This window comes from Cydia fagiglandana, chromosome 7, assembly GCF_963556715.1.
Source record: "Cydia fagiglandana chromosome 7, ilCydFagi1.1, whole genome shotgun sequence".
NCBI lineage: Eukaryota > Metazoa > Arthropoda > Insecta > Lepidoptera > Tortricidae > Cydia > Cydia fagiglandana.
Window position 1 is genome coordinate 13,278,719 of NC_085938.1, and position 227,859 is coordinate 13,506,577.

The following is a 227,859-nucleotide window of genomic DNA, read 5'->3' on the forward strand; positions in this document are numbered from 1 at the left end:
CAGAGCTGGATCTGTAAGTAACCTTATAGGTCCGGAACGATTTGTGGGGCTCTCACAGGGAACCATCATAACGCTAAAGACCATCTAAGATCAAACATCGGGAAGAATGGGACAGTCTGACGGGTCTAAAGCACGCAAAGCTCTTTATGCAAGGAGTAGACTCCGGTTGGAGCAAAAAGCTTTGGAAGCTTAGCAAAAGACAACTCCAAATCATAACAAGGGTGTTTACAGGCCATTACGGCGTCAAAGGAATTCTGGCCAAGATGGGACACTCTGACAACACCGATTGGCGTATGTGTGGCGAAGAGAGACAGTAAAACACCTAATTTGTGAATGTTACGCCCTCGCCAGACAAAGAATGAAGGACTTTGGAGCAGGATATCTTGAACCAAGGGACTTTAAAACGCTAACCAGGAGCTCCATCATCCGGCACATGGATATGGTGGGAAAAGCTCTTGAATAGTTGACGGATCTTTTCTAGGGGGTAATTACGCAAAAGATCCCTATGGATCGAAGTGTATCCAAACAAGGGCCCCCGAAAACAATAAGATAAGAATAGACTCAAAATTCCTTATTAATGCTGCATTAAAATTGAATAATGCCTACTGTCCACCTTTTTGGGGGTGTACTTTAGAAAATCGTCCTATTTCCCTACATATTATACAAATATCTAGTTAACTTAATAATAGCCGAAAAGATTTTCACTGAATAACTAGTTTTTAGCTAATTAATGTTACTAACGGTTAAACGCGATTAAATTTTTATTTTTTACCTTTTTCCGACGTTTCAATGAATAATGAAATTTAATCGCGTTAGATCTGTTAGTAACATTAATTATGTGTACAAAACGCAAGATTTTAACATAGTTTTTACTTGTAACAAATAAAACTAATAATACTATCATTCTAATATTATTATAATCAATTGCTAAAGTTATTAAAATATACTAAAAACATGATTTCTGTACAATACAACATCTATCCGAAGCTTTTTGTTTTGTACGTACTTAGTGATTTAGTCAACGGTGAATTTCAACGGAAGTAAAACCAAATTCATTTTTCCATGTGTTTTCAGTCATCGGTCCCATACAAATTGTACGTCAAATTAAAGTTAATTTAATACACTATTTTGCCTCATTTAAAACTTTTTTGTAATGTACGAGATGTTATGTAAAAACTTAATTTAAAAAAAAAAGTATCACAAAAAAATGAGTTTTTTTTCAATATTTCTTTAATTACTACTTAATGGTTGACTTTATCGATATAATATATAAACATAATTTTAAGCTCACTTATAGAGCTTTGATAAAAAAAACAGCAACGAAATCGGACGTATATTTCTCGAATTATGGTTGATTTCTTAAAACTCAATATCCGCCATCTTGGATTGGCGGCCATTTTTGTTAGCTACCATTTTGAGATGGCAATCATGGTTTTTTAACATCATAATAAGCCTATCTAACTGCTGTGTAAAGGAAACTTAGTACCCCCAAATTATACCGAAATCTTGCCTGGCCCATGGACTAATTACAGGGTTCTATGTTTCACTTTTATCGAACTGAAATTTAAACATTGTCATAGTGACATTAAGTAGAATTTCAACTATCTTGAAAATGTAACATAGAACCCTGTTATATTGGGCCATTGACATTCGGTTATCAACTGCAGCTGCATTACTGTTACAACTCTAAAAGTGACATTCTATTTCCAACTGCAGCTGCAATACTGTTCTTTTTACTATGGAAATTGACAATGACAGCGACGCGTTTCCATAGTAAAATGAACAGTATTGCAGCTGCAGTTGGAAATGGAATGTCACTCTTACAACTAATGTAACAGCGGCGTCGGCGGCGGCGAACCGCATTAGGTAGGTGCTGTCGCGATTGTAACTTTCAGTCCATTGTAACTGTCATTGTCAATTTCCATAGTCAAAATTGACAGTAATGCAGGTGCGGTTAGAAATGGAATGTTACCCTTACAACATTAAGTAACGGCGGCGTCGGCTGCGGCGAACCGCATTATGGTAACATTCCATTTCTAACCGCAGCTGCATTACTGTCAATTTTACTATGGAAATTGACAATGACAACGACGCGTTCAGTACCGGTAGTGCAGCTGCGGTTAGAAATGGAATGTTACCATTAGGTAATAGGTGCTGTCGCGATTGTAACTTTCAGTCCATCACTAATTTTATCAATGAAATTGGCAACGCAGCAGCGGCAGCGCCTCATTAATGCGACGAGTCGCGACAGTAGTGCATCTGCATTATCATTGGATCTTTTATGAAGAATTAAGGAAAAAATAAGTTAAGAGATTTGTTATATTTACCTAATTTACCTGGGGGATTAACCTTAATTGGGGTGCTTCTTGTTTAATTTTAAGGACATTATACATATTGATTTGTGTTTATGCCTCGAATTTGAGCAGAGGGTCACTGTGGGCATTCAGTAGCGCTTCACCTTCATGAGACACTTAATGAACCATAATTGGATTTCATTGTCACCCAATTATTGTACTAAGTATGTATATTTTAGTTAAACAACATTGCAATATACGCATTCACAATGCTCAATAAAATTTAATATACTTTGCTTTGAAATGCGTGGTTGGACTGTAAGATACAATAGAGTTTAGAGCGTTTGTGGCATATCTAATAGCCGTTGAGAATCAGAAATTTAGACGCTAATTTTATTCACCTAAATACTTCACGAATGTTCCCTATAGGTTAGATGATGGGAGTATTAAATATCCATAATTTCGACGCAGACCAAAACCTCTTGACGTCAGGGCAAAAAGGGGTTTAAAAAGAATTGTTTTATTATCAATACCTACTGATGTAGTTCTGTATAACCAGGGCCCCGTTAGAATTAAGAAAGTACTCGTAAGACAGGGTATATATGTTCACTAAATGGTACCTAGCCACGTCACGTTATGTAATTTTCGCGAGTCAAATCCCTATATTCCCAGGGGTGTCCTTATCAGGCTATTAAGCATTAGTATTTTTATGATTTAATTGAATTAGGCAGGTATAAAAGTGTGTTAATTACTTACATACTCCTTACAACATATAAACTAATGATTTAAGTAGGTAACAGTAGCTTTACCTACTATTATAAAAAGGCAATGATAAATACACCTACTCGTAGCTACCTTTATCAGTACTTATGTAGTAAAGCGTAGGTACTTACACTAAATATACGCTATGTATAACCCATAAATTTAGGCTTCACCACTCATAACAACCGTAAGAGAATTTGCTAAATTAAATTTAAGTTTGGCATTGTAAGTACCTATTGCGCCAAAATAATACGGTAAACAATTTAATAGATTTTGCAAATGTAGCTTACAGTGTGTGCTTTATGAACTAGGATTTTTTGGCTTTTCAGGAATCTGACAATCTGATTAAAGACACTTGCTCATGCATTTCTTTCCGCACACCAGTAACATTTCGCAGAAAAATTGTCACAATATCACAAAACTGACAATATGGCTACAAATCGCGGCGTCGCATGCACTTAACGATCAAGTCAAAAGTTGTTACGATCACAAAGGGCCCGATGCTCAAATCTGGACCAATCATTTGCATTACTCATGCAACATCTATAATAACGACTAGTATAGTGTCGCCGGAGGGCGCAGGCGGGAGGGCGGTGAATTATCGAAGGCATGCGACCTCGCGGTGTCAAAGTTACGGAACTGAAATGACCGGCCCCCACTCCCTAGGACAACGGCTCCGTTTTGCTTTTCATATAAAAGACATAGTCCGCGTCGATAATGGTATCAGTCACCTGCTCTGATTAAGTGCAAAATGTTCACCAAAGTAAGTCGGCAGGCATTTTGTGTGAAATATTTTGAATAACAAGTCCTTAGAATGTCCTTAGAATTATAAACAGTAAAGTTATTTAGAAAAAATAATTATAAGTAGCTGGGAAATCAGATATAAATATTTTCCCTATCCGAATCTAGGAAAATGTAGACCATTAATAAAGTAGAGGACTACATCAGGCTTTATTCCATTTATTCAATGGGACGTTTCTCGATCCAAATCGATTGAATACAATTGAATACGTATATTTACCACATACCAGTACCTAAGCTATTTCTGAGCATTAATTAAAGATATGAGCTTAATCTACCTGCTTAGTGAGTCTTAATTGATTCCTTATCTCAAGGAGTTCCATTTGAAGGAGACACTTAAGGTGTAACAACAGGCTGCATCTAAATTTAGCAATCCCTCAGCAGTTAACCTTCTTCTGGTTACAGGTGGTCGCCCTTAGCGCCGTGTTGGCCGCCGCCAACGCTGGTCTGCTGCCGCTGCACCACGGGGCTACCTCCTCCCAGAGCATCATCCGCCACGACGCGCCCGTGCACTATGCCCCGGCTCACTATGCCCCCATCGCGCACCATGCCCCCTTAGTCCATGCCGCTCCCCTCATCCATCACGCCCCCGTAGTCCATGCCGCCCCCATTGTCCACGCTGCCCCCATCCACGTTGAGCACGTAAGTTTTTAAAGAAAGAGTCTGGATTTATGAGACCGTTTACTAAAGCTTAATTTTTTTAAGTGACGCAAAATGAATTAGTATTTGTACTATTTCAATCTAGAGCAGTCTCCCTAACCCTAGCCTCCCTACTCCCTAACCCTATCAGAAGATCCGAAAATTTTAATTATTTTATTCCATAACCCAGTGTTTTTTAAACCCGGCTCGTACCAATGAGTTTTTCGGAACTTTTGTACCTACGAAATCATCATCATCATCATCATCTCAGCCTATATACGTCCCACTGCTGGGCACAGGCCTCCTCTCGAGCGCGAGAGGGCTTGGGCTATAGTCCCCACGCTAGCCCAATGCGGATTGGGGACCTACGAAATATCATTTGATATTTACCAGTCGCTTTTCGGTGAAGGAAAACATAGTGAGGGAACCATACTAATCCCAAAAAGACCCAGTTTACCCTCTGGGTTGGAAAGTCGGATGGCAGTCGCTTTCGTTAAAACTAGTGCCTACGCCAATTCTTGGGATTAGTTTCCAAGCGGACCCCAGGCTCCATTGCCGGGACAACGCGAGAAAGATGAGTGTTTTTGTGGTGTATGCTTAGTTGAAATTCCTTTACGCTCAATGTCCAAATCCGAATAATGGTCAGTGGCGGATTTGCCCTAAGGCACAGTAGGCCCGGGCCTAGGGCGGCAAGACATTTAGGGGCGGCAAATTATGACAAAAAATTCGCTGACGATAACAAGAAATAACTCTAAATGTAGTCATTATTATGGGTGCCTTGAAAGGGGCGGCTACAGGGCCTGGGGCCTAGGGCGGCAAAGACTGCAAATCCGCCACTGATAATGGTAGTGGTATTGTTAACATTATGTAACGTAAAATGTATTCAAATTTTATATAATTCCAGTCCCACCCCAAATACGACTACGCGTACTCCGTGGCGGACCCTCACACCGGCGACCACAAGACACAGCACGAGTCCCGCGATGGAGGCGCCGTGCACGGCAGCTACTCCCTGGTCGAGCCCGACGGCTCCGTGCGCAAGGTCGAGTACACCGCTGATGACCACCATGGGTAAGAACACATTTTTAAGTGGAACTGCTGAAAAAAGCTGCCCGCGACTTCGTCAGCGTGGAATTATTAATTTAGGTAGGTAGCTATTATTTTATTTAATATGCGTTTTGTTGATTCCCCATAACTGCAACCCTCCCTTTTTCACCCCCTTAAAGGTTGATTTCTTGAATGGAAACTACCCTTTGTCCTTCCTATCTCTATACCAAATTTCAACTAAATCGTGTACCGGCGGTATTTAGTACACCGCGCGGGCGGGACATTGACAAAGTTTGTTGTGCAGTTGTTGTTAAATTCCCATACAAAATTCCACCCCTTTAGGGGATGATTTCTGGGATAAAAACTATCTTATGTCCTTCCTCGGGACTCAAACAATCTCTATACCAAATTTCATCTAAATCGGTTCAACGGTTTAAGCGTGAAGAGTTAACAGACACATAGTATGGAAGTATGGATTGTTACTACTTGCATAATGAAATGTAGTTAGATACCTACTCATCATGTAATGTCCCGACTTCGTCTTTATACCTTATGTCCTAGTATGTCCCAACTGACAGGTTTATGTTTGTTTCCAGTTTCAACGCCGTCGTCCACAAGACCCCCGGCCACCACCCCGCCCCCGTGGTGCATGCCGCCCCCCTGGTCCACGCCGCCCCCCTCGCGCACATCGCCTATGCCCCCCTCGCGCATGGCCATCATGGACTCCACTACTAAACGACTTAGCTTTATTCTCGTGATGGATGACTGATGATTGTGATATTTATGTGTGCATAATGATGATGATGATGATAAATGTGATTTTATACTCAACTGTAAATAAATACTCAGCTGCTGAACAGTATTCTGTTGTCTTAGTCAACCACTAAAGTACCTAACCATTAACTAAACCACGACTCAAATTATAACGCGTCTAAATTAAACCTCGGCTACCAATGCAATATTAGGGTCATTCCACCGTTTCGGGTGTTACACTTGAACTCATAAAATAAGGTTTTATTCGATATTGTAACAGGAACTAGGAGGTTATAACTATTGATTCATCTACTACTTTGATAATATTTTCTTTTCCTGTACACACATAATTAAAGTATAAGACCAATAACGAGAGAATCACTAAAAAGTAGCTGTTTCGGGCGTTACGCGAATTGGCCTATACCTTCTGACCATCAGTACCAAAATGCATATTTTAGCGAATTTTGTCAAGTAACCTCCAGTTTTATTTATGTCAAGTAATAATAGTTAGTATAGTCTACTGAAACACTGAAGTAACACTTAGTATCACATTTTGTTTAATTTTAATAAAATAAATTACCTGTTTCGGGTGTTACTCGTGGTTCGTTTCGGGTGTTACGAGTACGAAATTAAGACATATTTATACGAAATTATGGCTCATTTAATTGAAATTATTGTCTTTTTAATAAATTCGATTAAAATCATAAGTAATAAATACTAAATTAGTATTAAATACATTAATCTTAACAATAAAAACTGTTTCTCGAAGATATCATAATAATTTTTCTTTCGATGCGAATTTTTTCGAAAATATTCACTTGATCGAAAAATGGTTGATGGTGACACCTATTCATTTTGAAAGATCTATCCAACGATACCCCACACCACAGGATTAAAGGAGAAAAAAATTAAAAAATATTTTGTACTGGAGCTACCCTAAAAAAAATTTTTTTTGGAATTTTTGTATTACTACTTTGTTGCCATGATTGATTTTTGTATCCATGCCAAATTGCAGCTTTTTAGCACTAACCACCACGAAGAAAAGCCGGGGACGGACAGGCGGACGATCAACACGTTTCGGGTGTTACACAATTTCAAACTTTAAAACATACAACTAAAGCAGACGCTAAAACAATAATTATTACACATTTGAATAGGTTCACATCATAGCCTTTCTTTGGCAAAACATGTTTGGCTATAGTTAATTACGGGGAAAGTTACACATACTTTTATCTCTTTTTCGTTTCGGGTGTTACTTTGAGACCACAGTCTAGAATACTCTTCTAAAAACCAATTAATCCATGCTTTTTAATATTTTTAAAGACAAATTATAAAATTACGATATTTTACCTGAAATAACTGCGAGAAATTTGTAACAATTTACAGTTATTTTCTATTAAATTAGTCTTGCCAATATCGCTGTATAAATTTAGTTTTACGCCTATCATTTAAACGTCGCGCGATCAAGTACATGGAAAACATGTAAAAAATGTTTTTTTTTTTCGGGTATTTTTTCTGACATGAAGGTTTGGTATGTTTTCTCTGGAAATAGGTTAGTGTTGACTTCTTAAACCAATTTTCATTTTTGAACCCTTGGTAGCGCTTATTATGGAATGACCCATTACCTACTTACTTAGGTGACAGGCCATTTCCAACGACAGCTGCATTAAAGTGACATTCCATTTCCAACTGCAGCTGCAATACTGTTCATTTTACTATGGAAACGCGTCGCTGTCACTGTCAATTTCCATAGTAAAATGAACAGTATTGCAGCTGCAGTTGGAAATGGAATGTCACTCTTACTGTTCATTTTACTATGGAAATTGACAATAGCACCGACACGTTCAGTACCAGTAGTGCAGCTGCGGTCAGAAATGGAATGTTACCATTATCGTGCACTAGGTACTTAGGAAATGTCAGTAATTTAATTTCAGTAGTAAATTCTAATACTTATTGATTTTTAAGGCTATAAAATTAATACAATCTATTTAGTGACTAAAAATAAAACAAATTAATTTGGTATTGTATGGTAAGTACAACAAAGTAAAAATAAAACATCGGCTATTTCGTGGCTTTGTTCAGTGTAAGAAAAATTAGCTTGTCATTGTTTCGGCATTCATGATATTACATATTAAAACCAGGTGGGAATAATTAAACATTAACCTTGAACGGTGAGCTGAGGTATTAGAATAATTTGTTTAGTTACACGTAGGACGCGAGTTGCGTGCCCCACTAGCTGTGGAGTTTCGGCGAGATAATTACACACATTATATGAACTTGCGAAATAAACGGCTGCTACTACGTATGCTCAACGGCCTAGAAAAACCTTTAACTATTACGAACGCGGTTAATTGTCTTTATCTTTTAGTCGGTTTATGAATGAACTAACGTAGGAGCATTTCAGTCAAATCAAATCAATCGTTTTCTTAAAACAGAAGCTGACCTTTACGGCAAGGACATTTAACTCGACATAATAATATTATGACTTACTCGTATACACATTTCCTTTTCCTCTAACTCCCATACAATAAAACCAATTTAAATGCAATCACGACTAACGACTACCAATTCGCAAGCTTACACACAAATCACAATATGAGTAGAAGTGGTAATGATACAAATTGCCACGATTGTCTTGAAAGGTACAAGCCGACAAAGGTTAGGTTGCGAAATGGCATCGCGGAGCGTAACCTAGTCATTACATTATAAGCTGTAGAAACACCGAATACCTATGTCACATAGACCTGTTCAGTCGAATCTATTTCTACACTCACATTGGTTATGCTGTAGGAAAACAATGCAAGCTAATGCATATCCTAAACTCATTGTTATTTTCTGGGAAAACATATCGTACCTATTTCTTTCAACGGAATCGATTCCTGATCACTGTGAGTGACTTGTCGTCTCATCCTAACCCCTATAGTTCGTTTTTTTTTTGCATTAGAAATAAGGTAAACAAAAGGTGTATTTTAATTGAAAAACGCATTTTAAAAATAAGTTACGGCAAATATGTAACAATTATGAATCTAATACGATCATTTATATTCTTCTGCTTTCATAAGTAATAGTTTTTGATTTTTAAAAGGCGTTTTTCAATTAAAAGACTTGTCAAGATCGCTTACCTTCTTGCAAGTTCTTTCTAATGCCAAAAAAAACGAACTATAAATAGTCCTGGTGACTTTTGTCGGGTTACATCTTAAAATTAGCTTATTAGGTACAAATATTTGTGGTTAACACTGTTTTAAGTTGTTAGAATAATTTGAAGATTTTGACAGAGAGATACCCGTAACTTCCTGGGTTATTTAAAGGAGGATTGGGTTAGGGGCTTAAACTATATACGAGTAAGTATTTGCTAATATTGTTTAGCATTAACCAACTTCGATTATATTTAAACTCTGAAAAACTGACTTTTAAATAGCCTATCATAATAAGAATAAAAACGTCTTTACTTTCCATCTAATTTCTTCTATATAAAGAGAGAATCAGTTTCATATGCATCCACGGACCAGATTTCATTATTTGCAAAGAAGACAAAATAGGCCGTTGACTTTTAATGAACGTGATAAATTTCGCCTTTGTTATGTATGACGGTGCAATCGCATTACCCACCGCCACATTAAATACAACTTATTCCGATCATCCACTTAGGTATGCCTGAGATTAATGCTAAGTCTATTTTTTACCACAAGCGTATTTAAATATGTATGCATATACGAGCCCCGATGCACATGTTTTCGTCTAGTGAGACCATTTTTTGAGGTTCTCGCGTTTGTTCAAAAATAATGTTTTTGTTTAAAAATTACTAATATTTAATGCTTATACTAATGTAATTTAATTTCATATGGTAATACTCTGCAATAATTAAATCCAAATACAAGAAATACCGCTTGTACCTACTGAAAGAAAAAAAAATAATGATTTTTTATTTTTTTATTGACGGGTAGGATTACAACATATGTGAAGAGGGCTATTACTAGGGAAAGCAATAGGGCTCTGCCAGTGTACTGTCAATTTTTTTTCGAGCCCATGCATGCAGCAGTGCTGTAGGAGAGGACAATATGATTTGGACAACGTTTTTGAAAAGTCGTTTTTTTCAGCAATAAAAGTCATGCAATTTTATTATACGATCAAAATAAACTACATTAAACATTGCTATTATGGTTCCTATTACTGGGTCATTTTATGTTCATGAGTAAAATATATTAAAATAAACAAAATTGTTGCGTGGAACTAGACGAAATAATTTGCATCGGGGCTCGTATATATATTGTATTATGTTGTAAAAACTAAACTGATTTCTTACGCAAACATATACATATAGGTACGCTCAATATACATAAGCTCTCTTAAAAAATAACATAAGCCCTCTTTTAGCAAAACTAATCCCGCTTACCAATCTAAACAACAACAAAGCTTCGTTATCGCATCAATCACATTAGGCGCGCAGCAGCGACCTTGGGCAGATAACATCGAGACCGAGAGTAAACAGCGTCCGCGCTGACCGCCTGACCGAGCTATTTTCACTTTCCTGCCGCACAACGTGAGCGCGAAAGTGAAATTCGATGAGAGAAGCTACTGTGGATGCAATATTATAGTCTGTGTGTAACCACAGCGCATGGGATGAACTTGTGCTTTGATTCTAAAGCCTGACCAGTAATATATCATCTTAATTGTCAAGAAGACGCTGTTATTCCCATACAGTTTAGTATTAAAAAAAATGGTTCCAGTGAAATTCCGCAACATGGCGCGTGATCATATATTCCTGGTTAGACTTTATACCATGAGACTAAATTGTAGGGACGTTACAAACCCTAAAACAATTTACTACCAAAACAACTGAACTACCGAGGCTTACCCGTTCACGGCGCATATTTGAACCTAACCCTTATATGCGCCGTGAACGGGTATTTATGTGTCTTCCACTTTTCCTTTATTTCTAAGCATTGTGGTAACGTACGTTAGACACGAGCCAGCCTCCTGGGCACCATAACACACGAAGGTGACCTGAGGAGCATTTTTTACCTATAAGTTAATTTAAGATCTGTTAAATTTTAGTTTTAATTTTAATGTTGTTTTATTATCATTTTGTTTGTTATTGGTAAATAAAGTCTCAGTATAAACTCATATGCTAAGACTTTCGCCGTAGCGTCGCAATGAATGAATTTATGAATGAGCTAATACTGATGAGTTGATGACTAATGTCTTGTGACAACCAACAACACTAGGTTTATATTTTTAGAACAGTAGGCGATATTTGGTCAATAGCGGAACTGCTGATGGCAACCATAAAATTATATTTGTATAGTTAGGCACTATAATTAGTACCATGCCATTTTGTGAGGTCGGAGAATTTTGTTAAAGGTTAGGTTATCATCATCTCTTGTCTTCATTCATAATTCATATTGGATTAGGTGCGACTTTTGCGTGGCACTTCCCTATCTTTTTCTATTTGATTTGAGACACTGCGTCTAATAATTACGTCATTAAGTCTAACTTAGTTCAAGTTAAGTATGTCTTCTCAATGTAGTTTGCTACTAGGAAATCTACCTACGTTTCATAGTGTAAGTAAATACCACCAACCTAGTTACATTACTAGTGTGGGTCAGACAGTCAGACGGCCATATTTAAATGATAGTAATCGCAATTGGTAACCGTCGGCATTTATAGGTCCGAGTATGTATCGGTCAAGATAGTTTAAATTAATATTTCTTAACTATAATTTTATTAAACTTGACGGGCGGAGATAGAAACATGATGTCTACACAGACGCTGTGTACCGAGATTTGAGAATCGTGCAGCGATATTCGTGCCGCGGCCCTTACTGCCTACCATTTTAATGCATTTGTGTCACATTGCTCCGGATTGGTGTTTCATTGGTATTTCTATTACATAAAATTCCAATCGGATGATTATACCTATGTCAGTACAGTACAGTAAACTGAGACACTGTGAAATACTGATTCATTTGATGAGAGTGCTGGTGGCCTAGCGGTAAGAACGCTTTCGACTTTCAATCCGGAGGTCGCGGGTTCAAACCCCGTACGAAATATCATTTCATTTGATATTTACCAGTTGCTTTTCGGTGAAAGAAAGAAAACATTGTGAGGAAACCGGACTTATCCCAAGAAGGCCTAGTTTTCCCTATGGGTTGGAAGGTCAGATGGCAGTCACTTTCGTAAAAACTAGTGCCTACGTCAATTCTTGGGATTAGTTGCGAAGCGGACCCCAGGCTCCCATGAGCCGTGGCAGAATGCCGGCATAACGCGAGGAAGAAGAAGAAGGTATATGTTGATACGAGTGTTAGTATTCGCTCCGATGTATGTAGAAAAATCCAAGACAGAAGACCAAAAATATATATCCTACGTAATATATGTATGGGTAATGGGTATGTAAAATTCGCGCTTACAATTTAATACCTACGTTAAATCAAATATTTTTAATGAAAACCGACAGTTTCTTCTTTGAAGGAAGCGCCTCATGACGAAAGAGAGTGACGAAACGACAAGGGCGACCTACAGAACAGAAAATACGAGGACTAGGTGTTTATGAGGCAGAGGTGCCAAACATTGAATATGCAAGATTTTATGCAGCCAGTTAAAATCTTGTTGAAATTTTTCATATGTCGTGTACCTATGTAGGTCGGTATACGGTATAAGTGAATAACGGTTTGTAATAGGTTCAGTTTAGTTTGCAAATCTGATAAAGTTATGATTGCAAAAACATTTTTTTCCTTTGCGATTCCTTTATTGAAATCTATTACAAAATGATTTTATACTCGAAAGGAACGACTTGTTTGGAAAAACCGTCGTCTTTCCTGTGGATGTTAGTTACCGATTTGTAATTATAAAAGTTACCGAAAGTTTATCTTTAAAGTCCTTTTTTTTTGTTGTCCATCGTTGTAAAGTTGCATAACCTTAACTCATAGTAAAAAAGTTTTTGGTAGATAAAATTCTTAATCTATCTAAATCTAGGTAGGTATGTATAGATATAATTAAATTCGGAATACCTATATAAAAATAAGTCATCATAAGAGTAACATTCCATTTCCAACTGCAGCTGCAATACTGTTCATTTTACTATGGAAATTGACAATGACAGCGACGCGTTTTCATAGTAAAATGAACAGTATTGCAGCTGCAGTTGGAAATGGAATGTCACTTTAATCATCTGCCTGCACCATATCCCATTATCTGAGGTCGGCTCTCCTGTCCATTCCACCTACCTACATATAAATTAGTAAAATAAGTAAAACAACCCCTCGGTTGGGTACCCCTGCAAGCAGATGCACTCTACCATAACTTGCGCTGTAGTCACAAGCTGTTAAGTATATTGTTGCAAATAGATACCAATATAAAAACCAACATACTCACCCACCGTATCATTATTGTACTGACACCTCAAATCAAGACATCAACACTTCAACACAATGTGTCTCAAAGTAAGCCTACAAGTGATATATTATTAAGAGCCCGTGATAGTGAAGTGCTACCTAAATTTAAGTGATAAGTGTCTAATGATTGTGAAGCCAAGCCAATTACAGGTCTATGGCCTCTTCTGTAATAAGACGAGTAATAGTGTATGAAAGCTACTTAAGAATTACAACTGAGTTACAAACGCTCAACTACCGCGCTGCCAGCAACCCTAGTCAAGACAAAATGTGTCACCGTCGCCCTAGTGATAGCCCCTAGGGATTCTATTACGTTTATTTGAAGAACCAGTGCGCGAAGCCAAAGTGCCAATCGTTAACCGTCGTGCCAATTGTTTAGACACCATACCTATTTAACCAAGCTTTCCCCCGAAGTGTAACCACTTGCCTTCTAGATTTTCGCGACAATAAAGGAACTGAACTAAATCCGGTTTCATTTCAGGTCGTGTTGTTTAGTGTGATAATGGCCGTCTGCCATGCAGGTTACATCGGATTGGATGCGACCTCGTCACACACTGTAGTTCGCCACGACGGACTCGAGCAACACGGACACATTGCACATGCCGGACATGTCTCACATGCTGGTCATAACGGAGACGTCGGTGCTCCCATCTATGAGCCGAGCTACGAAAATGAAGCGCACTACGAATACCAAGACCCAGGATACAACTCTGAAGATTATTACCACGGACAGAACGAGGCTTATGAAGATTACTCCGCTGGCGTTCAACTTCATGGCGCATACCAGCCTCTTGCTACATACGCGTCCGGGTACAATAACTACGTAAGTTTTACACTGATTTAAAATTTCACTTACTTAATCGCGTATTTAAGTTTTAAGATTTACTTCCGTCCTCGAAACGTTGGAGGTAAATTTTAAAACTTATACCTATACGCGATTAAGTCCCGTTGTACAATTTAATATCTTATAGGTAAGTTTTATAAACAATATCTATCATCCAAATCTCAATATCAAACTTTAAATCTAACATGCATCAGTTCTGAGAAAAACATAATAATTTAGCAATTAAATTTTATCAAAATTAGAGGCATAACAGTTCAACACGTAGCCATTTATTAAAGTGTATGAATGGAATGCGTTATCTTTAAATTAATTACCAACGCAAATGTCTTATTTGTCCAAACAGTCAGACAAATTGCGACTGTTCTCACATCAAGCAGTACTTGCATGGCGGAAAATCACTAACGGCGCGATTCGGGAAATTAATTAGAGACTCACTAGATATGAAATAGTAAAGATATGTGACGTTCCATGGCAAAAGGTACCTTATGGCGGCTGGCGCTTACGTCGCATAGAGCCGCAATAATATTATTGTGGCGCCATACCTTTTACCCTGGAACGTCACGTATTTCATATCTAGCGAGTCTCTAATTCATTTCCCGAATCGCGCCGCAAGTATACCTTCCTACCTGCCGAAAATGGGCGTGCGTTGTATTGTTACGTGTCCGGATATTAAATATTAAAAATCGAACTAACGACCTTGCATTTCAAGCAAATCATTCGTTAGCAGCCGAGTAGCCGATATCGTGTAGGATATGGCTAATCTAGCTGCGTTTTAGAAATTACTTATACATAATAGCTTGCGGTTAACGAATGGTACGATAGTCACGTAACCTTAAGTAGAGGCGACCGTGAAACGGAACACTCCAAATACTCCAATGCTAAATAAAAGGAATTTTATATGTTTTATAATGTCGCAAGAGATAACAGTGCGTAGCCAGGCCGCGTAGCCAAGACGCCAATCGCTTACGCTCCGTAGCGATCGAAACGCAACTGTCACTGTCACACTAATCCGGAAGAGTGATAGAGAGACATAATGCTTTTCGCTGTCGAAGCGATAGCGATTGTAACCTTGGCTAGGCCGGCAGGCTCGCGGGTGGCGTCGGTCAGGCCGCTCTTTTTGGTTCACCTTCTCGGTTGGGCATTGACCTGAAAACGAAGTATTACAATTATAATCTAGGTATACGGTATGTTTGGTATACCAAGTGCGTTGAGCAACTCACTAGCGCCTTACAATGGCGTATGACAAAACAAAACCAAACTAATCATAGCCACCTATTTCGCTGTGTACATACAGCACCAACTAACAACAATAGCTAAGTCCGCACTTGTTCTTCTCAGTCAATTTGCCGGATTGCCTTTGTATTTTAGCGGAACGTACCTAATATAGCTATTTGTTATACTTGAAAATATTGACAACGGCGAATTTGAACACCTTAAAATGCCACCGCATTAGAGTTTTGTCTGATTTTTAAGTTAATAAGATTTTACATTGACGTATACCTATCTCGTGACAGGCCTTACGGGCACTAAAAATGGTATAACTCAGCGGTGTCACTCAGGTATACGAGCCAATCGTGCAGTCTAACGCAACTAGTTGCAACCAATCTCGTGCGTGATGCGAACTCATCAACCAATCGCGTTGTAGCGATTTCACACCGCTATACTGACCCCGTTCATACCCCATTCTTATTGCCCGTAAGGCCAGTGAGATATACGTCAATAGATTTTTAATATTCCAGGCTCCTCCGAAGTACCACTTCACGTACTCGGTGTCGGACCCGCACACCGGCGACCACAAGTCGCAGTTCGAGGCGCGCGACGGCGACGTCGTGAAGGGCATGTACTCGCTGGTCGAGCCGGACGGCAACGTGCGCACCGTCCATTACACCGCCGACGACGTCAATGGGTAACTTTACAAATACAAATAAATACAAATAACTTTATTTTGCATGAAATATGGTACAAAAGATGGTCAGACAATATTAGGTAACTGCACCAATTTCTGAATCTGGCATGCAAAAAACTAAAACTACAACTAAAAATAAGTTTAAACAGTCACAATAGTCAAGGCCTAATATTATATTATGTCACCCACCTCAGTCAAAAGATGCCACACCACACCACCACAATTTTTGACCACAATTTTTTTTTATTGACCCTATCATTGTGAATGCTGGGATGTCATAAACTGGAGAGATTTCATCATTTAGCCACGGCTCATGGGTGCCTTGGGGTCCGCTTGACAACTAATCCCAAGAATTGGCGTAGGCACTAGTTTTTACGAAAGCGACTGCCATCTGACTTTCCAACCCACAGGGTAAACTAGGCCTTATTGGGATTAGTCCGGTTTCCTCACGATGTTTTCCTTCACAAAGCGACTGGTAAGTATTAAATTAAATGATATGACCTACATAAGTTCCGAAAAACTCATTTAGGTCAAGAAATGAATGCTCAAAAAACGTTGTAGAGGGAAATGCTAGGAACACAATTTTTGACTCCGTAACTTTGTTTGGACTAGTTAGGAGGAGAACATATCAAAAGTCCCCGGCTGTAGCCCCGCTGCTGGGGGGTAGAGGGGGGTAAGAAGGTCGAATTTTTCGGTTTTTCATTGATATCTTGGAAACTTTGCGTCTTAGCGACATCATTACTAAGACAAACCGAAAGCTGATAAAATTAGTTACAAGTTTTATCCTGTCAAGTTTTTCGATATCATGAATAGTTTTTGAGATACCCGCTCTTGAAAGTTTATTTAGGGATTTTAATTTTATCTTGATATCTACGTCAGTGAAGTTGTTAGGCCGTGTTTGGTATCATTTTCGTATAAATCGGGGGTGCTGAATTCATTTATGGTATCACATTGACACCATTCCGAAGTAAAACCAAAATTTAAAAATAAATATTTTTTTAAATCCCTCTTCACGCCTAAACCGCTAAACCAATTTCGTTGAAATTTGGTATAGAAATAGTTTAAATCTCGACACACGACATAGGATAATTTTTATAACCAAAAGCATCTTTTGAGGGTGTGAAAAGTGGGGTGGAAGTTTGTATGGGGAGTCAATAACCGCTGAACCGGTTTAGATGAAATTTAGGACGGAATACATCTGTGATTTAGATGAAAGTGATACCAAACATGACTTCAAACCTTACCTTGAGCAGTATTAACCTCAGGAATTCAGTTTCGTCGACGAAGTTGAATTCCCCCCATACTCCATTTCACAACTTTAAAGGATGATTATTGAGATAAAAAGTATCTTATGTCCTGTCTTGGGACTCTAAATATCTGTATACCAAATTTCAATTAAATCGGTTGAGCGGTTTAAGCGTGAAGAGGAATTTAAAAAAAAAAGGTATTTGTTTAAAGTTTATATGTTTTTTCTTAGGAATGTTGTCAATGTGATACCAAAACTGAATTCAGCACCCCCGATTTATACGAAAATGATACCAAAGACGGTCTAGCAGCGTCACTAATGTAGATATCAAGATAAAATTGAAAGCCCTAAATAAACTTTCAAGAGCGAATATCTCAAAAACTATTCAAGATATCGAAAAACTTGACTGAATAAACCTTGTAACAAATTTTATCAGCTTTTGGTTTGTCTTAGTAGTCATGTCGCTAAGACGCAAAATTTCCAAGATATAAGTGAAAAACCGAAAAATGAGACCTTCTTTCCCCCCTCTACCCCCCAGCACCGGGGCTACGGCCGGGGACTTTTGATATGTTCACCTCCTAACTAGTCCAAACAAAGTTACATAGTCAAAAATTGTGTTCCTAGCATTTCCCTCTATAACTTCTTAGGGTTTGAACCCGCGACCTCCGGATTGAAAGTCGCACGCTCTTACCGCTAGGCCACCAGCGCTCTACCATAAACTAGAGAGTCTATAAAGGAATTCGGTAGGGGACTGCAGCTCCGTTGCTGGCGCTCCTTGCATTGCAGTTACATTGTAGAAACTATAATTACTACATTTATAGGGCTACTATGTTGCTGTTCTATTATTTAATAGGGCCCACCAGCCAAATCAAACACTTCAACAATGTTCGTTTAAATTAGGTCGAAATCGTGATTTTATTTAAGTGCATAATAGTGTTGACCTGACGTTACAGCTTAGTATCTTTTATGGGCTGCCTAACCTTATCATAATGACTACGATTGGAGCTCCTAACACCCTTAGGTACCTACCTAATTGTAATTAGCAGTCTTATCTAGATCTAGGCTTCATTGCGCATACACATAAATCTTGTCACGGAAAACCTAAGCCATTTAATGGACCTGAATCCGGCCCTTGAGCCTACTAAAGCAAGCTTTATGTAATTCTCCGGATTACCCAACGATATTCATCGAGAAAAGTTCTTGATCCACTTTCGTGTTCCTAGTTGGTAAGTAATATAAATATTTAGTCCGAAGCTTGTAAAATATAAATGTTTATGAGCTCTTTTACATGACAGTTTAATAAATTCATAATAATACTCTTAACAAATTTATTGATAATATTTAATAAAGCCTTTGTCAAGAAATTCAGCTATTTTGAGAGGAATTGAGTTTTGTGTTTTACAAGTCTATTGCAGAAGCCCCGTTATCTAAAATGACTGACGTAAAAATAAAAAGTTTTGGAAACCTTTCATGCACGTCCTTGGTACAACAAACGAAAAAACAAAACTTTAAAAGGTACAAATAACTTGTTAATTATTCGGCCGCGATATGTGTTCTTGAGAATCATAAATAGGTACTCGTAGCTCCATATTTTCAATGTAATTACTGAACAATTGCAGCTATTCAATAGTAATAAATCAGTTACTAGACAATCGATACCGAGACAACAAAGTTTTGACCCACGACCTTTACAAATGTGCACTTACACAGGCCATTTACAATCCATTGGTCGGACAAATAAAAGAACAGCGAGCGTAACCCAGTTATTGACATGAATCGAGTCATTGATGCCGAATGGCCTTGATACTGGCATCAGTTTGGGCCAGTGTTGCCAACTTGGCATTAATGATGCCAGATCTGGCATATTTTCACTCGCTTTGGCACCAAAATTTTCCATTTAGCATCTGGCATATTTTTTAGCATAATTTAGTCTAAGCCAAGTTTGCACCAACTTGGCAGCAACAATATGTGCCATCGCCTTATGTGGTTTATATTTTCATATGAATTTTGATTTTTGTGGACGGATGGTTGTCGACGGACTATATAAAGTTGGGCAAGCAGATCTTGTCAGTAGAAAAAGTCAGCAAATTTGAAAAATGTTTGTGTTTTGAGTGTCTAATTTAAAGTGACATTTTAGCATATTTCATAATACTTTGGCATAATCTTGACATTAGTCTAGCATAAAATCCGAGTTGGCGACACTTGTTTGGGCCGAAGAACGCCTGACCGATTCGATTCGCTTTATTAGCTTACTTACATAATACAATAATACCCAAATAGAGCAATTCTCCGATTACTTTTCACCTTGTAAATACATTGACAATGTCATTATTGAAGCATAAAGTCAATTGATATGACATGTTATTTACAATTTCTGCAATATTATAAGTAAAGCTCGTAAATATTTCGTAAATTGTACCTGTTTATTGCTCGTAATGTTTGGTCCAGTTATAAGATTAAATATTATGTACTTTTTTAATGTTTTGGAATTAACTCATATCATTTGATTTACGATAACATTTGTTAAAGTAGGCATTAAATTAAAGTAGACACCACTCTGTATGTAGAGTCTGTGCGGAAAGAGAAGAGTCGTGGGATTTGAGGGCGCGCCAGTGCTATTTTATGGTTTTTGCTATGCTGACAACACTGGTCACGTGATTATAGTACGACACTAAAGGTCATGATACTTGTACCCCTTTTGTTCCGGTTTTTTACCATGGCTTACTAAACGGAGCCTGGTGGTGGTGTCGGCTCGTCAAATCAATCCTCTGATTTAGCGCAGGCACTAGTTTTCTTTTTAAAACACACTTTTGTTTTTATGTTTCAGATACTAAAAAGTGACAGTGCGATTGACAAAACTGCTAAAACTAGTTAAGAATCTGCCCAATACAACTGTAATTTTAGTACCAAACAAGATAGAGTCTCATTTATGTACTACCTAATCTGTGCAGTCCAACAGTTATTTTAATACAAAACCGGATAGATCGGGTAAAAATTGGGCATTAGAACTGTAATTTTACTATCTGGGATATATTTCACCCATTGTAAACTTGACTTGTAATGTATGTGTACATTATTAATAATAAATATGAATATGAATAAAAATAGTGCATAAGTAGGTAGGCCTTATTGGGATATGTCCGGTTCTCTCATCTCACGATATTTTACTTCGCCGAAAAGTCTGCTAAATATGAAATACTTATAATTTCGTAACTAACAGAACCTAGTAAACGAACTTACAAATAAAGAAATATTTTTATGAAAAGGTTTTATTCTTTGTAATCGACGTCTGAATTAAAATATTCAATGTCACTTATGTTTGAGCTAGCTTCAGAACAACCAGGGACTGATGTGAGGAACTGGATGTGCTTGAATCCGGCACGTAGATTACGAATTCTTGCATATCACCTACTTAGCGGTCTTTTATTCGAGATACCGTAGGTACTTTTACACAATCCTGAAAAAAAAATTACATATAAATATGCATAAAATGGAAAGTATCAAGACTATTTGTCAGTTATTTTAAAGATCATGAATGACCTGCATATTTATGAAAATTAATATATTTTGAATGAATATACTTACCGATTATTTACCGGAGACAAGTTACTTAGGGGGCTTATTAAATAGGTAATTATTTAATATTAAATACAACATCAATACCCGCGAATAGCGGAAACACGTTCCGCGACTTTTTGTAAGTCGATAGTCGGCTTTTAGCCGTTTTCTTCCCGCTGACAAAACCGAACAATGTTAAATATAATTTTTCTTGTGGTTTTATGTACGGTTTCATCGTGTTTTGAAAATATTTTATACATAAAACTTGCGGTCTTTGTTAATAAAAATATACAATGACAGAAGTTTGTTTACTTTTTACAAGACAGGTGTCAAAGGTTGGATTGCCATATAAAATTTAAAATGTTAGTTCCCGTTTCTGCCACGACTCTTCTCTTTCCGCACAGACTCTACCTACTTAAGTACATTTCCGCTAACTACGGACTCTTATTTAATGACATTTTCAACAGCCGGTGTTTATGAGTAGTTTAGAATTTCGACATAATTTTAATTGGATATTTACTTATTTCAACAAGGCGTAAACACATTTCTACGTTGTCATAAATTAGTACTTAATAATAATTATTGACGATTTCGTTATTAGTGGTAAAGTTACTAATACAAGTCTTTTCACCAAAATTATCATCAACAGATACTATCGAAATAACCAAAGGGAATAGTTTAAAAGTAATGTTTTTTTTCTGTTTGAATTCTGCCAAATACCTAGTATTTCTCTACGGCAAGAATCATCATCAAAATCCAAAATATAAATAATAATTCATAATTGACACACAATCACAGGTAAGTCTATTGAAATGTACCAATATAAAAACTTTTTACAAAAAAAAAGAAAACCGACTTCAAAAAGGATGAAATAAAATATTATCCTTTTTAAGTCTATGCGTTACTAACTGATATGTTTGAAGTCGGTGCCAAGCCAACTTTTGAAGCATACCATGATTTTGGTGCGATTCGATAAGGATGTACGTTAGATTGCCTTACCTACACGACGACAATGAACGTACTTTCTGTACGTACAGTCGACGTTAAAAATATGTTTACACTTTTCGTCTTATTACAAAGGAGTAAGGTGCAAAAGTGTTAATATATATTTGACGTCGACTGTACCTAAGAACACACCTCAGAACACACGATCAAACCTTCTTGGCACAGTCCGTACCACGTTTGTCGGCACGCAAGCGTGGGATTGGGACTGAAGTTATTTCCCGTCCCTTATTCAGAGGACTACATTTCAAAATATAAAACAATTCAAGGAATTTACTTTCCTGCCAAATTTCACCTAAAGCGGTTCAGTTGTTTAGCCATGAAAAGGCGACAAAGAGGCAGACAGAATTACTTACATATTTATAATAGTTATTAGTACAGTTCTAATGGGATTTATAGTCATAAAGCTGATTATTTTTGACGGGTATTGTTACTACTTGGCTTGGCACCGACTTCAAACATATCAGTTAGTAACGCATAGACTTAAAAAGGATAATATTTTATTTCATCCTTTTTGAAGTCGGTTTTCTTTTTTTTTGTAAAAAGTTTTTATTTTTCCATTTTTAGTTTTAACGCATTGTTAAGAGCGCGACGCATGAATGAAAAACAACATCATGATTAACCACTAAATTCGTGTACCTACTTTAATAAATATGTAATCAGGAATTTTCTCGAGTCCGTCTGGGAAATTATAATTCCTGTCACTTCACTAAATCCATCCTCCGCCCCGCCACTGACCCAATCCCTCAACCCCCCCGATCACTCTACCTCTCAGCGCATCAACCCTTGATTCATGTACCAGTCGGCCCTGAACCAGCAGCCCATCAACCACCATTACCCGACCCCTTAATCCCCGACCCCTTAACTCCTAACCCTAACCCCCGATCAGTAGCCTTACCAGCTTACCAAGAGTTTGACATTGATTAATTCGCTAGCGTGTGTGTACTTACTTTCTTTGCATCTCGCTCGTACTGGCATATTAGTGCAAGCGAGATGCATAAAAAGTAAGTTACGAAGACGTTGGCGTCACTATATGTCAATGTCAAACTCGTGGTAAGGCTACACTTGCACTACATCAAATTGGCGGTGTTCGGAAGCAAATGCTCGAGTTACTTTAGAAAACACCGAAATCACTTTACACGTGCCTTTAAAAACTGAGGAGTTCCCTCAATTCCTCATGGATTCCATCATCAGACCAGAACCAAAAATAATACGGAAACACCTTGGAGGCAACTCCTTCCAAACAAAAAAATAATTACTCAAATCCGATCACAGGTGCCGGAGTAATCGCTGAACGTACTACATTTAAAAATCATCATCATTATCATCAAAACAATCATCATCATCAGGTCTACATCATCAAAATGGTGGTTTTCGGAAGAAAATGCTCGAGTTGCTTAAGAAAACACCCAAATCGCCATGCATGTGCCTTTAAAAATTGAGGAGTTCCCTCAATTCCTCATGGATCCCATCATCAGAACAGAACCAAATTAAAATGGGACCAACTCGGAGGTAGCTCCTTTCAAACAAAAAAGAATTACTCAAATCGGACTACGGGTCTCGGAGTAATCGGTGAACGTACATAGAAAAAAAAAAAATAGCCACAACCGAATACAGAACCTCCTCCTTCTATGAAATGGAAGTCGGTTAAAAATACGTCAAAGGTAACTTGCATGACTTACACATCGGTAACTCGTGGCATTTAGGTAGCACTTAGGGCCACTTGCACCATTCACTAACCCAGGGTTAACTGTTTAAACCATGGAGTTATTATGGTTACCAGTACAATTTGACACTTCGGTAACGGTTTAACCGATTAACCCCGGGTTAGTGGAATGGTGCAAGTGGGCCTTAAAAGATTAGTTTAATTAATTCCTTCTTTTAGTGGTTTCTTTTTCTCGACTCGTATAGGAATTAGTGTTGTTTATTAATTTTTCACTTTGTTTAATATTATTAACTAAGTAACCCAAATAAGAGTTTAAGAATAAATCTTTTAAGTGCTACCTAAATGCCACGAGTTACCGATGTGTATGCATGACATTTCTGAAGATATTTACGGAGAGGGACGACAAGAACAATTCATTTCATTTCAACCCGCAATGTAAATTACAATTCCAAATTATCACACAAATATCTACATGGTAAATCTATTGAAATATGCCAAGAAAATACGTCATAGTTAAAACAATAATGTTATTTATACTAAAAACGGAGAAATATTTAATTATAACGTATTGTAGCCCGCTAAGCAGTCATTAGCGGTATGTCTCAATTTACAAACAAGATACCTACCTACTAACGACCAGTTAACGTACTCTCAACACATTGTCACGATTTTTCACATCGACACATTCTCACACGTATTAAAACAATCTAAATGAGACCAGTTAAGCAACGCTGGAGCCATTTGCATGTTTCTTATCACACTAAATACGTTGAACGCAAATTAAAGTTTGTTACGATTCTAGCTTAGTTTATAATGTAGGTATACCATGAAATCGTCCATTTTGTCGTTTAGGGTTTTACCGAATGAGAAATCATAAATATGCATAAAAGATTCATTGACACTAATTCGTGGTTTAATTGATTTTTATTAACGAATTAGTTCCATTTTGCTTTTGGTCGTATTTTAGAAACTCCAGGGTAAAGCTAGGCTGTATCAAAAGATCAGGTAATCTCAGGTAATCTCAAAGGTAAAATGACATTATTAAAAGGTGTTTGGAATTCTAATGAAATAAAGGTTAGATATATTATTATATAATGGTGAAAAGGAAACTAGGATTTAGAATTTTTACCTGGATATATGTATGTGGGTAATTGATATGTATTTGAATTTTGCATTTGTAGCCACCTGACGAAGCCTACGTTGTCGATGTCCTAACTAAAAATTTGATCATATTTTTATAGATGTTAAATAAAGATAATTTTATTTTATTTAATATAATTAAAAAAATAATTGATATTTGTCTTATTAATTTTCAGATTCAATGCGGTGGTGGAGCGAACCGGCCCGACCGTTCACACTACGACTTATCACTGATCTCTTTGTATTTAATTAAATTAGTTGACAAGCTCCAAATATAATAGTTAACACATAATTTAACCGTTAATAATTAAATAATATATTTTCTTGTTTAATAATCATTATTGTGTTTCATTATTAGTGTTATTCAATGATGATTAGTACGATTTTGATAATATAATTATGATAAAATAATGTAGATCCACATTGACGCAACCATTGTGTGGTTAAACTACATCATTTTAACCAAGTAAAATGTATTGCGGACGAAAATTGCCTATTTATCCTACTTCGGAACTGTTATTTGATGACCTACATGTATTGCAATTGATTGGTTACTAAATTTAATACAAAACCATCGGCCTTAAATACCTGTGTGGGTTACCAAAGCGGATTCACGCTGTTTAAATATCTATCTACTCGATCGATATTATCGCATTTCGATATAAGGAACTTCCGAAACCTAATAACACATTACAAGTAAGATATATCGATACTGTCGCGGTTAAATGCATCGTAGCATGCAAGGATCCTCAAAACTATAAGAATTTGCTTTACAGCCTTGGCAATAAGGTTGTATTAAGATGTTTGTGAATACCTAGTCCGCATCAACAGTAGCGGATCAGACTATGCATCAAAAATATATCTACCATTTTCTAATAGTTTATAGTAGGTATTTTTCAACGGACTTAGCAAATTTCTTGGCTTAAACACGGTGGTCGATCTTTCTCTGGTCAGATCGGGGAAATCCTGAAGAAAGGCCCTGGCCTGTCAAGAGCACCCTAAACCGGCGAGCTTGTATGAGGAATGTTATGACAATGAAGGAAGCGAAAGATCCTGTCATACCAGGATCGTAGCACGTGCTGGAAATCCGTAGGGCCCGATTCGGATTTTGAAATAGATATCTATTAGATATCTTTTAGACATCACCAAGATACGATAACGATATGTTTAAGATCTAACCTGTCAAATTTGACATTTGCGCGATTCTGGAGATACTCTTGAACGATTTCCACAGGATATGACTTACAGATCCAATTCACATCTAAATAGATATCTTACTATATCTAACGTAAAAGTGACATTGGTTGCCCGAATTGAATCTAAACTATAACGTATCCAGAATGGATCTAGTACGTGTCGTCTCTTGTGAATATCTTGAAGTTGGAATACGACAGGTAGTCTCTGCCTACCCTATGTAGAAAAGAACTCCTTGGTACCGGATATTCGGGTGCGTTGGTTCACCCGTTACTATTGATACTAACTGTACCTACTTACGTTCCGATGCACGATGTAGGTAGGTACCTATCTGATGGCGATACAGCGCCCTCGACACATGTGCAATGTGCAGGTATGCATACCTATGCACTACACAAAACCGATATTACGATAGGGCCGTTAGCAAACCCTGTGAAATTGATCAATAGATTTTTTGCTCTAATAATTCCCACAATTAAAGTCTCCTATATAAGCTAATGAACCAACGCATAATGCGTGCACTATTGTCTTATATTCATTAGACAAAGCATACAGTATCCGCGTACGCCAAGATGTTGTCTCGCGTAAGTTGCTTTGAGAAAGTTTAAGTGTTAAGTGACTAGGAAATAAATAAACATATGTACTTGTAATTATATACTCGTAGTAGGTTTATAGAAGTTCTATAATTGTGCCCCCAGATACTTACGGTTATTAGGAAGTGTTTTAATAAGGGTTTTATAGTTATTTGTTTTAAGGGGATGGTGTTATTGTTTAGCTCCTTGTGCAAAGATTGATACCTGAGCAAGCGAAAGACGAAGCAAAGATTGAACCACGAGCGTAGTGAGTGGTTCTAAAAGTGGAATCTTGAGCGTTGCCAGGGTTCAAAGGTACGAGGGTACAATACAAACTTTACTACCGAATGAAACACAAAATTTGCAAGCAGAATTACCACGCGGCAATGTTACAAATACAAAATACCAATACTTAAAACTGTTTATTTCTTAGAATATGATACAAATATGGTCGATTTACAATAAGTGTGTCATATTGTGCATCTATCAGCGTAGAAATAAATATTATAGGACATTCTTACACAGTTTGACTAAGTACTACAGTAAGCTCAAGAAGGCTTGTGTTGTAAATATTAGAATTATTAAGTAAGGTTTACTCGAGTAATTCCGAATGTCAAAAACTGTCGGATAATTCCAAAAAGAGACTTTTATTATGATGGAATTCAGGGTGATATTCATCTGAAGTTCGGAATTATCCGACATTCGGTATTACCCGAATACGCCTTAAGTACTTGTTATTCTTAAACTAACAATATTTGTGTAATTCACGTGTAAGTGTAACGCATCGTAAATAATGATTTATAATCAAAAGTTTGTTTTTTCTTATTCAACGTCTTTGTCAGTTAACTCATTCGTTGTTAACGATGTGCGACGGCGCGGCAAAATGACAGTATTGTGGTTTGCGATCGTGGTTATAGAATCCTACCTCATTCAATCTGAAACAGTGAAGCCGCGATTCGAAAGTATTTCATAGAAAACCATACAAACCAGTCGTAGATAGCGTCGATATAGTTGCCGGTCAGTACTGCCACTGCAAATAGAATTTTTGCTACAAACAGTGCTTTAAAATTTTCAGGCCAACATTTTAAATGTGCCTACATATTTTATTTTATTATTGAAACTGTGGGACCGATTCGGATTTTGAAATAGCCATCTATTAACTATTAGATATCTTTTAGACATCACCAAGATACGATAACGATATGTTTAAGATCTAAACTGTCAAATTTGACATGTGCGCGATTCTGGAGATACTCTTGAACGATTTCCACAGGATATGATTTAATTAGAGATCCAATTCACATCTAATAGATATATTACTCTATCTACCGTAAAAGTGACATGGCCCAGTTAAATTAAGGGTTTCACCTCGGAATGAGAGATAATAAGCTAGAAACTGGTATACACCTTCGTTATGATATGTTAAAGGTCCTCTTAAAAGTCGACGCATAGATCGTGTGCGCGTCTGAAGTTATTCAAGGTCAAATGTCACAAAAATCGGTTTTTCGCGGATATCAAAATTTCTATGGATCCGATGTTTTTTACATGTAGGTAAGAATTGTAGAGCATATAATTTGCGACAAATTAGGTATCAAACATTTTTTCATGCGATTAGCCGCTTTCAAGATATACGGCATAGAAGGCGCAGCGGCCCGCCAAACGCACTATGACGCAAGGCTAGCTGGTAAACTCTGTGAATAATAAATTTAAAGTTTTATAATCGTTAAAATAACACTTGTTGGTCATAAATAGATTTTGAAACAAAAGATGCCCCTCCTGTGGACATTAGTTAACAGCTTGTGTGCATATTGTAATGATTTTATTACATAGTTTTATATAAAAAGGGTACCCCTTTACACAGGTTTAATCAGAGAATTATGCTTTATAGCCTTTAGGTATTTCTACAGGAAAGAGGTAGATTTTAAGTAATGCGTGTGTCATACACGAAAGTGGTTCCACAAGCTTTTATTTAACTCCCGATGTTCGTATGTACCTAACTATGAAACTTGGCTACAAAATTCAACTCAAATCGATTAAGCTGATCTATTGATGTTGACCTTAGATGACCATAGGAACTCTGTGATAAAATGACTCTATCCCATTGAGTTTATTTGTTACAATCGTCTAGAAGAGTAGTCGATCACCGTGAAACAAAGATCAAAATCCCTACCGTTTGAGGATCAATTATTTTCATTTTCAACGTCATCTTTATCAATGTATCATCTATTGTCAAATCTGGGTCAAATGCACTTTCTTCATCGGGATCGCTTTGCAATGAAGCCGCATTAATACACAAGCCTGTTTGCCATTGCAGTGGCCACAAGCTAATGATCATTTCAACCCCGATTTTCTGCACCAACAGTGTGGACCACAGTCCTTTTTACAATTGCAAAATATGGTATTTTGCAATTGTCCCCCTCATCGTTCCGGTTTTCTGACCAACTCTTTCACTGTTCAAGCGATACGCCTGTGGAATAACCTTCCTCTCAACATCCGGAAAGCCCAGAGTAAACTGACTTTCAAGCGCATGCTGCGTAAGCATTTATCTGCGAAATATAAGTAATGTTTCAGAGTAGGTACATGTATAATGTATGTATATATGTAGATATTTATGTAAGTGTATCATACAAAGTATATGTGTAAGTTTATTATTTCATCGTATGTTAATTAGTGTTTATTTTGTAAATAGTAGTAGTAGTTTTGTGATTGTCGCTTTAACTTTTCTATTATAAAACCTGCACCTAACAACCGTCTCTTTTTGGCCCAGTGGTTGACTGGTAGAGAATGCCTTATGGCATTAAGTATTTTTACTTATAATTTTATGTGCAATAAAGTTTAAATAAATAAATAAAGTTTAAAATATTTAGTAGCTCATCTGGAGCTGGTGCTAATTTTGTTGTTATTGGCTCCATGAATTCGTTTTGAAGCATCCAATCCCATTCTTGGGGTTCTAAGTCATTCCCTAACCATGTTTGTACATGGTAATATGTACGGTTTATACGCTGATGGGCTGCTACAGTTATCGGTGGAAGATTTAACAGCTCTACAGGTTTATTAAGCTTTGAATATAAATGTTTGGTCGAAAAAAATATTTATTATATTTCATTCGAAAAATTTGGATCCGGAGCGTATGGGAATAATGTTGGATTTTCTCTGGAACTAAAAGGCAAACCAATATCTTTGCAGGTACTTACTACTTACAATAACAATCTGTCCTAATTTTATATTTTCTACAGGACAGACAACTTTTAAAATCTGGATATGATCAATAAAGGATAATTAAATAACTTTGTAGAAGGTATTATTCACCGATATTCACGATTGACCTCATCATAGTGAGTTTGACCTGCCGCTGCGCCTTCTATGCCGTATATCTTGAAAACGGCTAATGGCATGAAAAAATGTTTGATACCTAATCTGTCGCAAATTATATGCTCTACAATTCTTACCTACATGTAAAATACATCGGAGCCATAGAAATTTTGATATCCGCGAAAAACCGATTTTTGTGACATTTGACCTTGAATAACTTCTGACGCGCACACGATATATGCGTCGACTTTTAAGAGGACCTTTAACACGTCATAACGAAGGTGTATACGAGTTTCCAGCTTATTATCTCTCATTCCGAGGTTGACCCCCTTTTTAGGCTTAAGATGACTGGCCTAACATTGGTTGCCCGAATTGCGCTGCAAATGAGAACTAGTTGATATCTAAACTATAACGTATCTAGAATTGATCTAGTACGTGTCGTCTCTTGTCTAGAAAAGCATCTTGAAATTCTAATACGGCAGTAAATGTGTTTTAAATAATTAAGAGCAAGTACCTACATGATGACTAATTAATGATATGACTCAAAAAAATTGTTCCAGGTACTAACCGCTTGCGTTCTGGTGTCGGCTTGCCACGCCATTTTCCCGTTCCACCACCATCACCACCACCACCCGGCGATCTCCCACCAGGAGCTGCAGAAGCACGACGGGCCCCACCACCCCGTGCACATCCCCATACACCACCACATCCCCATCCACCATCACGTGCCCCTACTGCACCACCATGTGCCCCATGTGCCCCATGTGCCCATTCACCACATTCCGCATCATGACCATTATGTAAGTAACATGAAACTAGAATCGGAAGACGCTAATAGTTTTGGTGCTATGTAAAGTAAAGCATGACTCGTGTTAGACCGGGCCGTGTCCGGGCCGGAGCTTACTTTCTATGACATGACAGGATCACGTGATGCTTTCCATAGAAAACGATGCGATGGAAGCTCCGGGCCGGGCACGGCCCGGTCTAACGTGAATCATCCTTAAGGAGCTCATATGGGATGCGATACTTATGTACGTATTGTCACTGCCAAGAAGGTGCAAACATACCGATATTGGAGTCTAAAGGTGTAAAGGTTAGGCTGAATTAGATTTATATAAGAGATTAAGGATTATTTCCAAATTAGTTTTCAAGAAGTATTAAGTCCATCGAAAACGATCAACACGTTAATTATGGAAGTGTCACTTTTACAAAATGTGTATTTTTGTAACATGGTATTCTACAAAACTTCCATGAAAACGGTGGAAGTAGACCAGTTCACTAATTATGTTGTAAAACAATATTTAACAAATATTTTATCAGTCACGATATCTCGTGTTCACTGCAGTTAATCAAATTACAGCCTTTCAATAAATCATTTTACTAACAATCAATTAGTTCTAATCCAAAATCTGATAAAGATTTATTGGCTCCTTAATATTCAAAAAGTGTCATAATGTTTCCTTTCAACAAACAACTACCCTAACATAGTTAGCTTAGGTTAGGTATATATTAAATTATTATTGCGGTATTATTAATCTTTCGACTTCCCGCCAATTTCAACAAGTTTGCTAACCGATCCAGTCAGTGGTAAGACTAATCGTACTAGTCTAGCAATTATTTATTTAACGCTATTGAAACAGTAAGTAAACGAGTGTCACAACACACCTGTAATAGGAAAGTCTGTAGGTACGAGTCTAAACAATTAATTACCTTCCTCAAACAGGAAATAAAATAGTGACAGTTGTATCAAAATAAATAATAAATAGATAAGTTAAGACTTTTTGTGACCAGTTTGGTAGTAAAGAATTGTAGCATTTATCTCATGGATTTCCACACTTTCATTTAAGCCTAAGATTTTAAGCAGTAGGCATTATGCAGTTTATGAAATTGGCACGTAATGTAACGGAATATACACAATCGGTGCCTTTAAGACAAGGAATAACTTACTCACGTTCCCTAAATATCGCTATACGCCAAACAAATTAAGGATAAACTTCAATAGCCCGAGTTTTTGCGTTGTCCCACAAATACACGCGTGGGAATAATTCGCATTTAACTAAGTACTTACTTTATATTTTTTTCTAAAAAATCTAAAGATGAAAAACTCTTTACCTTCAGGCGTTCCCCGAGTACAAATTCGAATACGCCGTGCACGACCACCACACGGGCGACGTGAAGTCGCAGCACGAGCACCGCCACGGCGACCTGGTGAAGGGCGGCTACGAGCTGGTGGAGCCCGACGGCCGCCTCAGGAAGGTCGAGTACAAGGCCGACGACCACACCGGGTACGTACCAGTTTGAAAGAAAAGCAGTTCCAATTCCTACCTGTATTGAAACACTGTTCAGAGGTTCCCCGAGTATAAGTTCGAATACGCCGTGCACGACCACCACACGGGCGACGTGAAGTCACAGCACGAGCACCGCCACGGCGACCTGGTGAAGGGCGGCTACGAGCTGGTGGAGCCCGACGGCCGCCTCAGGAAGGTCGAGTACAAGGCTGACGACCACACTGGGTACGTACCAGTTTGAAAGAAGCAGTTCCAACTCATACCTGTATTGAAACACTGTTCAGGCGTTCCCCGAGTAGGGTAAGACCACCAGTGAATGAACACTTAAGCAATTATCCAAGTTTGAAAAATCATTGCTCAGCATTCATTAATAATTGGAATAATTAACTGCAATTTAATCACTCCTCATTTAATAAATAAGAAAGTAATATCTGCGATTTTTAATTACTTTCATAGTTTTTGAGTTATACCAGAATTAAGCAAAAACTACCCAAAAACCTAATGAATGAACATAAAAACTAGTGAATGAACATCGAAAAACCCAGTGAATGAACATTATTTAACTCTTTTTAATTAGCATAATAATATCATTTTTATCACAAACACCGTTTCCGGCTCTATTTTAATAGGTATAGCGATAGCGTTTATATCTTTTTATTCCTCCATATTGACTTCGAATCGATTAGAATGTAATAAGATGATGGTTATTCACCAATAACATAGAAACCCGTTACATATTAATAGGAAAAAATAAAATCAACCATTAAAACAAGAACCAACGTGCATATTTTGATGAAAAGGGGTCATGCTCACCAAATAATGCTTAAAATAATAAACTTGTCTCTGCATTGTTCGTGGTTACACTGTTCATACATAGAATTAGTAGAAATCCAATGAATGAACAAGCCAAATTTTGTATTGTTCATACATGGGCATGACAAATCTAGTAAATGGACTATAGAAATTTGGTTTGTTCCAATACTGGCTAAATGAATCAGAATCGTTTTCTATGCAAAATCACAAAAAACAAGCTCAATACGATTGCGTTTACTGTTCATTTACTGGTTTCAGAACATTTGATGAGCCAGTAATGGAACTATAAAAAATAAAGACTTAATGGCATAATACGCCGACAAATTGTACATAAATAGAAGGTACAACTCTTAATCTAACCAAATAACTAAACTTTGTACTGGTAAAAATTAAATAAGCACTTCATATGTTGCTCCAAACGTACACTGTTCTTATCTGGGATCTAATATTTTCATACAAAACTTCAAATCCAGAAACACGTAAACTTCAAACGCCAGTCACATCCTAACTTGTCGAAAATAAATTTATTACGGGTTGTCATTGCATAGGAAATAGAGTTGTTAATAAGAAAAAAAATAAGACAAGTGGAAGAAATTGCTATATTTCTTATTTTAGACGAAAAACGTGATTTTGTTCATTCACTGGGGGGTGTTCATTCACTGGAGGGTTTACCCTACACGTTCGAGTACGCCGTGCACGACCACCAAACGGGCGACGTGAAGTCGCAGCACGAGCACCGCCACGGCGACCTGGTGAAGGGCGGCTACGAGCTGGTGGAGCCCGACGGCCGCCTCAGGAAGGTCGAGTACAAGGCTGACGACCACACCGGGTACGTACCAGTTTGAAAGAAGAGTTCCAACTCCTACCTGTATTGAAACACTGTTCAGACGTTCCCCGAGTATAAGTTCGAATACGCCGTGCACGACCACCACACGGGCGACGTGAAGTCGCAGCACGAGCACCGCCACGGCGACCTGGTGAAGGGCGGCTACGAGCTGGTGGAGCCCGACGGCCGCCTCAGGAAGGTCGAGTACAAGGCCGACGACCACGCCGGGTACGTACCAGTTTGAAAGGAAAGCAGTTCCAACTCCTGCCTGTATTGAGTGATCTTTACCTCGGCAAATGCTGACTTCTCGCACTTAGTATTTGGCGACCATGTCAGGTGGATACCTGCAGGAAAGTAATTTAAGGTCAAAACATATTACATTGGACGTTTCCTGCAGCAGTAACGCTGGTACAGCCTGGATCCGAATGTAACCACATGCTTTTACTTCAAGCATTGGAGTATAGTTCCTAGAGTATTGCTATTGACATACGTATTATAGAAATTTTTGGATTCAATTATACCTAATGTATTAATTCATTTTGTTTCAATGAATAATGCCTATTCTGTTTTGATTATGCATTTACAATATTCATTCTGATAATACCTTCGTCCAGTTCCAACCATTTTCTTTTCGTCATAATTATTATTTATTGCCTAATTATTATCAGTCAGTCAGTCATTACTTATTAGCCTTTGCCTATTTTAACAAACCAATTAATGTTATAATATTACTATGTAGTATGAATGTTATATGACAAGAAATTGCGTTTTAATCCTTGAATACAGTAATTGACAAACTTGATGACGACTTCTAATATTATTTTTTACAGTTTCAACGCCATCGTCCATCACTCATCGCCTCACCATCATGTTCATTTCGGCCATCACCATATCTAAACGATAGAGCCAAAACAGGACACTCACAAGGACCGACCAATGCACTTATAAGACTGACTCATGTCCATACACAGTAATGATAGCTTTAAGAGAAATAAAAGTTATATTTAGCGCTAAAACTGTGTTTCAATTCAATCTTCTACAAATTTTTGAAATTTTATGTAGGTAGGTCTTCTTCAGTTGGTCCCTCAATACCTACTGAGGATCATAACATCATGGTCTTCTGCCCTTATATTTTATATGGGTAGATATTGTACTTATAATTATGTTTCAAAAAACTCATTGATACGAGTCGGGGTTCGAACTCAGGACCTCCAGTTGTTGGTAGGTAGTTGTGTTTAATACATGTAACAGCGGCCATAAAGTTTACTAGATGCCAACGCTCGAGAGACACATGTGTGGGGTGGCTCTATGTAATGGCTCCTCTACACGATGGGCCAACGCCAGCCACTTCAAAGGACGCATTTATGCGTTAGAGGAAGCAAGTGATATTGCTATCTCATTCTACCGCACGGCTGCGTCCCTTGGAGTGGCCGGCGTTGGCCCATCGTGTAGAGGAGCCATAAGAGGAAGCGTAAAGCCCAGAAATTATAACGGGACAATTATGGCTATCGCGCATGTTTTTTTTTCCTTTTACCTATCTCAATTTTATTACTCTGAAAATAAACAAATGAAAAGTAATTGAAAATTAGAGAGACATGTTTTGAACCTAACATACCTCTTTTAGGGTTTTCTTGTAACAATTGACACTTTGTGTACTTCCAGTTGTTTAGATTTTAGAGGGCAACCTGAGAGTTTTAGGAATTTTACTACAAAAACCTTCCTAATTTTCAAGTAAATGTGACACCTGCACGGATGTAAGAAACACAGACTAAATGCGACGAAAAATTAAATTGTTTAGTAAGTTTATAATTAATAATTATGTTTCTTTTCATGTCTACTAGGTCGATCAATAACCGTATCGATTAGTTATACTAAAACCAAGTCAAATAAACTTTGAATGAAATATTAACATACAAGCAAGCATCAGAAATTATTTGATATTATAGGCTACCATGCATATAGTAGCAATGTGACCTTCTGTTGCTTGAACAAGTCTAATTGGGCCCTTGTTCGATTAATCCAACAACAATACTGCCATATGGAAAGAGCAATGTCTTGACTAAGTAACTGATAGTAAAGTATAATCATGCAGGCGCGTGCTGCGAGTAGGTACAGTCAGCCAAGAAAGTGGTTTACCACTTTTCGACTCTATGAATCAGATGATAGAGTCGAAAAGTGGTAAACCACTTTCTTGGCTGACTGTACTACTCGTGTTTTCTCACTAATTCTCAATTTTCATGTTTGACGATAGGTACCTAAGTATGTCTTCTTTATATATATATAACCCTAGCTCAATCTATCCTTACTTATTGTATACCAGTTTGGGGAGGCGCCCATAACATATAATAATGTTAACTTGAATTGGAGGTCTTATCAGTTGTTTTACAAAGACTTCTAATCATGAGGCCAATTCGAACTCACATTTTGATGTGAAAATTATTAGGTATTTCATTTTGTTATCATTCATGCGTCTCGCCCTCACCAATACCTACATGTGCCAACAAGTATAAGCTAAATGATCGTCTTTGGTAACAAAATATCATTTTCATATCAAAATGTACGTTCGAATGAGGCTATATATTAGTTACAAGCTTATGTACATACCATTAGTAAATAATTGTTCCAATCACAGGATGAGCCGTGACACGATGCGGCCACGCCCAAGCACTTCTGCTACCAACTCAAATTACGGATTTCCGAACAATATTGTATACTTCCTGCACAATACCCTTAAACTGATAACTGCAGAGCTAAAAAACAGTTACATAAAGACGCAGCTTCCCTTCAAAGGCGTGTAACACACGAATTATCAATCATAAGAGCACTCAAAAAATGAGCGAACGAAGGAAACCGTCAATTTAACATCAACAGCAAAATAGTGTATAAATAGGTAGAGAATCATCATAATCGTTATCAATTTCGTTTTACTCTTTGAGTAAAACACAATTATGTTTTGGAAGGTAACATCTTAAAATAATTCATAATTATGAAAGTATCATTAACAATTTCAAAACGGTTTGAAAGTATACATTTTAGAAAGTGATAAGCATTGGTGATAACTTGGAACCTCGGATTTTTTGGTGCAAAAGTGTGATTTTCATATATGAGTGGAGACAATTCATTATTTTACTTTTTTATATAAAATTACATTAATTTTGACACGCATCGATAAAAATAATTATTAAGGTTCTTTTAAAATAGATGTATCAGTTGCTTTTGGTTTATTGATCATATCAAATAATGTATTCTGATAAGTTGTCAGTAGTCTTCTTGAGGATGTAAGAGTAATTTTATTGTAGCTTCAAGAAAACACATACCTAACGATGAAAACCCATAATTTTAAAATTAGAACTCAAATGATATAAACACATTATTTTAAAATTAGAACTCAATTGATATATATAAATATAAAGTCACACTTTCGCACAAAAAGCCTGAAGTGTGACAGATAATGTGGGTATCTTTGTGCAGGCGCATGGTGTGATTGTGCTGGGCCTTGCGCTTTATGCCCAGGGCCACGGCACCTCGGAGATAAACATCAAGCAGGAGTTTGTACATCACGGACATCACGGCGAGCTCGGTCATATCGGAGCTCAGTCACCGGAGCATCATGAGGAATACGTACGTAAGAGTCACGTGCGATGCTTACCCCCTTGTTCATAAAACTTTACAAGCATCTTTTAGATAATTTGTGTTTTATCATTGTCTGACGAAAACGTACGTCAAAATGACAGACTAGGAGAAGCAACAATTAACTATTTGTGGCTTGTAGTGCGTTTATGAATAATGCCATTAAACTTTGATTATCTAGGTGAGTGGTGGCGTGCTAAAAGCAAACTGGGGCTAATTCGGTTTCCCTTTTATTCATGCCTTGTAAGAAAAGTGCTCAATATAATCTACTCGACAAACTGAAAACGGTGAAAAATAGAAATACTACTCCTAAAAATACGTGTGAAATGTGTGTTTGTTTCACATCGACAGGTGACAAGCAAAAGTCACTAATTACTAAAAAAAATTTAAACAAAACTAGACCTTCTTTTAGTACTAATATGGTTCACTATGGCTATGAACATGTGGTGATACTTAGTGACTTTTGCTTGTCACCCGATGCCATGTGTGTTGCTGAACTTTAACTGAAAGATCCGTAATAGATCCTCTAGGTGTGTGTGAAATCCCCAACTCACACCGTAACTATAAGTTGCTCTTGTAAGAGGAAGCCTGTGTCCAGCAGTAACAATTCTTTTCAGGAAAATCTTCATGTGACATGATTTTCATCATTCAATAAAATTAAAATAGACAGGTGCTCATTGAAAATGACTTTTTTACCTTTCAGGCTTGGGCGTATCCGTCATATGAATTCTCTTACAAGGTGAATGACCCCCACACCCATGACCACAAAGGTCATCATGAGCATAGACATGGGGATGAAGTGAGGGGCGAGTACTGGCTCCTGCAGCCAGATGGTAAGACACGTACTGTCAAGTACCACTCCGACAAGCATAAAGGGTTCGTAAGTTTTAATCACTATTTTGTATTTATCAGTGTCCAGACGAGGATTCGGACGAGCGCAGAAGTTTAGTCACGTACTTACCTGATTAAAATGTCCGTACAACTATTAATTGTTTTAATATAATGCTATAATGATAAAGTAGTCCAGAATCTTTTACTTGTTAAAACAGATCTTTTTACTTTATATCCTACATGTTCACACATCAATTGTTTTGTATTCAACAGATTTCACGCTGACGTCCACTACTCAGAACATCACGAACATCGAGAGGAGCCTCGTATTGAGATTCACGCAGAAGAACCGCATGTAGAGGAGCCTCGTATAGAAATTATTAAACCAGTATTCGAAATCGTGGACGAAGAGCCCGAAAGGAAAATAGAGGAAGCTGAACAAGCTGTAGTGGAAAAAGTGCCAGAAGCTGTTGTGGAAGAGCATGAAGAAGAACGTCCTGAGCCTACGCACCATAAACCACAAACGCCAATACATATAGAGTACTACGTTGATAAAAAACTGCGAAAACATCACGAAGAATATGAGAAAGATAATGAGGCAGTGCCTGTTGAACCGGAGGAACACCACAAAGAAAAGCATCGCATAGAAGAAACCGCCGGTGATTCTGGCCAAGAAGCTCCCACCCAAGAGGAGGAGGAGCCCCGTAAACCAGTTCACATCGAAAACTACTCAAATATTCATTATCCTATTCATAATGAACATCATGGCCACGAAATACCAATCAAGAACGAAGAACGTGAGGAAGAACACAATCGTCGTTCAGATCATCGAGGTCGCGAAGAACAACGTGGTCGAGAAGAACAAAGCGACCGAGAAGTACATGGTCGAGAAGACCAACGCAGTCGAGAAAAACAATACGGTCTTAAAAAATATTTTGGGGACAAAATAAAACACCGAGGTCATAAGGAAGTTAAAAGCTGGGACGACCAATACAGTCATGAAGACCTTGAACGTAAGGACCTTCTGCCCATGTTGATGCGTCCATTTAGGGTACCTCATCACGATTTTAAAGATAATCATAAATATTCAGAAAAAAACATACCTATACGAATTGAGGAGAGGTCCGACAAAAGATATGATGAGCCTCACGGTCAGCTTCAACGTATGCACAAACCTATCATCGTCCCTGAGTATGCGCATCATCCTCGGTACCACCGTGACGACAGTAAGAAACTTAAACGCAATAGGATCGCAAAGAATGCGACTTAGGTAATTTCCGTAAGATGTGCTGCCTTGAATGATAGTTTGATAAATAAGAGAAATATAACGAATTAGATATTCAACGTTCAAATGAAGCATACTTATCGCACAATAGGGAATAATTATTGTAAAGCGACGATAACGGTCAATGCAAATAAAGAAATGCTTCCTACAAATGGTTTTTACAATAATAAACGCCTAGTATACATAATCTTACCCTAATGGTAACATTCCATTTCTAACCGCAGCTGCACTACCGGTACTGAACGCGTCGCTGTCATTGTCAATTTCCATAGTAAAATGAACAGTAATGCAGTTGTCGTTGGAAATTGACTGTCACCTATATCGCCACTTGCACTATCCCACTAGAAGCACATTGTAGGATGCAGCCAAGTTAGTAGAAAAACCGGTTTTCATGATTATTTTTTTATACTTTCAATGTTATTTAAGTAAATTAAATTAATACAGAAGGATTATAAAAAAATATACAATATGATTGATCTAAAGTTATAGGTTTCCTCTAATTTTCGTTTTCTTATCGACATTGCACACAACTGTATTATATTTTAACTTACTTAACATAATACAAATCAGCTTCGTGCAGCCTTCCAACAGTCTACCATATACCATATTTAAAAACTTCTTACCAATCGCCCTGTTAAGGACCATTCTCAGAAAATATGTCTGCCGCGATCCTGTGGCAATTGTATTTTCTGTAACAATAAATGTAATTTATTGCTCAATTAAACTGTAGGCTGTACTTCTCAAACTGACCAACATTAGTTCAGCAACTTTTGAAAATAACTCATGTTTTGATTTTTATTATACTTTAAAGTTTATTCTAAGATGCAATGTATTGCAAATTTTGTCATGTTTACAGCGTGACAAGCAACGTCAAACACACTGATGTCAGCGTACATTGAAAGCAATATTTATTTTGTTTGAAGTCTAAAGGATTCATAATTTTTAAAAGTTTCTGAACAAATGTTGGTCAGTTTGAGGAATACAGCTTTTAGTTTAATTTATTGCTCCTGTTACAGGAAGCACCCTGTAGACGGTCAAGCAAATCTTGTCAGTAGAAAAAAGCGTCAAATTTAAAAAATGTAGGCGCGAAGGGTTATCGTCCCATAGGAAATTTGAATATCGCGCGAATATCGGGAAGCAAGAACAAATACCGAGTTATTAAACAGTAGCTCTACTATGAGTTCCGTGAATGACAGTGAGAAGTGAAGATAGTGAGAAAGTTAATAGGTCAAGAAATGAATGCTCAAAAAACGTTGTAGAGGGAAATGCTAGGAACACAATTTTTGATTCCGTAACTTTGTTTGGACTAGTTAGGAGGTGAACATATCAAAAGTCCCCGGCTGTAGCCCCGCTGCTGGGGGGTAGAGGGGGGTAAGAAGGTCGAATTTTTCGGTTTTTCATTGATATCTTGGAAACTTTGCGTCTTAGCGACATGACTACTAAGACAAACCGAAAGCTGATAAAATTAGTTACAAGTTTTATCCTGTCAAGTTTTTTGATATCATGAATAGTTTTTGAGATACCCGCTCTTGAAAGTTTATTTAGGGATTTTAATTTTATCTTGATATCTACGTCAGTGAAGCTGTTAGGCCATGTTTGGTATCATTTTCGTATAAATCGGGGGTGCTGAATTCATTTATGGTATCACATTGACACCATTCCGAAGTAAAACAAAAATTTAAAAATAATTATTTTTTTAAATCCCTCTTCACGCTTAAACCGCTGAACCAATTTCGTTGAAATTTGGTATAGAAATAGTTTAAATCTCGATACACGACATAGGATAGTTTTTAAAACCAAAAGCATCTTTTGAGGGTGTGAAAAGTGGGGTGGAAGTTTGTATGGGGAGTCAATAACCGCTGAACCGGTTTAGATGAAATTTAGGACGGAATACATCTGTGATTTAGATGAAAGTAATACCAAACATGACTTCAAACCTTACCTTGAGCAGTATTAACCTCAGGAATTCAGTTTCGTCGACGAAGTTGAATTCCCCCCATACTCCATTTCACAACTTTAAAGGATGATTATTGAGATAAAAAGTATCTTATGTCCTGTCTTGGGATTCGAAATATCTGTATACCAAATTTCAATTAAATCGGTTGAGCGGTTTAAGCGTGAAGAGGAATTAAAAAAAAAGGTATTTGTTTAAAGTTTATATGTTTTTTCTTAGGAATGGTGTCAATGTGATACCAAAACTGAATTCAGCACCCCCGATTTATACGAAAATGATACCAAACACGGTCTAGCAGCGTCACTAATGTAGATATCAAGATAAAATTGAAAGCCCTAAATAAACTTTCAAGAGCGGATATCTCAAAAACTATTCAAGATATCGAAAAACTTGACTGAATAAAACTTGTAACAAATTTTATCAGCTTTTGGTTTGTCTTAGTGGTCATGTCGCTAAGACGCAAAATTTCCAAGATATAAGTGAAAAACCGAAAAATGAGACCTTCTTTCCCCCCTCTACCCTCCAGCACCGCGGCTACGGCCGGGGACTTTTGATATGTTCACCTCCTAACTAGTCCAAACAAAGTTACGTAGTCAAAAATTGTGTTCCTAGCATTTCCCTCTATAACTTCTTATTGCTTGGCCTATAAGGAAAATGTATGGAGTAATTGTACAGTGCCTCTACCGGTCACGTAAAGAACTAAAAATTTCAATTTGTACCATGAGTTACAAACGTTTTTACGCGAGTTTTCCATACTTGCCTAACTTCACACCTAAAACGCTCTCTTTCTAATTATATAATGAAAACTGAGCCAGAATTATTCTGCGTAAATACTTTACGCGAGTAAACGTGACAGATGTTATGGAAAAATACGTGCGTTTCCAACGTGACATTTCTGTCAACTTGTAAACACAACAAAAACGCAGATTTTTCACGAATATTAATGCAATTTTCAACGTAATATGTATAAATTTATAACAGTATGTGAACTTCAAGCAAAACTTTAAGGGATAAATCAATTAATAGTTCGATAAAAGGCTGATTTAGTACAAAGGTAATGAGTTATACTTGACATCATATTTTCTTATTTCTACTGCTACATTTGCGAAAATCACATTGCTTACGAGCAGTTTTTGGTTTTAGGCAATAAGCTGATTGAAAACAACATTTCCCTGAAAACCCGGATTGCATCATGTATGCATGCGTATGCATGTAGAAGTTACATATGTATTAAGAATTAAGGCTCAATACAAGGAGCGGTACATAGACATAATATGTTGCTGTTTTTGTTGCTGGGTGCCATTGAGGTATATAATACCTCAGTGCTGGGTGCACATAACACATAGTAAGAACATACCGCAAGACCTATTATAATTTATAATATTTACACAAGAATTGCTACGTATTTTACCTTTTAACCGCCAGGAATTTTTGAGCGAGCGTGCTCGTGTCGCCACCGGCAGTAATTGTACCACGCAAAGTAAGGTTGGCATAGTTACGGGAGTTATAAATGGGCTGTAAAAACCAAATCAGATCTTTGTCTTATTTATCAGACTGTGGCGAAATGAGCTGGATATGTAATGTCTTATATATCAGACTCTGGCGGTTAAAGGGTTAAGCATTATTATCTTAAATAAAATAAAACATACAAATGTTCTGTGAGTTTATTTATTTTTCTTTAAGTACTAAGTAAGTATTATTTTATTTTCCGTTGTTCAAATTATTGTGTTTGGTACCTAGGTAATCGTTTTTCATGTAAACTTGGTAGGTAACAGGAAATATAAAACTTTCTTCAAAAACTTTTGCTGGTGGTTCAGAATCTGAAAATTTAAATAAGATTTAAACACATTTATTGCCAAAAACCCGCTGCGTGGGTTCATTTTGTATTGGAAATGGGGCGCTTGGCACTGAAATATACTCGAGATTCGAGATCATATAGGTACTATAAAATTAAGATCGCTATTAAGGTCTATACGTAGGGTCTGTGCGGAAAGAGAAGAGTCGTAGGTATAATGTATGGGCTCCCCTAAATTTCACGACTCTTCTCTTTCCGCACACTCTATTAGATAATGTTACTTAGCAGTAGGAGACGGCCGCTGTCATGATGCGGACTGAAGCGGACCATTATATTATAATACATACCTATTTTAAGATTTCTTCTCATGTGTGTACTATTTTCGTCATAGGTAGGTAATAAATATGTAGCCAAAAGTAGCCTGTATAATCGCGCCGTATACTTTGCTTCCTATTTTTTAACACGCAAAGTCATAATTTTAACTCGATTATTAATGATGTTTACGTAATTATCATATTTTGCAATTTTTGTCTTGAATACAATATATTTTAATTTATACATTGTTTACTAACATGTTGATGTGTTTATTATTTTCGTAACTATGGCAACGTCAAATCTTTAAAAAATTGTAGAATGAAGGTTGAGTCAGTAACATAGTGACAAAATTGGTCTTAGAGCATTTAATAACTGGAGTGGCCATTGAGTGCTTACTGTTAGGATTTAGGATTAGGGTTCCAAGCAGGAAAGAAAAGCTTGTTTTAACACCATATAGGTAATGTTTATTACTCTCAAGCAAGACTACATAGTAATGGCGTCTCATATGAGAAGAAAAAACACCTACATTTGTTTTATATTGACAACCGAATAAATCAAATATCATAGTCGTAGTAGTCTCGAAGGTATGTATATTCTTTATTTTTTTGTTGACATTATTACTTACCCCTCTGCCGAAAACTTGCACAATTGTGCAAACTTTTGTATAGACTGACATGGCTATTTGTACGTTACGTACAAATCATGTAGAAATAGCAATACATTTGACGTCCCCTCCCCCGCAAAAATCGGCAGACTGTTTTGTAAAGAAAATGACAGCGATGACATCTCCCTTCTAAATGCTCTTAGTGGATGGTAGAGGTAAGGAATACAATCTCCATGTAATTAATAATGAAAAAGTGTCCGTCAAAAACCTTAAGAGGGAAGTATACTACGTAATCGTCCATACAAAAAGAGAAAACGTTTTTCCACTTGTAAATACGAGTATCTTCCATTCTCCATGATTTTTAGTACGGTATTGATACAATGAAAAACTAGGTTTATGGGTTTTCTTTTTTTCGCTACTCTGGAGAGATTTAGATAAATTATAATAGCTGACAGCGTGCCCAGTTTTTGCAAATATTCTCCCATAAAGGAGTTTTCTCATAAAGTCATAAAGGATTCTCCTTACCTCTACCCTCCATATTCACGGCTACCATCAGTATATGTAACATTACTTTCTGTGCATCTCACTTGCACTAATATGCGAGATCGAGATGCATAGATAGTAAATTACGTAGACGTGAGAAAATGTGTCAATTTTGTTATTTAGTTCTTTAGGTGAATCCTAGAGGCGCTGTATAAAACTCCGATATAACTCTTGCTCTGTTTTTTAGTATACTTAGAAAGGGACAGCATCGTTTGGAGTGGAGTGAAGTTAGGTACATAAGACCGTAAAGAAACGTAAAATGTGACTCACGGCACGTTTATTCACTTAAAGTAAGTGAAAAATACTCTGCCAACTGATGGTAGAGGCACAGACGTATATTTGTCTGGCTCACACAAATCACCTTGTAAGATAATACAAAAATTAGTTAAATATCTTATGTATTCTACGATAGACAAGCGTTAGCTAGTTTCCGAAATAAAAAGTGACATCTACCGGGAAATTGAGTAAACGTATCTAATTAGACGTTTTATACACGCGCCCATAGATTTATAAGGCATAGATCCCTAGTCCGTACACCCCCAGTGAAGCCATTTCAAGTGCGACGTCTCGTCACACTCGTATCGTCGTATTCGAACGGCCGTCGCAGTACTCAAAGTCAAATCGGTGTGTGTACGCCTCCCGTTTAAAAATCAAAAACTACAGGAAAGATGGTTGTTTGTACAGTGAATGGGTGTCACAACACATCATATAATAAAAACAAACCGCCCGATATTACATTTCACGCGTAAGTACCGAGTTTAAGGTGATATTTTTACATAATCGTAAATACAAAAATCCAAATTTTCGTCAGCTGCCATTTCTTCTAAATGTTGCCAGTGTAGTGAATATTTTTTCCTCCAAATGGGACATGACGTCTACATTCTGAAATAAATACGCTCAATTGAATTTCATTGTATAATTGTGGAAAATTATAATTAAGTTAATTATTTAGGTACTTAGTTTTTTTCTTATTTTTATGATGTGTAATGTTCGTTTCAGTTTTCTGACTGATCTGCTGTCTGCGAGATGGAAGGAAAAAAATTAGACTAAATCGGAATGACGCAATATGGAAACATTGGAAACCGACTAAACACAGTCCAATATGCTCTGTCATATTTAAATGTATTCTTATTATTTTATGCACTTTTATTTTGTTGAATAAAAATAAAATAGTAAAAACTTATCAGCTACTTATTTAAACCTTATTTCACAAAGTACAGAAATGCAATAAATCCCAAAATAAACAAAAAGCTTTTGCTACAAAATCGAATCTACACACTTCCTAATTATTAATAACCAAGTGTGGATGTTGTTAAAAATCCCCTACTTTGAGAGATGTAAATGAATACTGGCAACATATTTTGTATATATGTGTGTGTTTGCTGAGCGTAAAACACGAGCGACGCACGCACACATCCATCGTGTTTCGGCTTCACTTTTGGCAGGTTCACCGTATGGGGACTATCTGTCTATGCGTTATTAGTTTAAGCACGCGCCTTTTTCTGCTGACAAGATTTGCTTGACCAAGTATAAATGAAACTGCAGACATATGTGGCTCCGGTGTGCGAGTGGAATATCGCTAGAGTCAGACCAAGAAAAGTCTGCAGCAGATTTGATAGCCACGCAGTGTAAGTGTTATTTATACGTCATAATTTAATTAAAGTTTGACCTTGAAAATAACGTGTGTACACGCGTTATCAAATCCGCTGCAGGCTATTCTTGGTCTGACTCTACCTATAAACCATGTGCAATGCACACATCCTATAATAACAATTACAATTAGGCCCAAGACGTTAAATACTTGTGACGGAGGAGTTCCATTCTGGTCTTCTTGGTCTGAGTCCATATACGAGTGCATAGCGCTGTCAAGCTTACACAACGGACCGGGGTATGGATCTATGGATCCGCATGAGTGTGATAACCGCGTGATCTTAGAAGAATAAAAGAAAATAAGTAGTAGGTCCCAGTGGTTATCTATTAGCAATAAGGTTTTCTCAATAAATTATTATATTGTTATTCTTATCTTGCTAATGCCCAGTGATTGACACCCTGCTGTCACCGAAAGTGCCCACCTAAGATCCTGCCTAAATTTTACCTCTGTTGCTAATGAAGATATAAAAGATTAAGATGACATGTACCTACTAGAACACTTGGACATATACCTTAGTTAATAAAAAAACCTTTTTGCTACGGAACCCTAAAAATATATCTGTAGTTAAGTACTTAAACTAAAAACTGCTAAGTTGGATTTGAAAGAAAGGGGGATGAAAATCTTAGACTCGGTAACTATTCACTTGTTCACCGCTACGCTACGATCGTAGCGCTATGGCGTAGTCACTAGTCAGTAATATGGGTTTTCCAGCATGTAGCAAAAAGAGCTTCGTATTAAGAAGCACATCGTGATTAGCCTTAATTGGGTTGAACCAATCTTTGGACATTTCGTGTTTGATAGTTTTCTCGTATACCTAGGTATAAGTAGGTTTTTAATCCCGACACAATGCCAAAATTCAGAAGTCTTAATTGAATAAAATTACATTATGTATTAGGATTCGCATTCTAGAGACATAAGTTGTTTTCAGATTTATTGGAAGATAAAAGAATTCCAGCACGCTAGAGCCACATAATGAAGAGGGCTGCTAAATTAAACTAGTCTCTGCGAGCAACATGCGGTCTTTTTATCAAAGGACTGAAACTCAATAGGATACGGCAACGATAATAAGATCAGGGTGCCTATCAAGATGCCAATCGTTTGTAATCCAGTAAATTTGTCGAATTTTGTAACCTGGCTATTTTGCGTCAAATCCGGTAGTTCTGATTTTTTGCAGGCTTGTTTATGATGTTGGCCCAATGAATAATCCAAGTTTGTGACCTCGAGCGCGTAATAAATATTTTGTAGAACGTGGCGGTGATGAATTCCATATAAATTACCTACCTAACCCTTATATTATAGCTAAGAACTGATGTAAAATTATAAAATTTTAAAAGGCTTTATCTCGGAAAATATTAGATGTACAGAGACAATTCTAGTGTCTTATTGTAGCAAATTTAGTCTACTTTAAAAACGCCCTAGGAAGTTACTACCAAAAACTAGTACTTAGGGTAATAATCGCCGAAATCTAAAAAAAATTGCGGTTTATTCGATTTTTGACAAAGTTGCGTTCGGCGCTCGAGGTCACAAACTTGGATTATTCATTGGGCCAACATCATAAACAAGCCTGCAAAAAATCAGAACTACCGGATTTGACGCAAACGCAAAATGTATAATTGTACTGTATTATTGTGCCACGACAACGAAACGCTGTCTGTCTCTATGAAACGAATATATAAGAGGTATATAGAGAGTTAGAGACACATAACGTTTCATTTTCGTATTGCAAAGGATTGGCAACTTGGCTAGGCCAGAAAACGTCCAGGAAGCAGGGACAATATGTAATTTTTTTCTCTTTATAGTAATATGTTGTTTAATAAATATAACTGAAATCTGAATCTCAATAGGTAGTAAAATCTGAATACCACTCAACGTGCATGCTGTCAATTAATCAAATTAAATCACGAATAAAATTAACCTATTTATGTATTATATCGAAGGATGCATCAATCGATGTAATCCGGAGATATTGGCCACATCATCGGCAATTAACAGTACTGCTATATTAGATTCACACATTGGTTTAAGAGCCGTCAGTTGAATAACATGTTGCAGGTGAGTAAGTGTTATCTTATCTTACTTATCTTATTTATTAAACGTTCTCCTTTTTAACTCTCTAATATGGACTTAACGTGTATCAATGCACTTAGTAGAATCTTTCGAGTCGGTTTTAGCCTAATAGTGTTTTATAATCTGGTACCAAATACAGGGGTGGTATTCGACAAGCGACGTTTGACGTATCGTGTTGATCTCCCGTTGATGTGGGAAAAATCATAAGTTCTCGAATACGTACAATGTCAAAATTTACATTAACAATCCACAGTTAGGGTGACAAGCAAACCAAACCGAACCACCCTTAGTTTAGAGTTGAGTTTTGGATGGTTTTGGTTGTACCAAATGATATTATCCACCGTTGATGGAATCAACACTCAGTATGCAATAAAATCAACTGTTGATTTGACATGGATGCGAAATCTGACAGTTGTACGTGTCGAATTTGGCCCCTGTAGGCCAATTTGAACTGTGTTAATAATTATATATTGTGTTAATGTAATAAACTAATTAATTATGGAATATAAGACTAGGGAACAGATCTTAAATAATAGTTATAACTATCCTATCTAGTTTTGTTAGAATACTGGATGAGCCTGACAAAATTATAAATGTTATCAAAACCATCAGGACAAGTTACTAAAGTTCTATGATTTTTAATAACTTAAAATATTTTATCAAGTTATTTCCACAATATTTGATCTATCCTGACTTAGATTTGCACAGGAACTACGCAAAAACAACTCCTGCATTTGAAAAAAAAATGTATTTTTTTTTATATCTACTAATACCCTACGTACCAAACTATATGCACAAACCTGTGTCCCTAGTGAAAAAAGGTACATGTCTCGGGCAGCGCGGTTGTAAAAGGGTATAAGTTCCAAGTAACACCTGTGCCCTTTTACTCCTAAGCTGCGTGAGACTTGTACCCTTGTCAGTTTTGATAGTTTAACTTTCGGAACTTGCATGCGGTTTTTTTTTAATAAACTTAAATACTCCTTCATTTTTTCAGTTACTAGTAGCGGCGCTCTTGGTGTCAGCTGCGGTGGCAGAAGGGGCCGAACCCGCGGAAGCGGCGGCAAAATCGGTGCCGCTGGAGGCAAAACCGTCTGAGGATGCCGAGCAGACTGTGATGAAAGACGCGGAGTCTATCCATCGTAACCGTCAATACCTCGACGACTATGACCATCACGACCATAACAACCTTCTCTATCTCAAGGCTAAGCTTGACGGGCCTGAAAGCCATCGTGAAGGCCCTATCATAGCTCGTAATCTTCCCCTTTCACACGAAAAGGTACTTTTAGGTTTATTGTTTAATTCTTGCTTTTGATTTTTGAATGTGTTGTAGTTTCATATTCTATGAGTCTAAATCTTACGTAGAAGTAATTTCAGCAGTTGTAATCAATTTAACAATATAATCTATATAATATTTATTTTTTATTGCAATTTAAAATCATTACTACATAATTTTTGTTTTCCTTGCATTATTTTTTTATCACGGATTTTTTACATCTGTTTATTTTTTCAGGGACACGCTAACATTGCTGAGCAAGATGAGTACGTATTCCAATCTTAATTGCTGATTTATTAATCAAGTATTACCTTTATATTTACGTATAGATATAGTTAAACATTTTTACCTAAAGTATAATAAGGTAAGCGATAAGTGCACTCTGGATCAAGTTAATATAAGGTAATAAATAACCCACTGCACTAAAATATAATGCTACGAGTGCAAATTGCCCAAGTTAACTTTGCAGGCACAGTTACGTGGATTGCCTAATCAGTTGATGCGAAAGGGATGTAATAATCAACCCAATACCTACCCAGCCCAATAATTCAAACTCCGAATACACAATTTTACAATACTTCTCAATATTCTGTTACTTTCAGGATCATCAAGTTCACATACAGCCCTGCGTATTACGAACCTATTTGGGTTCTGGACTACAGATTCCTAAAGTCAGGTGGCAGGAGGTACACGCGTGGACCCGGAGGACAGGTCCTTATTCTTCCGAGGAGTTACAAGCATTACAAGGGGGACGGCACCGGTGACTATGACCAACTGGTAGAGTTCTGGCGCTTGAAGTTGATTGCCGAACAAAACAAGAGGATGCGAGAGAACGGGTTGGGTTTACATGGACATGGACATGGACACCACGGATATGGAGAATATGAACATGTTGACATGGGAAGAGAACAAATTTACAGGGAAAGAGAGAATTTGCACCGGGAAACGGGACACGGATATCATTAATTTCAAATCCACTGTACTAATCGTTTTTCTACTATTTGGACAAAATGAAATGTAATAATTACTATATTTTATCATTATTTTGATTTAAGTGGAAAATTATAAAGGACTTACCTTTTTCTACTCCCACTAAATACCTATTCGTAATTATATTTTGTATTGAATGCGTGAATATGATTGAATAGTATGATAATTATATCATAAAAAAACCGGGCAAGTGCGAGTCGGACTCGCGCACGAAGGGTTCCGTACCATAATGCAAAAAACAGGCAAAAAAAAAACGGTCACCCATCCAAGTACTGACCCCGCCCGACGTTGCTTAACTTCGGTCAAAAATCACGTTTGTTGTATGGGAGCCCCACTTAAATCTTTATTTTATTCTGTTTTTAGTATTTGTTGTTATAGTGGCAACAGAAATACATCATCTGTGATAATTTCAACTGTCTAGCTATCACGGTTCGTGAGATACAGCCTGGTGACAGACGGACGGACGGACAGACGGACAGCAGTCTTAGCAATAGGGTCCCATTTTACCCTTTGGGTACGGAACCCTAAAAATTAAAATAACGGTTTTAAAATTTAATAAACAGCTAAGAAATATAATTCCAACCCCACGGAAACGTACTGCTGGCAGAAAAGTAGACTAGCTGCCGAATTCGAACTTTAAGATACGTCAATTAATAGATCTGGAAACGATATGGATAAGATGTGTCAGTGTCAACAGTGACGTTTTTGTTTGAAGAAACGTCTTATTTGACACTGACATATCTAATCCATATCGTTTCTAGATCTATTAACTGACGTATCTTGAAATTCGAATCGGGCAGTAGGTTAGGTTTAAGAACAGTGACAGTGACCCTTTCAGAATCCAACTATTGACGAAAAATCAGATTAGCTTAGGTTAGAACTGCGACCCTCACAGGAACGCACTAGATATTGCCAGAAAACTAGGTTAGCTGAGGTTAGAATAGCAAATTCTCCACAAAAACGTACTCTTGCGAAAAGCATGTGGATAGGGTGAGTTGCGGCCCCTAACAGAAAGGAGCTGCTGTCAAAGTTTTAAATAACTTAGGGTCAGAACGACTTAGTTGGTACAGAGGAGAATATTTTGAAGACGTTTTAGTTGAAGATAGCCTATGATAGTATTTCTATAATTATATTAAACATTAGGTAAACACCCTAAACATGTTGTTTTCTAAGTACCTATTCTGAGTTGCTAATGAAGAATAAGGAGGCCATGTGTATTGACGTTGAGTCTTCTTTAAGGAGTGCTACAAGAATAGTTGAAATTAAAGAAAGGACGCAAGCACAAGAAATTTTGTACATTGACTTGCCGTTCCTATATTTATCGCACACGTATAATTAAAATTATATTGCTACCCAACTTGCAGTGTCATTGACCACCGTCATAATTGAGCGGGACAGCATATAATACGCGTGAGCGATAGATATAGGAACTCATTGGCTTCTTGCATAGGAAATGTATAGGGTAGTAAGGTAAATTGTAAATTATTAGCCACTGTTTAATAACTGGCAGAAAATTAATTCATTTTAGTAAAAGGTGGCTAGTTATTGAAGGGTGGCCTGCTATTAACACCTTATATTAAAAATGAATTCCGTTTATAGATGAATAGAATTCATTTTTAGTAGGTATAACAGGTGGCGTTCGGATTTAGCTGCACTACCGCAGTATAATATTGCAGCGCGAAATTACTGCAACAAATGTCAAAAGTCCGCGCAGCCGCAGCGACATCGTTTTTGACACCCTTACCCTATGAGTTAAACGGTCAGGTAGGTAAGTATCAGCATAGAGAAATATAGGTAAGTAAGGAAAGAGTGGTCTCTGGAGAACTCTATATTCGTCAGCGGGCGCAGCACGGTTCCATTTTTATCGACTATCACTATGCGCGTCCCTTTCGCACTTATATACTTGTTAGAACATGACAGGTATGGTGACAAGGGATAGAAACGCCACCGTGCTACGCCGCCAGTTTTCTTACTAAAATATTAGTTATCTCGTAATCGACATCTAGCGTCAAGTAGTGGAAGTAGTGGAAGTACAGCGTCTTGACACCAGATGTCACAAGTGTCACTATAATAACGAAAAATGTATTGTTGAAACAATATTACAAGCAGAAGGAGTGGAAAATAGAGTTCCCGGTTAATCCGGTTATAATGTAAGCTGAAAATTGTTGAGTATTAGATTGTTCGTTCGTCGCGACAACTATTGTCCACTAGCAGTACTGATTAATTCCGCTACTTGACGCTAGATGTCGGCTACTAAATAACTCGCGTTTTGGTAAGAAAACTTGGAGTTACCACTCTTTCCTTACCTAAAGTCTATTTCAATAGAACTTGCTAACTATGTAAACAAACCGCCATATTGAAATTGTCTCTGAATGAAGAATTTACTAGTGATGGGCAAGACTCCTACTTACTACTTTACTAATGTCAAACCATATCGAATAATAAAATACCAAAAGTAAAAAACAAGTAGTTACTTATTTCCAATTTGTTTAATCACGATCAGAAGACAAAATTAGTACTTAAGAATCATGTATTGATGTATTTTATAACCGCGGCGGTAGCTTAGGTACATAGCGTGGGTTGGGTAGTGGGTAGCGGGTTTATATCACAAACTTTAGTCACAACACTACCCATCATAGACAATTATAGAATTTAAAAGAAACAAAACCGTCATTCCATCTGGTCCTAATAACCTAACTTACGAAACCATTTTAAACTTTTAATGAAATATCCAAGATACAGTTATATATTTATGTATTTTACGGAACGGACCGTTTCAATAGTGTATATGTGTATGGTTTCAATGGTATTTGATGAAGTGGTGTGAAAATTCAAAGAGAAACAGTGATAAAACAAAGTTACTTTGTTTGTTTACATAGTTAGCAAGTTCTATTGAAATAGACTTTACTTATATATATTTCTCTATATAGTACTAGTATCAGTGACTGCGCAAAAAGTTGAGCTAACCATGTTTTATGGTCAAGAAACTTGGCTTATGTGGTTTAGTCTCAATTTTCAGTCTAGTGTCACTTACAGAAGGGAAATAGAACAGAAAGATTATGACCGTACCGTAAAGGATATCGTGAAAAGGTTCGCAACCACCTACATTTAGCATCCTATCTTAGTGCCACGAAAATAAATGTATGACTTTGTTGTGTCATCATCATCATCATCTCAGCCATAAGACGTCCACTGCTGAACATAGGCCTCCCCCTTATGGGGGGTGAATGCCATAATCGCCACGCTTGGCAGGCGGGTTGGCGATCGCAGTCGAGTACACCGAATTTGAGGGACGCTGCTGCCCGTCCACCGGTGGTCTTAGACGTAGTTTAAGGACATACCCGGATCCCTTTGTTGTGTAAGTACCTATAATTGTGTTTTTCTGCAGCCTTTGAACAATCATGCTTAAAATAGCAGAGAGTTGCATACACAGCATATCGGCATCGGAATGTTTACACGCACACTTAAATGGATAACGATCAAACTGCTTAACGGTTCGTGACGAGTCCTTGGAGTCGAAGACGAGACCTGGATTTCACGGAATAAGCTCGTTATAGTTAATTGTCTACTGGCTGTGTATTGCAAATGCTTATCGATCAAAGGCGAGGCTAAGCGTATAGGCGGACCAGTATTAATTACTATAGCCAAATGTGTTACCGTTATACGTAATCAGAGAGCGCATTTTATACATATTGTACACATTGAAGCGTCGATATGCCTACGCTCGGTAAGCATCCAGAACAACATCCCTGTAGTAGGATTTAATTACTTTAATAAGCTGTCCCTACTCATTTGTAGTGCTCCACAAATTTGGCAAGCAAACCTCTTTATAAGGTGACGGCTCATTGATTTTTTTCGTAGTTGTAGTCCTGCACACAATTAGACAAGTCCAAGTCAACATGTGGTCCCAGGTTAGCTCAGTGTGTATAATTGACAAACAAGTTATAAAGTATCTATTGCTTTCCTTATAAAGTAAAAGTATAGTGATCAGTTACTACTTATACGAAATTGTTAAGTGAAATAAAGAAATAGAGTTAAGTACTATAATGATTTGAATCGCGTGATTGAAATATATGGAATATATTAACTCCGCATATCCGAAAACAATAACAAAATAATGATATGGATATTATCATAATTATATGGTAGCTACGAAATATACCGGGTGTGGCCAGTAATACGAACAAATAATTAAAACATAGATTGTAACCCACTCCTTAAAAACTTTAACTTTTATTCAACAACTTTTAAATAAGATGACGTATTGTCAATGTACGCCATCTGCCTAACTGCCTATAATCAGTCTAATTGACATCCCTTGTTATGCTACAAAAATAACAAATTTTTCAATACATTGTGTCTTTGAATAAACTTTAAAATGTACTAAAAAAAAACAAGTAAGGTGATAAATTGATAATGCATTGCAGTTGCATTACTGTTGCGCACATTACTGTCAATGTCAATTTCCTGGGTAAAATGACTATAGTTCGTTTTTTTTAGCATTAGAAAGAACTTGCAAGAAGGTAAGCGATTTTGACATGTCTTTTAATTGAAAAACGCTTTTTAAAAATCAAAAACTATTACTTATGAAAGCAGAAGAATATAAATGATCCTATTAGATTCATAATTGTTACATATTTGCCGTAACTTATTTTTAAAATGTGTTCGTCAATTAAAAGACACATCAAGATTGTTTACCTAATTTCTAATGCTAAAAAAAACGAAGTATAATGGTAACATTCCATTTCTAACCGCAGCTGCACTGCCGGTACTGAACGCGTCGCTGTCATTGTCAATTTCCATAGTAAAATGGGCAGTAGTGCAGCTGTCGTTGGAAATGGACTGTCACCTTATTAAGTTCGTTGCCGGAATACTACCGCGGTTAGAACATCACTAATTTTATTAAACAAATTGACACTGATAGAGCAAGCGTCAATGCCGCGACAGTAATGCCGCAACTGTAATACAGCTACGTTGACATCCGAAACATTTGATTAAATAGAGTTGGTTGTTGCTAAACTTGCTAATGGCCTACATCATAAATCTACCTACTATATATGACGTTTTGGTTTACCTTGCCGCTTATTTAATGAATGTACAATATTAATTCCAGATTGTAGCCCTCTCCCTACTCGCCGCGGCCCACGCGCACCCGGTCGCCGTATCCCACACATCCCGTGTGGACCATCTCGGCCATGTCGGCCATATCGGCCATCTCGGCTACGCGGGCCACCTCGGTCACGCCGGCCATCTTCTTGGCGGCTGGGGAGGCTGGGGCGGCAACTTGGGCGCTTGGGGAGGTCACCACCTTGGCATCGCTCACCACGGGGGTTGGGACCATGGCCATCACGTAAGATGTTTTCTCTTTAACCTCAATATAGATGGGTTCACAAATTAAAAATGAGACCTAGTAAGTAATATGTCGTACTGTCGTACATTGTGAATTCATATGAATCGAAAATATAAATTTTGGTCGTATAATATGTGTACTTTAATGGTGCTTATTTGATCTTTACACCATCAACACAAATTCAAATAATTACTAAGGAAAGTAAAACAAACCTTAGGAACGAAGTTCACAGTTTGTATCATTTGACGTAAAAATACCAACAATTATTTATTTCGTTCTGTAGAATAAAAAATATATTTTGTGTTGTCATCTTAGAGAACAGTTCCAAGGATTTTGACCCAGATGACGTGGGAAGATTGGGAACTTAGTTTTAAATTCAATTTAGAGGTAGTTCCAGAGGGCCTACCGCGAACCACGTTCAACCTGATGCCTCTCTGTCACTCTTATGTAGGATATTACAAGTGCGACAGAGAGGCAACACGTCGAACGCGGTTCGCGGTAGGCCCTCAGAATCGGTACGCGTACAACATTTGTCATCATCGCAATTGTTTTTAATTGTACATATTCGTTATTTCAGGCATGGGCACATCCTAATTACAACTTCGCGTACTCCGTCTCGGACCCGCACACCGGCGACCACAAGTCTCAGCATGAAGTCCGGCACGGGGACCACGTGAAGGGCTCCTACTCGCTGGTGGAGCCCGACGGCAACCTGCGCTCCGTGCACTACTCTGCTGACGACCACCGCGGGTAAGTTTAGTTACCAGTTGGTAAACTTTCACGACACTGGCACTTTTGAATTTTCAGTATGAAGGTATGCTTACGATGCGAATAATGCGATAGCCTGACGGCAACCTGCGCTCCGTGCACTACTCTGCTGACGACCACCGCGGGTAAGTTTAGCTGCCAGTTGATAAACTTTCACGACACTGGCACTTTTGAATTTTCAGTATGAAGGTATTATGCTTACGATGCGAATGATGCGATAGCCCGACGGCAACCTGCGCTCCGTGCACTACTCTGCTGACGACCACCGCGGGTAATTTTAGCTGCCAGTTGATAAATTTTGACGAAACTGGCGCTTTTGAATTATGAGTTGAGAATAAGGGCTTATTTAGACGTTTTGAGAACTCGCATACGAGTTTCATTACATTGTGGGTTTTGATTGGTCTGCAATGTAACTAAAATCGCATGCGAGTTCGCGCGCCTTCTAAATCAGCCCTAAGAGTATGCTTACGATGCTAATGATGTGATATATAAATTACTCAAAGAGATTTATAACCGGAAGATGACTTACCCCTTTGGTCCGTGTCCAGATGTTGTCCTCGCCAACATATTTCCAATTTTCAGTTTATTCTTAAGCGAAGTATCAAATGTTGATATTACTTACTCTATGCAGTATTTACACTATTTACGGGATATCCCCTTAAAATAAAAAGTAAAAAAATCTCCCTTTTTAAAACGGTAAAGCTTAATTCTATGTGCAGATGTTTATAGGCATGCTATAATTCTACAATTCTAAATTCATGTTCATAATTCCAGATTCAATGCCCATGTTCATCACACGACGGCCCATCATCATTTGCATCATTTGCATCATCATCATTAGACTCAACAACCTACCGAAACTGATCTCGACCAGACCTTTGGCTATTATTTATTCTTGTGAGGATGGCACCTCTCTTGATGCCACAACTACTACAAATCGTGAAACTGTCTCTGCATTTTCCCTCACATTTGGAACGCCAGCGCTGACGATTAAAATCATTTTTTATGAACTACATTGTTTTATTTCATTACATTTATATGCAGCAACGACTTAAAACAATTTTATTTGTAAATAACAGATTATTTGGTAGTTTACAGTTATATTATAACTAGCATAGAGAGTTATTTTGAATAGGTTAACTATGTGTATTATAGTTCTTATACCTTTGCGCGATAGACCGACAGCAGCCGACAACAAAGTCATATAAAACTGAGAAAAATATCCTATTTTCAGAAAGGTTATATATACTCGTACTGCAAGCTAATACTCTGCTTTGGAATACTTATAAATAATTCCGGTTTTAGTTAGGTATTTTTAAACTTAAAATTTCTGATTGATCTCGACTCAATAACTATCACAAAATCCACGAATGACAAGCCAGCACCTAAACCTACATATACTATTTTTTCAATCGGTAATCTATACTTTCAATCATGGAATACTTGGATATACCCTTGAAGGTTTCGAGGCACTTCCTTTTCGCACCTCATGCACTTAGGCAGCACGCTGTACCTTCAATATCTCAGTTGCCTAAAGCACTTTAAATAGCAAAAATACATCTCACTCTGACATTGCTGCGTAATCAATCGCAAAATGAAGTCGAACCAGTAGTCGAACATACCTAAGTTTTAAATTACGGGGATTACAACTACGTAAAGTACAAAAAATACTGGTTTTGCCATTCATGCCTTGAGTTTATTTTATCTAAACGGTATTTAATCTTAAAAATACTTATTAAATACTTCGTTAAAATACGGCCCGTTAAGTCCCATTCAGTTAACTATAATGTGTTAAATGCTCGTTATTTTTATTTAAAAATACAACGACTTCAACAATAAATACTTACCTAGTAGTTAACTACATGTTTGTTTTTCAGTTTGAGTTACAGTTAGACTGTACTCTTACGTACACATTGGCATTAGCTGTTGTCTTCGTCTCTAGTAATTATAATTCTCCTCGGGACCTTGTAGTCCGGAAACATGGTTGACACTGAAGCCCACGTTAGAGTTGGCACTGCTGGGCCCGTATCGCGGGCTAGTTGGCGGGGTCTTCTCAGGCAGGTACTGTGGGCTATCGGGGTAGTCTCTGCTGGCCAGGGCTCGGCTGCGGGATTCCGGCAGACGGGGGTGCTGCAGCTTGGTCTGCTGGTGTGGCTCATCTCGACGCACAACGGCGTTGAATCTGGAATGGCATGCATTGTTGACAGTTATTGAAACTATTTACGAGTTAACTTATAATAGTTATAATATAAGCGCACCTTATGGGGCTAACTTTTAAAGCGGGAAGCACTTCATACTGTGGCAACACTTACGCTATTGCAATGCTTACAAATGTTTCTTGCTTACTGTTACTACAATAAAAAGTGCTTCTAGTTTTAGATATTAATTTGCAATTTTCGAAATTATCCCGCTTTCGAAGTTACCCTAGTGCACAAAAATAATAAACCAACTTTTTCATTTATTCGGCAGATATATAATCATTATATGTACCTATGTAGACAGAGCGTATTAATATTGACAGTCGAGGTCTATCTAGGGATACATACAAGCCCAAAAACATTCTCGAAGAGTTTTTTAAATATTTAGCTAGTTTGCGTGAGTACCTAGTAACAAGTAGTAGCTACCTCTAGTAGCATTACGCCCCACGCACATCCCTTCTCCTAGATCTAATGTCTCTTCGCCGACCTGCGTGTCACCCCGTGTGTTCTACTCATACTCATACTACTCACAGTCGTAAAGTACGAGTAACGTAACTCACCCATCCCATGGACTTTGTCTGCAATATATTCGACGGTGCGTATCGCGCCATTTGGCTCATATTATAGGGTAGGTACCTCTACGACTCGCACTTTATCACCCTGATGCCGACTCCAGTAGCTTCAGTTGTCCCTAAGTTCTACTACTCACCCGTGGACCGCGTCCGCGGTGTACGAGAACTCAACGATGCGTATATACTGGTAGCGCGGCATGTGGCTCATACAGGGAAGTACGCGCCACGCCGCGCCGTCTTCAGTAGCTCATGTTATGGCTCTTCTACACGATGGCCCAGCGCCCGCCACTCCAAGGGACGCAGCCATGCGGCAGAATGAGATAGCAATATCACTTGCTCCCTCTAAAGCATAAATGCGTCCCTTGAAGTGGCAGGCGCTGGGCCATCGTGTAGAGGAGCCATTAGCCCTTCAGTTCTACCACTCACCCGTGGACTGCGTCCGCGGTGTACTCGACAGTGCGTAGCGCGCCATCGGGCTCATACAGGGAGTACGCGCCCCGCACTTTGTCGCCTTCGCGTCGCTCCCAATGACTCTTTCTGTCGCCCGTTTGATGGTCTGACACCTCATACTTATACTCGTATTTTGGCTAAAACAATAAATTTACCTATAAATATACCTACACTTCATTTACCAATGATTTGAATTTTCAAAAAAGTAGTAATATTTTACATTGACACTTTACTAAGGATAAAATTAGTTTTAATTATTAGTTATTAGTTAAAATGATTTAATTTGTTCAAATACTTCTAATAATAGTTTTAGTAGTTAACTAGAAGTTTTACGCACTTACTTGAGTTCTGCTGTACTGGTCTAAAGATGATATAGCTGCAAAAAAAGTGTATATTAAAAACTTTTACTAAAAACTACAAACTACCCAGTTTGGATCCATGTATCAGACCCAAGTGGCCTTAAGGCCACTTTCTTAAGAATATAAGTATAATCGTATTTAGTTACATTTTAGCATTCTTCCGAAAAACATGAAATTTGTACAAACTTGGCCAAGAGTAAGGGCTCATTTAGACGATGCGAGAACGCATGCGAGTTTCATTACATTGCGGATTTTGATCGGTCGGTTGAATTAGACGTAATCAACAGTCCGCAATGTAACTAAGATCGCATGCGAGTTTGCTCGCCGTCTAAATCAGCCCTAAGGTATCTATTTGTGTTACTTTTAAGTTTAAAATTACGCAATTCACGTATAAACCACTAGCATAATACGAATAGTTATAATTACGGGTGGTAGTGGCGGGTAGCGGCGGCTGCGCCTGGTGGAACACGATGCTCTGCGAGGACGTGGCGTGCTGCAACATGGCCACAGACGAGCCCTTGATGAACAGCCACCCGTGCAGCAGGATCACCACCTGTAGAAAATCAGACGAGTTACTTACCGCATCACATTTAAGCATCCATGCTAGGACTAGAAGTCTGTATTCTTGAGACTCTTTGAGTAAACTAGCTCAGTACAAAAGATTTACACTATACCAGCAACCACTGACTGCATTTATGCCCTGTAACAGCCGAAACAGCTATTGGAACACCAATTTTAATTTTATACTTAGTCTAAGAAATTGAATGGATTTTCCATCGCCTCTTTTCTAATAGGTACGCGTGATGGGGCAGATTTTCTTCGAATAGTACTTAGGTAAACGAAGATCAAAATTTCAACTAGACACTAGACTCACTAGAGAGTTGTACAATAAAACGTTTTCCAGCTTAATATATCAGGTATAATTGCAATGAAAAACGTTTTTTCAAGGAAGACACTGAAAACTATTTTGACTGTTTTGAAAAAAGTCTTGTGACAACGTATCTGACATGATTTTCTAATTTCAACACTCCATATTGATAACGATACGAGCCTTTAACCAAACGATATCCATGTTTCACTTATAACGAACGATTGCGCCTGTAACGTAAACTGTTCTATTGAAGGGACTCATCTCATAGAGCCCTCGTTTTATAGGGACATCTCATCAGATAAGTGAAACAATGTGATGTCGGCGGATGTATATGCACCGACAAAGGTCCTGTTGTCAATTAAAATTGTTGATGTTACTGTATGCAAACCTTCGACGAGATAAATGAGGTACTAAAAATTCTTACAACGGTTTCCATTCATGTTGGCCCATTATATGTTCATTAGGAACGTCAATCTTTTATGCTGATGCATATTTCAGTCCATCGTAGTACAGACAGCAGAGAACTAGAATATTTAATATTCAGGTATGTTATAAAATGTTTCCAGTCTATTTACTTTGTTATCGGGGATCTTCGTTCATTTGATAATTATTAGGAAGGTGTTAAGTGTACGGGTTGTTAAGTAGTTTAATTAATAAGTAATTTTATTATACAACTCCAAATTGATTAAGAATTTTGTAACATAAAAACCTGCACAGCTATTGCGTGACGGTTGCCTTTGATTGTTTTACAAAAAGTTAGTGCTATGGAGCAATACAAGAAAGTAAATAACGAAAGGTGACACTGGTATGGTACCCGACGTGTCACCTTTCTTCGTATATTTATAATACACATAAATATGTATAAATAAGAGGGTTATCGAATAGATACTTCGTTTTTTAGGGTTCCGTACCTCAAAAGGAAAAAAACGGAACCCTTATAGGATCACTCGTGCGTCTGTCTGTCTGTCTGTCTGTCCGTCTGTCACAGCCTATTTTCTCCGAAACTACTGGACCAATTAAGTTGAAATTTGGTACACATATGTAAGTTTGTGACCCAAAGACGGACACGTAACGTAAACAAATGAATTTTAAACATGGGGGCCACTTTTGGGGGGTAAATGAGAAAATCATAAAATAAAGTTTTTCAAACTATATCGTGTTACATATCAAATGAAAGAGCTCAATGTGAGAATCTCAAACATATTTTTTTTATAATTTTAGAATAAACAGTTTAGAAGTAATTCAAGAAAATAGGCAAAAAAATGACCATTCCCCCCCCCCCTTTATCTCCGAAACTACTGGGTCTAAAATTTTGAAAAAAATACATAAAATAGGTCTTTACCTATAGATGACAGGAAAACCTATTAGAAATATGTAGTCAAGCGTGAGTCGGACCAATTACTTAGTTTTTGATCCGACCCCTACGGGTTTTTTAAAGGCAATTCACTCGCGTTTCACATATACAGTGTGGAAAGATAAGTCGGGCCCTGGAGGGAAACTACACTACCTTAAATCCTTAAGCTGGCTCATTTTACTTAAAGGAGACATTCCTTTATTTTTAAAAAGACACAAAACTGCATTCGAAGATTTTCTAAAACTCGCTAGCCTCGCCCGGGACTCGACCCCACTAAAAGATCCAAAAAATAAAAACTCGCAATTTTATTCTACTAGTCGATACAGTTAATGTTAATGATAACATTTCTCCAAGAAACATTAGGTCTTACACTCGTCTGTCGTACAAAATATCCATAAAATCTAATATTTAGTACTCAATATTTTTTAGACAAGCCAAATTTAAGAAAAATACTTTGAATGCAGTTTTGTTTCTTTTTAAAAATAAAGGAATGTCTCCTTTAAGTAAAATGAGCCTGCTTAAGGACTTAAGGTAGTTTCGTTCCAGGGCCCGACTTATCTTTCCACACTGTACTTATATAGAAAATATATTGTTAAAAATTTAGTAATGTACGGAACCCTTGGAACGCGAGTCCGACTCGCACTTGGCCGGTTTTTTTTTTAAGTGGGAATGTCACGTCACGGCCAAACTATATGTATATTGAATTCCATATATCGCCATTATAGACACGTCACGTCACCTTCTGTTACTTTCTCGAGTCGAATTGGGCCTAGTTATCTATAAATGCGGTTTCCCTTCTGTGTAGTGTTAAATAATCAAATAGTAACGTACATAAATACCCCTAATTGATAATGAGAATATCATTTGCATTTGATAAAACATGTAATTTGCGGTTTTGTATAACAGTTAAGTATTTGGCAACGAACGAGAAGGAAAATTCTTTGTCGATTAACGATTAACCCTTAGGTTCAACTTACACTAGCGCCTTTAAAAAAAAAAGGGAGCCACCCCACTCTTAATATTTTAAGTTTTTGACGTCGGATTTTAGGCTTCTATTTGCGGCCTTTTCAATTGAGGATCATAAGATTCTTAGGATGGTATTCCATCTGTCCAATATCTAGGTTCAATGTTTATTTGCGACTCACATTTTGCTTGATGAGAGAGTGAGACGCAATGCACATTGGACAAAGAAATTGGAAAAGTGGAATACCACCCTTAGGCAGTCTTTAATAGTTTTAGTGCCTTAGCATTTATAAAAATGGGAACACCAAGAAAAGAAAAATAGAAAGAGTAATTTATATTATAAGTAGGTACCTATTGAATGAGCAATTTATTGATCTCATTGGAAAATAACATTGTTGAGGTCCAAAATCATAAAAGGAAAAGCCGACCGAGTATTTTTGTTGATTGTGGTTTTGGTAGTGCCTGTTGAATTGAGAAGTATTTTTATTACAAGCTTTTATTTAGTTTCACCTGACCGTTGTCTATATGTTTGTCTGTCTGTCTGTAATCAAATCTTGCAAGTTAAATTTGATCCACTTCCCGGTTTCCGATTGAGCTGAAATTTTGCATACATACGTGAGTCGAGTGACAATGCAATATTATGGTGTCATCGAGCTGATCTGATGATGGAGACCAGAGGTGGCCATAGGAACTCTGTGATAAAACAACGAAACCTAATTGTGTTTGGGGTTTTTAGAATTGTCTCGATGAGTATTAATTGCCTGTAGAAAGAAAAGTACAGTCAGCGATAAAAGCTTGTACCAAAAATGAATATTTTTCCAAAAACTTATTATTTGCATATAATATTTAGGGACGTGACTACAGCTACATCTGTACGATTCATACGAAACGCTCGCGCTTCTTGGCGTAGCATACTTTCGAATGTATTCGCGCCAACACCAACAGCATTCAATACGTCGATGGTGGATTCCATTCTAAAAAGTAAGAACGTACGCCGCTAGAGGGCGTCGTTAGCAAAAATGAAGCTAATATTTAAATGCCTTAATTTTTCAGTAGGTAAGTACATTATGTATCTATAATATATGATTATTGACTTCCAAACCGAAGGCATGACTTTTGTTCGGCGGTTTGAAGTTCAAACCGAGCTTCGTACAAACGTTCTTGGTTGAACTTATGTACGAAATTTCTTCGGTGAAGGAAAACATCGTCAGTAAACAAAATACAATGTATTGACTAAACTGAAAATCGTAGTTCAAGACCAAAAAAAGTAAGACAATGTTGCCAATTTTTACTAGCGCGTCTTGTATTTATGTAAAAATAAGTAAGTAAAAGTACCTACTACTTAAATCATAGGAGTATTACCAATTCAAAACCTAACCCCTTCAACGCTAATCAAGACACGTTGTTGTTGTACCTCTACGAAGCATTTTCCCTTCATACCGGAAAATCCATGTTATCGGCTACGACATCAATTAATAGTCAAAAATGGTTAATTGCTTTTCACCACACCAGCTCGGAAAGGCTTACTTTGCACTTCAAAAACTGATAGCAAAGTTGCATTTTAGGGGTCATCCATTAATTACGTCACACGAATTTCTAGGTTTTTTGACCCCTCCCCCCCCTCCTTGTCACACTTGGTCACATTTGGCAAACCCCTCCCCCCCTAGTGTGACGTCACATTTTTTCTACGTCATCGCCAAATCGAATTAAGTAAGTACCTAAGTATTATTAATATTTTATCAAAATATTTTTGACGATATAAATATTAGTAATTTTATAACCCAAAACTGCTCAGGAAAGAAAATTAAACGAATAAAAACGATTATCGTTTTAAAAACTTGTTATTTAAATGTACAGCGAATAAAATAATTTAATTTAATTTTCGGTTACTGATGAAGTTAAAGTGACGTCACAAAGTTTGTGCTCCCCCCTCCCCCATGTCACAATATGTCACATTTTCTTGACCCCCTCCCTCCCCCTTAACGTGTGATGTAATTAATGGATGACCCCTTATTCACATGTGAGGCAAAGTAATCAAATGCAAATTTTGAGTTGTTTTCTTATGATTGCTGGTAGAATAGACTTTTAAATGATAATTTTGGATGATAAATATTTAATAACATTCATTTCATTTGGATTTAATTTGATTTGATTTTGTTTGATATTTTACATTTAATATTTGCTTCAGGTTGGTGTGGTGAAAAATTTTGTGTTTCACTCGGGGGCAAATTTTGTTTAACCCTCGTGCTTGGAAACCCTCGCAACGCTCAAGATTCCATTTTTCGAACCACTCGCTACGCTCAATTTTGGAATCTTTCGCTTGCTCGGATATCAATTAATAGCACGAGCGGTTAAACAACAACTTTGCCCCCTTGTAAAACAAATAACTATTAACGTTTCGACCAACACTGTACGACATAGCGCTCAGCGCGCAAGGGAAAATGACTAGTTGTAGTTAGCCAGTTGTCCTTATAACTCCCATAAAATCAGTGTTGTTATTTGTTATGTGGCAACTTCAAGTATTCCACTCAAATAAATAACATCGTACCTACCAGTAAATTAAGCAGAATACTCGTTTGGTTTGTTGCTTATCTGAATCTCATTAATTTATATGGAGCAAAAATAAAACATTAATTTACATTTGGCGAGTTTCGTTTTAGGCACATTTATTTTGTTTGTAACATCCGCTGATGCAACTTGTACAAACGCGGGCATTTACAAATTAAGCACCAAAAGCGAGTTGCAGTTTCGAAAATACGATCTTTATTTGACATTAGGTACTTAGTCAAACTATTTGTTTGAGTTATGGTTCGTGTTTTTAGCATTAGAAAGAACTTGCAAGAAGGTAAGCGATCTTGACATGTCTTTAAATTGAAAAACGCTTTAAATATCAAAAATTATTACTTATGAAAGCAGAAGAATATAAATGATCGTATTAGATTCATAATTGTTACATATATATTTGCCGTAACTTATTTTCAAAAAATGTGTTTTTTTATTAAAAGATACATCAAGATTGTTAACCTTTTTTTCTAACGCTAAAAAAAAGAACTAATAGACCAAGAAAGGACTGCAAAGATTTTAACGCTCATGCAGTGCAAGTGTTATTTATACGTCATAATTTCATAGAAGTTTGACGTTTAAAATAACACCTGTACTGCGTGTGTTGTCAAAATCTCTGCAGACTTTTCTTGGTCTAACTCTACAATATTTGTAGCTTTTAAATGATAGGCCGAACTTTCCTATTTTGTAACCAATTATTAAAGTATTGTAGACTAAAAAATATTAACTGAAAGTAATCTACACTAGATTAGATAATTTGGTAAAAAATGTTTAACGTCTAATTTGCACAAACCTATTTAGAAATGCTCATTAAAGCGAGCGAGATGTCTTGAAACTAATACGTAATACGTACGTAATTATCAAATCAAGATCGTATTTAAAAAATTGGAATGCTCCTGCTGCTAATTTCCAATCGCAGTCACACAGCTTTGTTTGAGTCTAAACTGTGGTCATACATATTACAGAGAAAGTGACGTGATAAATGTTAAACACTTAGTACATGTTTAGGTAAGTAACGTGTTGGATGTCTTTATTTTGTCCGCTACGACGTATTTCCCAGATCTGTTTCCGCACAATCTATTAGATTTTGCCTGAACTTCGTGGCCTTTGAAAACCTCTCCATTATATCACGAGTGTATAAAATAGTATTACGGTTTATTTACACAACGCACCTACACTCTGCATATTACATATTAGCATTGTTTGCCAGCGATCGGCGTAGGTAAGTAGGCAATTGCCGTCAAGTCGTGAACAAGATAATCCATCAAGCCACCGACATACGTGCTTCTTTTGCACAACGTTGTCTTTCCAATTTTATCATATTTAACCTTTGCGGTTAGGAGTCTATTTGTCTTTGAAATTCGAATGTCACGACCGAAGGTGTGTAGGAACGTTTTGTTGTAATGCGCTCTATATTTGAATTTCATGAGATATCGAATTGAGTAACACAAGGGCGTGACTCCACACGATCAGAATCTGCATTGACCTTTTTTTTTGTCGCAAGTATTCGCAAGGATGTGTCATTGAAAGTATGGTTAATAAGTGTGACTCATTCAATTTATTGTAATGCAATTGTTTAACCTTGAATTTGATAACTAATTGAAGCGTTAAGTGGCTTCAATTAGATATTATCGTAAAGTGACTGCTATTACTAGGTAAGTGCAAATTATAGTACTGAAAAATAATATTGATTGTTCCAGTTAAAGCAATTACATATTCTGTAGATACATTCACACATTCACGTCTCAAAATATCGATACGGACAAATTTTCATTCATAATCAAGAATTAGAGAAGAGGCATATCTTGTTTATTTTTCAAATGGCCAAGATAATTTATTTATGGGACAACTTATAACAAAATAAATAAAACTTAATAAACGAACTATAAATAATAATTTAAATGTAGACTATTATAAAACATTAAATAAGGTCGACTTTATGAGTTGTGGTGCTCGGAAAACCGGCAGCGTTACCACTTTGGATGGCCAGACTTATTCTCTAGTTAAGTAGCCGCCCATAATAAAATTATTAGTTGCTAATGATAAATATGATAATATATACCTATCTGAAAAACCGATGAACGGCTTTAGAAGGAAAATTACCTGAAATAATAAATTAAATTTTCAACAATATGTTCCTAAGGTAAATTATCCCAGCAACCTAAAGGGTTGAAATCGGGATTAAAAGGATAATGCACAGACGAAGTCGCGGGCAGAAGCTATTACGTAATGTATGAACCACAGATCTCATTGGCCGATTAGTTGCTCAATATCCATCAGTTAGTGGCACGTCCGATCCACGTTCCAGATACGATGGTCCTAGCACACGCGTCTCGTGCGAAAACCAACTCTGATACAAGGCCATAAGAGTGTCTAATAATCAAACGAATGTATTTCAAGAATTCCACCATTCGATCCTTCTGATATCTATTAACGATTCGACCAGATGCATATTCAGATTTTTTTAACGATACCAATATGATGTAAATCCCAAGGCGTCAGCGTTTAGAATCTGAATATACCTTCGCGTCTGTTGTGATACAGAGATGTCACAACTTAGGCTTGCCAGTATAAGTGCGTCCTTAGAGACGCACAATTGTTGCTGATATTGAGGTCTCAGTTTATCCTGGTTTCTCTGAGTCTTATGAGTCTTTACTCGGTAAGTAATGGGAGCAGAGACCTGCACTTATGATCTCAGATATCTGAACACTTAAATTAATAGTGTAACCTCTAAATAAAAGCAAATCTGATACAGATCAAATAGCTCTATTAAATTTAAATAGACTGACTTGCATTAGTGATAAGGATAATTTGTTTGTCGTATGTATTTGTCTATTTAAGTGACACGTTTTGGTAGCATTAGTAGGTATAGCATTTATATAATTACTGCAAGTAGGTACTTAACTAGTAAGTAACGGTACAAGTACAAAACGGTATATTGCCCGGATAAATATATCTACAGTGTGTTTTCTGTAACAGGAGCAATAAATTAAACTGTAGGCTGTACTCCTCAAACTGACCAACATGGTTTGATTTTTATTACACTTTAAAGTTTATTCTAAGACGCAATGTATTGCAAATTTTGTTATGTTAAAAGCGTGACAAGTAACGTCAAACACACTGATGTCTGCATTGAAGGCAATATTTATTTTGTATGAAAAAGAGGAAGTCTAAAGGATTCATAATTTTTAAAAGTTGCTGAACAAATGTTGGTCAGTTTGAGGAGTACAGCCTTTAGTTTAATTTATTGCTCCTGTTACAAGAAGCACCCTATATATATTCTAAATTATATGGGTATCTAATGTATCTATTAATGTCTGAATAATATTACTTAAACTTTTATTTTGTTTTACACACGTGTCAATACTCACCATTGTTAAAAAAAAAAACATTTTTACGTTAAAAGTAAAAAAGGGCTGGTAATACATTTATCGGTATTCCGATTTGACCTAAGTAATACTTAGTTCGCCCGTCGAGTTCAATTCATACGAGTAGTAATACATATCATAATAAACAAACGTTAGGACGTTGGCCCTGAATTTCTTTATGTAAATTACATTAAATTTGAGAATTTCGTATCTTTAAGAAAATAAGTTATTTATTTAGTCCTTAGTACCTATATGTATAGGCACATAGTTAATCTTAATTCAGGGTAGGTGCATTAACAAAGTGCAAGTCAATGTTAATAATTACCTACATCTGTCTAACTAGACCAAAATAACATGTGCATATATTCTAAAGAATCGACAATTCGGACACTCATTAAAATGTCCTGTCCTCTGACATTTGAATAAAGTGTTACAAATGACCTACACCATATATGGTGCCTACATTTAGTGTCCTTTATCCAGAAAAGGACAAGTCTCTATGCATATGCAACCATTCAAATACTTTAGGCATTGTCGTTGCGTTCATTTTAATATATGCAGGTACTAGGTAAGTAGGTAAATAAATTTAAATAAGTAGTTTTACCCAGACATGTAGTGTGGCAATTTAGTGCGATACGAATGTGTGAACACAGTGAGAATCATGTACCTGGTAGGTTACCTTTACCAACTTTAGGTACATTACATTAACCAACTTTATTTACACCTGTCTATATCAACTAAGGGCCACTTGCACCATTCCACTAACCCGTGGTTAAGTGCTTAAACCATTAACTTAATGTCAAATTGTACTGGTAACCATGGTAACTCCAGGTTTAACAGGTTAACCCCGGGGTGGTGGAATGGTGCAAGTGGGCCTAAGTAAACTAACGGCCCGATTCCAACTTTAAGATACGTCAATTAATAGATCTAGAAAAGATATGGATTAGATATGTCAGTGTCAAATGTGACGTTTCTTCAAACAAAAACATCACTTTTGACACACACATCTAATCCATATCATTTCGAGATCTATTAATTAACGTATCTTAATGTTCGAATACGCCTATAAGTTACAGACAATCCGCGAATGCAAATTCGCTGTGATACATAATGAATCATATGATAAGGTATACTTAAGTTATGTCACGATGCACGTGTGGCCTGCAAATTTCTCGAACTGGAACATTTGAGCTTTTCAATTTCGATTAGGCGTAAACTAGGAAGTCAGCAACTTGCGACAGAGCTGGATTAATCGCTAATCATGGGTGTCGGTCCAATGAGCTGGTTGCATGTTGATAAACTTACAAGATAACCGCTGGACAGTTTACAAAAGCATGTGTAAATTTGTATTAAGTTTACAGCGTCTAATGGCTAGCGCGGAGCGTGAAATGAGGCATTTGACTGGAAGCTTGCCATGCTTGAGCATTAACGATAATTAACGCTTATTTATGAGGGACGCTATGTTCATTTTAAGCTATGATCAGCATTGCTATTAATTTCATTCATATAAATACCTAACCTAACGGTTTTATTCATATTTAGATGATTCCTATTCCAAATCTTTCTTCACTCCTCATGATTCATTATTAGCAGGCGTATGGCGCGTGGCTCACTCCGCGATTTCGTCGCTTTGCTACAGGTAGCTAAAAGTACATCCGTTCCACACCAATTTTGGGGAAAGCTGTCGCCACCTACCGGCCATATCTGTCTGTGCTGATCGTAACAGACGCGTTTTGTTAGAGAGTGAGTCTTCTGTACCCAGTACTATTATTTATTGTGTTTATTAGGTATTTATGGAAATGAGCGTGACTTGAACTCGCTGACTGCAAACTCCACGCTCTGTAAAGTCTGTAGGTCTGTACGAGTATACCAAAAAACATATTGGAGAATAACTAGGAAACAAATGCTACATTAACTAATTACGTATACATAATTAATTACGTGGTAAAAAGAAAACAAAATAGCATAAAATTTACATAAGTAGAAACATTTGCAAAATGATTATTTTGAAGATAAGTACCTCCCAAAGCTTTATCTAGTGATATAAATAACATACATACATAGCTGTAACTATACTAATTGTGTGTTGTTATGATGTCATTAACTGTAACTTTGACGACCGGTCTGGCCTAGTGGGTAGTGACCCTGCCTATGAAGCCGATGGTCCCGGGTTCGAAAGGGGTAAGGGCATTTATTTGTATTATGATACAGATATTTGTTCCTGAGTCATGGTTGTTTTCTATGTATTTAAGTATTTATATATTATGTATATCGTTGTCTGAGTACCCACAACACAAGCCTTCTTGACCTTACCGTGGGGCTTAGTCAATTTGTGTAAAAATGTCTTATAATATTTATTTATTTATTTGTGATTGTGACAAATCTTGTAAGTCAAGAAACGTAGGTAGATGAATAGGCAGGATGAAGAGGTAAGGTATATTCGGGTAATTACGAATGTCCAAAACCGTCGGAAAATTCCGAAAACGGACTCTTATTATGATGGGATTTTGGGTCATTTTCATCTGATTTTTCGGAATTATCCGAATTTCGGAATTACCCGAGTAAACCCTACTTAGATCTTTTACGAAGTCGCAATATAGCGTCAGTATAGTGACATGTGATAAACTAGATCTATTTTCATCTAGATCTAGATTATCTAAGTGGCTTAAACTTAGATACATACTCTCAAGTTCATGTTGAAGAAGTGTGTCAGTGCAGAAAAGCTCCAATGCACTTATGGACACCTTACAAGGGCTCATTACTCAGCTAATACAAACTAGCACTTAGACTTACATTCATTATGTAATCAGGGCTCTATGCTGTCAGCAGTACTTTAATGTTTACAATTTATTTCGCGACCGCGAAGAAATCAAAACGGGCTGATGAGGTCAATAATGCAAGCGGATTGAAAGGTTTCCTCCTTTTAATTAATTTGATAGCTCCGACCTCGCCGAACACAATAAATTGCCTCAATCGCTGTGCGAACCTCGCACTAAATTACGTAAAACTGTAAATGTTTTTTTTTTCTTTAGAGTACTCTAGAAAGACTCGATAATTGGAACACATCTATTAACAATCAGGTTTGTATAGCTCGTGGGGCTACACTCGTATGTCGCACAATTAGAAGCCCGATGGCAAATCTATCACGGTGACCGGGCCTTATCTCCTAATCAGCGAATTTTATTACTGTCTCTGCAACACTTAGATAGCGAGCCTCATAATTAACAGCTCAGTGCTGACAGTTGCCGGTCTCATGCAGGTATAAAACACGATATAATGCACTTTATACCTATATATTATGTAAGGAGTCTAAGCTACAGCCAGCACCATATGATTGAATAATAAACCAAACTAAATCAGGAGGTCTGTTTCACTCAAGTTACAGAAAGTGATGTTACGGCTACAGTAAATATATCTGTCAAAACGATGTAAAACATAATAAATAAATAAATAAATAAATAAATAAATAAATATTACAGGACATTTTTACACAAATTGACTGAGCCCCACGGTAAGCTCAAGAAAGCTTGTGTTGTGGGTACTCAGACAACGATATATATAATATATAAATACTTAAATACATAGAAAACAACCATGACTCAGGAACAAATATCTGAAAATATATAATCCAAGAATTTCAAGCATACTGACACATAAAACGAATAAAAAAGTTAATTAAGTATGTATAAAGCAAACTCAATATATGCGATTCGATTAGTTACTTGAAGGCTGCTATTAAATAAGTTTTATCCGTAACCTACGAAATTCCTGTCCCTACATTTGGTAATATCCGCTCTGCTCCAATTCAATTAACACTAAACGCGCCAACGCCATTTGAATGGTTTTAGCCATTCAAACTGCGGTGAGCCGGCGGCCCAGCTAATGTGTTCCGAGTCCTTCGACGAGCATGCGTGGGGTGTCGTAATTTACATGTAAGCTGTAAAGAGCTAAGGGGCTTGCAGCCTTGTGCAAGGCGCCGCCAAACCTCTTTTAAACGACGTAAATTGCCGACTGGAACATGTGCGTTCGGCTGTTAGGAAACTGTCTCACTATAACAAGATAGATTTTCACAATCCTTACAAAGCTCCTCAGTTGCGCAACTAGTTTTCATGCAAACATGGTAATCTTAAATAAATGAATGAAAAGAACAATTAGCCGATGCGATTAATCTCGTTTTTCCCTAATTAGTTTGAACTTGACGTGGGAATACGTAGCCCTAAAGCCCTTAATAGATTAATTGATAACCTTTTATCTCGAGCGAGCGCTAATGAATTGTGCGCCGACTGTCATATCGAGCGACCTCCGATCTCAGTACAGATGAAGTAACTGATACCTACCTATGCAGTAACAGTGATTACCGGATTATATTCGTAAGTAGGTACATTGATCCATGATGAAATAAAAGAGAATTTTATATTATAATTGATTTATTTTTGCAGATGCCACGACCAAGTCAAAAAATATACATATTAAAAACAAATTTTGAATCAAGAATTGTTACAGTTAATAATATTTAATAATCATAAATAAATTAATATCCCATATCCCATGAAAGGTAAAAGACAGACATGCCTGGCTCCTTCATAAGTCATAAGTGAGTCTTAAAATAAACATTTAAAGACTTTGCGGCTTCTAATTTCAAAAAGTGAAAAAATCCGAGATGCTCTTACAAAATTTACGAAACCCATCTGTTTTATGCCACTTTCGTTTGAAAAAAAAAATAGAATATCATTAATTAGACCTAGCATCCACAATATAGAAGTCCCGCATATTTATGCTCATGTTCCTTATTTCACGATGAGAAATTATTTTATTTTTGCAATAACGTACACACATTTCAATTAATTTCAGTCGCGTGTGGACCGGGTGTGAGATCTTACTTATAAATTTTTTCCAGCAATTAAACTCCTATGACAGAATAATTGAATGGTGATGATCTGATGATTCATACTCCTATACTGTAAGTAAGCCTGATCTGAACCTACCTGCTTTTACCAACTAGTTCACTAGTTCACTGATTGATCGAACCTGCGCATTGCACAATTGACAACTTGCATCTGAAATGTACAGTCGGCCGCAGAAATAGTTGACTGTACAGCATGCAGTACATAGTGTGACCCTCATCCTGGTCAGAAAATGCTAAACATGAAATATATATACTCAGAACTTGTATTTTCTTCATACAAAAAATACCGGTATTATTACGTTCTTTTTCGTTCTATGGTTTATTCTTAAATACATGATTAATACTAGGTACATAAATACATGATTCAGTCCTATATAAAGAGCCTAAAATAATTTAAAATATTGGGCTAGATATTTCGGGTTTTACAAAAAAAAACCGGTTCCGAGCCCTCTATATAAGTATATAATGATTACGCAGAATGAATCACTTTAAGAATAATATAAACATAGGTATTAAACTTTTTAACAACATGACACCTACATCAACTTGTGAGATAAGTAGGTTGGTGGTTATAATTAATATGTATACACAAATCAGTCCGCATTAATGTCTAATCAAAGGGGATTAGTATAATGTGAGCGTATTAAATTCTCCGCACCCGTATTAGCAAACGTAATGTAATATAAAATCACTTTATTATACCTGTGAACTATAAATGTCGCACACATTGCATACTACTCATATGTTCTTCAATCGTAGGTAATAACCTAGTTTTCATATCCACGTTAAATGTAATTATTAGGTTTATTATATGCCGAATGCGCTCTGGTACGAATGATATAGGTATGCAAAGCAGTGTGTGTCGATAGGTACAGAAATAAGGTGAGGTTATAGGACCAAGCACGACTTTACTTGACCACACTCATCGTAACACAAAGAGGAAAGTAGACCACCGGGCTTTACGAAAAATAACCCGAAATATATTCGAGTAAAATGTTGCATGTGATTTGTAAATCAGACAACTTCAGACAAGACGCGAAGGGATTAATTGCCGCTCGGGCCGATTTTAGCTCAATTAGTATAGCCAAAAATAGTCAGTTAATTTTATAATCCCCTCTTTCAAAATGCCAGTAGTAACAATTCTGTTGAAAATAAACAAAAACGGACTTGGACCCTTCGTTTTTTTTATTTTCCTAACATAGAGAGACTAAACTGAGAGTCTAAACTGGGCGCTCTTTAAATCGTCCATTTTCGCAAATTTTGGAACACTCCTATAGTCTTAGATTGACGGTAACTAAGCTAAGAAACAGTATGGAAACATTTTCTATAAAGCTCCATATAATCCAAGGTAGAAAAAGGGGACTATATTTGTATGGAGGTAACAGTCCACTACCCTCTTAATGCATCTATATAAACACTAGTCCTTTTAACGACTGATTGCAGCATAACTTAGTTACAATTGATTATTAACAAGTGCAATGATTTCATTAACCAAATGGCAAATCCATGCCTCGATAATGATGACAAAGGACGTGCTTAAAGTTTATTGAAGGGCTTTGTTGAACTTTGACCCGTGTCGGAGCCCGGTCGGGCTGCGCGCTTGTGTTGTGCTAGGTCGGCGGTCGGCCCGCACCGCGCGGCGGCCGCGCCCACCGGCGCAAGCGAACGTGAAAAAGTATGACCCGTTCTTACACATATGAGATCGCTATATAAGTCTTAGCCTACTCACTTTGCTCTCATTTCGGCTCACGCTCAACTTTGGCTAATACATCAATATATTTGGCGGAATCAACTAATTTTTTATGAGATACAAACTTTGTATGATATAGATTTTAGGCAAATATTACCACAGAGATAAAAAAAAATCTAAAAATGAATACGGTAAGCTGGATTTCAAAATAATGTCTTATTTTATAGCTAGCCCTTTTAAATTGAATACTGCCAAAAACCACAATGACTCAGTCCTGAATGCAGAATAATTGACACACATTCAGTTTTTCTTTTGTCCCTTCAAGTGATTCAACTTTTTATTGCAGGTAATATTGGCGGTAGCGTTGACGCTTACGAGTGTGTGCGCGTATCACGATCCGGATCTTAACTACCACTTGAGCCAATTGCAAGCCGCGCCGAACTGTGACAACGGCCACACGGGCTCCGGTCCCGGGTACTCGTATCTGCCACCAGCCGTTCAGCTCACCACCGCGGGAGTAAAAGTGGCTGGTCCTGTAGTCTCGCAACAACTGCTCTCAGCCCCTGCGTATCAGTATTCTGGATCAAGCAGCTATCACGCAGGAGCTGCATACCAAGCCGCAGCAGGATATCAAGCAGGAGCAGCCTATCAAGTTTCTGCACCCATTCAACAGCAACTTACACCGGCATTCCAAACCTCATCACTGGTCTCGCACGCAAATGCTGCACCTGCATACTCAACCCAAAGAGAATTTCACGGCTACGCCACCTCCGCCGGCTTATCTGCAGCAGCCTCTTCTGGAAAAACAGTGACACCTCTCGCAACGTACGCTCAGGCGCCTATCATTGCCAAAGTGACAGCAGCTCCGCTGATTGCCAGATTTACGTTGGCTGCGCCCAAAAATAACTTTGTGTCCCAGAACTTAGTGTCGCAACAGGCGTCTTACGCTGCCGGGTCAGCAGCAGCGTACAGTTCGGAGGAGACGGCTAGCCCAGTTGTGGCGCAGGTGTATGCGGCTCCATCTGCTGGGTACGCGACATCGCCCGCCCTAAGACAACAGACTCCCCAACTTTTTGAGCCGTCACGATACACTGTAGCGCAACCTGCTGTATCTCAGTATAGAGCAGCCCCGATTTCTGGATTGACACCCGTCGCGCCGGTGGCCTCGCAATACCGAGCGCCAGTGATAGCTCAATACCAGTCTGCTCAGCTCGCCCCCGCTGTATCCCAGTACGCTGGACCAGCAGTTGCGCATGTCGCGCCTGCAGTAACCCAGTTCGCTGCTCCAGCTATCTCCCAGCACTCGGGTCAATCGGCGGCGTACTCCACGTCGTCCGTCAGCCATCACTCCGGCGGGAGCATCGCGCAGTACGCCGCGGCGCCGGTGGCCGTCAACCACAACATCGCCGTGGCCGCTCCAGCGAGGATCGCCCATGTCAAAAATGTTCACACGGACTTCCTGCAGAATTATGTAAGTGTAAAAAATTTTTCCTTATTAGTTATTACGTAGGTAGCATCCATTTTTAAATATTCAGTAGCACTAACAATAGACATACATTTTTATGAATTTCATCCATGCCTAATGGTTTTGATGCACTGATGTATGTACATACAATCCTAATTTAAAAAAACCATTTTCGAAGTAGGTATAAAAAGAAACTTTCCACAGGTTATTTTTTTAAATTATATGTTTAATCCCTACTTAATTTCTCGTACCTTTTAATCTTTTTAGCTCTGCGCTATCGCTTTAAAAAATCACTAATACACCTTATAAAACAAAGTCCCCCGCCGCGCGCCGCGTCTGTCTGTTTGTGTGTTTGTTCGCGATAAACTCAAAAACTACTGAACGGATCATGCGGTTTTGACCTATCAATAGAGTGATTCTTGAGGAAGGTTTAGGTGTATAATTTGTTAACCCGTGCGAAGCCAGGGCTGGGCGCTAGTATTAAATATAGATAACCGTAACGCGGAAATATTTCTTATATATAAGAACTTCTTATATGTTCAATTTATTCATAGTCGAAACGTCTAGTCATTAAAAAATTAACCATCAATAATCGCTGTTATTTATCGTCGTCGAAGTGTTTGCAATTATATCAAGTAGGTAGGTAATAGATCTCTCCAATTGGCCAAATCTCCTTCACCGGTTAATCTGCCACTTATCAATTAGGCATTTTATGATTGACAGAATATATTACACGGCACAAAATGCACCTAATCACCGCGTCCCGGATTACAGCACACACAGAGATGGGTAACTACCCGGGTAAATACCCGAGAGCGGGTATTTACCCGGTATATACCCGATATTTACCTACCCGCGGGTAAATACGCGGGTATTTTCGTTTTTCTTCTAAATTTGATGTGTTTTATGGTATGTGAGTAAAAATAAGATTAATTTAAGTAATTTTTTATAATGTTACATAAAATGTATGTTCAAACTAATTACGAAAAGATTGATATGAGGTGAAGTTCGATTTTAACATATCAGTCCAATTATGAAAATCGTGTAAAATCATTCCCTGGCTTCCGGAAATGTTTAAAAACGCTTTTGATATACATTAGAAAGATGAAAATAAAGATTACTTATGAATGATAATAAAAAAAAATTATGCAGTGTCACAACTTGGGAAGCTCATAAGTCAAATACAGTTAGTTTTAGGACAAAAATGTATATAACCTTTTTTGTAGGAAATTCTGTCTACTTTAGTTTGTACATACAACACTTTTCGATATTAATGACAGATTACAAGAAATATTAAAAAAATCACCTTTACCCCCCTCCCCCCAACCACACCCCCCGCCGACCGAGGTTCTAATATGTAATATCAACGTATAAGTACGATAATTTACTCAAATCTAAAAAAATACTCTAATGACGGCCTTTTTTTAAATATTTATCAAAATTATACTTAAAATTCCTTAGTTACAACTGCAGGTTTCACTAAACCATTTAATTTGAAATGACACACAATAATTACAACCATTAACTCGGTTTATATCTCCAATTTAACACAAATCGACATGTGCAACAAGAAATGAATCTACCCGTCCATTTGGGTAGATACGGGTAAATACCGGGTAGATGGGTATTTACCGGGTATTTACCTGGGTGGGTAAATTGGGTAAATACCCGCGACCCATCTCTAAGCACACATGATATTACTTCATATCCCGGCTAATGGGTGACGTAACAGATTTGATCGACTTCATTTGACTCCCAGGACAAGTTTTGCGCACGTCAAAATCTTGACCAATTACCCTGTACCGTAACGGTAGCAAATTGTGCAATGTACCTACAGAGGACCTACCTACTGATTTACTTTTGCCTCCTAATAATGTTCGTCACGCTGTTTGTTCTACATAATTAATATGCGTTAAAAAATTATCATCATTACGGTATAGCTTCAAATGGTTTAGTTACCCAATATGGTATACATCGTGGAATATTCTTGGAGTGTCGTCTCGGTTTTTTTAAGCCACTAATTATGGTCACCTGTGTAGGCAGAAGAGATCCCTATTCTCTTTATCCGACATTTTTTATCAGCTTGTCTGGGCAAAGAGTACCACCAGTAGTTTCCCATAAATTTGGACCATACTAGTACCTAGGTACCTTGTTGGATACATTCAATTATTCCATATAAATAATGCGATATGTAATCGATTAATCGATCATGTCATTCGTCCTACTCAACACCGACAAATTACATTTAGGTTTATTATTGTTCATTTTTCAATCGATCGCCGCCTCGCAAGGTTGAAATCAGCACACAATGAACTGCAAGCGTGCATCGATCTTTATTTCAATAAATAAGTCACGATTCAAATTTATCTCTCATTGTTCAGTGCTCATAATTATTGTTTCTCTAGTGTTTCACTTTCATTAAACCAAGGGAATGCATTAAATCAAAATAGTTCCTCTTTTATTCAATTGGTGCCTGCATTCAATTAACTAAATGGATAAAAGACGTGGAAACAATAAAATTGAATGACGTATCGTATATCTACGCATAACATTTTTTTCATGCAGCCGGTTTTTTACGAACCATGGTAGTTCCATCCAGAGGGCCTACCGCGAACCACGTTCGACGTGTTGCCTCTCTGTCGCACTTGTAAATTAGAACGTAAGTGTGACAGGAAGACAACACGTCGAACGTGGTTCGCGGTAGGCCCTCTGTGATGTGACAAAATTAATGTTACGAAACACGACGTCGTTCCTTTAAAAGTATAAACTAAATCGTTTGAAATAAATTCAAGTTTTTTAACACGTTAAAAAACGCACGCGTAATGCATAAAACCGTTGTTCCGTAAACTTAAACAATCTCAAATGAAAATTCAACTTGTTTTAATAACAGTCCGTGACATGGCGACCATTGACGACTCTTGTGTTAAGTCTGTGAACTGTATAATTTTGCTAATGGATTGTAAATAATTGTCATCTTAGAACATGTGCCATGATATTTACGACAGAAGGTATGCAATGTTACGGATTGTCAAAAAACACAACCGAATAATACTTCAGATAAATACCGTGTTGCAATCGCTCCGACGCATCACACAAAAACTTTTTACTCGCGAAAGAATTACATAGGCTTTAAGTTGACAGAAACTTATTCCATTTTCGAATTAGGACTACGGCCGCTTGGAAAGTACAAACAATATACTGCCAATTTTATTTCAACAATAAAAGTCGAGACAAAAGGCAGTTTCGTTACAAATCCCGGTTATGCGTAACCAATATGCTTTTCTTGGTTTTTATAGTTTTTACTTAATCGTGAGCCCATACACTTCCAATATTTCCTAATTTCCGATTGTCAATAGTACCTACCTCACTTGTAAACACATCTTTCGCAGCATGCCAATAAATAATATTTTGTAACGTAAAAAACGTACCTTAATAACGTATCTTAGGCAAACCTAACTCGGCATTTTCAAATTTTTAAGGTTTCCTAGTCAATCATGATGAAAAATCTGTTGTCGTTCAAAATTGTACTTTGAACATTATCCTAGACAAATACTTAGGTTAAGTTACACACCTAACCATATGTGTACTCTGCCCTATTTGTAAAACATCTGTGCAAAAACAAAGGTCAAAGAACGAGAATTTCAATTCCGAAGTCATTCCTCTTTTTTTTTTGTCATACAAAAGAATTCAACTAGCTCAAGTTCGGGTTGCATCAGCAAAACAACTATCGCGACTTTAAAACAAAAACGTTCCAACTGCAATGGAAACTTATTAGGAATTTCAACTTTATCTCACACTTTACAAGGCTTATTATTCAATGTGTCTTATATTTATATGTGTATACCGTGTCTAATTACCTGTTCTTCATATAAGTACCTCACCAAAATATCGGGTATGGTTTAAGTAGTACATCAACTTACGAAAACTTTTCTCAATATCATACATGAAAGCGATAGGTTATTTCATTGCCAGTAAGTGTCAAATATCGAACTAGATATCATGCAATAATATGACTTGTTTTGATACCAAAACGCAATAGCATGTTCAAGTTTTACTAAGTATAATGCCGCTTACTAAATATTATGATACATAGTTATACTTATTATGTAAAGGTAGACATATGATAGGTACCATGAAATTATATGTATATATAGGCATATACGGGACAAGTAGATATTAATAAATAAAGAAGTAGACTCCAATTAAAACCTAGACACTCGCAATTTGGCCGGGTCGACATTTTAATAATTAAATAGTACGTGTATTGTTTAGTATCAAATAATCGAATAGAATTCGTATATACATGTATAGTCGCCGATCTTCGCGTCCTAGATTATTTTTTGAAAATGAATAAACGTTACGTGAAGTTACCAAACAAAATTAAATATTGTGCCCTATAAGTGCCGGTAAATCTGAACACTGTACAGTCGCCTACAGAACACGCCTCTATTGTCAAGGCGTTACAGTGCGTGTTCAGATATTGTGAACACCTTGGCCGCTCCGACATATCTGATGGTGACTGTACTGAGTCACATTTATTCACATTAAAAAAACTAATCGATTTTTCGTACTGCTCCGTAGCTACTTTTTTAATCGTGACATTTTACTTAAGACTTTGGCCTTCAGCTTAATTAACTCTCTTAACTAATATGACACAAAGCCTTATTAAAACGACTACAATTAATTTGTCGGCAAAAAATTACAATGTAATCCTATTAAGTGCTAAACGTGCGCTTATCTCATATGACGTTTGAAACTGCATAATGTAACTAATGTCTGGTCTGGTAGCGTCAAGAAAGTAATGGAAGTAGCTATTAGGTACATTACAACGATGTTTCGTAAACGGGTTTCGTAATAACAAAAATAATAGATAGTAGGTATATAGAGGGGTCCTGTCATAGTAAATTTTGTAGTCACAGTAAATTTACTGCCATCTATCGACATACGACTAAAACTCGAAACGAAAACGTATAAAATTATCAAAGAAATGTATGTAACTATATGGATAAATGATTTTATTATTTTTATATTATTTTGATCCATGTTCATTCACTGATATCCATGTGTTAAAATTGTTAAATATGAAACGGTGTCATCGCGTCATCTAGCCGAGTATAGGCTAAAGGTGTGTGCGGCATCTATCCGAGAATGACTTTTTCTTGATTTCCGAGGCACGTTTTTTCCTTAGACTTTAGGTATTCATCTTATACGAAGTGACATATGCTTATATGTATATTGTACTTCGTAAAGACGGGCCTTGCGAGCACTATTATACGAAGTGAGCCAGTTCGTTGGTGCACAAATCGCGTTTGCAGTGCAAAACTTTGCACATGTTCGTTGATACACACATGTAATGTTGGCTCGGAATGACATGAACAGGCCGGGCCGGGCCTATCTTTACTTTTGAAATCTTTGTATGAAAATGAAAAATCAAATTATAAGTATTATAAAAAAGAAAATATATTACCATACCTAGTGGCTAGTGGCATATTATTATACGTAGGTTGAAGGTATATATTATTAAATAAAGGAAATTGAGATTATGTGTTTGCATGTATGCATCACATTGCCAAACTTTGTAATTGCAAATGCCATGCAGCTTAGCTTGGTCCGATTCTAGCCCTTTTACAACACCATAGTTACGATCAGTTAAGCAGCTTAACCTTTTCATTTCTCAATTAATGAACAATTCAGTGACACGTGGGTCAGGTAGTATAATGATCAGGCTTATAACCAATTAGTACAACAAGAAACAGAAATGATAATTTGATTCCCAAGTAACAATCTGCAGCATGGTTGTGGTTTACGAAAGCTCGATTAAACTTTAGCTGGCAATGCTGGCATTCCCACGGCATTATCCGAGATGGATTGTGGATCGAAATGCGCAGGCGGCCCAAGTAAAGTAAGCCTGTCTAACCTCGCTCGCGCTTTTCACGCATCTTAGATATGTTTTATTGGTTTGCCAGCATGCCCTTCGCGATCTTCGTTGCAATGATGCCGGATCTTGATTGTCAATAATTAGTCTTCATTTATTTGATATGATTTTAACTTGTACTTAAGTTTTGTAGATTGATTTTAATTGTCAATCGATTACTTCACATCAGACATCAATGACGACCAATTTTGGGTCATTTTTAGGGTTCCGTACCCAAAGGGTAAAACGGGACCCTATTACTAAGACTTCGCTGTCCGTCCGTCCGTCCGTCCGTCCGTCTGTCACCAGGCTGTATCTCACGAACCGTGATAGCTAGACAGTTGAAATTTTCACAGATGATGTATTTCTGTTGCCGCTATAACAACAAATACTAAAAACAGAATAAAATAAAGATTTAAATGGGGCTCCCATACAACAAACGTGATTTTTTACCAAAGTTAAGCAACGTCGGGAGTGGTCAGTACTTGGATGGGTGACCGGTTTTTTTTTTTGCTTCTTTTTTGTTTTTTTTTTGCATTATGGTACGAAACCCTTCGTGCGACAGTCCGACTCGCACTTGCCCGGTTTTTATCATACTTACTTATTCGCATTTTTTTTTGCTCATATTACTTATTTTACGTTGTTTTATTATATAAACTATGTAAACAGAAACAACATAAAATTATTCAACTAAATACGTAATGGTCAACACATTTACGGTATGTAAGAACACATCAATCCAAATAATAATTATTTTGAAAGTTGTTTGCAGTATCAAATATATCGATCAGATTAGTTCCTGTGCTGTCTAATCGTTGAACCGAATTCGAAAATTAGTTTCTGAATGTAATAGGTATTTAGGTAGGTAGTCAAAATCAATACGGACCTGCCATAGAACCAAACATAGCAATCTCGCGGTTACAAATAGGTATAACTAATTTAAACAATATCATTAGCGTTCTACCACTTCTACCAGTAGGTAGAACAGACAATATAACTTTTATAGCTTTTACTTATTTAGCCCTTATGGTAGGAATCTTAACGAATACTGATGATAATGATTTTAATGATCATTCGCAGGACGCCCATCCTCGCTACGCGTTCGAGTACGCCGTGAACGACCCGCACACTGGTGACATCAAGCACCAGAAAGAACAACGCGACGGAGAAGTCGTCAAGGGTAACGTTATGTTATGTTAACGTTGTGTTAATAAGTGACGATCGTTACGAGACGTGCACCGTGCACCCAATGGTAAAGCAGGTAATACGTCGTCGTGAACGGGTCACACCGGTGACATCAATCACCAAAAGAAACAGCGCAATGGAGAAGTCATCAAGGGTAACGTTATGTTATACGATAACAGAGACGGTCGTTGCAGAATGTGAACCTTCGCACATAGGTTGGAAATCGCGATTTAGGCCGCCAAAAGTCAACTTTCTAAAAGTCGGCTTATCGCAAAACTAATTAGTTCTCGAAAAACACCACACTATCACGGAATTAATTCCACCCCACCACCACCCTTATCAGTTACGTAGGTAATCTACCAGGTTCTCAAACCTCAGTCATCACATACGTTGCACGCGCGGTTCTTAGCACTGTTATCCGAAGCAAACATTTCTAAGCCAATATTTATTTTTGTAGAGCTTATTTGTCAATGAAAGTGATGGATATCAAAAATTCAGGTAAATTCCTATTATTTTAAATTATTTTGAATTAGAAATATTTATTTTATGATATATATATAACCCACTAAACATGACCCTTTTCTTGATGAAAATTTTGTTATTTTTTCATATTCAATTGTAAAAATACTATACTTCCGGGCACGTCCCGGTTATATTTTTTATGTCATTCTATAAATCAACTATATCTTTACATTTTATGAAAAAATTGGAGGGCACTTTTGGGCACTTTGTAAAATATCGAGTTTCAAAAAAAAAATTCGGAAATAGTAAATTATTACGTTTTGTTTTCATTAGCGTTAAAATGTCTTTTCTGTTACTCTAGGTTCATCAAATGCCTCTGGGTTAAAAGTTGTGACTTGAAAATACCTGTATGATAAGTTAAATGTACAGAATTTTCAGTCAATAACTGAAAAATTGGACTTTTTGGAAAATTATCTCCTTATGCGCTCAGGTGACGGAGATGAAGAAAAAAAGAACATGAAGCGTAAATTTTCACATTTTGAATCAGTATTTAAAAAAAGATGGATTAGATCACGTCGCATTGTGGCAAAATTTTCTGATATCTAATGAATCTTGGTTGGAAGGAAGCTCCGCCGCTCCGCTCATACGCTCTGGAAACGGCAAAGCTTTATATAAATTTGTATGAGTGGCATCCGATGACACCGACAATGCACAAAATACTGATCCATGGCAGAATTACATATTATTGAAAACTTAATAGTTCCCTTAGGACATCTTTCGGAGGAAGCTGCAGAAGCCCGAAACAAACACTTTCGGCCGTATCGTTTAAACTATGCCCGAAAGTTTTGCCTGGACATTTACCATAGGTTGCTTCTGACCTCCGATCCGCTTATCAGCAGTACGAGAAAGATAACGAAACCTCGAGTTAAATTATTTATGTCAGAAACTATGCAGCTATTGATTTCTGCTGAACCACATAAGGCGAGAGCGGAGAATGATCAATGCTATCCAAGCGATGCTGGATTTTTCTTTAAGATATGATGATGATTAAATGTGGCGAGGGTTTTATTTATTTATATTAATCTTTTTGGGTAAATGTATCAATCGTAATAATATTAGATAACAGTAGCGTGCCTAGGGTTTTGGAGTAGGGCAAGCCGAAAGATATGTTTTCGTAATAACTGTCCAATCTTCACTCTTCGGGGTCAAATGCATCTGCTAGCGTGACGAGGCGAGCTAATCATAGCGCACGTCTGCTACGGAATGAATAATGTCATTTTGTATTTTGTTAGACAAATAGCTCGAGCTTGGTTTGTCGCTTTGAACATGTTTTTCTAGAACGCCGTCATATTTTGATAGCAACGATACAAGTTCCAAAAAATTGCCCCTATTTAATGAAGTGTTTGACTCATCGTGTCCTCTAAAAGGAAGTTCTTGCTGTGCTAAATGGCACACAATATCGACTAACCTCTGAAAAACACTACGATTGTTGTCAACACGCATGTTATGTTTTGATATTTCTTCTGATAATTGTCGCGACAAAGAGGCCTCGATCCTTTGTTTCCCAAAATTGCTAAAAGAAATCACTGCACACATATGTTTACCGGAATTCATGTGCCTCTTTATTGCTCCAGATAAATTATTTAAATCGTTATAGCCAGAAGTATTCCAAACGTTAATATCGTTCGAAAAAAATATGCAACACCAGCAATACATCTTATTTGTATGGGAACAACCAACAATCCAATGAGTTTTGTAGACGGCCCTACAGAAATTTCTCTTACGCGACTGACTTGACTGAGAAATACACAAGTCGGGTGTTGGTTTTGCCGCGGAAATTAGGTCCCGTTTTTCGACAAAGGTCAAAGACTTTACCTTGTTTTGGTTGACTAAAACGTGGACGCATTTCAAACCGTCACAAGGAACCACTTCTTGATCCATTGTTAACACTTATTAAACTAAGCGCCACAACGATGAACAAATTCACATTCACTATTTAATCAAATTCACTTAAACAAACTTTCGTTACTTTCGACTCGACCACTGACTCGGCTCAACTAAATAATAATACACTTGAAGTAAACGCGAACGCGCGCTGTGCGAACTTATGCAGCTAACTTCACACAAAATCCAAGCATAAATCGTCTTATAAAATTGCTATACATACCAACAAATAGTTACATCGTTCTTTGACGGTTTGTAGGCTGATAGTGCCCAGAGCGGGACGAAAAAGCAAGCACGGTTGCAAGCCAACGAGTGCGAGTTCGAGCAGGATAGCTAGAACATCCTCCGCCTGATTTAGTTCGCGCGGACGAGGCGCCACGCCGCGGCATAATTTTGCAACACGCTCGTGCCGCGGTTCGAGGCCGCTGTGGCTTGAATTTAATAATACGGGTTCGTTTGGCGCGCGATTTTCAAAATAATCTTTATTGATCTTATCACTACGTAATTTCGGTAAGGCAATTAGTTGCCTTAGGGCAAGCCCGGCTTTTGGGCTTGTATGGAAGTCCCGCCACTGTTAGATAACAACCTTTGTATATTTCTATTAGTTTCTGTAATACAGCATATGTTACTCTTATACCTAAATATAATATATATGTATAAATATATGTGTATTTTATTATTTGTATGTTCAATGGAAGAAAATACATATTTATTTACTATATTATCTATCATTAATACTCGTAGCTATATAAAATATTCAAGCGAGGAGGATAAAAATCAACATTTTTTGGCAAAAAGGGCCAAAATTTAAAAATAATAATTGTAATTATCTAAAAATATGTTTTCTTACTTCCAAATCGTATATAAAGCGCAAAAATGCAATAAAATATTTTTGGCGGCCTAAATCGTGATTTCCGACCTATGTGCTTCGCTACTCGTTCCCCGTGAACCCGCACACTGGCTACATCAAGCACAAGGAACAGCGCAATAGAGAAGTAATCAAGAGTAACGTTATGTTATACGATAACGGTGACAGTCGTTACAGGACGTGCAGTCGCGCTGTGTTCGAATACGCCGTGAAGGATCAACACATTAGCGACATCACATCAAGCACCAGAAGAAACGGAACGACGGAGAATTCGTCAAAGGTAGGTAAGTTATTTTATAAAGTGACTGACATGCGTTACAGTACATGCAGCTGCCCGGGTGTTCGAATAAGCTGAAAGGTTTTGAAGGTTTCATATTTCACCCATACCTATCTAGCCATTACTTGAAGCCAACCTGGAGCACTCCTGAAATACTAAGTGTTGGCATGTTTCTCACACTGCGTCCTTAACATACAAAGAAATTATTTAAAAATAAGTGTTCCGTAAACAAAGTTTTGTACGGAACACTAAAAACTATTAAGAGTAAATGAGCATTGATGTGATGTGATTGTATATTAATGACAGACTTTTAAAGCATCTACCTACACTAAATGTTCTGATTGAGATGTGATGATATAATATGATAAATGTACCTATAATATTGATATAGATGATTTGTTTATATTAATGACAGAAAACATTAAAAGCGTAGGCGGATACATTTACACCAATTTACACGATCCTTTCTAAATTGCCGCCTTCGACGCAATGTGTCATCGATCCTGTCAATAAGCAGTGTTGGCCGAAACGTTAATGCAATTGAATATTCTTGACCATTAACCAGTACAAATTGAACCGTCAACTGTAACCGTCCGTTACCGTGTACGGTTCAATTTGTACTGGTTAATGGTCAATTGCAATCAATGTTCGGCCAACACTGTCAATAACTGTGTCTCATTATCCAGGTCAGTACTCGCTGGTGGAGCCGGACGGGTCCGTGCGGACTGTCGACTACGTCGCCGACTGGGAGACCGGTTTCCACGCTAACGTGCGCAACGATAGACACCACTAGTGCCCTAAATGGACGATGGGGATTACGTCAATGGATTACAATAACAGTGCACTCGAAAAACTGACCGAGGAAAGCTATTTAAAGAGATTTCCGCGTACAAGCAGTTAAACTAGAGGCGAAAGAGTATCATATAGTAACCTCTAATTAAGTTTGTTCGTAATAATTTTGCATATGAAGCTTACATTTCCTTATACCTAGGTTCTTCTGAAGTGAACGTTTGCTTCCGCTCTGCAAGAAATGGGAAATACGCACAGGAGCATTAATTTAGGCGCATAATATTGCTGGCGCCTTATCCTTTGACAGACATGTAATAAAAACAAGTAAAATGAGGACTTATTTTAAATTTTAGCTGAGAAATAGTTTTATTTGATGTCGAAAAGTCAGGTCAATTTGCAAACTACCTAAGTATTTTTCAGTCCCTGCAAAATAAAATAACGAATAGCTTGATTAAATTTACACATTAGGTACATAATATTCAGCATTTAATAAAACTTCAATTGAATAACATAAGTGCAATGTGCAAATAGTGCAATGTAATGTAATGTAACATATATGACTTTTAGAAATTGTTAACATTTAGGTAAGTACTTACTGATGTGTGAATTCTAATAACGTGATTTTATTGTACCTATTAGCTATGCTAGATTTCCTTTTTAATTTCGTAAGAAATCGGAAATTATTACTTATTAAGGATTTTATGTGGATAGGCTGGTGCCATAACTTCTGGCCCTTTTCCAAAACAGGACGCGCCTACTTTTTTATTTATCAATAGTTCCGAAGTTAATCAATCAGTAATCAACTGACATGGCCGCAATGTTTGTTTTAATTTATAATTAATAAGTATGCATTGCGTGTACGCAATAAGCCGCACATGTCGTTTCTACTTGAGAAATAAGTATATGTGACCAAACAGAATTTTTATGGTGCCGTAGATTCAGACAGCGGAGTTTTTTTAAAAAACGTACCGCTTTTTTAGATGACAATCAGTTGATAACCATTTTATTAGCAATTTTGAGGATTTTCTCTAGTGACTTAATCTATTCGAATCCTGTTTTTTTTACTAGATAGAAAAAATCACAAACATAGGTCAATAACGCACTTTAAAAATTTGTAACTGAAAGTGTCCGGCAAAAGGATAGATGTAATAAATAACCCATTATGGAAATCTCGGAATCCCACTACGCTATTAATTCATTCATTTTTATTTAAACGCCGTAACAGACTACCGCAGTGGGGTATTCGGTTACGGCTATAATACTTTTAACGCGAGGCGCATCCGGAGTTCCATTGAATTCGTTTCTAGTAACTCGAGTTACTCGAGTAATCCAAACTAAAATAGTTCTCAAGTTATTCTAATAGTGACCTAGGTAGTTTATATGTGCTCTTTAGTTTGTAAGTAATTTAATGTAAGATTTTTATGTGTATCTCATGTAAGTATTATCATGTAAGTATTATTATACATAGTACATTGTGTACGAAGGTATCGATTGAATAAAACATAGCATTTTGTAAACAAAATACATATATTGTAAAAATTGTAAACAATAAACAAATTTATATTACCATTTAGTTTTATAAAAAGTCACCAATACTGCCCCCATAAGCCCTACTTATTATATATTTAGCGAGCGGTCCTATCTCAAAAACGAATGGATTTTGAAAATGGAATAAAGATAACAGATTTAAAGTATGTTTACATACATATATAAAAACCGGGCAAGTGCGAGTCGGACTCGCGCACGAAGGGTTCCGTACCACAATGCAAAAAAAAAACGGTCACCCATCCAAGTACTGACCACTCCCGACGTTGCTTAACTTTGGTCAAAAATCACGTTTGTTGTATGGGAGCCCCATTTAAATCTTTATTTTATTCTGTTTTTAGTATTTGTTGTTATAGCGGCAACAGAAATACATCATCTGTGAAAATTTCAACTGTCTAGCTATCACGGTTCGTGAGATACAGCCTGGTGACAGACGGACGGACGGACGGACGGACAGCGAAGTCTTAGTAATAGGGTCCCGTTTTACCCTTTGGGTACGGAACCCTAATAAGTAAGCAGAATAACCTCGAAAATAAAACCGGCATCGAAATACATAGAAAAAGCAACTACTTCATGTAATAAGAAAATAAACATAACTATTAGTAATTAAGATTCATTTACAATACATATGGTACGGTAGTACTATTAGTTATTCTGTGGTGCTACTTTACTTTAAGTTTTAAAGGGCCATATGTCCTACCTACTGTAAAGCGTACAATACACGTGCGAAAAGGTAATTCGCAACTCGTGTAATTTATCGCCACTCGTTGTGAATTTCCTACTTTTCGCACTTGTATCGTACATACTACATATTTCAATTAATAATCAATTAATTCTCGATTAATAAGTAAAATTTGTGGTGTTCCTCCTATCCTGTGATGACTTAGTTGTTTAAATTAAATGTAAGGTATTGATATCAATTGAATGGACCTAATAATTAAATATATATATTTTACAGATATCACAGATAAAACCAAATTATACAGTTTTACTTATTTACATGGTAACAAAGGTGTTATGAAATAATTGGTCACAGCAGTTGCTATTTATTTAATGCTTACTGTACTGTAGGGTGTATTCGGGTAATAATTCCGAAAATCAGATGAAAATCACCCTAAATCCCATCATAATAAAAGTCTCTTTTCGGAATTATCCGACAGTTTTCGACATTCGGAATTACCCGAGTAAACCTTACCTTATTTGTTATTAGTCCACACTGCCACAGCTGTTAAATATTGATACCTCCACCTCATAATTCATTAAAATGTTAGTTTCTCTTAATCATTTAAGCCATTGTAAATCTATTTATCTCCTTTCCTTTGTAATAGCACTTAGGACACGCGAAGTCGGGATCTAGCATTCTATTGGTCTGAAAACAAAAGAGGAAAAATATTAAAACACTTGCCCAGTTAATTCACAAGTATTGCATTAAGTATCTGAACTATTTATTTACAGGTTTCAGGTGGTTTGTTTATATTGAATAATTTATAAATTGTGTTTAATGTATGGACAACCAATTTGATTTCTATTACACTTCATGTCAATAATAGGCCTTCTCATCTGTGTCAGATGTCTTAAGCAGCATCCCGGTAACGACACTTGCCTTGTTTGCTTGTCGTTACTTCATGTCACAGTGACAATAAATATGAAAACTGAAAGCCATGAGAAAAGCACATTCTTGTCAGTACTACAAAGTATAAAATTGACTGGGATCAAATTGTTTGTCTGTATGTAATCAAAAACAATCTTACATTCTCACAAAGGCAATCTTACCGATAAGCAGTAATAGCAGAAGATATGTGAGCAGCCCATGGTATGAGGTAAAACCGGTCTGGTAGAACAACAGGCACATAAAGTGAGGTGGGTCATAAGGGGTGGGCCTGGCTTTGACACTGGCTTCACATGCTGCCGCCACCACACATACTTCAATATGTTGCTGAGTCTTCTTCTGAGACCAAAAATGTTCATCAAAGATATGATGGTGCCTATTAGTTCCTGAAAGAAAAATAGAGGGGCTCCTGTCAAAACAAAGATAAAACCAAATTGTTTTGAACCAAGCTTTTTGAGTCAAACACAAGTATGTTTAATTTTTATGAGGTCTGTTGTTGCAACATCTTTCAAAAGTATTTACTGCACTACTAATATGTATAGGGATATGCAAATGAATGGATTTTCAAACGTAGATGTTTAAATATGAACATGGCAGTATTATTTTATTGAGAATTTGCAAGACTTCTGATTGGTAGTATGCCAAACAAAAACAGCTTAAAGATACTTACAATAAAATTATGCCACAGAAGTTCTCTCGTCCATGAAAAATCAGTCAAGTCCTCTCTGGTAAGCTTATCAGCTGTCAACTCCAAACCCAAAATAAAATCTATGAGCACTGGATATTTGCCACTTCTTATAAACCTCAAAAAATTTAAAATGTCTCCAAATAACTGGAATGTTTCTAACTGATGTACAAAATTCTGTACTTTAGTATTAGAAGTCCAACTGTATATAGCTCTATCTTTTAAATATTTTAATCCAATTGTGTACCCATAATACCAGTAAAGTTTAGACTTGGAGAAGTTATTTGTGTTATATTTCAATGAAAGCATTTTTTGTCCAAAAGTGCATTTGTTGTCATAGACTGAATATTTGAATATCCATGTTCGAAGAAGTAGTTCTAATTCTGGTAGTACTGGCTGCAGAATACCTGGCTGAAATCATTATATTAATTTACTATAGTAAAATTCAAAGTACTAATTTAAGAAAATGTAAGTTTAAACAAACCTCTAAATATTTTGTAGCATTAAATAATTGTTGTTTAAGCAGCTCTTCCAGCTGCTCATCTAACTGGCCCGCGTCCAACTAGAATATAAACAGTACAATGCACTTTTTTCACTAGAGAATAAACATATTGTTAAATAATATTATAGTCGATATTATTTTGTATAAGTACCTGTGTCACACGAGGAATGTAACTTATAGCCATTTCTTAAGTGTCGAATCTAACATAATATATCTACCTTAATTTGTTTGTCTGAAGTCTGAAAGATAAAATGGATAAGATGTTATACTTAAACAACAAACCTACTTTAAAATAGAGAAATATGAGACGAAATATACACCATACCTACTAACAAAGTACTCCGAGTGTTATATGATGGACAAGTAGAGTATAGTTAACTTAAATTATTAGTTAATAATATCTAGACACGCGGCAGCGTGTCAAGCCAAGTTCAAGTTAATATTACTGAAAACATACGATAAATCAGGCACAAACTTTATCAAATTTCATTTTCATAATCCCATTAATCCCTACTCCCTACCTACTGTCAGATGTGTCAAAAATCCTTTTCGGCACAACCATTATAACGCTAGCAGTATGCAACACTCAATAGCACTAAACTTAAACTGTTGCTCAAATATAAAAAAAAAACATTCATTTTAATCATTCTTCAGTTCGTTCACCCATTGCTTGTCTTATCTGTTAAATCAAAAGTGAAAGAGAAGAGAGTGCTTCTTGGAAATGGATATTGTGTGCCTATTTTATCGTTTTATGTTGTGATATAAAGTTTTGCCGTATTAATTTGATCACTGTTATTGATATTTAATTATGAGCATATAAATAATCACCAAATAACGATATGGTTGTGTCACCGCAAAGCCCTGTTGATGAAACCCAAAGTGTACGCGCTGCTAAAATCAATATGGCGTCAAAACAAAGTTCTGTGTCTGTTGCTGACACAAGAGCAGAACTTGCTGATTTAGTAAAGAGAAAGGCTGAAGTGGCTGTTAGTATGCATAATTAATCTAAGACATGTATTTGTAATGCCTTAGTATGTTATTTCCTATAAATGACACCACATGACGTTCACACACCATAAACATCTCTGTAATGTTTCTGTATAAATTTATTGCTTTTTAGGAGACACTGGCTAACTTAGAACGGCAAATATATGCATTTGAAGGATCCTACCTAGAAGACACGCAACTGTATGGCAACATAATCCGTGGCTGGGACCGATACCTAACGACAAACAAGAGCACCAACTCGAAAGCAGACAAGCGCAATCGGAAATTCAAAGAAGCTGAACGACTGTTTTCTAAATCTTCCATTACGTCTATGGCAGTAAGTTCCTCTAAATCTACTAGTAGTAAATACTTAATAGTAATAATATTTATCGACTCCAATTTTTTTGCAGGCGGTTAGTGGACTAGTTGATCCAGCGGAAGCAAAGAGTAAGTATATTGATATTTATGATTTTTATAATACCTCAACTAAATATAACTATACCCTGTCCGGGTTCATGTTCACATATGTGTGTACCTTGTATACTTATAATGTTGTACATGATTGCAATTATTAAATACTATTATCAAGATAATACTTAATGATTTTGTTGATTACAGATGAAAGGCATAGTGAAACGGAGTCTCAGACAAATGAGGATTCATCAGACACACAAATCAGCTCCAACTTGAACATTGGCAGTTTGAACCACACAACAATTCATGGTTCTACAGAAAGCATTGCCTCAAAGCCTTCTGGCAAACAACATACTAATGGCATAGAAAAGGTCATCAGCCATTCTCAAACTAAACAAAATGCTACCCAGAAAATAGCTGCTTCTTCTGGGATGCTGCAAAAAGCATTTGGCAGTGACAGCAAAATGCTATCAGCTGTCGGCCTGGACAGCAGACCTGGCACCCCTAAAGACAAAGATTCAAGTATGAACATGCTGAACAAGGGCGACACAACACCAAACTCATTAAAACATAAACTAAATAATAGCAATAGTAGCAGTAGTGTGAAGAAGAACAATAACAAGAAAGCAAGACACAGATAAAACTTTTAGACAAGTTTTAAAATGCAATAATATTACAATGTACAACTACAACTCTATGAATGATGTGCCTAAGGACAATCTTATTCCGGCATGGCTAGGACAACTGGTCATGTTATCCTGCAACAAGTGATTTTTCATCACCTATTCAATACAGCAGTGTTTTTCAAACTGTGGGTCGCAACCCCCTGGGGGGTCACAAAGCCTCCATCAGCCTCAAGAGTAAATAATAAGCAAAACATTTTGTACCTACTAAGGGGGTTGTTGTGAAAAAGTTTGAAAAACACTGCAATACAGCATGAAGAATTCAAGTCTTGCTGTAAAGTCACTGCCAATTGTGATAGCCTTTCTGGAATGCCACAATAAAATACAGATGTTAACAAAATAATGTCTTTTATTTCTGATTTCTTTGGCATTATTTTACAAAATAAATGTTTGTTGGTCTTATTTATAAATTAAACTTTTAATACTGCCAAGCTCCCAGACTGCTATACAAAAGAAACAGCCTAGCAGGTTGTTGGCAGTGAAGTGTTAATTAATCCTCCCAGTACTAGACCTCATGAATGTTTGCTTGAATCTGGATTCTGGAATTAGAATATGAACAGTCAAATTAAAAGCATGAAGTAAAATTAATTAAATATTGATACCTACACATATAAATAAAGATTTTATTCTAGTGGCTTTCGTAAAAATAATCAGTTTGTACAGTTAACCATACTATATTATATAAAGTTCCTTAAATTGTACATACTATTTTCTGTACTTACGTTTCAGAACATTAGGCAAGTCCCTTATAGGCCCACAATATCGCATGGCCAGGTAGAAGAGTACAGGCAGTGCTGATATAATAGCAGAACAACACAAGAATACTATTTCTGGAGCCCTTCTTAACTTGCAGCAGTCCAGCTCTTTACTCCACACTGACCTTGTAGTGTTCATCTAAAAAAATATTTACAAATAAGTATAATTATGTCTCAGTATGACCTTTGGAAGCTTATAATCAAACATGGATTGATTACTGATAGAGTCTGTGCAGAAAATAGTCATGGAATGGAAAGGGAACCCATACATTCTACAGCTCTCCTCTTTCCGCACAGACTCTATTTGAAACCCGGGATCTCCACCTGTGGAAAGTAAGTTGGTGTGCCTATGACAGTGTCAACAGCCATTAAGGCTTGCTAAAACTTATTAAGCATTATGGCCTTTAAAGAAAAGAGATGTATTAAACAGTTGTATTCCTACATTGAATAGAGAAAACTCACCAAGTCCACCACATCCATACAAACACTATTAACGCCAATGCCATCAGGGCTGAGTGACTTGTAGAACTCATCCAGTTCTACATATAGTTGCATACAGTTCTCGCATACCTTGTCTGTGTTATTCCCATATTTATTTATGTTATCAACAATACAATCCATAGTTTCATTGTGCAATTTGTCAAACTTTTTTGTATTATTGGATGTTGTAGGGATACTTCCATCCCACTCAAAACAATCTGAAATATGTGTATATTGTACAGTTCACCATAAAAAAATAATAGATATGATGGGTTTGGTATACCTGTCAAGGATTAGATTTGCCAGATTCTTGTTTTACTAGATTTACAGTACTGTAGTATGTCAGAATAAACAAAAATCTATCTGAATAGACAAAACAAGAGTCCGGCGAATCGGAAACTAAACCTCTGAGGCCCGTTGTAGCTAAAATATCCACCCACAAAAAATCTTATCTCTATTTGAAAGATGATAATGTTCACTAAGTGTGATACTTACTGTTACAATTTCCTTTATCCCAAACAGATGCTATGTGAGTCTGAAACTCAAGCACAGCATCTAATCTATCCTGAGATATAAATAAAGATCTGCAGGTTGTACCATTATCCTCTGCACTCAATAACTCATTGAAATCCAATACAAAATTAACATATTCATTGACGCACTTCTCACAGAGTCGTACAGGCCTGGCATAAATAATGGAGCACATTGTCAAATTGGAAGCAGAATGAGCAAATGCTTTCAGAAGTTCTGTGCATTTGACTGAGTCATTAGATAAACCACCATTTCTATTGTAGAGTAATGACCTAAAAAGATAATGGAATTAAATGGTTGAGTAATAAATTGTATTGACTGCTATTACAGTAGGTACATATGCAAATATACATGTTTACTAGTTTTTTCAACCGAATGTTTGGTCAGAAAGTATGATAAAAGAAAAAAAATGTTCAGTTTAATTCAGGATAATATGTAATCAGCAGCAAAACAGGTACTACTTACAATGGCACATCAGCTGTAAATAATTGGAAGTTCAAGATGAAGACAACGTAGATAAACCAATTTCGGTACATTTTGGTTGTTATTCCTGAGTCAACTGGAGAATTTAACTGTTATTTTTCAGCCATGGAAATTTATATAATACATTAAAAACTCTTGATTACAATTGCACACCAACAGACTTTGCTAATGAAATTAATGTAAGTATTCTTCCGAGCTTTAATTAAGCATGTTGAAAACTTTTGGTATTAACACAAAGGGCCTCGGAGTCTTGAGTCTGTTCGGATATGGTTTTTGATTATCACGTCATTGTCAAATAATTTATCCCGTCAATGTCATAGAGACAGATTGAGACGGAGCGCCCCCAAGATCTCACCCATGTTTACATTCGCTTGCGAGCCACGAGCCGAGCTGCGAGCTGAACCACGAGCCGCGAATGTAAATAAGCTTTCAAATCGAATACCACCAGAATGAGACAAATATATATTTACTTTTCTTTCTCATTATTTGCTCATACCGTTTGAGATATTTTCTAAAACGCTAAGAATCTATGCTTTAATTTCGTGTTTTGACAGTTTTGATAACTTTTTTGGTCAGTTTGTTGCATGGTTTGTTGTGAAACTTGTTACACTTGCTTTGAGGATTTCGTTCGTGTTTCTCAGTTTCTCTTCTCCCACTCAATGTCGTAGAATAGGATTAGGGGTAGCATTATAGTATTTTTTTATTTACTCTGCAACTTACATTTATCTACTTTAATGTAAAACAATGGAGGCAATGGAATTTGTTGAACAAACACCAGAAGTCTTGCAAAGGAAACTGTATTTTTTATTGGAACAACTACAAGATATGGCCAGGGAGCTCCCACCGTAAGGATCTGTGTTCCAGCTCGATTTAACCACTATGATGCTCATATTATAGAAACAATAACTTCATGATAACCTCAATCCTTTCAGAAAGTACCAGATGCGAGTGCCCATTGAGCTCCTTTCTGGGCTAGCTAACTGCCTTTTGAACGACACTGTTTTTGAAATAGTCAAAGGCTTAATGGAAATACAACATGTAACTGAAAAACATTTGTTCCAGCAAAGGTTGCAAATAATAAGCAGACATACATGTAAGTTACTTATGTTTTATGATATAATTTTAGAAGTATTTGGTCTGGTAAAAATGTGTGTATAATTTCCTATTACTGTGCAGTCAGCATCAAATAGATAGTGACAGCCAAAGTGCCCAAAAATATCATAACACACCTTTGTTACCATAGAAATAAGCATGTGTACCAGTATATTGGGCCACTCTGGTTGTCAGTTATCACTATACCATTTGATGCTGTACAAAACAAAATTTATCCCGCTTTAAGTTGTTTTGAGCGTAATAAGATTTATTTAGTAAGTACTTACTAAAATAACCCCAAGAAACTAATATTACCACTTGTTTCAGTGGAAATTCAAAATATGGTCAATAGTACTCCAAATCAAGAAGAATTAGAGTTGCAGAGGGCAATCTTATTAACAAAACACAAAGAAGAAATTAAACAAACAGATATGAAACTTGTTATCCAGTTGGATCAAAAAGTAAGTGACTAAGAATACACAATTTAAAATAAAAACTAGAAATAGCAAAAAAAAAACAAGTGGTAGCATAAACAACCAAAAATATTACCAATAACACCACTACTTTTCTTCTGACCAGTTGACCATGTTTCCAGCTATCCCAAGTAATCCCAACAGCCCTTGCTATGTTGCTTCTTCTTAGTCATTATACTCTTTGCAGAGTGTAACAACTAAGAAGATGTTATGCTATGTTGCTTACATATGCCATATTGTCAGCTAAAGTTGCATACCTCTTACCTCCTCTAAAAGGAATTAGAGTTAGAGCAAGCTAAGGTAACAGCGATTTTGATAGCCCAGCCTGCAAGTATTATATGTCATAATTGCATAGAAGTTTGAAATAACACATACAGTCTGGGCTATCAAAATCGTTGCCAACATAGCTTGGTCTAACTTTAAGAGGTTTGCAACTTTAGGTATTGTTGGCTAGAGCAAAACCCTAATGCCGTTGAAATGGAGTAAATGGTTGTAATATTTTAGCTAATGATATGATGGAATTTTATATTCACTAATTATATTTTTTTAATGTTGATGATTTTGCAGGTGAGCGATCAACAAGTGACACTGGAGAAAGCTGGAGTGCCAGGGTTTTTTGTCACAAACAAACCTATAGAAGTTAAAGTGCAAATGTATCTCCTAGATTTCATATTGAGGCTAAGCAAGATGGACATTCCTTGACAATTGTGTTTTTCAATAAGGATAATATTTTTTATGGGTACTATAAATTGATGTGACAAATATTGAATTTAGTAACATATTTTAGTTTATCGGATGCTTAGATGCACTGTGACCCATGTCATGTATACAATTTTGATCAGTATATATAAGTTACTCTATGATTTTGATCATCATAAAAAGTAAACACATTGACACATTACATTTCAAGTCGTTTTGCTACTAAAAAGTTTCATACAAAGCTAGCTAACATGTGAATTATGCACTTCCTGAACTCTGTCAGAAGCACAAATATTTTATTATGGTGGATAATTTCGTAATAAAATATTTTTACGAGTGTTAGCATTATTACAATTTTAAATTTATCTCCACATGAACTCCAGAGACTCCAGACATACATATCAAGATCTTATATGCAACCAACTCTTATGAATCTCGTAATACTTAGTATACTTACTATTTTTTTAATTTACACAATTAACATTATCTATGATTTTTTGGATATGAGAATAAAAAAAACTACAGTCCAAGATTGTAACCATATAATAAAAACAATAAATAAACATAATAATACAAATAATCTATCACAAATCTTGTGCTTTTTACGGTACTGACATGATTACAAAAATAGGGTTATAGGTAAGTAAGTACCTAAATTTTTATTTCAAAATTTTTCGCTTTATTATTTTTGCCAAAACTATCTTACTTAATAACGTTAGGTAGACATTAGAAAATATTTGCGTACGGATTTGTAAACCATCTTCAGAAAAAACGTAAACATGGCATACAGATGTAGTGCATACCGAATTGTTTTATTCTTTCTTTCGTATTTTCACGGAAACGTACGAACGTGTCTTGCTATTTCAGTCAGTCTTGGTACAAAATGTACTGACGTTGACTGAAGTAGCAAGACAAATACGAAAGTTTCCGAGAAAATACGAAGGAAAACAGTTACGCACTACATCTGTACTTATAACTCCAAATCCAACACTAAAATTGGTTTGGCTATCTTTCTAAAATACTGTTGGCTTTTGACCAAACTCACTGATATATTCCTAAAATCGTTGAATAACAAAATAAAGAGTTAAAATGTCGTTTCCAGTTGGACAATTTCAAACACCACAAGTCTTATTCTAAAAATAATCGAAGGGAACTATGAATCTATAAAAATACTACATGAATATGCACGAAACTATGTGGATGCAATTATATTTATATTTTACAAAAACTTGTCCTGTTAGGACATATTTATCAGTCTTTAAGATCAGCTTAGCTAGGATGGGTGAAGTTTTAAAACTAAAATAAGCCCACCTCGGGCATTTGTGCTGTAGGCCAAGCACATGACTGGCGCGACAGTATCTCGCGGCGAGATTAACCCGTCTTTTTCTATGTTAACAAAAGAGGGACGGGTTGTCTATCTCGCCGCGAGATACTGTCGCGCCAATAATGTGCTAGCCCGGCTGGTAGTAAAAAATTGTGCGTGAAGTAAAAAAGTAATAGTTCACATGTAATGTAAGGAATGCGTTCAGCAAATCGATAAGTAGATTTAAATGGTTAATTGCATCCATTGTTTCGGATCACTTGCTTTTAATCAATAGACTTTATAAAAAACAGTACCTAGGTGGGAAATTTATAACATATTATATGAAACATTTTGAAAATTTTAGGACATATTCCTCTCAGAAATGATATTATATAATTCTAATAGTCCACAGGTCGATAGTTTTAGGTACCTACATAGCAGTGGCGGCGCGTCCACATAAGCCGATTCCTACCGACTTGCCTGTTTTTGGACGTTTGAGCAGAGTTGTAAAGGAAATATTTAAGCCAAATTAGTCCCGGCTTGCCTAAGGACATGTTTGACGTGCCGCCACTGCTACATAGCACATTTTCTTGTTGGTTTAGTTATTAATTTACCACACATATATCATATGTATGTCTGTGGACAATTATGTGCTACTAGAATATAGTAGGTACTCCTCTAAGTAGAATGTAACCAAAAAATTAAACTGTGTCAATGAAATTAAAAAAGTAACATTTTTTAAATTTCCCACTTTCCCTAGTATCAAATTAAATGTTTCATTAATAGAAACAATCAAATTTAATATAAACAGTTTAGCCCCTTACGATATCACCAAATATAATACAACTACGAATAGAATACGTTGTCTTTTGTATTGCAACATTTACAGCTACAATACCAAGTTAAACACACCTAGAAAAGGCCGATTGTTAACTGTACAAAACATTATTTATATAAAGAATTTTCGTTATTTGATTTTATAGTATAAACTATAATATTCCTTGTGAATACTGTAACAATATAATGTACCTAACGTTTATTTTTTTTCAGTCCCATACGATGAGCCTTGGCTAATTTTTGACATGCCTATGGACTTCTGCAGGATGACGTAAACTGAAACAAAAGAGTACACATATTACTATTTCTGTAATGAATAGGTAATTAATTAATTATTGTGACCCAGCAAGAGATGAGCTTTAAACCCACTCTCACGTCCAATTTACAGAAGCAGACTGGGGCACAGTGAATCACTTTTTTTTTTCAAAAACTAGTTGCGCCATTTCAAATGTTTTATACAAAATAATATCAGTATAATTACTTCAAAAGTTACAAGTGAACTCACTCTTACGAACATTTTATAAGGTGGGGTCTTCGGTATTTTTTTGGTTACAAGTATAAGTCGTATAATTCGCCGTATTACATTACGGTTAGCCGTTTTCAAAAACATAACATCTGGAGAATTAAATATAACTCTGCGACTATCAGCCTTATTTTGCTATCAAAACCAGACATAGACACGAGATACAATTAAGTAGAAAATTGAAGACTCGGTCATGTTATCAATTATCATTATTTAGATGGTATTAGGTGTGTTTAGTTATACATTATCTAATCAAATTGATTTACAACAAATATAGACTAATTTCGCGGAAGCTAATACGTAAACGTAACTTACGCGACGGCCTAGCGGTAATTTAATCAAATCACCGTCTTATCGTACTAAACTACAACTATAATAATCCTTCTGATTAGATAAAATTTATGTGACAACCTAGGTTAAATATTTAAGTATTATTAGAATTACGTTTTGTGGAGTTCCGACAGTTCTTAGAGATAACATTTTTACTAATTTGCAATTCAATTGGAGATCAAAACCAGTCACTTAGATAACTGTCATATGAAGGACATGACATTGAATAATAGTCACACATTATCGGTCAGGCAGTTGCCGAGTACCTACCTTTCTATAGTTTCAATTATATAATTTTACCCATCGATAACGAACCAATCAATACGTCAAGTAGTCAGTAAGTAATGTAATGACACTAATTATAGTATAATACTTCTTATTATATGACAATGGTTTCCGCGCTTTATGCTTAGGTCAGACCTAAGCAAGTAAGCATATGAAACAAACGATTTGTAAAATTTTCTGCTAATAATAGACAAATCAATTAGTCGTTTAAAAAAACGTAGGTGTATATTACAGTTGACAACGGGTCGGGAATGTGACGCCTCTAAAGTTGCAGGTTCCGTGGATTAATGTAGAAGTATGTCTTTTGCCATGGTCTATCATTTCGATGGAACTTATCTCCAGAATAAATGAAGACTTCAAAGAACGGCGCTGCCACTACTGTGTAACAGATCCGTGAAATAGTAATAGCGCAAATATTCCTACCGCCATAGAATGACGTACCAGCGTTACTGGTGCTATAGATTATAATTTAGAATTGACTTACATCTTACGGCAAACCCAGCGCCCTGTACTTAACTGCTGTCCTGTCACGGTCGCCATGAGGTGACGTGAGAGGTATAATTAAACACAATCTAATGGTCCGTTTACTACTAACTCAATAAACTGTCTCCCTATACTACACTACAGTGGGGCGATGACATAGACTAGGAATCCTCTAGACCGAGTTTAGAGCAATTATTTCATGCAACCGATGATGCCAAAAATGCGGGGGTGCGCGGGACGAGGTGAGCGAAGTCCCGTGCCGTGATTGGCCCGTTCAAAGACACGGACATCACACAAAAACACTTTCGAGTCGAACATGGAGTAAAATTACCGTATGCGTGGCAGAGGGGGTAGCGCGACTATGCTCAGTCTGGAGGATGTTTTTTCTTTGGGCGGTGATATTCGTAAGGTAGCAGGCAGAGAATGGCGTGCCATGAGAGACTGAAGCAAGCTGATGATAAAATATACTTACATCCAAAAAATATAGCGACACCAATGGAAAAGTACAACAGTCTCCCACTAAGTAACAGTCCCATGAGGTAGTACATCATGGGTGTGAGCGTGATCACGGCCCAGCCGAGCGTGTTGATGAGCGAGTAGATCCGGACAGGATACTGGAATGGCTCGATTCGTTCAACGCCAGACTCTAGGAAGAAGTCGCCCGTGTTCTGGAAGGATTCCGCCATTTTGTCCTGAAAAGATAAAATTTGTTTCTTGTGTATTTGCTAAGGGCTTTTATGCACTGCGATTTTTTGCGGCGATACAAACGCGCGTTGATCGACAGCCGCATGATTGCATCGCGACGTCGGCGGTCTATTAATTATTTATAATTGATTGCAACGGGCGTTACATGCTTTGCTATTTCGCGATATGATAATGATGGTAGTTAATTAATGCTAACCGGTTGTATATAAAGGCCCTATTCGGTGATAGAGAGCGCGTATTAAAAACAAAATTTTAACTTGACCTGATGTATTTATCAAGTAGGTAAATTAAAACAATATACTTAAAAACTTTTAAAGGTTATCTAACTATCAATAACTATATTTATGGCTTGCAGTATATCTCCGATTAAAATTAATCTCTGGCAGTCAACACGCCTTACGAGATAATGTCGAGATAACACAATTTTGGGCAACAATTTGACTATTTAAGGTATACAAAGTATTAAGCGTATCTTCATCTACAGATAACTCTCTACTGCACTTGGGTAATTATATCTACAGCGCAATTCATTTATGCAAAAATATCAGATCATAATATGTCTAATCAGATTATGTCACGTGTACAGTGTACCTATAGATAGCACAAAAATAACAATATAACCACGATAACTCTTATTTTGATGTTTTCTATAACTGCAAAGGTTTAATCAAGCCAATTTGTAGTATTTTCGATTTAATAACACTAAAGGATTTAAAGTAATTCAGGCAATAACATAATAAGTTTATCTTACTTCACCAAGCGACACTACTACATAGATACACAGTTAGATTAATCGGTCACAGACCTACGAGCAACATAGACCTACGTGCATATGAATAAAGTTCAATTTCAGTTTTAACACTTCGGTAACGAGGCGTCCGAGTGACAGCTTTTGTGTTTGCCACGGCGTCGAAATCGAATCGAATCCAAAAAACTGGTCAAGTGCGAGTCGGACTCGCCTTTCAAGGTACATCACATAATTTTCAACATTTTTTTGTACGTGAAACGTCTTGAAAAACCCGAATGGGTCAATCAAAAACCAGATGTAACATGAAGTTTTCTGGCGTGGTGGCTTATATCTTTACATCTCTGAAGATTAAATGCCGAACAATAGTACAAGTGTCCAAATGCGTAGAGCTGAAAACAGTGAAAACTCGAGCGTCCGACGGGTCGCGCTTCCTACAACTTCCGAAAGTGTTTTAAAAGCGAAGGCCGAAGAGAGATAATACCTACAGGATGGCCAAAAATAAAAGTGTATTTCCGTAGCCAGGGAGGTTTTGGGATTATACTGAGCGACTTTTAGTATGGGACCAACCCCGAAATCGCGAAAAAAGAAGTATCCTCCCATAGAAAACGGACCAGCCTAAATGTATGAAACAGCCAAATTTTTCTTATAAATAGGAATACACTTAGTTTATTTTTTAGCCACCCTGTATACCTAGTGCTTTTTAAAACACGTAACAATAGTAACCTAATCAATCAGTACAGTCAGCAACAGAAGTTGCTAAGCGGGTGAGTGGTTTAAAATGATCTGGACGCGACTTTATAGTTAAGACAATAAGAGCATGTCAAGGTAATTTTGAACAACTTCTGCTGTTGACTGTACTACAAGTACCATTGCGGCTATGTGCCAGTTACAGCCTAGTCGCATTTTTTGTCTACAGTCCGACTCACGCTTGAAGCTAAAGGAACGCCACTTTGGGACGCTTCGGGCCTTCGGCCTTATGCGGATATCGGCCTATGGCCTTCGCAATAGCTGTCTACATCACGTTTCACTTAAACCATTGCGGCTGTGTCCCTAAAAAACGTTAACCGCATTTATGTTCTTAAACCCGACTCACGCTTGACTCTAGATTTCTAATACGTTTTCCTGTCATCTTTAGGTAAAGGACTATTTTGTGTATTTCAGAATTTTAGACCCAGTAGTTTCGGAGATAGAGGGGGGGGAATGGTAATTTTTTGTCTATTTTCTTGAATAACTTCTAAAATTTTTATCCTAAATTTATAACAAAAATATATTTGAGATTCCCAAAATGAGCTCTTTCGTTTGATATGTAACACGATATAGTTTTCAAAACTTTGTTTTTTAATTTTATCGTTTACCCCCCAAAAGTAGCCCCTATGTTTAAAATTCATTTGTTGACGTTACATATCCGTCTTTGGGTCACAGACTTACATATATGTACCAAATTTCAACTTAATTGGTCCGGTAGTTTCGGAGCAAATTGGCTGTGACAGACGGACAGACGGACAGACAGACGCACGAGTGATCCTATAAGGGTTCCGTTTTTTCCTTTTGAGGTACGGAACCCTGAAAAAGGAACAAAATACAATTTTAATGGCATTTAGAAGTTACCTTGACGACGAATAAATCGTGCACCCACTGCGAGGCGGCCGCCTCGTCTTCCGGAACGTTTTCCACGGGGATCCGCTCGATGTACAAGTGTGCGTGGACTTGCTTGCCGTACAGCAGGCTCGTTATGGTCGGGGGGTTCTACACAAAAACTCCAATTCATTTTGATATTCCAAATAGGCAACGACATAGCATTATTCCTGTAATGAATAAGTATTCAAATATTTTTTTTCGAATAATGTGTTAATTGGCCTGTAAATTTTTATGCTAGCCGTACTTTTTCGGGAAAACGAAAGCAGACATCGCAGATTAGATTAAATGATAAAGACAGTACGCCCAAGTGAAAAAACTAATTTAGATGTAGATTGTACAGTCGACGTCAAAGATATGTTTACATAATTCGCCTTATTGCAAAGGAGTAAGGTGCAAAAGTGTAAACATATTTTTGACGTCGACTGTACATGAAAGGGTAATTTTTCCATCCATTGTAAACCGTATGCCGTGGGATGACGGGAGCCGGCGCCACATTTAATTTAAGAGGATAGTGGAGGATCGCTTTTCCATACAAATGTAATCTCCATTTTCCTCCCTAGATATCCATTATGCTGATTGTACCTAAGACAGTCACACAAATCAAGACGAATCAAACTAGCTTAAGAGAAGTGGGTCAAACTGTTATACAGATATAAACTGGGAAAAGAGATTGTAAATAAAATGTAAAAATTACCTTGGCATCTTTGTCAAATGCCAGCTGAATGTTGTAAATAGCTGGTATCTTCCCCCTGAAGTGCGGCAGGCTGGTGGTGAACCCCCTCGTCCGAGGCGTCAGGTGATGTTTGAGGAGAGGCAGATTCTTCTCCTTGGCGAACTTTAGCGAGGCCTCATGTTTCTTCTTTGTGAAGCGAGTTCCTTCTGGGGTCATCAATAGCTGGAAACAATGATTTGTGTGATGTTTAAAAATATGCTATGACCGAGCTAAAACCAGAATATTGCTAACAAACATGAATGGGATTCATACCCCTCCCCTCTTAAGGACCACGACGGTCCTACTTGCAGCACGGTCCTACGTGTAAGAACTATTATATAATCTGTGCTTGTAGTACTAAATTACTACAATGAAATCTATAAACTCGACTTAGGCCCTCTTGATTTAACAGCATTCCCATCTTCATCAGTTACATGTGTGTAGTGACTACACTGTAGTCCTCAAATGTGCGTTTCTCCAGAAACTTCATAACTCGCACAGCAAAACTGTGGAATGAACTGTCGCTCGCGGTATCCTCTTAAGGCCCAGCCATACAAATGAAAAATCCTAAATTTGCCATTGAAATTTGAACCTATAGTGTAGGAAATAGAGTTAATTTTGCGTTGTTGGATAATGGAACGAAACAAAGCAAAAGCGACTCTGTTCCAAATAAATAGGATTTAAATTTCATCGAACTGAAGAGTATAACAATAGGTAGGACCGTGGGCCTTTAGGAGGGTATTACCGGAACGAAGAAAAGAGTACTCCTATCTACTATGCCGGCAACGCACTTGCAACCTCTCTGGTGTTGCAGGTGTCCATGGGCGATGCTATTACGGTAATTGCTTGCCATCAGACAATTTTTCTTGTAAGTATGTGAGGGATATTTACGAGGTCAAATATGATACGGATATTTTGGGCTTGTAAGCTGATGGTATGTCTATATGTACGTTTTATCGAATAATCGCTAACCAGTTTTAAATACGTATTTACAAAATGTTTATATTTGCACAAATGTTATTTATAACCCGTGTTAAACAAGGTCAACCGACTAAGCGAAACAAAGTTCGCTTTTCAGAGACCGAGAAAACAATAGCCTATTAAAAGTTATTGGCTCCATCAATCGGTATTCTATTTGTATTTCTAGAAAAACAAGTAATTGGATGCCAAATTCAGTTCTATAGAACTTTGATACCTAATTACGTTTAATTTCAACTTATTTCCAAAATCAATTAATAATTGCAATACAAACCGGTAAATATATATATAGAAATTAGTAAATTGCCGGAAAGTCATTCTCATACTTATTGAAAGTATAATTAATTACACATCCACACAATTTAGATACTGGACCATTAGTGGTCTAAGAGCTAATAGCTACGGCAATAGGTATGCAATTTGTAGAGCAACGAAATCCCTCTAGTTAGTGTGCCATACTATAGTTCGTTTTTTTTAGCATTAGAAATTAGGTAAACAATCTTGATGTGTCTTTTAATTGAAAAACACATTTTAAAAATAAATTACGGCAAATATGTATGTGATAAGTATGTGTGTATGTATGTATGTAAATGTGTATGTATGTGGTCATCCATTAATTACGTCACACGTTTAGGGGGAGGGAGGGGGTCAAGAAAATGTGACATATTGTGACATGGGGGAGGGGGGAGACACAAACTTTGTGACGTCACTTTAACTTCATCAGTAACCGAAAATTTATTTAAATTATTTAGTTCGCTGTACATTTAAATAACAAGTTTTTAAAACGAAAATAGTTTTTAATCGTTTAATTTTCTTTCCTAAGCAGTTTTGGGTTATAAAATTACTAATATTTATATCGTCAAAAATGTTTTGATAAAATATTAATAATACTTAGGTACTTAATTCGATTTGGCGATTTCGTAGAAAAAATGTGACGTCACACTAGGGGGGGAGGGGTTTGCCAAATGTGACCAAGTGTGACAAGGGGGGGGGGGGGTAAAAAAACCTAGATTTTGGTGTGACGTAATTAATGGATGACCCCCAATTATGAATCTAATACGATCATTTATATTCTTCTGCTTTCATAAGTAATAGTTTTTGATTTTTCAAAAGCGTTTTTCATTTAAAAGACATGTCAAGATCGCTTACCTTCTGGCAAGTTCTTTCTAATGCTATAAAAAACGAACTATAGCTAGCTCTCTGGCTATAGGTGCTTGCTAGGTATTGCTATAACTATTTATATTTGCTATCACCGATTTGAAGCAGTAGCCTTTTGGAGCCTAAGGGTTTTTAAGTTTTGCCGTTCCATAGCCGCGCGCCATGTCACAGCCCCTTTTGATTTTGACCCTAGCTAGAGTAAATACGTCCCTAACTGACAGGAAAAATACGTAATATACTTATCTTAGATGATAGGTTCATCTAGTTACCTACTCATTCTACTCAACCATGGACTTTGCTCGTTTTTCTTAGGGGTCATCCATTAATTACGTCACACGAATTTCTAGGTTTTTTGACCCCTCCCCCCCTCCTTGTCACACTTGGTCACATTTGGCAAACCCCTCCCCCCTAGTGTGACGTCACATTTCTTCTACGAAATCGCCAAATCGAATTAAGTAAGCACCTAAGTATTATTAATATTTTATCAAAATATTTTTGATTTATAAATATTAGTAATTTTATAACCCAAAACTGCTTAGGAAAGAAAATTAAACGAATAAAAACGATTATCGTTTTAAAAACTTGTTATTTAAATGTACAGCGAATAAAATAATTTAAATAAATTTTCGGTTACTGATGAAATTAAAGTGACGTCACAAAGTTTGTGTCTTCCCCCTCCCCCATGTCACAATATGTCACATTTTCTTGACCCCCTCCCTCCCCCTAAACGTGTGATGTAATTAATGGATGACCCCTTACTCGGTGATAATGATAATACTATTCGTAAATAGAGATTAGAATACGGATGTACTCTTGTATCCTGTTGTATGTTCTGTAAGCTATGCCCGCAACTTTGCCTCTATTTTTGTTTGATACACAATATAGCAATGAATGACATCACCTTATAAAACATAGTTCCCGCCGCGTCTGTCTGTTTGTGTTTGTTCGCGATAAACTCAAAAACTACTGAACGGATTTTCATGCGGTTTTCACCTAAGTATAGAGTGATTCTTGAGGAAGGTTTAGGTGTATAATATGTTAACCCGTGCGAATGACATCTGGTATAAATTTATTGTTTTAATTATAATCATGCCACCATGATAATCCATAAGCGCCACCACCATTCTACTAACCCCGGGTTAATCGGTTAAACCGGGAGTTACCATGGTTACCAGTACAATTTGACACTAAGTTAACGGTTTAACCGCTTAACCTCGGGTTAGTGTGATGGTGCAAGTGGCCCTTAGAGTTAATAAGCGCACCGACGATAAGTATGTGTGTAAGTTAGGAGTTCCTACATACCATATTTCATCAAAATCTGTTTTAAAGTTCACGTTAAGTGAAAAGACTGACAGAGGGACAGCGTTCCTTTAGCATTTGTAACTTGAGTAATTTATACTAATTATTTATATATAACGCCCGAACTTAGAGCCCCCCCCCCCCACATCTAGCGTCTTTCGAGCGTCGGCGTCTGGTCAGCGCTATGGAAAATGACGTCGCTGCGCAGTTAGAGTAGGCAAAGAGTTGTAGATGCCGACGCTCGAAAGACTACCCCCAAGTCATCGACCGCTTTGCAAGTCAACACGTGCGGTCAAAGTTTGCGCCGTCGCCACAGACAGACTGATAATAGCTTTTATTTAACAATATATTACACGCAATTGCTGTGATTACGATAACCTGCGAACTTATAGTAGTCTGGACCATTATCTACTACATTATTCATAATACTGTCTACTGTAGGAAATATAACTTGACCTGAAGATATGTCAATTAAACGGAGACCAGTGGCGGCGCGTCCATAAAAGCCGATTCCTACCGGCTTGCCTGTTTTTGGACGTTTGAGCAGAGTTGTAAAGGAAATATGTAAGCCAAATTAGCCCCGGCTTGCCTATGGATATGTTTGACGCGCCGCTACTGACGGAGACCATTTGTAAGATTCGACGATTCTCTTGGTAAGCGTTGTGCTGTGTTGGTGTATCCGCGTCTGGTTTGAGCGCTCGTGCCGTTAGGGTCAACGAACTACAGGCCTTCAGGTATGAGGTAAGGTAAATATTACGCAACGTGTTGATGCTGATGAGAAGATTCTCGAATCAAAATGTTTCAAGGCAAAGTGGATATGGGTTATAACTTGTTATGTTATAAGACATTAAATCGGTTACGTTTCTCTTGACCGTGAAATACTTAGGTTAAAATTTCAATAAATTTGATTACGTCAGTACCTATGTATGTATTACTAGGTATTGTATGTAAATGAGACATACAAAATAAACATGATAAATTTAAATAAATTTATTCAAAGAGATTACGTTGTGTCTCATGTACCTAATATAAATAAATAAGGTGCAGGGGGACAATTTAGACTGCTATAATTTAAATTAATCGCAATATTATTTTGCATTATTAACTAGTGTCCAGATAGCAAAAAAGATGTTTGTGACTCTAGTTAATAATGTAAAACATGGAAGATATTTCAATACCTAAGTTTGAATTACCCCCCCCCCCCCCCCCCCCCTGCACCTTAAATGTTTTGGGGACAATCTTAATTAATACAGGTCCAAGTATTAGTAACTTATCAAAAATATCTTTATTATGATAAATTAAAATATGCTTATAGTAGTAGTAGGAGTTATCGGTAATTTTATTGCTGTAACTGGTAAAGTAGGTATAAATAGTTGACTCACCCATACTGGATCTGGATAATCACATATTTCTTTAATCTGTTTCTTAATAATCTCCTTATCTTTATCAAAGGACCTCTCCAAAAATACGAATTCTGAGAACTTCCACATCCATCCAATGGGCGGCATGTACTGAATGGACTTCTTTGCATATGCTTTGCAATTCTGAAAGATTTTAAGTCATTAATAATAATACGGGTAAATTATCCCCAGGTTTTAGTATTACCATAACACATGATCCATGTTACACATGTTATCAATTAGATTTTTTGAATTAAAATAAAAACAATAAAGTCTAGTTAAACACCACCCAATAGTATGATACATTTTATAGACTATCAATCACAACCTAACCACAAAGGTTTAACTTTTTTTTTCTTATCCTATTAGTATCCACTGCTGGGCAAAGGCCTCTCCCCTTGATCTCCACAAGGTTTAACTTTAAAAGTTAAACCTTGTGGAGATAAATGAGTAAATTACTCATTTAAATTTGAGGGCAGGTGGGCACTCCATATATAGGAAAAGCAACTTGACAGGCCTTCAATAATGATCCCCAACCTGAGAGAACAGACTTTCCCTTAAAATATTATTTGTCAAACTAGGCTAGAACTTACCCCTAAAACTTGGATCACATCACAGAAATGCCAACCCATCAGCCAGTCTATTTCGAAGCTATGGTTCATAAAAAGGTAACCATGCTCTTTACCATAATACTTGTCATATTCATCCTTTTTTATATAGACCGACATTTTTGTTCTTGCCCACCATTGTGACATGAACACCAACTCTGAAAAAAAAACATGATAAATTAAAAAATAATTCAGGCTTAACCTAGCATTACACCTCCTAATACTAGTACAAAATTACCTACAATGAAATTTAAATAATTATTAGGTAAATGGAACAGATTTTGATTAAAAAACAAAACAAATTCAATTCTATTTTCTCATACCCTTGATTTTTACTGTGAATTTTAATATTGTATGGTGAGCCGTTTGAGGTTAATGTAGGTACTTTTTTTACTTAAATTATGTAAAGTTATTCATGCTGTGTACAAGTATTGATTTTCATATTTTAAATATGCTTAACATTTATTTATAAATTGTTTTAAGGTCAACTTACGGCTGTTTAATGAGTACGCCAGATAATAATTTATCTTTCTGTACAACCTCTTGTTGAATGGTCTGAGGCTAAACCATAGGGTTGCCTGCACCATGCTGAGTGCCAACCCTGACGTGAAGTAGGATATGGCAAAACAGACATGGATGAAGGTTGACTGTTTAATTATATCTAAACTTATCATTTTACAAATTTGTCAGCTACTTGTAGCAGTCATTAAATCTGAAAAGAAAAGTATTAGGACCAAATTAGATTTAAAATAATATAAGTATGGACATGGGCAGAACATATCAGTGATACAACTGTTCAAAATACACAAAGAAAAACAATTGAAACCTAAAGTGGTTTGGTATTGTGAGTTTCTGAAGTGGACTTTGTATTGATGATAATACCTAAACATGCTAAAATAAATTTATTTCTGCAACCTTACTCACAAGGCACAAAGTACAAAAATATGTACATAAAATTCGATTAGACCGTATTATTTACATAGAACGTAAGTAATTCGCGTCTGATCTGAGACCTTGAAGTTTTCGGAGTGTCCCTTAGCGATTATCATACTGACTATTTATCAGTATGAAGTTAAGTAGGAAAAGACAGATTGTCTTTCATCACATGGTGCTGCACGGTACACTGCGTGGGGACTATTTATATCAGTTTCCGTCCGCTTTCAGCAACAAAGTTAATAGAGTGGCATTCATTCATAGAAGCGGCATATAAATGTACCACTGTAGTACGTATAGTGTAGCAAGATCATAACTAACAGTTAGTAATATTTTAACTGCTGTTGTTAATACGTAGTAGAAAGAAAAGAACTTTAGAATAAGTAATAAACGAGCAAACGTCCGGTTCAAAATACATCATCGTGAATTTTATTACTGTCGAAAATATTATACAATACACGTTCCCCTAACTGAATTCCATTATTTTGTCTTGTACTTACCGATTACCAAATGCGGTAGGTAAATTCCATCAAACAGGGTAATACGAATCACTAAAATAAACTGCGGAATTTAGATGAGATTCACCATCACCATTAGCACATGACAAACGATTGACTGACCGCCCGAGCGAGTGAGACAGACTGGCCGAACATGGGCCGAACCGGACAGACTGGATCAAGGGCCCAACCTTTTCTGTTCTCTTTCACGACGCAGCAACTAGTATCATTTCTCTCACCTCGCTCTTTTAAAATGCCGTTTGTCAAAAAAGGACAACCATACTGTTGACAAGGCGGACTTCAAATCAAGTGTTGCCTTTCTTGATGCGCCCACCCTGTGTATGTGTGCGTAAAAGCGTATATGTGTGCTCTTTTAGGGATGTGAAAAGTCGATTTTAATCATGTTATATATCGATAAACGCTACACAGCGGAACGAAATAGCGATTAATTGAAGCTTCAATATCTTCGTTAAACATAAACATTATTGAAATGCTAATGGATAATGAATATATTATAATATAATAATATAATTTAATTATTGCGGAACACCTATTTTAGGAGGTATTTATGTATTTTAATTAAATATCTGAACTTTCCCTTGGTTCCCTGCTGGGGCGTGACTATAAAATTGTGATCTGATAACCACAATAAAGAATAAAAGCGTTTTTGGTCATTTTAGGTATCGTTAAGCCTTTGAAGTAAAATTAAAATTGCAAGAAATGTCGATAGTTTATCGATATGACTTTATCGACATGGCTACAGCAACGTGGGCCTCATTGTTAATCGTACACTAAACAAAAGTGGCAACAGTGACAGCTCGCTGAGACTACGTCTATATATATATATATATATTATGTCTATGGACTGGATAGACAGGTGCAATGCAAGATGCAAGCAAAAGCCAAAGAGAATATAGACAAATGATAAAGACAAAGTAAAATAGGGTTAACAAAAAAAAAACGATAATTGATTAATAAAAAAAGTGCTACAATCAGTAGTTAGCCCCTATTCGCACGACAGCTTTTTAACGCGCATTAAAAAAAACGCTTGAATCTGTCCGCACTCTAAATTCGATTTAACGACCAAGGCTTAAAAGTCGAAAATCCAATAACGCTTGATAAAAAGCGCCACCGCTGTCGTGTGAATACATACAAGGCTATCCATTTGTGTCATTCAAACGCTTTTTTAACGCGCGTTGAAAAAGCTGCCGTGCGAATGGGGAATGGGGGAAGAGTAAAAAATTATTTCCTAATTGTTCAATCATTTGTAAAATCGATTACAATTATCGGTGAGGTGAGTAGATTTGATCATAGACTACAGTAGAGTTGAGGTCATGTTGAGGTGGTCCATTTCTATTTGACAGATGTCAATGTCAATCACCAAAGCGGTAGTGGTAGTTAATAGGTTATAATTAAAACAATAGTATTTATTTATTGCATATCGAATTCACTTATAATTTGTCTTAACGTTTCACAAATAACATAGTGGACACGACCATTTTTTAATGTTCAGCTATGTCTGGTGTGTGCTGTTTAACTTTAAGAAGACTGCATGTAAACAAATCAGTGAGGTTACTTCACCGTAAGAAACACCATAAACTTTCAGAAAATACCTTAATTTTAGGAATAGAGACATCATGCGACGATACGGGCTGTGCTATAGTCAATGGTGCTGGTAACATATTAGGAGAATCATTATATTCACAAAATGTAAGACATCTAAAATATGGGGGAATAAATCCTACAATTGCTCATGAACTACACCGTGACAACATTATGAAGGCGGTTAACGGAGCACTAGAAGCAGCTTCTATTCGCATGGATAGCATAGATGCTATAGCAGTTACTGTCAAACCTGGTTTAATGAACAGCCTTGAGGTGGGTGTCAGATATGCAAAACATTTATCGAGATTGCATAATAAACCCTTAATACCTATACATCACATGGAAGCACATGCGCTTGTGGCTAGGATGTACCATGACATTCCTTTTCCCTTCTTAGCTTTGTTAATATCAGGTGGCAATAGTCTTCTAGCAGCTTTCAGAGATGTAGATGATGTACTCTTGCTTGGTGATACTCTAGATAATTCACCGGGAGAAATAATGGACAAGGTTGCTCGCCGCATGAAACTCAGAAACATTCCGGAGTACTCACAAGTTGCTGGTGGGAGAGCAATTGAGCTAGCTGCAAAAAAGGCTGACAAGCCTTATATGTTTGAGTTCCCGTTGCCATTGGTGAAACTTAGAGATTGTAGTTTTAGCTTCAGTGGACTAAAGGATTTTGTAGAAAGAAAATTAAAGGAGAAAGAATCTGAACACAGAATTATAGGCGATGGAATAATTCCAGAAATAAACAACTTATGTGCAGGTTTTTTGCATGGGGTAGCTGAGCATATAGCACACAGAACAGAGAGAGCTGTGGCATTTTGTGAAGCTAACAATATTATAACTTCTAACAAGAGCATTGTAGTTTCAGGTGGAGTTGCTTGTAATGATTATATATTTAATTCTATCAAGGTTATTGGTGACAAAAGAGGGTATCAAGTTTATCGGCCACCACCCAGAGTATGTACAGATAATGGTGTAATGATAGCCTGGAATGGAATAGAGAAACTGAAACTAAACAAAGATTGTGCAATGTTGAATTCCGATGTTATAGTAGATCCTTATGCAACACTCGGTAAAAATATTATAAATGATGTTAAAGCTGCTAATATACAAGTGAGGGTCACAAGAATCAGAACGAAAATGGCACATTTAATCTCCTGAGACCCAGAAGCATTTATTTTGTTAGAACCCTCAGTTAATTAGTAGTTGTTACAAAAATTTGTACACTCAGGGTCGTAGGTTATAATTGTCTCCATTACTATATTTATTTTCCACTTTTCAAAGGAAGAGAGCAATAGTATGGAATGACTATTAATAAAATAATTGAATTAGGCATTAGGTGTACTATATTGCTGTACATTATGTATAATTGTATATATGTATAAAGAAATAAATAAAAGAGTATTGTTATATATGGTTTTTAATAAATTAAAACTATCACTTGCTGTAATTACAATTATCAATCATCATGCATGTTTGCCAGTGGTTCCATTGAGTCTACTTGGGTGCCGCCTGCTTTGCATCTGCAATAATAAATGATAAAATTAGCATTTTGTATAAATGGACGGTGAAATGTTAGTTGAGCACACATACACACACATTAATTGTGTTTGCAATCAACTTGAGCAAAGATTTTTAAAATGTGTAGCAAACCTCCCTGGGTATTATATTTATATTATTAATAATATTTAATTAAACTTTGATAAGTTTCTTAAAACATTCAAATACTAGGTAAGATTTGCTAGCATTTTCTTTTTTTTCTATTTTGTTAGTTTATGAATACAAACATTTTTATTTTAAACATTGGGACACAGTCAATAGGCAAAAACATTCACAGTCTGTTGTACTAAGAGTTACTTTTAATTCAAATCGGACAAATCACACAACCTCATATTAGTTAAAATCTAACTAGAGTTAGTAAAGGTTTAATTAATTACTATTGCATATTATTTTATCTTCATTTGAGTGGTCTTACTACTACATAAAAATAAGACCAGAAGATGTTTACTATTTGAATAAAATAAAGCATTTAAACACATTTCTGTTGCATCCCCTAACTTACACTGTATACTTAATTTATAATTTTTCATCTGAAAACATAAATCAAATATATCAAATCCATACAAAATTAAGAGCATTCATGTACCCATAGATTGAGTACAACTGCATTAAAAGACCCAGAGGTTTTGATGAAATCGAAAATTCAAAAAATGACGAAGCACTTTGAGAAATGGTAGGTTTAATGGTAGTGCCCTTGCGCAGCGTGCTCGTCTTAGCGTGGGCACTGCCGTGCCCCCAGATACCAAATAACAATGTGCATCAACCTATATTTCGAGGGTAGAATGCTTAGAGTATAATGGATACTCACGGGCTGGTTTGCCATCAACCCAAGGGGTGATGCGAATGTGGGATGCGTCTCGCTTGAGTGCCTCAGCTCGGAACTCTGGTTTGAGGGCCCGACGGAGTACCTTAGCGGCGATGTTGGAGTAGTTAATGTAGCTAAAATTAAACAAAACTATCATTACACTGTTCCTCAAAGAAACCATTTTCCTTGTGAAAGATCGTAACTCACTTAAGACCAGCTGCTCTCCAGGCACTCATTATTGCAAGATTTTGATATCTAGTTTCAAGAGTAAGAAATGAAAATTCCCTGAAAAGTGGTCTTCACAGCAAGTGATGTAACAGTTGGCATAGACTAGCTAGAGCGACTAGACAGGGCGACTAGGTTAGAATACAGATAAAATAAAGATGAAAACATAGACAATAATAACAATTTGTAGCGGTTATAATTCGGTCTTGAATAGTCTGGATCAAGTTCAGTGTTACCAGGTTCTGAAAAAGCCTCTAAATAGATTAAAATTGCATTTAGTATTCTGAATTGCAATGAAAATATTATGTTAAGCTAATAGAGGCTTCAGCATTTCTTGAAATACATAATTTTTGTGTGGAATCTATATTTAATTTAGTAAACAGCTTGTTTGTGATACCTTAACAATACTACATATAAGAACGATATCCCTTCGCGCCTACATTTTTCAAATTTGCCGCCTTTTTCTACTGACAAGATCTGCTTGACCAAGTATAAATACTATGTTGTAATTGAACTAATTGAAGGGATTTTGAGTTTTATTCGAGGCAGCACTGGAAACGCAAGTGTCATTTCGAAAAATATTCGAGTGACGTTGCGTTGCGTTGATCGTTTCGTGTTCATGTCGTTGTCGATATTTTCATTTTAAAAAGAGTTGGAATTCTCTTTTTCCTACATATTTTTGCTTCTTGTTACATATCTAACCCGCTTATGTACATTAAAGTCTGTGCAAAGAGTAAGTGTTGTAAAATTGTTACAAAAATACATTTATTCGATCATTATAAATTTTTTATAAAAAAAGTTTTATTTAAAAGAAGTTTAGCCAATATTACGTATTTCATATAGATATGTTTCTCACGGTTGCGTTTTATCATGTATATTGTCGTAGTCTTGTATTATTGCAACATAATGTATTTCAAATCATTTTCCGTACATCATGTTTTAAAAATGAAAATAACACGTCACTACCACCAATCACAAGATACTTGTACTTATTCTGTAAGGATGTATGTAATTTCGTGTTTCCTGGTGTCTAGTAAGGTTGCTAAAGCTCCCAAGAAAATATTTTACTTAGAACAAGATGGGTACATACAAGAAATGTATTGTGAGTTAGCAGTGCATTTGATCCACCTTTGACATGCCACCTTGTGCCAGTCATATCCTAGTTAACCACCATTGGTGTACAGTCACCTGCAATAATATGTTCAACAATGAAGGCCGCAAAAATATCTGACACAATCTTATTTGTAGAGCCATATTTAAGAGCGTTTCACATATTTTTGCGGCCTTTGAAGAGTAACATATTATTGCAGGTGACTAGTACTACCATACAGAAAGGACACTTCCTGCAAACCCAAAGTTTGACAGCAGTTCAGGGTCTAATCATGCTATCATTTTCTAATATATGGCACTATCCCTTTTGACTATTTTTTTATTTTATTTTTATTTAGCCTTTACTCGGACAATAGGTATATTTCTTGTTCACATATTTCACTTTTTCCATTTTTTTTCTTTTTGTGTGTCCGTTTGCCAGGTGGCAAAGGCTTCCTCCAATCTTTATGTTGTTGTTTTTGGCTATTTAGGGTTGTCAAAATTCAAGTGATTATCTTATCTGTGGTTGTGTATGCAAAAGGAAGTCTAGTGGTGCCAACCCTAATAATTGCTCGGAGCAATGCTGAGCCGAACGGAGCTCAGTTTGAATCAAGTCAGGAGTGTCTCCCCACTAGTAAAACTAAAATAATGATATTTTTCAGGTGCCTACTCTGATATAAAATGGATGCTGCTGACTCCCTGTTAAGTGACAGTGTGGCTGGCAAGCAGGGCCCGGACGAGGAGGAATTATTATTAAAGCCTAACCCTAAACCCAATGTGAAGTGTGACTTGGTTAATGAATGCAAAGTGTTCATAAGGGCTGAAGACGGAGGGGGAGATACACATCTCAATATAACAGGGAACATGGGCCCAGGGACTAGCGGTAATGTACTTTTTTTAAACTCTTACATCAAGTTTATGAGATCGCTCAAAGCTAAGTATAAAAAAAAAATATATCTCCTACTGCATTGGGGTAGCTTTAAAAGTGGAGTCCTTTTGAAAATTGCTAATATCTACTAAACAGAACTACTTTGTAATAGCAAAAAGCAAGATACCATGATAAGCTTTGGAGTAGCATAAAATGTTGCTAAACTTGTGATGAGCTTCTGGTTTAGTAGATATTAGCCATTTTCAAAATTACCCTGCTTTGGAAGTTACCCATGCACCTTTATTTCTGTTGAACACCTACTATGAAAATTTAAAGCCCCAGAGGACACACCCTAGTATTGTTAAAAAAAAAAATTCCAAAAATCTTTTATTATTGGTGTTTCAAAAAGCAACAAAAATATGAATTTGGTTTGTTTAGCTAAATGATAATTTTAGGGAAACTAGAAGAGTCATAAATGTATGCTAGGGATTAGCAACGGTCCAGTTTATCGAAGATCTACTTTACTGGGACTTTTTTGACCACAGCCAAATTAATAGGTTTAAAGAATAGAGAATAGTAGTTGCTTTTGTAGCAAGGCTAATTACAAACTAACCACCACTGTTCCATTGTACAGTGCCATGCAAGTCCTCAACAGCATAATAGTGTCTATGAACATGTTCCATCCATGTCACCTGCAATAATATCTTGCACAACAGACATATAGTGACACACTTTTATTGCTATAAAAAGTCAATAGTGCCAGGCTAAGTACTGAAGTGGTAGCACGCAATCTTACTTAACAACCATCTGCATAATGATTTACAAGGAGATATATCCGTTGACTGCTTACTTATAGATAGGTAACTTCCTCAGTGGCGTATCTAAGGGTGGGCGAAGTGGGCCGCCGCCCACGGCCCTCGCGCCCCAAGGGGGGCCTCGCGCGAGGCCCCTTTGGGCACAGTGAAATAAAAGGGCCTCGCAGATGCGACTTCGCCCACGGCTAAATTAGTTCATGCTACGCCACTTACCTTTCTTACTAGGCATGTGGTGTGAATGACCTAATTATTATTATTATGTTATTTTTGGCTATTAAGACGGCTAAAGGGCAAGTGCACTAACTTTAAATTCGGACATTATCTGTAAGTAAGGTTAAATTGAATCAATTTGTTGACATCTTGCATCTAAATATTAATCCACTTTTACTACATTAAATCTACATTCTCATTATTTTTATACTCATTAACTTGACATTACTTAATAAATAATTCATTGCCTATTTGTATTGAATACACATACTGATTACTGACAATTAACTGATTCAATTCGACTTTCATCTAAACACAAAAAACTAAATTGACTTACTTTCATATTATACACATAGATTTAAAATTAGATCCTAAGCATGTAATATTGCTATGCCCTCACAGGGTCCATGTGGAACTACCCAGACATTGTAATATCTGGGTCATTCTAAGTTAAGAGGTATTAACGGTGTCCATGATACATATTCATACTTTTCTTAAACAATTTAAATAAATTATGGTAATTTCCCTTAAAAGATTGCATTTCCTATATAGACACTCAATTTCAATTAATTAATTAATTCAGTTCTGTCACAATTGCACCTCAAACATGCAAAAGTCCCCTCCCCTGGCCTGTCCCTTTGCAGGTTTTACAATAAATAACTAATTTTATCCAGATGTAATTCCCATAAATCCGTTGAATTTAGTATACTTCATAAATTAAAAGGAATATTTGTTGTAATGTTATTAATAAAATCCTTTAAATTTTTCTTTTTCATAAAAATTACTTATGTTAAAGTTTGTCCCCCAAATTCTATGTCTCCTACCCTGGCTATTATGTAAATGTAAAAATATTGGGTTTATAATATTAATTATTGAGATTTTAATCCCAATAGCAATGCATTTGATTCAACACTAACAACCAACCCTGCGACAGTCATCTTTTGATTCCAATTGTCAGTCATTTTGATCATTGACCCCTTTACTTGACAATGTTGTTTTATGAAAGTGGTATCTCCCCTGGTCAGTTTTATTTCAAAAATATTGATATAAATACTTAATTGTATTTGTATATTTACTATAGTTTATGCATAGTTTGTATAAATACTTATTTTAATTATTTACAGTAAATACTTTCACAATTATATCTGATATTGACATGAAAAAGTCACTCCCCTGGCGTCTTTCCCCTGGCGCATAATTTTCCAAAATGTACAGTGGAGGTATGAATTCTTGTTTAAATGAATCATTACACTTTAATTTGCTGGAATTTGTAAGACGGCTGGTCAAAATTTCGATTTTGTTTATGTTTTTAAAGAGATCAGGGGAGAGACCCTTCTCTCTTTATTACATAGAAAAAGTACGGTCTCTCCCCTGGTGTCTTCTAAAATGGTAAAAAATTAAAAAAATGACTGATCCGCTTACAAATATACATAAAAGAGTTGTTTCTATAAAAATATTGTATAATTAGATCAAAATTTTAACATTTATGTTGTGCCACTTTTTCATACAAGCGATTACCTCTTAACTTAGAATGACCCATCTATAGAAATACCATGGTTGCAATAAATAAATATGAATATGAATATTTACAATCATGCAATTGTAAATAGAAGAGATACTAAAGAAAACTCCGGAACTCGTTTTTTTTTCATCCTTACATCAAAGTAATTTGACCCAACTTACTTTAAACTACACATTTACACTAAGACCATAAGACTACTAGACTAAGCCAAAAACTTATAACAGATTGTACCGTGAGTAGATAATCTAATAAGTGTATCTTGCAATCCAAGCTGATGCACTGTTAGGGCTTCCCCGCAGTTGAGTGGGTAAATAAAAGTTCAGTAGGGCTACAGCTGACACTTGACACACTTAAAATGTCTTTAAAAAGGAAAAACGCAATAAGAAGAAGTAATTATATAAAAAGTAATTAAAATTTTTGTTCAGGTACCAAAAATAAGTATATTGCCGAAACGCTTTACAATTTAATGTATTGTTACAGAGAAACCTAAGTTTGTGACTTCCACGCCAGATCAGAAAAGAGAGAGCCCTTCAGATAATCAGATTGCTGATTCTAACCCAGAATGTGATATTGAAGGTAAATTTAATTATAAAAGAGACCTCATTTTTATCTTGTTATAGACTGATTTATTTGTATCTACCGGGATATTCTTGTTATTTCTTTCTACTTGTTATAATTGTTTTTCCGAACAGCATACAAATTTAAAAAATCTGATTAATTGCATGATCATTACGACATTATCAAAGCTCAGATGAATCTAGAAATTAAAACTGTTCATCAACATTTCCTTCTTTATCACTTTAACAAATTGCCTTTTACATTTTCTGTCTGTTTTTATGATAAGATAAGAAACCTCCGGACCTGCATAAGGCGAACGAATCAATTAATCATAAACGGCTGTTCCACAGCTATAACTTCGAATTTCGCTCGAGTCGGAAAATTTTCTACTATACATATACCTACATAGTTCATTTTATTTATCGTTAGAAAGAAGGTAAGCGATCTTGACATGTTTTTTTTATTAAAAATCACCATTGGAAAATAACTCACAGCAAATATGTTAGAATTATAAATCATATACGATCTTTTACATTCTTTTGGTTTCATAAGTAATATAAACAATTTTTTAAAGCGTTTTTCAATATTTTTTAATAAAAGACACGTCAAGATTGTTTACCTTCTTTCTAATGCTAAAAAAACGAACTATAAAGATCGTAAACCAGCTATAGATACTAACTATGCCTTCAAAAATTAGCCCTGACATGGTTAACACTGTTTCTACACTACAGGAGTCCCTGACTTGCCCTTGGACGATGGAATGCCAAGCACTGTCACTGTGTTGGATGCCCCTGACGGCGGAAAGGTTTACTTGGTGGGCACTGCCCATTTCAGCTTGCAATCTCAAGAAGACGTGTCCAGGGTAAGATATCATATCAATAAAGCAAAGAATAAAAAGCGTAACATGGGTATGCGTATAGGTATGGGTAATATGGGTATGGGTATTACGTAGAGAAAAACTATGTCAAATGCCCAAGGCATGATTACATGATTATTGATTACTAAAATAGTGAAGTTAAAAAACTTTTGTACAGGCAATATTAAACCTTATGTCAATATTACTTAGTGAATACCTTGATTGCAAAGTCAATATAATCAGTTAATAGTGTAATACAAGCAGGTTAAAAAAACGTGCCTTATTTTTCAAATTAAACTGGTATTCTGCTTATTAAAATTGTTTATTTTAGGTAATACAAGAGGTGAACCCGCATATTGTAATGGTTGAGTTGTGTGAACAGAGAACCAACATACTATTGCTAGATGAAGAAATAATTTTAAGAGAAGCTAAAAATATTAACATTAAGAAGATAAGGTGAGTTAAAATTCAAAAGTATTTGTTATTTATTACGTTTCAGTTTGGTTTGTTTACATTTTTGAACTCAACTTCAGTAGCGGTTATTAATACCTACATATGACTACTTGCTTCTATTTTCGATTGCGAGATTAAATTATTTTTTAGCTATGTGATTACATCTGTGCAAAATCCCAGTATCAGTTGACTGAACTTTGACATCTCAAACGTATAATATTTTCAGGGCAACAATGGCCCAGAACGGAGTGTTCAACGGCCTCATGTACATCCTGCTCCTAAACATGTCCGCGCATATCACACGCGAGCTGGGCATGGCGCCCGGCGGCGAGTTCCGACGTGCCATGGCTGAGGTGAGTGTGACATCTCAAGCGTTTTCAGGGCAACAATGGCCCAGAACGGAGTGTTCAACGGCCTCATGTACATTCTGCTCCTAAACATGTCCGCGCATATCACACGCGAGCTGGGCATGGCGCCCGGCGGCGAGTTCCGACGTGCCATGGCTGAGGTGAGTGTGACATCTCAAGCGTTTTCAGGGCAACAATGGCCCAGAACGGAGTGTTCAACGGCCTCATGTACATCCTGCTCCTAAACATGTCCGCGCATATCACACGCGAGCTGGGCATGGCGCCCGGCGGCGAGTTCCGACGTGCCATGGCTGAGGTGAGTGTGACATCTCAAGCGTTTTCAGGGCAACAATGGCCCAGAACGGAGTGTTCAACGTCCTCATGTACATCCTGCTCCTAAACATGTCCGCGCATATCATACGCGAGCTGGGCATGGCGCCCGGCGGCGAGTTCCGACGTGCCATGGCTGAGGTGAGTACCTAACATCTCAAGCGTTTTCAGGACAACAATGGCCCAGAACGGAGTGTTCAACGGCCTCATGTACATTCTGCTCCTAAACATGTCCGCTCATATCACACGCGAGCTGGGCATGGCGCCCGGCGGCGAGTTCCGACGTGCCATGGCCGAGGCAAGTTACGGGCATTACTGATAACTGATAAACTTTATCTCGTTGCAATAAGGATTAAAACTGGTCAGTTAACTGTTCCGACGAGGGCATGATGGATCGTTCGCAGCATGAAAACAAAGCAAAGCAAACGACCCGGTGTGATTGCGGCCCTATAGTTCGATTTTTTTAGGATTAGAAAGAACTTGGATGAAGGTAAGCGATTTTGACATGTCTTTTAATACAAAAACGCTTTTTAAACATCAGTAACTATTACTTATGAAAGCAGAAGAATATAAATGATCGTATTAGATTCATAAATGTTACATATTTGCCGTAACTTGTTTTTAAAATGTATTTTTCAATTAAAAGACACATCAAGATTGTTTACCTTATTTCTAATGCTAAAAAAACGAACTATAGTGGCCAAGATCGATAAAAAAGGGCAAACAACAAATATACAAAGCAATTGTTCAATAATTCATATGAATAAATTTAGATTTAATTTAATGGACCCATTAAGAGTTGTGGAAATAAAATTTAAATAAAGGCACTTTAAAAACTTTGGAACAGTATACAAAAAAAGTGATTGAAACACTTGTTTTGTGCTAGTTACGTTATAAAACAAATTTTTGCAGGCCAAGAAGATACCCAACTGCATGGTCCAGTTAGGCGACCGAGCAATAGACATCACTCTGCACAGAGCCATTGCCTCCTTGACCTGGGGGCAGACCATACGCTTCGTATGGCACTTGCTCACATCCAACCAGTCTATAAGGTGAGTCCATACGGACAAAACGCCTCGCGTGGAAGTTGCCGCGTCCATCAGAGGGCTTACTGCAATCCATTATGTTCGTTCGTATATTTGCCTCTCTGTTACTCGAATATACATGAAAGATAGAAAAGATACCCAACTGCATGGTCCAGTTAGGCGACCGAGCAATAGATATCACTCTGCACAGAGCCATCGCCTCCTTGACCTGGGGCCAGACCATACGCTTCCTCACATCCAACCAGTCTATAAGTTGAGTCCATACGAACAATATGCCTCGCAAGGAAATTGCGCGGAGCTGTACTCGCACCTTTTTCATTACTTACACAATTTGTTGCACAATGTTTAGATAAATACTTACCAACTTATTCCTTATACCTAAGATGGACTAATTACCTACCTAACCTTTATATTATACCTAAGAACGGATGTAAAAAGTAATGAAATAAATGCATTTGTATTTGCATCAGAGGGCTTACCGCAATCCACTTCGTTCGTTTTTCGTTGCACGCAACCCTAAAAGTGTTTTCTTTTTCAGTGTGGAGGAGGTAGAGAAGTGTAAACAAAAGAAGATGCTGGAAGACATGCTAGAAGAGATGGCAGAAGAATTCCCAGCGTTGAAGCGTGTGTTCGTGTTAGAGCGCGACATGTACCTCTGCCACTCTCTGCAGGTCGCGGCGCTGCAGCCCAGTGAGTACTAGTAACCTTCACAAACATCACCGATGATCGCATGCGATTTGTTGCAAAATCTGTAGAAGCCGTAAGATTTATGGCGACATGTAACATGTTGTAACACGTTGGAAGAGATGGCAGAAGAATTCCCAGCGTTGAAGCGTGTGTTCGTGCTAGAGCGCGACATGTACCTCTGCCACTCTCTGTTAGCCTAAGTTAAGTACTGTACTGTTAACTATTGAAAAGATGATTCAAAAAACACAACACTATCTTTCGGAGCATACCCCGTCATTGGCACTTGGCAGGCGCCATCTTGGATTTACGCAGTCGGATCGATAGCGTCGCTGAGATATAATTATGTAGTTTATAAAGAATTCCTTCGGAGCTCAGTGTTCTGTGTAACTTCTTATTAGTACCCTCCTCTACAAACCTTACTCGACAATTGCAAGCGATTTGTTGTAAGATCTGCAGAAGCCTTGAGATTTGTGATGCATAGCGGCGTCGCTTCGTCGACAGGTCGCGGCGTCTACATTAGGCGAGAGACCTTCTGTAACGTAATACCAGTAATTCTTCTTCTACCTCGCACTATCCCGGCATTTTGCCACGGCTCATGGGGGCCTGGGGTCCGTATGACAACTAAACCCAAGAAATGACGTAGGCACTAGTTTTTACGGAAGCGACCGTCACTGTCAAGGTCAGATGGACCTTCCAACCCAGAGGGGAAACTAGGCCTTATTGGGATTAGCCCGGTTTCCTGCACCGAAAAGCGACTGGTATTTCGTGGTATTTGGTGGTCAACTGATATTTCGTACACAAGTTCCGAAAAACTCATTGGTACGAGCTGGGGTTTAAAACCCGCGATCTCCGGATTGAAAGTCGCACGCTCTTACCGCTAGGCTACCAGCGCTTGTAATACCAGTAATTAATCTGCAAGTATTTAAGATTATATACAGTGTGATTCCGGGGTCGTGGAGCAAGAGAGCCAGACATCATACAGAATCCAAAGATGAGCCTAATGATGTTGTTAATTATTGTTTATCACCAATAATGATGATTATTTTCCAGATGAAAAGTAGGAAAAAACATTTTTGCATACAATTTGGTGACTCTACTCAATGTGACGTCTTGTCGCTTTCCATACAGCGTATGTCAAAAGTCATAGGGTGACCATACTAACTTAGTATAACATTAATTTTACTTGAAAAATAAGAATAATTAAAGTACTTAATTATCTTTTAATCAAAATTTGATAATGTGGATCATTTACAGAGTCAGAAAAAGTGGTTCTGGATCACGACCCAGAAATCACCCTGTATATATATCTAGAAAAAATCTCATAGCGTGTAATGTTTCAGGGCGAGAGCCGTGCCGCATAGTGGGCGTGGTGGGCATCGGGCACGTGGCCGGCATCGTGCAGCACTGGGGCCAGGTGCGCTCGCAGGACATCCCGCCTCTACTCAAGTCAGTACCAACCACAAATCCTGTTGTTTTATGCTTCGTTACTAGGCAACTATATACAGAGTGGATTTTAATCATAGAGACATATAAGTAAGGAAAGAGTGGTAACTCTATACCTACGTCAGTTTTTTTACCAAAACGCGAGTTATTTCGTAGTCGACATATCCATGATTTTAATGTCACTCTAATTACGCCTTAATTGGATGCCAGAAAACTGGGAACTTCGGCGTTCGCGGTAGGCCCACTGAGTGCAGCTTGGTAGCTGCACTCAGGATCTGGTGATCCTCACCTCACAGGATCTGGTGATCCTGCCCTCAAAGAGTCAAATTTCTGTATAATTATAATTAACACATTTATTAAGAGAAAAGAAAAATACGAGAACAGAATGAGGTGTCTCACTGTAATTAAACTCAAAAGTAAGGTTACTAAGTATAATAGTTCGTGTTAGCTTAAACAGACCAGTTTCCACAAAAATCTTTTTATTTGCAGGATCCCGCCAGAGTCCCTGTCAACTCGCATCATCCGCGTGTCGGTGCGCGTGGCGTGCGTGGGCGCGCTGGTGTACGCGGGCTACCGGCTGTGGCCGCGCCGCTGGCTGCCGTGATGCACCCAGTGAGTACCCGACTACCTGATGCACTAATGTACGGTCAGCAGCAGAAGTTGCTAAGCGGGCGAGCTGTTCAAAATTACCTTGACACGCTCTCATTCTCTTAACTATAAAGTCTCGTCAAGATCATTTTGAACACCTAGCCCGCTTAGCAACTTCTGCTGCTGACTGTATCCGCCTGTCTAGAACGGGGGTCTCCAAACCAAGGCTCGGAACCAGTTTTTTTCAAAACCCCGATATTTTTAATTATTGTATGCTCTTTACGTAGGTCTGAATCATGAATTTAGGTAACAACCTCGTATTATTGGATTGTCCCATTAAAAATTAAATAAACCAAATAAAACAAAGAACAAAAAAGAACGTAATTTTACCGGTATTTTTTGCATGAAGAAAAATCCGGTTCCGGGCCTTGCTCCAAACTGCGGTCCGCGCCGTAGCCTGCTAATCCGCCCCGTGAATAGAACCATTCCATACAGTCGGGTCCGCGAAAGAAGGTCTGGTTGTTGACTTCGAATCAAACATTTTAGAGATCCTTGGTCTACACGGACGACCGAATAATGAAGTTACCGATTCAAAAACGTCAAAGAATACTTTGTGGTTATTATTTTGACAAATGAATTCGATAGTATTATCAGATACGTAGAAAGGCTAATAGATTTATGATTACTCAAACTGTCTGTCTGCGTGACGTCCACAGAAATAGATTTCCACCAACTTGCCTGCTTGTCTTGTCTTATAAGCCATAAGGCTTAAGAGCTATAAAGCCTTAGCTTACACTCGCCTGATAAATGTATTATTTACTTAATTCGTATCGACAATCAAAGTCAACCAGTCAGTCAAAGTTGTCAGTCGAGGCGAGATGAGAGAGAACAATATAAAAAAAAACTATACTATCAACCTCGAGTTAAAAATAATAATTTCTTTTCAGAATACCTAATTGGACCATCGGAAACACACACATAATAAATTTAGGAAGTCTAAAGTGTAAATATTATTGGATGAAAACTCGCTCATCAATTATCTGATTTATTATTTTATTAATGAATAGGTTAGGTGCGAATATGAGTCTCTGATTAGAAAGTTTAATTGCTAAAATTATTGTAGTGTGTATAAACATATTATTGGGATATTAATTTGCACTCGTTCTTTATAAACCCGTTACAAAATCTTTTGGGCTGTAGGCAGTTAGGTACCAAATTTACATTCATTCAAATCCTAAATACTTCGTGGTACTAATAAATGTACGAGTATGGCCTAAAAGTTGTAAGAAGAAAAAATCCTTGGCAACAATGATATTATTTATCCAATTTTCGCGCGCTTGTAAAATTGGCAGCCCTTCCATAACTTTAATTATTGTAAGAAATTAAGCCGCATTAGTTGACATTAGTATCTCATTGGTGGATCACGGACGCGAGGGTGCAGCCCGCTCTTGCGGATATGTCAGCGGCCGATCTTAATATCCGCCAGATCATAAAATTCCTAGGCATGTCGTGAAACGTGAAAATCATTGTCTCGTTCTCTGAGTCGCAGAGCTCCTATTTCTGGACAGTTTGCCGCATCTGAAGCAACCTAACGAACCTATCTTGCCTATCTATTGGTTTACTACTGTACTACCGTCAGATATTACTAAGGAACTTTACGATCGACGGATTTCTCGATCGGTCACCGTCAGATATAATACTGACAAGTCAGGAAAGGGCTTTCTTTAGCTTTAGCATATTTCGTTTTTCGGCTCCTTTTGGCCAAAATGTCAGCTTTGTTTGTTGATATCAAACGTAAAATATTGTAAATATTCGATTCATAATTGGAATTTGATGTAAAATATCGAAATGTGTCATGTTTTGGTTTTGTATATGTTGTTGTAAAAAAATCGATATTTTAAATTATTTATAAAGAAAATGCTTTTAGTTTATTATGTTTCGTTGTTTTAAGTCTTCTTTGTTGAAAAGGCAGTCCGTGTTATTTTGTTTTAAATCATTAATTAGAACCGACATTTTAACGCAATAATATTTTCATTGACGACATTCTTGATCTGTATTTGATTTATTTCTTTCTCAAACTGATAGTTATGCTAATTGCTTATCTATTATCTTTTAATGGCACTCAACTTTTTTCATTGTCATTATATTAATATTTAACATGTTAACAATGATATAGGTACATTTATTTACTAAGAGAAAAACATTTATTACCTATGCGAACGCAGTTATAAAAACTTTAACCTAAAAGACGGGTCTGGAAAAAAATAGTTGGCCTGCCTGACCGCATTTCCACTCTAGCGAAGCACTAGCTAGCCCTCTGGTATTTTGCATTTAATTATCATAGTTATGAAATTTACATCTTTTCCTTACCTACATTTGTTTAATTGATTAATTCGATGCATTTGGACATTTAAATATTTTTTATTGTCATAAGATTTCGGGTTTGTTGCACGAATCTGTCTGTATCATCGTTGTGCGTTAAAATATGTTTGATGGAACTGTTTGATAGTTCTACGAGTATATGTGCTGATAGCTGCAGCCGCCATACTTAATGTTGATCATTAATTTATCGTTGATTTGATTGTGCAACCCACCCTTAATATAACTAACTATAATCGTTAGGCGAGTCATTTAAAATTCTTTCTGTTCTTTAAATTAATTTAATAAGGACTGTGATAATGTAAGAAATTAATTATAAATCTCCATCCATTTATGAAATAAGGATATAATATTCGTGATATAATAACACGTGTTCTTGTCATTCGATAATCTTGTCACGCTTGTTACGGTTGCGTTCAAAATATAAACAAGGATGACTATCAGCTATCATATGTTAAAATCAGCAGTCTGTTTTAGTTCATTTGCTTCAATAAGCAAAAAACGAGTTTAATTCATTAGTAGTTACACAGCTAATAGAATAGTTGTGCGGTTCTAGAATAAAATTTATTCAGGACGCTTAGACAACAAAAAATTAACAAAAACATGTCACAAAAACGGTTTAAAACGTCACTGAAAAGGTTTCCACAGCTTGGTGTCAAGCTGTTACCTTCACGCGGTATTCACCTTGACGCTGGTCTTCAGTCGTTCCATTCCATTTTCGAAACCGTTCTCTGTTTTATGTGGGGAACGTTCTCGCCTCGGGAACATTGCTCATAGTAAATTGGATGACGCTCTCGAGAACGGCACAACTCTAGCTATTAACATAGATGTAAGTAAATTGAGGTAGATATGGTACCAGGCGCACGATCATGAGCCATTAAATATAGGTTCCGGAACCTATATTTAGTTAGTCGTATGGGTGACGCCAACCTGTCAAGTTGTCAAAATCGTTGGATCAAATTTTAGTTTTGTCAACTATGAACGTCACACGTCTACATAAATAAAAGGTCATTGGCTATTAATTAGGCTTCGAACCTGCGGATGAGTTTCATAGAAGTTCCTTGTATACCGGTGTAAATTACGGCAGACTCCTACGTCGCCATTTATTTTTTAAGTCCTTTTTCGAGTTTCATAACATAGGTCGCGAAGTATAAAACAAAGCGTATAACTGTTTATATTTTTTTAGCGCAATCGCAACAATAGCTTTGAATTTTGACTTAGACTTACCATATAAATATTATACGTTAATTCATTATCAAATTACGGCATTATAATGGTTCCACTAGACTTATATCGACTGGGATATGAACCGTGATTACCTTTTGTATTGTTTTCGAGCTCCCGATATTTAAAAGCAGTTTTACGCAACTTGTTCACGGGTATACGGGGGAAGATATAGCGGGTGGGTATCAAAGTTAATATCGGGAGCTCGAAAAGTCGAAAACAATACAAAAGTTAATCACGGTTCGTATCCCGGTCGATATAAGTCTGGTGAAACTATTAACCGTGAATCATTCAAAACTGTTATAATAATGGTTATATCAATGTTCTTCTTCTCTGCACACGACACGTTGTCACTATGTATTATAAATAATATCATCTAATATAGTCGGGGTCACTCAGGGTCAAAATACGTTGGTGATCACAAATGTTTACACACAGTTATAAATATTAGTTTAACTGTGGATGACGAAAATGGCTTAAAATTAAAAATGTAGGCCAATTGAGTATGATAACCGCCTTATAAACTAAAGTTATTCACTAATGGCGTTTATATTCATAACGTGCAACTAGCTTCAATCGTTGTCTTTAACAGTCATTTTGACTTATATATTTGTAAGAAAAAGATAAGATAAAGTCTAATTGAGGCTTGTAAAGTTTTATGAATAAGGGCCACTTGCACCATCCCACTGACCCGGGGATAGCCGGTTAAACCGTTCACCAAGTGTCAAATTGTACTGGTAACCATGGTAACTTTAGGTTCGACCGGTTAACCCCGGGTTAGTGGGATGGTGCAAGTGGCCCTAAGGGGTTAGGAGAATCAGCTGAATTGTCAAACTTACAATTAGTCGAAGTTGACTGTAGTGTACGCCTTCATCATCTGAAGTTAAACCAATATATGTATTTTCTTATAGTCGGTAGTTGCTCATGGGTTCTAACGATTTCAGAGCAGGTAATATGTATTACTGAACTCTGAAGTAGTTGGACCTCACGAGCGGCTGATTCATTTAGACATATACAGGGCGTCCCACGGCGATGCCACATGGAGGGAAAGTACCTTAAATATCATAGATAGCATATTTTGCTGAAAGAAGACTTCATTTTATTTTTAAAACTTAGTAAAGTTGCATTCATACTTTTTTAATTTTTTTTGAAAAAAAAATGTATGGAAAAAAATTATTGCGTCATTGGAGGAAAAGTACCTTAATTATTGTAAATGAACATCTTACTGAAAGATGACATTATTTCGATTTAAAAAAACAAGTTGAATTGCATTTTAAATAATTTCATGGTTAAACCGGGAATCGAACCCGCTACACGAGAAAAAAAAATACCTTGTAGCTTTGTCATACCGATCGAAAGGCTTCAATGTGAGAATTATTTTTTTGACAAATAACATAGTGTTGGAAACAAAAGGAAGACCATTATTTTTTTCATTTGATGTGAAATTTTGATTAGAATAATGACATTCCCGTATGGGCATACAACTAATCTTTCATAAAAATAATTCTCACATTGAAGCCTTTCGATCGGTATGACAAAGCTACAAGGTATTTTTTTTTCTCGTGTAGCGGGTTCGATTCCCGGTTTAACCATGAAATTATTTAAAATGCAATTCAACTTGTTTTTTTAAATCGAAATAATGTCTTCTTTCAGTAAGATGTTCATTTACAATAATTAAGGTACTTTTCCTCCAATGACGCGATAATTTTTTTCCATACATTTTTTTTTCAAAAAAAATTTAAAAAATATGAATGCAACTTTACTAAGTTTTAAAAATAAAATGAAGTCTTCTTTCAGCAAAATATGCTATCTATGATATTTAAGGTACTTTCCCTCCATGTGGCATCGCCGTGGGACGCCCTGTATAGTTATAAAGGTATGATGAAATAGTGTGTGAAACGGTGATCGCAGTGTACAATCAGCGGCAGATGTATTTAATCGGGCCAGATGTTCAAAATCATATTAACACGCTCTTTACTTTCTTAAAAATAAAGTTCAGATTATTTTGAACACCTCGCCCGCTTAGACTTCTAATCTGTACCTACATTTGTAACCGAATTATGTGACTATTCATTTGCTTGTTTCAATTTTCGAATTTCGAACACACGAGCATATTTCATAAACCAACGGTACAGCTTGGCAAAAAAGAGTAGATATGGAACTAATTTTTTTTTGCTCTTACAACACTGTTTAATATGTCAGTTGTTAGTATCTATGTTGTCAACAGTGTTGGTTTATTTTCGTATTTATTGTATTGTTTAAATTTATCGTCAGTAAACTGTTGTTATTGTGGCAAATGATGAACAGGACGATCCGAAGTGGCACCCGCCAGGTTATTTATAACGTTTACAGGCGGTGTCTGGCAGAATTTGAAGCCAAAACCTTGTTGTCGGAACTGGACAATGTTTACCAAAGAACGGCTGAGATAACAGGTTTGTAATGATTTTAGAATACTAAGAATGGTGAACTCTGGCGTAATTTACAAAATCCCCATGTTTTTCAAGTTTTAATAACTGTTTTCTTGAAAATTCAATCAATCCCAAAGGTTATGTTTTTAAGGTTATGTGTAATATGTTAACAAACCAACCAACTTGGTACTTGCGATTTGCGATATATTTTTATAATGTAAATGTTTCGTAAATTATATTAAATATGTGACTATTATAACTGTATTAACTAGAAATTATAATTAACTCTTCTTTATATTTATTCAATCAGGTAAACTACTGTAAGGAGAATTGTATTAGAAGATGACCTTAACAATGCTGTGTTTGCAACGCCTGGAAAACGCCGGAAGGGGCGTCCAAAAAAGGAACTGGACAATTTCGACCTGTGTGCCATTAGGCAAAAGGTTCAATTTTTTGATGGGCTTTGATGGTAGCCGGGGAACACCTGAGAATACTACTTCATGCTCTTCTGTTCAATCTTGCTGCATCACGATAACGCCTCTTCACATAAGTCCCTCAGAACAAAGGCGTTTATTGAGAAAGCTGGGATAGAAACCTTACCACTTCCACCCTACAGTCCTGACTTAGCTCCCTGCGATTTCTTTTTGTATCCGGTGGTGAAAGAAAAAATAACGGAAGTTTTTTTCAAGTGCTGAAAAAGCCGTGGCTATATGAAGAAGCAATTTCGGACCTATCTGATGAAGACTGGCAAAAGTGCTTCCAAAGTTGGTTCAGACGAATGGAAATTTGTATAGAGAGTAATGGAGAGTATTTTGAAAAAATGTAAAATAAATAATACTAATATCTTCAATAGCTTTTTTATGTCAAAATTTATTGAGTGACCTACGTAAATGATCATATTAGATTGATAACTGTTAGATATAATTTGTGGCTACTTATTTTTAAAATGTGTTTTTCAATTAAAAGACGCATCAATATTGTTTACCTTATTTCTAATGCTAACAAAAACGAACATTACAAAAACTCAAAATTTGTATTTCCAGTACCTACCTGCTGATGAGAGTGGAGTCCACTTTCTTGACTTACCTATATTATCCAAAATCGGTTCCGACGTTGTCAAATATGGGGTGTGTGCAAATTTGGCATTCGAATAACCAATAGTCATAACTTTTGGGAAGAGTCGATACAAACAAGAACATTAAATCTGTCCATGGCCCAAGTATCAATATCTCTAGGTCGTACTATTTGTGTTGCCATGTAAGCGACAGTGGCGCCCCTATTAATTTCTACTCTTTTTTGCCAGGCTGTACCTATAAACTTTAAAGAAACGAGTTTTGAAAAAGCACTCTTCAAGTATAACGTATGCAGCAATTTTGTCGTTGAAAGAGTGAGCAAATATATTCTGCTTTACATATTGTTATTATTAATGTAACGAGAAATTAAAGAGACTTGATTTAAATCACTCGCTTTTATTTTGGACCATACAGCGTGATCCATACCTACGGATGTTTTTTAACTTGTTTTCTTCAAGGCGTTGGATTAATTTCCTTTTAGGTACATTTCGTATCAAAAAGTTGACTTGTTACGAACCAGCAATTTAAATGTTTCATTTTTGTTACAAGCTATTATCGCTGACTTTTCATAATAGCCAATTAATACTCATCGAAACAATTCTAATAAACCCAAACACAATGAAGTTGAGTTTTTGGTTTTATTTAATCTAAAAGCTTTTCTATCTAAGCTGATTTTCCCATAGTTGATGTTACGGCCATTTAGTTCATTGCATTCACATCGGCTGTGTTAAATTAAGCTAGATTACATCAAAACGGCCATTTGGTTTATTAGTTTCACTACATTCTTTGTTAACATCGAGCTAATTTGATGACTGAGACCTAAGGTGGCCGTAGGTAATAAAATGAAAAAAACAACGCAACCTTTTTGATAAAAAATACTTTTTATGCATTATCATGTGTCATCATCCCTCTTTTCTGCGATTGATAACTGGCATACATTTAAGGCACAACCGTTTTAAATACAAATTAATATCAATGTGACATTTGAACAACATTCAACCCAAGTGACGTTGGGTGCATAAAATTAACAAACATGGATGAATTTTAGGCCCTAAGTAATATCTCCTTATCCTTCTGGAACATGCCAAAATTATTGTGAAATTAATTTCTTGAACCAATTATGAGATGCGGTACCCAATATGGACACACACCGGCAGATTCTGGTGGCATTTGACCGAAAATTTGTCGCAGAAGTGTTTGCTGCGAAAAAAACAATGTAAGTAAAAGTGAGAATAATAAGATACCTATTTAATGTTTGTCAAGTAAAACACTACTCACTAATATAAAGTACATCACGGCATTTTCATTTACTTACGATTATGCTGAAAAGAGATTAAGCGAACTGTATAAATTATGATATTGATGTTACTTGTCAATCTAGTTATACATACTATTCCTTTGAATATTATTTTGTAAAAAATATTTTATTGTGTAACCAATACATATAATTTTTTTGTTTATTTATTTATTTATTTATTGAGGAGATAACACAGAAAAAACATACATGGGATGAACATAAAACTTAAAGTAACGTAAATGGCCTTAAATACAGATGCTTCCATAAACGTATCTCACGGAGAACATATGTATATTTATACCACTTACCTAATCCTAATACTTAACTAACATGCGGTTCACAATATTTCAAATGTTAAGTGAGACTGTACCATATGTTGTTAGCTTAGTTTACACTACAATGGCCTCCCCTCCTTTCCTCCACTCAACCCTGTCGTTTGTTCGTTACCGCCTATCCGGATAAAATGCGTCCAAGTCGTCCCGCCATCTCCTTTTTGGTCTGCCTGCACCCCGGCCAGCACCATCTATGGTGTTCCGTGGGTCCCACTCGGTAACCATTTTGGCCCACCTTTCAGGGTGCATGGCGCGGACATGTCCCGCCCAGTCCCACTTAAGCTTATCGGTCTTGACACCTAAATCTACAACTCGAGTTCTGGAGCGCAGTTCCGTATTTCTGATTCGATCAGTTCTGCGAACACCTAGTATACTGCGCTCCATCGCTCGCTGGCAGAACTTGAGTTTGGTTTTCCGGTAATGACCATGTTTGAGCGCCATAGGTTAAGATAGGCAGAATACACATGTAGATGAGTTTGCGCTTGAGACACAGAGGGTGACCACCCTTCAACAAAGCCTTCATGGACCAAAAGCTCTTCCAGGTATTTTCGATACGTCAATTGACTTCTATGGTTTGCCTGTTTTCGAAGGATGCTATCTGGCCCAAGTAAATGTACTCATCAACATACTGTATATAGCCCTTCTACCGTGAGCCCATGTCTTGCTCTGTTGGTACTTATTAGTTTTCGCTCTGTTCATTGTGAGTCCAACTTCAAGGCTCGCAGTGCTAAGATCTTGTAGCATGTGTTGCAGTTGAGACGCCGCATGGGAGAACAAGACAATGTCGTCCGCAAAACGCAGGTTAGTTAACCGTTTATTACCGACGACAATGCCCACGACAATAACAATTATAAAAAGTAATATTATAGAAATTAACAAAGTTACAGACTAGGGTCGATAGGTACCCGGGTAAATGTGCCTAGCACGCTGCTGGTGTTCCCTCTTTGAATCGCCAGCGATTAATTCTGGACTAAGGGCCAGTTGCACCAACCACAGTTAACAGACTGATCAACGTCAAGCAAGCAGCAGAGATCTATGAAACTTCCCATACAATAACATTTAGCGCATGCTTTAACGGTGACAAACCGTTTGGTGCAACCGACCCCAAATATGCGCCGGACCTGGGGTCGCCGCTTTTTTCTCAGTTGCGTTGATCTAACTTTCTTATTATTTTTTTGCGTCAGCGCACCAAGGGCCGCTGGTCTCTATGGCAACTGTAAAAAAATGGTTTAATATTATTTTGTGTTCTTGTCGCATGTGTTGCAGTTGCGACGCCGTATGGGAGAACAAGACAATGTCGTTCGCAAAACGCAGGTTAGTTAACCGTTTAGTACCGACGCCAATGCTCACGATAATAACAAATATAAAAAAAGTAAGATTATAGAAATTAACAAAACAGACTAGGGTCGATAGATACCCGGGTAAATGTGCCTAGCACGCTGCTGGCGTTGCCTCTTTGAACAGCCAGCGAAATATGTTGGACTAAATATGCGCCTGGAGTCGCTGCTTTTTTCTCGGATGCGTTGATCTAACTTTGTTATAATTTTTTTGCGTCAGCACACCAAAGGCCGCTGGTCTCGATGGCTACTGTAAAAATTGGTTTAATTTATTTTGTGTTACAGTATCGCCCTTTAGTTCGTTTGTGACTAGGAACTATAGCAACGATACCCTAAATCTCCCGGCGGCTGCGAGTCTGTTGCAAAATGATGATAAAGGGACGGTCGTGTTGCTCGGCACCGTGCACTTTAGTAAAAACTCCGTGGAGGATGTATCCCAGGTATAATTTATACACTGTGAAATTTTAGTGGTTGTTTTCCCGCGACAGGGCGATTTGCTATCGGTAGTACTTTCGAATTATGATAGACAAACTTATAAATAAACTGTTTTCCAAAAAAAAAAATTACAAAAAAATAACCTAAACTCGAACAAGCGAAAAACAATAGTAACACACTAAAACTGCAAGTCGACGACAGTTCCCGATATTGTAAACAGATAAACAAATAAACAAGCACATGTTACTTTTTTAAACTGTGTAACAGGCTAGAGTGCTTTACTGTTTGACAACTGAAATCAAAATTTACTCAGACTGTTCTTTCACGATTAACAGTTGAAATAAAACCTTTTTATTAGTTTGATGATTGCCATTACTTTGTGTCAACTTTGGTAAATCGAATAATTACATCCTCTACGCTTATTAAACTAATGTGATAACAGATCCTGTCAATGTCATCACTGCTATTTCTAGTAAAATGGATCGACATTACGAATATTCTAATTTAGAGTACGTCGCGATGGTGCAGCTGTACGCTAGGGCTAACTACGACTCCCACGCCGCCCGGCGACTTTACGCGGAACCGGACCATTTACAGTCGCTGCGTCTTCGGGGGATTTTAAACCCCCAAGTTCCACACGGACGAACAATTGTCGCCGCAACACAGCGGCTGCTTAACCACGGGCAGTTTCAAACGCCAGCACATGCACAGGGCAGAGGTGATTGTGTATTGAACGTGGCGGATTGCAGTTCGAACAATTATTGCGGTGTCGGGAAGTTTAAGTGTTTAAGTTTTTGATCATTAAAAGCTTGATCTTAACTATGGAACTACTTTTTAGGTTATTATGTTTCATTCGCTCAAAAGAATTAGGTAGGTACTACTGTAGTGCTACTACTGGTGTTAGGTCACTTTCGAGTTTCGTTCGACACATTTATAAATCTGGCATTTCTTAACATTATTTAAAAAAAAGATTACACATCGACTGTATATCGATAGCAGAATCATTTCGTTGCGGGAAAACAACCACTAAAATTTCACGGTGTATAATAGTTTATATAAAATATTTTTTTACGTGGACTATAGCGTAGTAGTCGTAGATCATTAAAAATATGACTGTTCGAAAAAAGGCTTGCATCTTAGGTCATCAAATCTGCTCAAAAAATGTGGCCCTAGTGGGCCACCTAAACTTCTAAAGGATCTTTAATTTTTGCCATTTATTTTATAATGTGTCTAACATTAGACTCATTACATTCTATTAGATTCTAACATTATAAAATAAATGGCAAAAAAATAAGATCCTTTAGAAGTTTAGATTATCTAACCGTTAGATAATCTAAACTTCTAAAGGAACTTATTTTTTTACTTTCTTAGGTAGTGAAAGCATTGAATCCTAACGGAATTCTGGTGGAATTGTGCCGTCAAAGAGTTTCGTTATTGGAGCTAGACGAAAAAAAGTTCATAGAGGATGCCAAAAAATTCGACGCAGCCAAAATGAAGTAAGTATCAATACAATTTTAAATTATTGCCTATCGATTAAAATACATATCTACACTTTAATTTAACGTAGTAATAAAATATAGTATGGGCATTTTTAGTAAAATTTGTATCTTAAACAGGATAACATATGTTACATACCTATTTGTGCAATAAAGTTTAAAAAAAAATTGTTTGTTGTTGCGGATTAACCGAAACTCTTTTTTTAACGACTTCTGCTTTTAATATTAGTTTTAAATTGTTGTTCAATATAAGGCTCGTGAGTCGCGACACTAGAGAATTCTAGTACTTATCGAGTAGCGGTACTGATAAATCTGCTGCTCGATGTTAGATGTCGACTGCGAAAATAATAGTCGTTTTGGTACCAATTACTATATTTCTTAATGGTATATCTTGTAATCTTGTAATATCTTGCATAAAATAAGTTTCCAAATTCAATAAGAAACCTTATTAGCTTCTAATGTTAAATGTCGGTACCGTAAAATGGGGTTACTTTCATTCATGGGGTAACACTGGTCATCGATTTTTGAGAAATAGGGAGTTGATTTTTGAACGCGAACAACATTTATGATGTGGTTGGCAGGCTTAACAGAAATAGATGATGATAGCGTTCAGAAACAAATTCCATATAGATTAAAAATTGATGATCAATGTTACCCCGCGAATCAAAGTAACCCCAGTTTACGGTGATTATTTTCCTTTAGACAAGCCATGAAGGGGCAGAACGTTGTGTCCGGTATGCTGCACGGCATGCTTCTCAAGACATACGCGGACATAGCGAAGGAGCTGGGAGTGGCGCCAGGCGGGGAATTCCGCAGGGCCTACCATGAAGTACCTATGCCACTTTTTACAATTTATTGTTAATCTATATATACTGGGTCAAGCAAATCTTGTCAGTAGCAAACGGCGGCAAATTTGAAAAATCGCGGGTTCGCGTGTTCGAATAATTCGAAAATCGCGTGTCATCTGTGCTTTATCTGTGGAATGTGGATCGCGAATGACAGCCATCATCTTTGTTTACATTCTGAATCGATTCTATTTCAAGAGATATTTCTGCTGTGTCACCATTAAATACCAATATATTAAATAAGATTGTGCTTAATCAAAGCTAAGATGCCTACAATGCCTACGGTGGCAACTGAGAAATCTAATAAAATATTAAAATCCAGTAGTAGGACATCTACCTGCTGAAGCAATGATTTTATTCATACATTCTTGTTTAACGGCATAGTCCACTTCTAATTTTATTTTGAGATCTTCAAATTAGTTAATCATTTTTATCAACATCACACACCGCTTTTAAATTGTCCGTCCATACCTATTAATAACAATTTCAAACATTTTCAATATAGAATCCGCGAGTGACAATTCGAATTGACGGGCGCGCTCAGCGGAAAAAAAAGTTTAGGTTCGATGTACATTGTACATTGCTGCTTTTCTTAGCGCAATACTACTCTTTGAGTGTTGCCCTACTTTAGTTTGCTTTACATTGCTACTGACAAGATTTGCTTGACGCACTATATATACCGGGTGTGGTCTGTAACACGAGCAAATAATTAAAACATAGATTGTACTCCTCAAACGGTGACACTTTTGTTCACCAACTTTTAAAAATTATGAAGAATTTAGACTCCCTATTTTACATACAAAATAAATTCTTCAATGGACGCCATCGCCACGCCATATCATTGTGATTGACGTTGCTTGTCATTTATTTATTTATTATAATTAGAAACATACAGTCGTTCACAAACATTACTTATACAATATTGCTAAAGTTTAGACCTAGAGTTTCATATGTTACATAAAACATGCCTTAAACATAACAAAATTCGCAATACATTGCGTCTTACAATCAACTTTAAAGTGTATTAAAAATCAAACCACACTTTATTTTTAAAAGTCGCTGAACAAATGTTGGGCAGTATGAGGAGTACAGCCTACAGTTTAATTTTTTGCTCATATTACAGGCCACACCCGGTATATATATATAGGGTAATTCGCCAGTAACTGGTCATCTAGTCAACTATAACTATAGTATTATTATTTTATATACTTTAGAACAAAATATAAAACAAAGTAGAGTTGGACCAGGATGGGTCTGCGGCGATATTGGTGGCATATGCCGCATAGGAGGTGCAAATGTTATTTATACCGCCTGCCTACATCATAATTTTATAGAAGTTTGACGGTTAAAGTGACGCCTGCACTGCGTGTGCTGTCGGAGTCGTTGTGGACTTTTCTTGGTCTAACACTAATTAGAGTCGTGGGCCGCCCGTTAATGGAATCAAGGACCCACAACTTTAAAAAAAATACAAAAAATAAACTTTTCAGACAACATCGTGAGGAAACCTGCATATATGTGCGAAGAAATTCAAAGGTGTATGTGTAAAATGAATGTCAATATCGAATGCCAATGAATTGTCAAGGAATGTCAAATTATGTCAAATGTAAGGAGAGGTGCCGAAACACCAACGAAAAGATGTCAAATATAAGAAGCGAGTTTTTACTGCAATGTTAGAAATTACAATGAATACAAAATGTTGATCTTATTAATAATTACAGCTAGGTTGAGTGGGAAATTGCGATGCGTGTGCAAGATGACGCTCTACTTTTTGGACAAAGTACAGATGCATCGTTTGCACGGAGATGTTGTTTTGGGTCAGATCAAAGTGCACATGCATAGCTGCAGAAAATGTACATCTTTGTACAGTATGTGAAGTCCCCAATCCGCATTGGGCTAGCGTGGGGGCTATAGCCCAAACCCTCTCGTGATTGAGAGGAGGCCTGTGCCCAGCAGTAGGACGTATATAATAGGCTAAATTATTATTTATTATATATTATAAACTTTTTAGATGCAGAAAATACCAGGTTGCAAAATGTATCTCGGCGATAGACCCATCCAAATAACGATAGCCAGAGCATTTCAGTCTTTAAGCGTTTTTGAGCTTGGCCAAGTGCTATATCATTTGACGTCGTCAAGCCAAGCCAAACCGTTAGAGTATGTATCTTTATACCTACCTTTTTTACAGACTTCATATTGTAACTATACCTAACTATACTGAGACACATCGAACTTGACAGTAGAAAGAAGTTGGTTAAAAAAGAGTGAATTGGATTTTTTATGGGTACTCAACTTTTCACGCCTACTTTTTTAAAATTTGCTGCCTTTTTCTACTGACAATGTCGCTGTGTCAGAGTAAACATAAAACATTGTCATAAAAAAATGACAACTAAGTATCAATACATATTAGGATAACAATTAGCATAGGTATACCTACCTAGAGTACCTACCCATACTATACCTACCAGTGGCGGCGCGTCAAACATATCCATAGGCAAGCCGGGGCTAATTTGGCTTACATATTTCCTATACAACTCTGCTCAAACGTCCAAAAACAGGCAAGCCGGTGGGAATCGGCTTTTATTGACGCGCCGCCACTGATACCTACCCAAGTAAGTAGGTATAGTATGGGTAGGTACTCGTAGCTCCATAATGAAGAAGGTCGTAGGGCACAGGCTTATGTATATAGTGTAAAATTACATAATTATATTACAGCAAGCGCGCATTGGAAAGATACAAGGATAAAGACTTCGTGGCAGCTCAGTTTGAGGAGATCACTCGGGACGTGCCAGCTTTCAAAAAGATATTTCATGTGTTCGTCGACGAACGCGATCGATGTCTAGCCTATTCGTTACAGGAGTGTGTTCGTAATAGTAATAGTGAGTAAATACAGTCTTCTCCCATAAACATATATTTGACTACACTATTTCTCGAAGCCTAATCGTCGGACAAGGTGGTGTAATAAAAAGGGTACAGGGAGGGTTAAGGCTGATTTAGACGGCGCGCGAACTCGCATCCGATTTTAGTTACATTGCGGACTGATGGTTACGTCCTATTCAACCGACCGATTAAAATCTGCAATGGTATGAAACTCGCATACGAGTTCTCGCATCGTCTAAATCAGCCCTTAGGGAGAGTTAGGGTATTTGAAGAATAGGTGCCAAGAAATAGCGTAGGTAATACTTAGTCCAAAACGGGTAGGTAATGAGGCTAACGCCCACTAGGACCATTCCCCTAACCCGGGGTTAACCGGTTAAACTGTTAACCCAGTCTCAAATTGTACTGATAACCATAGTAACGCGAGGTTTAACAGGTTAACCCCGGGTTAGTGAATGGTGCAAAGCCCTAAGGGTGTAAGGATCCTGACCAATCCTACACCATTTGTCCTGATTTTTTTAAATTATGTTCTAAAAAATATTACAGATTGCCCTTCTAAAACTGAAATGGCTACTACAAAAAATAACTTGCGTAGCGTCCGTAAGTTTGTCATTCTTGGCCGTCTATGATATTCTTCGAATGATCTAAGACTTACGTCTTTAGACTCTTAGAGCTGTTTTCCACTGACGACCAGTTTTTTGCGGGTACGGTTTTTTGCAGGATCCAGTTTTCTGTAGTAGGTATGCTTGCAGGATCCCGCAAACAGAATCCTCGTGTGAAAGTTACTATATTAGCACCTATACTACTAAAACGCGATCCTGCAAAAAACCGTACCCGCAAAAAAACTGGACGTTAGTGGGAAACGGCTCTTAATATTGCTCAATTTACAGCTACTAATCATGCAAGGGTATTAGCCGTCGTAGGAATGGGCCATGTGGATGGCATTACTAAATACTACGGCCATATGAAGCAGGAGGATATCCTACCACTTCTTCGGTAAGATTTCATTGTAAAATGATGTTACTCCACATTTACGCTAGTTGCGAGGCGAATAGCGAGCGGACCACTTTTTCTACGTTCACTATTCGCCTTGCAACAAATCGCATTACGCTTTTGATACTTTGCGACTTTTGATCGATCAATTGAATCCGTTGAACCCACTTACCCGGCAATGTATCTAAAACCGCATGCGATTTGTTCCAAGGTGAGTAGCTGAGTAGATGAAGATAGTAGATGCTTACCACTGCGGGGTTGAAAGTAGGTTGCTGGTAAATTCAATTTGTTAGTAGTGTTACCAGCCAGGAATACCTTTAACCCCCCAATAAAAAATGTCGGTACTTAGGTCTCAGCATGTAGTTAGTAAAACGGTCGTGGTGTCATCTTAGTTCATCGTAGGATCACGGTCGTACATGCTTTGCCATATTTATTTGATGAAATATTTAATAGTATTAAAAAGCCTTTTAAAAACATGTCATATAAGAGGGTATGTGAAACATTCATTGCTCCCGTCAATGTCGTTTGTAATAAATAAAAATATTTTTTCTATTGCTTTGTTACATGTATTTTCAAAGATTGTACGACTGAGATTAATTTTCTTTACTTATTTTCAGTCAATAATTTAATTTCAATGACAACTCGAAAAATATATTTTGTTACGAAAATTTCTAACTGACTTACACAAATGTTAACCTAGACCGCGGTACCCATCTCATAATAAAGGTGAGAACTATTCCTTTTTTTTCTCGTTTTAATAATAGTAGGTATAGAATATCTCTATCCCTATGTTAAAGGTGGCGTGGAAAAATCCAACCAATCAATAGGGAATATTACGCAAAACTCTGCGTAGAGGGCGTTACAAGCGCAATCACAGGGCCTACCGCGTAAATCGAAAGTTCGGTTTCTGCCTCTCTATCGCTCTTGAAAGGTAGATAAAGAAAATTTTGTTTTTCGCGTTTCGCGGTAGGCGCCCCTTGTACACAAACCGCCTTGATGCATCAATGTCATAGTGAAAACTTGTCAAAACACTGTTTTACACAAACTAGTGCTGCACTCTGGCGGTAGAACATTGCACTAATACTCCCTATTTAATGGAGGGCTATATTAGGTTGGTATGTCGGAGTCGCGAGTTCGAGTCTCGCCCGAGACAATGATTTGTTACGTAGGTTTTCCAGCCCTTATTTTCAATAAAATGCACCACTGATATAAAGTTGTATGAATTAATTATTGATAGGTACCTAACTGATACCTGATACCCAATCCCAATAACAATTTTAATCTTTTCAGGATTCCACAGCCGCCGTTGTATTCTGTATTGTTTTGGAATGGCCTCAAATATACGTTTTATTTTCTGGTGTTTTCATTCTTCTACAGATTGATATTTGGTTAAGTAGGCTCCATTGAGACAGGTTTGTTGAAAATGTAAATTTCAGCAGTTGTAATTATTTAAGCTAAGTTATTTATAATAAATAATTACAAACAATCATTGAGCAGTTTTTCTACGTGTATTTTGTAACGGATATGAATTGAATATGAGTGTCGAAAAAAAGAGACAATCTCATAAATATAAATGTACCTATCATTGTTGTCTGCGGATTGAGGTATTATACACCGTGTTTTTAGGGTTCCGTACCCAAAGGGTAAAACGGGACCCTATTACTAAGACTTCGCTGTCCGTCCGTCCGTCCGTCCGTCTGTCACCAGGCTGTATCTCACGAACCGTGATAGCTAGACAGTTGAAATTTTCACAGATGATGTATTTCTGTTGCCGCTATAACAACAAATACTAAAAACAGAATAAAATAAAGATTTAAATGGGGCTCCCATACAACAAACGTGATTTTTGACCAAAGTTAAGCAACGTCGGGAGGGGTCAGTACTTGGATGGGTGACCGTTTTCTTTTTGCTTTTTTTTGTTTTTTTTTTTTTGCATTATGGTACGGAACCCTTCGTGCGCGAGTCCGACTCGCACTTGCCCGGTTTTTTTTCAACTCCGTTAATTTCAAGGTGTAGGTTAATTTCTGAGCTTAAATAAAGTCAGGTGCTTTCTCAAAGACATCGGTATTCTAAATAATTAAGTAGGTACTTAACTCAATTTTGGAGATAATCACAAGCAAACAATATTATAATTTATTCGCAGAAAAAGGGTTAAAGATTACACGTGTTAGTTTAAATATAGGTTTAAATATAAATATGTTTCATTATGATATTTATGACCAAAGATAATACTGTAAATATATACTGCCATCTTTACCTATATATATAAGTACGGAACCCTATAACTTGTTATAGGGTTCCGTACCTCAAAAGGAAAAACGAAACCCTTATAGGATCACTCGTGCGTCTGTCTGTCTGTCCGTCTGTCACAGCCTATTTTCTCGGAAACTACTGGACCAATTCAGTTAAAATTTGGTACGCATATGTAAATTAGTGACCCAAAGTTGGACATGACAAATGAATTTTAAACGGGGGGTGAATGAGAAAGTTAAACAATAAAGTTTTTCAAACTATATCGTGTTATATCTCGGAGTAATTAACAACGGAGACGCCATGTCAAAAATTTTCGGTACAAAATAGTCTGCCGTTTTTTGCGGGGGAGGGGCACATCAAATGTATAGGTACGTCATGTCAGATAAACGTCAGTCCATACATATGGTTGACATGTGGTTGACCATTGGCCGCCTTTTTTCGACAGAGGGGAACGCCTGTTAATGGCGGCTCCATTGTTAATTACTCCGAGTGTTATATCAAATAAAAGAGCTCATCATGAGAATTTCAAAAATGTTTTTTGTACAGTTTTAAAATAGGTACATAAGTTCAAAGTTATTTATGAAAGTAGCCAAAAAAATGTCATTCCCCATTTTATCTCCGAAACTACTGGGTCTAAAATTTTGGAAAAATACACAAAATATTGTATACAAAATAAAACCTATTAGAAATGGGCTGTCAAGCGTGTGTCGGAATGTGTGGAGCCCTTGAAACGCGAGTCCGACTCGCACTTGGCCGGTTTTAAATATTAATTCTATTAACGCCATCTTACTTCTGTGCAAAGAATATAACTTCTGTGGCTCAGTAGAGCCACATTTTTAAACGGAGGACCCATCGGAATTGCATCGGACCTTGTCGGACGCATCGGAACGGAGGAGAACGGAGGAAAGCTTTTGAACGTTCCCTGCAATGACATCTCTTAACATTTGACACTTGACACTGACAGTAACATATCTGCGTCAAAAGAATGGATGGTCAAAAGTTTTATGACAGCGTTTTACACAAAAATAAAACGCTAATTAAATAACTTACCCTATTCGGAACCTAATAATAATATTGAGAGTGGCAACACTGTTGTCGGTCGTATTGTCCTTTTCTAGCATATACGTCCCTCTCTCTCCCACACTCCCACCACAGCAGTTTGCTTTTTGGCGGTTGTCGCAAAAACAAATTTCCAACTCATTGTCTCAAAATTATACATATTTACACCAGGCAGGATTAAAACTTTAGGTTCCGAATAGGGTAAGTTATTTAATTAGCGTTTTATTTTTGTGTAAAACGCTGTCATTAAACAACTGTACCGCTATTCGGAACCTAATAATAATATTGAGACGTGTTTGTTATCGCCTGGTGGTGGGAAGACGCCAAGCCAATGTGATTATACATGTACTTATTAACTATGTATATGTAATATTATTATATTATGAGTGTTTAATTAATTATGCAGTACACCCTTTATTTTAACACCTGTGAGGAGAGAGGTATTTAGTAAAGCATACAATTTGATATTCCATTATATTATGATACTAACTTAACATTTTATATACGTACTTAATGTACTTATAAATGTTCAAAAAGAATAAGTGAGTCACCACAAGGGTGCTATACTTAATTACTTAAATGTATGTGAAAACTAGGTAAAAGAAGATGTGATAAGTCAGTCTACTCTTCAAGGAGCATACACATCTGTTATAAGGAGTAATGTAATTCAAGTATGAAAAGATAAAAATAATAAAGTACTAGAGTAGTTTTTATTTATAAGTCGCAATTTTTATCAAATTTGATAATAATTATCTATAATAGTAAAGTAAGCAGTTGCAGGAATATAACAAGGACAGGACATTTCTTATTTCCAGAATCCCTCGGGATTAAGTAGACGAATATTTTAATTATTCGTTATATATCACTATCACCACAAACAGAGTTAATAAAATTAGGTACTTATTGAAATGTCATAGGGAATCACTAAATTTATTTAATGACTGTAAGCCATATACTTGGTTATAGGTTATAGTTATAGCTATAAAATGCATTTAACCCTTTTAAACGCTTTACTAACGAGAACGCAAGTCAGTGTACATAAATAAACCTTGCTTAAAAGTGTGAAGGTTACTATGAGAGCTTAAGCCACAACACTCATGTGTTCACTGCGCTGTGGCACTAGTTATGACGCTTTGTGGTGTTTTTGTGTAGAATTGCTACAGAACTTTATCAATAATATTTGCAGAGTCATTCTAATTAAATTCATGTTTAGCTATCATAACCTTAATTTTACTCAAAAATTTGTATATATGTAGTAAGAGTAGTTTCTTAGTGGTTTACTTTATCTGGTGCCTACTGGTAGACATAAGCCTTTATTGGTTCTGACCGCTAAAGTGGCTAATTTTCTGTAAACTATTCATAGACATTGCTTAATTCTGAATATTCAGTTTTCTCTATTCAGTGTGTAAATTATAAGGAATCAGATACTTAATTCGAAACCCTAGCTCATCGCATAGGTGCTTTTAACCGAATACAAATTTATGTGCTTATTTCGTGATTTTACATTATTTGCTGTGGGAAACCAGGGGGTTCCCTATTACCATTTGCCGGGCGCCTGTGGCCCCAAAGCCAACAGCGCAGAGGCCCTTTAAGAGGGAGCTATTTTATCCAATGCTAGAATCAACACTTTGTCGAATCTATTATATATTTAGGTATACTTATCCTCCTTATGAACTAAGGATAATTGTTACTTGTTTATATCCCAATAATAGCATGATTGTAAATTATTTTATATTCTGAAATATAATATTACTTAATTTGGGCCAGTGTACTTTTGTATACTATATCTCTGGCCTACTACCTACTATAGGTTAGTCTAATAACATCCCGCCTCCTGAGAGGCAATATACAGAGTTCTTGGATATATATTCACGATATCGCTAAGTGTGTGGACCTAGTTTTCCGACACTTGACTGCATGAAATTATTGTGCACATTTTTTACAGGTCTCGAGCAAGAAGGGTACCTATATATATACCTATATTGAGGTCCTTAACTTGTGGATTTGGTAATAGGAGCAAGACACAGACGGGGTGTAAATTAATGATCCACCATGTTTCAAGAGATTCATGTGCATTGATGCCTTCAAGTTACACTGTACAGACAGACTATATAACTCTTTTGCAGAGTTTTGCCAACATATTATAATAAATGACTGCATTTGTTTGGGTGTACTTGTTCCACGACAAAAACATATTTATATATATTACAATGTATTTTTGAAAAGTACTCGCCTTTCAAAATAGCTTCGCCTTTTCGCAAGGCTTGCTGCTGTTTCACATTGTGCAAAGCAAACAGTATCGCAATGCTATAATTTTGTATAAATTGAGAACTAGAGGGTCATGCCCTAGACGTGACCGCCCAGAAGTTATACTAGAATCGTTCGTGCAAACCATTAAGTCACTGTTTATTAAAAACCTTATGACTGGGTACATTACATTCCACGGTGGGTACATTTGTTAAACGTATAGTATCAAACTATGACGAATAATGATAAGTGAATTAAGTGATAACAATATTTGGTCCGTGCATAGAAGCACGTGCCCTTGAGATTAGTGCATGGGTAGTTTAAAATAAACTTAATCTGTGCATAGGAGCACTTACGATCAAGGTGATTCGAATCCTCAAGGTTCACAAGGCAGACATAAGGGTGTAAAATAAAGCATTCATAAACGCCCAGTTTGGTCAGTTTTGTATATTTTTATTTCCAACATGCTTGTGCAGCACATGACAATTTTCCTATACCATGCCAGTCAGGGGTCAGGGATATAATAATTAAATAGGTAACCTTGGTTATGTCGTGTACCTACATAGGTAGGTACTCGTAAAAATGTTAACTGAAAGACTAGTGCTCTCGTCGTAGTAGTCTGTCATAGCAGGCATAGACTTCAAAGGTTTTTAGATATTCATAGGGCCGCTAAACGGAACCCTTTGTACACCTTGAGCAGGCTGTTTGTGCTCTTGTAATTTTATTTTCACACCATAAGTGATATTAAACATAGCTTATTTCAGAATTGAACCGTAAGCTATGTTGTGTCGTGAGCTTAAGTGAGCCTGATTTAATTAGAGTCCACTGATTATCTGGACCTTGGAGGATTGACCACACCTTATTCTAAATATCAATATTCTGCCTGGGCTTATGGTCGAATTTAGGTGACTAAATCTCTTAGTATTATCCATGTCACCCACGTTATGAGGCTTAGCGTCTCCAGACCACAATTTTATATTAGGGTGCAAAGATTTTTTCATCTTTAAAATAAAAATGAGTCGAGATAGGCCTGGAATCTTAGGTTATTTTATACCTATTATATTATAATTTTAGAGATGTTAATTAGTCCAATTTTGGGTTTAGCCAATAGGGTGTCCGGGACCCTTAAAATAGATTGGTAAACTAAAATGAAACCTCGAATAACGAAGCCTATTTCGACTGATTTTTACCCAGAACATTATTTTGTTAGAACCCTTTTCACTTGTCCTTTGTCCAAAAGGATGTATTTACATATTCATCTTTGTTATATTTTTATGATTGTGGCCTACTCGCTCGCCTGTGTTATGACCATATCATTTAATTTCTGACATGCCTTGCGCAGGCTTATATAGGTTGTAATATCATCATCAATAACTTGATATCAGTTTGTGAATGAATCAAAGATTCTTTGGCACACCTTACGCAGGTGGAAACATGGCAGCCTTGCGCAGGCTTAAATAGGTACACAACATATTGGTTTCATCACAAATAACTTGACGTTAGTTTGTGCCTGAATAAAAGATTCTCTTAGGCACACCTTACGCAGGTGGAACCATAACAGACATAGCTTAAGAATATCATTCAAATGAAGTTTATGGGTAATATTCCCTTAGTTGCGAGTTCTTCGCTCGACAAGGGAAAGGATTTACTTTAATAGGCACTTTTAGAAAGTGTCATTCACGGTGACGAGATTTGCCATAACTAAACTTTAACTCTACAGTTAGCGAATATAATTTGAAATTATGAAGCAAACCATGCGTCTTCGTCAATGAATCAATCTAAACATTCCCATATCGTTAATGCCCTTTCAAGTCACAGGCTTCCGATTTTATTTAAAACGTTTACAAGTGTAGGTACTATTTATGTAGGTAGGTAGGTAGGCTTAAAGATTGACCGTCTTGTATGTACCTAAAGTTACATATAGAATGAATAATCAAGTTATTCAAATCCAAAATAATACAAGCACATATAGCAACTACATTCAAGAGTTCTTTTAAGCTGTTAGTACCTGTTATTTTTTTAAAGAGATACCTATCTACCTACATTTTAACCATCTTTTTTTTTTTTTTTTTTTAAATCAAAGATCTAGTTGGAGAGATATAAATTGGTAGATAAGGAGTGAAATACTTAAGGATTTCCATGTCATTCTTGCGCAGAGCCATGCTAATCTCTCTCGTTATCTAGTCAGACTTAAGTTTACGTACTGCCGAAGTACTCACTTTCCACAAAAATAAATGCAATGCTTGCGATGTAGGTTTGTTCGTTACCTTGTGTCCCTCAGAGCGGAAATAGAAGCCCCAAGCGGGGCTTCGTCGACTCCTAAGCGGGTACACGTTATTTATCAGCAAGTATATTACCAAAAAAATTATTTTGGAATATTATATTTAATCCGGAACGGGATAAACCGACAAGTTGCTGATAGATACTTGGACAGATAAACCCTACACGTCTATAAGCTTCTACCTTAATACGTAGGTTCTACGTAACACGTATTAAACTATCCGATCCTTTCGTATTCGAAAACACAAATCACTTGAAAACTGAAGGGTATGCCTCCACACATCACCATTTAAGTGTTATACCTAATTTCAACCGTTATTATAGACACACAAAGATTTAAAGTAATAAGTAATAAGACTCAGAAGAGATACTTAATGTAGGTATAATATTAATTAAATTCTAATGGTGACAAGTGCACGCTTTACCAGCTCGATGTGTTTTCTAACATTATGTGTTTTAGTATTTTCATTAGCATAGCCACGGTGCGCGCAGGCAGCCTTTGAAAACTTACACATTACTATTCCGGATCGTTTTTATTTGCTAGATAGTTTAACGGACACTAAATTTAAATATTTATTTCGAACGGCAAAAGCCGTTAGAAACTGTTTTTCAATATAGTCAGCTAAACTGGGGTACAAATTCAAAAACTCACCAGCAGTTTAGCTTCACGACCTTCCAGATGGAAAAACAGCAAGCCAATGAGTTGGAAATTTGTTTTTGCGACAACCGCCAAAAAGCAAACTGCTGTGGTGGGAGTGTGGGAGAGAGAGGGACGTATATGCTAGAAAAGGACAATACGACCGACAACAGTGTTGCCACTCTCAATATTATTATTAGGTTCCGAATAGCGGTACAGTTGTTTAATTTGTATTTATTTAAACTATTTTAATGCAACTTGTATCTTTTCATAAGTTTTAAATGATGTTGCTATAATTATAAGTGCAATATTCCACTTTGTTCGAGTTATGAAAATAAATATCATGCGTTTTGTATTTCTGGCTGTCGATCATTTTTAGAGTTTTGTTTACATTTTACATTGCAAGTTTCAATTAGGTAAGTACAACAATTATGTTTAGGTTGTTGCTTATTTGTATGCTGAATATTGCGTGTGTTTACAATGAAAATACTAAATGCGGATGTAATGTCGACCGGGCGCAAGGCATTCATAGTAAATACCTAGAGAATACGAAGCAATCGGAAGCCGATGCTTGTCCATCTGAAAATCACTCTAATGTAGAAGAAGACGCATCGAGTGATATGGTGGTTGTTCCTGCGGGTGAATACCAACTCGGAACTGATGACGTCATGATCCAAGCTGATAATGAGGGACCTCAAAGAATAATTAAATTAGAAACATTCCTAATGGATAAATATGAAGTCTCAAATAAGGACTTCATGCAATTTGTGTCATCTACAAATTATAAGACTGAAGCGGAAACTTTTGGGGACAGTTTTGTTTTTACATTGTTTTTGAACGCTACATTCAGAGAAAAATTACAAGACTTCAGGGTGGCTCAAGCTCCGTGGTGGTATAAAGTTGATGGAGCCAATTGGAAGCATCCTTATGGCCCTGATTCAAATATTCAAGGTAATTTCTATGCATACATTCTGTTATTTTATTGTAAATATGTGTATAATTGTTTATTATTTTGGTAGAAGTTTATTTATTTAACAGGTCATAGTTAAAAAAATTTAATGCCAAGCTAACTGCAATTTTGATCTTTTGGTGTGGCTAGAGGATAGTTTGTAAAGCTGTTCTGGCTCGCCTGCCTGCTGAGGGGGGGTGAGAGAGGCGGGAAGTGCAGGACTAAGTACCCCTAGGGAGTTAAACTGTTTACTGATAGAACACATAATGAAGTATTAGAACAAATTAAATTATTTTCAGAAAATAATTTAATTTTCTTTTTTATTTAAAGTAGAAACACTACTATATAAACTGAAATAAATGTCATATACTAAGAAAAAGTGACCAAGGCCTCCAGTGCCAGTGTACTTGGAAAAATTCGACCTATGCCACTGTGGCCCGGTGGCCGAATGGCACAGGCACCTGCTGCGATAGCAGAGGATGCTAGTTCGATTCCAGCCTGGGGCACTGGAGGCCTTGGTCACTTTTTCTTAGTATATGACATTTATTTCAGTTTAGAACACATATGTAAGTGGTACAAGTACAATTTCAGACTCAATGGACCATCCTGTGATCCATGTGTCCTGGAGAGATGCTCAAGCGTACTGCAAGTGGAGAGGGGCTCGCCTGCCAACTGAAGGGGAGTGGGAGGCAGCCTGCCGCGGCGGGAAGCGCCAGACTAAGTACCCCTGGGGAGACAAGCTGTTCCCTGATAGAACACATATGTAAGTGGTGCAAATACCAAATTTTTTCAAATATTTTTTTGCAGTGCCGGATTTAGACATTTGCCGCCCGTAGGCTATGCCGATTTTGCCGCCCCTATCCGCCTCGCTTAAAGGTTTTTTAAAGTACTTTCCTGTCAGAGGCGTTTAATTTTATAGTACAACACACCATAGCCATATTAAAATGCATATAAGGTGACATCACAAATGTCACATTCTAGATATAGATTTATTTATATGGGCCGTTTTTGTCACTCAATGACGATGCAACCTCTTTATATTTGCCTGATCTGATCGGTGACCGGTGGGTACCGCTGGGTTTTGGCCATTGAGAATCAAGGTGAGGCATTGGCAGTCAGGCTGGATATAGCTAAGGAGTTTGGTCGGGTCTGGCATTAGTTGACTCTGCTCGAAAGACTATGCTATACAAATGGATCGCTAGCTTTTTATTCGGTAGACGCATATGAGCCGTATAGTAGACGGAAGCTGCTCCGATAGTGTGGACATTACCGCTGGCGTTCTACTAGGTTCTGTGCTATCATTCAATGATATGGTCAGATGGGTCACAATAAAATGTAGTTAGTTAAACGAAAACGCGAGCGCAGCGAGCGCGAAATTTTTTCGAGAAAATAGTAGGTAGGTAAATTTTTAGGGTTCCGTACTTCAAACGGAACCCATAATACCACGAAGATACAAGAATCGACGACCATTCCAAATTTACAATGCAGTCAGATGGGTCACAAATAATGTAGGTAGTTAAATGAAAACGCGAGCGTAGCGAGTGCTGGAATAACATACCCCCGCCTATACGTAACTCCAAGACACTATCCTCTTTTAAACTCCAGTTTAGAAAATATCTCTTTAGCCTGCAATTGTCGTGCTCGTTGCGTCCCATGGATTTCTCAAATTGTCAGACATAATTAAAAGTTTTTATTTTTATTTGCCAGAGTTTTACATGAATTTAAACCAATTTTTCGAATTTTCCGAATGTGACTATAAGTTATATTTATATTTCAACCTCTCAACCCCGAAAAATGTCTTATACTATATATACCTAATACCTATCCTTACCATCATAACAATTAAGCCAATTTGTAACTTTATTAGTAATTATATTATCAGTATTTTTATATATTTTTCATATTAATATGTTTATTTTGCAATATTGTCTGGTTACCACTACCGTTAGGTAATTGTTCTAAACTACCCTCCGGCCTGGGGCTCCACAGAATACCAGCGCTGTGGTATTTATACCAGAGCATATGCTGAGTGGTGTCCTTTTGTAGCCACTATAGCGGCGCCAAATTTTATTTTTGTAGTTATCTTACTCCTTTTTTCTTTTCTTTTTTTCACGTTGCTGGTGGACTTGTCTATTTCTGTGTAACATTTACCTTAGAAATTACCCTGTAACTAGCTTTAAGTGTTTTAGTGAGTAAGTTCTTCTCTCTCTTTTATAAATGAAGTGGCGCTGTATGTAGAAGGTTTTTACAATAAATGACTTTCTTTCTTCTTTCTTTCTTTCTAGCAAGCGCGAAATTTTTTTCGAGAAAATGGTAGGTACATTTTTAGGGTTCCGTACTTCAAAAATGTCTTGACATGACAGAAGGCGGCAAAATTGACAAATTATGCTTGTTATTTACAAATTAATTCCGGTCTACCCTATCTGAACAGCACATAAAATATATTTTTGACCCAAATTTGCCGCCCCCTAAAATCTGCCGCCCCCTAAAATCTGCCGCCCTAGGCTTCAGCCTACTCAGCCTAGTGGTAAATCCGGCACTGTTTTTTTGTCTTGAGCAAAGTTAAAAATATGATTTATTACTATTTAATACTGCCCTCCTAACAATAAGTGCAATAACGGCAATTTCAGGGGCCCATCTAGTCAGCGGCAAGTCACCACCTGCCTCGATAACGTGTTTTAGCATTGTTATGGCAGGTGTCCGGACTTCTCTACAATAGCCCAGTCTCATTGTCCACCCAAACTTCAATCCATAGACGTATGCTGTTCCGTTTTTTCTACAATAGTCCCAATGCCTGCTGCGACCGGTTCATGGGCGTTTATTGTTGCGCCTGTGAACGGGTTCCAGCAGGCGTTCTACATGACATTAAAGCTCTCCAAGGGGCCTCTACGTGTTGGATCTATATCCCCACGCAAGCCTATCAAAAGACCGGGATTTATAGGCCCGTGAAATCCAAAAAAAGTGCAATAACTCATATTAAATTATCCATTAAATAATATACCTTGTTCTCATACAACATGTCACACAAGCGACTGAGATTTCAAAATTAGTTATTGCACTTATCGTTAGGAGGGCAGAATAGTAACATCCTGTTGTATGCTAGATGCCGTGACCTCGTAATGCTCACGGTCCTACTACTAGTACTTATTAAGTCTGATGATTTTTAGTTTTCCGTACAAAACTTTTTTCACGGAACACTTATGGGATCACTTCCACAGATCACTTCGGTCTTGCAAATCAGCTAAATGCGTTTTTCTCAGAGACCTTTTTTTATAATTTTCAATCAGATTAGATTTTTGTTACACAATCAATATTCACCCGAATCAAAATCAACTCTATATCCTACACTATAGGTTCAGATTCAGTGCCAATTTTGGATTTGTTTCTTGTATGGCTGGGCCTTTTATGAGGAATAGGAGGTTGAAATTTTAAACACTCTTTCAGTATAAATTCATAAATTGCCTGAGTTTCTGATGAAAATGCATTGTTTAGTTTAGCCTAACAAACAATTTGGTCGTATATCAAGTAGCTATACGACTCGAAGTATTATAAAAGTAGCATAATTCGTCAATTTGACTAATGATGCATTATGCAACTAAATAGTCAGATAAACTTTTTGTCCTGTAGCAAGGTCGAATATATGTTTATTCTACCGTTTTATACAGCTAAATAGTCGGTGAAACTTATAGCTAGGTACTTGATCATAACAGATTTATATTGAGGCTAAATCTTTTGGTTGTTATCAATTTAATTGTTAGTCTAGCAAACTGTAGTTGTGTAGTAAGTAATGCACTAATTTAGAACTTATGCCTTATACACAATATATTTTTCAGGGCAAACATATGGCAAGGAACCTTTCCCAATCACAACTCTGCAAAGGATGGTTACATTGGCACCAATCCTGTGAACCTGTTTGAGCAAAATGGTTTTGGTCTTCATAATATGGCTGGGAATGTGTGGGAGTGGACTGGAGACTCCTGGTCTAAAGATGCTGTAAGTATGAACACATATTATATATATTTGGGGCATTATCTATGAAAAGGGTTATTGTCGATGGCTCGTATGCCGCGCAGCGTCGCGCGGTTTCGTAAGTACTCGTATTTATAACGGTGCATCGTTAATAATGTCGTAAGCGCCATCGACAATAAGGTCCCTTTTCATTGATAACGTCACATTGACCTCCTCCAAGTTGCCCATAGTGCACGGTTACAATTTAATCTTAAACTTTATGCTTTCCGTAGAAGTTATTGATGGTCTTTGTGTTTGTCTCGTTGCTGAATAATTCCCAATACTTACCTCAATGTCTTAAATACTCAGTTGAAAGCCTAAAACTAATTACGAGTAAATTCCAAACTACAACTCATACTGTTATTGTTGATATTGTTCTGTTTAGCAATTTTCCATTATAATGCCTTTATTTTATGATGGTTTTGACAAACATGCAATATGAGTGCCTAATACATCTGATATTTTGCCTACGAGTTAATCAGTATCAATCAGGGCCCTGTGTGCCCTTATGGTAAAGTATAGACTCCTAAAGATTTGGTATTTCTTTTCAGCCAAAAGAAAAGGTGAAAAAAGGTGGTTCATACTTATGCCATCGCTCATACTGCTACCGCTACAGATGCTCTGCACGATCTCACAACACTGAAGACAGCTCGGCGGGAAATTTGGGATTCCGGTGTGCAAAGTCCGCTTAACCCTTCAACTGCTAAAAACAGTAGGGCTACCGCCAATACCGAAAATCGTCAATTACGGGGATTTTTCTCTGAGACTAATTTACGCCTTCATTGGAGTAAAAGAGAAAGATGCCCACAATTTGCGAATTTCGGTTTTCGCGGCAACCGCTCAGCCACAGATGCGCACGGTTAGTCTTATTAATTATTAACCTTCGTGCATTCCATTAAACATTACAAAGGCGCATTATAATACGGTGAATTTTTTAAATGTTGAAAATGTTTGTATTTTGGAAACCGAATGTTAGTATCTCCATACAAAAATATGGGAAGTTTCAGAATTTTCCATTGCATAAGTTTCGCAACTTTGTCACAAATTTGCGTGGACTCGTATTTTGATATTATATTCGTTCCAATACATTATTACTTAAACGTAAAAAAATTGTATACTACCTACAAAGTCTTCCAAGTATTTTGTCGATGAAATTATTATACCTATTACGTAAATGAATAAACAATAAATTAATAATATATACTTAATTGAAAAAATTAATTAGATACATCCAGTAGGTTTAATTCCACCAAAGAAAATAGAGTGTATAGAGAGTTACTGTCATGGTAAATTATGCCTACATTTACTGCCATCTTTCGACAAAAGATTAAAACTAGAACGCCATTGGACTTTAATCCTTATTCTTTCATTAATAAGTGTTAATTTGTGAAAAATTTATGCCGTCGACTCAACAGTAGGCCAAAGGTATGGTGCAATCTTTTCGAGCGATGGCGCCATAATTTTTGGCCTAGGCCATGAATCTAGTATTAAACTGGATTGGGCATGAGTGGTGGGGATAACTGACAGAACGGGATAGTCTTATGTATCTTTCAGTAGGAGTAGCAGCGAAAGCACTATTATTGTTTGTCCTTGTCACAGTCTCACATTTTATTTGTTCCCCACCTTTTTTTTTGTATTGATAATGGTGGGCAACAAATGAATTCGACCAATCACAGTGTCGCATTTGCGTATGTTTTGTCCCTCACGGAGGCACGCGTATACCACTTCTATAGGATGCTACTTCTATGGCCTAGGCACACTGGTTCATATTTACCATGAGACACTGTCATGATGACAGTAACTCTATTCTCTTTGCCTCCACTATACGTAGAAATACCTACCCAATTTATTAATAAACGAATACTATGTTTACTATACATTTAGGTACCTAGCAACAATATCTTACTGATTGCCAAGGTTTGTGGTTATTTTGATATTTTAAAATATTATTAGTAGGCGTACTTTTATGCCCGAATAAAATGTTTACTTTGATTTGTCTTTTATTTACAAGTCTTTATTTTCTGTTCGAGTAAAGGTCAAGTGTGTTTGTAATTAAGGCGACTATTAGTATCGCACCACATCCGGTTGCGGCGCCAGTGTGAATGGCGAATGGAACTAATGATGATGATGAATAAATGGAATTGTCTGGTTATTGTTTTATAGATAGCGCCAAATGTACTTATAGGTTTTCACCAATTCTTGTTTTTTGGTATTTTATGAACCGGATGGTTTTATTTAAGCCAAATCGCATAGACCGGAACTATAAACAGGAAAAACCTACGCTGGCAACATCTATAAAAACATTTGACAGTCGCCATTGAATCTAGCACATGTAAAAAAATACTGGTGCATACCTACTAGTAGTGTGTGTGTGTGAGTGTGTGTGTGTATGTGTGGGTGGCATGTCACTACGATTTAATATCTTGTTTCAAGTATCTGAGGCAGGAAAGGCATATAGGTAACAAGAAAGGCATTTGTCGCCAGACCTGAAATTTCTAATACTTACTTACTGCCGTGGCGCAGCGACCCGAAGTGGATCTTGGCCTCTGACACTAAGGAACGCCATGCTTCTCTGTCTAGCGCCGTTTCTGTCCAATCGACGGCACCGGGCTTGTTCAGATCTTTCACGACCTCATCGCACCAGCGATACCTAGGACGCCCAACCGGTCGTCGACCATCCGGACGGCCCGAGTACGCTCTCCAAACCGCTCGATCTTCACCCATACGGACCACGTGCCCGAGCCATCGGAGTCTTGAGGCTTTATAATAGACAATGTTTTTAATCTTTGGGGTAATCAATGGAAACAATACATTAGTTTTACTTATAATTTATTTGCGATTTCTTTGTATAAAAAAGAACAACAGGTAAAACTGATTCCATACATGGTTTTATAACTGATTTAATTTTACTAAAATGGCGAGTTCGTTTCCAGCTGATAACATGGTCTGTCAGAACCAAAGAGCACCTGATAATTCAGTGTAAGTACAAAACAAAACGGAAGACTAATAACATATCAAAGGAAGAACATTGACAGCTACATCTATAAAACCCGTTACAAATTTGATCCTATGTACAAATAATTTTGGTAAACTTAAATAAAACATAAATTAAAACAAAACAATAAATAACCAACACAACCCTTTCAACGCTTCGATTAACTTACATTTGCATTGAACATTTGACACAGTACATTTTTTTGTACTCATAATTATAAAATGTAATAATATGTGCAATGTGGGATTTAAATTATAATAAAATTTGAACAATAGCAACTACATCAATCCTTATAAAATCAATTTATCTATTATATCATACCATCTCAATAAATTTTAACTAGGTTTTCATAATTTAATATTAACTTGTTTTTTGTCGCTTCGCCAGTGCTTTAAAATTAACATAGGCAAGGTACTCGATTCGTATATGGTGAACACGGATCTCACGCAAGCACCAAGCATATCGCAAACGGCGGCTCGGCCGTCGGGTAACGTAGAAAACTTTACGCGATCACAAATCTAGCTTTAACGTTATCTTATGAATAAAATATACACCGTTTACACCGCTTAACCGTATGTACACTAGATAAAAATCACATTTAACACTAGGAGCCGGGGCTCGGTTCGTGAACTCGTGACGTCACAGGGGCGCGTCAGTTGCCGGCCGGCAGCACCGTGCGCGCGCGCAGCGTGCCGTTGAGCAGCCCGCTCTTCAGGCTGCCGTTCTTGTACGGCGCCTGCGTCTCCAGCTCCGTCGCCTGCGCCGCCTTGCCGTTCGCGCCGGCCGCCACCTGCCACGGAAAAATACAGTCCAATAACATACTAAGTAGGCCAGTCATATCGAACATTAAATTCGCAAGCTAACGGCTAGTTCTGATTTTTTAATATGTTGTTAGGATCACTACCAGCATTGTAAATCCAAGTTTGCAGCTTCGAAAGACCTGTGCTAATTTTGCACCACTCAAAAAACCGCGATATTTTCGTACTTTTTTTGGTATTCTCTATATAAATCCTAAACTATGCATTTTTTATCAAAAAGGTCTAGGAACTAACTAAAGTTAACTAAAATTGATACAATTTGAGACTAAAATCAACTTTGTAAGTTCAATATTTACCGAGATACCGCTCTGCAAAAATGGGCAATTTTATCCAGTATAGTGAAATTTTAACATTCGGGCAATTTTCGACCCCGAAATCAGAAAAAAATACTTATTTTACGGGTAATTTAATAAAACGATGTTGTAGCAAATGTAATTACCTTTAATATTCAGCAAACAATGATATCGCTTGACTGTGGGTACCGTTTACTCACTAAGCATTTTTCGCAAATTTGCTCTGTTTAGTTCTCACAATGGTTTGAGGGTAGTATGAATTATAAATATTTATTAAACATATTTAAAAGATATCAAAAATAACATTTAGTTAGAGCTGTTCATTTTGAGATAATTCAGTCTAAAAAATAGGCATATCGACGTCGTCTTCAATTTCTTCTGCGATTTGAAGCTTGGCGACGTTGTGACAAGAGACACCGGAGAAAAATTTGCATAACTCTGAGCATTTAAGGCCTGCTACTTTTATGCAGGTACAGCCGCCTCCGCTACAGCCTGTCTTGTACCCGCAAAATTTCAAAAGGACCGGAGGTGCCACTACTTCACTCGTCATTTTTATTGGAATGAGAATGATGATGTTTGGTCTTTTCCCATCCCCATTGAGTTGCATCGTTTTCCACCCCCAACCACTTCTGAATTTGGTGGTAAGTTCGGTAAGCATGGAATGTTGCACCATCTTCCGTTGGAGGTAAACGGGCCAAGTCAACCTTAGCGAAGGCGGCTGTTTTTATATTTTTTTTGTAGCGTAAGCTATGGAGCATGGAGTGTATTTTTTGTGTAGTCCCCTCCATATAAAGCTACTAGGCATTTTGCTCCGGCATCTGCGATGGCTGGGTAGGCTGCATTAGGTTGCAGGAATACTTCAGCTATGGTGATAAGCTCAACGTTCTTCTTAACGGCGCTCCACAGTTTGTTCCTCACATGCCAGAAAAGGGCAGAGGTAGTGTCACACCCAGTGAAGGCGGGGAGAAACAACTCGAATCCTGGAGGAACTTCCAAATCTCCGCGATTAAATGAAGTTGAAGAATATTGTATGGGGCCAGAGTCACCACTGCCACTTTTGACGTACCCTGCAACGATATTCCTCACGGAGTTGTTACGATGCCATATCACCTTGTGCAGTAAGAAACACCCATCTACCACAACAATCATGTCGGCTCCTACTGAGATGCTTTGAGGTAGCGGAGTGAAAGCTGAGTCGAACAACGAACCCTCTTCTGTGAACAATGCCGTGGGGGGTGGAGCTAACTAAGCAGAGCAAATTTGCGAAAAAAGCAGTTTTCCTATTTTTTGGACTTTTAAGATTTGTGTGTAAACGGTATACCAAAGGACTTCAAAACGCTACCCATGAGCTCCATCATCCGACACATGGATATGGTGGGAAAAGCTCTTGAGTAGTTCACGGATTTTCTCTAGGGGGTAATTGCACAAAAAATCCCTATGGGTCGAAGTGTATCCGCAAGGGCCCCCGAATACAATAAGATAAGATAAACGGTATGGTCTAGAGATGTCGTTCTGTGCTTCAATTAAAGGTAGGGGAGACCGAGGAGAGTTGTGACAGAGGAGAGTTGTGACATCGTAAAATTTTTGGAATCTATTAACTAGAAACTAGGTCGCAATAGCGAGCGTTTGTTAGTTCAAGTTACGAGCTAACAAACTCACACTGTTGCGACCTAGTTTCTAGTTAATAGATTCCAAAAAATCGACAATGTCACAACTCTCCTCTGTCACAACTGACCTCGGTCTCCCCTAATTACATTTTCTAGAACATCGTTTTATTATTTTAGCCGTAAAATGAGTATTTTCCCTGATTTCGGGGTCGAAATTAGAACAAATCTTAAAATTTCGCTATACTGGATAAAATTGCCCATTTTTGCAGAGCAGTATCTCGGTAAGTATTGAACTCACAGAATTGATTCTGGTCTTAAATTGTAGCAATTTTAGTTAACTTTAGTTTGTTCATAGACGTTTTTGGTAAAACATGAATAGTTTAGGAGCTATATTGAGAATACTAAAAAAAGTATGAAGATTTCGCGGTTTTTCGAGTGGTGCAAAGTTAGCACAGGTCTTTCGAAGCTGCAAACTTGGATTTACAATGCTGGTAGTGATCCTAACAACATATTAAAAAATCAGAACTAGCCGTTCGCTTGCGAATTTAGCAATTTTTTGTGTTAAATATGACTGGCCTAGTGCCAGTTGCACCAACCACATTTGACAGACTGATCATCGTCAGCCGGCGCGCCCCGCGCCTTTACTATGAAACTTTCCATACATAAAAATTTAGCGAACTCTTTAACGTTCGTAACAGTTTGGTGCAACCGACCCTAATTCATGCTCGCGAGAGGGTGCTAACAATAGTTGCGTCGTAAAATCCTATATGGTGATATTGATGTTTTGTAGTTGGATTTGGTTTATATATTATTGCTATCATATTCAGACAAATAACTACCTTATTTGTCTGAATATGATATCATATCATATCATATCCACAAAGGCAATTACTCCACCGTGACCTTCAGTCATTCATGAAAGACTAGGTCCGATCGCTAATAACAATTTCTATAATCTATAAATTAGTAGATAATGCTTTCAAATATTCAGCTATTTCAGTTACAAAGCTGGGAATGGTCGATTGGTGAATTAAATATTAGTTATTTACGATACAAGTGCGGAAAGTAGGAAATTCGCAACGAGTGGCGATAAATTAAAACACGACCGAAGGGACTGTTTTAAATCGACACAAGTTTCGAATTACCTGTTCGCACGTGTATCGTATAGCGTTTTACAGTACATATGGTCCTTTAAACTTTTGACATACGCACGGAAAGTACCATAATATACATATGTACCTACTGTAAACGGTATTTAGAAACCTTTTATATTTGCTAAGTCCGCAACCTATGTTGCTGCGGATGGGTAGTGTAATTCGCCAGTAACTGGCCGGTTTTAGTAATTGGCCACCAAATGAATTCTATTCCACCTATTAATCCTCCTAAAGCCCAAGGTCCTACCTATAGTACCTATTCAGTTCGATAAAATTTAAATCCTATTAAATTGGAACAGAGTAGCTTTTGCTTTGTTTCGTTTAATTTTCCAACAACACAAAATCAACTATTCGTACACTATAGGTTTAAATTTCAATGGCAAATTTTGGATTTTTCATTGGTATGGCTGGGCCCTTAGGAGGATAAACAGAGTTCATTTTAGTATAAGGTTTCAATAACTAGCCAGCCTTCAATAACGTGAATAGAATTAATTTTTAGTTTAGGGCGACCAATTACTAAAATCGGCCAGTTACTGGCGAATTACCTACCCTACTTATTAAAAACCGGGCAAGTGCGAGTCGGACTCGCGCACGACGGGTTCCGTACCATAATGCAAAAAAAAAACAAAAAAAAAAAGCAAAAAAAAAACGGTCACCCATCCAAGTACTGACCACTCCCGACGTTGCTTAACTTTGGTCAAAAATCATGTTTGTTGTATGGGAGCCCCATTTAAATCTTTATTTTATTCTGTTTTTAGTATTTGTTGTTATAGCGGCAACAGAAATACATCATCTGTGAAAATTTCAACTGTCTAGCTATCACGGTTCGTGAGATACAGCCTGGTGACAGACGGACGGACGGACAGCGAAGTCTTAGTAATAGGGTCCCGTTTTACCCTTTGGGTACGGAACCCTAAAAATTAAACTCCGCAACAAAGACAGCTAATGCTGTCCTCGAGGCATGTCAGCCATACTCCAGTAGGCTAAATAAACCTTACCTTTTGCTTAGATTTGCGGTTGCCGTACGACTGGTTGTAGAAGTCCTTGAACAGGAAGAAGAACATGACCGCGTGCATGCCGATCCACCAGACGAAGGCCCGGGGGTAGTCGCACTCGATGAACAGCAGCTGGAACGCGTGCACCATGATGCCGATGAACTGGAGCTGGAAACGGACAATGTTAATTAGTTTCTTATAATACAATATACCAAGCAAGCAGTGGTGGCCGAGTGGATATGACGTCTGATTTTCAATCCGGAGGTCGCGGGTTCAAATCCTGGCTCGTACCAATGAGTTTTTCGAAACTTATGTACGAAATATCATTTGATATTTACCAATAGCTTTTCGGTGAAGGAAAATATCGTGAGGAAACCTGCATACACCTGCGAAGAAATTCAAAGGTGTATGTGAAGTCCCCAATCCGCATTGGGCTAGCGTGGGGACTATAGCCCAAGCCGTCTCGCGCACGAGAGGAGGCCTGTGCTCAGCAGTGGGACGTATATAGGCTGAAATGATGATGATGACGATGAATACAATATACCAGGGGTCTCCAAACCCCGGCCTGCGACGCGTTCCAATCCGGCCCGCCGACACCCAAAGCGCCCACTGTCCGGCCCGCGGGAGCCAGGCTCCAGGGGTTCAGCATTCATTGAGAGTGGAACTGTTCCTAACAGCAGTAAACAGACACCCTCTCCCGGCGCAAAAACCGACGGTGGCTCGCGCGAAAGTTTTTGAGGGGCAATATGGCCCTTAGGCAAAAAAGTTTGAAGACCCCTGCAATATACTATGTATGAGAAAATCTAAATAACGCTTGTGTTGTTGGTACTCATGGTACTAGACGACGAAATACAGATATAGTCCATAATTGTTTTTCATCGTATTTTCTCGTAAACGTCCGTAATTGTCATGCTACTTCAGGCAAACTCAGTACTTTTTGTATCAAGACTGACTGAAATAGCAAGACAAGTTCGTACGTTTCCGAAAATACATACGAAGGAAAATAATTAGCGTTACATCTGTATAAGTACACGTTGTATAACTTGTATAGTTTACTTGCTAATTATGAATATTCATCCTTATCACCGGCAAGAAAGTTGATCACAGGCGCTAACCAAACCTCGCTAATATACAAAACTACGCAATACGCAATCGAATATGGTAAGTAAAATACTGTCAATTAATAAGTAAATTTCCGTACTAAAGATAGTTTTATTATTATCTGTCTGAAATCTGGTTTTGTTGGCCTTCACACTGCCATTTCATCATATTATAATGTAGGTGCGAGATGTGACATGTCTGTGGTAAAAAGCCACAAGCAGATTGCGATGCGTGCGAACATCATTTTTTTTAAAGGAAGTTGCTAGAACTAAAGCGAATTTTATGCTATGTGAGATTAGTACATATTTACATATCCGAGTAGTCCGTAAGAATTCTTATACCAATAGTATTAAGGTATGAAATAAAAAATGTATTTGTCATCGGCTTTCTGCTGCGTTGACACGCCATCGAAACACTCGAAGCGCCTGACAGTGGAATCCATTAGCTTGGGTTACTCCCACTAGTTAACACCAAGTGGTTACCAGTAACTACTGGGAATTGTTTTCCCACCCTTTACCACTGGTAACTACTGGAAAAAATAATTCCCAGTAGTTACCACCAACTTGGTTTGGTGGGAACTTCCCACTGGTAAAGGGTGGGATTTTTTTAGTACTTAAGACTACCGTTTAACTGACAGCCTTTGTGTCATATTTATAAGGGCCAATTCATAACTGTAAAAATTTAGGTACTTCTTAACTTACACCGACTATGGATAGCTTTTATATACATACATATAAACTTGAAAGTAACGCTTGCAGATACGTCACAGACAAGACTGCGTGTCAAATTCAAACGTAGCTACTATTTTCTAATAACTTTACAAAAGGACATAGTTATATCACTTTTATGTAAAATAATTGTAGTGTAGCAAATAATTTTGGTGCGCTGTTTTATCCGCTATTATTAATACCGTAGGAATGTACTCGTATATGTAATGAAACATTTCGTAAAATAAAATTTACCATTTGCAGACCGGTGAGGTACTTCTTCCACCAAAGGTACTTCCTCACAGAGGGTCCCATGGCCGACAGCATATAGTACGTGTACATGACAATGTGCACGAAGGTGTTGAGCAGCCCGAAGAAGGTGGAGTGGCCTCCGGGCGTGAACTTGACGCCGAACCACACCGACATGGGCATCACGCCGTGGTGGATCACGTGGAGCGTGGATACGTGGTCGTACTTCTTAGCTAACACGAAGAAGATCTGAAAGGAAAATAATTGTTTGATGTACAACGTTCGAAAAAAATAAAGTGTCGGCCATTTATGTACAGTTCAGGCACAAGCCTCAATCGTATGTTTTTTCCTCTTTTTGTACGTAACGCCATACGTAGGTACGTACTAATAGCCATGTCAGATAAACGGCAGTCCACACAAAAGTAGAGTTAGACCAAGAAAAGTCTGCAGCGATTTTGATAGCCCACGCAGTGTTATTTTAAATGTAAACATACACATATAAATAACACTTGCACTGCGTGGGCTAACGAAACCGCTGCAGACTTTTCTAGGTCTAACTCTATGCACAATTGTGCAAGGGTTTCGGCAGAGCGGTAAGCTCTTAAAGGCGACTCTGGTTATTAAATGCTCTAAGGATACCTACCTAGTGGCCTTCCTTAAAGTCCATCCACCTTTGTTATAAGTTGTAATTGAACTATCCTAAGTAGCATTGTTTGCGTAACAACGTAGAGAAGTCTAGATTTTTTTATAACGGAAATGACAAGTAAGTCTTGGAATAGGTATTTGTGGCACGTGTAGATGCTGTCATACATAAATTAAGTAATTTAGTATAAAAATAAGTTTTATTACAGTTAACTACAGCCTACTAGTGCTTGTATAACGAACTAATTACAGTAACAACTGCTTGTTGAAGATGTAATACATATACCGTACCTATAGGTACTAAAGACAATCTAGTATAATTATTAATATATACTTATTATGTTGTTGAAGTCTGTTTTATTGATCGTTAAATAACAACAATTATTTTTAACTAGTCTTTGATATTTTACTTAAGTCGAGAAAAACAACGTAGGAACGTACTTTATACCTATACCTAAGTAAATATGAGACAATTCATGCCAAACAAAGAATGGTTTTAACTTTTATCGGGTATATGTGAAACCGTGAAATTTATTTAATCTATTCTACACTTCAACTGATTAGGACGTGATCTGAGTGGTCAAAAAGTATTATATACTTTAGTTCTTATGCTCGTACTTAGTTGACTTAGTGCCGCCGAAAGTAAATTACATTGACCCAAAATCTACAAGCGATTGAAAAGATATAAAAAGATAAACTCACCGTATCAAAAAATTCTGTGAATTTTGAGAAGTAGTACCACCAGCAAGCGTGTACCATCTGAAAATGTGTTAAGATATATTAAAACCACATATAAAAACAAAATATTGATTGACAATATATTTTATTAAGTGCGTACCATAAAAAATACGCACGTAATTCTTAAAGGAGTTATAAGAGTGAAAAAAAATATGAAGTAAGAAAAATCTAAAGAATTGAAATTGTATAGGTACTTAACTCGAATTATTGGTAGGTAGTTAGAACATAGAAATAATAAAACCAAAAAGATGTTAGAATTTTGGTGCAAGAGAGCGTGCAGTCATTCGTGCATTTGTGGTATTAAGAAAGGAAAATCTACAAGAAGATAAGTTGTTGTCAAGTCTATTAGTGAAAAACGTTTGTGGATAACATCATAAAACTGGTCTACGTGCATATATAAAAATAACTTATATATATAAGTATCTAATACTCCAAAGTAAAGACAGATTTTTGAAGCATTTGAGGCTACATGTTATATTTATACTTCAAGGGCAGGTTGGCCTCATATGTTTTTCAAATAATCATTCAATTTCATATAATCCAAATGCTATGAATGATTCGGGGCTCCACGAGATGACAAATAAATAGGCGTCGTTCAAACAGACACGTAAAATAGACTTGACAACAATCTATTGGTTTGAGAAACGCCAATTAAGAAACGCTAAATTTAAAGTTCCCGGTACACAGGTACCTATAACGAAGAAAGAAACATCGGTAGTGTAAAAATGTGTTAATTCCTCTATTCCCGATAAATAGTTCGTTAGAAAGTTCTGAACGATTTATGTAATTTCCGATGAATATGGACGATGCGACAACACGCATACCTACAAGTTTCATTACATTGCGGGTTTTGATCGGACGGCTGAATTGGGCGTAACCAACAGTCCGCAATGTAACTAAAATCGCATGCGAGTTCGCGCGCCGTCTAAATCAGCCCTATGTCAGAGACTTGGTTCCAAAAATGGAAACCTTTCTTAATAAGCATTTCTCATATTTACACATAAATGCATGCGTTTACATGCTAAGATCTACTACAGTAAACAAATTATAAGATTCTAATTGGAAAATTATATTACAACAAGGGTTCAAATTTACACCGAGTCGTTGCTCTCAGGTCTCTCGGTCAAATAGGTACTTGAAACAATAGGTATATACGTATATATTATACCTACGTTTAAAAGGGAAAGAGGTGCGGAGTGGAAGAGACAAACAGAACAGTAGGGGAACAGCAGTAGTCAAAGAAGGAGGGGGCTAATCTGACAGGATAGTATAATAAAAGGTTGAAATGGTAAATCACCCTCATTGTCTGTGGATGTTTGGAGTAGTCGACGGGCTGACATTGATAGTTATACCTGCCTGTGAACCATCCAGAGATCCCGATCTGAAACAATACACCGACACCTGGCCCTGTGTTACTGGTATATATACATCTTCGACAATCTTAGCACAATAGCCGCATGCTATATCGTCTTCATAATCAACTGTTACAGGTTAGTGTGCAGTATAACTTTGATAACTTTCCCGTAATCCGAATGACGCATGGTGACGCTGCTAATGAACTATTGTTCTATACCACTGAACACGGAATTAACGTGATTTTAACTATAGTAGCCGCGAATCAAACTGAGGACTGAGGTCATATCGCTATCTCTCTCACGACAGCCATGTCCATGCGAGTGCGAACAAGAAGTTTTAGGACCCCGGTCGACAAGTTGGTTTCGCATAGGTAGTTATAGGGTTGATACATAGACAGTATCCTAGCCATACATCTAATCGCGTCAGCGTGCGTCATTTAACGCGCTCTACATCTTATCACCTGCAGTTGAGCTATGAACTGCAAGTTCTCAGTTTATCACCGCGGTAAGTATTTACGTTTATCATTGTACTGAGGACTTGGGTTCACTTTTCAACTGAGTCGTTAATTCAGGCGGCGCGATATGAAAATTGTCTGAACGTGATCGTTGGACCATGTAAATAAATAGCGTCACATACGTGAAGCGGACTGTAGCGTGAATCAACGACTGGCCTTAAATTTTAATTATAAATCTTGCCTTTATTTCAACAAAAATTAACATTTTTCATCTGACGTTAACAATTTGCCGTTTATAAATCAGAAATGCACGACGAATAGTCAATATCAGATTCATTTAACTTTTAAATTGTTAATTTAACGACGCATAATCAAACGTAATCTGACATGGAAAACCATTTTGAATTTGGAATTTAATAGCGCGAGAATACCGTAAAAATTGAAAGGGTTTTCGAACGTCTTTTACTTTTGTTATGCATGGTGTGTCTATTGTTGAAATAAGTGCTTCAAAATCCTAGCTACATTAAAACTACCTATATTTCCAGATAATTCCTGCAAATGTAAAATATTATATTACAGTGCATGGTTAGTAGTATCGTCGCATACTGGTCCCCGGCTACCTGGTAGCCTACTTACTCTCGTAGCCAGGGGGTTGTCCGAGTAGTCCACTGGTTGGCACCTTAAGCTGTAATACTGCAGCCAGCCCCCCATCAAACACTGGCCGTGGGCATTTCAAATTAAATTATCGATTCGATGATTTGTTAATTAGTTTATATAAGTTAAACTTGCAAACTAGTGATAAATTAGGCATACGTAATCAGTCACTAGTTTGAGTTAAATTATGTTATTTTTCTTTATTGTGGAATTAATGCTAATATGTAGGTATGTACTTACACGTAGTGCATATAATTGTTAATTATTAAAATATTTAGCTAAGTTAAATAGATATATATTTTAAAAAATTGGCTTAGGTGTTAGTACCAATTACCTATAGGTACAGGGTGTTTCTTTTATTACGGGTCAGACGAAAGCCAACGATAGAGGACCTTAAATGCTAGCGATTTGACCCCCATGGGCCCCACGGATGAACAGTGAAAATTAGGATTCAAGTTCAATCAAGTTACAATGGTTAAGTTAATTAGCACGGTTCAGTAAAAACCATTAATTATCGCTGAACAATAATAATGTGGTGTTCAAATGAGTAGGTAGTGTCCATAAGATTCTCTATCATTGGCATTCGTTATCTGCGTTGTCTGCACTAGAAGCAACACCGTTTGTTTTTTTAGGTGCATACTTCTCTACCTGGCGGTCTAGCACGAGTTGCGTTCTCGCGCAACTCATGCTAGACCGCCAGGTTTGATACGGAATTCATCAAATTCCACGGTCGTTCTGTATATACATATATTTGTATAAAAATATTGCAATAATAATATCATTGAAGGCCTAATTTAATTGCCCTCTTCATGACCATGACGCAATGTAAAACAAAAGAAACTAGCATTGTTGTGTAAATAACAGTTACGCGGTTATAACACTGATGCGAATCCGCATGCCGCTCCTGTGTGTGAGTGAGACAGTACTACGTATATAGTGATATCCCGCTCGCACACCGCGGTTCGCATCAAATGTGAAGATCTCCTTATACATAGTAATACATATTATCGAAATAATGGGGTTCTTGCGGGAGGTTGACAGTCCCTTATTATTTGCATCATTAAATATAGGTACTTTATGCACATATTAATGAATATACTTTATGATTATGACCTCGGCGCTCCGTAATGCGACGATCTTATATACAACTAACCTCTGCCTGCGGCTTCACCTGCACAAGTCGTTAAACTTGCTTTACTCATAACTGAAACTCTCGTGCTAGATCTCTACCCCTACTTTATCTTACGGGATAAAATCCGAGAAAAAAATAATCCTATAGCCGGCGAGTATAGCCTATCCTTGTGTCTAAATTTATGGAGGCACATACGTATGTGCCTACTCTACATCCAAACATAGAATCATTCACTGTTTAAAATAGCGTACAACGTTTAATCGTCATCAATAATCGAATTTAAACTGTCGTGAGTCATGCTAAGACTAAGCTATTAATACGGTTTAACTGAAGTATTTCTGGTTGTTTGCGCGACATTTTTCCGAGAGCCTAAGTCTACATTTTCAAGCACAAACATGTCGCGCGAGGCTCTCCGAAACATGTCGCGCGAGACTAAAACACGTGAGTTATAGCGTATCATTATAATTAGACGAATTAACTTAGAGCGGGGCCACACTAGCGATTTGCGAGCGAGGCGAGCGCGCAACGACTTCGCTCCATTCCAGTATGACAGTACGCAGCGAATTCGCTGTGTGCTCACGGTGAGATCGTTGCGCGCTCGCGGCGAGAGCGTTACGCACACGCGGCGAACTCGTTGCGCGCTCGCCTCGCTCGCAAATCGCTTGTGTGGTCCCGCTTTTAGTGAATCGTTATACAGTTGAATAGCTTCTACCACACGAGGTACTATCTGCTTCAAATAGGACCCTTGTTGACGATATCTCCGGTCATGAAGCAGCTATCGTCACCGTCATTAAGGTGCTATTACAATGTCACAAGTTTCAACCAGTAATTAGACCTCCCTACGCAGAACAATAGCATTGAGCAAGTGACAATTAACTCAATATGAGAACAGGCTGATCATAGAAACCATCATACGTTTATACAATTGTAATAAGCGTAAAAAATACACGATATACTTACTTTTTAAATAATTTAACCCTTTATAGGACTAGGCAAAAATTTAAAATAAAGAATACAAAAATAAGACCAATATAAAAAGAATACCTATAAATATTTTTGTATTTTTTTCTTATGCAGAATTTTTAGGACTTTAAAGAGGCAATGAGGTTTGAATCGTGTATTTTTTAAATCTGGTATACTGTTAAAGGGTTAAACTAAATATAAAATTTGAGCTTAGGTCTTACCTCATAGAACAACCATGTACTGAACAACACTTGTGAAAAATTGTATACTATTAAAATATTTTTTAAATTGTATGGTTTTCGGTTTTCCATAAACCTTGGTCCTAGAACCTGCAAATAAAAAAAAATGGACATAAGTTTATAAAAAAGTTGCTAATAAGTTACCTAACATGATTAATGTAAAATAATTGTACTATACCTTGACTAGATAAACGTAGCTTAAACATAATATTAATGTAGGTAATGGGGAACTCATCAGGAACCATGGATTTGTCCGGGAATCTGTAAAACAAGAAAATAAAGTTAAATAATAAAGATTTGGTGGCTAGAGTAGTTTTTCCTTTTCCTTTTAATACACCCTTTTCATGGATAATATACACAAGGAAAAGTAAATAAATGGAAACTTATCATTTAGGAAATAAAAATGAATTATTAATGCAGAATTAAGAAACATAATGGGGCCATGCGGACCTTCAGATGATTAGGACGGAACTGAATTATACATTATTAGTACTTGTTAGGTTGACAAAAGCCTGCTTAACATAGGCACATGCCTTAAGGAATATAAGATGTCTTGGGGGACTCAAGTTAATAATAACTTAGTTTTTTTTTCGGCATATTCACATGTACAATTAGGTGTAGTTTTGAAATATTTGTGGTAAGACTAACCAAGCCACAAACTATGAGCAAGACTTGTAGTAAGTACTTTGAGTATGAGGCAACAATATATATACATACTTACTTAAATAGATAATTACATAGTTAAATAAAAAAAATAGTGAATAACACTTAAATAAATGTCCTCAATGGGTTCTTAACCTTTGACTAGCAATTGACAAGTTGTGTATTATAAAAAAATGATTTTCAAAATAAGTGATGATGAGACATTTCTATAGGTTGTCAGTTAAAGGTTATGTAAAAACAAAGTTTTATGAATGGAAAATCCAATATCAGGCTTCTCTAGTAACAATTCTTGTAGAATATTATTTTTATTATATCTTTGCTAGGTATAATATTAACAAAGTATACTTTCAGTGATTAGATTGACTTGAAATTTGGATGTGGATAAATGTTTAATACCATATAATATAAAAGTGTACTCGGATGCAAATAAAACTTGCTACTTAATGCAGTTTTTAAATTAATGCACTAATTAGTACTTTCAGCAGAGAAAAGCCTGTGTTACATATATTATTTTAACAAGAAATTCTTAATTATATTTCAAGCAAGTGTTATAAACTAACCCAAGTTTGTGTGTTATAATATGAATGCAGAAGAGCTACCGGTGGGGTTTTATGGGTCAGCTGTAAATAGAATCTGTCCTGACACACTGAACTGTTAATTTTAGGAGTGGTGTCACACTGTGTGAAAAACTATTGCACTCAAGTGTTTTACTATAGGTATAATTTAATTATTAATGACATTAATAAGAATAATAAGGCCTCTGCTGTTAGGTAATATTTAATTTATATAACTAAAAATTAATTTAAAACAAAATATAACTTATTGATTAAAATGTTTTGTATTGTAAAAAAAAATTGCGCATACTTAATACTAAAATGAATAATTTTATTCACTTACCTCCATATTTATCCATAAATTTATGCATGCGGTCTATATATTCTAAAACTAGCGCCATTGTGTTGATAACTGCAAAATAAAAGAAAACGACAATTAAAAAATAAGGTACTTGATCGTCACTTATTTTACCCGGGGTTTTTAGGTAGGCGGAGTCGATGCAACAAAGTGATAAGTAAGGTTAGTGTACCTTTTAAGGACAAGTTGACTGAATCCAAACACTGAACTTATTTTGCATGGATAATATAGGTAAAACTTAAAGAGTTAAATTAAAGCTATACAAATATTTAGCACAACAGGAAGCAATTAAAGGAATTTTAATAAAAAACATCGCTGGAACTACCCAGCCCGTCAATTTCTTGGCCGATCTGACTGACAGGTGCGGCAGGATGATTGCCACAATAAAAAAAAACTGGAGATTTTAAGGATAGCAATAAAAAATATCATGAACTGGAAAAATATGAAAATAATAATGGAAAATATACTTGGTCAAGCAGATCTTGTCAGTAGAAAAAGGCGGCAAATTTGAAAAATGTAGGCGCGATGGGTTATCGTCCCTTAGAAAATTTGAATTTCGCGCCTTTTTTTACTGACAAGATTTGCTTGACCAGCTATATAAGCATTTTTTTAAAGGAAGGTATTTATAGTCTGTGTCGATTTCCTTCAGTAGAAAATGGGGGTAAATTTTAAAAATTAATGTCGTCCCAAAAAAAAAATTGAATTTCGCGCTTTTTCTACTGACAAAGTTGTTTGACCGGCTATATATAGATGGTCAAGCAAATCTTGCCAGTAGAAAAAAACGCGAAATTTAAATGCCTTCGCACCTACATTTTTCAAATTTGCCGCCTTTTTCTATTGATAAGATCTGCTTGACCAACTAAATATTAAAAATAATACGCATGGCATCATACAATCCTGGCCGCAAACGTACGAAATGACGTGTGCAAGCGAGACAGCGCTATGCATTTGTAGAGCGACGTCTCGTTCTGACCTGTCATTCCGTACAGAAACCGAATGAAAATTCCGAACGTGTGCGGCCAGGGTTACAGCGTAAGCGTGAGCGGGATGGTTGTGCGTGCTCGGGACCGCGGATAACATGTTTTGAAAATTTTAATTTGTTGTAAGTTTTAACAAAAAAATAAAGTACTTAATCAATGAAAACGACGCAGTTATTCGCTAGAGGGAGTAAGCATACTTTTATGTCTCATTCCACCCATGGTTGCATCGTAAAGTCAGCGTTGCCTATACGGCGGGAAACCAAGCATCCGACGAAGGTCCAAGATCACCTTGACTTTGGTAAGGATCCAATAAAATTTGGTTGCTAACCTACTCGGTCAGAAACTACCAAGGTTGCCGTGGTCAGAAACCTTTTTGCCAAAAGTGTAGAAGGTCATAACATAAGACCTTAAGTTAAGGGTGTAGGTACAATGTGTGTAATTCGCAAATTACGGGGATCTTTCTCTTTTACCCCAATCAAGGCGTAAGTAGTACATACCTAATTAGAGTGACAGAGATACCGCAATCTGCGAACGTCAGTTTTCGCGGTTATAGCCCAGTACCTACACATTTTTTGTTACTCATAGTGTAGGTTTTGAAATGAATAGTAAGTAATGCGATATTTTCATGGAAATAAATGATCAAAAAATCCATCTATTCGCGGTTGGTTACCACCCGGTATATCATGAGGAGGCAGCCGATATGAGGACCTACCGTGAACCCTAAACTTCGCAAATTGCGGGTAATTTCTGTTGCGGGTATTTTTATTCTACGCCTTAAATGGAGTAGAATAAAAAGGGGTCATTAACTTCGTGATATCACAAATTATACAGAATACCTACGTGTCTGAGGGCCTACCGCCAAAACCTACCGGGGATCTTTCTCTTTTACCCCAATGAAGGCGTAATAAGAGTGACAGAGATAAGAAAAATGCGCGCAATTTGCGAACTTCGATTTTCGCGGTTGTAGACTCGCGATTAACCTAGTCGAACGAACGAGAGAAGCGAAGCTCTTAAGCCCCCTCCAGACTATGCGCGTGAATCGCGGGCGAAGCCGCGAACGCGAGTGTGGAGTCTAGTTCGCTGATATGCGAAATCGACTCCAGACTCGCGTTCGCGGCTTCGCGCCGCGATTCGCGCACGAGTGTGGAGCGGGCTTTTCGCTGCGTAGGACCTCATACATAGTCAGTTGTCACTGTGACACGATACGAAATGGGACTGACATTAAATTTCTTGACCGCACAGGTGAATTTGACAATGTTTAATGACATGCCATGGGTTAATATCTATATGAAAACTTTAACCCTCTAGTTTATACGAAGCCGTATATGGCAGTTATAATATTGAACTCTATTGGAATCTATTAAACTTCAAATCTAAACAAATATTTTATAATATACACTACAGGCCACCCACAACACACATACACTGAATATTTTCAGGTATTTAGAACTAAATAATAAATCATAGAGATTCATACTAATATTCTGCTCGAGCGTGGTGCGCTTTATACGAATCGCAACAAAGGTTAAAAAATGCATTAAAAGTAAGAAAAGAAGTATAATTTGCTCACCTTATAATTAAACTGTCGAGGCAACTTCCCAAATTGTCTGCACTCAGGCAGGCACGACTAGTGTCTGTGAACAAACAATACAAACTATTAACACCGGTATTGTGATTTGTTATTAAATATACAGGGGCCGAATTATGACTTCAAAAATATGACATCAGTGCATCTCACTCGCACTCATTAGTGCCAGAGATTCACACTTAAGTGTCAGTAATAGAATCTAATTAAACCTCCAGGCACATCTTTGTATAACAAATATTAAGCACGTGATTAGAGAGTGGGTAAACATAATGATCCCCAAATTAATTAATTTTACCTATTACTTAACCTGGACATTCAAATCTACGTAATTATTGATTGCGTAAATGTGAATTGCTGTATTTATTTATAATTATTTGCCCTTTTTAATGGGTACCTCATTAACTAATTTTAGCACGAAAATGTGCCTACTTAGCCAAATCAAAGGCACTTTTGGCAGGACTGTTTTAATCAAATAATTATTTTATCATATAAATATAATAGAATAAAACATCATAGCATATTAAAATAAGTAGATAAAATATGTCTAAAGCGGTGACAGTATTTAGGTAGTAGATATTTTCTCTATTGGGTGGAAGGTACATAAACAGTTAAAATCGTATTGATCAGAGGGGCTACCATAGCCCAGTTGATCTCCATCGAAAACAGCGTTCGTTGTAGATGCAAAGATAAAGGCTTTGTCTTAAAACTAACGATCATTAGGAATATTTTATGTTTTACAGAGACTTATAAAAAGTCACAAAAAAGATAAATGATATTCGTAAAAACATAATGCTGCAAAAATTTGTCAGGCGTTTCTATTCTATAAATGATGCGCCGGCTATGATCTTTTTGCGCCGGTATTTTAATATTAAATTGACTTTAAAGTGACTTTAAAGAGCAACGAACGCAACAGATTCCTAATAAAGAATAAGTACATAAAAAAACTAAAACTGAAATTTCTTTCGCAACTTATAAAAAATAGAAATTTAATTTTAGAGTCAGGAATTTTACAGAAAGAATAGACGCTGACACAATCAGATTGTATTATCAGCTAAGAAAATTGAAAAACTGAAAGTTTTCCAGGGGCCCGATTTTCGAATTTCTAGCGTTGGATTTCTTCTTCAAGTGCCATCTCCGTCCAGGAGGTCGGCGACCATATGTCTATATGTCTCTCTATGTTCAGTTATGCGAATTAGTCCATCTATGCTCTTCACTTTTAACCAGTCTCTTATATTTTCAGTCCATGATGTGCGCCTTCTACCACGGCCACGCTTCCCTTCAAGTTTTTCTTCAATTATTAATTTCAATAGGTTGTATTTATTGTTTCTATATTATATGTCCAAAATATTGTTAAAATATTGTTGGATTTCGTCAAAATCGGTGGAAAACAGCGAAATGCTAATTCTTGAAATACGAGCGGTAGAAATTGGGAATCGAGTGGTATTGACCATTCGTTTTCAATTCTATTAGTAGAATTTAAATGCTGGGTGCTGGAGATATTATTGAACGAAATACATGAAGTCGAGCGGTCAAATTTAAAAATCGGCCCCCGGACTTAGATGCAAAACATAACTCGAATCTATAGGTTTTTGTATGTGTTTAATTGCTTACTTACTTAAAAACAAAAACTACGAATATGTACAATATGTAATTCATTTGATATCAAATTTAACAAATTTTTCATTACATATACATATCCTCTAGCCGCCCAGAGACCTATAAAAAGGTCTAACGTTCCATTCTAATTTGAACTTTGTGTTGACAAAATAAAATTTCAAATTGCTTGGCAAGGTTTGACGTCTGGGCGGCTAGAGGATATACATGTATAGATATTGATTGTATTAATTCTCTGTTCCTATAACATCCGGAGCAAAAAAATTTTTTGTATACAAAAGCTTACTTTACACATAACATTTCTCTGTAACAGCGTTAACATTTTTTAAGAAAATTCCTACCTGCCTATACAATTTCAGTAAATTTAAGCGGTGCAACAATTGAGTAAATACTTACCTACTTGTCAATGCGAATAAATTACCTAAGATGTATAATGCAACATTGTTTTGGTAAATTAACTCAATGTCAATATCACGCGCAATTTCGATGACAGTCATTGAAAAACTTTTACTTACCTTACCTACAATTAACATTTAACACTGTTACAGTTGGTAAAAAGTTCATATACAGGTTGTTTGGTACATCGTTTGCCAAATTAAAACGGCAGATAGGTTGAGTCACTTGCTATCTTCTCTGGCCTATAAATTTTTGATTTGGTGCATAAACATTTTTTTACTTCTATGACAGTTTTTCGTAAATTTCTAATTTTTACTTGCGTAGTTAGTAAAAAAAAACCATGGCCAATCTTGTTTTTCTAGGCATGAGAAGATAGCAAATGACTCAAGCTATCTGCCCTTTTAATTTGGCCAAACCATACCAAACACCCTGTATACATAGTTAACTAGCTGACCTATAAAACTACCACTCGACACCCGTTGACCACGAACACTGTAAAGGGTTTAGTTCGAAACGTCGGGATTATAAATCCATTATAAGTACGGAATATAATCCGTATCCATAGTTGTTTAGGTTAAAAATAGATAACTTGACCGTAAAACTCAGTGTTGCCAACTCGGATTTTGAAAAAATGCTAGACTAATGTCTAGATTATGCCAAAATTATGCCAAAGATTTTTTAAACACCTATGCTAAAAAAATGCTAAAATGTCACTTGAAATTAGATACTTAAAACACATACTTTTTTCAAATTTACCGCCTTTTCTACTGACAAGACCTGCTTGACCAACTTTATATAGTCCGTTGACGTCCATCCGTCCACAAAAGTCAAAATTCATATGAAAATATGAACCACATAAGGCGATGGCACATATTGTTGCTGCCAAGTTGGTGCAAACTTGGCTTAGACTAAATTATGCTAAAAAGTATGCCAGATGCTAAATGGAAAATTTTGGTGCCAAAGCGAGTGAAAATATGCCAGATCTGGCATCATTTATGCCAAGTTGGCAACACTGGTAAAACTAACAGTGTACATGTACTAATCTAGAGGAAAACCACGAGCAACTACTATCTGCAAATAAGTGGTAGACCCATAAGGTTGTCAAGTGCTTAATATGTATAATGTTTTCTGATTAAGTATGACGTATGACCTAGTTCGGGAGCGTCTGGCTCTTGGCAATGCCTTATCGGGCTGGAGTACACATCATTGTCACTCTTATCACATCACTCTACTGCAGATAATATGAGAAATGAATTAAATTCTATGGAAAGGTAAATTTTCATATCTTTGTTAATTTTCGTAAGTGGGTTAACTGTGTAACGTTAAAAACGCAAGCTTACATTGACCATACGTCGATGTATTATACAATCAAATAACTAATTAAACTTAATATGTACTTATTATTTTTTGATAAGTACCCACTTATAAAACAGCAAGCAAAAACTTAAACAACTTTAAAAGCCTCTAAGGTTGTTTGTCAAATGAATTTCCTTTTTTAAAGTCGGTTCAATAAAATAACTTGCGTCATAAAAACAAATCCATTGACACCTCATGCACCAAATTCGGCAGTATCTAATACATAGTTTTTAGTTTGCACGCTACTGCGGTGGAAAACACGAGACAAACATACTCAATACGCATACATATTTAGATTGCTTTAAACTTTCACGGTTATTACACATTCGGGACTTCGTCAGGTGAGCAGTGAGCAGTATGCCGTGGCTGGGCATTTACCGGAGTCAGGAACAAGTGGAACAACCCACTATAGTTAGCTGCATAAACCTGAAATCCTTTCCATTTCAGGTTTTCAGGCATCGCCGTTTCTACAGCACAAAATGCGGGAAGCATAATCATAAAATTATACTCATATTATCATAATTGAAATTAATTCATAGTAGGTAGGTACATAAATATCTTGAACGTTACCTACGAATTGTTTTTTCTTTGTTTAATTTCATGAGTTGGCTGTGGAATGTGGAGTAATTGATAATTATTAAATTATAATTGTAAGTAATCGTTTCCATAATGATTTCATTAAAGTTAAGGAAATGGTTTATAATAAACAAAGTTATGAGTAAGTATGTATCATAGGTCGTGATTTTTTTAAATAAAAACCGAATATAAACTAAAACAAAATACAAAATCATTTAAATGAGATGACATAAGGTTAGTGTTGCCTTGATAGTAAAAATGATTCGCTTTTCTTATGTTGAAAGGTTGCTGGGATGTAAATTCCCCAGTTTTAACGGTATTCTTAAGACCAGTGATTTTGCGTTATCTTTCTCTAAGTACTCTACATGATTGTTTCCTATATGATATGATAATAACATTTGGAAAAATCTTGATATAAATATTAGGTAGGTATATACCTATTATTTGGCTACTTTTATTATTAATTCACGTTTAAAAGCACTTACTTCAGTCCTTGTCAAGGTCTCGAAAGCGCCAACAACGTAATTTAGCCTTAAAAACTTGCTGTCCAAATTATTACAGTTTCACAATTTGCCCGGGCCCGGCACTTCACTGATGTCCAAAATCACGGCTGATAAGTACGAGTACATATGCCAAATTTTACATTTTAGTGTTTAATATCTTGCTAAAACGAGACGTCAGTACTTCCGTAAAGCTTAACCACATTGAAACTATTTACAGAAGCCTCAATGAGAAGGTTTCGTTATCACCGCGATAGGTACGTGTTTCGGGATTCTCGTGACAGTTGTGATGCAAACGACGTACTAACACGTTTCTCGCGTCAGCACAAAATTATCACTTGGATAACGACTACACGGTTTATCTTTTCTTCACATGTGACTCAGATCAGATAACGCGTTATAACTATCAATTAGCATTACTCTTATCAGGCAATAGTGTGTAAGTATATTACTTACTTTGTGTGCCATTTAGATTGATCATCTTCTTAGTCTTGTAATAACTAATAATCTTTGAGCGATAACCGCGTTACGCGAGTCAAACAAATAAAAAAAAACAAATATAAAAAATTCAGACGTTTTTATTTTACATTTATGTATTAAATTATTACTTAGCCTGTATTTTTAATAATATTCAACTATAATAGCGTTTATTTGGTTTTATTCAAGGCGTCAAAAAGGTCAGTTTCACTTTCTTCATATACCAGAGTTTACCTGTTTGCCAAGCGGGTAATTTTGAGGTCGTAAGTAGGCTGAAGCCAGAGAGGGCTGAGGGCCTTGACCCTTCAACCATAGCTCGTTGCAGTACGAGGCTAAATAATGTCTATGTTACCTACAAAGTCGAGATAGGACATGACGTAATTGTCAGTGACTTCAAAAGTACCTAAACATATGAGATGAGCCGAGTGCCCGACGGTGAACTTACGGCGCGATTCAGATTTAGATATTATCTTTACTATTTCATATCTAGTGAATCTCTAATTCATTTCCTGAATCACGCCGTTAGAGTCCTTGCGAAGACCGAAGCCGAGATCTCATGAGGTCTGACTACCGCGGACAAGACTTAGGTATAATAATGTAGGTTTTTTCTCCACTGCGTTCTAGTTAGAAGGAGCCCATCTGTTTCTTTTTTCCCGTTGTTTTCATAGGCACTATTAAAAACCGCTAACTTAATCGAATAGGATACCCATAACCTATTCGTACAACAACCATCACTTTTACTGTCGTAACTACAAAGTTATAATTAAGTATCTTAATGTATCGGTATCGGTATATGTATTTATATTAACGGTAATCTCTAAACCACAAGAACGATTGCATTTGCCCAAGTCTAGACTGTATAGGGTGTATGTAAATGTAGTGTCAAAGATAATAAGGCTGTGTTTTTGTGATTAGTTCTATTGAATCAAGTAAGTCATTGGCTGCACGTAGAGTTATGTAACCGCTGACACGGTGCGGCGCCCGCGCAGCGGCCGCAGCAGCCCGCACTCCCGCGCAACGCACTATGACACTCGCTTTTCGACACATACTATTTACAACTCGGCAAAAAAGAGTAGAAATTAAATAGTGGCAACACTGTAGTGTCGTCTCGTTTTCATATATAAATTGGTTTGAAAGGGACGACACTACTACAGTGTTGCAACTTTTTAATTTCTACTCTGTTTTGCCAAGCTGTAACTTCCACTAAATTAACTTCAATACAAGCTATTGTTATGCATTTCACTAAAAGTCAGTCACGGCCTAAAAATACAACTAAGTATAGTGGGAGATAGTTAAATAGATACGTTATTTATGCATTAGTTAGGTTGGACCGAATATAATCAGCATATTTTAAGTTTCGTTTGAATATTATTGCTTTGAGACAGATGTGAACTCATCAATCGGCATCACAGAAAGTGAAGCTTAGATATTTATTTATAACAGTAGTAAGATTAATACAGTGACTCCATATATCTGTAGACGCAATCTTGTGCGATTTAATGAGGCCAGTAAGGCTATCCACCTTCACCGTTCGAAATTTACCCATGCGAAATCAATTCTGGTATAAAGTATGAGACTTTCTGGTATTTAGGCACAAAATAAAGTATCAAGTTGCACCTCATATAATATGTACTACTTATTAACATCAATAGCACGTTGGGTGTGTGTGTTTATATCCAACATAATTAATATCTAAGTCCTACATACATATTTAGCTCAATAAGTAGGTAAACTAGCAAAGGAACTATAAAGAAATAATTATAATTAGAAGAGTAGGTATCGGGCAAAAGCTTTATCTAATAATCGAATAAGTACACCAAATGCAACTCAGGTCTTTATAGTTCATTTATAATCTTACCATACATATAAGTTTTTAAACGTTTGAAGCAAACTTTCAACGCATTTCCCGGGTAATCATGCATGCGTGCCAAAAAACCATACAAGGTTTACTTACAAGACAAGTGACAGTTCAAGTTCACACGCATGAAAGGTCAATAAAACTGGATAGGCTGGCTACCTAATATTTATTCTATAAATAGTTTTGTTGCGAAAATGTTACCTAATGCTTACTATATAGATTTAGCGAGGTCATCGTGTTTGGCGTAGATGGCAATAAAAACGCGTCTATGCTATTAGGATAGGAGAATTACGTATTAGTTGTATTAGGTTAAGATCGGACTATTTTTCGACAAGGTATATGTATTTGGTTTCACTCTTGTTATAGTTTTTAGTTGATTGTATGACGCATTTTTTTATATGCTACAAAAGTTGCCGTTTGTATATTTTGTAAGCACTTAATTCCTCGTAAATTTTAATAATTTGCTGACATTAATATACGCGACCGATATAATCATAGATACTATCAAAATACGCTAACTAAAAATTTCCAAACTCTGTATTGTTTATACTCGGAATTAAATGTCAATTAAGTTTTAATTGACATTTAATTCCGATTACTTTTAAACAATACAGAGTTTGAGCGGGTAAGTGAAAAATAACAAAAAAGTTGCAACTAAAGCAACCGGCTGTATTATAATTACGAATCACGTCAATCATGATATTTCCACTGTCCTCATGTTTCCAACAATGAACAAGCAAGCTGTGGCAGTCGTCTCGGTTCGCACCACTGTGCACTGTCCTCTCGTGGGAATACAGTGTACTTGGAATTACATATTTATATTCCTAACTTGTACTGTCGTCGCAACGTTTAATGTAGTTTTAACAGCCTTCAAGAAGCAAAGAAAATGTAGATGGCACCTGACAAAGAGACTATAAGGAAAATCTAACGACCTGTCCGGTACTAGCCCCCGCCCCCGCCTAGTGAATAAATTTTGTTTGAATGCTGAGTTGTTGTATATAAAAGCTAGGCTACTGTGTCCGCTTACTATGAAATAGCCTGATGCCAGTGTGTCTTTGTGGTGGGTTTTGAGATTTTTTCCTCAAATTGATGGTCCACCCCCACCCAGTTTAGAAGTAATTCAAGAAAATAGGCAAAAAATTACCATTCCCCCGGGCCCTTTATCTCCGAAACTACTGGGACTAAAATTTTGAAAAAATTACATATAATAGGCCTATACCTGTAGATAACAGGAAAACCTATTAAAAATGTACAGTTAAGCGTGAGTCGGACTTAATTACTTCGTTTTTGATCCGACCCCTACGGATTTTTTAAAGACATTTCATTTCACTCACGTTTCACATAAAAAATACATTGTTATAAATTGTGTAATGTACGGGACCCTTGGAACGCGAGTCCGACTCGCACTTGGCCGGTTTTTGTTTCCATTTTTAAATTTATTAAAATTTAGGTAATTTATGATATTAATCCATGAAAACCAAGTTTTTTTACACGCTTACACGAATAAAGACTGAGCCACGGGTCAGGTTATTATGACTTATGAGCATAGTAAATAATGAGTGACTCGATTCAATGATAATCTCGAGGTTTTCCATCATCATACGAGTAGATAATCATTATATTATATTGTTGCTGCAAATACTGTAATCAAACCCTTAATTACATATACGAAACTTCGATCAATTCCTAATAATGATGTATGGTGTACTTAAGTCATATTTTTCAATACTATTTGAGTATTTGTAAGCAATTAATAGATAGGTAGAATACCTACCTAGGTTACACGTGTTAACGAATTCCTTAATACTTAAATATAGGTACATTATCAGATCAGTGAATCATCACTAAAGTAGTATGCAATGATTCAAATGGGTAAAGTTACCTGCAATAACATGTTACTTACTCTCCGAAAGCCGCAAAAATATGTGACACGCTCTTATGGCTACAAATATAAGACCGTGTCAGATTTTTTGCGGCCTACGTTGTCCAACAACATAATTATGGCAGGTGACTGAACGTTGGTATGCCTACCTATTCCTCTTAAATTCGCATGCTCAAAGCTTGCGGACAGTAAGTCTTGTGGCATATTAATGCATAAATGACCATTTATTGTAACTGGCAAGTAACCGGTGGGGAGGCCCGACAGTTATTGACATTCTGCCTTCGTGCTCTACGCCTGCTTCGTCACCGAGCATAAATAAAAGATTAAGAGCAAACATACCTTACCTTTTACATAAATGACTAAACAAACAAATTGTTTTATTATGGCGCGGGCGCTTACAGCTTGACAAAAAAGAGTAGAAATTTAAAGTGGCAACACTGTAGTGTCGTCCCGTTTTCTTATATAAGCTGGTTTGAAAGGGACGACACTACAGTGTTGCCACTTTTTAATTTCTACTCTTTTTTGCCAAGTTATACACCTCTTTATCGCGTGTCTTCAGTTCCGGAAGAAATAAAAAATCCCATATTCAATCTTAATTTGTTTCTAAGCTTGATAGTAAAACGTTGACCAGAGTCCGTGTGTACGGTTGTGTTTATCATAGGGGTGCTAACACGCCGGCACTTTGCTCTTAAATAGCGTAAGCCGTATTGTTTGCTATTTATGAGGTCATCACCATCAGTTACCTACGCGACATCCGTGATTTTGTTTGGGATTCGTTAGATATTATATTAGTTTATTTAGGGATTTTAGGTACAAGTAAAACACTGCTTTCTTTTTCGGCTTCTAGACTCTTTCTTGTATTCCTATCTTTAGCTTGAAAATCTTATGACCTTAGAATACTTAAATAATTTATTTTAATTCTCAGCGTAACTTGGCTACCTACTACGAGATAGTAGGTAAAAATAGTCAGGAAAAAGTTGATAAAAATAATTTATTTTAATTGAGGTTTAATTTGCCGTCGTTTGGGGTTTCAAAAACCTTATATTGAAAAGTGTAGCAAGTGATGCATCATTTTTTTAACAAAAAAAAAACTCGATTTAGCTTTTAAATATAATTACTATGAAGAATTTTATTAAAATCACAAAATATACTTAGATAAAGGTAGTTCTCATAGTACAAAATGGTTTCTTGGGTTTCAAAGAATTCTAATTTTTATGGGCTCTAAACAGTACCACTTTATGGTAGGTACCTACTGTTTTATAACATGACTGTGAGTAACATGTGTGTGTGTATGTGTGAAGTAATACATATATGTAAATTTTCGATGTTTATCTTAACTTGTGTATCGACTAACTCGTTTCATCAAATCACTATTGCCATAATAAATGCCTGCTAATTTATGACATACGCATATTTATCGAAACTCGAATAATGTAGCCACTGTTGCCAACTCGAGTAAAATTTAAAAGTTTATTATGTTATTTAAAATGTAGGTAGCGAAATTCTTTATGTGCTAAATTGCATGCATTTTAGAATCCCTCGCACGATGAACATTTTCTTTTTATAATTATTTAATTAGGTATTTTTATGTTATTAAATTAAGTACCTAATGTTACTTAACGACCACAGACAGGTTGAGCAGCCGAACCGGGGCACCTCGCGTCGCGCCAGCGCGTCTCCGCCGCGGCATTGACACTGGCGCAGCGCGCATGCTTGCACGCAATTACTCCACGAAAATTCCGTTTTGTAATTGTAATAACTTTCAATGAAAATTCGTTTGTACGTTATGCGCGACCGTGAAAGCATTTGTAGCTAGTCCGGCCTACGAGCTCATTACATTTATTTCGCAACGATGGCTAGGTAATCTGACTGAACATTATTCATACTTAAACCTAATAACTTGCAGAGTTAGATGTGAGGCAATTTAGTGTTCTTGTTCCATATACGCTACAAATATACATTAACAGTTTCCTAAGCAAGCTATTATAAATGGATAAACAAGTAATGCCCGAGAAAGGATTAATTGAGATTTTTGTTTAGTTCTAGCATAACGTAAAATGGTTTTAAAAAGTTTTAACACGAAACTGTCCTAAAAAACTGCTATGATGAAACTGAAATTAATAAGTTCACTGGTCGCCTGCCCAACAACGGTGTTTTTAAATGTTACTCGCTTTGGTTGATATTCGGTCAAAACATTACGTAAAGATTTGGCCACGCATGGCCGAAATAACAGGTAGACCTTGAATTCTTCCCACTAATTGTGCCGATATGCTCGGTTGCAATATGACTCACATTATTTAGCAGATATAGTGAGTTCAATCGTCTATAAATGCTAGTTGCACTTGACCTCGGAGACTCGGAAGTGTTGTTCCTCCGGACTCAGGCGCGTTTATAGGCGCATTTATAGACGCTCCCAGTAGGGGCAATCATGATGACAAAATGTAGTTATTTATAACACTTCGCGCACGAAGTTCAATAAAGTCAAATGAGCTCTTGGCAGGTTATAGAGCCCAGTGAGCACTACACATGCTCGAGCTTCCTTAGCCCGAATTCACGAACCTCATGCGGACACTGGAAGTCTAAGATTACAGGTCCGCGTTAGATCCGTGTATATTTTTAATGTTAGAAGAATATCATTATTTAATCGAATTACCTTTGACAGCGGGTGTAACGAACTCTTTAATATGAACTATACGCAATAACTGTGCCCATATATATCTACAGAATCTCGCACCTTCTAAAGATAATTGACGTCACGTTTGAAAATGACGTCTATCCTCGCTGACTTCGTCGCGGGTCCGCAAGGGCAATAGGTGCGATGGGGCAATCAGTTCATTATAAAATAAAAATATAACAATCGCCATGATGTTGATTTGAGGACGATAACGAAATGGAATGGTGGTCAGATTGCTAAAGACTGGTCATGAGAAGTTGTTTTGTTGGGAACTTTTCTGGCTTTATCAGCGTTGTCAGCAATATTGCGTCGCTCTTGCCCTATTGACGTTTGTATTGTGAACTGACATTTCAATAGTGCTATGATAAATACATTTTACCTATTATATAATTTTACCGTTATGTATTTCCTAAATATGGTATTACTTTTACATATCATTAGGAATTAAATGTTGTAATTTCTTAGTTAAATATAGCAAGCTCATGAGGATTTTTCCTTATTCGCAGAATTCACAATCTCATATACTTAGACGTGAATTGAATCCTCATTTTTAATCAAAAATTTTTTTACACTGACATAAATCGATCATTGAATGAGACTTGCGAATGGGTAGAGAACAATGCAAGTCGCAGAACTTATGAATGGGACTTGCTTTTAGCTTACACTATCTGTCAAAGATCGATCAGTGAGTGCGCGATAATTTTACGCAAGACCCGGAGGCATCACGCTCGACCCTGAACTCAATTCGGGCGCAATAATTTTGCAACTACCGCCGTTGGGCGCGGGCGAGGTGCGTCGCCGGTTCAAATGTAAACATTTGCAGGCGCGGGCGCTGCCGAGGCCGACGCGGACGTGCTTGCCTCCTTGCTAACTACATACCTCACAAAACCTTTTGTCGTGGCAGACAGTTCGTCAAGTGTACAATTTGATCCTAAGTGTGATCATATTGATAGATATATTCTGGTTCTATGAGGCATATCGCTTGGTGGATAACAGACGCTTCGGCGCGCCGAAAATAAACAAAAGATCCGAAAATTCCACGGTTTTTCATGTATTTGACAATGTACAAAAAAGAGCCAACCCTCTTACTTAATGCAAGGCAACAACCCCTTATAGAGCTTTCAATTTTTTTTGTTACTTTGAAAATAGGTATCACTAAGGGTTTGGCGGTTATATTGTGTATACCTAAATCATAAATCAAACCAATCCAAGTCAAACCGTACAGGTGTGATGTCGGTAAGTTCCGTGTGTTATGATCATGTGAGCTCCATCTGATTTGCACATATTTACAAATACAAATATTGTCATTACCATGTTTGGCCGAGGTTCAATCAAGCGTCGCATGTGAATCAATCAAAATATGTACTCTACTATGATTAACAGAATATTCCGTAGGTAATACATATAATGATGATTGTTATTGTCATGATGTCATTTTTTGTCTTTTTAAATTGTTTGTCTTTGTTTATTTTAGTTATTTAAAAAAAAAATTTTTAGTACCGACCTACAAGTAAATCACTAAAAATCAAGCGCACATATCCAATTCCGGAAATAAATACCTACTCGTAAAATGGTGCGATACAATACCAACAGATTATACACGGTTTGTTTAGGTTTCCATTCCATCTCATCTCCATAGCACATATTTCCTATTTGTGGTGATCATATATGTACTTAGTTAATTGAGATGTACATAAAATCATAGTTACAGAACCGGTGGTGTGACTTGGCCGTGACTAGTCACAAAACAGACTTGTTGATTGTATCCTAATGATAATACTTGTTTACTACAAAGTGAATCGATCAGCATGTTGTACCTACCTACTCGATTTGTTTGTTATAATTTAATTGCTTTAATAAGAGTTCAACGCGCTAATACGTTCGAACAACTTACGTATAACAAATAATTAAGATTTAATTAATACCACATGACAGTAGTTAAATACTACAGCTAGGTACTATATTTATTCACGAGCAATATATTCTACATACTGTATTAAGAATGATAAACATAACCTTCAAAATCTGCATTATTTTATAGAATTTATATACGTTTTCTAATGAATTGAAGTTTCCTGCTTCCTACTTATGCGGTGTGGGCCGATTATTGCCGGCCTTCTAGATTCACGGTGGTCCATCTTCATAAATTAGCCTTAGTATTCGCGAATTTGCATAAAAAGTGTTTGACGTAAATGATAAACCTGTTTGTAAGTAGAGTGGATTTCATTGGGTGGAAGTGTTTAATTAATGGATCATGGCATTCATGGCAATATTGCTTTCAAGTTATATGATTGGTTGGTAACTATAGTTGCTTTTTATGATCAAATAAAGCCATAAATATTGCCTTTCTCTGTAACTGTTAAAACGTTAAAATCTCCTAACATATTATCAAAATCCATGAATGGAGCAAGTATTTCAAACGAGAACGATAAATTAGTGATACTATAATATATAAATATATAACCGGAATAACCAGGCGAAACGAGTTTATATCCTTGTCAGATTTACTGTTTTATTTCTTATCATTTGATAGCTTTCTGCACAATTTTCACAAAGAAGTCTCCATCGCCAGAAACATCACATTAAAATGTTGTTAAATAAGTACTAGTTTAAGGTATAATTAATGTTAATTACTTATTGATTACGCACGTTATACGTCAATACGATTAAGAATTGGAAGTACATTTTAAAGGTAGGTATTGTTTAGTGGGCATAATGGTCTAGGATCTATTACGAGGAATTCCTACCTTCATCTGTTATGTTCCGCCCAAGATTAATATGAGATAAGTTACTTTTACATTTGTTTCCGCGAACTTAAGTCTAATGGTACTTATCTATATTTAAAAGCCTAATGAATGATTATTGATTGGCATATTGAACTAAATGTATCGTGTTTTGCACTCTGACAAGCTGATGGTCGGACGTACGCGGAACATCAGAACGCACATTCGTAGTAATACGTTGGTGTTTTCGTCACTTGGGAAATACAACTCAATTATTTTTTTGTGCCGAAGCAGTTACATCTGCGAGCGATGTTACTTATTTTTAAATAAAGGAAGGAATGGAAAAATACGCACGGGTCTGGCAAGCCTCGTTTTGGTCGCTCATTTGGTCAGAGTGACCGGACCGATGATCCGAAAGGTAACGAATACGAACCTTGCACGATGCGCAATTTTATTTTTAATTTTTAATATGAGTAGTATGAATACCTCTATTTGTATTTTTATTGTCTATTTTTCTCGTTTGGCTATTTGTAACCAAGAGTAGGATAACCTGTCCTGGATAACCTGTACCGGTGCGACTATCGTGAAAAGTGGCAGTTACTTTGTCATGTATATAATTCACGTCCATCATACGCCAGCTGGAGGGTCTGAAAATATTGTGTACAAACATTTTTACCACACAATAGTTGGAATAAAAAATACATATTTACCGACCATCAGCGTCATAATTGTACTTGCAAATTCCGAGATGTCAACAAGAAAATCTTATGTCCTTACAGTTTTCAAGGAATCATTTCAGTTTTCAAATATTGAGCAAGTGTCGGAATTTACATGCGCAGCTACTCAATGGCGGGTATTCTTTATAAATTAGATTGGTAGCTTACATTTCGTTGTCACGCGTTACATTATGGGGTATGGTATTTGGTGCAGTGCATTATTCTTTTAACACAATTGAGAAATATGACCTTCAGTTTTAAGCGTTTTTTTACAGCTCTTGTTATAATTGCTGTTTAGACGCTGCCGCAATCCATCTACTTATATAGTTTCGAATTGTGCGTTTACGACATGTAGGTAAGACTTTTGAAATATTCATAACGGTTAATGAATGTTCTTTTGTTTTTTATAATTAAACACATAAGTATCCAAAATCAGGGCGAGAGTATTTTAATTTAATAATGATTACATTACAATATAAATTTGTACGCGTAATATGATAACCTCGCGTAGGTACTAATATGTAACTGTATACCTATTACCTAGGTAGGTAGGTAGGTATTGGTAATCATATAAACTTACTTTGTGCCTACTTCTAAATATCAAAGTTAGGTACATTTAAGAAGCGTGATCAGAATAAATTACTCTTCTTAGATATAATTCTTATTATCTGATTTGGTTGTTTTCACGAACTTGTAATGCTATTTATAATTTTCATTGACATTTGATTTCGACTCTCTGGTTATTTGCTATATAAATGTCAACAAATCGCTAATATTAGTAGGTAGGTAGCTAATATAAGAACAGCCAACGAAGGTAAGCACTTAGGTAGGTAGAGTGCAGTTTTGCCGTCGGAAAGTTTCCAAAATCGCAAATTTTACACATTCAAATACTTCGGAAATTTATATTATTTTTGTATAGCGATCCACATATTCGGTTTCCAAAATGAAACCTTTCTTAATTTCCTATGTACTTTCCGCAACTTTATGCACAACTGTATAAATGTAGTTTTTGAGTAATCTTCGGGTAACCAATCGACTGTTCTACAAACGTGTATTTTTCCACTTAACCGAATTTCACTAAGCTGAGATCATGCTATTGATTTCTTAAGTGATTATGATAGGCAATTAGGCAGGCTCACTTATTACAAGTGCATTTATATACATTATTAATACAGAGGCGATATCCGATTCGGATGTTCTTGTCTTAAAATTTTTCTTAGATTGGTATCATCGATATAAATTGTCAACTTGTCAAAATTTAACTACGAGTATGGGTTATTAAATTAGGTACTTACCAATTAACAACGTGAAACAATTAAATCTTATCTTTTTTTTATTTATCTTATTTATGTCCTTAATGTCCTTATCTGCTTTATTAAATATTGAATAGTTAGCTGAAACCAATCGGAATTTTCCTTAGAAACTAGATGCAAAAGTCCAACAGTTAAATAGGTAGGTACGAGTTAATTCCTTCCAAGGCATTTAAAGCTAGGTTACAATAGTGATAGCAAGTGGAAATCCGTGGTCTCTGCATACCCCTCCGGGAAATAGGCGTGATTATATGTATGTATGTATGTACAATAGTGATATACCAAAAATAGCTTTTTTGCGTCTGTAATGGAATATTATATTCAATATTATATATAATATTACATGGCTAAACCAGGAATATTGTAAAGGTCAGTTTAAACGCGGCTTCAGTCACAACCACGTCGTGTCAACAATTAAACTTTTATATTATTACTTACTGTCTTTTTGGTCATAAATTTGGTATATGGATTACCAGCCTCGTGTTTTTTTACGACTTGGCTTTGGTCGTCCATTTATATTTTTTAGGCCTCTGTACTATTTGCTTCGTATACATTCTGCTCAATATTGAAAAACTCTGTTGTTATGACTTTATGTTATAGTGTAATTGATGCCAAATTATGTGATATAAACATAAACGCGGATGCGGTCAGGGTCAAGTACAATTATAGTTTATAAGTACCTACTGACGTGTTAAAAAGTCCAAAGATAGTCAGAAGGATGGATAAAGATGACGTAGTTAATAGGTTCAATTAAGTGGCTAGAAATGAGGGCTCTGCTATTTGTTTCATCCGCAATCCAATCAGCTCACTTACTTAATACTAAATGTAATTAGAACGATTGTCTAGTTAAAAACACAATTAGAACGAACGGAACTAAACCTAAAATGTAAACGTCACGAATCTACAATTTAAGGAGTACGTACTACCTACTAGGAATGTAGGTATTACTACACCTTACGCTGCGTCTGTCTTATAATATAAACTCAAAAACTACTGAATGGATTTTGATGCGGTTTTCACCTATCAATAGAGTGATTCTTGAGGAAGGTTTAAAAGTATAATTTGATAAGGTTTTGTGTAACTCGTGCGAAGCCGGGGCGGGTCGCTAGTATACTTATATTACCTACTTATTGCTACTTGTTTGCTTATGTGATCATATTTCTAAGAATACTAATGTACAGGGAAACGGAACTTAAATTGTGAGTTATTTGTCAAATATGCAAAACTAATAATAACGCGGAAAAAAAGATGATCTTGAATTAGTGGTCACCTTCATCTCTCTACTTAGACAATTGCAAACTGATTGCAAAGCAAATGGATTATAAGATCATTCGTTTGATTTGAATAAAGTGCGATGTAGATGTTATCATCTACAAATTACTTGTTATTTGAAATAATTAATAATTGTCTACGGTATCTGTAATTCTGTACGTAGTACGACATGATAATCCTGTCAAGTCAGTGTCCGATGGGCAAGCGGCGCGACCTTACGCCGCGCGCCCACGGCTTCGCGCACGCGCGGCGGGAATACTAACGCCAACAGAACGCCTTGGGTGATCCTTGGCTTCAAAACCGAGCTCCTTTCTTAGCACTATTGCGCTCACTACGATGTATTTTCTAGTAATCAGAACCAATCTGGCGCTGCCATTATTAGCATACTGTTGTTGGAACTGTCCGCGGTGGATGCGTATTAATCGCGGGATGTCCACAAGCCGACACTGCATGTTGACAAACTTTAATCAACATTGACCGGATTTCGCAATCATGATGCGTCTACGAGTGACATATACGCCTGGATGAAGGCAATTTCGTATTCTACTTTAAAACAATGATTCGTGCATCGCTTCTAATATACTGTGCAGACCTTTGACCGTACCACCTCATCTAAGAGTACCCATACTGCTCATTAACACTTAGCTTGGTAGGTATATTGGATTGGGTCATTCGGCGAGGCCACTGGGGGTACTCGAGTTAATAAACGGCTGTAACGGTTGCTTTCGCATCTTACCTACAAATTTCAATCTACCTGCATTATGCTATAATTTATGACTTAGGTAATGAGATGAGCATATTTTTTTCTAGCGTGGAATAGAATAATCTGTCTCTAGGTATCGTTATTATTTTATACACCTATCTGGGCTCGATGGACAGTAGTTTGCTATATCTTATCGCAACACTTTTTTATCGGTAACTTGAAGATGTTTAAATAAAATCGCCACCCAATGGATGATTTCACTACAATATGTGAGAATAATTAGTAAATTAATTATTATATTACTTACCTGGATTGGATGTTTACAAACAATCTTGTGTCGCAATATATTTCACACAATAATTGGTCAATTTGCCATAAAAGCAAACACAGATTTGATATTGGCCACCTGGCTGTGCCACTGCATTTAAGAAGATATTTAAACTTGGTCGGTATCCTATGATTACCTGCGAGTGCTCGGCGTAGAGTGCGGCACTGCTGGGCTTGTTTGTGAATCTTCCAGAGGGGAGCACATACATGCACTACCGGGTGGTGACGGGACTAATCGTACGGAAACGGTGGAGTGAACGGTATGACGGAGGCGCGGCGCGCCGGCGTTTACACTGCAAGTGTGCTCGGTACTGGCCGCGCGCGCCGATACCTCGCACTTTTATCACATCGCATGCGCTCGCGTCTTCAACTTGACTCCTCGCTGCTGACCAGCTGACGTGACGCTACAGCACCTCTGAAACATAACAAATAACAATTACAGTGGTTAAAGGATTTATAAATGAAACCCTGTACCAATTAACACATGTATCAAGAAATCGTTCACTGGACCATTTTATAAACACATGTAGTCAGTCAAACAAGCGGAAGAATCTTTGTAACAAATTATACGTTATTTCATTGATATTCTGTTTTGCATCTTTAATTATATTACCCGCAAATGTGACTACGAAACCAAGGTTTTTTTAACTTTTAAGTAAACAGACGTATACAAACTACAAAATAAAATAGTTATATCAAACTCATGGTACAAAGATGATACAAAGTAAGAACCATAAAATACTTATGTATTATTTATGTATATGTACCTACCTGATTAGAAACATACAATTTCTCGTCATTAAGTATTATAAAGTCATATTTATTACATTAATTTATTGACACGGCCCGATTCGAACTTTAAGATACGTCAGTTAGTAGATCTAGAAACGATATGGATTAGATCAGTGTCAAATGTGACGTTTCTTCAAACCAAAACGTAACTTTTGACACTAACACATCGAATCCATATCGGGTTTAGATCTATTAACTAGATACCTGGCTGGCTGGTTGGCTCGTTGGGTGGACGACATCCGGAAAATTGCGGGTCACTGCTGGATGAGATTAGCTCAGGACCGGGACAAGTGGCGTACTAGAAGAGAGGCCTATGCTCAGCAGTGGGCGATAAAGGGCTGATATGATGATGATGATGAACTAGATACCTAGTTCACCGCTGAGCTACGGTCGTAGCCGATAACATGGGCATGGGCATTTCCCGGCAGGTAGCGTAAGTGCTTTGTAAAGGATAATCTGTGGTAAAGGCAATACGACAACGTGTCGTGATTAGCGCTGAATGGGTTAAATTAAAAGAAATTACTTCACAGATCAAACAACACACCGTGCACCACAGTCCGTGTTTTTTTTATCTTCGTTAATTTCAAGGATTCATTTCTTGAGCGTATAATATATGAAGTTAATTTCACAGACACATCTTGAAGATATAGTCTAGGTCCGGACAGAGAAGAGTCGTGGAATGTGTTGGACCCTATACATTCCATTCCACGACCAGGGGCGTATTTATAATTTGGCACCCCGGGTCAATAAGTTACGCCGCCCCAGAAGTCAAGGAAAAAACCGGCCAAGTGCTAGTCGGACTCGTGCACGAAGGGTTCCGTACCATTACGCAACAAACGGCCAAAAATTACGTTTGTATGGGAGCCCCACTTAAACATTTATTTTATTATGTACTTAATATGATTTTAGTATTTGTTTTTAATAGAAATACATCATCTGTGAAAATTTCAACTGCCTAGCTATCACGGTTCATGAGATACAGCCTGGTGACAGACAGACAAAGGGACGGACAGCGGAGTCTTAGTAATAGGGTCCCGTTTTTACCCTTTGAGTACGGAACCCTAAAAAACAATTGAAATAAAATAATAACCGGTCAAGTGCGAGTCGGACTTGTGTTCCAAGGGTTCCGTACATTACCCAATTTTTAGCATTTTTTTTATGTGGAACGTGAATGAAATGTCTTTAAAAACCCGTAGTAAACCGATCAAAAACTAAGTACTTAAGTCTGACTCACGCTTGACTGCACATTTCTAATAGGTTTTCCTGACATCTATAGGTAAAGAACTATTTTGTGTATTTTTTTCAAAATTGTAGACCCAGTAAAAAAGCCAAAAACCAGATGTAATGAACCTACGACCCTTTAAATTTTAGTAATTACTTCATCAGTCCATTAACCGATTCTGGTGGAATTGGTGTCATTTGATAGATCTTATTCAATGTTTTAAAAATAAAATACGAGGGAATATAATAAGCTGTAAAAACTAAAAATGTGGCATTTTTTACAGAAATTTTACGACTGCTCTTGCTTGAGGCCACGGTGTGCGAAAATTAATGCACAAAACTGACGCAACAAACCTCGGATAGAAGGATGAAGCAAAAACAGTTCTTTACGGTCCTTTTTAACCCTAGTAAAACATGTTCATCTCCTCAAATAATGGTATTTAAAAATAAATTTGAAAACATATTATTAAGTTGCTACAATTAGGGCCACTTGCACCATTCACTAACCCGGGGTTAACAGGTTAAACCTGGAGTGTCACCATGGTTACCAGTACAATTTGACACTAGCTTAACGGTTTAACCGGTTAACCCCGGGTTAGTGGGATGGTGCAAGTGGGCCTTAGATGATTAAATTAACCCTCCAGAATACAAGGACTAATTTAAATAAACGTGCTCGATCACGGGCCAGACTAGAGATAGGGCCAATTAATATTCAACTTATTATGTCATTGTTTAAAATGTACATAATAATGTTAAATATATTCAGGTGTGCGTACGATTTACAAACTTGATTTTATTCATGTAAATAAACCACCAATAGTGGTAATTACATAAATTATCAAACAAGTTACCAAAGAACGATCTCTTCCAGACAGCCATAAGGTAGCTAGGTATAACATCGGCGTGCAGTTCCCACACAAGTTGCAGTCGGGTTCCAGTCCGTCTGTACCAGCCCTAATTGGTTATCCAATAACTTAAAAAACATGGATCTCCTATACAGATCAATAACAGGACAAAACTGGCCCAGATCAATAAACAGATAAGTATCCACTGGGATACTAGGAGGTATTCGATTAATCTAGAGTATTCTAGAGCAATCGAGATTTGAATTAGGTACAAATTAATATGCATGATTTTTACATATTTAGCATTTAATGTGACGACTAGTAAGAAAATGTCCTGATCTGTTTAAAAATAATCGAGGCCTACTAGTTTTAATTATTGCTCATGTACCTACGTAACGGGCCGCAATAATCACTATATATAGGTAGGTACTCGTAATTCCGATTCCTCCTTGCTAATGTCTAAAGGATGACTCACGCTAGACCGGGCCGTGCCCGGACCGGGGCGGGCCGGAGCGAGCCGACGCAGGAGCTGTCAGGAGCGCCACCGTGACCGGGCCGTTCCGGGGCCGGGGCGTCAAGGCCACCCGTTTATTACATTAACACTAGTGCTGTCCGAGCAATGTCCGAGCCTCTAGTGTTTACATGTAGGAACTCGAGTCCTTTGAGTTTGAATTTGATGTAGGCACAGCTCGTTTTTACAAGACTCTGCGCTTAAAAAACTTCTCCCGACTTCTGGCCTTTGTAGTCCTTAAGAGCAACTCAAAAGGACTCGAGCCTCCAAATAAAGACTCCGTGAAAAAATGTACAGGTTTTTCCTATATAACAGTAACGAAATTAAGCGTTATTTTATGATTTATGTACGTATCTAATCTACAAATTATACATAAAGACAATGCATTTCGATTTTTTTTTGTAAAAAAACGAGAGTTCTCTGAAAAGTACTCAAGTCTCTACAAGAGACTTTGGTCTCTATCTAGTTGAAAAGAACTCGAGTTTAAACTTAATTATAAGAGTCAGAAAATTGAGTAGTCTTCAAGCAGAGGATTCAAAGGATTCGAGTCCTACCCAGCCCTATCCGAGCCGACCGGGACGTCCGAGCTGACTGTTCATGACAAATGTCATAATAAATGTCAATCAGATTGAAAACAATGGTTCGATCGGAAGCAAGCGGATATGGAAGGAAATAATATAATCAAAATATTGGCCCTAGCTGCCTTAATGACTGATTAAGAGGCTACTGCATACTCTAGGGCGTACATCCACGTCAACACGTTCGGAAAAATAAGAATAGGTACATACAACATGATGTAAAGAGCTTTATTTACATATGACTCAAGATTATTTCGAAGCCGTCCACACGGCAGAATTAAACAACGTTTGGTAAAACAAAAACAAGATTTCAGAAACCAATATCCAGCATTCACCGTCTGGCTCTCTGCTTAAGGTAAGATATGGAAATACAGTGCATGTACCTATTAATAAATATGTATAATCATGTGCCGAAGTATATTAAGCTATTAAGAGGAAAGGGAATGACCGGTTCTACATACAAACATAGTTCCCGTTTTCCTCACTGGATATTGATATTATGGAATATTTAGGTAGTCGTCAGCAAACTGTAGTGGTACCCAATGCATTTAGTTACATTCTACAAATGTAGATTTTTCAGCTTATCTGGTTTTGACATTATTTTCTCCCATCAATGCCACGTTCTTCAGTGTTCATGTGTTCAGTTCAGATATGTTCAATTTCAGGAACCCATGCATGAAAAACGAGTTTAAAAGAGGAGAAATTTCCAATGGCTGCGACAAAGTAACAAAAATTTAAAAAGTATCGGTATAAGATAATTATCTACAAGCTGTTTTCGGCCACAGCGAATACAGTACCACCACTAATAATGTCGGTGGTGCGCTCTCAATAAAATAAGTAAGTAAATAAAAACCATTAAGCTCGTTACAAAAATTAAAAATCTACATTTGTAATTTAAATTGTATTTTTCTTAATTACTCGTAATGCATGTTAATTATAAGATGTAATTATGTTTTGAAAAGATGTGTCCCGCCGAGTTTGTTGCCGGTCCCATATTGGGATACCCTCCTCCAATTGAGGGGGGATTTAAATCTTCTCGGGGCAGAGGTGTACGGTCGGAGCCGGTAAAGGTTTATTTGACGTTCATAAGCGCATGTAATATGCCTACTTGAATAAACTATTTTTTTTATTATCTTTATCTTTACACTAAGATAGAATTGTGTCGGTTACAAAAAATAAACTATCTACTTACTTACTTTCCTCTGGTGAAAAAGAAGCCAAGATGGCAAAAACGGAACCCTTACAGTTTCGTCATGTCCGTCCGTCTGTCTGCCTGTCTGTCTGTCTCTGTCTGTCTGTCTGTCAATATGTCACAGCTATTTTACTAGGTATATTTTGTAAAAGCCTAACAAGTTCCTTTTTAGCCCTCGCCACGTTGCGGATTTTCGATGGAACTAATTTATTTTAATGGCAATTATTTTGTTTGACATCCGACATTGAAAGTCATTGAATGTCACCGATGTAAACAAATCGAAAATGATTGTAAATATTTCAGGATAATAATAGATTTTGCAATCAAAATGCCCAAAAAAATTCACACCGATGCTAAACAAATAATTTTAAATACATTAAAATACTTGCGACAGAAAAAGGATACGGGATTCAGTAGCATTCCATTAAACAATGTTGTGAAATTATTTGTTGACATGACGGGTACTGATTTTCATAGTGAGTTTGTAATAAACTGGTTAGTTTTGTACTAAATATGAATATTAATTATTAAATTATTATTTTTCTCATTTAAGGCGTCTTTAGTGCTATAATCAAAAATATTTATTATAAGAATGAGCCATTACCACCACGAGTGACTGAATCTGGTAAATATATATACGGAGGTCGAATATTTAGAATCAAATTATGGCGGATAGGTAAATTATTCATACTTAATTTTTATTTTATTTAATCGTATGGCTACAAACTAGTCGCTTGATAATTAATTGCTTATTGAATAGGTACTATAGTTTAACATCTAGTTTCTTCACCCATTGGGTTGCGTTCACATCAGGGCGGAGCAGGTCCAGGGAAACTCCGGTATATTTCCTCTTTGGGCAGTCGTAGATGATGTGATTAATAGTCTGCACTGGAGCCCCGCAATCACACGCCGGTGAATTTCGCCAGCCACACTTAAACATGTAATCCCCACAGAGTCCATGTTCGGTTCTGAGCCTATTCAGCTGGCACAAGTCCCGTCTAGAGCCCGAGAAGCCAAATGGCTTTTGCGTGGGGTCATAGTTAGAGACATCAGCCCTGGGTGGGTTTGCTATCCATTCGTCTTTCCATCTTGTTTTTATATTGAACGGCTTTTCCATCAGGTACTGTGCTGTCTGGTAGGGCGGATGTCGGGATTTCAGACGATGTCGAGGCGGGCACATAAACTCCTGGTGAACCGGTAGATTTGAGTTTCGAGCTATTTTGTTGGCTTCATTTAGTAAAGCCTGTTGCCTTCTAAGATGCGGAGGCGGTATGTGGCTCAGTGCTGGCAACCATTGTAGGGGGGTTGATTGTATCGTGCCAGATATACAGCGCATAGTTTTATGCAACTGGACGTCGATCTTGTCTGTGTGGGCACTGTTCAACCAAACCGGGGCGCAGTATTCTCCTGCTGAATACACCAGGCTAAGCCCACTTGTGCGCAGTACTTCCGCGCTAGCTCCCCAAGACGTGCCTGTAAGCTTATGCAAGATGTTGTTGCGAGTTACGAGTTTCTTATTTAACTTGCTCAGGTGAGATCGGTATGTCAGCGAACGATCAAGAGTGACGCCAAGATATTTAGGCTGTGGGTTGTATTCCAGGATTTTACCGTCAAAAGTGACTTTGGGGCAGTATGTGGCCAGTTGGTTGTGTAGGTGGAATGTTGATACTTCAGTTTTACTAGCGTTTGGTACTAATCTCCACGTTTTGAAGTAGTTGTTTATTGTAACCAAGTCACTTGTGAGTTGTTCCTCAGAGGCCTTAAACGTTTTGTGCTGGTAAGTTAGGGCAATATCGTCAGCATACATAAATTTTCTAGAGGCCGTGCTCGGTAAATCGTATGTGTAGAGGTTAAACAGTAGCGGCGCTAATGTTGAACCTTGTGGGAGGCCATTTTGTAGTTTTCTGACACGGCTTCGTTTGTCCCCTAGGTACACAACGAACTCCCGATTGCTGAGCATGTTGTTTACTAGATTTGTGATTCGTCGGCAGGGCACCGCCTTCATTAGCTTAAAGAGCATCCCTTGTCTCCACACAGTGTCATAAGCTGCGGATAGGTCCACGAGGACGGCCACAGTTTTTAGTTGCTTTTGAAACCCAGCTTCTATATGTGATGTAAGAGACAGGACTTGATCAACACAATTACGACCACTTCTGAATCCCGCTTGCTCCACAGGGACAATTTTATCGATAAGCGGGCTTATCCTGAACGCCAGTAGCTTTTCCAGTAGCTTGTACGTGCAGCTAAGTAAGGCAATTGGTCTGTAGCTCTTTGCATCACAAGCAGGTTTTTCGGGTTTGAGTACAGCAATTACTTTGGCGAAGTTAAACGCTGGGGGTAGTTTGTTTCTAGCTAGAATGTCGGAAAAGAAAGCTGCTAACCATTTTACACATTTAGGGCCGAGGTTCTTAATAAATTCATTGTAGATACCATCCTGCCCTGCTGCTTTACCTAGAGCAAGTTGATTAATAGCGGCAGATGTTTCATCAATTGAAAACGGCCTGGACAGATTTGCGTCATCTGGGAGTGTATCTTTGAGTTTATTGGCCAGCATCTTAATGTTTCTAGTAGTGGCACGGTCTCCTCGTACACGTGATGTTTCTACAATGCGTTTTCCTATGGAGTCCGTAAGCTTTTGAGAAACATTGTGATTTTTTGACCCAGTTTTGCCTGTAAGTTTATTGAGTACCTTCCACGCTTTTCTGCTTGATGTTTTGAAGTTAAGCTTTTCAACAGTGGCTACCCATTTGTTCTTCCGTTCGATATCCAGAGATTGTAGTAAGTCACGTCCTACTTCCTGATCGCCTGATTCTTTGTACTGTTGGTAAAGTTGCTCGCTTTCCTTGGTCCACCCGGGTATGTACGTTTTTCGGAAGCCTCGGGGGACGTACTTTTTGGCAGCTGAAATGACTAAACCAACCAATCTCTCGTAGTTTTCGGCTTTCGGCGGAATCCATCTGATGGAGTTGTCAATGTATGTTGCAAATCCATCCCACTGTGCCTTTTGGAAATTCCATCTTGGTAGAGGCATGGACTGTACTAATGGGATTTGGTTGCCGACCTCTAACAGAATTGGACGGTGTTGACTATTTGGGAAGTTTGTTAGTATTTTCCTTGTGGCGGGAAGAGGAGCGCCTGTACTATCACGAGAAACAAAAGTTAGGTCCGGGTTGTACTCTTTTCTCCATCTGGCTGATCTAAATGAGCCCTTGTCTTTTGCGTCGAAGACTAGCTGGTAGTTATTGTCTTCCGCCCATTGGTTGAGTGCTATGCCGTTTAGGTCGTTGGAGTCATAACGCCAGGTGGTATGGTGGCTATTAAAATCACCAGCGTATACACAGGGGTGCGGTAAGATCGGTGCCCCAACTCCCCATGAGTTGTTAGGAGGTTTATAGATGTTTGCTATGGTCAACTCTTGTGCTCTAATTACCGAGATATAGTAGTTCGGATTTGGTATTTGCGGCAAAACCACGATGTTCGATATTCCCTGTTTGACATAGGTTGCTATACCATGTTTGGGGTGGTTAAGTGCGTCAACTAGACTGTACCCTGGGATTTTCCCCCTTAACTCTAAGTTTTGCTCATCCCTGGTGTGAGTCTCTTGGAGTAGTAATATATCAACATTATGTTTCGTCAAAATTTTGTGCAAGACTTCGCACTTTGCCAGGCTAATTCCTTCTATGTTGAGCTGGCATATACGTAGGCTAGGCCCAATGGTAATTTTCGAAGAACTTTCATCATTATTTGCATCCATCATAGTACACTTTCGAAATAGCATCAGCGACTCGGTTAACTTGCTGTGAGGTTGATCAATGGCAACAGGTACAGCAGCCGAAAGGTTGTTACTCGATTAGCGCCACCCAGGGGACACGTGCAGGGTGTTAGTGGCAATTCCTGCGGACGTGAGTAACATCGTCCCCCCATACTTAATTATCAACTAAACATGCTCTTTCGATTGGGTTTCGATTGGGAAACATACTTCTACAACTCACATGTACATAATTGTATACCTCACTCGCTCTTGCACGATGCCAATACACACTGTCCCGACTATTCATGACGTACACGTATTGTTGCTATATGTAAGCTGTTTGTAGCGACATTATATCAGGGCTAAAAAAGAACTTGTCAGGCTATAAGTCGTGCAGAAGAAGATAACAATATAATTGATTTTAAATATGGGTTGCTAGTTTATATTTATTCATTAGCTTGCATTGCAATGGCACTTTAGGCTTAGCCTATAAGTACTAAGATTCTAATGCTTAGATCTAATATTAAAAAAGTCCTTCTTTGGTCCGACTCTTAAATAATATGTTTGGACTCTTTTCTTATGCCTTTTTACATTTTACGACTTTTAAATATTTGACGCTGTCATGTTTTTCGAATAGTATAATAAACGTGTCAAAAGAAAAAATAGTGATATTAAATTTGTAGAAAGATACTAAATGTATTTGAATATGCAAGAACACGTTGAATGCAGGTAATGTATCGTGTTACCCCGCGCGTCAAGGTATTGGCAAAAATAGGTATGATTATGGTGTAGTGCCGTTTGAATCTGCATAGGAACCCGCTTTCGCCTAATATCAAATGTCTATATCATATGGGACATATATGGGACCCATGCAGGCATGCACCCATGATATTGAAGTAGGAGGATTGTTTTTAAAATATTTGTAAGTATATTGTATGTACGTAGGTTTGTCTGTAAGTATATTTTTTGGTTCTAGAAGTAATACCTAGTAACCTTAACAGTGATGTCTTTCACGTTTTTTTTTCAAGTAGGTACGTACTACTTGCATACGTGAGAAATAGGAGTAAAATAAATTTAATATTACTGTACACATACGTATGTCCAAAGAAAGAGCGCTATGATAAGCAAAAGTTATTTTTTAGGGTTCCGTATCTCAAAAGGAAAACACGGAACACTTAAAGGATCACTTCCGTCTATCTGTCTGCCCGTCTGCCCGTCTGTCCGTCCGTCCGTCCGTCCGTCCGTCCGTCTGTCCGTCCGTCCGTCTGTCCGTCTGTCCGTCTGTCCGTCTGTCCGTCTGTCCGTCCGTCCGTCTATCCGTCTGCCCGTCCGGCCGTCTGTCTGTCGATACCCTTTATTTCGGGAACGGGTCCGTATTGAGTTGAAACCTTTTATATACTCCTAGACTTCGTAGCGTAGACCTACGGTCCTGTGAAGATAAATCAAATAGTAATAATTATTATGTATGTATGTATGTAATGTACCTACAGTATTTCCAAAAAACAGCGCTATGTAAGGTTTCGGTGCTTAGGTACAGTCGCCTTCAGATATATCGGAGCGGCCAAGGTGTTCACAATATCTGAACACGCACTCTAACGCCTTGACAATAAAGGCGTGCTCAGATATTTGTGAGCACCTTGGCCGCTCCGATATATCTGATGGCGACTGTATTATAATTTTATTGTTATGACATGAAGTATGGTAAATAATTTTGATGGTATATGTTTTGATTATTTTTTATTAATAAAAATATTACTTATATAGAGGAAGGAAGAGAAACTGCCCAAATTCCACACGGGCTAAGCCTTGGCCACAGCGAGTATAATCACTAGGTACACCTAGCTTATAAAACAAAGTACCAAAGAGTGTATATATTATATGCTCGCGATAAAATCAAAATAGGTATTGTGATACAATTAATTGTATTATAAACGATTTTTTTTTCATGTATGTACCATGGACATTCCTCGATGGCACCAAGTTGCAACCGGAAAGCGATGATCACTCGGCAAATCAAGACTATAGCAGCCACATCTAAGGAGATCATGAATACCTATTCAATAAATTTTTATTCTTTGCTGTTTGATATGTAATAATAAGTTTTTGGCAAAAATTTCATTTTTGGTACAAGCTTTTATCGTCGACTGTACTTTTTTCCACAGGCAACTAATACTCATCGAGACAATTCTAAAAACCCCAAACACAATTAGGTTTCGTTGTTTTATCACAGAGTTCCTATGGCCACCTCCGGTCTCCATCATCAGATCAGCTCTTTGCCTCTCTATCACTCTTATGATTATTTGCGCGAAAGAGAGGTACTTATATGATTATTTGGCATGGTTAGCGGTCCCCCTGACGCGTTCCACGTCTTTTAGGATGGTATTCCATCTATCCAATTTCTTTGCCCAATGTGTAAAGTCGGACCAAAAAAAGTCTGCAGCGGATTTGATAGCCCACGCAGTGCAAGTGTCATTTATACGGCATAATTTCAAAGAAGTTTGACGTTTAAAATAACACTTTCACTGCGTGGGCTATCAAATATGCTGCAGACTATTCTTGGTCTGACTTTCTATTGAGTCTCACATCAGACAGTGAGACGCAATGACATTGGACAAATAAATTGGATAGGACGGTGGAATACCACCCTTAGTCATTATCATTTATATAAGAACAATAAAATATACGAAGAGTTCTATTGTATTATTTCAGTAGTTAGTGCCTTTGGGTAATTTTAGGCAGGAAATAAGGAATATTACGGAACATTCTGCGTATGGGGCGTTACTCTCACTAACCCCAGGACCTACTGCGAAACACGAAAACCAACATTTCGGTTTCTGCCTCTCTATCACTCGATATCTGCTTCTCTGCATATCGACAGAGGCAATCACTCGATATCTGCTTCCCTGCATATCGACAGAGGCAATCACTCGATATCTGCTTCTCTTATCGACAGAGACAGATAACGAAATTTTGATTATCGCGTTTTGCGGTAAGCCATTTGTAAACAAGTCACCTGGATGCAAAGAGTAAAGTAAGTATGCATCAATATCATGGTGAAAAGTTGACATAAAACTGTTTAGCCCGCTCCACACTCGTGTGCGAATCGCAGCGCGAAGCCAAGATTCGCGCATGAGTGTGGAGTGGGCTTTTAAGGCATAGTTATGATGTAAATTAGTACTCTGTGCAAGCAGAGAAGATCAGTTGAACTCTAAATTATAAATGAATGAATAAAAATGGTTATTATAGTTTGTCAAAGGACTGTCTCATTTCAAACATAGATAGAGAGAATCATGCTATCTTGGTCTTACACTAGTACTGACACCCAAAAGAAAAGGATGAGTATAGTTTTTTTGTTCTTATTTACTGACAAATTTGGTTTGACCAACTATAAATACGGTATTGTCATATATATTTCTATGAACTTCGTACGAAATAAAAAAGTATCTTAGTAATAAGTTACTTCTACACTCCATAATAATAAGTGGTAATGAGAGAAAAAACTATATAGTATCTTAATATTCATTATAAACCTACATGCTCATTATTGAATCATTTTTACAAGCAGTAACATCAATAGATGTCTCATTTAATATAATCCGACTAAATTACATTTCAGCAACACTTCCATATTTCACAAAATAAATCAAGACATTATCCAACCTATATAATCTTGACGTATATTATATCAAAGACGGCTGTACCTAATATAAACCGACCAAGTAACGAATTAGCTATACCATCATATTTAACAAACAAATTTATGACGTTTTGCAACCTTCTTATTTTGGCAAATATATTCCGACACAGGGGTGGTATTCCATCTGTCCAATCTTGGTCCAATGTGTATTTGCGTCTCACATTTTGCTTAATGAGAGAGTGAGACGCAATGCATATTGGACAAAGATCTTAAACAAGTAGAATACCACCCGAAGAGAAAAATAGGTTGTCAGGAGGCTCCGGGACGTGACCGGGCCGGGCCCGCACCGTGCCACGCCCGAGCCCCGGTGATCACGTGATGCTCTCCATAGAAAACGACGCTCCGGAAGCTCCGGCCCGGCCACGGCCCGGTCTAGCGTGAGTCATCCTTAATGCCTAGTTTGCCTAATGCTGCGTTTTATTTTAATGCTTCATCGTAAACTAGGGATATTCACATACTTACATCTCCTTCCGAATATGTGCGCCCTGTAGGCCGCGGTTTTCCATTATACTTAAATGATTCGCCGATAAAATGATCGATGAGTTGATTATTAATCCGCAGAGAACGCCGTTTCGCCTAATAATAAAATGATTCATAGTGTTTTTTTCGCACAGCACTAAATTTAAATAATATGCAAGTTTATAATTCTTGTATCAAAAGGACGATGAATTATGGTGTAAGATATGGGTATCTGAAATGAAATGAAGTACACGCGTATTCGGGAAACGAGATAATCACAAGATCTAGAGACGATATAGAGATCAACTAGATTTACATTAGATATCGACTAGATGTGACTTGGATATCTAAGTCATAAGGTTGTCAATGTGCTTACCACGGTTGCAGTAATTTTGAAAATTATAATATTAAGTATGTGTTTAGTGTTTGTTTTAATGATAATAATTGTATTTGAATTGTGTATGTACTTATGAGTCACAGATACTCGAAATAAATGAATTTTGAATAAGGTCATAACTTGTCGAAATCGTTCAAGAGGACCTCCAGAATCGCAGAAACGTCAAGTTTGACATACTTATATCTATCTTACAAATATCTTTAAATTATCCATATCGTAACTTGTTGAGGTCTAGTAGGGATCTAATTCATTTTCCGAATCGTGCCGGTAGGCTTCATTTCTTCGTTTCCCATTAGCTATGTACCTACTAATCTTCACTTATACCTCACAGCACTATACCTAATTCATAATATTTGTTACTGATTTATTTAGGAGTTTATTCATAGAGGCGGCTACAGTAAATTATAAAAAAATATATAATTTATTTACATACAATGTATACATATACAGTGGTACTACTAAACGAAATTAATAACTAGCTTAAATCTAAAATAGGCCCCTGAGGCATTGTACCAACGATGCTGGCGGCATTTCCCCGCTAATATAATATAAATAAATTATTATTTTTTCATTAAAAAAAAAACAGAATAATTAATTTCACTTCTGACGACCAGATCTATAAAGAGTTAAAGAAATGAAAAATTGAACTTCTTTAATCTAATCCGATTTAATGTAAAGGCTTTGGGTATTTTTAATAGAAACTCCCGCTTTTATATTTATGCTTTGGGTTACGTGGTGAAGGGCTCGGAAGTGCTGACTTCTTCCAATAAATGATTTTTACGCAAAGTACATCAATTGACCTTTCCAGAAATAACAGGCCAAGGAAAATTTCACAATGAGCTTCTAGCTAGACTAAGTTAAGTATTTAGAAATTGGTACTTATTTACTATTGTACGTGTTTGCTTAAGTAGCTACTTAGTCTACATTTCTGAAATTCACCAGCCTTGTCAGCTTGACCTAGGTTGCTTCATTAACAGTCCTATTAAAAAAGTTGGTAATTAAGAAATAATGAAGCAGTGGTGGCCGAGTGGATATGACGTCTGACTTTCAATCCGGAGGTCGCGGGTTCAAATCCTGGCTCGTACCAATGAGTTTTTCAGAACTTATGTACGAAATATCATTTGATATTTACCACTAGCTTTTCGGTGAAGGAAAAACATCGTGAGGAAACCTGCATACATCTGCGAAGAAATTCAAAGGTGTATGTGAAGTCCCCAATCCGCATTGGGCTAGCGTGGGGACTATAGCCCAAGCCCTCTCGCGCATGAGAGGAGGCCTGTGCTCAGCAGTGGGACGTATAAAGGCTGAAATGATGATGATGACGATGATGATGAAGTATGTGCAATGATTGAAACCTAATTTAGTCCTATTCGCGGCTGCTTACGTACCTACTCCGAAATCTACCCCAAATTGCACGAATCTCAAGGTAGGCGAACTTATTTACACCTGTATCATAATTTCGTAAGCATGATCTGTTGCAAACCCCGCGGAGCGTAAACCTGTGCAACACCACAATATACTCGATCTCATTTTATGTGGCACATGGCTGCCAAAAAGTTCTTCAAAAGGTTTACTGAACTAATCATGATTAAAAATATCGAAACAAGTTTTGATGCTTGCTATAAATAAATACTAAACAGGAAAATATATTTCTCAGCCGGATCTAGATTTACCGAAGGCAATCTTAATTTAAGGCTTAGGCGTTTTATTTGATGTTAAGACTTAAATATTTTTTATAATCATTTTAAAATACTTCTATAAAATATTCATATATAGGCATGTAAAAATGTAAGTTGCTTACAAATGCCAAAGCCAATTTCCTCAACCAATTTTTATTTTTCGCACTAATTATTGTTTCTAATTCGCTAATTAAAAACGTCAAAATAGGATTTTAAAACAATTTGATTCAGCAAAATTAGTTTTGTATCCAGGCAACCACCACAACTTAATTCCGTAATTTCCGTATTTAGCGTAAGAGTTAAGGGCCAAATCACACCGTAAGCGTGCATAAACAATGCAGCAGGGCTCCGTGCATACTTCATAGCTTGTGTTGCGTGCTCTAGTAGAGTAAGCATATTGTTATTGCGCATGCGGTGTGGCCCGGTCCTAAACTATAGGTATGTACCTGTCGCATCGAATGATGACCTCTATGACCCCATTCACTTTTATATAAAGTAGCTGTCAGGTAAAATGTCTGTGCTTAGACATTTTTTGGGAGTTTAGCACATCAATTTATTTATAAATGTAATATTTAAGTAATATGTGGGTATACATATGAATAAATACGGTAAAAACATATTATTTCTTCAATTATTTATTTACCTAATTCAACCTTGAAGATTTGAAGGAACTGGGATTATCATTCGATGCGACAGGTATTAGAGATCATCAGATCATCACCATCATGCCGCGCCGGGACTCGAAAGTGACAGCAGTCAACTTCTGAAGAAAAAGCCCCAACGCATTAATTTATACAAATTACAGTTTATTAAGATGTAAAAAACACTTCGAACAAGATTCGATCTAGGTCCGAGTTTAGGTACATGAATTAGGTAAATATGTATTTCTATCATTGTCTTTCATCGTTAACAGTTACACGCCTCCGGTAGGTGCCTAGTTACATTTACCGTAAGAGTAGCTCTATCTTAATGTGGAACGGTTATTTTCGTGTTGCTCATTATGCGGTAATAACAGCAGACATGTTTAATTAACTCAAAATAACTGCCTACTTGCCTTTATTAGAAAATGTTTGTACCATATAAAAGGTAATCAGTAAATTCAGTAATCACGGACCATATCCTGGTCGATATAATTCTAGTGAAACAAACCGTGCATTCCAAACTTTTAAGCAAAACAATCCTTGCTGTAAGAGGTACATGCAAAAAAATAACAAATTCCGCCTAATGAAAAGGGATTCTATGATAAACTACATAATAGCATTCAAAAATTTTTTAAATGATTTTCTGTGTTTTGTGTAGTTTTCTAAGAAACAAAGCCTTAGTCACAACTTACTATGTTAAGATAGATATTTGTCACATTTCTTAAAACATGTGGCATAAAATGTTTTTACACGTGTTAAAACACACGATCACGGACAGAGACCGGCGAATTAATGCAAAACCACTACAAAAACCCGTTCGTCATTTACGTATCCGCACATACCTGGCGCGTTTGCGTCACCGGCTCAACGGTCAAGTGACCCCTGATTTGGCTTTTTAGCGGACACCTGGCTATAATGCCAACGCCAAATAAATGTGGAAAATTTACCGCATAAACCAGCGAGCAGCATTAGACGTCACGGTCATATAGTGGGAATCCCTTCTAGAAAATAAGATACTTGCCATATTAATCATATTATTGAATATGTGTAAGTATAGGTAATTTTATCAGAACTTCCGTGAGAAACAGACATAATAAATATTTAAAAAACGGGTCAATCACGTATGAAACAAGTCTAGAGTTTTTCGACTTAAAATACGTGATTGACCCGTTTTTAACATATTTAAATGTATTTATGTAAGTATTTTTAGCTGTTCTATACTTCCATATTATCAAATATGTGTGCACTCTTATGCACACACTATTAAATCGTGTTTAGCTTTATGTTTGTGAGCATCTTGTCCGATACATATTCTGACGGTGACTGTACCTGTACTTACGTTGACTAAAAGTTGACGAATAACTATGTACAACAATAAACCTAAATAAAAATCGAAATTAATTTATTACAATAATAATTATAGAATTTACTAGGTAGGTACATTTTAAGGGGCTCGCTGATTGACGGTATCGGCCTGTCAGTTAGAACTTAGAACAAAATTTTGACAGTTCCGAACAACTGACAGGCCGATACCGTCCGGCGGACTGTTAATCAGTGGACCCCTTTAAATTCTGCCATCCTACTGGTGTGGTTTAAATATGTACAATAATATTTACCCAAATAATTTTTCCATCGTATTTTCACGAAAACGTAAAATCTTGCTATTTCAGTCAGTCTAGGTACAAAAAGTACAGAGTTTGTCTGAAATAATGACAAATACGAACGTTTCCGAGACATTACGATGGAAAACAATTGTGCACTACATCTGTAATACACAAATAGTTTTACGTTTAGAGATATATGTCGTTTGTTAAATTATCAGAGAATGGCAAATACGTTTGACACGTAGTCTGATCCGTTACTTTGGTGCTGAAGGTACCTACACAATCTTCCATTAATAATTAAATCATATACATGGTAGTTTAATACATAGCAAACCAATACAATGTTTGATTATAATAATGGTAATCGAAAACAACATTCTGCATCGTTCGTTCACTGTGCAAAGGTGCGTCCATACTTCTAATCTAAGCTAATGTGAGCGCGGACGCATGTTTGCTGTAGGTTGCGTGGTTTGTGCAACCCTGGCATGAGTTGGGTTGGGGTAAGGGTGAGGTGTAAAGCTAACATAAGTGAGCTCTCGCAGCTCATCCGCTAGATCTGGAAGCAACTTTAACTGCTAGCCACGTGTCGATAAGGGACATAAAGTAAAAACCAGTATGGAGTGTATTGAAAACAAAGTAACGCTTGTTTTATTACACTTATAAATACGTTATGTTATAACAAATGTCATCTCTCTGCTTATAGAATGAAGTTCTAAGTATATTATTTATTTTTTAATGTAGGTAATTATATAAAACGACATGTAATATGAATTATTATGAATATACGAATATGAATATTCGAAATTATGTAATAAGCTGACGAATTCAATGACATTCTGATTTACTTAAGATTTTTTTTGGTTCCATCACAGTTCTATTCGGTTGTGTCTCAATCTACCTATAGGCTTTGTGGCTGTGAATCAGTGTATTTTTTTCAATCAGAAACGACGCTTTTGGCATTGACAGATCATATCCATAACAGATCCAGATCAAATTCATAGCCTGTTATTACAATCAGAATACGCCTCCCGTCCTTGTACTGTCTAAACTTTACCTGAGGATAACGGCTCGTAGCTCTTTCGTTACGTTATTTCTTTTCGTAGCATTTCGTAGCAGTCTGTGCTACGAAACAGGATAAGTCTTAGTTTTTGGGAAAAGCAACACAGGAGCGTCTTTCTGGTTTTAACAATCCGTATGTTTTATTGATTAATTACTTATTGTTACTTATTTATTTTGCATGCCCTGCACAATGGTGTAAGCGCGATTCACAGCGAGTAACATCATGTTAATATAATCAATAACCCTGTTTTCATCGGAATGATTTGATGATTATATTTACATTAATATTATTCTTCATAGATATTATGTTAATTTATGAGTGATATGACTGCATGCATGCAGGGGATCGCAGTCATCGCAGATATCATATTTTTGAACTTTGTAAGATTTAACAAAACAAAAGTAATCGATGTGTTCGATCAAACATAATATTGATAGTTTTTGGAAGCAATTTTCATATTACATATTAGCTTGTGTGCAAAAATTGTTACACATTTTTATGGTGCGTTTTAGAATTATGTTCGTGTAGTTTTTCTATCCAGTGAAAATTAAAACATAAGGAACGAACGAACGAATCGATGAAGTTACTAACTAGAGAAAGGCCTGAACATTGTTAATAAATTTTTTTGGTTACCGTATTGTGATCTAAAAAAGCCCTACGATTTTTCAAAAACTCTGTTCTCTGAACCAGTTAAGGAAAAAAATATTAAACTTGTCGTTAAGTGATGCTGACGTATCAACATCGAGTATTGATAGTTAAATTAAATCAGCTCTAAAAACTGGGACTGGAAAAAACGATGACGTGATTATACCCTACCTGTCTTAACCTTTATGCTAAAATGATTAAACATTGTCTGGGACAGGTCCCAGGTAGAATTTTTAATCACCATAAATTAGAAAACCTAGCATTGTTGTTCAGTGTAATTTGCCTGTTGAGACTCCAGCGGGTTCAGTAAGGTGTTATTAGGGACATAATGCGGCGCCAGACATAACAACCGTAAGAGACATTCAAAAAGTAATTCATTGTTTAACGTATTCTCGCGTAATAAATTCCAAGTTCGATTTGATTTTCTTATATCACTTGCTGTTGTTTTCGTGCAGATCTGTCGTCAGTGGGTTCAGAGTTAATTATAAAGTACCTAAATGTAGGTAAACCCTTGCAAATTTAATCACATATTCGTTTCCAGTACCCACCTACCTGCATAGTTCATTAGAAAATCATGTTTCATTGATGAGAAATTTATACGGTCAATTATTTAATACGATAACAACTTACTACTTAAATAGGTAGGTAGGTAGGTAACGTAAGTATACAGACAGCTACAGAGGAAAGGTACCCCCTCGTAGGTACCGTCACAGAATAAATAATAGTACTAAGTACAGAAGACTCACTCTCTAACAAAACGCGTCTGTCACGATCAGCACAGATATGGCCGCTAGGTGGCGACAGCGCCACGCGCGGCTTATGGCAAACCCCAAAATTGGGGTCGAACGGATGTACTTTTAGCTACCTGTAGCAAAGCGACGAAATCGCGGAGTGAGCCACGCCTGGTACCTTGAAAAAAAAACAATGAAAATAATTTTGGTGCGTAGGTACTAGCTTCTGTGCAGAGGGAGTACTATTTCTCTGCAACTGACTGTACTTTCATTACCTACTTTGTAGTAACTACAGTAGTTTTACAGTCGTTTCGTACTATATTTGAAATCAAAAGATATTCCCACAGCGTCACATGTACGCACATTTGAGCGGACGGTATTTTGGCAATAATAAAATAATTTTGCTAAGAGCATCGATCTTGGCAGGTAAACCAATGAACTGGGGCAAAAATAAAATACAAACATACCTACCATACGAATATGAACATCAATAATCATAATTTATTAATAAATTAAATACTTATCATTTATGAAAAAGACAATAATTATAATATTGAGATTTATGAAGCTGAAAAAGGATTCACACAGGCGTCGAAGGAGAGGAAGCCGCGCAAGGCGCCTCGCAAGAGCCAGTGTGGCACTGCGGAGCTAGATATTGCTTCTGGCCTGAGAGTTGCCACGCCGAATACGGCGCTATATGTATCGCGCCTGCACGTTTCCGCCACGGTTGACGATGTGGTGGAATATGTTCGCAAGAAGAGCCGTTACGAATTGAAAGTGTTCCAGCTGCGATCGCGCCATTACGTGCACTTCAGCTCTTTCGTCGTGCGCGTGGCGAGGCCGCTGCTGGAAACCATCGCGAGCGCGGACTTCTGGCCCCTTAGGCGTTTCGGCGGTTCCGTGTGGTGTTTCGGCGGTTCCGTGGGAATCTGCCAAATCCTACACCGGAACATGCGACACAACTGAAAACCGCCGTGTCGCCGAAATATTTTTTTAGCTTGTAAGATTTTACTATTGTATGTATGCTAGTTTGTAAGGTATGTATCTATGGGCCTTAGTTGCCTGATAATAAATGATATTTGATTTTTTTTTTATTTATTATCAGGCAATTCAGGCCCATAGATAAATACATACAATAGTAAAAATCTCACTCATCACTCAGTAATTTCTGTAGTCTTGTAATTACCTACCTGTATATTTTACTTAGGTATTTACGTATATGTACCTACTTACAAAATGCTTGGTCGTAATTCATAGTTTAGACAGGCGTGTCTCACTCCGCGATTTCGTCGCTTTGCTACAGGTAGCTAAAAGTACATCCGTTCGGCCCCAATTTTGGGGTTTGCCATAAGCCGCGCGTGACGCTGTCGCCACCTAGCGGCCATATCTGTGCTGATCGTAACAGACAGACGCGTTTTGTTAGAGAGTGAGTCTTCTGTACTTATAGTACTATTATTTATTCTGTGGTTTAGAGAAGGAATCATCATTAAATCGTAGTTACGTCGTACGTGTAGACATCCTTATAATTAAGCATAGTGTAAGGAGAACCACTTCACAGGCGATTATTTACCTTGCTCGCTGAGTAAATTACTTTATTATACATGCTGAGGTATACGCGACTATGTACGTTGTTGAAGTTCTGTACAAAATTATTATATAGGTAAGGTAACCTTCGTTGAAGAACATATACCCATATAACTCGTATATTTTGCTTTAAATTTATTTTATTCCTTTCTGATTAATTAACTTAATATTAGGTAACCTTAATTTACCATTTCAGTTGGAATATCTATACCAATTCTGTTAACACCACTCCGCTGCACCAAAAACGCAATAAAATTTACGATATCTGGTAAGTAACAAGTCATCTTTATCTTGCAAGAAAGGGGCCTTGACCCGCGCTCCGGGTTTTTCCTGGTGCAAAGGCTGTCCATCGCAATTCAACGCGGTAACGCAGCGAGTGCGATGGGCACCTTTGCGCCGGGGGTAGCGCGGGGAGGCCTCTTTGAGTAGTTTTTATATTCCTTATTTTATTTTAGATATATTTAGGGTTGTTAGTTTTAATTTAGTATTATTTATAGATGTATTTAGTTCATAAGTTATTTATTTGTTTTTCTACTGTCTTTTTCCTATGAAATAAATTATCTCTCTCTTTATCTTGTGTGTTTTTCTCGGCCACGAAATACAGATTTTTTTATTTACTTACTTAAGTTGCTTTACTATGTAGAACTGGCACTACCATGTAATTAAAATTGTAACAACTAATTGTAGGTAACCCATAATTCTGCAAATAAACAACTATTCAAATAACATATCTAAAAATATTTTTAATGATACTTACTCCAAAACCAGTAATATTTTGTCATCGAGCGTTAATTAATTCCAATCCAAAAACCATAACGGCATCAGTTAATAAACATCGTAACTTATGATTCATAATTACAATCCCAGCTATATTATAGCTTGGAATTTCCGAGTCTAAACTCGATCATTATTCTCAATTCGCCCAAAAACCTGTCGTAAGTATCCCACTACATCTTACTATGAACTTTAATGTTCTATTAATTGCGAACATCGTATAAGGAAAATGATAAATAGAATATCGTCAAAAACAGATAGTTACTACTATTTTTAAACAATGAGTCAAACCAAACTTTACCGTGTAGGTAAATATATCTACAAAGTACATACTACATATATATTGTGTAACCGTTTAATGTTATTGTATGTTTAAGTTTATTTGATGCAGATAAACCAATTATCGTCGCCAAGAAGTTATATACTGTGGTAGTTAATTCTTACAGGCGGATAGGCTGGTGTGGTAAATATTCGAAGGATAAGATATTACTTATACCTTATCAAGTCATGTGTATAGCCTAAACTGGCCTAATGCTTATTAGATAGCGCTAATAAAAAATAAACATTCCGAAAAACAGGCATACTTCTCTTTTTCGTTACGAGTATACATATTAAGAAACAAATAGTAAAGCCTATCCTTTTAAAGTTATTAATATTATAAGTTAACTATTATTTTTACCAACCACACAAACAGCCTACGAAACTACTATACCTACCTACTACGACTACGGAATTTACGATATATTCTGGAACATTATTTAAAACCATAAACATAAATTAATATAAAACGTATAATAAAAAGTAACCTAAAATTAAAATTGCATACCTACAAGACTAAGAATAAAATTGCTAATATCTAAATACATACGTAGGTACTTGTAGTATTTATTTGGTGGACGAATCAGTCGGACTGTATACCTAGGTATTTGGCATAGTCTAATAAAACATGGTCTTCTCTTCCCAGAGTGACACAAGCCTACGTCACAATAACATGGCCGCTATATCATATAGCGCCGCATGATGACGTAGGCTTGTCTCAGTCAGGTGACCTAGAAAAGACGGGAAGAGAGTACCAGGCGGAGTATAATATTATACCATGGTATTTGGGCAGTGTATTTTTGTTGGAATTTTCAAACAGACCTTACCTTGTTTTCAAGCTCACGATTGCTCCAAGGAATAATTCAGGCATAAAAGGTGGTGATCCTGGTGCTCGACGCGGACCCACTCCATGTCATCTTGAAACTTAAGGCATTGTCAATAGAGGTGACAGGAGGGTGTCACCTATTGGGCATTACTGGCATTATAGTATAGCATGTCGAGCACTAGTACCACCACCTTACTCGTCCCTCTCCCTCTGGAGAACGTTTCATGCGTTAGGGTGAGACGATATACCTAATTGCCTTTCGTTTTTTTTATATTTTCTTTAGACCATTGATATAAATATCTGTACGTAGCACTATCTATATCCAGTTGTGAAAATTATATATTATTTTAGTACATACCTAAACATTGTTGGATAAATAAGTCATTCATTGATTTAACAGTCAAGGTGACCTGGGCATATTGACCGCCAAATAATAGGTAATGGACTGCGGATATGAAACCTTCGGGTCATCTATAGCAAAATATATGACGTTAGTGGACATAATATGACGTAGGTATATTTAGACGATCCTATTTTGCGGACATTACCTTGACCCTTGACTTGAGTTTAGAATTTTTTCAAACTTTAATACGTTACCAAGAAAAAATATTTTCCCGAACTTTTTTTAGAAATCTAATGTAAATGTTTAGGTTAAAAAATTTAATTTGCAAAACTTTAATGTCATCGTGGCTCAATGCTACGAATTTACAAGAATAAGAAATTTGATATACCTACTTACCTAGTATAGGTACCTATTCCCTAATTCATAAAAAACTCATGTAGGTACTACGGTAGTACCACTACCTAGCTTAGGTACTTACTGCTTGTTTTTCGCTAAAATTAAAAATATTATTTTGATTAAGTCGACGACCGGTCTGGCCTAGTGGGTAGTGACCCTGCCTGCGAAGCCGATGGTCCTGGGTTCGAATCCCAGTAAGGGCATTAATTTGTATGATGATACAGATATTTGTTCCTGAGTCATGGGTGTTTTCTATGTATTTAAGTATTTGTATAATATATATATCGTTGTCTGAGTACCCACAACACAAGCCTTCTTGAGCTTACTGTGGAACTTAGTCAATCTGTGTAAGAATGTCCTATAATATTTATTTATTTATTTTTTATTTATTTTATTAAGTTGTTTCAGAAAAAAAAACCGTTTATTTTAGTTAATTAATCTGATTTGATAAACGGACAGTTCGAAAATTAATACTCCAGCTACCTACAAAACCACCATACCATACCATAGGAGTCACGTCCCTCAGACATGAGGTCACGACCACGAAGAAGACCTACAAACACTTTCGATTCCTACTATGAAGTTTACTTACATCTAGGGTTCCGTTTTTTTAAATATATCAATAGTAAACCCAAGCTCCTCTTTCAAGGAAATCCGGACCACTGTACGTCGTCTATATTTACTATATATGGTATGTTTATTGCTGTAAGTTATAATGGTTGGTCAAATATTTGCCGACCACTATTGACACATCTACGCATGTAAAGGTTACGCTCATTGGCAGGGTGTAGTGTAGTGTTTGTTCCACGTTGGCGCATGTGACGGAATGTCAAGTTGAAGCCAAAGTCATGGCCTGTCATGCACTTCTCTTCTATTCCTTCATTGGTTAAGATGCGCAATATGGTTTTTGTAGGTAGGTAATATGGATAGTCAGATAAAGTGGTTATTACGTCTATTTTTCAGGATACTTGTGTGTAGTTTTCTTGTCTCTCTTAGCAGCAACATAGCACAAAGTGTCCAGCTAAATGGATGTAATAATAACCTCTTAAGTTATTCGCTTTGAATCCCTGTTTACATGTTTGTATGCAAAGGTGTAACTGTAAAGATATTAACTTTGCTGACTATACAATCGTTTAAGCTTTTTACTAAGGTAGTGAAGTCTCCAATAAGGTTCTAATCTCAATGGTCAATAAGGTTCTGATTGCTGCGACATTGCTGTTGTAGCGTTGCTGCTGTGAGTTGCTGGACTTGGAGGGAAATGGGCGATGTTACTGTCATGGCTTCTTTACACGATGGGCCAACGCCGGCCAGTCCAAGGTGACAGTCGGCGACTGCAACTGGGTTTCTCCTCCAGTGCAGCATTACTGATGCAGTGTGTCTTCTGTTTGTTATGATGTCTGCAACATCCAGGGAGGAAAATGAGGACTACTTTTGTATGGAGAAGCGGTCGCGTGGCGTCCAGTAGGTATCCTCTTAATTATGTTGCTTTTTGTTACGCTCTCGCCTACTACCTATTATATTTAGGACCCTTGAATTATGAATAACATTCCATACTGGGACAGTTATACTTACACCAATTTTTTTGACCGCAATAAAAGAATTTACATACAACTAATCAACCTGTAACCAACACGATATCATAAATTTCCATTCAATTTGCGTCACATCTTATAATCTAATGATCAATTTAGTATAAGAACTGGCTGGATAGTCGTTATGTTTACATAACCGGTATTTAGGTATATTGAATCACGGAGAAGTGTCGTGGTAGATGAAGCTCGATGTCTTTAGCTAGCCATACACGTACGTGACGTACGGATTTGTCCGCCGGACATGTCTCGGATCAGATTCTCAACTTCGCCACACACGGCTTCTGTTGTGATCCGGATTTAGCTAGTAAAGGTTGTCTGCAACAATGTCTTTGCTTAAACAATAACTGGCTATGTGGCGGTTTCATGTCTCTTAGAAGGACAAGTTTACGATTAATTGGTCGAAGAATTTTAATTTTTTGACCAATTGATCTTAAGCATGTTGTTTAAGATCCTTATCTACGTAAAATGTCTTGTTCTTGAGCTTCCATAAACATGGTAAAGACTTATAAAGCTCTATAAAACTCATCCAAAACACTTTGTTTTCACTAAACGCCGTTTTAAAAGAGCGCGTGCGTGCCTTGCCATAGCGTTAGAGCGTAACTAAGGTGCGATCCAGCGGCCACATTCGTTATTAGAGTCGGACTAAAAAAAGTCTGCAGTGTCATTTATACGTCATAATTTCATAGAAGTTTGACGTTTAAAATAACACCTTCACTGCGTGGGCTATCAAATCCGCTGCAGACTTTTCTTGGTCGGACTCTACGCACACACGCCCAGTCCGCTCTCAGATCTGTCCGATCCGTTGGTTTTGCGCACGGACAGTGAACATACATCCGGCAGACAATATCAATATGTACCTATGTCAATTTCTCGCCACACGAGGATTGATGTGTCCGACGGACACATTTCTGAGATAGATCTGACGGACAAATCCATACGTGTATGGCTAGCTTTAATAGATCAACAACTGTGATGAACTTTTTATCTTAGGGGTTTTTCTGTTTCCTCGGCAAATGGTTACCTACCTCTAGTTTGGGATTGTAAGATTTTATACATTTAATTTACTACCTTATCATAAACAAGTAGAGGAGGTAGGGTACCATTGGGTAGTCGGAAGACTCGGAAGGCTATTATCCCTCCGCTCCCTATTCCCGACTGCCCAATTAAATGGTCCCCTACCTCCAATACCAGTAGAGTACGACATTCTAGGGCGATGTATTTCAAATGTCGACTTTATTCTCTTACTATTAAGGTAGAAAATCAAATCTATGAAATCTGCTTCAATCATTATCTAAAATTAATGTATATGTAGGTACGCTTGAATTTGCGTGCTAAAGCTTAATGCGTAGGCAGTATACCTAACTAATGAGTCTAATGACTGTGTAGCCGGTTAACTACTGTAGATGAAACTTAGTTCTACCACAGAATAAATAATAGTACTAGGTACAGAAGACTCACCCTCTAACAAAACGCGTCTGTTACGATCAGCACAGATATGGCCGCAAGGTGGCGACAGCGCCACGCGCGGCTTATGGCAAACCCCAAAATTGGGGCCGAACGGATGTACTTAACTACCTGTAGCAAAGCGACGAAATCGCGGAGTGAGACACGCCTGGTTCTACTAATAAAACAACTTAATGATAAAATATGTATACATTAACAGCAACGGCTTTAAGCAATATAGTATCCCATATTTACTTCAAAGTTCATTGTGTTCGAGATACCTACCTATTTGGCATCGATATTGAACAATTTTAGGCCAAAAAACTGGTTTTCTGGACATAATTAACTTTTGAGTGTTAATGATTAAGTTTAAAATTAAAATCTCTGACCGATGGTACGAAGCAAATGCATATGGCCGAATGGCAACTAAGTATTGACTAATAATAAAAATTATTTAGATATCAAAATGTACCTATATACGTCTGAATTGGCTTCCTTCATTAAAACTAATCATAATTCAATATAATCATAACTACAATTTATACTTATTTAAGACCTACTGTTGTACCTACATATATTGAACAAATAAAAAAAATTGGAAATTGGACTTTAAATTTGGTTTTAGCACCTACCCAAATTAGGTTTGACTTGAACACTTACTAGTCAAGTCTAAGCTTATAAGTTCGTTTTTTTAGCATTAGAAAGAACTTGAAAGCAGGTATGCGATCTTGGCATGTCTTTTAATTGAAAAACGCTTTTTAAAAATCAATATTTATTACTTATGAAAGCAGAAGAATATAAATGATCGTATTAGATTCATATTTGTTACATAAGTATTTGCCGTAACTTATTTTTAAAATGTGTTTTTCAATTAAAAGACACATTAAGATTGTTTACCTAATTTCTAATGCTAAAAAAAAACGAAGTATCGGTACTAATATTTTTGACGCGCCGCCGCCACTGCACCTACCTAACCGATTAATAGGTATATCCGAATATCACACTTATGCTGGTTGTAGTAATGTTAAATTAGACAGGATTTTGAACTTTATTAGGTACAATCGAATGAAGTAGGTACATTTTTTAAATATACGTAAGTATGTTCGTGTTGTCAGCTCCAATATGCCACGATTGAGATTAAAATTCATAATCTAACGACTTTTGATATTACTGATACATATTAGTTACAACGATATTCTCAATTAGGTTGGTAATACGAAACGAGTGATTTTAGGAAATATTGGAAAATGCAATAAGTACAGATTCAACAAGTGGGCAGTAGGTAAGTACATGCAGTGGTACAGTTTACTTTTGGTAGGTAAGAAAGTTTGTGGTTGGTACTTGGTGGTGGTTATAACTTGGTTTTACGGACACCAAAAAGAACGATCTACCTACATATAATATAATATCCACATATAATATATGGGTCCATATTGGGTTGCATAATAATTGATTGTCCTAATGTAATGTTACGCATAAAACTCATTTCGCATAATTGTTATTGTGCTGGAAATATTAACATTTCTGAAAAATTATAACACAAACCTAACCTAACCTACCCTATTCTATACAACTTATGCAAAATATTTTTGAAAATACTTTCTGTTTCAGCTGGAGAAAAAATATGCGAAAAGAGTTTTATGCGTAACTGTTGCCCGCGACTTCGTCCGCGTGGAATCTTATCTTCAACATTTTACATCTTTAGTACCAATAATTTTCATATCCAAGCAATGTTGAAATTAAGTACTTTTCTTTTCAAGTGGATTTTGATGTTGGTTGCTGAAATTACTTTTTTTGTATTCTCATAATAGGTACCTATGCCCTTATACAAAGATTCAAATTCGGCACTCACAAAATGTCTGATCTCCATACAAACTTTCAACCCCTTTCTCACCACCTTGGGGGATGAATTTCAAAAATACTTGAATTAGTTTTCATGTTTTTTATTTTTATACCTTTTTTTTGCAAAAGTCCAAGTTCCTAGCTTTAAATTAAATTTACACCCCAAGACGAACTTTCATCCCCTTTTTAACCCCCTTAGGGCTTGAATTTCCAAAAACGTTGCAATTACTTTTTTTGTAATCGGCTAATATGTCTTTCTAAGAAGTTTCAAAGCATTTGTAATGGATTCAAACTTTGAACCCCATTTTAACCCTGCTAGGGGATGAATTTTACAAATCGCTGAAATCACTTTTATTGTCATCTAATAATATTCCCAAATACAAAGATTCAAACCCCACGCTCGGAAAAATGTATGATATCCATACAAACTTTCAACCCCGTTTTCACCACCATAGGAGATGAATTTACAAAAACGCTGATATTAGTTTTCTTGCATTTTA

General features: G+C 37.0%; 17 protein-coding genes across 23 annotated transcripts; 11 read left to right on the top strand and 6 right to left on the bottom strand.

The window, feature by feature from the left end:
* The first annotated feature begins 3,728 nt into the window (after nt 1-3,728).
* On the top strand, nt 3,729-25,285 carry LOC134666224 (uncharacterized). Its single transcript, XM_063523375.1, has 8 exons — nt 3,729-3,819; nt 4,263-4,499; nt 5,401-5,567; nt 6,140-6,275; nt 13,690-13,734; nt 14,165-14,506; nt 16,267-16,433; nt 25,222-25,285. Exons 1-8 carry the CDS (start codon nt 3,808-3,810, stop codon nt 25,277-25,279), a joined length of 1,164 nt encoding a protein of 387 aa, XP_063379445.1. The 5' UTR covers nt 3,729-3,807; the 3' UTR covers nt 25,280-25,285.
* Nucleotides 25,286-26,737: 1,452 nt separating this feature from the next.
* On the top strand, nt 26,738-35,044 carry LOC134665949 (histidine-rich glycoprotein-like). Its single transcript, XM_063523007.1, has 4 exons — nt 26,738-26,823; nt 30,684-30,923; nt 34,112-34,278; nt 34,881-35,044. The coding sequence occupies exons 1-4, from the start codon at nt 26,812-26,814 to the stop codon at nt 34,945-34,947; spliced, it is 486 nt and encodes a 161-aa protein (XP_063379077.1). The 5' UTR covers nt 26,738-26,811; the 3' UTR covers nt 34,948-35,044.
* A 1,521-nt stretch (nt 35,045-36,565) lies between these two features.
* LOC134666225 (histidine-rich glycoprotein-like) lies at nt 36,566-39,781 on the top strand. The gene is made up of 4 exons (XM_063523376.1): nt 36,566-36,578; nt 37,499-37,671; nt 38,384-38,556; nt 38,785-39,781. Exons 1-4 carry the CDS (start codon nt 36,566-36,568, stop codon nt 39,779-39,781), a joined length of 1,356 nt encoding a protein of 451 aa, XP_063379446.1.
* An 8,885-nt stretch (nt 39,782-48,666) lies between these two features.
* Nucleotides 48,667-58,104, top strand: LOC134665930 (uncharacterized). The gene is made up of 7 exons (XM_063522986.1): nt 48,667-48,710; nt 49,720-50,001; nt 50,236-50,264; nt 50,601-50,871; nt 56,318-56,338; nt 56,916-57,088; nt 57,881-58,104. Exons 1-7 carry the CDS (start codon nt 48,702-48,704, stop codon nt 57,945-57,947), a joined length of 852 nt encoding a protein of 283 aa, XP_063379056.1. The 5' UTR covers nt 48,667-48,701; the 3' UTR covers nt 57,948-58,104.
* Nucleotides 58,105-59,015: 911 nt separating this feature from the next.
* On the bottom strand, nt 59,016-61,298 carry LOC134665940 (cuticle protein 7-like). Its single transcript, XM_063522998.1, has 4 exons — nt 61,112-61,298; nt 60,668-60,702; nt 60,303-60,463; nt 59,016-59,288 (listed from the first exon to the last, which is right to left on the bottom strand). Exons 1-4 carry the CDS (start codon nt 61,281-61,283, stop codon nt 59,045-59,047), a joined length of 612 nt encoding a protein of 203 aa, XP_063379068.1. The 5' UTR covers nt 61,284-61,298; the 3' UTR covers nt 59,016-59,044.
* A 14,960-nt stretch (nt 61,299-76,258) lies between these two features.
* Nucleotides 76,259-90,869, top strand: LOC134665926 (uncharacterized). The gene is made up of 4 exons (XM_063522981.1): nt 76,259-76,590; nt 76,746-77,870; nt 84,859-84,958; nt 89,201-90,869. The coding sequence occupies exons 1-4, from the start codon at nt 76,582-76,584 to the stop codon at nt 89,305-89,307; spliced, it is 1,341 nt and encodes a 446-aa protein (XP_063379051.1). The 5' UTR covers nt 76,259-76,581; the 3' UTR covers nt 89,308-90,869.
* On the bottom strand, nt 90,812-94,143 carry LOC134665931 (peroxisome biogenesis factor 2). 3 transcript variants are annotated; one of them, XM_063522988.1, is made up of 6 exons: nt 94,120-94,143; nt 93,796-93,883; nt 93,627-93,704; nt 93,128-93,553; nt 92,622-92,843; nt 90,812-92,217 (listed from the first exon to the last, which is right to left on the bottom strand). In XM_063522988.1, the coding sequence occupies exons 2-6, from the start codon at nt 93,826-93,828 to the stop codon at nt 92,134-92,136; spliced, it is 843 nt and encodes a 280-aa protein (XP_063379058.1). In that variant the 5' UTR covers nt 93,829-93,883; nt 94,120-94,143; the 3' UTR covers nt 90,812-92,133. The 3 variants fall into 3 exon arrangements, with proteins under 3 accessions (XP_063379058.1, XP_063379057.1, XP_063379059.1); XM_063522987.1 differs by having other exon boundaries at nt 93,970-94,127; XM_063522989.1 differs by lacking the exon at nt 94,120-94,143 and adding an exon at nt 93,978-93,996.
* A 182-nt stretch (nt 94,144-94,325) lies between these two features.
* LOC134665934 (chromatin modification-related protein MEAF6) lies at nt 94,326-95,766 on the top strand. Its single transcript, XM_063522991.1, has 4 exons — nt 94,326-94,630; nt 94,765-94,968; nt 95,042-95,078; nt 95,250-95,766. The coding sequence occupies exons 1-4, from the start codon at nt 94,484-94,486 to the stop codon at nt 95,684-95,686; spliced, it is 825 nt and encodes a 274-aa protein (XP_063379061.1). The 5' UTR covers nt 94,326-94,483; the 3' UTR covers nt 95,687-95,766.
* Nucleotides 95,767-96,059: 293 nt separating this feature from the next.
* LOC134665933 (osteopetrosis-associated transmembrane protein 1) lies at nt 96,060-98,266 on the bottom strand. The gene is made up of 5 exons (XM_063522990.1): nt 97,960-98,266; nt 97,459-97,766; nt 96,946-97,181; nt 96,451-96,622; nt 96,060-96,267 (listed from the first exon to the last, which is right to left on the bottom strand). The coding sequence occupies exons 1-5, from the start codon at nt 98,028-98,030 to the stop codon at nt 96,215-96,217; spliced, it is 840 nt and encodes a 279-aa protein (XP_063379060.1). The 5' UTR covers nt 98,031-98,266; the 3' UTR covers nt 96,060-96,214.
* A 380-nt stretch (nt 98,267-98,646) lies between these two features.
* On the top strand, nt 98,647-100,536 carry LOC134665960 (gonadal protein gdl). Its single transcript, XM_063523016.1, has 4 exons — nt 98,647-98,822; nt 98,910-99,070; nt 99,397-99,530; nt 100,110-100,536. The coding sequence occupies exons 1-4, from the start codon at nt 98,722-98,724 to the stop codon at nt 100,242-100,244; spliced, it is 531 nt and encodes a 176-aa protein (XP_063379086.1). The 5' UTR covers nt 98,647-98,721; the 3' UTR covers nt 100,245-100,536.
* A 232-nt stretch (nt 100,537-100,768) lies between these two features.
* LOC134665959 (1-acyl-sn-glycerol-3-phosphate acyltransferase gamma-like) lies at nt 100,769-114,842 on the bottom strand. The gene is made up of 8 exons (XM_063523015.1): nt 114,682-114,842; nt 113,742-113,960; nt 113,234-113,406; nt 112,623-112,784; nt 107,788-107,988; nt 107,064-107,201; nt 104,475-104,694; nt 100,769-102,657 (listed from the first exon to the last, which is right to left on the bottom strand). Exons 2-8 carry the CDS (start codon nt 113,920-113,922, stop codon nt 102,581-102,583), a joined length of 1,152 nt encoding a protein of 383 aa, XP_063379085.1. The 5' UTR covers nt 113,923-113,960; nt 114,682-114,842; the 3' UTR covers nt 100,769-102,580.
* A 1,229-nt stretch (nt 114,843-116,071) lies between these two features.
* LOC134665961 (tRNA N6-adenosine threonylcarbamoyltransferase, mitochondrial-like) lies at nt 116,072-117,610 on the top strand. The gene has a single exon (XM_063523017.1). It carries the CDS (start codon nt 116,194-116,196, stop codon nt 117,445-117,447), a length of 1,254 nt encoding a protein of 417 aa, XP_063379087.1. The 5' UTR covers nt 116,072-116,193; the 3' UTR covers nt 117,448-117,610.
* An 86-nt stretch (nt 117,611-117,696) lies between these two features.
* LOC134665963 (protein stunted-like) lies at nt 117,697-118,995 on the bottom strand. 2 transcript variants are annotated; one of them, XM_063523019.1, is made up of 4 exons: nt 118,859-118,985; nt 118,655-118,785; nt 118,349-118,376; nt 117,697-117,809 (listed from the first exon to the last, which is right to left on the bottom strand). In XM_063523019.1, the coding sequence occupies exons 1-3, from the start codon at nt 118,885-118,887 to the stop codon at nt 118,363-118,365; spliced, it is 174 nt and encodes a 57-aa protein (XP_063379089.1). In that variant the 5' UTR covers nt 118,888-118,985; the 3' UTR covers nt 117,697-117,809; nt 118,349-118,362. The 2 variants fall into 2 exon arrangements, with proteins under 2 accessions (XP_063379089.1, XP_063379088.1); XM_063523018.1 differs by lacking the exon at nt 118,349-118,376 and having other exon boundaries at nt 118,859-118,995.
* A 452-nt stretch (nt 118,996-119,447) lies between these two features.
* On the top strand, nt 119,448-137,158 carry LOC134665965 (traB domain-containing protein-like). Its single transcript, XM_063523023.1, has 11 exons — nt 119,448-119,609; nt 120,628-120,848; nt 123,861-123,956; nt 124,670-124,800; nt 125,126-125,250; nt 125,474-125,600; nt 126,837-126,976; nt 127,509-127,660; nt 128,998-129,103; nt 129,590-129,712; nt 130,636-137,158. Exons 2-10 carry the CDS (start codon nt 120,647-120,649, stop codon nt 129,702-129,704), a joined length of 1,194 nt encoding a protein of 397 aa, XP_063379093.1. The 5' UTR covers nt 119,448-119,609; nt 120,628-120,646; the 3' UTR covers nt 129,705-129,712; nt 130,636-137,158.
* Nucleotides 137,159-137,756: 598 nt separating this feature from the next.
* On the top strand, nt 137,757-147,870 carry LOC134665964 (traB domain-containing protein-like). 2 transcript variants are annotated; one of them, XM_063523021.1, is made up of 9 exons: nt 137,758-137,988; nt 140,024-140,178; nt 141,545-141,669; nt 142,372-142,498; nt 144,523-144,668; nt 145,227-145,384; nt 146,279-146,384; nt 146,999-147,107; nt 147,672-147,747. In XM_063523021.1, exons 1-8 carry the CDS (start codon nt 137,898-137,900, stop codon nt 147,003-147,005), a joined length of 915 nt encoding a protein of 304 aa, XP_063379091.1. In that variant the 5' UTR covers nt 137,758-137,897; the 3' UTR covers nt 147,006-147,107; nt 147,672-147,747. The 2 variants fall into 2 exon arrangements, with proteins under 2 accessions (XP_063379090.1, XP_063379091.1); XM_063523020.1 differs by lacking the exon at nt 146,999-147,107 and having other exon boundaries at nt 137,757-137,988; nt 147,672-147,870.
* A 7,214-nt stretch (nt 147,871-155,084) lies between these two features.
* On the top strand, nt 155,085-161,806 carry LOC134666001 (formylglycine-generating enzyme). Its single transcript, XM_063523072.1, has 4 exons — nt 155,085-155,808; nt 156,398-156,569; nt 159,640-159,799; nt 160,366-161,806. The coding sequence occupies exons 1-4, from the start codon at nt 155,289-155,291 to the stop codon at nt 160,504-160,506; spliced, it is 993 nt and encodes a 330-aa protein (XP_063379142.1). The 5' UTR covers nt 155,085-155,288; the 3' UTR covers nt 160,507-161,806.
* Nucleotides 161,807-162,626: 820 nt separating this feature from the next.
* Nucleotides 162,627-198,794, bottom strand: LOC134666003 (very long chain fatty acid elongase AAEL008004-like). 3 transcript variants are annotated; one of them, XM_063523077.1, is made up of 10 exons: nt 198,576-198,794; nt 180,037-180,100; nt 177,472-177,540; nt 176,090-176,172; nt 175,894-176,001; nt 173,560-173,640; nt 171,078-171,134; nt 169,740-169,982; nt 167,680-167,844; nt 162,627-163,599 (listed from the first exon to the last, which is right to left on the bottom strand). In XM_063523077.1, exons 3-10 carry the CDS (start codon nt 177,527-177,529, stop codon nt 163,462-163,464), a joined length of 933 nt encoding a protein of 310 aa, XP_063379147.1. In that variant the 5' UTR covers nt 177,530-177,540; nt 180,037-180,100; nt 198,576-198,794; the 3' UTR covers nt 162,627-163,461. The 3 variants fall into 3 exon arrangements, with proteins under 3 accessions (XP_063379147.1, XP_063379145.1, XP_063379146.1); XM_063523075.1 differs by lacking the exon at nt 173,560-173,640 and adding an exon at nt 172,411-172,494 and having other exon boundaries at nt 198,576-198,787; XM_063523076.1 differs by lacking the exons at nt 173,560-173,640; nt 180,037-180,100; nt 198,576-198,794 and adding exons at nt 172,411-172,494; nt 177,659-177,830.
* Nucleotides 198,795-227,859: the final 29,065 nt, after the last annotated feature.

What these genes read in the sequence shown, in the direction of transcription:
- LOC134666003 (XM_063523075.1), bottom strand. Translation starts at nt 177,529, where the DNA reads ATGGCGCTAGTTTTAGAATATATAGACCGCATGCATAAATTTATGGAT. An exon ending in ACCTCACCGGTCTGCAAATG is followed by an intron (nt 167,845 to 169,739) that starts GTAAATTTTATT and finishes GTCCGTTTCCAG; the next exon opens with CTCCAGTTCATCGGCATCAT. An exon ending in ACCGCAAATCTAAGCAAAAG is followed by an intron (nt 163,600 to 167,679) that starts GTAAGGTTTATT and finishes TTTCCGTGGCAG; the next exon opens with GTGGCGGCCGGCGCGAACGG.
- LOC134665933 (XM_063522990.1), bottom strand. Translation starts at nt 98,030, where the DNA reads ATGTACCGAAATTGGTTTATCTACGTTGTCTTCATCTTGAACTTCCAA. An exon ending in TTTACAGCTGATGTGCCATT is followed by an intron (nt 97,767 to 97,959) that starts GTAAGTAGTACC and finishes TTATCTTTTTAG; the next exon opens with GTCATTACTCTACAATAGAA. An exon ending in GGATAAAGGAAATTGTAACA is followed by an intron (nt 97,182 to 97,458) that starts GTAAGTATCACA and finishes CACATATTTCAG; the next exon opens with ATTGTTTTGAGTGGGATGGA.
- LOC134665965 (XM_063523023.1), top strand. Translation starts at nt 120,647, where the DNA reads ATGGATGCTGCTGACTCCCTGTTAAGTGACAGTGTGGCTGGCAAGCAG. An exon ending in CTCAAGAAGACGTGTCCAGG is followed by an intron (nt 124,801 to 125,125) that starts GTAAGATATCAT and finishes TGTTTATTTTAG; the next exon opens with GTAATACAAGAGGTGAACCC. An exon ending in GGTCGCGGCGCTGCAGCCCA is followed by an intron (nt 127,661 to 128,997) that starts GTGAGTACTAGT and finishes GTAATGTTTCAG; the next exon opens with GGCGAGAGCCGTGCCGCATA.
- LOC134665961 (XM_063523017.1), top strand. Translation starts at nt 116,194, where the DNA reads ATGTCTGGTGTGTGCTGTTTAACTTTAAGAAGACTGCATGTAAACAAA.
- LOC134665960 (XM_063523016.1), top strand. Translation starts at nt 98,722, where the DNA reads ATGGAGGCAATGGAATTTGTTGAACAAACACCAGAAGTCTTGCAAAGG. An exon ending in ATGGCCAGGGAGCTCCCACC is followed by an intron (nt 98,823 to 98,909) that starts GTAAGGATCTGT and finishes CAATCCTTTCAG; the next exon opens with AAAGTACCAGATGCGAGTGC. An exon ending in AATAATAAGCAGACATACAT is followed by an intron (nt 99,071 to 99,396) that starts GTAAGTTACTTA and finishes CACTTGTTTCAG; the next exon opens with TGGAAATTCAAAATATGGTC.
- LOC134665934 (XM_063522991.1), top strand. Translation starts at nt 94,484, where the DNA reads ATGGTTGTGTCACCGCAAAGCCCTGTTGATGAAACCCAAAGTGTACGC. An exon ending in AGAGAAAGGCTGAAGTGGCT is followed by an intron (nt 94,631 to 94,764) that starts GTTAGTATGCAT and finishes ATTGCTTTTTAG; the next exon opens with GAGACACTGGCTAACTTAGA. An exon ending in CTTCCATTACGTCTATGGCA is followed by an intron (nt 94,969 to 95,041) that starts GTAAGTTCCTCT and finishes ATTTTTTTGCAG; the next exon opens with GCGGTTAGTGGACTAGTTGA.
- LOC134666001 (XM_063523072.1), top strand. Translation starts at nt 155,289, where the DNA reads ATGTTTAGGTTGTTGCTTATTTGTATGCTGAATATTGCGTGTGTTTAC. An exon ending in CCCTGATTCAAATATTCAAG is followed by an intron (nt 155,809 to 156,397) that starts GTAATTTCTATG and finishes GTACAATTTCAG; the next exon opens with ACTCAATGGACCATCCTGTG. An exon ending in ACTCCTGGTCTAAAGATGCT is followed by an intron (nt 159,800 to 160,365) that starts GTAAGTATGAAC and finishes ATTTCTTTTCAG; the next exon opens with CCAAAAGAAAAGGTGAAAAA.
- LOC134665931 (XM_063522988.1), bottom strand. Translation starts at nt 93,828, where the DNA reads ATGGCTATAAGTTACATTCCTCGTGTGACACAG. An exon ending in TTCTGTGGCATAATTTTATT is followed by an intron (nt 92,844 to 93,127) that starts GTAAGTATCTTT and finishes TTTTTCTTTCAG; the next exon opens with GAACTAATAGGCACCATCAT. An exon ending in TCTGCTATTACTGCTTATCG is followed by an intron (nt 92,218 to 92,621) that starts GTAAGATTGCCT and finishes TTTTGTTTTCAG; the next exon opens with ACCAATAGAATGCTAGATCC.
- LOC134665949 (XM_063523007.1), top strand. An exon ending in TTCCGCATCATGACCATTAT is followed by an intron (nt 30,924 to 34,111) that starts GTAAGTAACATG and finishes AACACTGTTCAG; the next exon opens with ACGTTCCCCGAGTATAAGTT. An exon ending in AAGGCCGACGACCACGCCGG is followed by an intron (nt 34,279 to 34,880) that starts GTACGTACCAGT and finishes TATTTTTTACAG; the next exon opens with TTTCAACGCCATCGTCCATC.
- LOC134665930 (XM_063522986.1), top strand. An exon ending in TTCCCCTTTCACACGAAAAG is followed by an intron (nt 50,002 to 50,235) that starts GTACTTTTAGGT and finishes TTATTTTTTCAG; the next exon opens with GGACACGCTAACATTGCTGA. An exon ending in TCTGCTGACGACCACCGCGG is followed by an intron (nt 57,089 to 57,880) that starts GTAAGTTTAGTT and finishes TCATAATTCCAG; the next exon opens with ATTCAATGCCCATGTTCATC.
- LOC134665959 (XM_063523015.1), bottom strand. Translation starts at nt 113,922, where the DNA reads ATGATAAGTTTAGATATAATTAAACAGTCAACCTTCATCCATGTCTGT. An exon ending in CATTTGACAAAGATGCCAAG is followed by an intron (nt 107,202 to 107,787) that starts GTAATTTTTACA and finishes GTTTTTGTGTAG; the next exon opens with AACCCCCCGACCATAACGAG. An exon ending in ACGATTTATTCGTCGTCAAG is followed by an intron (nt 104,695 to 107,063) that starts GTAACTTCTAAA and finishes TTATCTTTTCAG; the next exon opens with GACAAAATGGCGGAATCCTT.
- LOC134666225 (XM_063523376.1), top strand. An exon ending in CGGAGCATCATGAGGAATAC is followed by an intron (nt 37,672 to 38,383) that starts GTACGTAAGAGT and finishes TTTACCTTTCAG; the next exon opens with GCTTGGGCGTATCCGTCATA. An exon ending in CACTCCGACAAGCATAAAGG is followed by an intron (nt 38,557 to 38,784) that starts GTTCGTAAGTTT and finishes TGTATTCAACAG; the next exon opens with ATTTCACGCTGACGTCCACT.
- LOC134666224 (XM_063523375.1), top strand. An exon ending in CGTCCGGGTACAATAACTAC is followed by an intron (nt 14,507 to 16,266) that starts GTAAGTTTTACA and finishes TTAATATTCCAG; the next exon opens with GCTCCTCCGAAGTACCACTT. An exon ending in ACCGCCGACGACGTCAATGG is followed by an intron (nt 16,434 to 25,221) that starts GTAACTTTACAA and finishes ATTAATTTTCAG; the next exon opens with ATTCAATGCGGTGGTGGAGC.
- LOC134665926 (XM_063522981.1), top strand. An exon ending in CGGACTTCCTGCAGAATTAT is followed by an intron (nt 77,871 to 84,858) that starts GTAAGTGTAAAA and finishes GATCATTCGCAG; the next exon opens with GACGCCCATCCTCGCTACGC. An exon ending in CGACGGAGAAGTCGTCAAGG is followed by an intron (nt 84,959 to 89,200) that starts GTAACGTTATGT and finishes CTCATTATCCAG; the next exon opens with GTCAGTACTCGCTGGTGGAG.
- LOC134665940 (XM_063522998.1), bottom strand. Translation starts at nt 61,283, where the DNA reads ATGCTTAAATGTGATGCGGTAAGTAACTCGTCTGATTTTCTACAGGTG. An exon ending in GCTACCCGCCACTACCACCC is followed by an intron (nt 60,703 to 61,111) that starts GTAATTATAACT and finishes CTTTTTTTGCAG; the next exon opens with CTATATCATCTTTAGACCAG. An exon ending in ACCGCGGACGCAGTCCACGG is followed by an intron (nt 59,289 to 60,302) that starts GTGAGTGGTAGA and finishes ATGCCATTCCAG; the next exon opens with ATTCAACGCCGTTGTGCGTC.
- LOC134665964 (XM_063523020.1), top strand. Translation starts at nt 137,898, where the DNA reads ATGCGGTACCCAATATGGACACACACCGGCAGATTCTGGTGGCATTTG. An exon ending in TTCGACGCAGCCAAAATGAA is followed by an intron (nt 141,670 to 142,371) that starts GTAAGTATCAAT and finishes ATTTTCCTTTAG; the next exon opens with ACAAGCCATGAAGGGGCAGA. An exon ending in TCCGCAGGGCCTACCATGAA is followed by an intron (nt 142,499 to 144,522) that starts GTACCTATGCCA and finishes TAAACTTTTTAG; the next exon opens with ATGCAGAAAATACCAGGTTG.
- LOC134665963 (XM_063523018.1), bottom strand. Translation starts at nt 118,887, where the DNA reads ATGAGTGCCTGGAGAGCAGCTGGTCTTAA. An exon ending in TGGAGAGCAGCTGGTCTTAA is followed by an intron (nt 118,786 to 118,858) that starts GTGAGTTACGAT and finishes GTTTAATTTTAG; the next exon opens with CTACATTAACTACTCCAACA. An exon ending in GGTTGATGGCAAACCAGCCC is followed by an intron (nt 117,810 to 118,654) that starts GTGAGTATCCAT and finishes TTATTATTGCAG; the next exon opens with ATGCAAAGCAGGCGGCACCC.